Source organism: Geotrypetes seraphini, chromosome 16 (genome assembly GCF_902459505.1).
Source record: "Geotrypetes seraphini chromosome 16, aGeoSer1.1, whole genome shotgun sequence".
Classification (NCBI taxonomy): domain Eukaryota; kingdom Metazoa; phylum Chordata; class Amphibia; order Gymnophiona; family Dermophiidae; genus Geotrypetes; species Geotrypetes seraphini.
The window spans coordinates 35450219-35696167 of NC_047099.1; the positions used below are offsets into that span (position 1 = coordinate 35450219).

The following is a 245949-nucleotide window of genomic DNA, read 5'->3' on the forward strand; positions in this document are numbered from 1 at the left end:
AATTTGCCTGTTAGCGTGTGGGTTTGAAAAATTTTTTTTTTTTTTTGATGTGGTATGTCATGGGCGAACAATGGGCATGGAAGCCTTAATCAGCTAATGCAGTGTTCTTCAACCGCCGGTCCGCGGTGCCATAGAAGCGGTGTTATCTTCGGGCCGGCTCCACTCTTCCTTACTGCCGCAGTTCCCAGAGCCGCGGGCAGCGGCTCCTACGTGCGTCCTGCGCCTGAACCGGAAGCCTTCTCACGACGTCAGAGGGAAGGCTTCCAGAGGAGGCGCGAGGAGCCACGGCTTTGTGCACTGCGGCAGTAAGGAAGGGGGGAGCGGGCCCCGAAGATAACACCGGGGGCGGTATAAAACGGCCAGGAGGGAGCAGGCCAGAAGGTAAGGCACAGCACGCGTATAATGAAAAAAAAAAACCCTGCTCTTTGAGGTTTCACTGCTTAAATAGTATCCTAGGCTACCTTTCCACTGCCCTATTTTCTAACCGGCTGATTTTTTTTACAAGGTGGATAAATCTAATCTAATCTATTTTTGCATCGCTCATACCTAGGTAGGCTCAAGGCAACTTAAAGAGGTGGCTGAGGAAGGAGAAGGGGGAGGAGGGGTGGGAGAAGAGAAGAGGAGGGGAGGAGGGGGGAGGAGAGGTTACAGGAGATTAAGTGTCAAATAGATGAGTTTTCAGTTTCTTCCGGAATAAGGTGTAGTTAGGTTCCGGCCTGGTCATTTCAGTAAGGTCATTCCAAGTTTTTACGCTTAGAAAGGTGAGCATGGAGTGGAAAACACGTTTGTATCTTGTATCGCAGATTTTTTTTTTTGTGGAAGGGAGATTTAGAAGTAGTCCGTTGAGGGTTCTGCGGGAAAGTAGACCATGCCTTGGAGAAGAGCTGGATGAGAGGAGCCGCGGAATTTCCATAAAGTATACGGTGAATGATGCATAAATCATATATCACAATCATTAATTTAAGTTTTAATCGCATTGTTACATAATAATGTTCATCCACAAAAGGATTTAGCTTGTGGGTGGTTCAGCGGTTATTTTCATGGTGGATTTATGGTGATTTCAGATACCTTTCTGGTTTGCATTGCACAAGGCTTTTTCTATAGTAAAATATTCAGCGAGGAGGTTTTTTTTATGCCGGTGATTTAACTTTACCCCGTGTAGCCTCCACTTTTGTACGACCTTAGTTGTTGGTTTGGTGGAGGAGGGGATCCGAGGCTTTGGAACAACCTTCCCGCCCCGCTGCGGGAATTATTCCAAAAGCATCTGAAAACCTGGCTTTTCTCTAAAATAAGAACATAAGACCTGCCATCTCTGGATCAGACCTTCGGTCCATCTAGTCCGGCCATCCGCATACACGGAGGCCCAGCCAGGTGTACACCTGGCGTAATTTTAGTCACCCATATCCCTCTATGCCTCTCGTAAGGAGATGTGCATCTAGTTTGCTTTTAAATCCTAGAACGGTGGATTCTGCAATAACTTCCTCTGGGAGAGCATTCCAGGTGTCCACCACTCGTTGCGTGAAGCAGAACTTCCTGATATTTGTCCTGGACTTGTCCCCCCCCCTTAGCTTCAGTCCGTGTCCTCTTGTCCGTGTCACATTGGACATTGCAAATAATTTTTTTTTCCTGCTCTATTTTGTCGATTCCTTTCAGTATTTTGAAAGTCTCGATCATATCCCCTCGCAGTCTCCTTTTCTCAAGGGAGAACAATCCCAGCCTCTTAAGTCGTTCCTCGTATTCCAAGTTCTCCATACCTTTTATTAGCTTCGTTGCTCGTCTCTGCACCCTCTTTTTTATATCCTTCTTTAGGTTGGGAGACCAATGTTGGATTCATTATTCCAATGTGACGCTATCTATCCTCTTTATAACCTCTAATTTCTTATTATGTCTTTCCCTCATTTATTGAATTACCTGTAAACTGTGCCGAGCTCTATCTTTATGGAGAGGATGCGGTATACAAACTTAATGTTAATTTAGGCTTTTTCCTACCTCGTGGTAATTTTTGCAGTGAAAACCTTTAATGTGATCAACCAGAGGTATCTGTGGATTTCTTTGAGAGTGGGGTTTAATATTGGGCTCATTTATGGTGACAGTTTTTTTTTCGTTGAAACGTTCCTTTGCAGAGTATGTTTGAAGTCCTCACCTCGGAAGCCTCGTACCTGAGGTCCCTCACGCTCCTGATAGAACACTTCATGAACTCTCGTGAACTGGATGAGACCCTGATTATTCGAGAGAAGAAAATCCTCTTCTCCAACATCCTCAAGGTCAAAGAAATCAGCGAAAGGTATGAGAGCACCGCCTTACCGATTAGGGATCTCAAAAATTCGGGTTACCAGACGTGCGGGAATACTCAGACCTGTCCCTCTTTTTAGAGGACTGTCCGGGCTGACTTTCCAAAACCCGGCATTTGTCTGGGGGCGGAAAAAGGTTATCTCAGTTTATATTCAGATGGGCTTATATTCGAGTATATATGGTATCTTTCAACAGCAGCCAGTTGTGTCATATTGTCATATATATTGTTCCTTAAACCTGATTCTTAAAGCCAGGCCAGTTTATAGGGTACGTTAAAAATTTTATAAACTAAGCCCTATCGAATCGCTATTTACTTATGCGGATTATATTTTAATTTTGCTTGAAGCTGATCCAAAATTAGATTAATCTTACAGCTAACATAAATTCTTGCTTATGCAAATTACAGTCGTGGTCATCTCTGGTTCAAATGCAATTAAACATAATTTTTTAAAAATTACTTTGGTTTGGTCCAGAAATCACAAACCTTCTTAGTTCAATTACTCTTGTTCTGCCAATTGAGTCTTCTAGAGCAGCGGTTCCCAACCCTGTCCTGGAGGACCACCAGGCCAATTGGGTTTTCAGGTTAGCCCTGAGGAATATGCATGAGCAGATTTGCATGCCTGTCACTTCTCTCTCTCGGGCAAATTCATTAGGGCAAGCCTGAAAACCCGATTGGCCTGCTGGTCCTCCAGGACAGGGTTGGGAACCGCTGCTGTAGAGCAGGAGTCCCCAAAGTCCCGCCTTGAGGGACGAATCCAGTCGGGTTTTCAGGATTTCCCCAATGAATATGCATTGAAAGCAGTGCATGCACATAGATCTCATGCATATTCATTGAGGAAATCCTGAAAACCCGGACTGGATTTGGTCCTCAAGGGAAGGACTTTGGGGACCCCTGCTCTAGAGTATTGGGAATCTTTTTAGACTCCTCCCTCTCTTTCCAATGCCAGGTAATCCATCCAATTTAAGAAATGTTTCTTCAGTTTGCATACACTGAAAAGAGTCTGTCACCTGTTTTATCAACATCATATTGCAATTTTGTCCCAATCCATCATTTTGGCACAACTGGACTATTGTAACTCCATTTACATGAGTTTGAACAAAGGACAAAGGAAAAAAAGACTCCAGTTAATTCAAAATACCGCCGCAAGATTGATTTTTGGCCAAATGAAGTATGATCATATGGACCCTCTGTTAAGGAGTTCGCATTGGAGTTCCGTTTAAATGTGCCTGCATAGTTTTTTAAAAATCTTACTTGGTATCTTTGATTTATTGGTCCCTCTAGCTTTAAATTTGAGATCTTCACATTGCAGAACTATCCATGCATTTAAACTTTCTTTTCCCACTGTAAAAAGTGCCAGATCCATTAGTAAAATTGTTCATTCCTTCCCCTATTTATTAACGGCAATCTGGAATGACCCACCTTCTCAAATAAGATCCTGTCTATCCTTTCAAGTTTTTTGAAAAATTCTGAAAACTACACTTCCCCCTCCGTATTTGCGAATTCCGTATCTACATTAAAAAAAAAAAAAAAAAATTATTTTTCATGCTGTTTTAAGCCCTGTAAGCCCTCCTCTTAAGCCTCACCTGGTGGTCGAGCGGGTTTTCGGGGCAGGAGCGATCTTCCCACGCTCCTGCCCCGTGCGGATCGCTCACAGGAAATGGCTCGAGAGACTACGGGAGCTCAAGGCAGCCATTTCCTGTGAGTGATCTGCCCCGAAAACCCGCTAGACCACCAGGTAAGGCTTAAGGGGGGTATTTCAGGGCTTAAAATAGCCGGGGGAAGTGGGGGGTAAGGGCAGAATCGGCCCGAAAACTATTCGTAGTTTTTTTTTTTATATTCGCGGGCTGGCTCTACCCCTAACCCCCGCGAATACGGAGGGGGAAGTGTACTCTGTTTCAGCGTTTTCTTGCAGATAAGCTTCCATGAGGTCAATTCTTGATATTAACAGCGGCTGTTGTTAACCAAGTTGAACCTTGTTTCTCAGGGATGACTCGTATATAAATCCAAGATTTAGTTTAGTTTAAGACGGAATCCCACTGCAGGGTCAAAAATATAATATACAGATTGCATAAGATGTTTACCACATTTGTTTCCTGCAGATAAGCAAAATTACTTTCTTGGTGTATTATCTATGTGAAGGAAGTCGGGATATTTTTGTAGCTCTTTCATAACAGAGTGCATAGCCTTTCCTGTCAAAGGGAGCCAGAGTTTCCAAAGCTTTTCCTGGAGGAACTGACGGATGAGTCCTTGACTTTTAAAACGTTTGGGGTTTGTTTGTTTTTTGAGTGGACTCTATTGCTACTGGCGGAGTCGAATCTTCTCAAACCCAGGAGTTAATTGTTTGTGGTTTGCATCTGGCATTGTGCTACATTTTCCAGAGCAGGTGATCAAGGCCACCAGCGTTATTGACTTTAAGAATAAATGGGATGCCCTAGTAGGATCCTTACGAGGGTCGAGTTAAGGAACTAGGTCATTAGTACTCAGACTTAATGGGGTGGGTCAGTAGAGTGGGCAGACTTGATGGGCTATAGCCCTTTTCTGCCGTCATCTTTCTATGTTTCTATGTTTCTATTTTGTAGACGTCAATCATATCTTCCCCTCAGTCGTCTCATTTCCAAGCTGAAGAGCCCTAACTGTTTTTGGTCTTTCGTCATACATAAGGAGTTCGTCCCCTCTATCATCTTGGTCGCTCTTCTTTGAACCATTTCTAGTTAATTTAATCATGTATTTTTAATGGGCAGACTGGATGGACTGTTCAGGCCTTTATCTGCCGCCATTTGCTATGTTACTATATCGTTGGTTGGGTTTTTCTGGCTGATGATCGAAGCGTGAGGGGGAGCCAATAAGTCTATCTAACTTTCTCTCATAGCCCCGGGTCAGAACGAGCACCTCATGGCTTCTGAGGCCCTTCCCCTTATCTTCTATTTTCAAAGAACTTATTGTGGGTGAATTCATAGCGAGACACTCGGCATATAACTGGAAGTTGTATTGATAATGTATAGTTTATATTTACTCCAGTTCCTCTAGTTTTGAAGGGGTGAGCAGGGGTTAAAGCTACAGCCTCAGCACCCTGAGGTTGTGGGTTCAAACCCACACTACGCCTCATGACCCTGGGCAAGTCACTTAATCCCCCCATTGCTCCAGGTACATTAGATAGATTGTGAGCCCACCAGGACAGACAGGAAAAAATGCTTGAGCTAATGAATAAATTAATGTAAACCATTCTGAGCTCCTCTAGGAGAACAGTATAGAAAATTGAATGAATAAATAGTGTGGCAAGTCTCTGATAACCAGAGCTGCTACTGTGACGTCATAATGCCTCATTCCACCAATGCCGAAGAGCCAACCTCATCAGTGATGTCATAATGGCTTCACTGTCCTATACTTGGTTCACTTTCACTACATTTTGCCTTCTACGGTGGCGCAATGGTTAAAGCTACAGCCTCGGCACCTTGAGGTTGTGGGTTCAAACCCCACACTGCTCCTTGTGACCCTGGGCAAAGTCACTTAATCCCCCCATTGCCCCAGGTACATTAGATAGATTGTGAGTCCACCAGGACAGACCAAGAAAAATGCTTGAGTATCTGAATAAATTCACGTAAACCATTCTGTCCTCCCCTGGGAGAACAGTATAGAAAATTGAATAAATAAAAGTTTCAGCCTCTGTAACCAGAGCTGGTATTGTGACATCATCATGCCTCATTCCACCAATGCCTAAGAGCCAACCTCATCAGTGATGTCACAGTGGCTTCATTGTCCTTTACATGGCTCACTTTTACTACATTTTGATTTCTAGAGCGGCGCAATGGTTAAAGCTACAGCCTCGGCCCCCTGAGGTTGTGGGTTCAAACCCCCGCTGCTCCTTGTGACCCTGGGCAAAGTCACTTAATCCCCCCATTGCCCCAGGTGCATTAGATAGATTGTGAGTCCACCAGGACAGACCAAGAAAAATGCTTGAGTATCTGAATAAATTCACGTAAACCATTCTGTCCTCCCCTGGGAGAACAGTATAGAAAATTGAATAAATAAAAGTTTCAGCCTCTGTAACCAGAGCTGGTATTATGACATCATCATGCCTCATTCCACCAATGCCTAAGAGCCAACCTCATCAGTGATGTCACAGTGGCTTCATTGTCCTTTACATGGCTCACTTTTACTACGTTTTGATTTCTAGAGTGGTGCAATGGTTAAAGCTACAGCCTCAGCACCCTGAGGTTGTGGGTTCAAACCCCCGCTGCTCCTTGTGACCCTGGGCAAAGTCACTTAATCCCCCCATTGCCCCAGGTCCATTAGATAGATTGTGAGTCCACCAGGATAGACCAAGAAAAATGCTTGAGTATCTGAATAAATTCACGTAAACCATTCTGTCCTCCCCTGGGAGAACAGTATAGAAAACTGAACAAATAAAAGGTAAGTGCCAGGATCTGACTGACTTGATTTTGCTTGTGTCACCCCCCCCTTACAGATTTTTGAAGGACCTGGAAGAGCGTGTGGATGAGAGTCTGGAGATCAGCGACGTCTGCGACATTATTCATCACCACGCGCAGCACAATTTCCAGGTTTATAAGGATTATGTACGGAACCAGGTGTACCAGGAGAAAACCTACAGCTCCCTCATGTAATTGCTCTCCGACCTGTTGCCAGACATGGGCTAAATCAGCGGGGCTTTTGTACAACGGCATGACTACAGTGTGCGCTAAGAATGAGCAGCTGGAAAATTTCTATTTGTGTTTCCAAAATGCTCCTGTGGTTCATTTTTATTTGGCCGTGTTATTGTCGGGAGCGAGTGCGTGATTTTTCGAAAGAGTGCGCACATTGTATAAACTGTGCTAAGCTCATATTAAAACATGCTTAAAATCAGTGGCATAGTAATGAGGGGGCGGACCGCTCCAGGCGCCATCTTGGTGGGGTTGCTGGTACTTCTCTGCCCCTCCCCACCCCACGCTCACGCCCTCTCTTCTCCGCCTCCGCACTTTTTAAATCTTCTCCAGCGCAAACAACTTCTCTAGCTCACGCTGGTATATGTATAAACCATGTGATCATGTATTAAAAACATATATAAAATCAAGTAAGGAGGGGTGGGGGCAGACCTCTCTAGGCGCCATCTTGGGACCACCCCCCACGCCACATTTGCACCCTCCCTTCCCCGCCCCTGTACCTCTTTAAATATTCACCAGCCCGAGCAAAGGGAACAACTGTAGAACCGATAATCTTGATACAAGTTTTATTCGGAAAATCTCGATATACAAGGTGCAGTTCAATAATCGAAAACGATAATACACATTAGATAAATAGTGATATAGACCCGACATGGTCCGTAGCCTGTTCTCATGGTAGCCAATCCAGGTCACTAGTACCTGGCCAAAACTATGCTACCTATCCAGGGCAAACAGTGGCTTCCCCCATGTATCTCTGTATAACAAACTATGGACTTTTCCTCCAGGAACTTGTCCAAACCTTTCTTAAAATCAGCTACGCTCTCCGCTCTTACCACAACCTCTGGCAACATGTTCCAGAGCTTAACTATTCTCTGAGTGAAAAAATATCTCCTCCTATTAAGTATTTCCCTGTAACTTCATCGCGTGTCCTCTAATCTTTGTAATTTTTGACGGAGTGAAAAATTGATCCGCTTGTACCAGTTCTACTCCACTCAGGGTTTTGTAGACTTCAATCATGTCTCCCCTCAGCCATCTCTTTTTTCAAGCTGAAGAGCCCTAACCTTTTTAGTCTTTCCTCATACGGGAGGAGTTCATCCCCTCTATCATCTTGGTCGCTCTTCTATGAACCATTTCTAGTTAATTTAATCCTGTATTTTTAATAGGCAGACTGGAGGGACTGTTTTTATCTGCCGCCATTTGCTATGTTATTATATAGTTGGCTGGGGCTATGTTTTTTGAATAAGCAGAATAGAATCGGGGTTCTCACAACCCAGTCCTCAGGAAAGGACAAACCAAGCCAGTCTGGGTTTCAAGATATTCACACTGAATATGCATGAGGGAGATTTGCATGCACTGCCTCTTTGGTCAGTAGATCTATCTCACGCACATTCATTGTGGGCCTCCTGAAAACCTGTCCCGAGGGCTGGGTGGAGAATATATGCCTTAAAGCAGGGGTGTCAAAGTCCCTCCTCGAGGGCCGCAATCTAGTCGGGTTTTCAGGATTTCCCCCATGAATATGCATGAGATCTATTTGCATGCACTGCTTCCATAGATCTCATGCATATTCATGAGGGGAATTCTGAAAACCCGACTGGATTGTGGCCCTTGAGGAGGAACTTTGACACCCCTGCCCTAAAGCCAACTCCAGACTCTTTCCCTTCTGCCTTGCTGCCTTGGAACAAGCTTCCCGAATCCCTACGGTGGGCTCCGTCTCTGTCAGGGTTCAAGGCCCAGTTAAAAGCCCACCTCTTCGAGAGTGCTTTCGACTCTTAACTCCTCTCACCTTGGGTTCTGCATCCCCAACCCTTTATGGCATGTCTGTTTGTTCAAGTTAGATTGTAAGGTCTTCTGAGCAGGGACCATCTATAACTGTCAGCCCACCTTTTCGAGAGTGCTTTCGACTCCTAACTCCTCTCACCTTGGGTTCTGCATCCCCAACCTTATATATGTCATGTCTGTCTGTCCAAATTAGATTGTAAGCTCTTCAGAGCAGGGACCATCTATAAATGTCAAAGTGTACAGCGCTACAGAAGTGATAAGTAGTGGTAGTATTTTTCATTGCAGTCCTCAGGGCATACCTAGCCAGTCAAGTTTTCAGGATATCCACAATGGATCTGCATACCAAGGAGGCAATGTTTGCAAATCTGTCTCATGCATATTCATTGTGGATATCCTGAAAACCTGACTGGCTAGATATGCCCTGAGAATTGGGTTGAGAAGCGCCACCTCAGAGTACTCTATAAAAATGATGAAAAAGGGGTGGTGCTATCCCTGCTTCTTCCCTGACCACCATGCCACAATCATGTCCTCCCTTCCCCCCCCCCCAATAACTCTTGAAATTTTCACCAGCGTGAGCAGCTTTTCCAGCTTACTGCTTGCGCCAGGGTTGGCTTTCCCTCTGACATCACTTCCTGGCCCCACAACCAGATTCCAGAGGGGAGCCATGCAAGCGCGAGGTTCGGAGGGGGTGTGGGTGAAAGGGAGGGCGCCAGCATGGCATGGGGCGGAGAGGTGCTGGCACCTCCACCAAGACGGTGTCCGAAGCATTCTGCCCCCCTCTTACTACACCACTGACTCTTCCCACTTTTTGCAGTTAGAAAATGACATGGGGACAAATTTTTCCTCGTCCCCACAGGAACTCATTTTTCTGTCCCGTCCCGGCAAGTTTTTTTCCTTCCCTGCCCCATTCCTGTAAGCTCCGTCCTCATCTGCACAAGCCTTAACACTATAAAATCCTAAGTAGCAACCTTCTAGAGCTCAGCTTGTGATGTCATAATGCCTCATTCCACCAATGCCTAAGCTCCGTCCTCATCTGCGCAAGCCTCAAACCCTTTTGAATCCTAAGTAGCAACCTTCTAGAGCTCAAATTGTGATGTCATAATGCCTCATTCCACCAATGCCTAAGCTCCATCCTCATCTGCACAAGCCTCAAACCCTTTCAAATCATTAAGTAGTAACATTCTAGAGTTCAGATTGTGATGTCATAATGTCTCATTCCACCAATGCCTAAGCTCCGTCCTCATCTGCACAAGCCTCAAACCCTTTCGAATCCTAAGTAGCAACCTTCTAGAGCTCAGACTGTGATGTCATAATGCCTCATTCCACCAATGCCTAAGCTCCGTCCTCATCTGCGCAAGCCTCAAACCCTTTTGAATCCTAAGTAGCAACCTTCTAGAGCTCAGATTGTGATGTCATAATGCCTCATTCCACCAATGCCTAAGCTCCGTCCTCATCTGCCTCAAACCCTTTAAAATCCTAAGTAGCAACATTCTAGAGCTTAGATTGTGATGTCATAATGCCTTATTCCACCAATGCCTAAGCTCTGTCCTCATCTGCCTCAAACCCTTTCAAATCTTAAGCATTCGAGGCTTGTGCAGTTAAGGCAGAGCTTACAGGAGTGGGGCAGGGACAGAGACCGGGACAAAACTCATGGGGATGGGATGGGGAAATTGAGTTCTTGCAGGGAGGGGGAACAATTTGTCCCCGTGTCATTCTCTACTTGCAGTGGATCTTCCCATTTAGGTCTATTTGGGTACTTTTTGTTTGCTGGTTTCAATCTAGCACTGATCTGACCCGGTTTTTGCATCACGTTCTTAAGCCTTGGCTTGTAGCCAACCTCTTGCTTAGCTTCTCTGTTCTCCTTTTTGCCTTCAGGGAAAGGAATGTGCATTTTGCCACCGTGATCACCCGGCTACAGGAACTGCCGCAGTGTCAGCGCCTGCCCTTCATGTCTTTCCTGCTCCTACCGTTCCAGAGGATCACCCGCATCAAAATGCTAATTGAGGTAATCATTAAACCCCCCCCCACCCCCCGTCGTTCTCGTGAAAACCTAAAACTCCATCGGTGCTGTTCACAGGAGCCAACGTTTCAAAAATGATCAGAGAGTGTCAAACCCAATAGAAATCTCTTCTCTCTGGACACATTCAAGGAGTCTGCTCAGTTTTGGGGGTGCTCAAGATCCCAAAGAACCCACAGAACTGGCCGCTACGATCTGTTGGTAATTCCAGTTTAATATTTATAGGAAAACCTTCGTACTTTTGTCCAAGGGTCAATGTCCACCCCGGGGGAATACTTTTATTCCTGTGTAGGAGTTGTCTGCTGTGGATCCAGATTCTGCTAATATGAGGTGCCGTTTGACATGTCCTCAGCCCAGCCGACAAAGTTGGGGCAGTCTCCATCGAGGGCTATACACTTAGGGGTTCATAAAAAAAAAAAAAACCAACAACGTCTAAAAAGTGTCCTAAATGGCTACTTGAACGATCAAGTACCCATAACCCAACCCAACCTGGCCCATGTGCCTAAGGCCCCGTCCACAGGAGGGGCCTAAGGCTCCCAGGCCTATTCTGATTGGCCCAGGCGCCTTAGGCCCCACCTGTGGGCGGGGTTTCAGACACTTGGGCCAATCCGGCCCCATTCCGGAGCCGGCTGGCCTGCCGGACGGGCGGGCTTGGCACCCATTCGTCCGTCCAACGTTGAAGGTACGGGGAAGGTGGGGGGTGGGGGGGTCGTGGGGTCAGCCTGGGGGGTTGCGGGTCAGTAGGGGGGGGATCGGGGGTCGGGGGGGCGCTCATTGGTGGGAGGGGGGTTGTGTCGAGGGCAGGAGGGCCTGGGATCCCTCCTGCCCGTATTGTAGTGGGAGTGGGGGGTAGAGGGTCACTGGGGCCAGGAGGGCTTGGGCTCCCTCCTGGCCCGATCGTACACGGCGGGGGGGGGGAGGTTGGGCACGATCGCCGGGGCAAGAGGGATATCATCGGGGGTGCCATGGCTGCCGCAGGGCAAGAGGGCTTGGGCTCCCTCTTGCCCCGATGTCATCGGGGGGGTGCTGCGGGTGCCCGGGGCAGAGGGGCTTGGGTTCCCTCCTGCCCCGATGTTGTGTGTGTGTGTGGGAGGGGTTGGTGTGGATTCTGTAACCGGTGTTGTTTTTGGCAGACACCGGTTACAAAATCCAGCTTTTAGGCGAAGGACTGGCTCCTCCTTCGCCTAAAAGCCCTTGTGTTGGACGTTTTGGGCTTATGCGTTTTTTTGGTTCATCATGGGGTATAAGTGTAGACGTCGTTTGGGTATAAGTGTAGACGTAGTGGTGGTCTGGGCGTTTAAACAGCTGAATGTAGAGGCAGGCTATTATCAAAACAAGGACGTTTGTTTTGGTTATGGACACTTTCCCTGCTTCTACTTTCAACGTTTAAGGCCTTAGGCCAAAAAGGGACTTAGACGATTTTTTTATTATGCCCCTCTTAGGGCCTGATTCTTGAAAACATGCGTCCCGATGGCAGGCCGTCGGGCAGCCAGATGGGACACATGTGATTTTTTTTTTTTTTAAAAATCTCCCCAAGGCAGGACACCCACATTGTAGGCCTCCGGAATGCACCTGTGGTGATGCATAGCGACTCTTAAGGTGGGGCATGGGCGTGGCTTCACCCGGAAGTGGGCCTATGTGTCAGTATACATCTCCTTAGATGGGAGACAGATGCCTGAAATGTAGGCAAGCAAAGCCTACATTTCAGGTGTCTGTCCGGGAGTGTAGGCACGATTCTGCATAGGACTCCGGCGTATGACTGACACGCGATCGGCGGCCGCTGATAAGGGCATCCTATGCAGAATCAGGCCCTTAGTCCAGTGATTTTCTGCTTTTTTTTCATTCCGTTACAAAAATACAGAATTTTAAAAAAGCGGAAAATCCCCGGACTGAGTGTATAGCCTTCGACGGAGACTGCCCCAACTTTGGTGGTTGGGCTAAAACTTTTCAGCGGCCCCCCTCGTAGAGAAAGATCCTCTCTCGCAGTGTGCTAGGCTAATGTTAGTATCCTGTAGTGAAAGTCTCTTTTCTTTATAGAATATACTTAAGCAGACCAAGGAAGGCTCCAGGATTGAGCAGAATGCCATGAAGGCCCTGACATCGGTGTCTAAGGTAAGAACGGGATCTGGAGTAGGAAGGAAAGGGGCAGGAATTAGTGCAACTATTGTTTCAAATTGGTGACTTGCAAATTTTATTTTTTTTTTAGCTCCGGCACACTAACGGAGCAAATGTTTTCCGTGTCTCACAAAAAATAAAGAGGACACAAGGCCCCGCCGCAGTCCACCCCCCCAACCGCGCATCCGCACGAACCTCGTCTCATCTTCCCTGAGCTCGGAGGCCCTCCAGACGCAGCCCCGAGCTCAGGGAAGATGAGACGAGGTCCGTGTGGGGGGCGGGGTTGTGGGTGGACTGTGGCGGGGCCGTGTGTCGATGTGATGACAAATTTCCAAGTTTATTTACAGCTTGATATGCCAACCGTCAAATAAATATCTGGACGGTTTACAATTGTTAAAATTTGAGTTTAAAAAAAGTAATAATAAAAGTAAAATAGGGTAACAGAAAAATCAGACAAAGATACGGACAAAGTTGATACAATAGGCACTGGGGGGAGGGGAAGATTCAAAATTATATCGAAGTCAAAATGAAAATAAAAGGGAGGTAGGAAGGGGTAGGGAGAGAATGAAGGGGTAGGGAGAGAATAAAGGGGTAGGGAGAGAATGAATAGGGGAGGAGAGTCACTTCTTAAACGCGGTTGTTTTTAACAATTAAAGATGCAAGGAAAAGGATCTCGTCCAGAATTTTGGTAGGCGTCTTGAAATAAACCTGACTAAACTTAACAAGCCAATGTAAATTTGAAAGTTCGCTGTAATGTCGCTGTCTGTATACCGACTCTTCCCTTGTAAACCACTTAGAACTGTTTGTGGTATGGCGGTATATAAAAATAGTTATTATTATAGAAAGGTTTTTCGTTTGGTTTTGAATCGGTCGAGTAAGTTTTCCGATCGAAGGTGAGATGGCTTTGCGTTCCAGTGGGAAGGGGCTCGACGGAGAAGACAGAGTTTCGAGTGTAGAAAAGGTCTTTGAGGGACGGACCAGTCGGTAGATTTTGATCGGCGGATCTCAGGGCCCAAAGAGAGGCATCAGGACTGAGACGTTTATCAGGGAATGATGGGGAGGGGGCGAGTTTAATCTTAACTACCAGCGGGAGAGACGAAGTAGTTGCGAGGAGCGTGTTAAAGTTGTTGCTCGTGGAGGTGAACAACCAGAGGTGGGAGGGAAGGGGGAGCGCACGCGTGGTGAGGGGAGGAGTGGGAAGAGGAAGGGGTGGAGAGGAGGAGGGTGCCGACGCCCCCCACCAGCATGGCGTCCGGGACGGACCTCTCCTTCCCCCCCCTCACCTTATTACACCACTGTTTGGCCCTTCTCTTGAAAAGTTAACCCCTAGTTGAAATGATGCTAAAACACGTTAAAATGGGGGGGGGGGGGAGCTTGAAGGCTTCTCAAGCAAGATGGCTGCATAGGGAAAAAAGAAAAACACAGGACCCGTGTCCGAGCCCATGAATCTAAAGTTGGTGATGGTTTACTCGGGGGAGAGGTGGAACATTTGACCATGTTACACCTCTCTTGAAAAATGCCCGTTGGCGCCCAATCACCCTCAGAATAACGTACAAAATGGCCCTCATAAGCTTCAAAGTCAGCGCTTCAAATGCGCCAGCCTTTCTAGATAGATGATGAATTCCTTACAATAAACTAAACTAAACCTTAAGTTTATATACCGTATCCTCTCCATAAAGATAGAGCTCGGCACGGTTTATAGGTACTTTAAAAATAAAAAAAGAAATCTTAATTCATTTTCAAATCTTACAAGTATATAATAATCAATCAGAAAAATTTTTAACAAATCACTTGACAATCTTACTTATAATCCTTAAAATATATAAATATAAAAGAATCCCTTCCCACCCACCCATTTATTAATAATAAAACAATTAGCAATTATTATCTTTCCCAACCCCACCCTCCCTATACCTTATCTGATACCAAGGTGTTTAAGATGTTTAGAGGTACTTTTAATAAATGAGGGAAGGACATAATAAGAATTGTTTAAAATTCAACAAAGTTAAAAAAAAAAAAAAGTGGTTATAAAGGGGGGGGGGGGGGGTTGAGCTTTACATGTTTGAGAAAAGCCAGGTTTTCAGATGCTTTCGGAATTGTTGGACGGAGCCCAGATTCCGCAGCAGGGCAGGAAGGTTATTCCAAGAGATTTCCCTAATTTTCCTGCACAGATGACGCCTTTTAATGAGGGGAAAGGTAGTTTAAGTTTTTGGGTGGACCTGGTAAATGTCAGGTCTCAAAGAATTCCAAAATAGTGGAATTGTTAATTCTAGACGCACGGGCATCTTTTTGGTTACAGCCACCCCCCTCCCACCCCCAATCTGGAACTTTCTTCCCATCTATCTATGAGAGGAAACCCCATTAGAAAGATTGAAACGCTCATCGAAGAGCTTTCTCTTTCAAGACGCCTTTGCAGACAAATAAGTCAGTCGATCGGCACTCGAACTCAGGATTGTTAACTCTGCCCTTTTTCTTTTAAAAATCTTTATTCATTTTACCAAATGTTAACAGTGCCATACGGTTCATAGACAATGGCGCGAAAGACAAAGGCGCGCCCGGACAATTGAGCGCAGCGCGGAGGCGCGCGCCGCTCAAAATTACAGTTTTTAGGGGCTCCGACGGGGGGTTTTGTTGGGGAACCCCCCCACTTTACTTAATAGACATCGCGCCGGCGTTATGGGGGGTTTGGGGGGTAGTAACTATCCACATTTTACTGTAAACTTAACTTTTTCCCTAAAAACAGGGAAAAAGTGAAGTTTTCAGTAAAATGTGGAGGGTTACAACCCCTCAAACCCCCCCACAACGCGGCGCGATGTCTGTTAAGTAAAGTGGGGGGTTCCCCCCCATGCCCCCCTGTCGGAGCCCTAAAAACAGTAATTTTGAGCGGCGCGCGCCTCCGCGCTGCGCTCAGTTGTCTGGGCGCGCCTTTGTCCCGGCGCGCTTTTGACCTGACACCGTGCCATACAATGAATTTAAACATAAACACTACACAGAACGCACTTTAAATACACAAATAATTTTTTAAAAAAATCATTTTCTCCCCCCTTCTCCCCATAATTAATAGAATAAGTACATATTTAATTTCAATAATATAAATAATTAAGTATAGCAAAGAATAATACATTCCCCTCCCCCCACCCACCCTGGATGTGTAAGGAAGTCAAATAAAAGGAAAGGTACATGACACCATTTTGAATGCGCTACTATATCCCAAACATTCCGCGTTCGTTCTTTCATACTTGTAACTGGAACATAGGTTTGCCCACCAGAAAGTGTAATTCAGTCGATCATAACTCTTCCACTTACGTGCAACCATCTGGATGGCTATTCCCGTCATTATCAAGAAAAGCTGGCTTTTATGTCGATCCAAAGAAGGTTTAACATGTAATAAAGTACCACAAATTATAGCTTCATAAGTTAGTGGTATCGATGACCCAAGTACAACATTTCTCTCTTATTTTCCCCCCTTCCTGATGTTTTTACCTTACATGTTTTCTATCCTATTAAGAATTGTAGTTCCTCCCTTTCTCCTTTTCTTATCGGTTAGTTGTGGGGTTTTTTTTTTTGGTTTTTGTTATGTGATTTTATGTATCATTTTGTATCCCCTATTTTTTAACTTGAAAATCTCTTAGAACTATTGATAAGCGTTCAATCACATTTTAATAAAACTTGAAACTTGTATGTCTCTACTAGAGGTCTGCACGGGAACGGGGATCGCGGGAATCCCCCCCTAACCCATGGGACTCTCATGGGGACCCCCCTCTGGCCCACGGGACTCCCACGGGGATGGAAGGCTTTGGAAGCAGGGTTCGTCCATATAATATAAAGGACATGTCAGCCTTAGTAAAAGAGGGGGTTTATAAATTAATTACCTGAACAGAAAACAAAAAAAGGATTCCACCAAAGAGATTCCACAAGGAAAACAGCAGCGCAAGCACAAAAGAAACTGTGAAATTGATGATCCTGTCAAAAGTAATTGCTGCTTTTTATGGGGACGAGCGGGGTTGGAGGGGATTCCTTGCGGGGATGGGTGGGGACGGAAAGGATCCTGGAGGGGACGGGTGGGGACGGAGAGGATCCTGGCGGGGATGGGTGGGGACGGGGAGGATCCTGGCGGGGACGGACGAGGATGGGTGGGATTTCTGTCCCCGTGCAACTCTCTAGTCTCTACCCCTTTTTAAAAAAAATAATATTTAGAATCTGAATGTTGTAAACTGCTTTGGAAAGTAAGTAAGCCATAATAAACTTGAAACGTGCCCTTCTTCCCATCTGGTAAAAGGATTTTCCTTAAGTGGTTCTGCGGTTCATTCGTTCAAGAGATGCTCTGTCCATCTTACAGATCATTGAGGACTGCAACAGTGAGGTGGGCCGCATGAAGCAGACGGAGGAGCTCATCCACATTAATCAGAAGATTGAGTTTGATAAACTAAAAGTGAGTGAACGGCACAAGCGCTTATGTACTCAAAGAACCCACGAGGCTCGGAGAAAGATGCTCTTTAGGGCCCTCCCTCGGCACGCATGGTACTGAATTTCTAGTTCTACCATACGGCTCACTGCCTTCTAAATCCAGCCTTCTCTCCGGGCCTGAACGTGGCAGCTTTCTCATAATGCTAAGCACCGTCAGAGGATGGTCTGCCACTTTCTCTCTGCCTCGCCAGTTCTTTTGCACCTCATCGGAATACCGCTCGGTAAAATGCAGATTTGCGCAGGATACAGAGTAGAGTGGCTTGCATGCCTGTAGTGGGAGTTCTCTACGGATGGCAGTGAAATGCAGCCGTAAACGTTGGTGATGTCTTCCAACCTCAATAGTTGCGTGAACTCGCCAACTAGAAAGATTCGGCATACCAGCATCCTTGTGCCAGCGATAGCCGCATCAGCCCAGTCCATATCATAGCAGTAGGAGCACAGTAAGTTGGTGAGGCTGGAGGGAGGGAATGAGCGGCTGTATTTCTGTGCTGGCCACGGAGAACCTCTTGTTAGAGGTAAGCAACCGCCATTTTGTATGGTGACAGTAGGGAAAATGGAGTCATAAACATTTTGTATGGTGACTTCAAAGCTAAAGGCAACCTGGGCAATAAGAAATTGTAGGGATTGGTGTTCTTGTGTAACTGAAGAAGCTTTGAATGATTGATTGTCTGAAAACACTATCGGGCCTTGATGATGTTGGGTCAATATTCAAAGCCATCCATCTGGATAAAAGGCTTAGTCGGCACTGGCTGTGGATATTCAGAGGCACTATTTATGTTGCATAGGGGGGAAGTTATCAACATGGGTCACCATTAACACGTTAGTTTACTGTTAACCTGCTAAAATAGCACAAGTTAGCTGTAAATATCGCATCCTTATGGTAGCCCACCTTCATAACTTCCCTCTCCCTTCCCCTCACCACCCCCTTGTGTGAACTTTCAGTCTCTGGTAACCAGAGCTGCTATTGTGACGTCATAATACCTCATTCCACCAATGCCTAAGAACCAACCTCATCAGTGATGTCACAATGGCTTCTTTGTCTTATACTTGGCTCACTTTTTCTAACCAGAGCTGGTATTGTGACATCATCATGTCTCATTCCACCAATGCCTAAGAGCCAACCTCATCAGTGATGTCACAATGGCTTCATTGTCCCTATACCTGGCTCACTTCTACTACCTTTTGATTTCTAGAGTGGCACAATGGTTAAAGCTACAGCCTCAGCCCCCTGAGGTTATGGGTTCAAATCCCATGCTGCTCCTTGTGACACTTAATCCCCCCATTGCCCCAGGTACGTTAGATAGATTGTGAGCCCCCCAGGACAGACAGGGGAAAATGCCTGAGTACCTGAATAAATTCATGTAAACTGTTCTGAGCTCCCCAGGGATTCAAGACAAAGTTAGACAAGTTCCTGCTGAACCAGAATGTACGCAGGTAAGGCTAGACTCAAATAGGGTCTCCCTCCCCCTAATGTTTTTCCATTTATGGTTCTCTCCTGCACTCTAAAAATATTGAATTGTAGTTTTGCCCTTTTTTTACCTAGTGTCTCGGTTGGTCTGTAAATCTGTTGGTCTTAACTATTGTTTTAAAATTTTTACGCGTTAGGTTAAAATAAATGTTATTATTTTTCCCCCAATGTTGTAACTCGCTTAGTAAAAATTAAATTAAGCGACTCGTCAAATGAAAATAAACTTGAAACTTTGGTCTTTGACCTAAGGGCCGCCGCGTGAGCGGACTGCTGGGCACGACGGACCACTGGTCTGACCCAGCGGCGGCAATTCTTACGCTCTTATGTCACCGATATTTATGGCTGCATTTTCCCGTACTACGAGATCATCATAGAATGTTCATGACATTCTTTGATGACCCTATTGTTAAAATGGCCTTTTGCAGACTACTCATATTGTGAGTAGGTCCTGATCCTGTTGCATTCTCTCCCAAAGGCTGTTCCCATCATCTCTCAGACACGTTACCTGGAGAAACAGGGGGAGCTGTCGGAGGTGATACAGAAAGGAAGCTTGTTTGGAATCAAGCCACGGTTTACTCCCGTCTATTTCTTCCTTTTCAATGACTTCTTGCTGATTACACACAGAAAGAGGTATTGTTTATTGAAAGATTCTATATCGCTGCAAATGACTGGGGGAGTCAATTCAGAGCGGTTTATATGAGCTTCTGTAATGGTGTTACAATACATGAAAGCTTCTATACTGGGGGAGTCAATTCAGAATGGTTTATATGAGCTTCTGTAATGGTGTTACAATACATGAAAGCTTCTATACTGGGGGAGTTAATTCAGAGCGGTTTATATGAGCTTCTGTAATGGTGTTACAATACATGAAAGCTTCTATACTGGGGGAGTCAATTCAGAATGGTTTATATGAGCTTCTGTAATGGTGTTACAATACATGAAAGCTTCTATACTGGGGGAGTTAATTCAGAGCGGTTTATATGAGCTTCTGTAATGGTGTTACAATACATGAAAGCTTCTATACTGGGGGAGTTAATTCAGAGCGGTTTATATGAGCTTCTGTAATGGTGTTACAATACATGAAAGCTTCTATACTGGGGGAGTCAATTCAGAGCGGTTTATCTGAGCTTCTGTAATGGTGTTACAATACATGAAAGCTTCTGGGGGAGTCAATTCAGAGTGGTTTATATGAGCTTCTGTAATGGTGTTACAATACATGAAAGCTTCTATACTGGGGGAGTTAATTCAGAGCGGTTTATATGAGCTTCTGTAATGGTGTTACAATACATGAAAGCTTCTATACTGGGGGAGTCAATTCAGAGTGGTTTATATGAGCTTATGTAATGGTGTTACAATACATGAAAGCTTCTATACTGGGGGAGTTAATTCAGAGTGGTTTATATGAGCTTCTGTAATGGTATTACAATACATGAAAGCTTCTATACTGGGGGAGTCAATTCAGAGCGGTTTATATGAGCTTCTGTAATGGTGTTACAATACATGAAAGCTTCTATACTGGGGGAGTCAATTCAGAGCGGTTTATCTGAGCTTCTGTAATGGTGTTACAATACATGAAAGCTTCTGGGGGAGTCAATTCAGAGTGGTTTATATGAGCTTCTGTAATGGTGTTACAATACATGAAAGCTTCTATACTGGGGGAGTTAATTCAGAGCGGTTTATATGAGCTTCTGTAATGGTGTTACAATACATGAAAGCTTCTATACTGGGGGAGTCAATTCAGAGTGGTTTATATGAGCTTATGTAATGGTGTTACAATACATGAAAGCTTCTATACTGGGGGAGTTAATTCAGAGTGGTTTATATGAGCTTCTGTAATGGTATTACAATACATGAAAGCTTCTATACTGGGGGAGTCAATTCAGAGCGGTTTATATGAGCTTCTGTAATGGTGTTACAATACATGAAAGCTTCTATACTGGGGGAGTCAATTCAGAATGGTTTATATGAGCTTCTGTAATGGTGTTACAATACATGAAAGCTTCTATACTGGGGGAGTCAATTCAGAGCGGTTTATATGAGCTTCTGTAATGGTGTTACAATACATGAAAGCTTCTATACTGGGGGAGTCAATTCAGAGCGGTTTATATGAGCTTCTGTAATGGTGTTACAATACATGAAAGCTTCTATACTGGGGGAGTTAATTCAGAGCGGTTTATATGAGCTTCTGTAATGGTGTTACAATACATGAAAGCTTCTATACTGGGGGAGTCAATTCAGAGCGGTTTATATGAGCTTCTGTAATGGTGTTACAATACATGAAAACTTCTATACTGGGGGAGTTAATTCAGAGCGGTTTATATGAGCTTCTGTAATGGTGTTACAATACATGAAAGCTTCTATACTGGGGGAGTCAATTCAGAGCGGTTTATATGAGCTTCTGTAATGGTGTTACAATACATGAAAGCTTCTATACTGGGGGAGTCAATTCAGAGTGGTTTATATGAGCTTATGTAATGGTGTTACAATACATGAAAGCTTCTATACTGGGGGAGTTAATTCAGAGTGGTTTATATGAGCTTCTGTAATGGTATTACAATACATGAAAGCTTCTATACTGGGGGAGTCAATTCAGAGCGGTTTATATGAGCTTCTGTAATGGTGTTACAATACATGAAAGCTTCTATACTGGGGGAGTCAATTCAGAGCGGTTTATATGAGCTTCTGTAATGGTGTTACAATACATGAAAGCTTCTATACTGGGGGAGTCAATTCAGAGCGGTTTATATGAGCTTCTGTAATGGTGTTACAATACATGAAAGCTTCTATACTGGGGGAGTCAATTCAGAATGGTTTATATGAGCTTCTGTAATGGTGTTACAATACATGAAAGCTTCTATACTGGGGGAGTCAATTCAGAGCGGTTTATATGAGCTTCTGTAATGGTGTTACAATACATGAAAGCTTCTATACTGGGGGAGTCAATTCAGAGCGGTTTATATGAGCTTCTGTAATGGTGTTACAATACATGAAAGCTTCTATACTGGGGGAGTCAATTCAGAGCGGTTTATATGAGCTTCTGTAATGGTGTTACAATACATGAAAGCTTCTATACTGGGGGAGTCAATTCAGAGCGGTTTATATGAGCTTCTGTAATGGTGTTACAATACATGAAAACTTCTATACTGGGGGAGTTAATTCAGAGCGGTTTATATGAGCTTCTGTAATGGTGTTACAATACATGAAAGCTTCTATACTGGGGGAGTCATTTCAGAGCGGTTTATATGAGCTTCTGTAATGGTGTTACAATACATGAAAGCTTCTATACTGGGGGAGTCAATTCAGAGCGGTTTATATGAGCTTCTGTAATGGTGTTACAATACATGAAAGCTTCTATACTGGGGGAGTCAATTCAGAGCGGTTTATATGAGCTTCTGTAATGGTGTTACAATACATGAAAGCTTCTATACTGGGGGAGTCAATTCAGAGCGGTTTATATGAGCTTCTGTAATGGTGTTACAATACATGAAAGCTTCTATACTGGGGGAGTCAATTCAGAGCGGTTTATATGAGCTTCTGTAATGGTGTTACAATACATGAAAGCTTCTATACTGGGGGAGTCAATTCAGAGCGGTTTATATGAGCTTCTGTAATGGTGTTACAATACATGAAAGCTTCTATACTGGGGGAGTCAATTCAGAGTGGTTTATATGAGCTTATGTAATGGTGTTACAATACATGAAAGCTTCTATACTGGGGGAGTTAATTCAGAGTGGTTTATATGAGCTTCTGTAATGGTATTACAATACATGAAAGCTTCTATACTGGGGGAGTCAATTCAGAGCGGTTTATATGAGCTTCTGTAATGGTGTTACAATACATGAAAGCTTCTATACTGGGGGAGTTAATTCAGAGCGGTTTATATGAGCTTTGTAATGGTATTACACTTCTGTAAAAGTATGTCAACGAAATGATTTTACAATTACGTACTTTGCAAACAGAAGTAAGAAGGGCAATTTTCAAAGCTTTTCTGCAAGTAAACAGCAGTTTATCTACAGGAGAAAAGTCCTGTTGAATGTCTTGCCCCTTGCTACAGGTAGAGGGTATGCATGCCTGCCTCAGAGAAGGGTTGGGGTGGAATAGGAGCAGAGAATTTTAAGAAGGAAACATTTGACCCTTATTTTTAAAAGGAGATTCCCTTAGAAGATGTGTTTGCAGCACCACGGTTACAACATAGCCACAAGCCTGAAAGCACCACAGCTGTTTTTAAAAAAATGACCCTATAAATGTTTGGGGGGGGGGGTTTGTGTGTGTGTTAGCTTTCCTCAAGAGCCCTGCATTTGGCTTAACATGTGGCTTAGAAGCAAGAAGTTTCAAATGTTTATTCTGGTACAGCAGGGGTGTCAAAGTCCCTTCTCGAGGGCCGCAATCCAGTCGGGTTTTCAGGATTTCCCCAGTGAATATGCATGAGATCAATTTGCATGCACTGCTTTCATTGCTCATGCATATTCATTGGGGAAATTCTGAAAACCCGACTGGATTGCGGCCCTTGAGGAGGGACTTTGACACCCCTGTGGTACTGTAACAGTGCCATCTATAGGTTGCATTAACATAAAGTCTGGGGAGTTTTAAACATTTTGTTTCTATTTTTGCAAAACAATAAAAAAAAGAACAGCCCAATACTTCAGACCTATGTCTGTTAAGTGGCTACTCGTGCCCATCAATTTTCTAGATGGTGATCTAATCCTCATATGCAGTACAAGGCCGATTATCTGAAATCCAGTTATCCGGATTGCTTCGCGGGGATGGGGGGATTGTGTGTCTCATTTTATATTTGAGTTCCCCTTGAAGTACTATTCCTATCACTCTCCCTCCCACTAATGTGCCTTTTCTGCTTCTGCCACCGCTGCCATCAGCCAAGCCCCCCCTCCCCCTGAACTGGGATATTTTCCCCCACCATCAGCATGCCCCTGCAATAATTGGACATTAAAGTTTTTCTTTTGTTTTTAATTTTAAAAAAAACCCTTCAGCGCAACCCCGACCCCCCCCCCCTGACAAGGAAAGGCAGCATTCCCCCTCCCTCCCTTCCTGAACAGGCACCAAGCCCCCTCCCGGACCCACAGGAAAGACTCCAGGCCTACCTTGTTTCCCTGGTGGTCTAGCGGCAGCACTGGGGCAGGAGTAATCCTACTCGCTCCTGCCCATGCTCTGTCAGCAACAAAAATAGCTGCAGAGACTCAGTGCCACCAACCAACACCCCCCCCAGCAGAGGGTGAGATGCCCAATCTCTCCCGCCACCAACCAACACACCCCTCGGCAGAGGGAGAGATGTCCAATCTTTCCAACCGCCAACCAACCCCCCCCCCCCCCCGCCGCAGCAGAGGGAGAGATACCCAATATCTCCCACCACCAACCAACACACCCCCCAACCCCCCTCGGTAGTGGGAGAGATGCCCATGCTCTCCCACCACCATGCAACACTTCCCCTGTGCTTCCGATGACCCCCACCATCTCCACCTTACCTTACTTTAGATGGCTGGCTGAAGGGATGCCTATTCCCTCTGTTCAGCTGGCCCTGGGATGCACCGGGGAGTGGCATGAGGCTCTGATTGGCCCAGGTTGTTTAAGGCCCCTCCTAAGGGAGGGGCTTTATGCATCTGGGCCAGTCAGAGCCTCAGTCTCCTCCCTGGTGCATCCCAGGATGCACAGGGGAAGGGAAGGCCTGCCATTTTGAAGAGGCGGGCCAGCTGGCTGGAGAGAGTAGGCATCCCTCCAACCAGCCATCTAAAATAAGGTAAGGGGGAGAGGGTGGGGGACATCAGAGGCATGGGAGGGTGTTGCATGGCGGTGGGAGAGCATGGGCATCTAACCCATTGCCGAGGGGGGTTGGGGGGGTGTTGCTTAATGGCAAGAGAGATTGGGAATCTCTCCCGCTGCCAGGGTGTGTGCCAGTTGGCAGTGGAAGAGTGGGCATCTCTCCCACTGCTGGGGGATGTGTTGGTTGGACGGGAGAGATTGGGCATCTCTGCCACTGCCAAGGGAGGTTGGAAGGGTGTTGGTTGTCGGCGACATGGCAGGAGAGAGAGGGGATTTCTCCTGCCGAACTTCAATTTGGGATATTTTATTTTTTACATTACATGTCAAAACACGCCAGAGATGCGTTTTTCACAGTGATGCCACTGTACCGGCACCCCTGGACCAGTCGCTGATTTTTGTCGCCAATAGTCTAGTAACCCTACCCGAAACCCTCAAGGCCAACGTGAGTGGCTTCTAAAACCAGCCTGAAACCCCTCAAGGCCGGCGTGAGTGGCTTCTAAAACCAGCCCGAACCCCTCAAGGCCCATATGAGTGGCTTCTAAAACCAGCCCAAAACCCTCAAGGCCAACGTGAGTAGCTTCTAAAACCAGCCCAAACCCCTCAAGGCCCATATGAGTGGCTTCTAAAACCAGCCCAAACCCCTCAAGGCCCGTGTGAGTGGCTTCTAAAATCAGCCCACAACCCTCAAGGCCGGTGTGAGTGGCTTCTAAAACCAGCCCAAAACCTTTATTGTGCACGCCTAACTTTAGCTGCCTTTTGTAAAATTTGGGGAATGGAGTCTCAACTAATAAGTTAAAATAAGAGACGGATGTGATTAAGATTCCTTGCTGATATTAAGATGTACAACGGGGTGCTGAAAAGTTCTCAGCCCAAGCAAGAAGAGAATGACGTGGATATGGTTCAAGCAATGATCTGAAACAATATCAAAACATAGAATTTTGCTTCTGCCAATTGTCACTTAACGGAATAAGATAACGCTCTTTTTGGCTACATTGGCAAAATAACGCTCAGTATGTAGGAAGTTGGTTGGTTGGGCTGAAAATTTTTCATCGCCCCCTTCATAGGGATTGCTTTCCTTTGGACTAAACCAGGGGTAGGCAATTCCGGTCCTCGAGAGCCGGAGCCAGGTCAGGATTTCAGGATCTCCACAATAAATATGCATGAGAGAGATTTGCATCTTAAGGAGGCAGCGCATGCAAATCCATCTCATACATATTCATGGTGGAGATCCTGAAAACCTGGCCTGGCTCCGGCCCTCGCGGACCGGATTTGCCTACCCCTGGACTAAACCAACGTGGCGTGTTCTCTTTCTTCCCCCCCCCCCCCAGCTCAGAGAAGTATGTGGTAGTCGATTATGCTCATCGCTCCTTGGTGCAGGTGGAAGGACACGGGGAGTGCAGTCATGGAGCTGGCGTAGAGAACGGCTTTTTCCTGACTTTGCTGGAAAACCATCAGGGGAAGATGTGTGAGCGCCTCTTTAAAGCTCCCTCGCAGTAAGTAACAGGTATAAAGGACTTAACTCCCACTGGGAATAAATATGTCGAGGTGGGCATTCAAGCACACATTTCATGTCCCAGTCAGTTGCGCACCACAGGGTTTTCTTCTTCTGCCTCCAGCAATGTCTCTCTCCTGCTGCTGTTGCATCTGCTCTTCTCCCCAGCCACCGCTTGCTCTCTTTTGGCTGGCTTTTGTTTTACTGTATGACGAGCAGAAATTGCAGCCAACCTTAAAACAGAGGAAATACACACTGGGATAAGAATCAGCTTACCCCATACCTCAAAAGAAATATGTAACACTAGTCTTTAAGCCCGTTACATTAACGGGTGCTAGAATAGATGTGTCTGTCTGTCTTTCTTTCTGTCTCTCTCTCTCCTTGGCCACTGTCTGTATGTCTGTCTTTGTTTCTTTTTTTCTTTCTGTCTCTCTCTCTCCTTGGCCACTGTCTGTCTGTCTGTCTTTCTTTCTGTCTCTCTCTCTCCTTGGCCACTATCTGTCTGTCTTTCCTTCTGTCTCTCTCGCCTTGGCTGCTTTCTGTCTGTCTGTCTTTCTTTCTGTCTGTCTCTCTGGCCCCCTGTCTATCTATCATTCTTTCTGTCTGTGTCTCTCCCTGGCCCCCTGCCTGTCTTTCTTTCTTTCTCTCTCCTTGGCCGCTGCCTGCCTGTCTCTCTCTGTTGCGCCATGCCTGCCTGACTCTCCCCCCCCAGAGCAAACCAAAATTGTTGCCTGCCCCCAGCACAGCCCTCCCCTCAAATCAGCCCCTTTTCCCTCTCCCCCTCCACTTCCCTATGCAGCAGTAGCAGCTTGACGCCTCGGAGAACCTGCACCTTTTCAGCCATGTCCAGGCCGAAGGACACCCTCCTGCCGTTGCTCTCGCCATCGCTGAAACCGCTGCACGTGCCGCAAGCTGGTGCACGCGCCGCAAATGGAACATGGCCACGGTGGCACAAATCACGGCGGCAGGGATCATGCCGTTTCAACTGCGCATGCACGAGTAAGGGTTTTATTATATTAGATAGTAATATAGTAGATGATGGCAGATAAAGACCCGAATGGTCCATCCAGTCTGCCAAACCTGATTCAATTTAAAAAAAACTTTTTCTTCTTTTTCTTAGCTATTTCTGGGCAAGAATCCAAAGCTCTGTCCAGTACTGTGCTTGGGTTCCAACTACTGAAGTTTCCGTCAAAGCTCACTCCGGCCCATCTACACCAACCCAGCCATTGAAGCCCTCCCCAGCCCATCCCCCACCAAATGGCCATATACAGACACAGACCGTGCAAGTCTGCCCAGTACTGGCCTTAGTTCTTCAATATTTACTATTATTTTCTGATTCTGGATCCTCTGTATTCATCCCACGCATTTTTGAATTCCGTCACTGTTTTCCTCTCCACCACTTCTCTCGGGAGCGCATTCCAGGCATCCACCACCCTCTCCGTAAAGAAGAATTTCCTTACATTGCTCTTGAGTCTCCCACCCCTCAACCTCAAATTATGCCCACTGGTTTTACCATTTTCCTTTCTCTGGAAAAGATTTTGTTCTGCGTTAATACTTTCTTGTATGTAGCCACTAAAACAAGAGTCGCAGATGGGCAGGGAAGTTGTTTACCTATAAAAGGTGTTCTCGCTAGACAGCAGGATTAATCAGGCCCACAGATGGGGGGATTTCTTCCAGGTCAAGACGGTTCTCCCAGAGTTCAGAACTAGTTTAAATTTTGGAGCGTGCATAATAACATAGTACATGACGGCAGAAAAAGACCCGAATGGTCCATCCAGTCTGCCTAACCATACGTGCTCCATAAATTAATTTAGTGTAAATGGTCCTTTTTCTTAGATATTTCTGGGACAGAAACCCAGAGTCCTGCCCGGTAGTTCTATCAACTGGAGTCTCTGTCAAAGCTCACTCCAGCCCATCTTAACCATCGAAGCCCTCCCCAGCCCATCCTCAACTGAATGTCCCTATATGGGACACAGGCCTTGCAAGCGTATCCAGTACTGGCCTTAGCTCCTTCAGTGTATACCCATTATTTTCTGATTAGAGATCCTCTGTGTTCATCCCACGCTTTTTTGAATTCTGACCGTTTTCTTCTCCACCGACTCCCTCGGGAGCGCATTCCAGGCATCGACCACCTTCTCCGTATAGAATTTCCTAACATTACTCTTGAGTCTACCACCCCTGCGTGCAGGGATCCCTCAGTCACATTTAAATCTCACGATCGACTCTCAGGTTGGTAGGTGAGGTTGTGTGTCTGATTAATCCTGGAAAAAACAAAAGGAATTGAACCCAAAATATCCACAAAGAAGAAAATCCAGAGAAAACCAAAAAACCTCTGTGGAGTGACGATGTTCTTAAATGGACTTTATTTGAAAGTGTCAAAGTTCCAAAGGTACACTGGAATCATCCACATAAAATAAATTCATCCACATAAGAGCCTTAAAGGACCTAGTCCGCTAGGGATACAGGACCCAACACGGTCCACGTTTCGACAAAAAGTCTTCTTCAGGGGGTCCCTGGGAGCCTTTCCATTGCAAATGCAAGCAGTGTCTCACTTCCGGCTCACCACACAATTGTTTCCCACGTACTCACCTTTATAAGACCCACCAGGGACCCCTGAAGAAGACTTTTTGCCGAAATGCAGACCGTGTTGGGTCCTGTATCCCTAGCGGACTAGGTCCTTTAAGGCTTTTATGCGGATGATTTATTTTTATGTGGATGAAATTATTTTATGTGGTTGATTTCAGTGGACCTTTGGAACTTTGACACTTTCAAATAAAGTCCATTTAGGAACATCGTCACTCCACAGAGTTTTTTTGGTTTTCTATGCAGGAGTGGCACATGGAAACATAGTGACTTCGGGAAATCGCTCCCAGCCAAAGCGTGACAGCATTGGGGGAAGATGAGTGAGTTGCTAAGATGATGTACAAGATCAGCAACAATGCGAAAAGGGAGACAGGCAAAAAAAACAACAACCCCATACAGACACTACACTAATTGCTGGTTTGAGCCAGGATTATTTTTAATGTATAGTATAGTTTTTTAAGATATATGAGGGAGTGATTCCGGAATATGTGGTCAGTTTACTAAGTTTTCCAAACGGAGGGGTCTAAGGCACGCTAATTGATTTAGCGCACCTTAGTTAAAGGACTCCAGAATTTGTTTAATTTGAACCTTAGAAACTTGCTTAATTTTCTAATCTAATCTGGGATATATGAGCTGTTCTATGGCTAAATAGGTCCAAGATGACTTACGGTACAATTTAAGACATGCAATTGAGTACAGTACAAGGATGCTGCAGGTGATACTTGACAAAACCGTTTGAGAGATGGTACAACACAAGAAGAGAAAAATTAGTACTCTCTAAAGAGTGATACTGCGAGGTAGAAGGTGGAGGTAACTTATAGTCCAAAATCATGTGGATGACGGTGTGCGTGGGGTCATAGAGGTTGCAAGGCTTGTTAGGTTCAAGGATCAGTTTTCTGTGGCGGATAGGGTGTCGAAGAAATAAGTCTTTAGTTTCTTTCGGAGCGTGAGGTGGTTCAGATCTGATGGTTGTTGGGAGGTTGTTCCATATTTCTGTGCCGATATACGTAAACATAGTTCCTCTTTTACTAAGGTGTGCTAACCAATATAGAGATCTCTATGAGCGTCGGGAGCAGTGCGGCTTCCCCGGTCTAAAACCGCTAGCGCGGTTTAGTAGAAGAAGGGGTAAGTAAAAGAGTGGGATAGTGTTGAGAATACGTTTGTATCTAAGGCCTTTTGTTGAGGGGTAACTCATCAGAAGCGTACTAAGATTTCTGGTCGAGGCGGACCATGAGAAAGTGAATAGGTTTACGAGTGGCATGGCGGAGTTGCCTTGTAGGATGTGGAAAAATATACAGGAGATTTTGAAGTTCATTCGCCGATGTAACTGTTTGAGATAGGTGGAGATTGGGTCGTATTTTTTTTTTTAGGTTATGTTCTTAAGTAGAGGGATCGTGGGTGCTTGGCAAAGTGCTCTGTTTAGACAAATAGTCATATGATGGCGTCAAGGGGTGGGGGTGCCCGAGGACTCTTTGGATCTGCGTGTTTTGGTTAAGCGAATTTCAGTGAGCGCAGACTTATGATCTAACAATAAAAGCCCGTGAAGTCGATTTCGCCAGGCCCAAAAGGACGGAAGGGAGTCACCCACCCCCACCGATAATAATTCTTTTCTCTCCCGCAGACCCGCTTGCAAAGTTTGATGTTCACCAATCGCTCTTCCTGGTTACCCAGTTCTTGCTTTCTTTTTTTGCCCCCTTTAGATCAGACATGCATCGGTGGATAGCAGCCTTCCCCAAGCACAAGGAACAAGCTCATTCTAACACCGACACCATCTATGAAGACTGGGGTGAGCGTGGCTGTCAAGTGCCTCTTGGTCCACAAAATGAAGGTGGTTTGATACATATTTTAGAGTGGTGTATCACCAATTGTGTATCTCCTGAGATTTCAGGCGGGTCGCAGCGCACTGGGGAGGAGGGGGAGGTGCCGGCACTGGCTGACTGCCTACAGGACGTGCCTGTCAACGGCGAGAGGCACGTCCTGTAGGTAATCCGCCAGCGCCGGCGCCTCTCCTTGTCTCCGGCCCTCTTCCCTGCTGGCACCCCCCCTCCCCCCCATTGGCATCTCGGGGCCTGTCTGACGAGCCTTCGTGCATGCATGGACATTGACGTGATGACATCAGCTACGTACGTGATGTCATCATGGTGACACCCACGCACTTCAGGTGCCTCGAGCTGCGGCCGGCACCTTTAGTGTGCCGCAGCTTGAGAAAGTTTGCGGGACGCTGTTTTAGAGAGAGAAAAAATAGGCCATCTCCATTCAGTCGGTGCTGGAAGTGCTTAGAAGTTGCTACCACTGTGAAAGACACCTCCGCATGTTTTCCCCTTCCCCGTTTTTTTTTTTTTTAATTTTACGAGATGATGTAACCCTTGCCATCTTCCTTTCGTATCTTATGTTGTCTCCCTTATTATTATTATCGAAAGCGCGGGGGACACTGGCACACCGACAATCCTGCCCCGACATTTGTGCGCGGGACCTATGCGCTCCGCCGCTTCGAAGCCTTTCCGTGTGCGTTCTGAGGGGGTGGTAACCCCCCTACTATACTTAAAACTCCTCGCGCTCCCATTAGGGGGGGATCGAGGGGAACCTCCCCCTGTACACTGAAAACTCCCGTTCTCCTTCCTGTTTTTGATCTTTGGGAGTTTTCAGTGTAGTGGGGGGGGTTCTCCCCCCCCCCCCGCAGGAGTGCAAGGAGTTGAAAGTGAAGTGGGGGGGATTCCCCCCCCACACCCCTTCAGAGCGCAAAGAGGAAGGCCTGAAGGCACAAATGTCGGGGTGGGATTGTTGGCGTGCCAATGTCCGGCGGGCTTTTGACAGGTCACCGTTATCATAATGGTTCATGTTTGCTTCCCAGGTTTTAGAGTAATCCTTTTTTTTAATGTAAACCGCTTAGGAGTGTATATCAAACTGAAATAAACTTGAAACTATCAGTGCTGATCTCAAAGTGCACGGCTGCAGCCTAATCTCTTGCTCATTGCACAGATTGTCTGCAGGTACAGTGTGTGGAGCCCTATGTGGCAGTTCAGGCAGATGAGTTGAGCCTGGAACCCACCGATATTATCAATGTTCTCCGAAAGACCACTGAAGGTAAGAATCTGGCTTCTAGTAGAGGTGCCTGGGGGGGGGGGGGGTTAGAGCTCCCTGGATTCCAACCTTCCCTTTGATCCAGTGATGTAGTAAGGGGGGCAGTCCTCCCTGGGCGCCGGCACCCCACCTCCTCGCTGCCCCCTCCGCCTCCCCTCGCCACAACAGCACCCCTTCCCCTCTAGTTGTCCACCGCCACGAGCAAGAGCTTCAATGTGTTCCTCACGTCCTCATCAGCTCTCCCGCTGATGTCACATCCGGGTGCCACGCACAGGAATTGATGTCAGAGGGAGAGCCACCAGAGTCATCGGAAGCGCGTTGAAGTTGTTGCTCATGGTAGTGAACAACTCAAGGTACGGTGGAAGGGAAGGGGGCACACGCGTGGCGGGGGGGGGGGTTCAGGGAAGGAGCAGGGGGCGGGGGAGGGGCGCCTCTCACCCTCGCTATGCCACTGCTTTGATCTGCCCCTCACTTCCTTGGGCGGCGTGATTGACATGTGTTGAGTACTTCTTGGGCCAAGCAACTGGTGTGGAAGAATCCTTGACTGCTCGCGAGCAGTTGCCCACAGAATAACACGCCTGAATGTGCAAAATGGCTTCTTTTCTATGTCCTCTAAAACTCGTTCTTCCTTCCATATTTGTAGCTGCTTGATTTTGATTTCTACCGGTACAATTTGTGACAATCTTTTGATTGCGCAACCTTTGTTCTCCGGATGCAGGCAAAGTGCCGAAACATAGCCCGTATCATCCCCGACTTTGAATAGCATCTTTTCAAAGATCTGGACATACTTTTTTGCATCATTTCATCACCTACTGATCTGTACTGTTTGATTTTTTTTGTTGTTGTTTCTAACCTTTGCTTTGTTTCTGCTTTGCTTATTTTCCCATTCCGCAGGTTGGTACGAGGGCATCCGCCTGTCTGACGGCCTGAAGGGATGGTTCCCCTCAAAGTACGTCCAGGAGATCACCAACGAGCATGTGCGGCGGAGGAACCTGAGAGAGCGCTACCGTGTCATGCAGGTGGCGCGACAAATTCAAGTGACCCGCACGGCCAGCATCAAGAAATACAGTTCAGCGTGAAAGCGGCACGGAGAGGACTGTCTCAGCCCTTCGTTTGTCGTGTGAAATAAGAGACGCAGATGGAGCAGAATTCCGAGTCCCGGCATCATCTCTGGTGATCAGCCAGGCATCGTCGTGGGGCTGCCAGAAGTTCTGACAAGCTCACAAAGAGTGAAACAAACAATGGTTTACTGACTCTTAAAAGAAGAAAAATAAAGGTGAAAACTGCCCTACTGTATCTTTCTGGAATTCACAGCAAAGATTCAACCTTTATTGGCCAGTAACTGAACTGCAAAGTGTGATGCCTTTCTTCTAGTCTTCGGCCTTTATCAGAATCTACTGCCAATACGTGTATATAGAGAACAGTGCTACAGCTGCCAGAAACCTCCAGATGTTTACAAGCTGCTCCTTAAGACTGCACAAAATCCAAACAGATATTACTGTGGCATAACTATACGAATTATGTGCGGATACTGTAAATCTCTTCTGTGGTTACAAAAGGCAGAGGTGTACTCAATGTTGCATATCTCTAAAACAAAGGTTCACGGCCTAGTCCTCGGCGCTATACCCAGCCAGTCGGGTTTTCAAGATGAATACGCATGACAAGTTTGTATGCCCTACCTCTATCGTATGCAAATCGATCTCGTGCGTATTCATTGCGGCTGTCCTGAAAACCTGACTGGCTAGGTGTGTCTCAAGGACTGAGTCGAGAACCCTCTTGTATAAAGTGACAGTTACACAAAAATGTGGCTAATTAAGGGTTAAGTTGTTTGCAACAAGATGGCTGAAGCAAGGGCTTCTCCCTAATGCTTCAATCGGGGCCATAGCATATCCCTAGCTTACTGGTTCTCAATCTTGTCTTGAGTAGAGATACCATATGGTGCCAGAAAAAAGAGGATGGATTTGAGACATTATTTCAGGTTTTACTTCCACTGAAAGCAATGGAAGTACAACCCAGATATCTCAATCCATCCCTCTTTTCCTGGAGCCATATGGTATCCCTAGTCTTGAGTAAGATTACCATATGGGTCCAGAAAAAGGAGGACGGATTGAGACATAAGAACATAAGAATTGCCACTGCTGGGTCAGATCAGTGGTCCGTCGTGCCCGCAGCGGTCCCCAGGTCAAAGACCAGCGCTCCAACCAAGACCAGCCCTGCCTGTGTACGTTCCGGTTCAGCGGGAACCTGTCCAACTTTGTCTTGAATCCCTGGAGGGTGTTCTCCCCTATAACAGACCCCGGGTTTTACTTCTACTGAAAGCAGTGGAAGAAAGGAGGACAGATAGAGACATCCGGGCTTTACTTCTGTTTAAACCAACGGAAGTAAAAGCCGGATGTCTCAATCCGTCCTCCTTTTTCTGGAGCCATACGCCAACCCTTGGGGAACACTAGCCGATTGGTTTTAGGGTAGCCCTAATAAATATGCTTGAGAGAGTTCTGCCTATAATGGAAGAAAGAGGCATGCAAATCGCTCTCATGCATATTCACGAGCGATATCCTGAAAACCCAACTGGCTGATGGTCTATAGGACAGGTTTGATCGAATCACTGCTCTAGCTGAAGAGCTCTTGCACGTGTGCAGTTTTTAATGTTTTGTAGAGCCTTGCATACAATCTATTTTTAACTGGTTCCTTAATCCCAGCACATGTGAGAGTTCAAGATGTCAGGCTAGTGTCTGCTGTCTCTTGTATCATTCTCTCTGTGCTCTCTCCCTCTACTGCTGTTTTCCCATCAGTCAAAGCTTCGCCTGGAGCCCTCCACCTCAATTTGCTGAGAATCTCTTCTCTGCTCGACCGAAGATGGCTGGAAGTTTGTTCTCTACTGTTTCCAGCTTAGCCAGGATCAAACTACCTCAGCCAAATGCCATTAAATCCTGGGAGCAAGCACAGAAAGTCGGAGAGCAAGACGTTAAAGCAGAACTTCTGAACTCTCGTCACCGTTACCCGTTTAGTGACACGCTTTGGTTGGCAGGAAAACCAACCCTAATGTCATCAGCTGTGTGGCAGCAGGATTCGTTGCTTGGAGCCTGGAGTTGGCCCTACAGTTTTATTAAATTTGCCAGATGAAAACCTGATTTCACAACTGTTTGAAGGATCAATAAATGAAAACAGAGGGAAATGAGCGAGAGCTCCACTTCAGGCATGATTTGCGTGTGTGAGCTGTAGGATGCCTTTAGAGAATTAAGGTATGCAGAGACCAGAAAGGCCTAGAAATTATGGTAAAGAGAAACTATTTTAGTTAAAATGATTTTTTTTAAATCAGAGGAAAGAGAGCCAGACATGAAACTCTTACAACTTTTCATTGTAAACCTTAAAAAAAACCTATGCTAATGAGAGTGCAAAATTAACTATGACCCTCTTTTACTAAGGCGCCCTAGCCAATATAGCACGCGCAAAACGCTAATGCGTCCATAGAATATAATGGATGCGTTAGTATTTAGCGTGCACTAAGGACCCCTATGTCTCTAAACTTAAATATAAATATAATCTAATATTTGTGGGTCATGCACACCTACACAGGTGGCTTGAGGAGAGGATTAGGGTGGGAGGAAGGAGCGGAAGGGGGACAGGAAACATAAAACTTAGGCGAATTAAGTAAAGGTCAAGTGCTTATGTTGATCCTAGAAGAATTAGTTGTCGAAGGGCGAAGTTTTCAGTTTCTTCCGGAACAGGGTATGGTTGTTTTTTGTTCTTATAGTCTCTGCGAGATCATTCCAGATTTTGACTCCGAGGAAGGTGAACATGGACTGGAAGATTCTTTTGTACTTGAGATTTTTTGTTGAGGGGGGGGGGGGGTTTCAATTGGATCCTGTTCAGAATTCTGCGTGAGTTGGACTGTGCATCGGTTAAGAGTTTGATGAGTGGGACTGCTGAGTTGCTTTTGCGCACTGTGGAAATTAAGGACCATTAAAAAAATACTTTGACCCTAAAACCTTTAGATTACTGGTGCAGTCTTTGGTTCTATCAATACTGGACTACTGCAATATCGTTTATCTGGGTATCCCAAAGAAAACAGTATGGAAATTAAGAATAGTACAGAACACGCTTGATATTCGGATTGAAGAAAAGCGACCACATTAGCCCCTACTACAGAAGGTTACACTGGCGAATAATGTTCAAGTTTGCTTGTATTTGTTTCATGCAGGCCTGGGGACAAGCGCCTTCCTATCTTCTACCACATTTCGTAATAAACAACCCCACACGGTCAACCAGAAACTGTAACATATTTGCATACCCAAGGATCACCGGCTGTAAATACAAATCCTTTTTAGTCAGGTCTTTCATGTTTCAAGCAAGCAAACAGCAGTCCTGGCTGGGTAACTACATCAATGGAGCCAGGCTGACCTACGGCACCTTTCGGAGAATAATTAAAACTGTACTGTTTGACAGATTCATCTCCTAAACAGAAGCCACACTAAATTTATATTTTCCTTCTGTCTATTTCTTGTGTAATAGGTTGTACCGTCACTATTTGCATTCTGTAATTCACTGATTGTCCAGCCCTCTTCGATGTGAACCGTCTAGAAGTCATCTGACTATGGCGGTATAAAGTTATTATTATTATAGATAATGTGATGCATGATACTGGCTGTTTTGAATTAAATGAGTGAAAACATCCAGTTTATGAAGCACCTACACTGAACTCAACTTCCCACTCTTCAAAGAGAAATTGCCTGATTCACATGAAACAGAGAGACCAGAAAGAAGGCGTTGTTGTGGATAGAAATGGTCAGCTGCAAAGAACAAATTGTGATCCCTACAGGAAATGGCTCGCAAATCCAAGACTCACCTGGCTGAGCAAACAGCTACAAGAAGCACCATTTTTAAGGAGAGTCCCTTCAGGAAGGCTTGCTACAGTGCTCAAAAGGAGGATCAGCTAATCCTTTCACTGCCTCATCACCCTGAGGTTATGAGTTTGATCCCAGCTTGCTCCTTGTGACTATTGCGCAAATCACTTAATTCCTCCATTGCCCCAGGCACCACAGTTAGATTGCCGGGACAGATGGGGAAAATACTTTGCTATTCAGTGTATTGTAAACTGCTTTGGGTGAATCTCTTCATGGAAAAGGCATAAATAAATAATACCAAGTTAAGATCATGCTGCAGTACTACCTGTAGCATTGATGTCCAAATATGCCGACTCCACACAAGAAATCCATGGCAACTATTTGTGCTTCCAAGGAAACACTATTCACTTTATACCTGAACCTCAAGAGAGCTGCCAGCTGAACTTTGAAGGAGCTAAGAGCCAACCCCATTTCAAGCCCCTTTGCAGAACAACCTAGAAGAAGGATGTTTGGCTACATGAGATCTCAAACACTTGCAGCACCTGAATATCAAGGATGTAGAATTCCTGCAGGCCCTTAGAAGCACAGCTATAACCAACACTGAATAACCATTGCACTTCAAATGGTGCCTCTTGAGGGCTAACCTTAAGCCAGAAGGGATCTAAATTCTCCATTTTGATTGGTATCTGCACTGAAGACATAAAAACATAAGAATAGCCTTACTGGGTCAGACCAATGGTCCTTGAAGCCCAGTAGCCCATTCTCATGGTGGCCAATCCAGGTCACTAGTACCTGGGCAAAACCCAAAGAGTAGCAACATTCCATACTACCAATCCAGGGCAAGCAGAGGCTTCCCCTGTGTCTGTCTCAATAGCAAACTATGGACTTTTCCTCCAGGAAATTGCCCAAACCTTTGGCAATCTTTGTCCAAACCTGTGTCCAATCCTAGGCAATCTTGCCAACAAGTGAATCACATGCACATTCCAGGGCCAGCTAAATCAGTGCCATCAGAATGACTAGAAATGGGTGCCTCACAATCTTCTGAAGAAGCTGGTTGCTTAGATGCCACAGTGGAAAGAGGTCCAGGAGTTCCCATCTGGGTCAGAGTTGCAAGAAAAGGGAATGCTTCATATTCCATTGAGTCATTATCAAATTGAAGAGCAGAGCTCTTGAGTTCCTGGGTTGGGAGGGGAGTTCTCTATCCCTATGACCATTGCAACCCTCCATCTTATCCTGCCGCGTGCGATTTTGGCAAGCTGGCACCAAAATGGTTACAGTTCCCACCAAAGCTCCGCCATGGCCAACCTGGCTGAAACAGAAGTCCAGGCACTGATCCGCTCCGTTCCATCTGGGTCCAAAGACCTCCCAGAGCCGCCAGTAACGAAGCTCCTCTGTCACAGTCACAGCAATTGGAGCAGTGGCACTAGTACTCTTGCACACCTCGTAGAGCCTGCTGCTAGCATCTCTAACCATCTAAGATCATGTTCAACTTATGAGTGAGAAGCAGATGCAGAAAATATATGTTTCAGTCACAACAAAGATGGGTTTAGATGTTAAAACATAATAGAATCCTTTGGTGTACATGAAGGCTTAGATTTGCATACATTTTTGTGATTGGATCCCTGTGTGTGATGTCACTTTGTACAGTAGCCATTGGCGTCCTTTCCAAAGCTCATTGCCATCTTTCCTTTTGCTATTAGAGACCGCTTTTCACGACATAACATCATTGATAGCCACTGTCAGGTGAAGGTGTTCATTATTGCATTGGAATAGTGAGTGCACTGGTAGCCGACAGTCTCTGGAAGAAAATTCTGCATGACAGAAGTTTTCTATTTAAATTAAATTTATATTTAAGGCATAGATAATTTTGCATGTTCAATAGCGTAGGTTTTTTATGGCCTGGGATGAATAATTGTAAGGCTTTCCTAGACAGTTTCATGGCTGGCTTTTTTCTGACGTCTTTTTCCTTTTACAAAGGTGCGTTAGGGCCTTAATGCGCGGAACAGCATATGCTACATTGCCACGCCCGCTAACCGCCACCGCCTCCTCTTCAGCAGGCGGTAATCTGGTGCGCGCGCTAAAAACGCTAGCGCACCTTTGTAAAAGGAGCCCTTTGTCGCATCAATTAAAATTGTTCTTTACAGCAGATTTTATTTTTGCAGTTTCCAAAAGCTTCTGTAACCCGTTGTGAGGTTTTTTTTTTTTTGTTTTTTTTTGTAATAGAATTTACAGTGTTTTGCAAAATACACCCTGCTATCTGTTTTACATTCTGATCTAAAAAAAAAAATGATTTAAAATGCATTTAAATTTATTGCATTGATCTACCCAACATAGTCTACAGTACTTTCAGTTTGAAAAAAAAAAAAACCCCAACCAAGTACAGAAATATACAAAGATTTAGGCCCCCTTTTACAAAGCGGTGCTAGCGATTGCCAAGCGGCAAAAGCCCCGAAGCTCTTCAAATCCCTTCGGGCTTCACTACGCCAGCCTGCGCTAAAACACTTTGTATAAGAGAGCCTTAATTAAGATAAGGAAGCCCAAAATTCTTGATTGCAGAAGTCTTCATATCCCTTGATACAATACTTGGTGGAAGATCCTTTTGGAGCAACTACATCCATGAGTTCTTTAGGGTAAACTGTCACCTACTTGTGCAATTTTTGTCCAGTCTTCTTGACTAAATAGCTCAAACAAAGGTTCAGAGAAGAGCGACCAAGATGATAAAGGGGATGGAACTCCTCTCGTATGAGGAACGACTAAAGGTTAGGGCTCTTCAGCTTGGAAAAGAGACGGCTGAGGGGAGATAGGTTTGAAGTGTACATAATCCTGAGTGGGGTAGAACGGGTACAAGCGGATCGATTTTTCACTCCGTCAAAAATTACAAAGACTAGGGGGCACTCGATCCACCCAATATAATTCTGCCACCATCATTCTTTATTGTGCAGGTAGGCATTGTATCAGCAGGGTGATGTGCCGTGTGCATTTCACACTATTCATCTCACCTAGAGTTGAGAACAAAAAGTTCCATTAAACTTCACATCCCTCTCCTACAAACATTAGATGTCCCCCCTAAAAGTCATGCAGCTTATCATATGGCATTTCTTAAATCGGTGACTTGTTTCTTTCCATCTTATTGCACAGGTCATGTTGGGGAGAGGAGTCTTGAAGTTGTTGAAAATTTTTTTTTTTTTTTTAAATTCTCCGTCTTCAACCAGAGACTTTTGTGGTTAAGAACATAAGAATTGCCGCTGCTGGGTCAGACCGGTGGTCCATCATGCCCAGCAGTCTGCTCACGCAGCGGCCCTCTGCTCAAAGACCATCGCCCTAACTGAGACTAGCCCTACCTGAGTACGTTCTGGTTCAGCAGGAACTTGTCTAACTTTGTCTTGAATCCCTGGAGGGTGTTTTCCCCTATGACAGCCTCTGTAAGATCGTTCCAGTTTTCTACCACTTTCTGGGTGAAGAAGAACTTCCTTACGTTTGTACGGAATCTGTCCCCTTTTAACTTTAGAGAGTGCCCTCTCGTTCTCTCTACCTTGGAGAGGGTGAACAACCTGTCTTTATCTACTTTGTCTTGAATCCCTGGAGGATGTTTTCCCCTATGACAGACTCCGGGAGAGCGTTCCAGTTTTCTACCACTCTGGGTGAAGAAGAACTTCCTTACGTTTGTACGGAATCTGTCCCCTTTCAACTTTAGAGAGTGCCCTCTCGTTCTCCCTACTTTGGAAAGGGTGAACAACCTGTCTTTATCTACTTTGTCTTGAATCCCTGGAGGGTGTTTCCCCTACGATAGACTCCAGAAGAGTGTTCCAGTTTTCTACCACTCTCTGGGTGAAGAAGAACTTCCTTACATTTGTACAGAATCTGTCCCCTTTTCACTTTAAAGAGTGCCCTCTCATTCTCTAGTTCTTTTAACATAATCTTAACCTCATAGTGACATACTTCGGCATTTTCCTTAACCGATGTGTACTGTGCCTCTTGGTTGTACAAAACCATTTCCACTTTACAACTGTGGACCTGTCAATAGCCCAAGGGACATTGAGATTTTCATATAGCCATCCTTAAGCTGTACCTTTGAATAATTTTATCCTGGGATTCTTCTGGTAGCTTTGTGTTCAGCATGTTTAGATCTTTCAAACAACTAAAATGACTCGATTCTTCACAGACACGTGTTCAGATCAGTGATTGGACATAGGTGAGCTGTGTTTGTTATCATGAGTCCCGTTGAGGTGATTTTTTTTTGGAAATAAAACTAATTTGGGTCTTCCATGACAAAGTGTGTAAGGACTCGTATGATAAGTTTTTGAATATTTCTGTAATTGTTTCTTCATACTGAAAGTATAGATATTTTGTAGACAAATCAGACTCTTGCTTTAAGACATTGCATTTTTTAGATGTCAGAAATGTGAGAAAAAAAAAAAATGAACAATAGTGTGGCCGCTTTTGTAAGGAACTATTGTCTTTTCCTCACAGGGGTTACTCGCGGCATTACGGAAGACAAAATGTTTTATTACCTCGAGTTTCACTCCTAGCACCTTGAGGGCTACCAACAGGTCAAGTTATCAGGATACCCCTAATGAAAGTGTAGGAAAAAGGTCTGTGCACAATGGAGATAGTAGGCTTACAGACCTCTCTTTTGCATATTCCTTGGAGAAATCCTGAAAACGTGGCCTGTTGATGGCCCTCAAGAACAGCGATTAAAGACCGAGGACTTAGGATAATACAAGTAGAAAAAATCATTATGTGCAGCTTAAAATGGACTTTAGTTCCTGGGCTAAATTTGAGCTGGAAGTTAGGGAACAGCCATACACACTAGGGGGTTCCTTTTACTAACCCGCGATAGCGTTTTTAGCGCATGCAGAATTTTAGTGCGTGCTAAACCCACCCTAAGCGGCTAGAACTAACGCTGCGCTGCTTTGCAAAAGGAGCCCCTAGGTGTTATCTGAACGACTTCTACTTACACGGGGACTTTTATTATTACAAGGACGCTTAAATGTATCCAGAACCATTCCTCTATGGATTTGCATTCCCTACAGAAATTTATGTATGTTTTAGGGGGTGACAGGATAATCGCGCGCGAGACGTCAGCGCGCCGACAATTGAGCGCTGACAATTTGGCGCAAGAAAGAAGCGCGCCGCGGGAAAATTTAGTTTTAAAGAGCTCCGACGGGGGGGTGTGGGGGTTTACTGCATAGTGTTTGCGCTGCCGTTGGGGGTGTGTGTGGGGGGGTGCAACCCCCCCATTATAGAGAAAACGGAACTTTTCCCCCCAAAAATCAGAAAAAGTTCCGTTTTCTCTATAATGGAAGGTTCCACCCCCCCCCAACGGCAGCGCGAACACTATACAGTAAAATGGGGGGGGTTCCCCACTCACACCCCGGTTCGGAGCTCTTTAAAACTAAGTTTTCCTGCGGCGCGCTTCTTTCTTGCGCCGAACTGTCAGTGCTCGATTGTCGGCGCGCTGGTGTCTCGCGCGCGACTGGCTATGAACCGTTGTAGGGTGCTGCTTGCATGCATTTCGATAGGGGATATGTAAATTTTTTTCTTCATCATCTTGTTCAATAGTCTGTCTCCTTTCTCCTTAGACCTTCTCTATGGAGTCCTTTTATTAAGGCGTGCTAACTGATTTAGTGCGCAGTAAAGAGTAGTGCCCGATAAATGCTAAGGCGTCCACAGAATACAGGCTGCCCACAAAAACACTCCTTGATTTTAAATGGTTACAAAATCAGAACTCATTGGGAAATGTTTATAAGTAAGACGACAGCAAATACAAGTCCCAAAAAGCACGCTTAGCAAGATCTTACACAATCGCTCGCACTTTCACCCTTATAATAATAATAACGGTTTATATACCGCAAGGCCGTAAAGTTCTCTGCGGTTTGCAATAGTTAAAAATACAACAAATTGAATAAAACTAAAAAGGTAAGCCATTAACTAAAAAATCCTAAAAAGATCTGATTATTGCATGATAAAATTCTACAAATCAGCTACCCAAGTACTTCAAGAACAGATATGTTTTTAGATGTCTTCTAAATCAGTGATCATCAACCACCGGTCCATGGACCGGTGCCGGTCCACAGAAATTTCCTGCCGGTGCATGTGCATCAGGCCCAAAACTGTGTTCTTCAACTGCCAGTCCGCAGTGCGATCGATGCGTTGTTAATAAGATTATACTGTGTGTATATATGAAAAATGAATGGAAAAAATAGTGTTACAATTAGGACTATGGGGGCAGGGTCTGGAGTGGAGATTGGGTAGAGATGGGCAGGGTCTGGCTCACGACTTAGCCCAGTGTTCTTCAACCGCCAGTCTGCTGACCGATGCCGGTCTACAGAATAATTATTTTATTTCTGCCGGTCCATAGGTGTAAAAAGGTTGAAGAACACTGTCCTAAACTCCCCATAAGTATCAGTAAGCAGAAGCAATTGTTCTAGATCTTTGCCCCATAACGCTGCCCGATATGAAAAAAGATATTGATCATGTTTTTTTAAGTTTACATCCTCTAACCGGCGGAAAAACAAAATTCAGGTGTGAGCTTCTCTTATGTCTGTTGGTTGCAAACGAGAAAAGCTCAGTTACGTATTTAAGAGCTAAACCAAATACAACCTTATAAGCTGCAATTAGGGCAAAAGTTACATCCTTCAGACAACGCAACGTGACCAAAGGACCAGGTGTTCCTCAAGCGGCCCCCGCAATCACCGGACATTACTGTTTGTGACTTTTCCCTTTGGGGGGTACGTACCTCCACTACTCGCAACTATGGATGATCTGCAGGAACGCGCCACTGAAGCTATAAACGCGATCGCGCCGGATATGCTTCGGAGAGTCTGGTCCGAGCTCGATTGTCGCATCGATGTTTGCCGAGTAGCAGGCGGGGGGGGGGGGGGGGGGGGCGCACATCGAGTGTATATAATCAAGAGATACCATATGAAAAAAAACACCATGAACACCTTCTTTCACATCAAGCGGCATTGTGGGGTAAAGACCTAGATCAACTGCTTTCGCCCACTACTTATGAGGAATTCAGAAAACGTCTAACAACTCAACTGTTCCTAAAGTATCTAGACAACTGACCCACTCATCTTCTCTCTCCTCCATAGTGATTCCTCTGTCCTATTAATCTCTTTCTCCTCAACAAACGCATTTCCGGTCCTATTAACTCTCCTCTTCCCCCCTCTTAAATTCAATCAGTTTGTACCTCGCTTAATCTATTGTAAACCGCATAGAACTTAACGGTATTGCGGAATATAAACTGTTATTATTATTATATGAAACTTTATGAATGAGTTGATGAAACTGTAGCCTCAAGGGTGAAAGAATATTCCAATCAATTTTGGTTACATAGAAACATAGAAATAGACGGCAGATAAGGGCCACGGCCCATCTAGTCTGCCCACCTCAATGACCCTCCCCTACCTTTCTCTGATAGAAACATAGAAAAAGTTAACCTGCAACTCCGCTGGGACTCGAACCCGGAACCTTTGAATCACTTCATCCTCTAGAAGTCCAATGCGCTATCCATTGCACCACAGAGCCACCTGGTTTTGTAACCATTTAAAATCAAGGAGTGTTTTTGTGGGCACCCTGTATAATGGATGCCTTAGTATTTAGGGCACGCTAAATCGGTTAGCGTTTCTTAATATAAGGACTCATATATTTATTTTAAATCCTGCCTGCTCGTGTATTATAACCTATCCTATTAAACTGAGGTGTACACTAGATGGCCTGCCATTGTGTTCTGGATCTGCCAGACTTTAAATACTTAAATTCTGAAGGACCAGGCTGAGCGTAACTTAATTTATTTTGTAAAGTATTCAGTTATTTTGTATAATAGTTTTGTTAAAAAAAAAAGACTGCTTTGATTGGTCCTTCTGTGTGCAGAAGATATTGTGTCTCGTTTGATTAGTGGCTCATGACATTGTGACATTGTACGTGTGCTTGTCGGTGAGGTGCCAGTATTTGCGAAGATTGACATCGCTAATGAAAACGGGCCAGTGGGATGGATCTTTGATCTCTTTCCATTCTTCCCCAGCTGTCATAAAGAATAAAAGGATTTACAGTTCAGAAAACATTGGCTGTTCCTGAATCCCTGTACCCTACTTACTCTTAAGAACCTTTGTAGCAAAATGTTCTGGATGAGAAAACAGTGAATGATTTTGTAGAAAAAATGAGAAGTGCAAGGTACTTAGTCAGAAATACAGATGATCCGTCCATGGCGCCATTGGATGACATCACCCATATGTGGCTGATTCATCCTGCTGTCCACAGAGAACTCCTGTTACAGGTAAGTAACTACATCTCGGGAGTCATTTTATTAGTGGGTTTTTCCATGGGTAAACCTTGTTATAAGAGTCTAGGCTGACTCATCCTGCTGTCCATAGAGAACTCCTGTTACAGGTAAGTAACTACGTTTTCTGAGACATCATGGGAGTCATTTTATTAGTGGGTTTTTCCACGGGTAAGCCTTGTTATAAGAGTCTAGGCAACATTTGCAATGGTACCAGCCAGTGGTGGGCTCCCCCGGTGGAGAACAGTATTTTACAAAAATATTGGAACATACTGTATTTCGGTTACTCGACGGGGAGGGGACATCAAGAGAAGATTGTACCAACAAGAGCAACGGTGCATATTTTTTCTGGATACCATCTGGCCGAAAGGTCTTCTTCAAAAGCTTGAGTGTGTACGTTTTTTTTAAATATATAGATTGTTTTGATCTGTGGTATTGCGTCATCACACCAGAACTGTTCACACCGGACGTCGGAAGATGGAAGTCTCTATTTTCCCTCGGCGTCTCTTGTGGCCGTTAGTGTGCGGACAAGCTGAATGTGTTGTGAGAATTTTCCCTGAAGCAGCCATAGTTTGGCGAAACAAGGCTCTTGTTGGAGGGATATGGTTTCGGCAAGATCTATGGTGCGATTGGGTCAGCTCCGGAGATCGAAGAGATTAGCGTCTTGAAGGGTTTTTTTTGTAAAAGTGGATGTGATGTGAAACCTCTGAAAAGAACCAACGCTGCACATTGAGCCACCTGAATATTTTGAAGCTAAGTCAAAATTATAAAATTAGACTTTTCAGGAGCACAGTGGTGGGTCTCTTCCCCGCTGGTGAGGTTTACGGTATTTTTTTCGGCGGCATTTTTATGCCGACGATAAGAATATTGAGCAGCTTGAAAAGAGTAGTTTGATTGCTGCCTTTGTGCTGTTGTGGCAAGTTTTGGTTTTTTTTTTTTTTTAGTAATTTCATTTATACATATCAAATTTAGATATACAAGAAAAGAATAACATTGGTGAAACATATTTTACAAGAAATATTACAAATAGAAAGAAAGTAAAGCCCCCCTCCCCCTTTTACAAAACTGTAGCACATTTTTTAGTGCTGGCCGCGGTGGTAAAAGCTCTGACGCTCATAGGAGGGGGAGGGGTGTAATTCTAAAGTCCACTTCAAGGAGAGATCTGCGAGGATAAACTAGCCCCCTCTTCTATTAAACTGCGCTAGAAGTTTTTAGCACAGCGCTGAATGGGCCTGTGCTGCTCCCGACACTCAAAGGAACCCTATGAGCATCGGGAGCAGTGCGGCTCCCCGCGCTAGAAAACTGCTAACGCAGTTTAATAGAAGAGACCCTAAAAGTAAATAATTCCATTTTTAAAAAATTATTTATTTATCATTTTTAACATTGGACAACCTTATCAGTCAAAGTAAAGAAAAATTACAGAAATTTTTTTTTATTAAATTTATCAAAATTTTCATCATTATCATTTATACAAATAATAATAAAGAAAGGAAAATAACAAACAAATGCATAAATACTTCAAAAAAAAACCATCTCATTAATTCCTCAAGTCCACATAATTGGGAGAGAATATTTTGATAAACTAAACGAAACAATCAAATAATCCTTGATCAAAAAATCAAACGTTAATGGTGCTTAATACATTTGAACTCCAAATATTAATTCATGTGATGTCTAACTAACTTCATTAAGTTGTAAAAATTGTTCCAACTGAATAGAGTCCCAGTATACATATTCATTATCTTTAAATTTAATTAAGCATTTACATGGAAATTTTAAATAAAATGTGGCCCCCCAAAGCCACCACTCTTGATTTCAAAGCTAAAAAAGCTTTTCTTCTCAATTGAGTGGCTTGGGCCACATCTGGAAAAATCAGTACATGATCTCCACAAAATTTCATTTGCTTATTGCGAAAATAAGCTTTCATAATTAAAGATTTATCTATCTCTCTTGCACACGTTATCAGAAGGGTAGATCTAGTTTGAATTATATCTTGTGAATCCTCCAGGAAACCAGTTAAATCAAAATCAATTTGTTCCAATTGATCTACACCTAAGTCTGAGGGAATTTTCTTTCTCTGAGGAATATAATATCAATTTGTTATGGGCAAATTCTCTGCTTCAGTTAATCCCAATATCTCCTTAAAATATTTCCGAATCAATATTTCTGGGGATAATTGAGTTCTTGGAAAATTAACTAATCGTAGATTTTTTTGCCCTTTGAATATTTTCCATTTTCTCAAATTTCATATGGGTAATATGAGAATCTCTAACAGCTGTTGAGGACACTGCTTGAATTACAGAAATAAAGAAAAACAAAATACATTCGCCACCAGCGCCATAATATCTTGCACTATTTAACAAGGCAATAAAACAATTCTATGGAATGTTAATCCACAATAATTGAGGGTGGAGCTGATTTTAGACTGATAAATATAACAAGAAACTTAATCAAAGGGAAAAATAAAAATGATAGGGCTAGACCAGGGGTAGGGAACTCCAGTCCTCGAGAGCCGTATTCCAGTCGGGTTTTCAGGATTTCCCCAATGCATATGCATTGAAAGCAGTGCGTGCACATAGATCTCATGCATATTCATTGGGGAAATCCTGAAAACCTGACTGGATTGTGGCCTTCAAGGAGGGACTTTGAGACCCCTGATCTACAGGGAAAACGCCGGAAAAAAAAAGAAGTTGTACGTTTTGAGGCTTTTTTTCCACTCTGGTTTTTGAAAAATACTGTTCTCCACAGGGGGAGGCCACCGCTGGTAACATTGCCAATATCGCCTGGACCTTTGTGAGGAATTTTGTCACCGACCGTCGATATGTTAGGCTCCTTTTACGAAGGTGCGCTGGCGGTTTCAGTGCGTGCTAGATGCTAACGCCTCCATAGAGCCGGCGTTAGTATTTTCCGTGTAGCGCGGGGTTAGCGCGCGCCAAAAACGCTAAGACACCTTAGTAAAAGGAGTCCTTTGTATTAAACCTTGTTCTACCCACGCAAAAGAGCTTTTCTAAAACTACCCTGGTTCTACACCTGTAGAAGTGTGCATGGCAGTGGCAGAGGGCCAGCCGGCAGCCATGCATTGCACCCTTGCTGGAGTTAACAGGGATCCCTAAGCCTCGCCCCTGAAAACATCCTCCAAGGTGCCCAAAACTCCCTCTAGCATAGTTCAGTGGTTGCTGCACCTTTCCTGTGTTGGCCAGAATAAGCAGCACATAAATGTTTTATACTTTGGGATCTTGCCAGGTACTTGTGATCTGGGTTGGCCACTGTTGAATACTTAGGCTTGATAAACCTTCAATCTGTCCCAGTAAGGAAGAGAAAAAAAACCCCAAACAAACCTTGGACAAGCATACTTTGTGTTCTGTTGCTTACTTTCTTCATGGGCCTTGAAGATCGGAGAAAGAGTTTGAAATGTAGCCCCGTATTGTACCTGGTAGCCAGTGAAGTCCCACAAAATAGAAAATGTTTAAAGCAATGGCGGTCACCTTCTTGGAAAGGATTGAAAGTGTACACCGAGGCCTGATCCTCTTATCATTCTTGTTCATTGGGTCATGATCCACATCACTTTCAATATTAACAGTATTATCAATATCAATATTAATTGCAGTAATGTATATTGTGTATAAAACTGCCCTACGAACCCACCCCGAATCTTCCCCCCCCCTCCCTTTACCGGTCCCTGGAAAAATTTGCTTCTATGAAAGTGGTCCTTGGTGCCAAAAAGGTTGGGGACCACTGCTCTATAAGACTGAAGGGTTACAGAAGCCACCGAGTGCCACCGGTGACAGGTCAAAAGCGCGCAAGACAATCGCACGCGGACAAAACTGCGCAGACAAATCAGCGCTAAGACAATGGCGCTCACAGACAATTGCGCTACAGACAATTGCGCGCCACGATATCTCCGCGCAAGACAATTGAGCGCAGCGACAACTCAGCGCAAGATAACTCAGCGCAATGACAATTCAGCGCGCCACTAGAGGCCGCTTGCCGATCGAAGGACACGCGCACGTACAGCACGTGAACACCTCATGTTACACGTGATCACGTCAACGCGTGTTCAGTATGATTCCCTTGACTCTTTGCGTTTTCAATATAAGTCACGTGAATGCATTTTCGTTTCTATGGTTACGTTTCCACATTATATATGTCCTCCGAACAGCCCGCCTTCCTTTCGCTGCCTGACCGTGTCCGTTATAGGTAAAGATCTGGTTTTGCCAGTGCCACCGATAGTTTTAACGAGTTCCCTCAGGGAAAGCAAACTCCTGGGCAGCAGCTGGGAGCTCTCAACTGCTGTGTTTACGGTATAGCTGATGATGAAATGCACCAGAGGCATCTGTGGAACCCCAGTTGTATCCAAAATTACCTTGCCACAGAGAAAAGCTTCAGTAAAGGTAAAGTTTCCAAGGATTCTTGACTGCTCTAATCAGACTGCAGTCAAAAGTACACTGTTAGGTGCAGCCGGCCAGTGCAGTGGGTTCATAGACGAAACCGCCGAAGACAAAGGCGCGCGCCGACAACTGAGCGCAAGACGGAAGCGCGCGCCGAAGAAAAAGTGTTTTTAGGGGCTCCGACGGGGGTTTTTGTTGGGGAACCCCCCCCACTTTACTTAATACAGATCGCGGCGGCGTTGGGGGGGGGTTGGGTTGTAACCGCCCTCATTATACTGGAAACAACTGATTCCCTGTTTTTTAGGGAAAAAGTGAAATTTCAGTAAAATGTGGGGAGTTACAACCCCCCAAACCGCCCACAATGCCCCCACAACACGGCGCAATCTGTATAAAGTGGGGGGTTTCCCCCCCACCCCCCGTCAGAGCCCTTTAAAACAGTCATTTTCTTCGGCGCGCGCCTCTGCGTTGCGCTCAGTTGTCTGCACGCGCCTTTGTCCCGGCGCGCTTTTGACCTGACACCAGTGCAGTGCGATTATGTAACGTGATTATTGTGATAACGATACGCTTCACTTCTAGATTATTGGAGGTGAGCGCCGACGGTACACAAATGCAAAGTGATGCATATTGGGAAGAATGACCCAAATCACAGTTACCACCTTGGGGGTTGGCGCCCAAGTTTCAAGTTTATTAAAAATTAGATTAGTCCAGTCATCTGGTACGGGGTTCCGAAAGTGACATCGCAGAGAGCGCCGAAGCCGACGCGGGCAGCAAGTTGGTGGCTGCTCAGGCCAGAATCTGGCTCGAAAGCACGAGGGAAGGGAAGGGGTGCGCACACGACAGGGGGAGGAGTAGGAAGGGGAGACGGAGGGGTGGGAAGGGGGGATGGAGAGAAGGTGCTAGCGCCTGGGGCGGACTGTCCTCCCCACCCCTTTACTATGTCACTAGTGCTAAGGCATTAGCTTTAACCGCTAGGCCACTTCTCCACTCCACTTTCTCCTTCAAGCAGGCAGCTCCCCCCTCCCCCCTCGCTTCCCTCTTTTTGTTGTGAAAATTGCAGACAGGACATGGCAAAGGGAAGACCTAGGGCTGGTCAAAAGCAGCTTGATGTGCATGCTATTGGTACTGGCAAGCAAGGTAATGTTTAGAGGATTGTGAGGGAAGGAGGAGAGGGAGCAATGCCAGACTAGGGGGCTTGGGAGAGGAAAGAAAGCTTAAGCTTTGAGCATGGGGAGGGGGGACACACCGCCATTGAAGTTGGCTCAGAGCTCCATAACCCTTTGAGCCAACCCTGGATATGGTGTAGATGCCCACCATAAGTTAAGTGCTCTATTCTATTAAGAGCAATGTTGTATGCAATTATCACGTGAGAGTCCATATTTTTTGTTCCTTTTTTAGAGTCCAGTCCTTGGCGTAGGGAAGAGGAGATGTGGACATGAGTGGAAAGGGCTTAATGCTATCTCTTGGGGGGAGGGTGCACATTTAATAATAATAATAAAATTTTGTATACCGCAATACCACAAGCAGTTCAGAGCGGTTTACAGAGGAAGAGACTGTACATATACATCAATGTTACAGAAAGTATTGTCAGGTACATTGGTAACAAATTTCAATTACATTAGTGAGCCGAGAGAGGTTGAGTATAACCGGAAATATGTCAGAGATACAGCAGGTATTTCAGTGATATAACAAGGTAGGGAGGGGTCGGAGAAATTTATCAAAGAGATAGGTTTTGATTGATTTCCTGAAGGCTTGGTAGGAGGGTGTGTTAGAAATGAGGGTGGTTAGACATTTATTCCATTTGCCAGCTTGGAACGACAGTGGTCTATCAAGGAATCTCTTGTAGACCCAGCCCTTCAGGGAGGGGAAGGCAAACAGGTAGGCACTACGTGTGCAAGTGGTGCCTGGAAACACAAAATGGTGCGACAGGTAAATCGGGGATGAACCTGTTAAGGTTTTGAAGCAAAGGCAGACGAACTTGAAGATGACCCTTGCCTCCATTGGCAACCAGTGAAGTTTTCTGTAGAACGGGCTTACATGATCCGACTTTTTGAGGCTGTAAATGAGGCGGACGGAGGTATTTTGAATGATTCTCAGGCATTTGATGGTTTTCTTAAAGGATCCCAGATATATGATATTGCAGTAGTCTAAGGTCCTTAAGATTAGAGACTGAATCAGCAATCGAAAGGAGAGGAAGTCAAAGTAGTGTTGGATGGTATGGAGTTTCCAGAGGGTGCAAAAGCATTTTTTTAACCTGAGCATTGGTATGGTCTTCAAAAGTCAGGTATCGGTCCAGGATGACTCCAAGGATTTTAATGGTGGAATTGATTGGGTAGGTTAGCCCGTTTAATTTCAGAGAGGTATTCGTTAGTTTGTGGTTGGGACTTGCAAGGAAAAGCTTAGTTTTTTCTGGGTTTAATTTTAGTTTGAATTGTGTAGTCCATTGTTCTACCATAGTGAGAACTGATGGGGTGAGTTGTTCAGTCTCTGCACCTCTACAGATGTGATGCTGGCACTCTTTTTGTAGGCAATTCCCGGTGCCTACACTTTAGCTGGTTAGGCAGCAGTAGGCCATCTACAATCGAGATGCCGTTTATAAAATTTGCCCCAAATTGTCTAAATGGTGCTGTAAGTTAGGCGGCAGTAGGAGCCCTACTGAATCGTTTCCATTGGCGCAGTAATTGACTGTGCCAATTAAAAACCAATTAAAAGCTCATTTAAAAGTGTAGGCACCGGAAAATGCCTACACAATGAGTGCCGGCATCACATCTGTAGAGGGCCAAAAATCTCCACACTCCGCATAGGACTCTTTCCCATAGTACACACGAAACCTTAAAGGACACAGAGTATGAGGTAGCCAGGTCTGGAGAACCTTTACCCTTAAGTAAGTCCCAGCTCTTAGGATAACTGACTCCTACTTATGGTGTCTTCCTCCTATGACTTTATTGAATTATCAGGATACCGCATAAGGACATTCTGCTAAGTTTCATTATTTATACCTGTGCTTGAAAAATCTGAATAAAACATATGTTACGTCCCCCTCCTTGAAGTCAGGGAGGACCAAGTTCCCAATTCCTTCTTCTAGAGATCTACCACTCTAGAAGTTCCTCCTACACTACCATGAGGGAAAACTGCATTCTTGCCTACTTCTCTCTTCTTCTGAAAACTCTAGGGGCTCACTATAATTATTCTGATGGAATGAACCATTCTACGAGGTAATAACCTCCCCTGGGGCTGGCTTCTGAAATGGTGCAGTCCTCATACTTACACTGCCTCAACCTGATGTACTGTTCACTAGAGAAATGTTACTCTGGTAACCATCCAAAGGGCCTTTGCATTATTGCTTCTCATAGAACAGGCCAGATGTTCTCAGCATCTTTTTTTTCAGTTATAAATTTGGAAAAACCATTTAACAAAACATCAGATACAGTTATTTCTATCACCTTACAAAAAAAAAACAACAACACAAAAACAACTTAAAACATGTTTTTGAAGAAATATGCCTAATAATTATTTTCTCAAACATTTTGGGCTCCTTTTACAAAGGTGCGCTAGCGTTTTTTGAGCGCGTGCTACCTGAAAAACTACCGCCTGCTCAAGAGGAGGCGGTAGCGGCTAGCGCGTGGGGCATTTTTGCGCAATAAGGAGCCCTTTATTAACAACATACAGATTAAAAACCAATTAATGTGGTAAATTTAAATGTATTGACTATTTTAATATATTATATTATTATATATTTATGGTATTTCTTCAATAAAATGTTTTAAATGAAATAAAAAGAATGAAAGGGGAAGGGCAGGGAGAAGGGGAAAGGATCAAGGGGGGATGTAGAAAGGAATGGATTTGGTATATGGAAATATATTTTGGAGGAATGATAAAAATATGTATGGAAATATTATCATTGTGAATTTAATTGTAATGAATATCTCATTGTATCATATTATTGTATATTTATTTGATTCCTTCAATAAAATGTTATAAATTAAGCGAAAAACCAATTAATTTGACAGAAGGATATTACATCAATTAAAATATATAAAGGGTAACAATGATACAGGTAAATAAAATCTTCTGATTTTCATAAAATATAAAAGGCCTGATTCTAAAAATACCATCTTAAGCAGTGGTAGTTGCCCTATAAGGACTTGAGATAAGAGCGGAAGCTTCTGGATCACTGGGGGAGGGGGGTGAAGATGCAAAAGTTGGCTTCAGAGTACCCCAGTCCCTTCATCCCACCCTAGCAGTAAGCATAGGGCTCCTTTTATCAAGCCGCGCTTGCGGGTTTAATGCGTGTAATAGCGTGCGAAAAAACCGCCGGCTGCGCTAGCCGCTACCGCCCTCCTTTTGAACAGGCGATAGTTTTTGGCCAGCGCGGGGGGTTAACGCTTGATGAAAAGTCGCGTGCGTTAACCCCCGCTAGCGCGGCTTGACCAAAGGAGCCCATAGGCTCGTGCTAAACGACCCCTTTGCATTTAGCCCGCACTAAATTCCGTTAACACGTGCATACATCTTCTCCGTAACAGCGCCCGCCTTTTGGAACTCACTACCTTTACAGTTAAGAGTAGAACAAAACTTGACTAAATTTGGAACGACCTTACTCTCCCGCTGCGGAACCTGGGCTCCCTCCAATTATTCCGCAAGCAACTGAAAACCCGGCTTTTCACTAAAATGTAATTCTATCCCCCCTTACTCTTCTCTTCTCTATTTAAGTTCATGTAAACCTTTTTTTTTCCTTCTCTTCCTATATTTTAAGTTCTTGTAAACCGTGCCGAGCTCCACAACATCCGTGGAGATGATGCGGTATATCAACTTAAGGTTTAGTTTAGTTTAGGTTAAGAGCAGCTTAAAATGCTTCCTTTTTAAAGATGCGTATGATTAATCTAACTGACTCCATTTTGATGAATCTCATACAATTTTAAATCTCTTTTATTTCTTATAAATTTTATAATTTTCCCCATCCTTTCCCTTCGTTTCTTCCCTCTGGCAGCCTAAAATCCTAATGCCTCGTCCATGGAGGCGTTAGGCACTAGCGCGGCAGGCGGTTTAACGCGCAAACCGCTACCGCGCCTTTGTAAAAGGACCCCTTAGTATGTCTGTCATTGTATTGTCTTTACCCATGATTTTACTTCTGATTTTAATTGTACAACGCCTTGAAATATATTGTAAAGCGTTTTATCAAATTTTAAATAAACCATAAAAGGGCCTTGAGTGACAATAAAAGCAGCCTCAGGGTTCCGAGGCGAGTGAAGAAAAGCATGCCAGCCAGGGCCGGATTTAGATGAAAAGAGGCCCTAGGCTATTCCACTTACGAGGCCCTTTCACCTCCCATTTTTAAGTTTGTAAATTACATGAGAGATAATAAAATACATCATTACTTTGATATCAATATGTTAAATGAAACATGTTGTTATTGGTACTAACCTTTATAAAAAATGTGACACGGAGAATAAATAAAAAAACGTCGAGAACACTTATTTGGACATTTATTCTCAGCACCATATATAGTACTTGTAACAATAACTAATCAAACATAACACACAACATTGCCCCTTCCTATGTCCATAGTGCCCCCAGTGCGTCCTTCCTCACCTCACCCCACCTCGGATGCCCGCCTGCCTCCCATCCCCCTTCCATTGAACACCCCCCCATGCCATTCTGCCTGCCTGCCTTCCATTAAACCCCCCCCCTGATGCCAGCCTGCCTGCCTCCCATCCCCCTTCCACTGAACCCCCCCCCCCGATGCCAGTCTGGGCCGCCCTGTCCTGACGGATCCACGTTTTGCCTCTCTCCCCGCGGGGCTGGGCTTTGCCCAGCTGTTTCCGGACTGACGTCTTTCCCTCCCCGATCCTCCTCCCAGGGCGAGAAAAAGAAAGGGAAAAGCCGAGTCGGCGCCCCGTTGCGGCCGGAGCCGGTTCCGATCCTTATTAGAATGTTTATTTTCTTATTTTTCTCATCTATTCTCTATTTTATTTCTTCATTACTCTACTAATTGTCATTTTTCTAGGTACTTTTAGTTAGATTGTGAGCCCTCGGGACAGTAAGGGAATATCTAAGTACCTATTTTACTTATAATTTTAATGCACCTTATTGTCTGTTTTTTTCTGTAAACCGCTTAGAATCCTAACGGAGTTTAGCGGTATATAAGAAATAAATTACATTACATTACAAAGCGTAGAATTTCTCCTTATTTTCAGTTCAGTGTTTTAGTGTTCACTGTTTTTAGAATAGTGTCATTTTAATTTTTGCTAACAATTTGAATGCACGCCCCCTCTTGATCTTGAGGCCCTAGGCTGAAGCCTAGTTAGCTTATAGGAAAATCCAGCCCTGAAGCCAGCTCAACTTCGCCTCATCGTCCTCCCCATCCTGAATAGTGTCATTTTAATTTTTGCTAACAATTTGAATGTACACCCCCTCTTGATCTTGAGGCCCTAGGCTGAAGCCTAGTTAGCCTATAGGAAAATCCAGCCCTGAAGCCAGCTCAACTTCGCTTCATCGTCCTCCCCATCCTGAATAGTGTCATTTTAATTTTTGCTAACAATTTGAATGTACGCCCCCTCTTGAGCTTGAGGCCCTAGGCTGAAGCCTAGTTAGCCTATAGGAAAATCCAGCCCTGAAGCCAGCTCAACTTCGCCTCATCGTCCTCCCAATCCTGAATAGTGTCATTTTAATTTTTGCTAACAATTTGAATGTACGCCCCCTCTTGATCTTGAGGCCCTAGGCTGAAGCCTAGTTAGCCTATAGGAAAATCCAGCCCTGAAGCCAGCTCAACTTCGCCTCATCGTCCTCCCAATCCTGAATAGTGTCATTTTAATTTTTGCTAACAATTTGAATGTACGCCCCCTCTTGATCTTGAGGCCCTAGGCTGAAGCCTAGTTAGCCTATAGGAAAATCCAGCCCTGAAGCCAGCTCAACTTCGCCTCATCGTCCTCCCCATCCTCATTACTGTTTTTTAACCTTCACTTCCCACAGCCCCAACACGCGCCAGCGCGCGCGCTGCAGGGCTTGCGCCTGCGCGGCGGCGCTTAGCCCCCGCCCCTCTTTCTGCCGAGCGGCTCGAGCCGGCAAGTGCTTTTTTTTTTATTTTTTATTTTTTGACAGCGCGCCGGCTCCTCCCCCCGCCGCGGCCCAGACGGCGCCTGTGCGCCGTGACGTCGGCGGGCAGCGCGCCGGACGCCCTTCCGCCGGCGCGCCTGCGCAGAAGGGGCCGCGGCGGCGGTTGGTGGACGCTGGGCGGCCGGGAAAGGGAGGGGGGAGATGTGAGGAGGCAGCGGTGGACGAGAAGGCGGGGAGAGAGAGGCCGGCCGTGGCGTCTCTTTCCCGGAGCGCTGGATGCTGCTCTTCTTTTCCGAGCGGAGCGGGTGAGAGTCTGGGACGGGGAGGAGGGGGGGCGCCGGTGCTGCAGCCGCTGTGGAAAAGGAGGTGGGGGGGAGGGGCGAGACAGCGCCGCCGAGGCCTGACCTGAGGACGAGGTGAAAGGGAGATGGGGAGGTCGAGGTGAAAGGGAGATGGGGAGGTCAAGGTGAAAGGGGAGGGGAGTCGGGGGGGGGGCAGGCCCCAGGACCGAAACTGAGCTGCTGACAGCTTCTCCCGAGTCCATTGGTTTTACCCCTATTCCTTTGATTTTAGTAACTGAATCCTGTTGTTTAACGGGTCCTCCCTTCAATTCCTTTAATTCATTTACATATCATTTGCATAAATCGATTTATTCAATTTTTCTGGACCGTTCATGACCAATGACCCCCCCCCCTACCTTTCTCTGTGAATAGATCCCACGTGTCAAATTGGGATAGACACGTGGGATCTATTCACAGAGAAAAAGGTAGGGGAGGGTCATTGGGGGCGGGCAGACTAGATGGGCCCGTGGCCCTTATCTGCCGTCTGTTTCTACGTTTCTATGTTCTCCCAGGGGAGCTCGGAACGGTTTACATCAGGGGTGTCAAAGTCCCTCCTCGAGGGCCGTAATCCAGTCGGGTTTTCAGGATTTCCGCAATGAATATGCATTGAAAGCAGTGCATGCACATAGATCTCATGCATATTCATTGGGGAAATCCTGAAAACCCGACTGGATTCCGGCCCTCGAGGACCGACTTTGACACCTGTGGTTTACATGAATTTATTCAGGTGCTCAAGCATTTTTCCCTGTCCGTCCCGGAAGGCTCGCAATCGATCTAATGTACCTGTGGCAATGGGGGGGGGGGGGGATTAAGTGACTTGCCCAGGGTCACAAGGAGTATTGTGGGTTTGAACCTGGAACTAGAGAATGACACGGGTGGTTGTTACCCGTGGCTAGCCCGCCAAAACGGTGTCCGAAAAAAAGGTCACCGTGAGATCGGGGACAAGGCCATGCACTGCCCCGTGGAGCGGTGAATGGTTAGCACGCGCGGTGAACGCGCGTTCGATCCGGCAGCCCCCCTCTCTCCCGCCAGCCTTCTGGCCATGCATCTCCCTCCCTCCTTTTCCCTTACCTTCTCTTGTTGAAACTGGCGATTTCTATAAGGCTATGCGCTGTGTGACAGCCGGAGCCTTGAAGTTGCGCCGCGTTGACTGCTGGAAAAGTCTCCTCTGATGCAACTTCCTGTTTCTGGTTGCATCGGAGGAGACTTTTCTAGCAGGCAACCCGACGCGACTTCAAGGCTCCGGCTGAGATATACCGCAAATCCTTATACAAATTGCCAGTTTCGCCACAAGAGAAGGAAAGAGAGGGAGGGAGGGAAATGCACGGCTGGCCGGCAGGAGGGAGCTGCTGGACCGCGTGAAGGGTGCTGGGGGTGGGGGGGATGGAGAGGAGAAGACGCTGAAGACGGGAACGGGGTGGTGAAAGGGACAGCAGAGACGGGGACGAGGCGGTGAAGGGGACGGCGGGGATGGGGCGGTGAAGAGGATGGTGGTCCGGGGACGGGGCAGTGACGAGGACAGAATTTTTCCCCGTGTCATTCTCTACCCAGAACCTCAGGGTGCTGAGGCTGTAGCTTTAACCACTGCGCCACTCTAGAACTCAAAATGTAGCAAAAGTGAGTCAGGTATAGGACAATGAAGCCATTGTGACATCACTGATGAGGTTGGTTCTTAGGCATTGGTGGAATTAAACATTATGATGTCACAATACCCGTTCTGGTTACAGAGGATGAAACTTGTCACACTATTTGTTTATTCAATTTTCAATATTGTTCTCCTAAGGGAGCTCAGAATGGTTTACATGAATTTATTCAGATACTTAAGCATTTTTCCCTGTCTGTCTTGGTGGGCTTACAATCTACCTAATGTACCTGGGGCAATGGAGGGGATTTAGTGACCAGCGGGGGTTTGCACCCACAACCTCAGGATGCTGAAGCCGTAGCTTTAACCACTGCGCCCCACACATTCCTATCTGTAAAGTTAGGAATTTCTATGAAATATTCGACATGCTTCTCTCCATAGTCCTCCCTACCCTCTTCTAACCCCCTTCCTCTGTCATGTCGCCTAGAGCTTGTATAGGTATGTGCGACACACAAACGTAAGAAATAAAATAAAAATATTCTCTGTAAAGTATGGTTTTAATAGTTCCTTGCTTTCTAAAACAGCAGGTAATTTATTCGTCTTGATGGTTCGTATATGATGGTTTTTCATTCCACTCTTTCCATTAAAAAAAAAAATTTACGCGAGGAGAGATGCTGAAAGTGGATCAGAAGACGTGTGTGTGTGTGTGTACATCAGATTATCACTGACAGTGACAGTAGAGTTTGTGCAGCACTGTGCCAGATGTGTGAGTACAGTTTGATTTGTTCATAGGGGAGATGGCATGGAACTATAAAATGTTTAGCAAAATGGTGCCTTTCATGTCTTAAGCAACAGTGTGATATGTAATATTAGCAGCAAATAGAATCCATAAGTGCAAGATTCAGGGGGGGGGGACTGATATTTTCATAGATGCTGCAAGTCCTATCTGATATATAAGATCGGTGTTGTAAATGCAGAGAATATGGTTATCGGATTAGTATTTGGTTCAGTCTGCCAGTAATTGCATGAAGTGACTCGAGCTAAGTGCCTTTCTGTAGTTGGTAAAGGAACCTGAGAGAACATATTCTGAGGGGCTACCATGGGGAATTGCTGGGGTGAGGCTGCAGTGGTCCCCAAGGGGAGAGAGTGTGATGGAAGGAAACTCCTTTTTTTACTTTCCAATAGTAGGCTACAGGTGAGGTGTCTGCCAGCTGTTGGTGCAGATGGAATTCGACCAAGTGTTTTGCCTTAGGAAATAGACACTCTCCTTTATTTCAAACATAAGTCAGTCTTCTGTATGCTAGTAAATTTTAGTATCTCACTAAAAGAAAACCCCCCACTTAAACTTGACACAATAAGATGCTGGATAATGTCTTTGTATCTTAGGTCTGACTCAGTAGGACAATTCTGATGTTATATCTAGTTCAGTATCCTGTTTCTAACAGTAGCCAATCCATGTCACAAGTACCTGGCAGAGTCACAAAACTTAGCACACTTCCATACTACTGATTAATGGACTTTTTTCTTCAGTAATTTGCCCAAATCTTTTTTAAATTCCGCTACTTGAACTGCTTTTACCACTTGTTCTAGCAATGAGTTCCAGATCTTAACTGTGTTGAGTAAAATAAAGCAATTATTTGTTTCAAACTTGCTACTACGTAACTTCACCATGTATCCTCCTAGACTTGTACTTTGGGAAGAGTCCATGATTTATGTTTAGTCTTTCCACTTCTGTCATATTTTCTTTTGCTACATCTTCTCCAAGCTGAAGAGCTCTAAGCTTTAACCTTTCTTCAGATGAGAATTGTTCCATCCCTAATATTTTGGTCACCCTTCTCTGTAACCTTTCCAATTTTTTTTAGCTGTGGCAACCAGAATGGTACACAGTGAGGTACGGTCTCACCAGAGTGATAGAGATTTATCCCTGTCCTAATAATTCCTAACATTATGTTTGTGTTTTTGGCTGCCATCACACATATTGAGTAGATGATTCCAAACGATGACCCCCAAATCCTTTTCCTGGGTGGCAAATTCTAATGTTGAACTTAGCATCATGTAGCTATAATTTGGATTATTCTTCCCTTTGTGCATTTCTTTCTGCTTTCCTGAATTGAATTTGCCATCTGCCCAATCTTCTAGCTTCACAAGGTCCTCCTGCAGTTTCTCACAGTTCACATTTCTATGTAATGTGCAAATTTAATCACCTCGCTCATTGTTCCTATTTCCAGATAATTTATACATTTGTTAAAAGCACCAGTCCCAGTACAGATTCTTATGGCACTCCACCTTCCTCCATTTACAGAACTGGGAATTTAACTCTGTTTCTATCTTTTGACTAATTTCCATTCCACAGCAAACATTGCCTTTGTGCCATGGCTTTTCAATTTTCTCAGGAGTCTCTCAAAAACTTTCTGAAAATCTTGATACAACAACTGGCTCACTTTTTCAAAATGTTTGTCTATGCTTGAAATAAATGTAGTAGATTGGTGAAGCAAGACTGCTAGGCTGAATCTATGTTGATTCTGTCGGTTAACTCAGATTTGATCATGTTATGATCTCTATTGCCAAGCTGACCCAACACTTACCTCTCTTGCACTAAGTCCTGCATTCCAATAAGGACTAAATCTAAAATGGTTCCTTCTCTTGTTGGTTCCTGAATCATCTGCTCAATGAAGCTGGTTCATCTTCTATTGTGCTTCCTTAGTTTCAAGGAATTGTTTGTCCAACAATTTCTTAACTTGTTGACCAAAAAACTAGATCAGCTGTGAATGTAGGATGCATGTATATAAATTTCAGAAATGCTTTTAATAATGTTTCACCCGGGAAACTTATGATAAGTTGATAAGAACATAAGAATTGCCGCTGCTGGGTCAGACCAATGGTTCATCCTGCCCAGCAGTCAGCTGGTTAGAAAGCTGGGTTAGAATCTAGTTGAGCAGTAGCCCTCTTAATTCGAGAAAGTTGCGTGTGCAGATTGGTTCACTAATTGGAAGTTTGGCTTGCAACTTTAGTTGTATGCTTAAATTAGTAGATTAACTTTCAAGCTTGGTTTACGAGCATAATTCATTCCGAAAAAAATGCGTGTAATCCAAAACACTTGTATATCAAAGCAAATTTCGAAATAATGGAAACTCAGATGATTTGTTCCACAACCCCAAATCTTAAATACTATACATACTTGTATTGCAAGTCCTTGCTCATTTAGAAAAGTTACTATACTCCCGCAGCGTCAGAGAGAGAAGAACCGTCGGCTCAGTTGTGATGATATGACGTGTGTATACTGTATATACTCGTATTACAAGATTTAGAACAGTCACTACACTCCTGCAGTGTCAGAAAGAGAACCATTGGCTCAGTTGTGGTGATGTGTGTATACTGTATGTACTTGTATTGCAAGACCTTGCTTGTATGTCAAGTTAAAATTTGATGAAATGTATTGCTTGTCTTGCAAAACACTTACATACCAAGTTACTTGCAATCCAAGGTTATACTTTATTGGTGTTATTTAGCACTAGTTGGCAGTTGATGTGTGTAACTTGCCCTCAGTGTTCTGTAACTTGCTCACAGTTCCATGGAGTATGTTGACCTGGGAAAAAACATGGTTGGATCAAGCAGTTACATGCGTGGGTTGCAGAATACTAGATTTATGTGGTCTACAGTTAGGTGCTCACATGAGGGACTGTTAGAATCCACACTTAGCATGTATTATTCCAGCACCTAGCTTGGAGTCATCCATTGAGAATTACCCCCTAGATGGCACAATTGTGTTAAATGAAGTGCACCCCAAAAAAGGGGATAGAGCGGGAGTTCTTAATGTGGGAGTGTGTGGCTCTGTTGTTTTGAGCTACAGCCTCAGCACCCTGAGATTGTGGGGGTCGTATCCCACGCTGCTCCATGTGATCCTGGGCAAGTCACTTAATCCCCCATTGTCCCAGGTACATTAGATAGAGTGTGAGCCCACCGGGACAGATAAGGGAAAATGCTTGAGTATCTACCTGAATGTAAACCACTTAGACTATAAGTGGCAATATAAATACGAAAAAGAAATAAATAATGTAATCCATTAGGGATAGTTCTATTTTAATAATTTTATAAGTGATATCGAGTAGGAAAGGTTTATGAACATCTGAACTACTTGTATATCCTGTCCTCCCAACACTTTTCTCTCCTCTCTTTGCTCATCCTCACTTGCACTCGGTCCTTTTGAGCAGTCCAATTCCCTCCTATATGTTTTCTGTTTGCAAAAGGGAGAGGGACCAGATAATTGTTCTGATTTTTCATTAAACAGGAACCCCCGGAGAAAATTGCCAGTTCTCATACCTCTCTCCCATAAAAAAACTAAAAGCCCAGGACAGACTCACAAGTTCCTTGGAGCTTAATATTGGAATCAGGAGTGGGTAGACTGTATGGGCCTCTTAGTCCTTATTAGCTCTATAATTTTGTCTCCACTCATCACCTTTGGTAGTTGTATGAGTAATTTCTGTTTAGAAATATGTCTAGGTTGAATATAAACAATGAAAAAACAGATGAGCTTGTATTGGTATTAAAAGTTTACTTAGATCTGTCCTGCTGGAAGCCAAATATATATGGGAGGAGAGGGATGCTTAATAGAAAATCTTTGTAGACCCACTTTATTTCAGTAGGTAAAAGAAAAGGTGCACTCATATCATATTTCTGTTTTTTCTTATGCATGCATTTTTATTTCTTAATGAAATTAGATTTACCTCCACTTATACGACATTTTTCCTTGTTCCCTGAATTATAATGAAGGGGCAGATTCACTCCTGGGACCTAGAGCTAATATGATAGGATGTAGTTGGCTCTGGAACCTGTCCCCCCCCCCCAAGTCCACCTGGAGCAGGTTGGGAAGACAAGAAAACAAGCCCCCTCTTGCCTTACTCTGCAGAAGGCTCCCCCAGCTGTTTCTCAGGAGGCCAAGTCTCATTACTGTCTTTTAAAAATAGACTGTAAGGTAGTTGTTTTTCTTAATACAGTGAATCTTATCTAATACAAATCTTGGATATTACTGTAACATTTGCTATTCTAATAGCTTGCTTATAAACTTGCACTGAGAACTGAGATTGTGAAAGGCAGAATATTTCTTTCTAACAGGGGTTAGGGGTTAGTAGATTTCAGTATGCTTGTTTTTATCTAATGCCTCTTTACTGTCTCTCCCTATTCTGTCCTGCTACATCTGCCAGGCTGCATGGGCAGCTTTTGTACTATGCCTAGTCACTTATTCCAAGTTTGTGATTATGATTGTAAGAGGTTTTTTTTTTTTTTTGCTAAGGAGAGAGAAATTGGAGCAGCAAACACAGTTCTCCATAGACTTACCAGGGAAGTGTCAGATCAGCTAAGGAGAAGGTGCTTGCTGTCTAGATCTGTTTTTATTACGGTAACTGCCTTTTATGAAGAGATTCAACCAAGATGGTTTAAACAAGTTTTGAACAGAGATCTAATAGAGCTGTTCTATCATTTTTTGGAAAGTGCTATAAATTTCATGCAACTTGCCCATTGGTCTTGCAGGAGCTGTCCAGATCATGGGTGCTGAACAGCAATGAAATGCACTTAGGTTTTCTTTTACAAAGCCACGGTAGATGTTTTTACCACGGGCCGGTGAAGTAAATGCTCCGACACTCAAGGGAATATTGTGATTTCATTTTACCTATTGAATACTTGGGGGATGTACATATCTTTCCTCTATCTCTACCTTTATCTTTCCTATCTGAATATTTCCTTTCGGTATTCAATAGTTACATTGTAAACTGCTTAGGTCAGTAAAATATGGGAGCGGTATATCAAAAATCTTAATAAACATAAAAGCCAGGGTTAAATAGGGATTTGTTGGTTTTTAATGTATACATCTAGTGAAATCAAAACCTGTATAATATCCCACAAATTGGCAGCTTCTGTAGCAAGAATATTTTTTTCCTTGCCAGTTTTATGTTTTGTGGTGTTCATATGTGTAAAATTAACCAAATATAGAGCTGAATTTCATCAGGACGTGTAACAAATATAATTTAGTATTGGTTCAAAGGGCGACTTTCTTTTTCGTATTGCTTTCAAAATTATTTTAAGATGTGTCCTCTTGAAGCTGTGGCTCCAAATGGCTTAATTTTGTGCATACCAACCCTGGATATCCCTGGATGAAATTTTGATTTATTGAGTGCAGAATTGTCACTTTAATTTTGTGCATTACCATTACTGTAATGCACTTTGTTTGTAAACCAGAGTATGCTGGGACTTTGATCGCAATCTCATGATTTACTTCTGGTGTTTGCCTTAATACTAGTAATTTTCCAAAGAGAGTTTACTTCCTTTCTCTAAACATATGGAAACAGTCATGTTCTAGCAGTGCCTCTGGGTTTGATTGGTGCCTGAAAGACATAAGGGATTTTGTTGCATTCATTTAGTACTACAGTAAAAGATTTTCTGGAATGCTGTTTGGGTAAAAAGAATTGAGTAATGATAATTGCAAAGTATCCAATTTTCAGTTCCAAGGCAATGAGGCAGGTAGCTTGAATGTGTGCAGTCAGGTTTGCTCCATATTGGCCCCACTGTATACAGGCCTTATTGCTGCAGTGCTTTCTAGTTGAAGGATAAGTTTGAGTGCAAGGATACTATGTGGGTAGTATTTGGGATTTTTTTACATTTTGCTTATTTGATTAGGACAGAATTCCTGGGAGGCACTGCCACCTTTTGGGCTAAGCTGCTAAGAGGTGAGTGGTGTTTTTACTTGCACAGCAGTTTTCAAGCTGATATGTTGCCCATGGTAATCTTAATCTGCAGCATTTGCTTCAAAGGCATTAAATGCAGCTTCTAAAGATGTGCAGTGATTATTGAATATTGTAAAACTTTATTCTAGTGCAATAGATGTCATTCTGGATTTGACAGAAGCTTACCTGCATATTCCCTTCTTTCCAGAGCACAAGGAAGATTTCATGTCCTGGAGAACCATTACCAGTTCTTGGTGCTTCCCTTTGATCTGGCGACAGCACCTCGCATGTTCGCCAACATGATGGTGGTGGTAGTGGTGCATCACTGCAGGACAGGATTGCAGATGCATCCATACCTGGACAACTGGTTGATCAGAGCTCTGTTCTTGAAACATAATCCGGGTCATGCAGATCCTGGGTTAGATAGTGAATTTCCGAAAGAGCCAACTGATTTGATCTCAGTCCCGGGAATACCTGGGATACATGGCAGAAGGTTGTGTCTATCTTCCAGAGGCAAGCAGACAGAAGCTTAGAAGCTTGGTACTCGAATAAAGAACCTGTAAGCCAGCTCCATTCGCATGGCACTTCTTCTAAATGTTAGACTCCATAGCAGCCACTATAGACATGGTCCCATGGGCAAAGGCTAATATGTGTCCTCTTCAGAGCGCTCTGCTATCGCATTGGTTACCACATTTGGATTCCCTTAGAGGTTTCTGCCATGGACTCTCGAATTCTTTGCCAGTATGGGCTGTTGGCTCCACCCACAGATGTTATCAAGGAGCATGCCTCTCAGGATAGTTTTGAGGGTACTTGTGATAATGGATGCCAGTCTCCTCAGCTGGGGGACTCGTTACAATGTGTTCCCGATCCAGAGGCCTTGGACCCAAAGGAAGTGGTTGATCAATAGAGTGAAGCATTCAGTGGGCATTACAGAGGCTGGAGAAGAGTCTGGAGGGACAAGCAGTCTGATGCTACTGCGGTGGCATATGTCATAAGAACAAGAATTACCATACTGCTGGGACAGACCGAAGGTCAATCAAACCCAGTATCCTGTTTCCAACAGTGGCCAACACAGGTCCCAGGAAAGCACCAAGAGTGTGCAGCTGAGTCTGCTGCAGCCTTCCAATCCATTGTTTGTTGCTGGGGTTGACTAACGTTCGATCTGATGGCAACAGCAAGAAACAAGAAGGCGGACCGCTTCAGTCAAAGTTCTGAGCCTGAAAGTGCAGGTCTGGACGCTCTGGTCCAGCCGTGGTCAAAGCACAAGCTCTTGTATGTGTTTCGTCTGTGGCCCGTGATAGGGCAGATAGTCCACAAGATTGACTCCCCCCCCCAATACGGTTTGCATTCTTGTGGCACCAGATTGACCATGCAGGCTTTGGTATGCAGATCTAGTGCGTCTTCAGAGGGGCACAGGTCTCAGACTGCGAGTACAGCTGGACCTTCTTTCTCAGGGGCCAGTGGCCATAGAAGATCTGGATCACTTTACTCTTATGGCATAGTTCTTGAGCGTGCAGCGTTAGTGAGCAAAGGATACTCAGAGGTAGTGATTGCTACTCGTCTCAGAGCCAAAAAGTCTACGATGGGCTCCGCTTATGCTAAGGCATTGGAAACATCTCAGCACTGATGTGTTAAGAAGAAGGCGGAGCCATTCTCTGCTCTGATCTCGGTATTGTAATCAGGCTAGTTGTGCAGTCAGGAAAGCAAAGATGCAAATGGAAGAAAAAATAGCTGACATGGTAAAACGGATTCCGGTGTTCTGCTCTTTCCTGGTTTTTTTCCTATCTCTCTTATTGTCCCTTCAGCATATGTTATGGTGGATCCTCCTCCGCTGCCATCCCGCTGTCTATTGGTGTACCCCAAGGCTCTGTCCTGGGCCCTCTCCTCTTTTCCATATATACCTGCTCTCTTGGTACGCTGATCTCCTCTCATGGTTTTCAATATCACTTCTATGCTGATGATTCCCAGATCTTCCTCTCCATGTCGGATATCTCTGCGGGAGTTCAGGCCTGAATTGCCACTTGGATCTCACACTGAATATGGCTAAAACTGAACTCCTTATCTTTCCGCCTAAACTCACCTCTCCCCCCCTGCCATTCTCTGTTTCGATGGATAACGCTATCCTCCTCCCTGTTTCATCAGTTTGCAACCTGTGGGTGATCTTTGACTCCTCTCTCTCCTTCTCTGCTCAGATCCAACTGACCGCATTTACCTTTTTATGTTCTCTTTTCTTGAATTTTTTTGTAGTTCTACTCTCTCTCCCTACTGTATCTAGGGGAGAGCACCGGCATGCAGGTTTAGTCCAGGGACTTCGCCTGCATTTCCTCTGCTTGTCTTCAGAGAATGTTTTGTGCTCATTCCTGGAAATCTCTAAACATAATAAGCCTCTGAAAATCACCCTGAAGTTCCAAGTTCTTGATTCCAACTGGGATATGACCTGGGCTCTTGAAGGAAAGGGTTACAGTATCATTGCTTTTTGTTACTTGACAGGGCAACAAACTTAGAGGGAATTAACAGTTGCTGTCCGAAAAGAGAATCTAAAGCAGGGATACAGAAGTTCAGGCCTTGAGTGCTGCAAAGAGGGCAGGTTTTTAGGATATCCCTAATGAATATACATGAACTATTAATATAAAATGGTAGTAGCCAGGCACACTCATTAAGAATATCCTGAAAAACTTGCCTCCTTTGCAACACTCAAGGCTCGAACTCCTGCAGCCCTGATTTAGAGACCAATACCCAGAAATAAGGTTGAAATGTTTGAGGAGGGTGGGGGTTAGAGGTCTGCACGGGAACAGGGATCGCGGGAATCCCGCGGATCCCGTGGGGATCCCCCAAGATCAACGGGACTCCCACGGGGCCCCCTCCCAGGCCAACGGGACTCCACGGGGATGGAACTGGGGCTCCCATTCCGAGGCCTACCTAATTTTCAAGATGATGAGACCGGTCCGGCGCTGCGGCAGAAACAGCCATTCTGAGCAGTGAGCTCAGCACGTAGGTGCTCAGTGTATTACTGTTGATTAGTCGGATGGTGACACTTGCAAGGTGATTCTTCCATAGCATTTTTTCGTGATATTTTGCCTGTCTCCAGTTATCACCGGCTATTTGGTAAGTCTTCTGCTTCATATGGGGTCTTTCTATGCCATTAGATTCATCTAGTCAGTCTGTTACCCATAAGATTATTTTGATGCATAACAACTATGTTTTTAGTTTGGGTCTTTTATAAGGTGGTTTCTATTCTGAGTGTTTCATCTCTGCTATTTGGCGAGTCTTCCTTCTCTTTTCTTCCTTTCAATTATTAAGACCATCCGTTCCTCTTTGACGTAATTACATTGTTTACTTATAACATCATTACCCTTATTTTTACATTTTTTCTAAATTTTGTGTTACTTTAGTACCTACATATCCCCAAGTATGTCAGGTGGTTCATCATGTGGCTTTTGCTATTATGGCTGTCTTCTGACTACGAATGACCGGGCAGGAGAGGGCAGCCAGAGCGCCGGCGAGTGAAGGAAATCACTTGCGGTATGCTCCGACTGCCTCTTCCTATACTAAAGGCTCGACTTTAGTACAGGAAGAGGCGGTCGGAGCATACCGCGAGTTATTTCCTTCACTCGCCGATGCTCCTGCTGCCCTCTCCTGTACTGTATTTGTGAATGACATTATTGAAAGGTTAGAAGGTAAAAGTGCACATTTTTGTGTTATCTGCAAAAACACACAACAGAATGGGCACACTGGAAGGCAGTTAAAATTTTAATGCAACGAAGTGCAGAGTGATGCACTTGGGGAGTAGAAATTGAAAGGAGATGTATTCTCTATGGGGCAAAAAGCTGATATGCATGGACCAGGAAAGAGACCTTGGATCATGTGATCTCAAGGCTGCAAAACAATGTGACAAAGCAGTGGTCATGTGGTCAGAAGGATACTGGGCTGCATAGAGAAGAATCGCTATTAGGAAGAGGTTCAAGGTTACATTTATTTGATACACCGCCTAGGGACAAGCCATCAAAGTGGGTTACAATACAGTAGTCTATAAAAATAGAAACAAAATACATTCAAAAAAGAAAAGGCAGCAAAGTCACTGTTCTTCCGGAAAGCAGCTCAGCTGGGGCATGTGTTAAAGGCAACTCGGAATAGATGGATCATCATCGTAGTTTTAAACACACAGTCTGCCTTCCATACTGTAGGAGGAAATGCGTGCTATAAGGTGGGAGCTATAGCAGTATACATCGCTTTATGGAACAGTTTTAAAACATAGAAACATAGAAAGATGACGGCAGAAAAGGGCTATAGCCCATCAAGTCTGCCCACTCTACTGTCCCACCCCATTAAGTCAGAGTGCTGCTCAACCCACGTAGAGATCCCACGTGGATGTCCCGTTTATTCTTAAAGTCGAGCACGCTAGTGGCCTTGATCACCTGCACCGGTAGTTTGTTCCAGTGATCCACCACCCTTTCTGTAAAGAAATACTTCCTGGTGTCACCACCAAATCTCCCTCCTCTGAGTTTGAGCGGGTGCCCCCTTGTGACTGAAGGTCCCTTAGGAAAGAATATGTCGTTTTCCACCTCGACACGACCTGTGACGTACTTAAATGTCTCAATCATGTCACCCCTCTCCCTGCGCTCCTCTAGAGAGTAGAGCTGCAGCTTGCCCAGTCTTTCCTCGTATGAGAGACCCTTGAGTCCGGAGACCATCCTAGTGGCCATTCGCTGGACTGACTCAGCTCGAAGTACATCTTTGAATTGAGGAGGTAGCTAAAAAAGTATTTTGGCCAGAACGTAATGCTCTTGTTGGAACATAAAGTAGAAAAACAGAACAAAAATGAAGGAGAACCCGAATGTAAAAATCTGAAAAGTAAGCAAGAAAATCTTATACAGGATACGAAGTTCTACCAGGAGAAGCCAGTGTTCCATTTGCAACAAAGGAATAGCATGATTAAATAATTTAACAGCAGTATTTTGTACTAGCTGCAATCATTTGATCTCCCTCTTAGCAATACCCCTCAGGAGTGCATTACAAGAAACAATGCACGAAATGACAAATGTGTGAATAATACGTAGTACAGCCGCGATCAAGCAAGCGTATGATTGATCTAACACATCGTAAATGAAAGAAACAAGACTCTATAATAGATGACACCTAGAGCTTAAAAGAGAGGTCAGAATCTAATAAGACCCCTAGAACCTTAAAGGTGTCAGGTGCCTGAAGAGTAACTTTCCCAAAATTGGAACTGGTAGTAGTGTCTCAAAACTGTTGACCCCCTATGATAGACCTGCAAGTGTGTCTTTTGCAAATTAAGGAAAGAGAGGTGTTAATGCCCTTGTACAAGTCATTTGTGAGGCTCCACTTGGAATATTGTGTTCATTTCTTGAGGCTGTATCTTGCTAAGGATGTAAGAAGACTAGAAACAGTCCAGAGCAAGGTGATGAAAATGATATCAGGATTGTATTAAGAGACATATGAGGAGACTTGAATACTGGAATATCTATATCTTAAGGATAAAGGAGATATACAACACATGAAATGGTATTAATCTACAAACAAATCTTTTCCAGAGACGGAGAAGCAGTAAAACTAGAAGACATAATCTGAGGTGGATGCCTCAAATGCCTTCCCCATGTTGGTGGTGGAGACAAAAAAAAACCAGTGATAGAATTAAAAAAATTCATGGGATAAACAGAAAGGATTCCTAAATAGAAAGAGGATAGTATAAAAATAAAACTTAACACATCAACAGCTACAGGTTCATTTATGACACACAGGAGTGGTGCTTAAGAATTTGATTAATCACCTATCATGGATTCTGGACAGAGACAGACTTTAAACAGTAGGGAGAGAGAGCAGAACTACAGTAAAAAGGTAACATGCAGGAGGAAGAGAGGAGAAGGTTGATTACTAATTTGGATGAGATGGGGAGACATTAATGCTCAAAGGCATCTTTTAAAGAGGAAACAGTTCAATGCCCCTTTAAATTTGTCTAAGTGTTTTTTCGTCTCTAATGTGATTGGGTAAAGAATTCCAAATGAGGGGGGCCGTTACTGAAAATATTGTTGTGCGGTGAGTGCTAATAATCTTTAGCGAGGGCACGAATAATGAGGGTTGGGTAGTAGATTTGAGAGCCCTGGGGGGAACATGAGGGATGAGAAGTTTGTCAGTGAAGGCAGGTTCCTTAGTTTTATGAGTTTTGAAAGTTAACAAAGCAAAAGATGATAGCGTTACAACAAGGGAATTTTCATAATTTTAAAAAAATATGGGGACCATTGATTATTTACTCTAATGATCAGATATCTTAAGCACATGGGTAGTTTATATTTGGGTTGGGATGGGGCATATGTATCATATGGAAATGGGAATATTGATAAAAAGGGGGGTATTTATTTTATCTTATAAGAATATTTGATTGTAAATACAAGTGATTTGTGAAAATTGTTTTATTATTTATAATTCACTTGATGTAAGAATCAAAAATGAATAAAGATTTATAAAAAAAAAAGTTAACAAAGCAATTTTATAAGTTATTCTGTGAGGGATGGGAAGCTAGTGGGGTGATGTGATCATATTTCTTGGAATTAGTGATGATTTTGATAGCCGTATTTTGGATCAATTGAAGACATTTAATCTCCCTTTGCAATATCCCTTTGTATACAGAGTTGCAGTAGTCAATTTTTGATATCACAAGTGAGTGGATCAGTATGTTTAGAGATGATGGCTCTAGGATGCTAGCTAAAGATCTGATCATTCGTGGTTTATAGAAGCAGTTTCTGACCATGGCTCCGATTTGCGCATGATAGTTATATATCCAAGATTTTAACCAAAGTGACCATATTGATCGGGGTATTGTCTATACAAATTGGAGATGATAAATGACAACTCCAGGAGTGGGAAGTGAAGCCAATGCTGGACAGACTTCTACAGTCTGTCTCCTGTACATGGCAAGACAGATCAGAATAGGCTGGAGTAGGTTTTAACGGTAACTCCAGTAACTGGGAAATAGGGCCCTGAAAATGGCAAGGATGGATCAGGAACAAGTATTCACATTTTATATCACTTTCATGGGGATGGGGAGCTTAGCAAAGAAAATGTTGTAATAATACTACCAGGTTGTTGGTTCAATATTGTCCTGACAGTGAGTATGACTGGGCAGGCTAGATGGCTCATACTGTCTTTTTCTGCCTTCATTTACTATTTTTGTTTATTGTACTCTTGCTTTCATTTGCTTCCTGAACTTCATCTGCTATGACCCTTCAGGACCAAAGACACTGCCACACTGAAGCGCCACAGGTAGCTTCATTCAGGACGGACTTTTCTGGCATTTGACCATTTTGCAGGTAAACATTCTTTAGAAAGTGTAAATCTTATTTCTGGTTATTTACCTTAGTCTGGAACTGGCTTGATTTTGATCCTGTTAGTCCCTAATAACCTGCCTGGTTTTATCCTCATCACATCTGGCAAACTTAAGTCAAATTTGTTGTAAGAAAGTCAGAATTATAAGCTTGTATATGCACAGGTTATAAGTTAGACTGATACAGCCATCATGTAACACTACTTATGAGGGGCCGCTTAAAAGTTCTCAGCCCAATCAAGAACATAAGAATTGCCGCTGCTGGGTCAGACCAGCGGTTCATCCTGCCCAGCAGTCCACTCACGCGGCGGCCCTCAGGTCAAAGATCAGTGCTCTAAATGAGTCCAGCCTCACCTGCAAAGAGAGTGATGTGGAGCCATGAAACTTAAAAAGATATTCCACACTTTTCTTGATATCATTTCATTTTATTTCATTTCATATCACTGAAATGAAAAGTATCAAGAAAAGTTTGGAATATCTTGTAGGTTTCATAGCTCTACATCATTCTATTCTTGATTGGGCTAAGAACTTTTCAGAGACCCCTCATAATACATTTTTCCTTTGGATCACGGTGATGAATTTTGTCACCGTGTCATTCTCTACAGAGTTCAGAAAACACCAAGACATGAGTTGCAACAGTTTCTATGGTTTCAGTCTGCCATTCATAAAACAAAAACCTCTAAATCTCAATATTACTTGCATCCTGGAAAAGATCATTGTCTCCTTGTTTTCATTGGATGGTAGATGTACCAGGGTCCACGCTCACATCAAAACTCACAGCCCATCAACTACAAATCCTGCATTCCAGCATTCCATCCTACAACCCTAAGCTGCGTAGGATACGACTTTTACATTTCTGTAGTAGTCATTGGGGCACATCACACAGCCTGGCTCAAAGCCTCAGACCTTCAAGTGAATCTGCATGACAGGTTGGCCGATGCTCCCTAACTGGGAGATAGTTTGCTTGGTGGAAAACTAGAGGTTTGAATGTTGCTGCTTACAGGGGGATTTTACAGCCATACATAAGCTCTCCGCTCATCCTATGGATCAGTATTTGCCTTATCACAGATCTAATAATTCTTCATTTATTGCAAGCCATTTGGTTATCAATTCTTTTCAACTGTATGATCTTCGGAGGAGCTTTACTCCTATAAGGACCGCTTCTGTGAGAACCCAGCCGCCTTCTTTCCTCACAAGCAACGTTCAAGGAAGTGTAAACTGCCATCAACTACCCAGCTTCCTCCGCTTGAACCAAATCCAACTTTTTGACCTTCTACCGGTAGGGGGCGGCTAACCAGTTTCTTCCCAGCATGACAGCATCACAACAGACTCTTGTGTTCTCAAAATAATTTCTCAGGAATACTCCCTCAATTTCCTTCCAAACCATCCTCAAGGGTATCTTCCGCCTCCATCCAACATTTTGCATCTTCATATGCCTCAATTGACACTGCCATAAAAGAGATCCCCAAGCAGTTTTGATATCCATCCTATTCTTGACCTTTGTCCCCGGATTGCATACCTCAAGAGGGAACAATTTCACAGAATTTCACTTCTACCAATTCTTTCTCTTTTTTCATATTCCTATTCATCATTCCCATTGCAGATTTTTGAGATTTCAATTCCTCGACAAACATTATCAATACAATGTTCTACTTTCGGCCTCTCATCGGCAACACATGTATTCACAAAGTGATTAGCAGTAGCAGCCGAACTCGGAAGATATCATTGAATGGTATTTCCTTACTTGGACGGCTGGCTCCTTGTTGCACAAACCAGGGAGCAATTTCTTCTTACACTGCACTATTTACAAGCGCTAGCTTTCATTATAAATTTTGACAACTTGAACCTCCAACTGATGAATTGCCTCACATATATTGGGGCTCAACTAGACATGGTCTCTGCCAGACCCTCTCGACTGGAATAGCGTCATCAAGCAATCATCACCCCTGCGAATCTAATGGGACAAGCGTCTGCTCTTCCAGCACAGAGTTCTATACCTCTTAGGTCACATGGCTGTATACCTTGATCTAGTTCCTTATGCCAGGTTCCACATGCGACCCCTGCAATGGCACCTCAAACTCAACTGGACTCTGAGCATTCAGCCATTGGTAAAATTTGATTCTGCTGCCACCCAAGGTAAAAGCTTCTCTTTCTTGGAGGGTCCACTCTCTGTGCCTCAAACAAGGAGATCCTTTTCAGTCTCCATCTCCTCTGCTCATCATTACCACAGATGCTTCAACCAAGGGTTGGAGAGCATACCTCATTCACTTTCAGACTCAATGTCACTGATCAGACAGAGATATCAGTTCTCAATCTTCTGGAACTTCGAGCAATTTACTATGCACTTCGAGCATTCAGTCCATGGATTCTTAACACCAGACTATTGATTCAAACTAACATCCAGGTAGTAATATTCTACCTGCATAAACAAGCAGGCTCACGATCCTTACCCCTGTCCAGAGAAGCCTACTGTTTATGGACCTTTGCTCTCTCTCTCTTCCGACATGCAAGTGGTATACATTCCAAGAAAGTGGAGCATCATTACAGATTCCCACAAACTCAATCCACACAAATTTCAAAAATGTGGCACTCCCACAATAGTTCTCTTCACTTCTGCAATCAATACTCAGTATACCCAGTATTGCTCCCTACAACCTACCTCTCATGCAGTCACTTCAGGTGCTTTTTCAGTTCCATGGAATCTCAATCTGCTCTACAGTTTCCCACTGATTCTGTTAATTCCCCCTCCCCTTTTTCTGTTAAGGGATCATCTGTCTCTTCTATCCCAGCAAAACGGTCACCTGTTACATCACACTCTTCGCAGTCTCATCCTCACTGCATGGAGATTGAACGGGCTCTCAGTCCCTGCTGAGAGCCCAGTCTCTTCACCAGTAAAGCAGGTTTTCTGAGCAGCAGGGAGACCATCTACAAGAAAATAATCTGGGTCAAAGTGGAAGCATTTTTTCCATATGGGCAATCTCACAAGCTCCAGATCAGTTCTGTTGCTTGCTTGATCGCATTTTATCCTACTTGCTCCACTTATCAGCATCAAGATTTCAACACCAATTCTGTACGACTCAGTCTTTCAGCCATTTCTGCGTACCATTCCTTGCTGGATGGGAAACCAAGCTCACATGTTTTTGAACCTTTGGAGTCTGCTACATGACTCTTTCTTACTTATACATTCCAAGAAAGTGGAGCATCATTACAGATTCCCACAAACTCAATCCGCACAAATTTCAAAAATGTGGCACTCCCACAATAGTTCTCTTCACTTCTGCAATCAATACTCAGTATACCCAGTATTGCTCCCTACAACCTACCTCTCATGCAGTCACTACAGGTGCTTTTTCAGTTCCATGGAATCTCAATCTGCTCTACAGTTTCCCACCGATTCCGTTAATTCCCCCTCCCCTTTTTCTGTTAAGGGATCATCTGTCTCTTCTATCCCAGCAAAACGGTCACCTGTTACATCACACTCTTCGCAGTCTCATCCTCATTGCATGGAGATTGAACGGGCTCTCAGTCCCTGCTGAGAGCCCAGTCTCTTCACCAGTAAAGCAGGTTTTCTGAGCAGCAGGGAGACCATCTACAAGAAAATAATCTGGGTCAAAGTGGAAGCATTTTTTCCATACGGGCAATCTCACAAGCTCCAGATCAGTTCTGTTGCTTGCTTGATCGCATTTTATCCTACTTGCTCCACTTATCAGCATCAAGATTTCAACACCAATTCTGTACGACTCAGTCTTTCAGCCATTTCTGCGTACCATTCCTTGCTGGATGGGAAACCAAGCTCACATGTTTTTGAACCTTTGGAGTCTGCTACATGACTCTTTCTTACTTATACATTCCAAGAAAGTGGAGCATCATTACAGATTCCCACAAACTCAATCCGCACAAATTTCAAAAATGTGGCACTCCCACAATAGTTCTCTTCACTTCTGCAATCAATACTCAGTATACCCAGTATTGCTCCCTACAACCTACCTCTCATGCAGTCACTACAGGTGCTTTTTCAGTTCCATGGAATCTCAATCTGCTCTACAGTTTCCCACCGATTCCGTTAATTCCCCCTCCCCTTTTTCTGTTAAGGGATCATCTGTCTCTTCTATCCCAGCAAAACGGTCACCTGTTACATCACACTCTTCGCAGTCTCATCCTCATTGCATGGAGATTGAACGGGCTCTCAGTCCCTGCTGAGAGCCCAGTCTCTTCACCAGTAAAGCAGGTTTTCTGAGCAGCAGGGAGACCATCTACAAGAAAATAATCTGGGTCAAAGTGGAAGCATTTTTTCCATACGGGCAATCTCACAAGCTCCAGATCAGTTCTGTTGCTTGCTTGATCGCATTTTATCCTACTTGCTCCACTTATCAGCATCAAGATTTCAACACCAATTCTGTACGACTCAGTCTTTCAGCCATTTCTGCGTACCATTCCTTGCTGGATGGGAAACCAAGCTCACATGTTTTTGAACCTTTGGAGTCTGCTACATGACTCTTTCTTACTTAGAAAACAGCATTTCTAGTAACTTACATCAACCGAAGAGTTAGCGAATTGCAATTGTTAGTCCTTTATTCTCCATACTTTCAGTTTTTTCCTAATAAAGTGCTGCTGTGCACTTCTCCAAAGCTTCTTCCAAAAGTAGCAACAGACTTCCATATCAATCAGTCTCTATTGTTTTTCCTCCTCTACATCTTTCTTCAGCAGAATAAAGTCTTTACTCACTAGACTGTAGGAGAGCACGTATGTTTTACCTAGACAACACTGCTTCTATCCGTACTACAAATCAACTTTTTGTCTCCCTCAATTCGCCTACTCAAGGAAATGAATGAAGTCTCTACATGGACTATATCGTCATTGGATGCTCCTGCATCTTTCTTTCTTTTGCTATGCCAGTGTTCGTATATTTCTTCCAGTGCAGATTAGACCACATCAAGTACGTGCTACAGCTTCATCAATTGCAAATTTAAGATCAATCCCAATTCAGCATGTCTGCAGAGCAGCAATTTGGTCCTCTGTTCATGCTCTCACTAAACATTATTGTTGGGATTAGAGAATGACACGGTGACAAAATTCATCACCGTTCCCGTCCCTGCGGATAACCCCGGGAAATAATCCCATGTCATTTTCTAATGTCTATTTCAACCTCGGTCCTTCTACACCAGCATTCTTCAAAGCAAAGCTTGCGGGTCAGTGGTTGTGGCCATTCATACTCTGATTCTTATGTGAGCCAAGGATAATGAAGCCATTGTGACATCACTGATGTGATTGGCTCTTAGGCACTGGTGGAATGAGGCATTATGACATCACAATATCTGCTCTGGATACCAGAGACTATCATTCTGTAGTGTCTGTTTCAACCTCGGTCCTTCTACACCAGCATTCTTCAAAGCAAAGCTTGCGGGTCAGTGGTTGTGCCCAATTATACTCTGATTCTTCCTCTCTCTTTAAAGAATGACATGAAGATGGTTTCCCACGGTTATCCGCGGGGATGGGAACGGTGATGAATTTTGTCACCGTGTCATTCTCTAGTTGGGATCTTATTTCAGCACCAGATGCAGTTGGACACAAAGTCTTCCAAAATTTGTTTACACTGTAAGTTTATTTCCTCCACCCATCTCAGTACTAAGCTTGGGACTCTTCAGCAAGTGTGCCTTCATTTCTCCTGCTTGTCTTTGGAGAAAGTGAAGTTGCTTACCTGTAACAGGTGTTCTCCGCCTGCTATCCCCTCTTATCTGATAGTTCTATAAGCTAGTGACATAACTGACAGTTGGAAGGCAGAGTCCCAGAGGCAAGGTAGTCCACACATGCTCAGAAGGAAAAAAAAAAAGTACTGAATCTAGGGGAGGGCACCGGCACTTAGGTTAGAGGACTTCACCAAGTGTGGCTGCATTCCCCTGCTGTCTACGGAGAACACTTGTTACAGATAAGCGACCCTACTTTTCTGAAGAACTTCTTGATTTTTGGATAAAAAGGAGCAGTGACTTATTTTTTCACCCAGAACATAGAATCCAGTTTTTGTGAGAGTACTGAAGAGTTGACTGCATTTCAGCACTGGCTGCCTCTTTCCTCGATGTGGTTTGCTTGATTGGTTTACTTTGTGCCCTCTTTAAATCTTTCAGTGGAATACCGGAAACTCGCAAATCTGGGTTTGAAACCATGAGCTCAGTGGCTTTGCTAACGCCCGAGAGCTTTGCTGAACATCGCAGTGGCTTGAGGGACGAGGAAACACGAGGTAAGTGCAAGCTGGTAGGAAGTTTTGGGCAATGGCTGTTTGTTAATAAAGTGCACCGTTTTTGCCAGTGGCGCAGTGCAACTGATTTGTTATTCTTTCCTTACCAAGGTGTTGGTGTTCCAGAAGATGAAGCCTACATCCCCACATACCTGGAGGCTTTTCCTCCGCTCCCGGAAAAAGGAGCACCAGGAGAAAAATACAGTGAACCCGTAGGAATGTGGAGCAAGATCCGGCCAATCAAATCTTCTGTCATCACCCAAGTGAGTAAGGAGGAGTAGACAGAAGGAGGGATCTGGACTGTAGGGAAGGTGCGGTTTATTGTGCTTAGAAGCGAATTTGTAGCGGTATCTCTTTGGATTCAGTAATTGGTATCTGTCGAGAAGTAGCTGAGTGAATCTTGGGTTCATAACATTTTGTAAAATAGCCATAACAAATATAGGAGGTAGTTGAGGTTAGTTTTTCAGACAAATCTCTTCTCGTGTATAACTAAAACTTCTTAACAAAGCTGAACACCATTACATATTTCAATAATATCACCAGAAATTGGAAAGATTACACCAGACTCAATTACACTTTCTGGTGGAACTCGTTATGTCACATATACAAAATGGAAAGAATAATTGCCATACAAAAAGGGAACTATAATAATTTTAAAAAGATATGGGGGCCATTGATAACATATTGTAATGATTAGACACCTTTTTACACTAAAAGTATAATTATAATTTTAGGAAAGGGGGGATATATAGTTATATTATTGGTTAAATCAATGTTTTTTCAAGTTATTATATGTGAGAAATGTTTGTTTTATAATATTTGTGGAAAGGGTGGGTGGGAAAGGGAATTAATTTATATATTGTAGATGATACTAGGAAAGAATTTCAAGTGATGTGTATGACTCAATTGATGTTTTATTGTACACTTGATGTAAGATTAAAAAAAAATGAATAAAGAATTGGAAAAATAAATAATAATAAAGGTAATTTCTAACTTGCTAATTTAGAATGCCAAGAAAAATAATTAAAATCACAGCCTTTACAGTCTCTGACTAGGAAAGGGGCCAACTTTAGTCAGAGTTCTTGGGCATAGAAGCAACTCTGGGATCAGGCATGCAATAATTATTACACTTTGCTCTAGCCATCTGAACATAGTCTTTCAGACTGTGAGCATCATAAAGCAGCCTAGAGACAAGAAACCGAGTGTATAGGAAGGAAATAGTGTACAGAACCTAGTCAGTACTCAGAGTAATCTTTGGGTATTCCTGATAAGTAATGACATCCTTGTGTGGCAACATAGAAGCAAAATGCATTTAGGCCAGGCCTGCACAACTCAAAAATGATCCGGGGCCGAAACGAAGTTGGAAAATGTAGCAGGGGCCGCAGATAATGGCCACAGCTCAAGGCACCCGGAAGTACGCGGATGTTGCTGTGATGACATCGCACGCATGTATGACATTATCATGTTGACATCCACACATGCGCAGAGGCCTTCCAGACGTGGGTGCCAGCAGGGAACAGGGCAGGAGTGAAGAAGAGGCACTGGCGGCGGCTGATTGCCTACAGCAGTGTTTCTCAATTACTTCAAGCTAAGTACCCCCAACCACAGACCTCCCAAGCTCTGCCCCAGATCCTGTCCCCTTTACTAATTGTAATGCAATTTTTTCCTTTCATTTTTCATATACACACAGCAGATATAAATTCTCAAAACTGACACATTTTGATCACTAAATTGAAAAGAAAATACATTTTCCTACCTTTGTTGTCTGGTGATTTATTTAGTTTCTGGTTGGACTCCTTCTGACTGTGCATCCAACATTTCTTTCACAATCCAGCCCCATCTCCTTTGGATCCAGGTCTCTTATCTCTTTTCCCTCTGCTTACCCTCCTCAGATCCAATGTCAGTTCTCCTATGTACCTACCACCACCTTTGTTCCAGGTCTCCCGCTCTCTCCCTCCTCTGTTATGACCTTCCATCTCTCTGTTCTTCCTCAGGGTATATCCCCCTCTGTCTCTTCTGTCTGCACCTCCCATAGTCCAGCATCTGCCTCCTGTCTTTTCCCTTTGGTCCAGGCCTCTCTCTCTGTCTTTCTTTTGCTTACAACTCCCTTCTCCCTCATGTCCAGCATTTGTTCTCCTTTCTTCCAGGTCTTTCTCTACCTCTCTCTCTCTCCTTCCTTCCTTCCTCCCTCCCTCCCTAGTAACCTGATCAGCAACTTTGGTGATACAATGTTTCCCAGCCATACTGTGGTGCAGAACTTACACCTGGAAGAAAAAAAAAAGAAAGGGCACAAAAATCCTACCAAAGTAATGCCCTGTTCCAGAGGCAGACAGTAGGGGACTAGAGGTCGGCCTGCCAGAAACTCTCTTTAGTGCTGATCCTCTACAACAGGGGTGCCCACACTTTTTGGGCTTGCGAGCTACTTTTAAAATGACCAAGTCAAAATGATCTACCAACAATAAAATTTAAAAAAAACACAACGCACACTGTACGCTTAGAAAATGTTAATTATCATTCCTATTCCAGGGTTTTTCAAAGAGGTCAAAGCAGATGACTCTATGCACTATCACCTCAGTAACAACCATACAAAAATAGACAAATATACCCCCCTCCCTTTTTACTAAACCACGATAGCAGTTTTTAGAGCGCAGGGAGCTTTGCTGAATGCCCAGCGCTGCTCTCGATGCTCATAGGCTCCCTGTGCTAAAAAACTCTATTGCGGTTTAGTAAAAGGGGACCTTAGTGTAAAATATAGACAGCAGATATAAATTGAGACACATTTCGATCACTAAATTTAAAATAAAATCATTTTTCCTACCTTGTCTGGTGATTTCATGAGTCTCTGGTTGCACTTTCTTCTTCTAACTGTGCATCCAGTCTTTCTTCCCTTCTTTCAGCCTGTATGCTTCCTCTCCTCCACACCTCATTCCCTCCCCCAACTTTTCCTTCCTCTCCCCTGCCCTTTCTTTCTCTCTGCCTCCCTTTCCTTTTTTTCTGTTTCTCTTCTTTCCTTCTGTCTCCCTGCCTGCCCTTTTTCTTTCTTTCTTTCTCCCTGCCCTCCCCCAAGACACTGCCACTGCCATCGGGGACCCAAACTGCCATCGGGGACCAGGACCCAAACCGCCACCAATAACAGGCCCGAAAGCCGACGCCAATAACACGCCCAAAAGCCGACGCCGCCCCAACCTCTCCCTGCTTCGGCCGACCAGCATCGCGAGGAACTGTTGGGGGAAATGCTGCCGGGTCCTGCCTTCGCGGAAACAGAAAGTAGGCAGGACCCGGCAGCAAGAAGAGGAAATGCTTCACTAACATGTCTCCCGCCTTAGCCCGTAGCGAACGCTTGCTTCAGGGCTCTCAACATGTGCGTGCAGGCTTCCCTTCTCCCCCCTCTCCCCCTCCCCGGGCATAACTTCCGGTTTCAGAGGGAAGAGAAGCCTGCACGCACACGTTAGAGCCCGGAGCATAAGTTCGCTAGGGGCTGAAATCTCCAAGCCGGTTTTTTTGGGGTTTTTTTTAATGTTCAGCAGCGGCAGATGACAGCTGGGCGGACCGCCCAGCTAAAAGGCCCTAGGGAGAACACTGGAGAGGAAGGCTGATCGGCCCGTAGATCAGGACGGCAAAACGAGTGCGATCGACTCGAGTTGCCTTCCTGAGCTACTGGTCGATCGCGATCGACGCGTTGGGCACCCCTGCTCTACAACCTCTCTTTTGGAATCAGGCTTACAGAGGATTAGACACTAGGCCAGCATTCCTCCCCTCAAGGGTCACCTGTGGAGTCTGATCTCTTAAGAAAGTCCTCAGAGTTCAGTGGACAGTGTTTTAAAATAGGCTGTTTTCCAGCATGTTGAATAACAATTTTATCCAGATTGGAATCATTTTACTCATGTAGACAAATGTTTATTCTTATAATATTGGGATGGGAGCAAGACATGATTAGTCTTTAGAGAGGGAAAGCTAAAGTGGACTGTGAGAACAACCATGCATGCTCAGACTTCTAGTTTTAGAGCTCTGGCAGAGCAGACTCAGCCTCATCCCATTGCCTACTTGAATGGGTGTAGCGATCTTGCTTGTCCAAGAAGCAGCAGCAGAGGTGACAGAGACAAGCTATTGCATATAGGAATTTGAGAAAATCTTGGACAAGTACATAAGATCTCGGGGGTGGGAGTGGGGAAGAAGGGAGTGAATATGAAGCCTGAAATGGGCACAGAAAATCCTCAGTAGCAATGGTTAAAGTTGAAGAAAAGGTAGAATTTGCATTTTTGAAGTAGGAAGGTAGAGTAGAGGAAACGGGATGGATCTGGAGGTTTTTAGCACTTAGTATTTTTATCTTTGCATTATAACTCTCCAAGCTTCTCCAGCCTCAGCTGGAGGGGAGGGGGTAAAGGGTTGGGGGTCTTGAAGTGCTAGATCTAGGTTGTGTCCTGTAGAGCTAATCACTGTTTTTGGTTTTGTACTTGACCAGGTGTTTCACGTCCCTCTGGAAGAGCGTCGGTACAAGGACAACAGCCAGTTTGGAGAGGGGGAGGAAGCAAAGGTTTGCCTGGACATCATGCAAAGAACAGGTGCTCATATTGAGCTCTCTCTGGCCAAGGACCAGGGGCTCTCAATCATGGTGACTGGCAAACTGGACTCCGTCATGAAAGCTCGGAAGGAAATCGTCGCTCGACTTCAGACCCAGGTGGGTTCCTCCATCAGAGTGGAGCTGTAAACAATGTGTTTATTCATGTACTCCTTGTAAGTGTGACTACTCTGGGACTCCCAGATCAGATCTGTCCACCAGGTATTTTTTAAAAAATTCAATAAAATACATGGGATACTGTAACATAGCAGTAAGGTATTGGCAAGATGTTCTATCCTAATTTACTGAATGTCATTAAAGAAAATAATGACCTTTATCATTGAAGAACTGCATTGACCATTTGTGGTGGGATGGCAGAATTCATGTATTAGTGAATTAAAAAGCGGTCAAAGACTGAGTTATGTTGTTCCCCTCCCCCCTTTTTTTTTTGTAACCAACCTTCCCTCCAAGGCTTCAGCTACTGTCACCATCCCCAAGGAGCACCATCGGTTTGTGATTGGCAAAAACGGAGAGAAATTACAAGAGCTGGAACTGAAAACTGCCACGAAGATCAATATCCCTCGGCCTGAGGACCCCAGTAACCAGATCAAGATCACTGGCACTAAGGAAGGTATTGAAAAAGCTCGGCATGAAATCTTGCTCATCTCTGCGGAACAGGTAATGAGACTGTTGTTTGAGGGAATGGAAGGTAGTAAACCTGGATGCATTCTAAAAGGAGAGGTTTATTCAAGCCTTCTGTTCTACTTATTCCTCCATCCCATAGGATAAGCGTGCTGTGGAGCGGATCAGCTTGGAGAAAGCCTTTCACCCTTTCATTGCAGGAGCCTTCAATAAGGTAGTGCAAGAGATCATGCAGGAGAGCGGGGCCCGCATTAACATCCCACCGCCCAGCGTCAGCAAGGATGAGATCATCATTACAGGAGAGAAAGAACCTGTTGCTCAAGCCCTGCTGCGTATTCGCAAGATTTATGAAGACAAGGTCAGGCCATGGGGGTGAAATTTTGCCCAAATGGGATGGAGTTGGGGTGGTGTGAAGCCTAGGGCCAAGCTCGGGTTGCCACAGACTCAAGGAAAAAACATGCGTTTGGGGTAAGGGGGTGATTGGTGGTGGAAAAAATGAAAGGAGGGAGGCTGAAGTTGGTGGGAATGGAAACTTAGGTACATCATTTGTTGGTACCTTTGCAAATTATAGAATGTTATTCTCCCCCTCTTTAAACTGAAACAGTTTCTTCTCTACAAGCTTGTTTCTTCCTCCTTTTCTCTCATCAGAAACGCAAGACCACAACCATCTCGGTGGAAGTGAAGAAGTCCCAGCACAAGTATATTATTGGGCCAAAGGGGAATACTCTACAGGAGATTCTTGACACAACAGGAGTCTCTGTGGAGATGCCCCCTCTGGATAGCAGCTCTGAGACTATCATACTGCGGGGAGAACCTGACAAACTGGGCCCAGCTCTGACTCAGGTCTATGCAAAGGTGAGGTGGCAGAGAACTGAGGAGTGTACGGCCGTTTAATGGTGTCTGGTAGTGAGAGGGGGTAAAATGGGAATACTGGGAACATAGCTAGCCTATAAAAAAGGAATACACAGCTGCAGTAAAATGAATCGTTGTGCCATAATTCCTTCAGGCAAAGAGTGTGATGGTAGCTGAAGTAACGGCTCCAGCCTGGCTACATCGTTTCATCATTGGAAAGAAAGGACAAAATATTGGACGGATTACTCAGCAACTGCCCAAGGTAAGAAATTACTGAAGAGCTCATTCTACTGCTACTATCAGGTTGATGACAGAAACTGAATGTCCACCAGCTAGTACAGTCAGAAGTATCCCCACTGTGGTGTTATGTAGATATTGGAAGTTGCTGGAATGGAGCTGCAGAATCCTGCGCTTTGCCTCATTAGTTTCAGTTCAGAAGTTGAAAAGGATAGGTTGCTTGCCCTTGTACTTAGGCTACCACTTTTGATCGACAGCTTCTTGCCTGGCTTCACAGGTTCACATTGAGTTCACAGATGGAGATGAGCGCATCAGTCTGGAAGGTCCCACAGAGGAGGTGGAGGTAGCACAGACTCAGATTCAGGAGATCATCAGGGACCTGGTGAGTGCTGTAGCATGGCCTCAACTACTGCTGGTTTGTTGGGCCAGGGCTCCTATTCTGTAAATTAGTCTGCTGACTGAAACTGTTGCTGCTTGGTTAAAATCTTAAAGTTAGTATTTTGGATTAAATACAAAGTCATTGGTTTTTCACCTTTTCTTAGAAGATAGAGGAAAAATACATCTACCAGTACAATTTTTTTAGAGCAGCTTTAGAAAACTGCAAGTGTCCGAGACCCTTCTGCAATAGATGGGGTGAAGACTGGGAAATGCAAGGTGCTGGAAATGTTTGTGTGTCCTGGCTTTAGCAGCTGGCCCACAGTATGACCTCAAGCCTTGACATGGAGCTTTGGGTGACATCATAGGTGTGCATGAGGGGGGTTCACCTCCCCCATCTCCCATACTGCCTCAGACACTGAGAAAGGGAGTTAATTCTGAAATGCAGCCCTGAATGCTGCACTGAAGCTGCTACCGAGAACACCTCCCATTCCATTTGCCCCTCTCTAGTTCGGCCCGGCTAAATGTATATCATCCAGAGGCACTCCCAGCCACTCAAGGTAAGAGAGATGGTCCTAAGGTCACCAATCCAGCTCCTGTTGGGTTCTCCCAAGTCTTGAGGTTCCTCTTTCTGTACTGTTGTGTCTTGGCTCTTTGGCTGGACTGCTGCTGCATTTAATAAAACACCCCAAACTCTATTCTCACTGTGATGTCAGAGGCACTGTGACATCAGCTCAGTTGAGCATGGGAAATCTTGTCCTAAGTGGGTAGAGAAGCAGCTTTTGTGTAGGGGGCCATTTGTCTCATGGATATGCATTTTGTGTGTGATTGGGACCTTACGATGCTAGAACAGCCTTACAGTGAGCACATCCAAGTGTGCAATTCTGTGTGTTCTCAGAGTCCCTGGAAAGCAGAACCTCCTCTCGGTAGACACTTAACAATCCTCTTATTTATCGTCCCTCCAGACTGGCACATAACTGATGGGTTATAACGCACCTCTATCAGCAGGTGGAGACTGAGACACTAAATTTGGGTTGAAGTATATAAGTAGGCTGTGCAGTCCCTAGTACAATCGGTCTGTTCTCAGTCTCCAGCAGATGGAGGTGGTAAGCCTGTGCAGTCTTTCCCTGGTTTAGTGTAGGGCTGTTGGATTTTGGTTAGTGGCCTTCTGGTTCCTGTTTGTGGTGTTGGATTGAGCTTGGGGGACCCTTTCGGGGGGGTCCATCTGATCTCAGGGGTGCCACATTCATCTGGTCGAGTCCCCCACCCACTTTTTCCCTCACCTCCCCCAATTTTTTTACTTTAGAGGTGTCTCAGCTGTAAGCCAGCATTCAGGCAAGGCATATAGCTTTGAGAGCCAGTGAGGTCTGTTCAATTTAAATTAAAGTTCTATTTAAAAAAAAAAAAATTCTTGAGGCAGTGTCAGTCTGAAGGGAAGCTTTCAATTAGCCTTAATTAGTTGTTGTTGCTAACCAGCACATTGTTTGTTTTTTTCTCAAATACAGTTTTCGCAATGAGCACTTTTAAGCAGAAAAAGTGCTCATTGTGTTCAGGCACGCGGTTGATGCAGCCGGCGTGTGCCTTGGTAGTGAGCTCGCATGGGTTTCTTCCACGGGGGTCTATGATTTTTCAGGGGGGGGGGATTTTAATGAAGATTTGGACCCTTTGTTGGATCCCCAAGGTCCTCTCAGGGGGACGGTCCCCAAAGTCCTCTCGGGGGAACGGATGAGGCAGACATGTGTTTTCAGAGACGCCAGCTGGCAAGGATGTGTTGGTGCTGCGCATTTTCACCGGGAAGAACTGCAGGAGACTATTCTTCAGGTTTCATCAGTTTTTTCGCTCTGAGGAGGTTGTGAAAGACCCCCAGCATGTGGTGAACCCCCTGCTTCAGGGGATCTGGACGGCCTCCCATTCTTTTCCTATGCATCACCATATTCGGGATGTAGTACACGCGCAGTGGAAGACGCCGGATGCACCTTTTCGCATGGTTCGGCTTTATCCCATTCCTGATAGGAATAAGAATACCTTTAAGTCTCTTGTGGTTGATGCGGTGGTCTTGGCTATTGTGCATAAACATACGGTGCCAGTTGAAGGCGGTTCGGCCTTGCAGGACTCTCAGGATCGGAAGTTGGAGTCTCTTCTTAAGCAAAGATTTGACATAGCTGCCTTGATGGTCCAGGTGGTGATTTGTGGTAACCCAGGCTTGTTTCTGGTGGTCCAAGTGGGTCCTTGACAGAAAGTCTGAGGACTGGTCCTTGGTAGCTCAGTACCTGGCAAAGATTGAGCTCGGCACTTCTTATCTCTCGGATGCCAAATATGATCTGTTGTAGGCTTTGGCCAAGTCCACGGCTCTCAGAGTGGCTTCTCGTTGGGGTTGGTCAGCAGATGCGACGTCCAAGGCTAAGCTCGGTAAATTTCCTTTTCAAGGCACTTTCCTGTTGGGTAGGAGTTGGATAAGTTGGTTCAGGCCTTGACAGACTCTAAGGCAACCCTGTCTTCCTGAAGACCGTCCTCGCCTGACTTTGCAGGATGGCTTCACCCAGGGGGAGGCGTTTGTGTGATTTTCGTCAATACTGCCCTGGTCGGGGGAGGGGTTGACTTCTTTTTCTCCCAGGAGACGTCTCTTTTAGCGCATGCAGTCCTTTCGGGGTGCCCGCCGGGGAGGGTATTCGTGACTCCACCAGAGGCCTCTCCACCGCCCACCCGGCCCAATGACTCCTTGCAGGCCCTTCCCCTGGTGCTGGTGGGAGCCCGTTTGTGGGAGTTTTACCAGGGGTGGGCCGAGATCACAATGGATCAGTGGGTCCTGGAAGTGATTCGGGATGGCTATGCTCTGGAGTTTACCCGGCCTTTGCTGGATTGTTTCCTCTCTTCCTCTTATCAAGTGGCTTGGAAGAAGCGGGTTTTTTCTCAGACGATGCAGAGGTTGCACAACCTCAAAGCAGTGTTTCCAGTGCCTCCTCAGGAGTTTCTCACCGGCAGGTATTCCATTTATTTTGTGGTGCCCAAGAGAGAAGTGTCTTTTCAGCCCATTTTAGATCTGAAAGGTATCAACAGGGTGCTCCGGGTTCAGTCTTTTCACATGGAGATCCTGAGATCCGTCATTCTTGCTGTCCAGCCGGGGGAATTTCTAACTTCGCTTGACCTGACGGAGGCCTACCTGCATATTCTGATTCAGACCTTCCATCAGCGGTTCTTTCACTTAGTGATTTTGGGAAAGTACTATCAGTTTTGTGCACTTCCTTTTGGTCTGGCTACTGCTCCACAGACTTTCACCAAGATTTTGGTGGTGGTGGTGGTGGCCTTGCGCAAGGAGTGCATTCTGGTTCATCCCTATCTCGACGACTGATTGATTCGAGCAAAGTCCTTTCAGGAAAGCTCCCGGGTTACTACTCGGGTTGTGGAGTCTGCAGTCGCTGGGATGGGTGGTCAACTTGTCCAAAAGCCAGTTGTCTTTGTATCGGCATCTGGCGTATCTGGGGATTCGCTTCGACACCAGCTTGGGGGGAAGACTCTTTCTTCCAGAGGCTTGAGTGTTCAAGTTGCAGTTTCAGATTCACTTTCTGATGGCTTGTTGTTGTCCTTGGGCACAGGATTTTCTCCAAGTCTTGGGGGGGGGGGTCGATGGTGGCCTCCCTGGCTGTGGTCAGGTGGGCTCGGGCTCACATGCGCCCCCTTCTGTATGCTATTCTTAGGTAGTGGTCGCCTCTGATGCACAATCTGGACTCTCCTGTTCCTCTTTGGGGGGTTGGTTTGTCGCAACCTCTGCTGGTGGCTCCGCTCTTCCAATCTGGTGCAGGGAGTGTGTCTAAATCAGCCTCAGTGAACAGTGCCATGGATTCCAGTCTCCTTGGTTGGGGAGCTCAATGTCTCGCTCGCTTGGCTTAGGGCAGCTAGTCTCTCGAGGAGCCGCCCTTCAAGTTTCAAGTTTATTTAGAATTTATTATACCGCCCACTCAAACCTTCTAGGTGGTGCACAAAAATGTCATAACAATATACCAATTAAAATATAATTGAATCTAAAACAAACCAAGGGAAAAAACAATTTAAGGACACAGACGAACGGGAACAGAAGGGAAGAAGGGATTGGAACTACAATTGATAGAAATTATAAGAATAGCAGCGTTTGGTTCGTCTAGCGTAGCTGGTGAACTGTGGGGACATTTTTATAGGTTCTTATTCTAATCAACATCCAACAGTATTTCTCTGTTAGTTGCTATTCTCCTTTTGGGAGTGATGTTGCTGTTTATAGTTCAGTTATTAGTTTCTTAGTTCTGCTTGGCTATTCATCAGACTGATTGTACTTGGGACTGCACAGCCAAAAGTTAGTGTCTCAGTCTCCACCTGCTGATGGAGGTGCGTTATAACCCATCAGCTCTGTGCCGGTCTGGAGGGACTAAAAGAAAGAAAATTAGCAGGTAAGAACCTAATTTCTCCTTCTACCACTCATTGACAGCTACCTTGTTCTGCCTTCCTCGCAGCTTGGCCGCATGGATTACACCGAAGTGATGATTGACCAGAGATTCCACCGACACCTGATTGGCAAGAATGGTGCAAACAGTACGTTTGTCAGACACTGTCTTGAAAGGGGGAAGGAAAAAAGGTGTAGGGCAGTTCTTACCAAACTGCTTGAGCCTGGCACCCCATTTCTCAGCTGAAAATCAGTCTTGTAAACCCAGTCTTAACTTTTTCTTCCATGCATGTTAACTTGTAACTCTGGCTGACATTTCTGCTGCAGCCCCCCCCCCTTCCAAAAATGCCCATGTAGGCTGAATTATAGTACCTCATTGACCTACAGTATATGGGTTGATGCCACTGTGGATGCCTTTTGTTTTCCTTGTTGGTGTAGTCATGACTCCAGATGAGGATTTTGTGATTTGGGGTTATGACCCACAGTTGAGGAATCATTGTTGCAGGAGGTAATAATGCACCAGGGCTAGAGTGTAAAGTTGAGAACCTGCAATTGACAATTTCCAGGGAAATGTAAAAGGTACTCTGTGGGACTCTATAAATTGGCAATTGCTGACACAGGCTATGCAATAGGACTTGTCTGCACATCTACTTTTGCTCTGCAGTCTAGGATTATATTGATTAAAACAGCTTGAGCAGTTCCTAGTAGCAGCAGTACATCATTCCTGGGCCTTCACTGCTGTGCTCTCCACCCTGCAGTTAACCGCATTAAGGAACAATATAAGGTGTCGGTCCGGATCCCTCCAGACAATGAGAAAAGCAACCTCATCCGCATTGAGGGGGACCCTCAGGGGGTGCAATTAGCCCGCAAGGAACTGTTGGAGATGGCAGCCAGGATGGTGAATATCTTCCTTTTTTTGTCTCTACTTTTGTTTCCTTAAGAATATTTCTAGATTTGAATTCATAAAAGTATTTATTTTGAGTTAAAACCTGCATTTCTTAGCATCCTTGCCATACCAGTCCAGAACCTGTGGGTAGTGCCTGTTGATCAGCCAATAGCGATGATCTTGAGTTCTCTCAGAAAACTAAAATAAAAAGGATTTGAGAAAGTCCTTTCTAATTCAGAGAAAAATTAATCTCTGCTCCCAGGTATTCCCATCACATTGCCAGATAAACTATGAAAAGATTAATTATCTTAGGACAAGCAGGCAGGATCTTCTCACATGTGGGTGGCATCATCCATGGAGGCCGGTATAGACAGTATTCAAAGTGAACTGTCACTTTAAGTTTTAAGAAACTACGACTGCCTGCATCGCGCATGCCCTAGTGCCTTCCTGCCCGAAGTAGGCTTGCGGTACCACAGTTCTTCGTTCTCTGCAGAGCGAAGAAGTGTGTTTCTGGACTTCGTCTGTTAGTGTGCCTTCGACCCACTCTTAGTTTCATTTTCTGGCCTTTAGCCATTTTTCTTGTTTTACCTGAAAAGTTTGGGCCTGAGTTTAATCTTGTGCTCAGTGTTCCACCTTACAAAAGTGCTTCATCAAGGCCCATTGCATTCAACAGGAGAAGCTCTTCAGCTCGGCCATCGAGACCACCAAATCTTCAGAGTTGTCACCATCAAAAACTCCTGAATCGACATTGACATCGGAAGAACGTATAGCATTGGAGAAGCCAGCTAAGAAGCCCAGCAAGTGTCAAAGGTCTCGACAGCATTGAGTCTCTTGATGCAGACCAAACACTGATGCCAACATTCTCCAGCTTCGCGGGTTGTCTCTCCTTCACAGTGTACATCCTCATCAAGGTCACCCTCATCGAGACAACTTGCTGTACCGAAGGTACTGACTGTTGAGCCATTGGTACTGATACATTCTCAGCAAGCGTTGCAGGTCTCTAAATAAAGCATCGAGTCCCTTGATGCATTCTGAACAACGATGCCATCATTCTTCAGCTTTGCAGGTTGCCTCAAGGTACCGATGTCAGCTCTTCATCCGAGCATTGGGCTACTTCTCATGGATCTTCTGAGAGGAATCATCATTCCCCATCTAGACAACAATCTACCTCCAGGCATTGATCTTTGCATCGAGGTTCTACCTCATTTCATCGACATCTTCCATCAAGACATTGATCCACTACCTTCACTACCTTGAAGCATCGACACCAAGGCATCATCAGTCCTGATCGCATCGATCTCATGCTTCGAAACGAAAAAGGGATACTCATCAATCCTTGTCATTGGTTTCATCGGATCGGTACTGAAGATGTCGTAAATTTTCCCAGAGACATCATTCTCCTTGACACATATCTCCAGGATTTTTCTCTGATTCATGAACTGACTAAAGTGTGCACTAATTTTATCTGACACTGAAAACGCCTCCCAGAAGATTTTCTTTAGAAGGACTTTCCTTTACCAGATATATTAGACGGATGGGCACAGCTCTACCTATCTTGCTGGAAGCTGACATTGGTCCAAGTGCTGAATACTTGGACACCTTGGCCTGTACTGAGCCTCCCAAATAGCTCCTCAAGTTACTGTTACATGACATTTTTAAAGAGACACTTTAAAAATTGGAAAACACCTTTATCACGGTAGCCTTAAAAAAATATTTCAGTATGAGTGCCTGCCTCAGCACCACCAGGGCATGAAGGCTGTACTGTGGATCATTTTGGACATCCCCTTTATCAAAATTTTATGCTGGCATGCAGGATCCTTTATTGCAGTGTTTATATGTCTTTGTATTTTTTTTTTTTTTTAATTTCTTTATTCTTTTTCAAACTTACATCAAGTGCACAAAAAGAACAACATGAAATACTATCGTATAACACTTGAACATCATACATTATATTCTTAATATGTAAATTAATAAAAAACCCTCCCCCCTCCCATCTTTCTATACAATCATTAAAACGAAAAATGATGCCTATTCACTACAAAAATCAACCATCGGTCTCCATATCTTTAAAAAAATTTTATAACTTTCTTTCTGTATTGCAATTGCTCTTTCCATCTTGTAAATATGACACAGGGAATTCCACCAAAACGTATAATTGAGATTACTATAATTTTTCCAGTTGTTAGTAATATATGTCTTTGTATTTAAAGTAACTGGTGACGAAATTGCCTGACTTTGAGCAATATATTCTGTCAAAGCATCTTATAGTTCCTCCCAGAGCTCATGGAAAATACCCCAGATTGGTTGTATTTGGAATGGCAACTCATGTTTCCTATAAATTTATCTCATGGTCTCAGTGTCAAGATGCCTAGAAAATATAAAGAGAACAGAATATTGATAGATACATGGAAAACGTTACGTTATGTCAGTAATTTAACTCCTAACCCAATACACAAATCAACAAGTCAATCTTTAGGGCTAAACTCCAAGATTCAAATTGGCGGATTCAAAATCGTAAGGAAGCATTGGATTTTTGCAGGTATACGGACTATAGGTGATGTTTGTTTTTGGGGTTTTTTTTCAAATTCTTTATTCATTTTTTTCTTCTTACATCAAGTACACAATATTACATCATTTAAAACTTTTACACATCACTTGAATTTCTTTCTATTGTCATCGTAAATACATAAATTTATTCCCTCCCCACCCACCCTTCCCACAAATATTTCAATCAAAGATATCATATAAATATTGTATTCTTATCTATTGATTAAACCTTTAATATAACTTTATACCATCCCCCCTCCCCCTAAGTATAAATATACTGTCAGTGGAAAATGATGTCTAATCATTACAATAATTTGTCAATGGCCCCCAAATGTTTTTAAAATTATTATAATTCCCTTTCTGTATAGCAATTGTTCTTTCCATTTTGTAAATGTGGCACAACGAATTCCACCAGAATGTATAGCTAAGATTATTGTAATAGCTAACGAGATTTGTTGCTGAGACATTCCTCTAATAATACCAGATTGGCTTTTTATATGTTAAATTTAACAAAAGCCATGAAAGATCCAGCTTTCTCTGTCTCTTTGGATGCGGAGAAAGCCTTTGATCGGGTTGAGTGGACTTTATGTATCAAGCATTAGATTGGTTTGGTATAGGTTCGGGATTTATACAAATGCTGCAAGATTGTATATTAATAATAATTTATCAGAGCGTTTTAATTTGCGGAGGGGGGTTAGACAAGGCTGTCCATTATCTCCTTTGCTTTTTGATATTGTATTAGAACCTTTGTTATTAGCCATTCAACAAGCAAAGGGGATACAGGGTATTCCCCGTATAGATTGGGAATACAAAGTTTCAGCGTATGCAAATGATATACTGCTTTATTTGAGAAATCCAGAAACTACCATTCCATGCTTACTAGAGTTGATAGATACATTTGGAAAATTTTCAGGGTATAAAATAAATTGGAGTAAGTCAGAAATTCTTCCACTTAATGTGCATTGTACTAAAGGATTATTTGATTCATTCTCATTTGTATGGAAGGAAGATGGATTAAAGTATTTAGGTATTAGGATAAAAAATACACTGGAAGACACAATGAAAGAGAATGAAAAACTTTTATTAAAAAAAATAACAGAAATGTGTGAGCAATGGAATCCGTTACATCTTTCTTGGTGGGGAAGAATTCAAACAATTAAAATGATGGTATTGCCTGTGGTTTGTTACCAAATGAGTATGATTCCAATATTTTTTCAGGGGTCATTTTATAAAAAACTTAACAATATTCTTACAAAATTTGTTTGGTGTGGGAAAAGACCAAGAATCGCTTTAGTATCATTACAAAGACCAATTATGGAAGGGGGGGTAAATTTTCCAAATTTTTATAGGTATCATCAAGCCTATATTTTAAGACAGGGTATGTATTGGATCCTCCCAGATCTTTTAGAAAATGTACCAGATTGGCTGTATTTAGAATGGCGGCTCCTGTTCCCTTTATATCCAGAACAGTTAATAACTATAACAATGCCTAAAAGATACAAAGACCACAGAATTTTATTTGATACTTGGAAAACATTGAGATACATCAGTAATCTGTCACCAGAACCTATAGCTAAATCTCTAAATCAATCAATATGGGTAAACTCCAGGATCAGAATTGGCGGATTTAAAATCGTCTGGAAACAATGGATAAATGCAGGAATACAAACATTGAATGATGTCATTTCAGAAGGTTCACTGCTTAGTTTTTCACAATTGCAAAATAAATTTGGATTAAATAAAACACAATATTTTAAATGGATGCAATTGAAGCAGGCCATTCAGGTAGGGTTCCCTGAATGGAAAAATCTTAATAATCAATATAGTCTACAGGTTCTATGTTTCCAGGCGGATTTTTTGGGTCACCAAGCCGCAAAATGGTACAAATTGATATACGGATTTTTAAATAAAAAAAAGAAAACAGGTCTTAGGGATATTTGGAGTATTGAGATTGGTCAGACAATTTCTGAATCTCAATGGCCACGATTTTGGTCCTGGAGATTAAGATCTACAAAGTCAGCATCTATGAATCAAACATGGTTGTTCTTATTACATAGAGTGTTCTGGACCCCAACGCGCCTGCAAAAGATAGATAGTACTAGATCTAATAGATGCTGGCATTGTAAATTGGAAATAGGGACGTTAGATCATTTAATTTTTTTCTGTCCCTGTGTAAACGCATTTTGGAATTCAATTTGGCCCCAAATTAATAAGTTACTAGAGAATTATGTAGGACTCTCATATGATACCATATTATTTGGCACTGCAATGAGAACTAAGAGTCCGATTTCAGCAAATAATAACAAGCTATTATTAATATTGACAGGAGTCGCCATGCAACAAATTACTCAAAATTGGAAAGATTATACCAAATTAAATTATACGTTCTGGTGGAATTCTGTCTGTCATATTTATAAAATGGAAAAAATATTAGCGTTACAACAAGGGAATCTTCTTAATTTCAATAAAATTTGGCAACCATTGACTAATTATTCTAATGATTAGATTTCTTAGCACATTGATAAAAATTATATATGACTGGGGTGGGATTTGATTAATTATTGGAAACATGTTATATAAAAAGGGGGAGGGAATTATATTTTTATGTTAATGTATAATCTTTATCATATTATATTTTAAAAGCTATGATTTATTAATGATAGTATACTAGATATGTAATAATTAATTATATTTACTATGATTCAGATGATGTAAGAATGGAAAATCTATAAATAAAAATTTAAAAAAAAAAAAAAAAATGATGATATTGCCTGTGGTTTGTTATCAAATGAGTATGATACCAGTTTTTTTTCAAGGGTTCTTTTTTTTAGGTGATGTTATTTTAAATGGTAAATGGCTTGATTTTTCACAATTGCAACATAAATATGGTCTTAACAAATCACAAAGCTTTAAATGGTTGCAGCTGAAGCAAGCTATTCAGGAAGGGTTCCCTGAATGGAAAAATCTTAATACCGTATTTTCACGCAAATAACACGCACCCGTATAAAACGCGCACACGTGTATAGCGCGCAGAAATCACGATGATAAGCACAAAAACTTTGGTATAACGCGCTCACGATTATACCGCGCATGCTGCCCGACTCTCCGTTCACCCCCCTGACTTCCGTGCACTGCCCCGCCTCTCCGTGCGCTGTCCCGACTCTCCGTTCACCCCCCCTGACTTCCGTGCACTGCCCCGACTTTCCGTGCGCTGTCCCGACTCTCCGTTCACCCCCCCCTGACTTCCGTGCACTGCCCCGCCTCTCCGTGCGCTGTCCCGACTCTCCGTTCACCCCCCCCTGACTTCCGTGCACTGCCCCGACTTTCCGTGCGCTGTCCCGACTCTCCGTTCACCCCCCCTGACTTCCGTGCACTGCCCCGCCTCTCCGTGCGCTGTCCCGACTCTCCGTTCACCCCCCTGACTTCCGTGCACTGCCCCGCCTCTCCGTGCGCTGTCCCGACTCTCCGTTCACCCCCCCCCGACGTCCGATTCATCCCCCCCCCCCGGCAGGACCATTCGCACCCCCACCCCGAAGGACCGCCGACTCCCCGACAATATCGGGCCAGGAGGGAGCCCAAACCCTCCTGGCCACGGCGACCCCCTAACCCCACCCCGCACTACATTACGGGCAGGAGGGATCCCAGGCCCTCCTGCCCTCGACGCAAACCCCCCTCCCCCCCAACGACCGCCCCCCCCCCAAGAACCTCCGACCGCCCCCCCAGCCGACCCGCGACCCCCCTGGCGACCCCCACGACCCCCCCACCCCCCACCTTTGGTAGTTGGGCCAGAAGGGAGCCCAAACCCTCCTGGCCACGGCGACCCCCTAACCCCACCCCGCACTACATTACGGGCAGGAGGGATCCCAGGCCCTCCTGCCCTCGACGCAAACCCCCCTCCCCCCCAACGACCGTCCCCCCCCAAGAACCTCCGACCGCCCCCCCAGCCGACCCGCGACCCCCCTGGCGACCCCCACGACCCCCCCACCCCCCTTCCCCGTACCTTTGGAAGTTGGCCGGACAGACGGGAGCCAAACCCGCCTGTCCGGCAGGCAGCCAACGAAGGAATGAGGCCGGATTGGCCCATCCGTCCTAAAGCTCCGCCTACTGGTGGGGCCTAAGGCGCGTGGGCCAATCAGAATAGGCCCTGGAGCCTTAGGTCCCACCTGGGGGCGCGGCCTGAGGCACATGGTCGGGTTGGGCCCATGTGCCTCAGGCCGCGCCCCCAGGTGGGACCTAAGGCTCCAGGGCCTATTCTGATTGGCCCACGCGCCTTAGGCCCCACCAGTAGGCGGAGCTTTAGGACGGATGGGCCAATCCGGCCTCATTCCTTCGTTGGCTGCCTGCCGGACAGGCGGGTTTGGCTCCCGTCTGTCCGGCCAACTTCCCAAGGTACGGGGAAGGGGGGGGGGGGGGTCGTGGGGGTCGGCCAGGGGGGTCGCGGGTCGGCTGGGGGGGCGGTCGGAGGTTCTTGGGGGGGGGACGGTCGTTGGGGGGGAGGGGGGTTTGCGTCGAGGGCAGGAGGGCCTGGGATCCCTCCTGCCCGTAATGTAGTGCGGGGTGGGGTTAGGGGGTCGCCGTGGCCAGGAGGGTTTGGGCTCCCTTCTGGCCCGATATTGTCGGGAAGTCGGCGGTCCTTCGGGGTGGGGGTGCGAGTGGTCCTGCCGGGGGGGGGGGGGATGTATCGGACGTCGGGGAGTCGGCCGGGCAAGAGGGCTTGGGCTCCCTCTTGCTCCGATCGTGGATGCGGGTGCGGGTGGGAGCGCGTGTGAGTGGTCGTTCGGGGTGGGGGTGCGAGTGGTCCTGCTGGGGGGGTGAATCGGGCGTCGGGCGGGGTGGGAACTATGTTTGAAAACTTTCGTATACCGCGCTCACGCATATAACGCGCGAGGGGTATGCGCGGTAGGTAAAAACGCGTATAACGCGCGCGTTATATGCGTGAAAATACGGTAATCAGTATAGTCTGGAGTTCTTATGCTTTCAGGCGGATTTCTTGGGACACCAGGCCGCACAGTGGTATAAATTGATATCTGGATTTATGAATAAAAAACCAAAGACAGGTCTTGAAGACATTTGGAGCATTGAGATTAAGCATCAAATTTCTGTGTCTCAATGGCCACGAATTTGGTCTTGGAGAATGAGATGTACAGTGTCTGCATCTATGAGACAAACTTGGTTCTTTTTGTTACATAGAGCATTCTGGACCCTAGTTAGATTACAAAAGTTGGATAGCTCTGTGTCTAATAGATGCTGGCACTGTAATCTGGAAGCAGGGACTCTGGATCACTTAATATTCTATTGTCCCTGCATCATAGTATTTTGGAAATCAATTTGATCTCAAATTAACTGTTTATTAGAGAACCATGTAGTTCTATTCGGGACATCAATGAGAATAAAAAGTCAAATTTCCTCAAGCAAAAACAAACTTTTATTGATAATGACAGGAGTCGCCATTCAACCTATCACCAAGAACTGGAAAAATTATACTAGTGAAATACGTTGTGTCATATATACAAAATGGAAAGAACAATTGCCATACAAAAAGGGAATTATAATAATTTTAAAAAGATTTGGGGATCATTGATAACTTATTGTAATGATTAGACACCTTTTTATACTGAAAGTACATTTATAATTAGGGGAAGTGGGGTGGTATATAGTTATATTAAAGGTTTAATCAATATTTATGAATGTAATATTTATATGATATTTTTGATTACAATATCTGGGAAGGGTGGGTGGTGGAGGGAATAAATTTATGTATTTAAGATGATAATAGAAAGAAATTCAAGTGATGTGTAGAAGTTCAATTGATGTAGTATTGTGTACTTGATATATGATGAAAAAATGAATAAAGAATTGGAAAAAAAAAGCATCTTATAGAATATCAGCAAAATATTCAAGCTCTTTCATAGACCAGAAAATATATAGCAAGGTCAACCTATGATGCTTTTGAGTTGTCATCTAGAGCATCTGCTTTGTCAGTGGCTATGAGACGCCTAGCTTGGCTAAGAGTCTCTGATATGGATATCAGTCTCAAAAATAGATTAGCCAATATTCCATGTTTAGGGGAAGAACTTTTTGGTGATTCTATAGAGGCAGCTAAGCAAAAATTGGCACAACGTGACCTGTATTGGAATTCTTTAAACAGAACAAAGTCTAAGCCTCGCACTACAAAGTAGAGAATGTTGTGGCTGTTACCTGCAGCTAGCCGCCGGTAGCCGTGGGTAACCCGCAGAAACGGTGGAGGGAAATAAAGTGCTCACTGTGGGTACAGGGACAAAGCCATCCACCCCCATGGAGCGGTGAATGGCCTTGTCTCCACAAGAGAGGGAACGCGCGCAGCCCCCTCCCTCCTTCCTACCTACCGGCAGCATCTGTCTCCCTCCCTCCCCCTTACCTTCGTGGTGCATTTTACTTTACAGTGTCATTTGTTCAAGCCACCGGAGCCTGCCTGAAGATGCATGCGTCTGCGGGTGGAAGCTTCTCCTCTGAGGAAATATTTTTTACAGAAAGGGTGGTAGATGCGTGGAACAGTCTCCTGGAAGAGGTGGTGGAGACAGAGACTGTCTGAATTTAAGAAGGCATGTGGGATCTCTTAGAGAGAGGAAGAGATAATGATTACTGGGATTGGGCCATTTGGCCTTTATCTACTATCATGTTTCTGTGCATAATCTACCCATTACCATCCACTAGAGTAGAGTTTCTCAGCTTCTTCAAGCCAAGTATCTCCCTAAGTCTAACAAATATCAACCGAGTGTCCCTACCTAAGCTCCGCCCCAGACCCGCCCAAGCTCAGCCCCTGAACCCACCCCCATAATAATAGTACTAATTGTAATGCAATTTCTTCTATCCATTTTTTCATATACATACAATATAATCTTATTAATACATAATAGTAACCACAAAATTTAAAAAACACAAAGCAGAATGAGTTCTACCAGAAATGGACAGAGCAATAGCTATACAACAAGGAAGCTATAAGAAATTTAATAAAATTTGGGAGCCATTAACTTCTTATTGTAATGAGTAAACACCATTTTCTATTGTAATATACACCGTCTAATGTTTGGGGGGAGGGGGAGGTATATTTTACATTATTCATATTGGGGAAATAATAGAGGAATGATGGGAGGGGAGGGTGGTAATTTTATGTATTGTAAGATAAATTAGAAAGATTGTCAAGTGATGTGTTTAATTGTATTGTTTTATTGTTTGTGCACTTGATGTAAGATTGAAAATGAATAAAGAATTTTAAAACACAAAAAACACAAAGCAGAGAAAATCTTAATTATCATTTATATTCGAGATTTTTTTCTCAAAGAGGTCAAGGCAGATGACTTTAAAATATGCAATGTCACTTCATTAACAATATATAGTGCATAATATACAGCAGATATAAATTCTCAAAACGGACACATTTTGATCACTAAACTGAAAATAAAATCATTTTTACTACTTTTGTTGTCTGGTGATTTCATGAGTCTCTGGTTGCACTTCGTTCTGACTGTGCAGCCGATATTTCTTTCTTTCTGCCTCCTGCATGCTTCCTCTCCTCCGGACCTCATTTCCTTCCCCAACCAATATCTCTCTTCCTCCATGAGTCCAACTTTTCTTCCTCTCTCCTCCACCCCCTTTGGCAACATGTCTCCCTCTCTCTCTCACTGTCCTTCTCTCATTCCCAATCTCACTGCAAAGAAGAGAGAGAAAGATCCTGTTGCATCTCTCCCACTCCCTCTACTGCCACATCCAACATTTCTCCCTCCTTTCCACCAGTCCAATATTTCTTTTTCTCTCTGCCTCCTGCACGCTTCCTCTCCTCCAGTTTTCATTCCCTCTCCCTCCATGAGTCCAACTTTTTACTCTCTGCCCTCTCCCCCTTCCCCTGAGTGTGACATTTCTCCTTCCCTTCTTTCTGCCCTCCCCATCCATATCTCCCTTTCTCCAAGAGTCCAACACTTTCTGCCTCCACACTTTCTCTCTTTCTCCTCGCCTCTTCCCTCGTGTGACATCCCTTCTTCCCACCCCTCAGTCCATCTCTTCCCAACCCCACTCACAACATGTTCAGGCAGCCTCAGGGTCTTTGCTAGGCTGGCCTGCCTCTGATGATGCAACTTCCTCTTTCGTTGGAGGCGGGCTGGCCTAGCAAAGGTCACACAGTGAGCTGCTGCTACTGCTGTTCGGGGAGGGAGGGAGGCTGGGGAGAGAAGACAAGGAAGTGGGAGATATGCGACGGCAAGAGGAAGGGAGATATACAGTGCCGGCGCTGCATAGACATGACAAAAGAAGGAAGTTGGGAAACATACAGTGCCAGCACCACGTATCCCCTACAAGCTGCTCGCGTACCCATAGCATGTTGAGAAAGACTGCACTAGAGTCAGTAATATTGACTACAATGCCTTTAGTGGGTGAAGCACAAAGGACTTTAGTATACTTTAATATTATTATTTTTACTCTCAAGTTCAATGTTTAGTTTGCTCTAACAGTATAACTTTTTGAAGTTTGCCAGTACAAAAAACGACCCAATGTTATGATGATTATTAGTACACCTTTCCATTGTTTTATTTGAAATATTGATCATCTAAGGTTGCTTGATGCTCTTATTGGGTTAAGCACACACAATTCTTTCTCGGTCTCCATGTGCTGGTCAACAGGTGCATCCCACAGGTTCTTGACTGATCTCTTAGGACTAAAGGAAAGAATTAGCAGGTCCTTCCCTCTCTGCTAGGCCCTGTATGCCTGTCCTTCTTTCCCTCCGACCTGTCTCCTTTCGCTTTCTCCCTATTCATTTTTAAAGGGTCTCTCTTTAGGAAAACGAACGTACAAAGGATTTGATAATTGAGCAGCGTTTCCACCGAACCATTATTGGACAGAAAGGAGAGAAAATCAAAGAAATTCGTGACAAATTCCCTGAGGTGAGACTGTTAGCCATAGATTCCATTTGCCAGGGCAATAGCAAGTGGAAATACTGTGACAAATACAGGCACAGTATTTTCATCTCTGTAGAGAAAAGCTCAGCTTCGTGCTCTGTATTCTTTTGAGATTTCCCTCCCAAATACTTTCACATTAGTTTCTTGAACAGATCTTTCAAACCTATATTGCTGTATTGCTTGGGGGAGCCTAGCCTGTATTGTTTTGGCAAGACAGGATGTCGTTGAATGATCTTTTCTGGATGTTGCAGATGGAGAAAGAACTGATTAAACATCAGTACAAAAAATTATCTGAGGCCGAGAAATGATAAACTGTAAGCTTCAGAGGAGTTGCACAGACCCCAAGAGGAAAAGTGCAACTTTAGCACACTACAAGACTATCTCTAGAAAGTGGAGGTTCAATGTCTTGCACCCCGGGCTTGTTATACAATTACCAGTTGACCTGCTTTTATAGTCTGGATTTAAATGGAGGAGGTGAGAAATCTAGGCCAGGCCCAGTCTCTTAAACTGCTGTTCCCTTCTGTCAGGTCATCATCAATTTTCCAGACCCCTCACAGAAGAGTGATATTGTGCAGTTGCGGGGCCCAAAGAATGAGGTGGAGAAGTGTGCTAAGTTTCTGCAGAAAGTCATCATGGAGCTGGTAAGTAAAGTGGGGCAGAGGGCATGGAATGCAGATAATAGAAAAACACACACCCCATTCACTTATCCCCCAATCAAAGAAGTAAAACGGAAAAAACTATACAACGGACTACTGGCCACTCAGGCAGCGAAGATAGACAACCAAGTCTCCAACCTATTGACAACAACCCCAGACTACAAGATGTTCAGAAAGGAAATAAAAACTATACTCTTCAAGAAATCCCTTAATAAAGCTTAATACCATGATAAAGCTTAACCCCCCTCTTACCATCCCCTCCCTAACCCCAGATCCTACTTTTCCCTCTCTTGGAAACCTTCTCTGATCTAACGTCGTAATCCCTTCTTCCATAACTCTTTTTGTAATCCTCTTTGAACCGAAAGGTAATGGCGGAATAGAAATATGTAATGTAATAATGCCTGTACTTTTGGTTGCCAGGTGACTATCTGAATTTTATGGAGCTCCCACATACATGCTAGAAATACATAGAAATGTTTCATTTAGTTAATGAAGTCTTGTTCTTTGGGGGGGGTTGGGGGGCTATTGGTGTATCCTTCTAGATTGAGAACAGCTTCTCCATTCCTGTGCCGATTTTCAAGCAGTTCCATAAAAACATCATCGGGAAAGGTGGCACAAACATTAAGAAAGTGAGTCTGGATTCATTTTAATTCATTTAGCTTACACATCCCAGTCTGAGGATTTTAAGCACTTTCCACTTTCCTCAGAGGTGATCCGTCTCTCTTACGGGGCGGTACCACCTGCCCTTCGCTACCTTTTTTCTCACCAGATTCGTGAAGAAACCAACACCAAGATTGACCTCCCCACAGAGAACAGCAACTCTGAAGTGATTGTCATCACCGGCAAGAAGAGCAATTGTGAGGCAGCCCGCGATCGAATTCTCTCCATTCAGCGTGAACTGGTACGTGCTGGTAAAAAGGGCACAACCTGCCAGTTGAGGATCCTGGCCCAAAGGCATACTTCTAGGACTTTGGGCTCAAGATCACATAACTTATCTCTAGGAATTGATGGATAATAGACTTTCTGTTACATCTACTCCGGATCCAGTTCGTGGGAATGGATTGATCACTACACGTACAGAATCCATAGTAGATTAACAGAAAGAAGATTATCCAGGTGACAGAGTCCCAAATGCTTACACTGCAAGCAGTCTCCTTAACAGCTGTTAAGGATTTTCATATCACTCATATGAAATTTGAAAAAATGGAGAACTTGCAGAGAGCAAAAAATCTACGCCTAGTCAATTTCCCTAAAACTCATTTGTTATCTCCAGAAATATTGGTTAAGAAATATTTTAAGGAAGTTTTAGGGATGGCTGACGTAGAAAATGTGCCTCTAACAAATTTATATTGCATTCCTCAGAGGAAAAAAGTTTCCATAGAACCGGGTATAGATCAGTTGGAACAGACTGATTTTGATTTAACTGGTTTCTTAGAGGACTCACAGGACATAATCCAAACTAGATCTACACTTCTTATAACGTGTACAAGAGAGAGAGATAAATCCTTAATAATGAAAGCTTACTTTCAAAATAAACAAACTAAATTTTGTGGAGATAATGTATTGATATTTCCAGATATGGCCCAAGCAACCAATTAAGAAGAAAATCCTTTGGTTTTGAAATCTAGGGTGCTAGCTTTGGGTGCCACATTCTATTTAAAGTTTCCCTGTAAATGCTTGATTAAATTTAAGGAAAATGATTGTTTATTGGGACTCTATTCAATTTTTACAACATCATGAAGCGAGCTCTTCTCTCACCACATAATTAATATTTGGAGTTTCTTTTGTATTAAAACACCATTATGTTTGATCTTCTTTGATCATGATTATGTTTAAATGTTTCTGTTTCATTTAATGCCTGTTTTGTTCTCTCTCAAATTATGTGGACTGGAGGGAATTATCGAGATAACCTTTTGGAGGTTACATTATTTTTCTTTTTGTTTCTGTAAAATTCCTTTCTTCTTTATTATTTGTAAAAATTATAATGTTTAAAATTTGATAAATTAAAAAAAAAAAAAAAAAGATTATCCAGGTGAGAACCTAATCTTAAAAAATCCTTGCAAACACTTTTTCCTTGGGCAAACAGGATAAGTTGGGCCACCAGAGAGGTTATGTCTTCCAACCGTACCAAGACTATTGATGCTTTCAGAGCTAAGAAAAAAATGGTTTTCTGAGCATGCTAGCCTCATAAAATACCTCAAAATATACAGTACACAATGTTTTCACATTTTGTGAAAGATGTCACCATGTTTCTTGGGGGGAAGGGGTTGGTCTCTAGTATATTATCTTCTTTAAAAAAAAAATCATAACAATGTGGTAATGTGGTTTTAATATTGATTGGATACTAAATAGCTATTCTTTGAAGTTGTTATTGACAATAATTTTGTTATTAGAATAATAACAGTACTAGTACTGCTGCAAAGCAGAAGGCTAGTTTATTGATAATAGAGAATGACACGGTGACAAAATTCATCACCGTTCCCGTCCCCACGGATAACCGCGGGAAATAATCCCATTTCATTTTTTAGTTTCTATTTCAGCCTCAGTCCTTCTACACCAGCATTCTTCAAAGCAAAGGTTGAGGGTCAGTGGCTGTGGCCATTCATACTCTGATTCTTCCCTCTCTCCTTAAAGAATGACATGAAGATTGTTTACCGCAGTTATCCGCAGGGACGGGAATGGTGATGAATTTTGTCATCGTGTCATTCTCTAATTGATAAATAGACAATTGAAAACAGAGTTGTCACATTTTAGGGTAAAAACTAAGAAGTAAGAATGTCAAAGACTAGAAGCAATGCTGAAGTATGGCTGCTAGGGAAGGCCAATTCGCTTTTTCATCCATCTGTGCTGGTCTGGAGGGACAATAAAGAAGGATAAATTAGGTTCTTACCTGGCTAATTTTCTTACTTTTAGTCCCTTCAGACTGGCACAGAATCCACCCTGTGTTTTTTGCACGTGCTTATGTGAAGAGTCGTTTATTTTCTCGGGACTGCAATCCGGTGATTTTTCTTCTTTTTCTGGATAGTATAAGTAGTGATTGTAAAGCAGCGACATCTGGTTCGACTGGTGTAGCTGGCGAACTGTGGGGTTCATTCTGGTTGTCTATTCTGCTTGGTTTTGCACTCTTCATTGTTCAACGAAATCAAGTTGCATAAATTCCTGAATTTGGCAAAAGCTTATAGTTCCGAGTTCCTGCTTGGCTATTCATCAGACTAATTTTAGGAGGGACTGCACAGTCTCTACCTGCTGGCAGAAGAGTATAACCCATCTGTCTGTGCCAGTCTGGAGGGACTAAAAGAAAATTAGCATGTAAGAACTTAATTTTCTCCTTATGATTTTCAGCGTTGACTTTTCTCAGTAGATACAGCATGTCTTCTTTGCGTTGTATCATCTTCAGAGCACAGGTTGTTTATATTTCGGCCACCAACTTTGAAACCAACACTCTCTTCATCCAAATTTGCTTTTCTGAAGATGGCTTCACCATAAAGTTTGAATAGGTTAAGATGACAAGATGCATCCTTGCATCAATGCATGTTTTATTGGAAACCAATCAATGCCATAGTCAGTTCTCACTGCAGCTTCTTGATTTTCATGGAGACTTTTTATCAGCCGAGTTATGTGTTTGGGTATTCCCATTTGTGCTACAAGTTCCTCACAGTTTATCGTGATCTACACAGTCAATAGCTTTGCTGTAGTCAATGAAGCAAAAGTATAGGGGCTTTTGGTATTCTTTGCTTTTCTCCAATATCCATCTAACGTTGGCTGTAATGTCTCTTGTTTCTCGGCATTTACTGAACTTTGGGTAATTCTTGCTCAACTTAGGATTGTAGCCTTTATGCTGTGCTGTGGTATCGGCCTTTCAGGCTGCATGCTGGCACTGGTCTTTTAGACCTCCATTGCGCTTGCGATGACTTGAGATGCACGGAGGTGACAACCTCTTGGACTACACCAGGGGTGTCCAACCTGTGGCCCAAGGGCCGCATGCGGCCCCATGAAGTATTTTGTGCGGCCCCGGTCAAGGGCGATGCAGTGTTGTCCTCTGCTGCCCCTGGATGTTTACCGTCTTGCTGGCTCCCTCCTCTGTCTTGCTGCAGCGTTTGCGCATTTTGTGCGGCCCCCAGAAACATTTTTTTTGGCCAATGTGGCCCAGGGAAGCCAAAAGGTTGGACACCCCTGGACTACACTATGATGGCTGCATTCTGACAGCAGCCTTTTTAGGTTGCACTGTAACACCAGTTTCTTGGGCTGCTCTGTGTCTCCACCTTCTTGGGATACCTTCGGTAGCAGCTTTACTGTGCTGGGGGAGACTCTTGAATTGCTTCGTGCTAGCAGCCAGCTGGGCTACGCTGCAGCAGTAGCCTCTGCTGTTACACTTTGCCAGAACTATCTACCAGCTTAGCAATTTTGGAGTGGCCTGGTGGTTAGAGCTGCTCCATCAGCACTCTGAGGTTGCAGGTTTAGTCCCAGCACTGCTCCTTGTGATCCTGGGCAAGATACTTAACCTCCATTGTCCCAGGTACCATAGTTAGATTGCAGGCCTGCCAGGACAGGTAGGGAAAATACTTAAGAGTACCTGATTTAAAAAGAAAAAACTGCTATACACCATCTTGGGTGAATCATTCTTCATAAAGGCAGTTAATAAATCCAAAAAGAAAGAAATAATGGTATTATATATACTCTGGGGAATTATGTATCAAAAAAAACAAATTTTTGCTCATGTCAACTTAGCCCTTAGGGGGGAACATTGCACCCGGTCCCTTTCATTTTCCCCAGACAATAGAAATGAATAAAATTCAAGATTGAGGTATTTCATGAGACCAATTGGCTGCCAAAGAATGTCCATACTTGCTCAGAAAAACCTTGTTTTCCTTGAGGTCTGAGAAAACTGATCTAGTTTGGCACGGTCAAATGATGTCCCCTCTCTTATCTTGACATCTGTGGAGAAACCCCCATGACAGGTAAAGTGCAATATCATATCTCAGGAAAATATTTGCACAGCTGAAATAAATTAATGCAATTCTGGCAATAAAATGAAAGATATGGAGAAAAATGTGTTGTTTTTTTTAAACCTTTCATTTATTAAAATTTAGGCAAACATAAGGGAGGCAGAAGTTTGTATCCCAGCCAAGCTACATAACTCGTTGATCGGAGCCAAGGGACGCTTGGTGCGTTCCATCATGGAGGAGTGCGGTGGGGTGCACATCCACTTCCCATCTGAGGGCTCTGGTAGTGACAAGGTCACCATCCGGGGTCCTGCTGAGGAGGTGGAGAAGGCCAGGAGGCAACTGCTGCAGCTGGCAGAAGAGAAGGTACAACTGGGTTTGCTCATCCCTTATGGTACTTATATGGAGGGGGTCATTAAATAGCTGCTTTCATCTGCTTGTTCTAAATGGTTAATTAAATGTCCTGGACTGTGATGTAATTGGACTTTGAACATCGTCCCATATATGACTGCCTCATATGTCAAAGGAATCGATGCCTCAAGTATAGCATTAATCTGTCCCCATATCGACGTCCAGAACTTGAGTATTAAAGGACAATAGAATAACAGATGATCCAGTGTCCCTATATCAAGATGACACGCAGCTCCTGATTGGTGAGGCCCGACTTTAGTGCAGGAAGAGGTGGTTGGAGTATACCGCAAGTAATTTCCTTCACTCGCCGGCGCTCCGGCTGCTCTCTCCTGTCTCCCCCGCTGAAAACCGTATTTGCGGTTTTTCAAGATTTGCGGGGGTTCCTGGAACGGAACCACCGTGAATATCGGGGGAGTACTGTACTCTTATTTGATCTGTAAATTGACCTTCCCAAAGATGTAGTTTGGGTGGAGCAAAGGTGGAATTATAATGTACATCAGGGGAGGGAAATTTCATGGTGACTCCAGAAAGTATTTCTTCACTGAGAGGGTGGTCGATCATTGGAATGAACTCCCACGGCAGGTGATTGAGGCCAACAGCGTGTCAGATTTCAAAAATAAATGGGATATTCATGTGGGATCTCTAATGAGGTAAGGGCAGGGGGTGGTGAGCAAAATCAAGGAGAAGGGTCAATAGAGTGGGCAGACTTGATGGGCCTTGGCCCTTTTCTGCCGTCATTTTCTATGTTTCTATACTCAGGTATATGCATACATTTAAGCTTTTTAGAGCATGTATAAATTTATGCACTGTTGTCTGGTTCTGGAATCTTATTTTGTAAATAGAACAGAGGCTTCTTTTTGGTCTGCACACAGGCACCTTATTACAAAGTGAAAGGAGGCAACAGTGGCCAAATTGTAGCAAGCCAGGGCCCCAGCCATAGTGGATATCTAAACTATAAGGTGACTGCATATAGACCTGCTGTTGGCTAATGCCTCACCCGTAACCAAAAGGCCTTATTTCTTTTTTCTATTTTTTTTTTTAAAGAAGGCGGAGCCTGTGATGAGATTTTGTCACCAAGATCTTTTTTTAAAAAAAAAATTTGCCATTATGTTGTGCGCTGACAGATGCTTCTTCCCACAGCAAGTCAGCAGTTGCTCAGTAGAGCTCCACGCCAAGCCCGAATACCATAAGTTCCTTATTGGCCGAGGTGGCAGTAATATTCGCAAGGTGCGGGACCGGACCGGTGCACGTATCATCTTCCCAACTGCAGAAGACAAGGACCAGGAGCTCATCACCATTGTGGGAAAGGAGGAGGCAGTGAAGCAGGCACAGAAGGAGCTAGAGATACTGATTAAGAATCTGGTAAAGCTTCTCTCATAAATAGCTTCTGGGATGAAGGAATAGCAAGCCGTTCTCTTAGGCCTCCATGGATGGCATCATGATTGTAGCAGTTTTCCAAGTCTTGCCGCGTCTGTGTAGAAAGAACCAATGTTTCAGCTATCATGCTGTGGCTTTCTTCAGGGTATGTTGTGAGGTCTGCAGTGTGTCTTTATTTATTTATTTATATTTTATATTCTTTGTTCATTTTATATTTACATCAAGTGTTCAGAAAGTAATAACAAATTAACTTAATACATCACTTGAAATACCACAAATTTTCCTGATGTGCAGTGTGTCTTTATATATATATATATATATATATATATATATATATATATATATATATATATATATATATATATATATATATATATATATATATATATATAGAGTGGGTCTGTGGACCTGATTGAGAACAGGGCAGTCTGTGGGTCAAGAAATTTGAATTTTTGGCAGGAAAGTTTGTTGGGCTGACCTGATTAAGAACAGTGAAGTCTGTTGGTCTTGAATTTGAATTTTGGCGGGAAAGTTTTGAAATGGAGGATAAAGTTTCTTTTGGATGAAAGGTTTCCATGCTTTGTTTATGGAGAGCCCTTTATCTGCATTAAAGTTATTGGGATGTCTTGCAATTTCTATTGCCTTTTTGATTCTTCTCGGCCACCAGCGATCTTCTTTCTCCAGGACTTTTGTGTTTTCAAATCTAATTGTATGACCAGTATGCCTGCCCTGGACGGCTACAGCTGATTTTTCTGTGTTGCATAGCTTGTGTCTCTTGTGCTCTTTCAGCCTGTGCTCTACAGTGCATCCAGTTTCACCAATGTAAGATTGCCCACAATTGCATGGAATTTCATATACACTAGAGCAGGGGTAGGGAACTCCGGTCCTCGAGAGCCGTATTCTAGTCAGGTTTTCAGCATTTCCTCCATGAATATGCATGAGATCTAGTTGCATGCACTGCTTTCAATGCCTATTCGTTGGGGAAATCCTGAAAACCCGACTGGAATAGGGCTCTCGAGGACCGGAGTTCCCTACCCCTGCACTAGAGGTTTGGAGCAGAGGTAACCGGTCTTTCACATGCATGAGTGGGGAGGCAAGTTTCTGTGGTGTATTGTAGGCTGTTTTGATGTTATTTTTCTTAAAGAGTTTCCCTATGTGATCTGTTACTCCTTGGACATAAGGGAGCACTACCATTTTTTGTTCGACTCGGACGCGGCAAGACCTGGAAAACTGCTACAATCAAAATAGCAATCTGACTAATGTGGGGGCCAATAAAACTGTTCTGTGATAGATTAGTATATTTATGCTAACTAGTACTCTAATTAGCTGCTTATATAAACTTAATGTTTAAAACAGCACAGCCTTTTCTGTCTCTGATGCTTGTAAAGAACAAAACTGCATTTTGTATGCTGTTTTTCAACAGTGTATGTAGTAAGCACAGACACTTGCCCTATATTGAATAAACTTTGAGCTATGCTAGATCTTCAGCGTGCATCTTTAAAAATAAAAATGAGCCGCAACAGTCTCCTTCCCTATATCACAGGACAACGTGATAGAGGACGCAATGATTGTGGAACCCAAGCACCATCGACACTTTGTAGCCCGGAGAGGCCAGGTCTTGCGAGAGATTGCTGAAGAATATGGTGGGGTCACTGTCAGCTTCCCCAGAACTGGTGTGCAAAGTGACAAGGTCACGCTAAAGGGAGCCAAGGATTGTGTTGAGGCTGCCAAGCGGCGCATTCAGGAGATTATCGAGGACCTGGTAAGCATGTGTGCTGCTGTTCTGAAGTAACAAGATCTGTGTATACACAAAAAAAACAAAATAGTTTTGTGGTATCTCTCAATAACACACTTTACATGTTCTGGGCCACCCATAATTTTCTAATAATTTTATTGGGAGCGCTTACATAAATAATATTGCAATAGTCGAGAATACTCAGGATAGAGGATTGGACTAGTAGACGTCAAAATATTTTTTAATAGTACGGAGTTTCCAAAGCACTGAAATACTTTTCTTAAACATTAAATCAGAATGCTTTTCTAATGTAAGACGTTTATCCAAGGTTACTCATAGTATTTTTAGAAATTGTTCAATATTATAATTCATCCCATTCACATGTATCATAGTTTCCTTGATTTTATCATTAGGGGCTGCTAAAAAGAATTTGGTCTTTTCTGTATTTAATTTTAGTCTAAAAGCAGACATCCAGAGTTCAACCTGACTTAGAATGATTGACGGGGAATTTATAAACTCAGATGTAAGAGAGCTTAGCGGGATAACAATAGTGATGTCATCTGCATAGATGAAGAATTTAAGCTTTAAACTCTGCAAACGGTTACCTAATGAAACAAGATAGATAAAGCTAAATACGGGGTTTAGGGTTTCAAAGCTTGATTTCTTGAATATTTATATATTTCTATTTATATAATACACTTTAAAGTCTAAAAAGTAAAATAAGTAATAAAAAAAACCCTAGATAGTTGTTCAAAACTAATGCGGAGGTTGGTGCGTACAACTCATAAGAACATAAGCCGTGCCTCTGCTGGGTCAGACTTGAGGTCCATCATGCCCAGCAGTCCGCTCACGCGGCGGCCCATCAGGTCCAGGACCTGTATACTAGCATTGAGAGGTTAACTGAGCTTGGAGTGACACCTTTGAAGTTTTGATAAGATTGGTTCTATTTATTGAAGTAGGATGAACTTGTTAGAATGGATGTTTTGTGGGAAAGTGAGTTGAGTCTTTAATTAATTTTTTTGAGGGGGGTACATTTTCCTAAGAGTGTTTTGATTTATTGTTGAATTTTCTCGGGTTAAAGATTTATTTTTGCCGTTAGATAGTATTCTATAAAAGCGTGTGCCTTTTAAAAAAACAGGCTGTTAGGATAATCCTAAGTAACGCACACATGCTCCTGCATGAAGTTGTACCAGCACAATAAAACAGGGGAAGCAATTCCACAAAATCAAACAGGCAAGAGCAAAGTGGAAATGTCCAATCAGATAGGTGCACAAAAAAGTGTCTTTCAACTCATCTGATAAATCCAATGGTCTTTATTAATCCAAATTAGCTCATACATCCAAAGCAACTCAACGACTCGACATGATCATGTTTCGGCCACCAGGCCTGCATCAGGAGTCTTAGGAGTCTTTGGGTATCAAATAGTCTCAAATGGTCTAAAGCAAAACGAACAAACCGTTGCTCCGAATCTGTAACACCACAGAATAACACAGCTTTGCAGTGAAGGAAATTTTAACACTGCAAAGCTGTGTTATTCTGTGGTGTTACAGATTCGGAGCAACGGTTTGTTCGTTTTGCTTTAGACCATTTGAGACTATTTGATACCCAAAGACTCCTGATGCAGGCCGGGTGGCCGAAACATGATCATGTCGAGTCGTTGAGTTGCTTTGGATGTATGAGCTAATTTGGATTAATAAAGAACATTGGATTTATCAGATGAGTTGAAAGACACTTTTTTGTGCACCAATCTGATTGGACATTTCCACTTTGCTCTTGCCTGAAGTTGTACCAGCTCAGAGGTACATGCAGCTTCTTCATGTACTCTGTGCAGGTAGGGTTATTTATTGAGAGCTTCCACACTGCTACTAATGACTATGTAGTCAATTCAGGTATGCGTGTATTATAACATATGAGTGTACCTCAACTCCCACCTACATGCACCCATACAAAAATATAGGTTCACTTGTTAGTATGCATACTTACACATGTGTATACACGTCTACAGTTTTAGAACAACCATTTCTCGTGTGTAAAACCTGCTTTATATGAAGAGAATACTTCATAAAATTAACCTAAAATGACTGTCTTAAGATTACATAGGATCAATGACAGAACCAGTATTGGAGCCTTGGTTGTGGCATGCAGTTGACCTTTTGCTTGCTGTCTTTGCCCTAGGAGGCTCAGGTAGTGGTGGAGTGTGTGATCCTGCAAAAGTTCCACCGGGCTGTCATGGGGGTGAAGGGCTGCAAAGTGCAACAGATCACCCGAGACTACGATGTACAGATCAAGTTCCCTGAGCGCGAGGACAACCCAGGTGAGAGGCTTCAGCCAGGCCGAAATGCTGCCTGAATATAGCCCCTGTTTCTCTCTCGGAGGCATATGTGTGCATGATGATGTCGAATGGCATGCCATTTTTAAGTCTGTTTCAGTGCATCGACTCTGATCTGCTGACATGTCACCGGTAACAATGACATTGCATAAATTAATTGGATATCTGCAGGCTAATTAAGGAAAAGGATTTCAATCAACAGTGAGGAGGGAGATTAGCTGGGTGATAGCTGGAGGTTCCCAGATCATATATATACTCCCTGAAATCCCAGTAAAACCTCTCCCCTGGGAATCTTTAAGCATGTGCTGGATTTTCCTTGCTAACTTCCGGTAAAAGAGCTCTCTGTTTATAATGTAGCTGAATGTTTCATCAGAGGGGTTTGTAACTGGTTGCATTCCCTTCCCTATTACAGGTAAAGCCATATCACTTTCTCTGTGGAAAAGCAGGGGAGATGCACCCACAGAACTGGCTGATTTCAAAGCTGAGGGTTACTTGGAATGTCCAGGAAAAATTTCCATCTGGGAGGAAATTGGGTAGAGGATTGATGAAAGGTGTAGTTATGTGAAGAGATTATGTAAGATGATTTGTCCAGAAATATTTTTCAACTGTGATGTGTCCAAACAGTAGTGCCTAGTGAAAATGTAAAATGGGGAAATATTTTAAAACCAATTGGAGGAAATATTTTTTCACTTGGAGAATAGGTAAGCTCTGGAACGTGGTGCCAAGGAGGAAGAGCGGCTAACATAGCTGGTTTTAAGAAAGGTTTGGACAATATCCTGGAGGAACAGTCTATTGTCTGTTATTGAGACAGACTTGGGGAATGCCATTGCTTGCCCTTGATCGGTAACATGGAATGTTGCTACTGTTGGGTTTTTGCCAGTGACAAGTGACTTGGATTGGCCACTATGGAGATGAGCTACTGGGCTAGATGGACCATTGGTCTGATTCAATAAGGTTCTTCTTATGTTCTTAAGATATGAAAAGATGACCAAGCAACAGTTTTATGTGTGTCCTTAAAGGGGAACGACCTGAGGTTGGCTGTGAATGTCACGTTTGCTGAGAGGCTGATCCTGATGCAATCTGGAACTGTTAACAGCAATTTGTAATGGAACCCATGAGGGATGGAGCCATACTTACAAACAGGGAAAGTGTTTCTGATGATATAGTGGGTGATCATTTGGCATCCAGTGATCATTGCTGGTATGGTTTAATATTAAGACAGGTGTATAGAGGGCTCATTCAAAAGTGAAGATTCTAAGCTTAAAAAAAATAAAACTTTGTTCATATGGGGGATTATATCAAGGAATTGTCTGGATGGGAACATTTGGAAGAAGTAGGAAAACAGCAAAACTGAAAGGTGCTATTGTAATGGCAACAAACTATTTTGTAAGTAAAAGTAAGAGGAAAAGAAGGCCACTTTGGTTCTCAAAAGTAGTAGCTGAGAAGGTAAGGTAGAAGAGATTAGCTTTCATAAACTACAAAAGATTGCAGAAAGAAGACGAGCAAAAATATCTGGAAAAGTTAAGAGAGGCTGGTCAAGTAGTCAGGAAAGCAAAGATGCAAATGGAAGAAAAAGTAGCAGACACTAAAACAGGTTTTTAGATATATTAGTGATAGTAGGAAGTGCAAAAGTGGCATTGTGAGATTAAAAGGTGAAGGGGAGGAATATGTAGAAGCTGATTAAAGATGAGGCTGAATTGCTTAATAAATATTTCTCTTCTGTGTTCACAGTTGAAGGACCACAGAAAACAAAAGCAAATAGGGCTGAAGGTGTGGTAGACCCTGATCGATTTTCAGAGGTTTGTGTTTTTGAGGAGCTTGCTAAACTAATTGTGGATAAAGCAATGGGGCTGGATGGTGTACATCCGAGGGTACTGAGGGAACTTAGGAAAGTTCTAGCGGCTCTGCTGGCTGACCTTTTCAATGCTGTTCTAAAGTCAGGAGTGGTACTGGAGGACTGGAGAAGGGCAGACGTGGTCCCTCTCCACAAAAGTGGAAGTAAGGAAGAAGTAGAGAACCACAGGCTGGTAAGTCAGACTTCTGTGGTAATTAAATTAATGGAAACACTTAAAACAGAGAATAGTTTAGTTTCTAGAATCTAGTGGATTACAGGACCCAAGGCCACATGGATTCACTAGACACAGGTCTTGTCGGACAAATCTGATTCATTTCTTTGGGTGACCAGAGAATTGGGAGAGCACTAGATGTGATGTATTTCGATTTTAGCAAAGCCTTTGACAGTGTTCCACACAGGTATCCGTGTCGAGCTCCGCTTCCGTGGAGATGATGCGGTATATAAACTTAAGGCTTAGTTTAGTTTAGTTTAGTTTAGGTATCTAATAAAGAGACTGAATGCCCTCAATATGGGCCCCAAAATGATGGACTGGGTCAAGAACTGATTGAGTGGAAGGCAACAGAAGGTAGTGGTCAGTGTAGATTGCTCTGAGTAAAGAGATTTTACAAGTGGTGTGCCTCAAGGTTCGGTTCTTGGGCCTGTTCTTTTAAACATTTTTGTAAGCGATATTGCTGCAAGGCTAACTGGCAAGATTTGCCTCTTTGCAGATGATACCAAAATCTGCAGTAGAGTAGACACCCCCAATGGTGTGGAATGCATGAGGAAGGACCTAACAAAGCTTGTGGAATGGTTTGAAATTTGGAAGCTAAGGTTTAACCTTTTCCTATCGTAATAAATTTTATGTTACGCTGGTTCCAATCGTAATTATTTTAGCAAAAGTTTTGTATTATTCACCGTTATCATTTACAGTTATTGTAAACATAATGTAAATAAGTCATAAGTCTGTAAATTCAAATATTTTTTGTTCCATATTTTTTATGCCATGGGACATACGCTGGCAACGACATTTTTTTTTTTTTTGCCTTCCTTTTTTCCATCTCCACACACCTCTGAGGCAGAGGAAACACTTCATTCCTTGGATTGCAGAAGAGCACTGCTTTTTTACCTCAAAACAACTTCTGATCTCGGGCAATCCTCTCAGTTATTCATGTCCTACAATCCACCTACTTTTGGCCAACCTGCAACTAAGAGAGAGCACATTGCATCCATTTTTGCTACACAAGAGCTCATCTCCAGCCCCCTGGTTCAATTGGGGCCCATAGATTACGAGCTGCAGCGGCTTCAATTGCAAACTTGAGGTCCATTCCAATCCAGGATATTTGCAAAGCAGCTACCTGGTCATCTGTACATACTTTTACCAAACAGGACAGGACAGATTTTTTCCCACATCATTCTCTAGCCATTACCTTGGTCTGCAGAGTGTCTGACCTTCAGGCTTTGTCCTGCAGAGATCCCTTTCTTCAGATTATGTATTCAAGCATGACTGTGCAATGTCCCCTTTTTCTTGCCAAAAGTGGTTTCTAGACCTCTAGGTTCCAGTAAGCTTGATATAGGCTTTGGAAGTTTCTGGATGTTTGGACTGATTGGATCAGTAGTCCATTTAAGTTTTAGGCTTCTAAACAATGGCACTGTGGAGGTAGTAAATTACAGTGGAGTTGTTATGAGTAGTTGGCTCTAAGTACTACGCCACACTCTCTTGCTCAGGGTCACAAGGAGGGTCCTGAGGTAAGAGGGGAAGATCAAAAATATTTAAATGAAGCATCCTACAAGAGATCTTGCAAGATGGGATTGATGAGATTGACTACCCATTTGTTCAGGAATAGTGTGTGGATTTACAAGAAAGAAGATTACTAAAGTAAGAACCTAATCTTTCCATAGTCCAAACATGTTTGGAGGACCCCCAGTGGTTGAGTTTTCAAGATATCCACAATGACTATGCATGAGAGAGAGTTGCATGCACTGCCTGCAAATGATCACTTACAGGGATGTTGTCTATAGACTGGTTAGTAACAGACCCTTTAATTCTCTCAATTGCATGTCTTTCCCAAAAGGTTCAGAAGTGCACCTTCAGGAGAATGGTGACATCAACCTGGAGCCTGAGCAAACACCCCGGAAGTGCGACATCATTCATATCTCAGGGCGAAAGGAGAAGTGTGAAGGAGCCCGTGCAGCACTGCTGGTAGGTTGGGGGAAATGAGGAGACTTCTCTGCCAGTATGACTTTAAATCCTGCAACAGTATATTTAATGGATCTCTGCTTGAAAAACTTGTATAGATCCTGCATGGACTGATAGCCTAACCCTGATCATTGCTGGCAGCTTGTTTCTCCCTATGCATTCATGTAAATGGCCAATCCTGCTCTTTCTCTCAGGCACTTGTCCCAATCACTGTCAGTGTGGATGTCCCTTTTGACCTTCACCGTTACATCATTGGACAGAAAGGAGCTGGCATTCGCAAGATGATGGAGGAATATGAGGTATAGTATGGCAGTAGCATTCGGTGTTTACTGTCCTATTTGTTCTGAAAGTGCTACACATTCAGCTTAATTTGAAACAATTTTTATTGATGACAACACAAGAAAAATACAATAAAGATATCACTACCTACATTTGTGTCATGTACAACCTTTCCCCTCTCCCATGCCGTAAGGTTTTAACAATCAGCTAAGTACGCCAACAAAATTAACCATTGCAAAACACACTGAAAAACCCAATAGTAAACCTCAGGAGCTAGAGGACTGTTCTGAATTATGACTTGCCCCAGCCTGAGACCCTTACCCTTTTTTGTTGTTTTGTTTTTTTACCCCCCTTCCCCACCAACAGATCAGAGCAACAAAAATCAAAATGTATCTATCCCCCCTTCCAGACCCCTCACCCCCTCTAATCCCCCTACCACCCTCACTCCAATATCCCCCTTGGGTGTGAATGCGAGAAAGATAATATGATAATCATTGAAGCTAGACCGCTATGGTAGGATTACAACTGGTTTAAAGTCCGGCTATGCAGATGGTGTGGAAGAGTATGCAGATAAGGGTCCCATATGCTGAGAAAGCACTTCTCTTTATAAGTGCCCTGAGCCTCCCGGGCTTCCCATCCCATCAATTCATGAACACTCATTCTCTACCCCCAATAAGAGGGAGAATCCCCAGATGTCCACTTTTTCAAAATGTCCTTGCAACCCAATATACACAACTGTCAAAGCCATAGCTTTGGGGCCCCTACCCTGACACATTCTCAGCATAATACAAGCACAGAGCCACCTTCAAGGTGGGAGTCTGTACTAGATTGCAGTGCTAGAATATATCTGATCTGGGGAGCAGGGAAAAAGTACAGTCTTACTACCAAATAATTGGTAACCTGAAGAACAGAGAAGTAGGATGACTTGGTTTAAGGTCCACACAACAGATCAGGGCCACAGCAGGCCTGGCATCTCAGTTACAGTGGTGCAAAGTGTTATGTAGAAGGTCCTAGTCTCCCCCTCCCCTCCCCCCCGGTGGTGAATGTTTTGATTTTGATTCAAATGGGATTTTGATTAGATTGATAATATCAAATAGGACTTAAATCAGGGGTCTCAAAGTCCCTCCTTGAGGGCTGCAATCCAGTTGGGCTTTCAGGATTTCCTCAATGAATATGCATGAGATCTATGTGCATGCACTGTTTTCAATGCATATTCATTGGGGAAATCCTGAAAACCCGACTGGATTGCGGCCCTCAAGGAGGGACTTTGAGATCCCTGGACTAAATGATGTATGGGGCAGTTCTTATTTAGACTTATGTCTGGTGCTGATCACCTGTACTGCCCGAGCCCACAATCCCTCGTTTGCATGCCAAGGGGTCATACTGATGTCCATTATTCAAATAACTTTTATTTTATATCTTTCTAAGTTCAAACATTCTCCCCGAGGGATTAAGAGTGTTAGACAATTATAGACTGGATTCTAGATTGGACATTATTGGCAACAACATTGTCCAAAGGGTTGTATTTTTTGTTCATTAAAAGGTCAGATTTGGTCGTTTATGCAATTGCAATTTGTTGAAACGATAGTTATTATATTATGGGATATGTTATTTATAAAATATGTTTTATGGGGGGTGGGAGGGGATGAAACTCTTTTGTGTGAGAATTGTAGAATTTCAAGTGGAATTATATATTATTTGACTGATTTTCTGTACACTTGATGAAAAATTTAAAATCAATAAAGATTTATAAAAAAACAGCAGTGTGTAAGCATCTCTCCTTGCCTTTTGCAGGTGAACATCTCTGTACCACAGCCAGAGCAGCAGTCTGATGTAATCAAGATCACTGGACTGGCACAGAACGTGGAGCGGGCCAGACTTGGACTGGCAGAGAGGGTGAAGGAGCTGCAAGCAGAGCAGGAAGATCGAGTGAGGAAGGGGAAACTGGGAGAGATCCTAAAGTGTTTGTGAAATAGCAGAACGGTTGGACAGTCACTGTGCAATACTAGCTGAAGGAAAAAGCCGCATAAGATTCATAACTGAGCAGCCAGGAGTCACATAAACATCGCCACTCAAAGGGATTTTAGTTGTTTAATTTTGCTACGCAAATAGCACAACTGTTATAACATTGCACACTAGAGTGGACATTAAGATGCACGTCCTTTTAGGGCTGAGACATTGAAGTTGCCTATTTCAAGGCAGCCACACTAACTGGTGATGTTATGTGACAGATCCTGTGTGCCTTTTGTTTCCCTTGAGCACTGGTTACAACTCAACCTTTCTTTAGTTCCCTTCTGAGTGTTGCTGGAGGAGGGGAAGTGTGGCTGCATTCTCCTGCGATCTACAGTAAAACCCTCATTACAGATAAGCAACTTTGCTTTATCCATAGGTAAGCAGAGAAGATGCAGGCACACTTATTAATGAAGTCCTAGACTGATCCTGGGTGTTGGAGCTCTCTCCTTGCTACAGTAAGCTTTTGATTTACTGGGCATGTGCAGGATCTCCTGCCATCCAAGGTTCCTCCCCTGATAAATCAAAGCTCTCCCCTCTCTCTCTCTCTCTCTCTCACACACACACACACACACACAAGAAAAAAAAGTGTGTGTATATATGTATTTCGCCGTAGACAAACGGGATATGCAGGTGAAGACCTCTGACTGAGCCTGAGCGCCGGAGCTCTCCCCTAGCTAGGTAAGCTTTTAAAGCTTACTGGGCATGTGCCGGAGTCCCTACATTCATAGCCCCTCAGCCTGTCAGTTTTTTCTTCCTCTTCTCCTGATAGGTCGCGGCTCTCCCCTCTTTTCTTCACAGAGATTTTCTAGTCAAGTACTTTTCCTTAGTAGTTAAAAAAAAAACCCAACCAGCTGTTACTTAGCTCTAATAACTTTTCTTCGCATTTAAAACAAACAAACCCAACAGTGGTCACTTAGTGAAATTTTAGCTCCTCTTCGTTCTAAAAAAAAAAAGAGCAAGTAAAAGTCGTAAGAAAAAACACAACAGGACTTCGATAATTTAAACTTGCCTGGATCAATCACCACTCTGGTCTAGATTAGAGTGGGACATAAATATCATAGGACAGGAATTGATAGGGTGATGCTAGCATTCCCCACATTACAGCTGATTCTTTTGTTTTTGGTTAATTATTTTAATTTTTTTATATAATGCTCTAAATCAGGATGCTGTGAGGCAAAATTACAGTGAGTACCTACCCATAAGTGGGTATCTTATGAGCCCGTGACATACCAAAAGTCACAACAAATATTGGTGATATAAAAAGTGAGCTGAGAGATTACTCTTGATCTGCGATATCCTTTCCTTGCCTCACTCATGATGTGTGCTAACCCTTTTTTTTAAATCTTCCTTACTCTCCCTAGGCCTTAAGAGGATTCAAGCTAACTTTGTCTGTGGATCCAAAGTACCATCCCAAGATAATTGGGAAGAAGGGTGCTGTGATCTCCCAGATTCGCAAGTTGCACGATGTCAACATCCAGTTCCCAGACAAAGGAGATGAAAGCCAGGTAGGTGGCAGCTTTAGTTGCTATAGTCCAGTGACTAGTAGGGCATACAAAATGTTCACTTGATGTTTCCTTGTTCTCATTCTTCTTATAAGGATCTCATCACCATCACAGGATATGAGAAGAATGCTGAGGCTGCCAGAGATTCTATCATGAAGATTGTGGCCGACCTAGAGGAAATGGTCAGTGAGGATGTCAAGTTAGACCACCGAGTCCACGCTCGCATCATTGGGGGTCGCGGCAAGGCCATTCGCAAGCTAATGGAGGAATTTAGGGTAAGGGGCTTGTTGCATGTACTAAGTTCAGTAAGGCTGGTAAACATCGTATCACCAAAGCTGCTGCTCAGGTTACAACTTCTGTCTCTGGGCAGACAGAAAATGTTACCCAGGCAGTGGAAGTGGTTTCATGTGCAAGCTGTCTTCAGCTTGAATCTCTCATGAAGGAAGCAAAGGAACCGAGAGAGGAGGTGACAAGACCGAGAAGCGTCTGCGAGAATGAAATGGTTCATGAGGTGTCAAAGATTTCCAGCAGTGGGGGAAGAAGAGACTGTGCTGAGGGAAGACAGCTGGACTCAGATTACGGAACTGGTAACTCCCCCTGCCCTTGAACTGAAGAACCGGTATGCTGTCCTGGAAGTGGAGGAAATGAGAGCATCCCAAGGAGAGGAAGGACCAAAGCTTGAAATCCCCAAAATGACTGGATCCGTGAACACTAGGAGGCGTAAGGTAGTAGTAGTTGGTGATCCATCTGCAGACCAGACATGTCATGAAAGGTATGCTGTCTGCCTGGTGCCAAAATCCAAGATGTTATGGAGAGCTTGCCGAGACTCATGAAGCCAAATGATTATTATTCAATGCTGCTCATCCATTGCGATACCCCTGCGAACGGGTCAAAAATGACTTTGTGGCTCTGGGAGAGAAGGTGAAGAAGTCAGGTGCGCAGGTGGTATTCTCTTCCATCCTTCCTGTCTAGAGTAAAGGCCAGGGCACAGAAGCCTGCCAATGAACGCGTGGCTACATGGATGGTGTCATCGAGAAAGTTTTGGCTACCTGGACCATGGGATGATTTTCCAAGGGCTGCTGAGCAGGGATGGTGTGCATCTATCAAAGAAGGGAAGAAGTGTCTTCGGCAGCAGTCTGACTAATCTACTGAAGAGGGCTTTAAACTTAGAAGTGACGGGGCAGGGTGATAAAAGCTCCCCTCCCCCCCGGGTAAGTATAATCCCTCAGGTAAGTAAATCAAATATATACCTCTACACGGATAGGAAAAAGGGGGCAATGTCTGGAAAGCAGTATATACTAATGCTTGAAGTATGGGAAACAAGTTTCTGGATCTAGAAGCTGTGAAGGAAGAAGATGAGTTGTATATATTGGCGATCACGAAAACTTGGTTCACATAGAACCATGACTGGGATGTAGTTATTCCGGGCTATAATCTTTTCAGGAAAGACAGGGTAGGAAGAAAAGGATGGGGGAGTAGCATTATATGTTAAAGATCATAGTAAAGCCACACAGTTGCACAATCTGTAGGGCAAAGAAGAGGCACTGTGGATCAATTTGGAAAGAGGGAATGGTGAATATATTTACATTGGTGTGATATACAGGCCTCCTTCACAGACAGAAGAAGTGAACAGAGATTTTAATAGTAGACATTCAGAATAATATCTAAAAAGGGGAATTTTTACTAATAGGTGATTTTAATATGCTGGATGTTGATTGGGGTATCCCTATTGCGGGGTCTTCTAGAAGTAAGGAGATCCTGGATTCTCTACAAGAAGAACTGTTCTAGCAGTTGGTAATGGAACCAACGCGGGATGGGGGTCAGTAGGAAAAAGGAGGTATTGATGCCCGTGTATAAGACTTTGATGAGACCTCGTTTAGAATATTGTGTACAATTCTGGAGGCTGCATCTTCAAAAAGATATAAAAAGGATGGAGTCGGTCCAGAGGAAGGCTACTAAAATGGTGTGTGGTCTTCATTGTAAGGCATATGGAGAGAGACTTAAAGATCTCAATCTGTATACTTTGGAGGAAAGGCAGGAGAAACGTTTAAATACCTACATGATGCAGATGCACACGAGTCGAGTCTTTCATTTGAAAGGAAGCTCTGGAGTGAGAGGGCATAGAATGAAATTAAGAGGTGATAGGCTCAGGAGGAATCTAAAGAAATACTTTTTTTTACAGAAAGGGTGGTAGATGCGTAGAACAGTCTCCCAGAAGAAGTGGTGGAGACAGACTGAGTCTGAATTCAAGAAAGCCTGGGATAGGCACGTGGGATCTCTTAGAGGAAGAGATAATGGTTACTGCAGATGGGCAGACTGGAATGGGCTATTTAGCCTTTATTTGCCATCATGTTTCTATGTTTCTATTATCTCACTTTATTTTCTGATACTGTATTTGTATGTTACTCTGTTTAATATGTAAAGTGCATCACAAGAGAGGTGTATGCTTTAATCTCCTCCTCATCGCTCTTCCCTCTGCAGGTTGATATTAGATTTCCACAACCTGGTTCTAGCGATCCGGACCGAGTCACTGTTACTGGCTTACCAGAAGATGTGGATGATGCTATGGACCACCTGCTGAATCTTGAGGAAGAATATGTAAGTCAGCCAGAATGTCCTTGTGGTGGTGGTAGCAAAGGGGAGAAACAAGAGGCTAACCAACTATATATTTGTTATCGTCCCTCCAGACCAACACAGACAGATGGGTTTATGGTCCTCTGCCAGCAGGTGGAAACTGAGAACACGTTGATTTTTAGCAATGGTACAAGTGGGCTGTGCAGTCCCACTTACAATCAGTCTGTTCTCAGTCTCCAGCAGGTAGAGAGGTGTGTAGTCATTCCTCTTGTTAGTTAGTGCCTGTTGGATCTGATTTAGTGGCTTTTTTATTGTCCCTTTTTTGCAGTCCGGACAGAGCGTGGGGGAGCCTTTCAGGGGTCAGTCCGACATCAGGGAGTACCACACTCAAGTGGTCAAGTCCCTCCCCCGCATTTCCCTCACCTCTCCAAATTTTAATTAGAGGTGTCCCAGCTGAACGCCTTGCCACAGTCAGGCAAAGACTATAGCTTTGAGAGCCTGTGGGGTCTGCACCTTTATTAGTTAGTTTTTATAAAAAGGCCTGAGGCAGTGCCAGTCTGAAAGGAATCCTTTAATTTTTAGGGTAGGTGAGTTTTAGGGTAGGAGCACTATCAGGTCCTGGACCTGAGGGGCCGCCGCGTGAGCGGACTGCCGGGCACGATGGACCTCCGGTCTGACCCGACAGAGGCAAGGCTTATGTTCTTATGTTCTTAATTATGCTTAATTGATTTTTCCAGTGCAATAGGTGAGATATTCTAGAGACAGTAGGGTTATTTCCCTTTAGCCGCATGGGTGCAGAAGGAATCCACTCCAGATTTTCCACTCTGCCTCTATTGTATTTCTAGCTCCACCTCGTATCTATAACACAAGCGTAACGAATTCCACCAAAAAGTGAAATTTAATCGGTCACAATTCTTCCAATTTTTCGTCATCATTTGGATGGCTACCCCAGTCGTTATACCCAATAACCCGTTTTTATGTCTGTCTACTGGAGATGTAGGAGATAACAACATACCACATATTACCACTTCATGTGATAGCAGAACCGCAGAATCGGAGTAATATGTCCCCATATAGATCTCCAGAAGTTAAGCATCAAAGGACTATAGAACAACAAATGATCCAGTGTCCCCATATCTTTATTTATCACATTACATGTTTCCTGCCAGGAAGGTCCCTTCACTTTATCAGTGACCTACCACCATGTTGTTTGCTGTACTTACAGATGATGGATGTAGTGGAGACAGAGACTATGGTGGCTTACACAAAACCTCCCTCCCGCTCCGAGGATGAGCCCCGAGGTCCAACCAAAGGATTTGTGGTCAGAGATGCCCCTTGGAATGCTGCTGGGAACAAGGTGAGGGCAAACGAATCAAATTCAGTTCTGTTAAATCATTTGAACGTGCATCTTCTATCCCCCTGATCTTTGCTGACTCTATCTCCATTGCATGGATGGACTGCTTTTCAGTGAGAAAAGTGGAACCACATTTTTTTGTTTTATAAATCTTTATTCATTTTCTTATGTTACAACAAGTGTATCAGATAAACTCATTAGAAACTTGAATATACACATTTGATTAATTCTTATATTAACATCAAATTTAACATTTCTTTAAAAATTAATATAAAGTTATATTATTATGCCAGAAATCTAAATTTATATAATTCTTAATGAATGTAATAATCTCCCACCCCTCCCTCCCTCCCAATCAATAATACATAAAATCAACTTTATTGCAATTTCATTCAAATATTGATATATGTAATAATCAAAACTAAGACTGGCTCAGCTTGCTCTGGCTAACTTACCTTCTTTTTTTTCCTACTTTATCCAGGCCCCGGACATGAGCAGTGCAGAGGAGTTCCCTATCTTTGGTGCAGGGGTTGCTCCCAAGCAGATGTCTGCCTGGGGCCCCAAGAAATTCTGAGTCACAAAAAGAAAACCACAGGAAAAAAAAGGGGAAGGGGGGGAAATCATAAAAATCCCCCCCCTCAACCAGCATTTCGTTCTCTCTCGCCCCAAAACGCCTCAGACTACTGCAGACATTTTGGTGAAAATTTCTATGACTGCTTTCCTAGAAAGGTTTCACTTCCACTGTCCTAACCTCTTGGAAGAATTCAATTAAAAAACACCAAAAGTGAAACAAGGGGTTTGACCCCTGGTCTGTTGTGATCCTCGACATACTTCGAAGACTAAGCCATACCTTCCTCTTGATTTGACCTTTTTTTTTTTTTTTTTTTCTAACTTTCCTACCTGGATCCTGTTCCTTGATTATATTTATGAGCATATAAATATATATATATATTATTTTTTTTTAATTTTCTGAGCCAAAACAGTTCAGGCAAAAGCACAGTAAAGAATGTGACAAACTCCACAAATCAGTCCCCTCACACACATTGTTTCAAGTTCTTTCTGGGTAGTGTAGTGCCCGGAGCATCTTTAAACCACTGTGGGAATCTCATTTCTGCATCACATTCTGGAATGGTGTTGAGTGTGGCTGTTTTATGTAAAGCAGTCTGGGCTTCTGTGGCCTCTCTTGCCCCTCTCGGCCCAGAATACACCAGCCTCTTCACGATTGAAAAGTTCACTGCCAAATTGTCAAATTCTGAAATTGAAATCTCCCAGAGAGCTGCCCGTATAAAAGTTTTGGATGGTTCTACTCTCTGCTATTCATGCTTTTGAGATTATATAAGAATTCGCCCCCCTTCCATGAAATTGTCAGATCCAAATGTGTGCATTGCAAATGCTCAACTTGGTCTGATAGCTCCTGTTCATTGCAGGGGCGAGAGGCAGAGAGAAGCCAGACGTGCCAGCAGTTTCTCTGGTTTTGTGCAGGGAGGGGTTGCCAGCTGCAGTGGTGCTTTACAAGCATTTCTGTCACAGGCTGGTTATAAATAGTAGCAGGCCCTGCATGTGGGACCAAAAGGAACTTCAAAAAGAACTAGTGCAATGACATTTAAACACCAGCGCTTGCTTGGACGACAGAGAATGCTGTGAACAAGGGTACCGAAAGGGCTTCCGTTTAGTGACTTTCTTTTTAAGCCTTTGCTCGTTTTGTTTGTTTTCATAATACAATGCTATCATGTTTTACTCTGGTTGTGTGTGTGTTATGGGTTTGTTTGGGGGGGGGGGTTTCATTGCTTCTTACTGACTTCACACCCATGAGTCGCACTTTTGTGTTGTCAGTCAAAAATATGCAACACTTGAAAAATATTATTTTTTGTTTTCTTTCCTGTATTCAAAATTTGATATTTTTTTTTTAAACATAATACTGTGACTTTTCTGTCTCATTCTCGCTTTTAATTTTATTTTTTTTTTTTTTGTAGGTCTGTCTTTTTTTTTTTTCTTTTTCTCTGCATGCTTTTCTTGTGGGGTTTTGTTTTTTTTTTCTGTGTCTCTCACTGTAGCAATCAGATTATCAGCCCTGATTTACTGGAAATGTCTTGCATGACAGAGCAGAACTGTAGTGAAGCAGTTAACACAAGCTCAAAAAATAAATTATATTGAGATGAGAAAAACACTATTGGCCTTAAAATCTGACTGGGAAATATGCAACTCGCTGTAGGTCACATGGGTGACTTAATTTTTTTTTTTTTTATTCCAATAAAAGTGAAATAAACAGAAAGCTGTGTGTTGAAGTATTTCCATTGGACATGCAGTTAAGATTTGGAACTGTATAAATTAGAACCATTACCGGTGAGGCGAAAAAACCTAGAAACTTGGAAGAATCCTACTTAAAGGATGGGGCTTCTATCCTGTGACTGTGGAGTACACACACACTTCACCTTTACAAAAAGACATACCGTGTTTCCCCGAAAATAAGACCTAGCATGATTTTTGGGGCAGGTCTTAATAATAAGCCAGGGGTATCAAAGTCCCTCCTCGAGGGCCGCAATCCAGTCGGCTTTTCAGGATTTCCCCAATGAATATGCATGAGATCTATTTGCATGCACTGCTTTCATTGTATGCTAATAGATCTCATGCATATTCATTGGGGAAATCCTGAAAAACCCGACTGGATTGCAGCCCTCGAGGAGACTTTGACACCCCTGATATAAGCCCTACCCTGGAAAATAAGCCCTAGTTGCCTGCAGCAGCGCTTTCCCCCACCCCTTCCATCTCTCCCTCCCATCCTGTCGGACCGCTTAAGCCGCTCAGTGCAGGAAGTTCGGCAAGTCTCGCGGCTTCCAAGTAGGTTTTCCAGGTATAGGCTATAGTTAACTGGTAACTGCTCATATTTGGGCTCTGCTTTCCAAAAGTTTTTCTTGTTCCGATTAGTAAGGCCGTTAAAAATCAACCGCAAAGTGAAATTTGTCATTGATGTATTGGCGAAACAATCGAATGGCAGAGTCCACAAGGTCTATTTTAATATGCCTGTGCCTCGTCATTTTACCATCAGCCCCCCAGGCTAAGCTCTTTGACTTTTTAAAATATTTTTGTATCAATAGCATTATGAAAATATATCCATCAACCCTTATAAAAATAAATATTTTGTAATGTGATGTTTGTGCTGGATCTTTTCCATTGAAAAAATGGTTGAAGTTTCAGCATCATTTATGCTTTTTGAGTTGGCTATATCATACTCCTTTCTTGTTTTGACTTTCTATTCTATTATAACCTTTGTCATGCTGATATTGCATCATTTTGTCACTCTTTCTTCCTATTGTGTTGTTTTTTTTTAAGATATGGATAGGAGTATTCTAGTATTTTGTGTCTAAATGAAATTGCATGCAGTTTTATGAAGAAACTACTAACGTGTTTCCCCCGAAAATAAGACCTACCCCAAAATTGTGTGTTTTTTGGACACTGTCTTATTTTGGGGAAACCACGGGTAGTAGCGTAGTTGCTTGCTTATAACTGGGTTTCTTGATGATTAGCAGAATTAACGGCTCCACTTGGATGAAATTGCATGAGACCGCATGGAGCTTATCAGATCATTGTCTAGAATAGCCTAGAAGACATATAGTAAGTACTGTATGGATCAGCTCTCTGCAAATTAAATTGTCGGTTTCAAAGCTAGAAGCATGCAGAGCAGGATAATTAAACTCTTCTGCTGTCAACAGAACACAGCCGTTACAGGTAGACAATTTTGTTTTCCTTGTGTAGACGCAAGGGTTGTTATGAAGCATGGGATGGCGTGAGATATTTAGATGATTGTAGTAAGAGCTTAATCACCTGTTTTGAATAGGCTTCTGGGGACTGACTGGCTGAATGTACTATCCTGATGGAGTTGGGATGTCAGTGGGTGTATTTATCGCCTTCCATTTCTCATATGGGGGTGGACCCTGTAGAGTTGTGGAAGTAACTTCCTTTTCATCCCACCAGATCAGTCCAGCACACATATATGGGTTATGTCTGTCAGCCAGAGATGCAGACAGACTTGAGAGCTGTAAGCTGTGTGCAATTAGATGTTCGGCACAGGCACAGCGGAGGGGGATGACAGAGCACCCCTATTTTCCCAGCTCCACCCCCTGTCGTAACTGCACACTTGTTGGTGAAGTCTCTGATTGAGCCTGGGGTGTCGATGCCCTCCTCTAGCTAGAGTAAGCTTACTGAGCATGTGCAGGAACTCGAGCCCCCTCCCCTCCTCCTGTCAGATGTTTTCTCAGCCGCTCCTGAACGGTCGCAGCTCTCCCCTCTCTTCACTAGAAATATAATAATTAAACTTAGCGAAAGCCAAAGGTTTTCTTCGTTTTTAGAGAACTGAAAACCCAAAAAAAGGAACAGTAATCCCAACGACAGAAAAGATTATCGAAGGTATAAACCTAATCTTCCATTGTGAAGAGATTCTCTGGTTCTGTCAGTTTGGGTCTCCTCTGGTCACTTCCAGCTCTTTTGGTCACTAACGACCACTTAGTTCATTCTGATTACTTCAGGTCATTCGGCTTCTTTGGTCACCACCAGTCACTGCAAGGTAGGATTTTCTGGGGGTTAGGCACAAGCCAACATGCATCCCCTCAAGGGTTACCCTGGCTAATGTTCTGAGCTCAGAGGTTTTGTGGAAAAGGGTCCTATTCCTAAGGTGAAGTCATCTACTTCATCATCTTTTGTTCATCCCATATGATGTCTGAGATGAATTATCTGGTTTTACAGTGTCCTCTAGGGTCAGACTGGATCCCCTCTTCTTTTTTAGGTGGGTTTTGTAGAGCATTAATCTAATCTTCTATTTCTGTATTGCTCATACCTAGGTAGGCTCAAGGCGACTTAAAGAGGGGGGTGAGGAAGGAGAAGGGGTGGGAGAAGAGAAGAAGAAGGTAGGGAGGGGAGAGGAGAGGATACAGGTGATTAAGTGTCAAATAGATGAGTTTTCAGTTTCTTCCGGAATATGGTGGTTAGGCTCTGTCCTGGTCATTTCAATAAGGTCATTCCATTAAATCATATGCAAAGGATATTCAAATGAGCTTTTTCCAGCTTGGCCTCAAAGTTCTGGCATTTTGCTCCTCTTTACGTCTCCCCTTACTGGGAGATCATCACATACCACTCCTCCTCAGCTCAAATGTCTCCAGTTGAGCTTCGGAACCTATCGGAGCTACTTCTCAGGATAGGTAATCAGCATTGCGCAGTGTTCAACTTTGAACTGGGTAGGTTTGTCGCATCAAATACCAGTGCATGAAACGAAGGTTGGAATTTTTCATCTGTTGAAGCCAGCGTAGAGGTGTGGGGTCTGTTACCAGTATAAATTCTCATCCTGTTAGATAATCCTCTAATGGCTTGATTGCGAGACACTCTCTCAATGCTCAAGTAGTGTTGTTTGGCCTGTGATAGTTTCCTGCTTAGGTAAAGGATGGGGTGTTTGTCTTTGACTGTTCCTTGGCTTAGTACTGCCCCTAGTCCTGATGTATCCATTTGCAGGACAAAGTTTTGTTTGAAATCATTTTTGAGGACTGGTTCTTGGCATAGGGACCCTTTGAGTTGGTTAAAGGCTTGTTCAGTGACATCATTCCACTCTTAATTTATTTGGATGTGCTCTCAGTAATAAGTCTGTTAAGCAAGCTGACTTTTCTGCAAAACTAGGTATAAATTTTTGGTAGTACACTTCTCCCTCCGGATTCGTGGGGGATAGGGGCAGAGCTGGACCGCAAATGGCGAAAAGCCGCAAATATCCGGCTCTGACCCACCCCCGTCTTCCCGGCCTTACCTGGTGGTCTAACGGGCTTTCGGGGCAGGAGCGATCTTCTACACTCCTGCCCCATGCAGATCGCCATTAGGAAATGGCTGCTGTGAGTTCCCGTAGTCTCTCGAGAGATAGGAACTAGAATAGGTCTTACATTGGAATAACAGACACAAGATAAAGAGTTTTTGCCTGGTCTCAGGTACATTTTATTAAATTCCAATATAAAACCCAAAAGTTTTTCTAGAAAGGGATAGTAGGGTTGGGGGAAGAAATAGAAGGGGGGGGGAGATATATACAATGTATTCTTTGATGATTTGCTAATTGCTGAAGGAAGAGGTTTCATTGCATGAACAAAATCAGAGAAGTCCAACAGAGAAAAAAAAATACCCACAAAAAAAAACAAAGCAAAAAAAGTGGGATTGGACAATAGTCTTTCCAAATAAAGAAAAGCCCAAAAGAATCATCAATAAAACTAAAAATGTACTGTATGGATCCACAAAGATCTCAGTTTTTGTGGTCTAGCATACGTTGTTGAAATTTTACTATTTGGGTTTGTAGTTCATCTGAGAAAGATTTAAAGGAAAAGCGATCCAAATTAGACTCTTAAACTGAAGATAGAAAGGACTAATGCCTACCAGAATAGAGAGTTAATTTTGTAAAGCTAGTTATCTCCTGCAGGTCTGTAGCTTTTCGTTCTTTTATGAAATGATCTGGTCAACCAGTGTTAATATGGTTACCACCATCCCAGATACTGGCTGGGCTTTCTCACACAGAAACATGCAATCCTTTTGCTAGGAGCAGCTCTTTCTGGATCGTTTATACTCATTCACACTGAATGTATGTCTGCAGAGAAAATGTTACCCTATTTTTTTTTTATATATATATATATATATATATATTCTTTTGGAGAAAAATAACAAAACTTTGTTACAGAGACACAAAGCAGGAGAAAAAAAAAGCCCGTATTTACTCCTCGGTGTATCAGATTCATGTTCTGTTTAGCAAGAGGGACACAAGATTGAGGTCCATTTGCTAGAGAAGGGTTGTTTAGCCAAAAATGGCAGCGTCGTAGAGTCTTAAAGTTTGCAAGAGCAGTCTGAAGTGTTCCAAGGTCCAGACAGGGGTTTCTCCAGGGTCAGACGGGACATTTGCTGTGGCACTACTGCTAGAAGGACTGAAATCACACAGAGATAAGAATTCAACATTAGACACTCTTTGAACACTTTAAAATATCCCTGTTTTAGCAACAGCAGTCGATTTAACTGACTGCCCCTAACTACTGGTCAGCCAGCTGTCTCCCGCCAGCAGTGGGGAGACGGGATCCCCTCCGTGAAATCATGGACTAAGCACTGTCCTCCCTTTAATGCAGGGGTTCTCTAAACTCAGTCCTTGCACCACAGAAGCCAGTTGGTCAGGTTTTCAGGATCGCCACACTGCATGCCCCAAAGGGTGGTGGACACCTGGAATGCGCTTCCAGAGGGCGTGATAGGACAGAGTACGGTATTGGGGTTCAAGAAGGGACTGGGTGATTTCCTGAGGGAAAAGGGGATAGAAGGGTATAGATCAGGGATCTCAAAGTCCATCCTTGAGGGCCGCAATCCAGTCGGGTTTTCAGGATTTCCCCAATGAATATGCATTGAAAGCAGTGCATGCAGATAGATCTCATGCATATTCATTGGGGAAATCTTGAAAACCCGACTGGATTGCGACTCTCAAGGAGGAACTTTGAGACCCCTGGTATAGATTGAGGATTACTATACAGGTCCTTGACCTGATGGGCCGCCGGGTGAGCGGACTGCTGGGCACGATGGACCTCTGGTCTGACCCAGCAGAGGCATTACTTATGTTCTTATGACCTCCATTTACGGCTATTCAGGGTGGAAGATCCTGAAAACCCAACTGGCTAGGTGTATCCTGAGGATGACTTGATGTTGCATCCGCCAATTGCCTTAGTAAGAATGGAGCTATGCAGGAGTATAACTTCCAACTAATGGTGTGATGTCAGCCTCTATTTGACTATGATTTTTATATTGTGCTGTTCCAAGTAAGCAAGTCCCTCCATATTGTACAGGTTTCCAATGTTTGGTTTTATTTTATTGCAGTTGTAGTATGGGATATAAATAATCCAGGTGCTATTCAGCCTTAGGTGGTCAGCATGGTTTTGGCTGCTGCCGGCTTTAATTCTGGATATTCCATGCTGGGCCAAAGCCAGGCACTGGCACTAAAGATCCAGGTATATGAGGCTGGATAATAACTTATGTGGTTAAGTGCAGTACTCGGCCCTTAACTGCATAAGATGAACCACATAAATTGGGCCACATTATAAGCTCTCCTAAAGACTGAATATGAGCATTTAACTGCAAAAGTGCCAACTCCACCCCAGGAAAGACCACAAATTAGCCAGTTTCAGCTTAGACACTAACTCGATATGCCATGACACAATCCAGTTACGTATCACTGAATATTCTCAGTCGGTTCCAGACAAGGGATGTAAATGGCCTGGAGCCTCTGTGCCATTTAAATTGCTTTGAATATCTGAGAACAAGCAGGTAGCATATTCACACATGTGGGTGATGTCATTCACAGAACCCGGTACAAACAGTCAAAGAGTGTACTGTCACTTTAAAACTGCTGCCTTCCTGCCCGATGGTGGCTTGCAGGATCATTACTTTTTCGCGGAGTTGAGAAGCTGTTCTTTAGAATCTAAGCATGTGAAATTTTTGGGCCTTCTCACTTCATTGTTCCCTTTTAGTCAAGTCTCCATTTTGGAGGTGGGGGGCCCCTATATCTAACCCCAGAAATCTCCAAAACTGACTTAGAGACACCCCCCCATATGATTTTTCCATAGGCTGTAATGGCCTTAACTTGCTGTACTGGTGCTAGCATGTGTCAGTTTTCACTAGAGCTGAATCGTTGAAAAGTCCCTTACCTCAAAAAAGTAAATCCTCAGTCCAGGACCCTTCAATTTGCGGGCTGCCAGTCAGACCGACACCACACTGAGACCACAGACCCCCACGAATTTGCACACTGCAAAGCGGGGAGGAAAACACAGCCAGCACCCATCAAAGCCCTCCAGGACCACTGCGGGGCCAAACAGCCTGCTCCCAGGGGAACAATTCCTATTAGTGCAGTCTGGTTAGACAGGTTCCTTTACAGTTGCCCTGCCAGCAGCAGACAGCTCAGCAGAGGGTCTGCATCCTGCCCCAGGGCCACTTGAGCACTGCAAGCCGCAAAACTGGATAAAAAAACCCTGAAAATAATAAAAGCGCAGAGCAGAAAGACAACTTCCAGTTCGCTTGCACAAGGAAAAAACTGAAAAGAGGCAGTACAGCCCACTGAGGAAGGAGGCGGAGCCAAAGAAAAAGTATTGATTCCTTCTATAACAGCTCACGATTTGGGGGATTCAACCCACTTGTCAGAACTCGCATGCTTTAAGTAACAGCAAGGCCTTTACTATATCAAGCCTTCTCCGGTTACTTGGGACCTTATGTTATACTTTCCACTCTAATGAAGCCTTGGTTTGAGCCACTCTTGACTTCACCTCTCGAGCATCTCACCTGGAAAGTAGTCTTCCTGATACCTCTCTCATTTGCATGCTGAGTCAGTGAAGCTCAAGTGCTTGCGTCAGATCCACCTTTTGGTTTCAACAGGCTTATAGTAGTTGTCATTAGTAACCCTCTTCTCAGAGGCATGATCCTGGCAGCTAGGGAGTCCCATATGTGAGAATATACTGTCTGCTTGTTCTTGGATAAAGCAGAGATAACCGTAGCAGGTGTTATCCAAAAACAGCAAGCAGCTATTCTCACAACCTTCCCTCCTCCACTAGTAGGCTTCTTAGCTTTGTTACTGAACCGACGGTCCTGCGAGCCACTGTCAGACAAGAAGGCACCAGCACGGGCACTTTTTGACTGTCCGGGCCGAAACAGCCGTCAACAGTGATATTCTGGTTTCTTAGATCCAGACAGAAAATTGATAAGTGCTAGAGATGCAATGGGAATAAAAGCAGAGCTAGCTCAAGCTCTTTCTGTACTTACTGGATCAGAATGGGGTCATTGAACGTGAGAAGGAGGTCAGTGGTGAACTGTGGTAGACGGAAGAGGCATAGGTGAAGAGTGACTGTGTTCCTAACCTGAGGACAGGGAAGGAAAAGCAGCAGTGAATCGCTGGCACCATAACAAGGCCGCCTCTGATTGCATCCTATCCATATAGACATCGAAAGGCAAATTACCTGCTCATTAAACTTGGCCACCAGCTGCCTTCCAGATAGAAGCCAGGCACTTGCACACTCCTGCAATGCCAGCTGCTCCTTGGGGATTGGTTCCACTGTCAGGATCTCAGCTTTCTCTGGCCCACTGGCTTCATTGCTAGATGCAATGTCCTCAAAGTGGTATCTGCAAAAAGGAGGCAGGGGAAGAAGATTAAACAGCTGTTTTTGGTCACCACCATGCACCCAAACTTTTCCCTAGATTCTAAAATTAAGTCTTCATTTCATTCTTCTGCTGCCCTTCTGGTTTCTGCTTCCCTCTCTCAACTTTCATGACAGGGTCTCTGTTCATTTGGTATTATTTTCTCTCTCAATACTCAGCATCTCCTCTATCCTGCCATGTTGCATATCTCCCCTCTCTATCATTCTTGCCCTGTTCAGGATCTTCTCTATCCATCATCACCCGTGTGTTTCCCTATCCAGCATTAACCCTCTATGTCTCTATCCCTCCCAATGTCCAGCTTCTCCCCTAACTCTTCCCTTCTCCCATGACGCATCTATCCAACTCTTCCTTCCTCCCTCCCTTCTCCCCATGGGTCCAACATTGTTTCCTCTCCCTCTTCCCCCTTGACTCTGTTGCCTTTCTCCATCCCTCCTGCAGCTCCTCATCTCGCACTCACCCAAATCAGCCCTCTAGCCTTTGCTCTGTCATGTCCTACCTCCTCTGATTCAACTCCCTCTTTCTGGCAGGCAAGACTCAACAGAGGGTAGGCCACTTGCTGGCTGGAGACAGTGTATTTTCAGTACTGCCACCCACAAAAGCAAGGTTGGCGGGCTGCAGGGACAGAGGGAGGAGTGAGAAATAGCAGGCTATGGGAAAGGAGAGAGACAGAGGGAGGGAGCTAATGTGTGTGAGGAGTTTGTGTGAGCTGGAGAAGGGGCCCAAATGCATATGTTAGAATGTTTGCAAAGGGTAGCCCATCCCAAAGACTATGGGCAAGTCAACTAGATGGGATGATTTAGATGAGATGGAGACTTCAGTAGATGGAACCTAAGCATAGAACCAGGCAGAGCTTTAGGTTCTGGCCCAGCAATAGCTAAGAAGAAGGAAAATTTAAATTAAATCAGTAATTTAAAGAGTGGGTAGGGTTGGGCAGTCTGAATGGACCATTTGGGTCTTTATCTGCCATCATCTACAATGTGTGTTGTTGGTTTTTTTTAAATTAAATATCCCTTGAGCAGGTGTTTCATAGTTTACTCAATACCTGTGCAAAGACAACCACCTCAAAACACATCAGATCCTGCAACACCTTTTAAATCCTGTCTGATCTTAAGACAAACTAAAATTGCATTAAAGTTTTGATGCAATATCAGTAAGGCTAACACACAATCTCCGCTGCAAAACACTATGTACAAAATTGTGCAAAAGCACACTCTGAACCTGACATGGTGCCATGTTTCACAGCAAGTGTGCTTAAAGATGCAGTGAAAAGAGATGAGGCAGTACACAGGAAGGGTACACTCAGCTTTCTTCCTACTGGCGGGGCCACTTGGTTTTGTTTCTCTTAAGCGTGAAAAGCAGTACACGGGTGACGGGGCTGAAACAGGGCGAGAGAAACTTCAAATGAGTGTGACACACTCCTAACGAGCGAGACTTGGCATCTCTGTGGCAACCCTAGTGCTAAGGCCAACTTCACCGTGATTACTACAGTATTTTGGGAAGTGTGTGTGGCACGGTGGTGAGAGCTACAGCCTCAGTTGTGGGTTCAAATCCCACAACTGAGTGGTGAGAGCGACAGCCTCAGTTGTGGGTTCAAATCCCACAACTGAGTGGTGAGAGCGACAGCCTCAGTTGTGGGTTCAAATCCCACAACTGAGTAGTGAGAGCTACAGCCTCAGTTGTGGGTTCAAATCCCATGCTGCTCCTTGTGACCCTGGGCAACTCACTTAATCCCCCCCCCCCCCAATTGCCTCAGGTACATTAGACAGTGTGAGCCCACCGGGACAGATAAGGGAAAATGCTTGAAAACCTGAATAAACCACCTACGCCCTCTTCTATTAAACTGCGAGCAGTTTTTAGCGCAGAGAGCCGCGCTGAATGGCCCGCGCAGTTTAATAGAAGAGGCCCTTAGGCTATAAGTGGTATATAAATACTTAAATAAATTAGTTCCATCCTTCTCCCCCAATACCTGGCAGCCTCAGCATCCGATACATGCACTTGGTATTCCAGCAGCTCGATGATAATACTTTGATCTGTCTGACTGTGAGCAAAGATCTCCTGGTTATCTGGAATCTCCCTCAGCTCACTGTTAAAGGAAAACCAAAGAGTACAGAGTTGTCCTATTTGCTACTGTTTTTTAATTTTAACTTTGCAGCAAAAATCAAGACGGCAAAATGGAGATCGTCCTTTCACCACAATCGCAGGTCTGGCAGGTGCCAAGTTTTATTTAAAATTTGATAAAACGCTTACCGTATAAAAAAAATTTCTAAGCGATTTGCATTAAAAAAAAAAAGGAAGTTAAGGCAAAAACACATAACCAGACGGATACAAAACGATCACTTACTGGAGGTTAAGGAAGGAAGGCAGAACTACAATTATGATAGAGAGAAGTAACATAAATGGATAAAAAAGTTAGGGAAGGCTGGTTTGTAACAGATTGTGCTAACCTGAGGATCTGTAGTTTATCTCTGAATTTAGGTCTCAAAGGCAGTGTTATAAAGAAAGCTTTTAAGGGAGCTTTTGAATCTGTCTAATCGCATTTCTTCTCTGATGTAGGATGGCAAGTAGTTCCATAGTTGTGGTGCAGATACTGAAAAAATATCAGCTCGGCTCGTTACCACAATCAAGTGGAGCAGGCTTCGTCCAAGGCAAGACAAATCATGGGCTGCATACGAAGGGGTTTCGTTAGTCGTAAGGCGGAAGTCATTATGCCATTGTATAGATCCATGGTGAGGCCCCACCTGGAATACTGTGTGCAATTCTGGAGGCCGCATTATCGAAAGGATGTGCTGAGACTGGAGTCGGTGCAAAGAATGGCCACCCGGATGGTCTCAGGACTCAAGGATCTACCGTACGAAAAACGGCTTGACAAATTACAGCTATACTCGCTCGAGGAGCGCAGAGAGAGGGGGGGACATGATCGAGACGTTCAAGTATCTTACGGGCCACATCGAGGCGGAGGAAGATATCTTCTTTTTCAAGGGTCCCACGACAACAAGAGGGCATCCGTTGAAAATCAGGGGAGGGAAACTACGAGGTGACACCAGGAAATTCTTTTTCACTGAAAGAGTGGTTGATCGCTGGAATAGTCTTCCACTACAGGTGATTGAGGCCAGCAGCGTGCCTGATTTTAAGGCCAAATGGGATCGGCACATGGGATCTCTTCACAGGGCAAAGGTAGGGGAGGGACATTAAGGTGGGCAGACTAGATGGGCCGTGGGCCCTTATCTGCCGTCTATTTCTATGTTTCTATGTTACCGGTACATCTTCAGGGACAGCTTAACCAGTAAGCCTAGGGCAGTACCTTCTGGAGGAGGGGACAGTGGCAAAGGGTTGCTCCCAGTTGGAGACCCTAATAGCCACACTAAATCAAAGAATAATTAGCCATCTTCTATGAACAGAGAGGGAAACAGATTTTAAATAACCTATCCTATATAATAAAACCCTAGCCGCGCAAACGCACTCAAATCTGCGTGCTTCCATGATCTCTGATCTGCGAGATGTAGGTCCGTGGCTGCAGGAGTCCCCAGCCTTACTGCTTCCCAGCACCTACCTACAAAGGACTGGCCGCCAGCGTTGGACTCCCTGCTCTCCAGATCGTGGTGTCGGCTCCTCTCATGAGCCGCACCAGCGTCGGAGAAGGCTTCCGACGCTGGCGGGGATCCAGAGGAGCCGCTGCGACACTCGCCCGGAGCAGGCCAGACCCGCGGGCCGGGCAGGGAAGCGCTGACAAAAAGAGACTCGAGCCGCTCAATGGGACCAGGCAGGCAGCCACGCGAGGGAGGGAAACAGAATGAAAACAAAAAGGTAACGTGCAGGGAGAAGCTGAGCCTGCCTGCGGGAAACGCGATGAGGGAAGGGGGAGGGGCCAAAAGGAGCAGGCCACATCGGTGGTAAGAGTAGGGAAGGGGGGTGGGGGAAAATGCTGCTACTGCTGCACAGGGATCTGGAGGGAAAGGGAAATACCTGCTGCTGCTGCTGCACAGGGAAGTGGAGGTGGAGGGAAATGCACGGAAAGAATGACAGACAAACAGCAGGAGGGAGGGAGACAGAAAGAAAGGAGGAAAGACACAGGGGTAGGGAGAGGGACAGAAAGACAGAGAAAGGGGGCCAGGGAGAGAGAGAGACAGAAAGACAGACAGACATATATTCTAGCACCCGTTAATGTAACGGGCTTAATGACTAGTTTATGTATAAGACCGCCATTTGGATTCAGATTCACCCAACAGAGTGGATTCAGACTGGGGTTTAGTCCACTGCATGCAGAAACTTGTAGTCTTATCAGTGGTGTACCCCCCCTCTCTATTTTTTTTAACTACATATTTTTAGTACTAATCTACAAGTCAAACAAGGGTGCACCTAAGAAAAGGCAGCATCTTAAAACACTAGAACATCAATAGACCCATTGTAAAACTAAACAAGCCAGGTTAATACAGATCAATCCTCTTGTAGGACATAGTAATAACCTGTGGATCTCCGAGGACTTTTCCTCCCCTGTGAAGTGGACAAAGTCACCTGTTGTCAAGGGTGTAGGGCAGGGGTGTCCAACCTGCGGCCCTGTGAAGTATTTTGTGCGGCCCCGGTCAAGGGCGATGCAGTGTTTTCTTCTGCTGCCCACGGGTGTTTACCATCTTGCTGGCTCCCTCCTCTGTCTTGCTGCAGCATTTGTGCGGCCCCAGAAACATTTTTTTCAGCCAATGTGGCCCAGGAAAGCCAAAAGGTTGGACACCCCTGGTATAGGGTTTTGGGTTTTTTACTTATGTTTTCTCCAGGCTGGTTCCATTAGTTATGGTATTAAGTGGTATTTTTATGGCAACACACAAATAAATGACCAGACCAGGAAAGTTTCCCAATTGTAAAAAGCCTGAGAGAAACAAGAGAGGACTCCAAACCCTCACTCACATCTATGTGCATGGTCTTCTAAGCCAGGGGTAGGCAATTCCAGTCCACGAGAGCCGGAGCCAGGTCAGGTTTTCAAGATATCCACAATAAATAGATTTGCATCTCAAGGAGGCAGTGCATGCAGACCCATCTCATACATATTCATGGTGGATATCCTGAAAACCTGACCTGGCTCTGGCTCTCCAGAACCGGAATTGCCTACCCCTGTTCTAAGCATTACATTGGTTTTGCCTTTCTTGTGTGCGCTAATGTGGAGTATTTCTGCCGCTAACACAGGGATCTCAAAGTCCATCCTTGAGGGCCGCAATCCAGTCGGGTTTTCAGGATTTCCCCAAGGAATATGCATTGAAAGTAGTGCATGCACATAGATCTCATGCAAATTCATTGGGGAAATCTTGAAAACCCGACTGGATTGCAGTCCTCAAGGAGGTTGTTAACCCAAATCACTATTTCTGCATCAACATCGGCCAATTAAGGCAGAATACCTGACATCTCGGAAGCCCGGAGGCAGAACAGCTGAGAAGGCGCCACCAAAGAGCCTGTGTTCCTGCAGCCCATTACCCTCCATGGTCCCCTAACCGCAGTTTTCTGCCCAAAGTGGGTTGGAGAGGAAGAGTGGACCCACTGAGCAGTTCCCTCAAATGCTGATCAAAGCTCCTGCAAACCAAAAGAACATCATCAGAGCAGCAGGGTCAGCCCTGAGGACAAGGGGAGCAAAGGGGTCAGGGGCAATGGCAGGATCCCAGAAGGATCTAAATTTGGGAAGGTTTACAAGTGTAAAGAGAGGACTCAATTCCCCAGGGGAGAAATCAGAGCAGCAGGGTCGGCCCTAGAGACAAGGGGAGCAAAGGGGTCAGGGGCAATGGCAGGATCCCAGAAGGATCTAAATTTGGGAAGGTTTACAAGTGTAAAGAGAGGACTCAATTCCCCAGGGGAGAAATCAGAGCAGCAGGGTCGGCCCTAGAGACAAGGGGAGCAAAGGGGTCAGGGGCAATGGCAGGATCCCAGAAGGATCTAAATTTGGGAAGGTTTACAAGTGTAAAGAGAGGACTCAATTCCCCAGGGGAGAAATCAGAGCAGCAGGGTCAGCCCCGGGGCCAAGGGGAGGATCCCAGAAGGATCTAAATTTGGGAAGGTTCCCAAATTCCCCAGGAGAGACATCGCGGGCCAGTTTTAGGGCCCGACCCGCTCACCCGGCCGCGGCCACGATCCCTTTAAATCAGAAGCCACGCTTCCGCGCCATGTGCGAACGGCCCGGCCTCTGATTGGGCTCAGCGAGGCCGCGGAAGAGGCGGGGCGGAGCGGCGCAAACCCATCCGTTCGCAGGGCGCTTGCGCTCCACCCGATCACGTGATCTGTGCCCCTGCTCTTCTGCGGCCATCTTTATTTGGGGCAAAGAGAGGGAAGGTTATTTAAACTCCTATGGCGAGATATGCAAGAGGAAGGAGTTGGCTCAGGACTAATGACGCTTCAGCTTCAAGTTCCCTACGAAAAGCACCCATTATGTTTTGGTTTTTGTTTTTTAAATTTCTTTATTCATTTTATATCAAACAAACATATTACAATACCACTTGAAAATCTACAATATTATACAACAAGAAGATTTAACCCCCACCCCCCCCTCCCAAATTCAAATATCATTATATTATATCTCATGAAAATAATATCTTATGTCTTTCATATATATATTCTTAATGGAAAACCAAGAACCCCCCCCCCCTCCGCCCATCCCAAACCACATTTGTATTAACATTGGGAAAAGTGTAAATTATTCATTATAATAATTTAATAATGGTCCCCACACATCCTTAAATTTATTATAATAACCTTTTTGAACTGCCAACGCTCTTTCCAACTTATACACATGACAAACTGAATTCCACCAGAAACAATAATTCAGCCTTTTATAATCCTTCCAATTATATATTATTTGTTGGATGGCAACTCCTGTCAATATCATCAAAAGCTTGTTATTATTAGCAGATATTTGACTTTTAGCTCTCATGGACAGGCCAAATAAAATTGTGTCATATGACAAAGCTACATGATTTTCTAACATGCAATTTATTTGATCCCAAATAGACTGCCAAAAAGCCTTAATGAATGGACAATAAAACAATAAATGATCTAAAGTTCCAGCTTCGAGATGACAATGCCAACATCTATTAGACTTAGAGCAATCCAATTTTTGTAAACGAACAGGGGTCCAGAGTGCTCTATGCAACAGGAAAAACCATGTTTGCCCATTATGTATTTTTACATAGAAACATGATGGCAGATAAAGGCCAAATGGCCCATCCAGTCTGCCCATCCACAGTAACCATTATCTCTTTCTCTCTCCGAGATCCCACATACCTATCCCAGGCCCTTTTGAATTCAGACACAGTCTCTGTCTCCACCACCTCTTCCAGGAGACTGTTCCATGCATCTGCCACCCTTTCTGTTAAAAAAAAAGTATTTCTTCCCAACCCTGTCCTGGAGGACCACCAGGCCAGTTGGGTTTTCAGATAGCCCTAATGAATATGCATGGAGCAGATTTGCATGCCTGCCACCTCCATTATATGCAGATCTCTCTCATGCATATTCATTAGGGCTATCCTGAAAACCTGACTGGTCTGGTGGTGGTTCAGGACAGAGTTGGGAACCACTGCCTTAGATTACTCCGGAGCCTATCACCTCTTAACTTCATCCTATGCCCTCTCATTGCAGAGTTTCCTTTCAAATGAAAGAGACTCGCCTCATGCACATTTACATCATGTAGGTATTTAAACATGTCTATAGGATCTCCCCTCTCACGCCTTTCCTCCTAACTATACAAATTGAGATCTTTAGGTCTTATCACGAAGACCACACACCATTTTAGTAGCCTTCCTCTGGATCGACTCCATCCTTTTTAGATCTTTTTGAAGGTGCGGCCTCCAGAACAGAATGCATATTTGTGGTAATGAGGGCTCCTGCAAAGTGACAATGACTAACAAAGTTCAGAATGTGTCCCATCATGCAACTAAAGCCAGGCAGCAGGATAATAGCTTCCTTCTATTCAACATCTGTAACCTGACACCAGACCAGGTAGATCAGCGCTTCCCAACCTGGTTCTTGGGAACAACCCACCACACATGTTTTCATAATATGCGCAAAAAGCTTCCGTTTATTTTATCTGTTCATTTTGACTTCAGAGCTTCCAAGTCACATATAGTTCCAGAAGATAAATTTTAAACCTGTTCTGGATTTTTTTTTTTTTTTTACAATCTCGTCTCGATGCCTTATGGGACCTGAAGCACTGGTTTTGGGATGTACGTTCAAAACCAGCACCGGACAAAAAGTCTGTCTTCCGACTCAGTAACTTGGCAGCTCCGTGACTTGTTAGTACCAAAACTGCTTATGCCTATTTATACAGCACTGAATACAGACAGCTGCCAAGTTTGCCAGTGCCTTTGACTAGTTCTGATTTTGAACTTGTTCCCAAAGCGGGGCAGTATTTGCAGTCCCCCGAGTTCACCCATTGTTTTGTTTCTTATAAATGATTCAGTCACTCTAAACATATTTTAAATCCATTTAATTAACGCCTCTGTTCTGTGACATTCGGCCTTGTCTTGTTAATTTGTTATATTTTCTAAAAGTTGATTCAAAAGTTTGAACTGGAAATCAGTGCTGCAGGGTAGAATTCCCTCTGGATTTCTAAAAGTTCTATCCTGATGCATTATGGGGGCCTGAAACACTAACACCCTTTTTTTATGAAGCCGTGTTCGCGTTTTTTATCGCCAGCCGTGGCAGTAAAAGCTCCGACGCTCATAGAATTCCTATGAGTGTTGGAACTTTTACTGCCGCAGCCGGCGATAAAAAAAAAAAGCTAACTCGGCTTCATAAGGGCGGATGGGTATATCTCCCTAAAATATCTCTTCTGGAACTGGGTAATTTGTCATGTCTGCATGCATTTGGTATACATGTGAATTTAAAAGAAAACAAACCATCAGTAATAACACTATGACACTGGTCAGAGCTGGTCCAACCAAGATCCTTAAGGGCTACAGCTCAGTTGGGTTTGCATGTCCACAATGAACATGCGTGAGATCTATTTGCAATGTACAGTGGTGCCTCACACAATGAACTTAATTGGTTCCAGGAGCAAGTTTGTTATGCGAAAAGTTCGTTATGTGAAACGCGTTTTCCCATAACAATACATGTTAAAAAAAATAATTCGTTCTGTAGCATAAAATATGCTAAGATGACATAAAAAAAGATAAATTTTTTGTTATTATTTTTATTTAGATACATCTAAAAACATAATTGTTTTTTAAAACAACACACATTTTTTAAATTTAAAGACAGACTAAGTAGAGTCTAATTTTACAATGAGAGAGGGCAGAGTCTCAGCGGCAAAAACTGGGACTTAACTGTTCATTTTTTTTTTTTTTCTAGCATCGGGGAAGCGGCGAGAGTAGCTCCCGCCCCCCCCAACGCATCAGCAGTAGGCGCCGGGCCCCTGCGAGCCGACGGTCCGCCACTGCACAGGGAGCCAGGCGGAGAGAGGGCAGTTAAGCGCAGTGCCTGCGCGGAAGGATGCAGCTCGGGCGACTTCGTTGTGTGAAACGAAGTTCGTTGTAGGAAGCAAGACATGAAGTTCGTTGTGCGCAGCGTTCGCTGTGCGAGGCGTTCGTTATGCGAGGCACCACTGTATACAGTGGAAGCAATAGATGAAAATCAAACTCATGCATATTCTTTGTGGACGTGTTGAGGCTGTGGCCCTTGAGGGCTGTGGTTGCCCACCCCTGTCCTAGACGAACCTTCAATCATGCTGCTCCCCCCCATAGCTGAACTTTCAGCTGTGACATCCCTCCTCCCAATGTCGAGCATTTCCCCCAACACACACAAAAAGGGGCCAGTATCTCCCTTTCCCCTAAACCAGGAAGGCCAGGTTTTCAGGATATCCACAATGAATATACATGAGAGCGATTTGTATACATTGCCTCTTTGGTATTCAGACCTTTCTCATGCATATTCATTGTGGATATCCTGGAAACCTGGCCTGCCTGTGGACCTCAAGGACTTGAATTGAGTAGCTGTGCCCTCCCCTCCCCTTCAAATTGGACAGCTTCTCATTTCCTAAGGTTGCCAGATTTCCTTTTTAAAAAAAACAACAGGACACCCGGCACTGCCCTGTTCCACCCCCAGCTGAACAACCTTCCCCGAGTTCTGGAGGGCCTTTGTGCACGGACGTCGACGTGATGACATCATGTTCATGAATGTATGATGCCATTGTGTTGACATCCAGGCATGCACAGAAGGCCTCCAGATGCTGCCCCAAACTCAGACAAACTGGATAAACTGCCAGATTTTGGAAATCCTTCCAGGCACCTGGACAGTCCTCTTAAAAGAGGACATGTCCAGGTTTCGCCCGGATATCTGGTAACCCTACCATTTCCCCTTCCCTACCCCATCCCCATGTCTAGCTTGCTCCCCTTTCCTTCTTGCTGTCAGGCCTACCACTACCACCCCTTGGCTAGAGGAAGCATTGGCACTGCATGGGCCCTAAGCAGTGCTTTGTCCCCCCCCCCCCTTCTGAGGCAGATGGAGATGGGACTAATTAATCTAATCTTCCATTTGTGAGTCGCACATACCTATATAGGCTCAAGGCGACAGAAGCAGTGTTTCAGTGTGGACCTTTGCTTGCAAGACCTGTGCAGCTTCTTTAATCTTTCAACTGGTCTTGGAGGAAGTGGGGGGGGGGGGCAGCAGGGGCAAGTCCGACAGCAAGAAGGAAAGTGGGGGGGAGGCTTTGGCCTGAGCTAGAGCAGTGCCCCCCCCCCCCCCACTCTGATGCCCTAGCCTAGGGTTGCCAGATTTTACGAATGTAAAATCTGGACACCCTAGACCCGCCCCCCAGGCCCACCCATCTCCGCCCCAGTCCAGCCCCAGCACCACGCCCCCACTGCCCTGCTTTGGTCGGGCAGGAGGCAATCCGCATCTGCCCGAGGTGATTGAGAGGAGGCTTTTCAAATCGTTTTGAAAAGCCATCTGGACCTTCGGACATGTCCTCAAAAGGAGGACATGTCGGGGAAAATCCGGACATCTGGTAACCCTATCCTAGGCGGCTGCCTAGTTTGCATATTGGCTGAGCTGGTCTGGCCCTTAGAATCATCTATATTTTGTGTGGCCAACAGGCTTCCGATTTGTCGTAGAGAATTGATCAAGTCCTGGGTTCATCTCACACATGTATGGAGTTCCTTACTTATTTTGGAACAGCCAATAAGTTGCTTCTGGCAGCTTTTAACCTCATATGGTCCATTTGAAATTAAGTTCCTAAGTAAAGCAAGGCAACAAATCCCTGAGGTAAACCCAGGCTGGTTCAACTCTGGAGCCAGTCATCAAGCCTGGATTTATTTGCATGTACTGCACCTTGCAAGCAAGTCTAAAGAAGCAAACCTCTTTTGCTTCTTTGGTTTTGTATTCTTGCTTGCAACAAACATATTTACTGCCTTTTTGTGAAGAAATTCACCCCAGAGTGGTTTGCAATACTGTGGTACCTTGGGCATTGGAGGGTTGGGTGATTTACCCAGGGTCACAAGGAGCAGGCTGGGATTGAACTTGCAATCTTAGGATGCTGAGGAAGCAGGTCTAAGCACTAGACCACACTCCCCTCCTACCCAAGGAGTTTTAAAGATCTTCAACAAAGGCCTTTCCACAGAGCTGCCAGTGGGGAGACTTTTAGGCCCACCATGCTTTTGAGCTTACTTCCTAAACTTCAGGGACCTTAAGTATTAGTATTTGTAGTTCCTGAATCTCTTTACTGAAATCAGTGTTGAAGGCCCCATAATGGCCGAAATCCAGGACTGGCCTAAACTTCCCTCCTGGAACTGGGTAATTTAGCAGCTCTGCTTCCAGCTGAGAATCCATTAACCCAACCTTGAAGGTGCTGAGCTTAATCAGCAGCTCCCCCCATTCCCCTCCTCCTCCCCAAGGTGTGGTCCATCAATTCTGAGAGCTGTGGCCCAGCTCCTCAGGGGATCTATAAAATCTGCCTGCCAGGCATTGCTTTGTTCCTCTCTTTGGTTTCTTTTTTGTTTTCCTGGCGGGTTACCTCAAAGAGGAGAAGGCTGGGCTAGGGGACTTCACCATGGCCTATCTGCTCCTTATTGGGTAATTGAGTTGGACTATAGACCTGGGTGTTTGGTTTTCTTTTGTTAAACTTTTTTAATAGACAGTATATTTATTTATGTTCTTTATTACAATGGATTAAGTACCTAATGTATAGGGGGGGGGGGACTAGTCTGATGTGATTAGGCTTAATATTGCATAACATTTTATTGCTAATGGTTCTAAGTCATAGCAATGGTAATGCTACATAAAAACCAATCTGATTATTATGTCAAGTTGGTTGTATTATGTTGTAAGGTTTTGTCCTAGCTTTAGAAGCCTAACTGGGGACTATTAGAAACTAATTTAGCTAAACAATTAGATCTCTGTCCCAATCCAACATACTGGATTTAGCTATCTGGCTTTCTAGGGTGCTAAAAATGGTCTTTACTTTCTCTTGTCCCCCTTATTTGGACCATCACAACCTTTGTTTTACCGGATCATATATTGTAAAAGCCAAAGATATGGTCCTCACTGTTTTTATATGAACCTCTCCCACACACACTTCTCTTCCTGGCTGTGCCTTAGTCCTCATTTCTTCAGTGCTGGGGATACCCTCTGTCTATACTAGCTCTACTTATGTATTTTACTGGTTATGTCTTCACTTGTTCTCTTATAATATGACTTTATGCCTCCACTACTTCTCTGATGCGATATCTGCTGTTGTTCTGGAGTGTTCTCAAAATACCTGAGTGGTTTTGAGCTCCGTACTTCTAGGTTATGATCCCAGATAGCTTTCTAGCAGGGCTGCCCAAGTCCGGTCCTCGAGATCTACTGGCAGGCCAGGTTTTCAGAATATCCACAATGAATATGCATGAGAGAGATTTGCCTGCACTGCCTTCTTGGTATGCAAATCTTTCTCTCATGCATATTCATTGTGGATATCCTGAAAACCTGGCCTGACAGTAGATCTCGAGGACTGGACTTGGGCAGCCCTGCTTTATAGGTAGGTGAGAAGTGTTCTGGTTATTCTTAGAACCAGGTCTAAAAAATTAAACTAAGCTTTGTTTGCTGTTCTGTCAATGTGATACTGACTTTGTAACCTTTTCTCTGTTAGGGTGATCTTAATTTCTGCATTGTTCCCTTTGGGTGTAGAGCCCCTCTCTTTACCTCAAGGTAAGTGTTCTTTGAGGTTAGCTGCCTTCTGTCTTGCGTAGTTTTGTTGTTTTTTTGTTTTTTGCTTGGGCTTAAATTAAGCTTGTAAAAGTTTGCTCTTTTAGGGCTATAAGTGGACCAGGCTTTCAAGCTATCCTACTGAATATGCATGAGGGAAAGAGTTGTATGCACTGCTTTAGTGCAGGGATCACAGTCCCTCCTTGAGGGCCGCAATCCAGTCGGGTTTTCAGGATTTCCCCAATGAATATGCATTGAAAACAGTGCACGCACATAGATCTCATGCATATTCATTGGGGAAATCCTGAAAACTCAACTGGATTGCGGCCCTCGAGGAGGGACTTTGAGATGCCTGTGCTATGGCTAGTCCAGGGTAGGGCAACTCTGGTCCTCGAGGGCTGGAATCCAGTCGGGTTTTCAGGATTTCCCCAATGAATATGCATTGAAAGCAATGTATGCACATAGATCTCATGCATATTCATTGGGGAAATCCTGAAAACCCGACTGGATTGCAGCCCTCAAGGAGGAACTTTGAGGTCTCTGCTTTAGTGGGTATACAAATCCTTCATGCATATTTAATAAGGATATCTCGAAAGCCTAGTCACCTTGACTCACTTAAAGCCTCAAGGGCTGTATTCTTAATTCTGTTGTGCTAATCATCGGCTACATTTTGATTTTCTGCGATGTAGCCCTTTCCACCTTATTCAAATCTGCTAGCCCTGTTCCTTTTTTGGGGGGTGGGGGGAATGGATGCTGGTAAAAGCATTTTCTCTGCCGTCTTATCTTCTGCTGAGGCTGGCAAAGACTGTTGGCCCTGGCTGGGTCACTTCTAAAAGAATATTGTATTTCGTGTTATTGAAAAAAATCAATTCTGCCATGTGGGTGGACGGGATGAGAGGGAAACTGAATTGCTGGTGTAAGTGTCCTGGTGCTTGTTGTATCTTACAACGTTCTTGCATCTATGGCCTCATCCATATGTAACATCTTGCCTCGTGGCCTTGCTTCATTCCTGTAAGTCAGGGGTGTCCAATGTCGGTCCTCGAGGGCCGCAGTCCAGTCGGGTTTTCAGGATTTCCTCAATGAATATGCATGAGATCTATTTGCATGCACTGCTTTCAATGCCTATTCATTGGGGAAATCCTGAAAACCCGACTGGATTCCGGCCCTCGAGGACTGGAGGTGCCCAGCCCTGGACTAGCCATAGCACAGGGATCTCAAAGTCCCTCCTCAAGGGCCACAATCCAATCGGGTTTTCAGGATTTCCCCAATGAATATGCATGAGATCTATTTGCACGCACTGCTTTCAATGCCTATTCATTGGGGAAATCCTGAAAACCCGACTGGATTGCGGCCCTCGAGGACCGACGTTGGACACCCCTGCTGTAAGTGTTTGTGTAAGCCTTCGTCTTGGATAACAAATCCATCTGTAATCGTGGTGCTGCTGTCTAGGAAAAAGTGGAAAGCTTGAAACATTTTTGTTTTTCTTATGAAGGCGTGGCTAGGTCAGAATGCCGTAGCCGTGGCTTCTGGTTCTGGATTGACAAGAACTTCTTGGGTCAGAAGGTGTGGCAGTTGGAGGCCTTTAGTAAGTATTTGGGGGGGGGGGAGTGTTAAAGTGGTTATACCCAGCTCTCTAAATTGCTATATCGAGACAACTGACTCATTCCATGTAATGACAATCTGTTGTGTGACATGTCTAGTGGTGGTAGGCTTTTTTTAAGTCTTTCCAGCCCACCTTTTATGAATCCACATAAAACTACTTAATATAAGGATCCTAAAAGGCGTGAAGTGCCTAGTGGGTAGAGCCTGGTTCGAATTCCAGGAGGAAGGAATGGCATAGTGTTTGGAGCAACAGCCTCGGCACCCTGAGGTTGTGGGTTCAAATCCCATGCTGCTCCATGTGACGGTGTCACTCAATCCTCCATTACCCCAGGTATATTAGACTGTGAGCCCACCAGGACAGATGGGGATGTGTGACATGTTTGAGTACCTGATTGTAAACTGCTTAATGTGATACAGTATCGAAATACCTTAAACACTTGTTTGTTGTGGTCTTGGGTAAGTCACTTAACCATCCTTTGCCTTGGGTACAGACCTTTTGATCCTAAGACCTCCTAGGAGCAGGGAAGTAAGTACAGTAGGTGATTCACTTGAGCTACTACTCAAAAGGTTTGAGCTTAAATCTAAAGGAGGCAAGAGGCCAATGGAAGAAGCAGTAAGTGGACACGAGCGTAGGCTTTAACATTACTGTCGGCACATATGTTCTTATGAAGGATTCTTTTACTTTTTAACCTAAGTTGCTATACTGCAGGGGTGTCAAAGTCCCTCCTTAAGGGCCAGAATCCAGTTGGGTTTTCAGGATTTGTATGAGATCTATTAGCATACAATGAAAGCAGTGCATGCAAAGAGATCTCTTGCATATTCACTGGGGAAATCCTGAAAACCTGACTGGGATTCCAGCCCTCGAGGAGGGACTTTTAGACCCCTGCAGTATAGCAACTTAGGTTGAAAAAAAATCCTTCATAAGAACATGAACGCCTGACCTGGGTTCTTTACTACAGGCTCCAAAGGGGAGATCTCGACCTGCCTATCTCCTAGAATTTCCTTCTTACTTTGGCCATGTCCTATTTAGATAGCCAGGGAAGCGCCATCTCTGTGACGGACAAGATTGCATCTCAGTGTGGATTCACCATCACCCAGGATGTATATGGAAACACTGAAATTCGCGTGTCTTTCCTTGGCTGCTCTGTGGACAACATGGTGAGTAGTGCTATACCTAGAGAGGTAGAGAAGAAATGGGTTCCACCACTCCCCTTACCCAACATTGTTAAAGCAACTAGTTACTTGGGTTACTCTATATTACTTTGTTCCCAGGCTGACCGACAATTTAGTGTTGAGCTCCAGCTCCAGGTGACTGAAGGCTTGGGACAGATTCTCTCCTATCAGTTGGCCCTGACCTGTAACTTGGATGACCCATGGAACCCTCGGGAGATCATCTGTGAAGAAAACTATGTAGAGGTGAGATGGGTTGGGGGGGGGGGCTGGGCATGTTGAAGAATTCTAACAGCGATACCAAGTGCATGAACTCCCCTTTTGAGTGACTGAAGTGGGCATGGCATGTGCTTGTGTAAAAAAAAAAAAAGTAAATTCTCTACTATACCTCCAATCGCTACTGGTTCTGGGTGAATCCAACAAACGTACGTATTGGAGGCATAAACATTAATAACAAGTACTTGGGCCTAATGTGATAGGTGGAATAGCCTGCTATAAAAACAAGCAGCTGGATCGCAGAGGGGGGCTGAGGGTAGGGAAGGAAGTGTTATCTTGGAAAGAGATTTATCCACACGTGTGCCACCCCACTATTGTAAGAACTAGACTGGCTCCTGATGGAAAGCAGGGTGACATTCAAGGTCCTACTCCTGACCTACAAAATCATTAATTTCTCTATCTAATGGCCGCACTACTCTTGAGCCAAAACCACCTGCAATGATACTCAACTCATTGCCTAGGCCCTAGGGCTTATAAGGGGTTAATCTACTCTACCTGGTCCGATAAATGTTATGAGCTGAAACAATGCAGGTACACAAGCCCCTGTCTGTCTAACATGCTTAGTAAAATGGAGAAATACCTGAAGAGAACTGACGGGGTGTAGGAGGAAGTAAGGGACCTGGCGAGAGATCTCGTGTACTGTGGTATGCAAAATGTCTGGAATAGGTTTTGCATTGCAATGTTGCAGTTCCGTATTGCTGGCATTCATTTCGCTGCCTTTTCTAAAATCCTGTGCTTTATGTAGCATTTTAAGTCGTCCTGTGCAGTGATTCTGTAATGCCGTTTCGGTCATAAATGCTTATTTGAGGGATAGCCTAGCATAAAATGCAGGTACTGATGGTGTGTAGTTCAGCTGCTAGTGATATGATATTTTTAAAAAGTCAGGTTTTCAAGGTATCCCTAATGAATATGCACGAGGCAGATTTACATATAAAAAAGGTGACGGGGTATGCAAATGTGCCTTGTGCATATTTTCATCAATCCTATTACTAGGTTTCAATTTGCTTTCCAAGTTTACTTCTGATTTTTTTTTTTTTAGTTATTCACTATTACTCGACAATTGTTTAATGTTGAAACGATACCCGTTGCACACGGCCTCCGGTGACTCCTTTTGTAAAGGTAGCTTAAACTTTTTTAATACTGACATTGTCTTAACTGATGCTTGTACTGGGTAAGTAATGCCCCCCCATCTTCATTCCAGGTGTCTGTGAGAAGAGATGTGCCAGGAATTGCAAATACCCCGATGAATGACTGGCTGGCAGCGTGGCCCATGGTATGTATTGCTGTAGGCTGGGTCAACCAACAGCAAGAGGTGGAAATGGGAAGGTTGCTTCAGCTCAAACGTAACATGGGGGGGGGGTTCTGGGTTTCAAGCGCAAGTTGGATGCACACCTTCTTGCAAATCATATCGAGGGATACGGGAAATCCGGGTCTCCTACAGGGAGTACCTAACTGGGCCTCCGCGTGTGCGGATCGCCGGACTAGATGGACCTAGGTCTGATCCGGTGAAGGTGTTTCTTATGTTCTTAATTTAATTAGCTAAACAGCTCCTGGCAGGTGAAATTGCCTGTTGGGGCTGTTACATTTTCAGTGGCATTAACCAATTAAACTTTCTATCCCATTCTCTCCAATGAGCTCAGAATGGGTTTCAGGTTGACGCACATAATATACAGTTAACGGGTTACAGCAGTGGTTCCCAAACCTGTCCTGGGGACCCCCAGCCAGTCAGGTTTTCAAGATATCCCTAATGAATATGCATGAGAGAGATTTGCATATAATGGAAGTGACAGGTATGCAAATCTCTCTCATGCATATTCATTAGGGATATCTTGAAAACCTGACTGGCTGGGGGTCCCCCAGGACAGGTTTGGGAACCACTGGGTTACAGGTTTCTATGTTGGAACCAAAATAGCCTGGTTTGCAATTTGGAGGAATTCTGAGGGTGGAGCTGGCATTAATTTAACTAGTCCTAGTGCCAATATTTGGCATTTTAAACTAGCCAGGTTATGTCCTATCTTGATGCAGTATCCCATCGCAAATTTAACAGGCTTTTTAGGTGGGTCTACAAAACCACTCGTAGCTGCCAGCTGACCACTACCCCTGAGGTCTTCAGACCAATACGAGAAGAGCAGGGTCATGGCTGCAACCACAGCAGATCTGCACTTGGGCCAGGGACAGCTTTTGGCTTCAAATAGCCTCTGGCCCATTTTTATAAGAGATTGAAAGCAGATAGCAAGTTCAAAGTTTATTAGCATTTGTTATAATTATGCTCTAATATGAACAATTAATAAAATACTAAAACGCTCACTATGCAACACAGAGTTAAAAGTAAAATGAAAATATGTATATATAATACAAAAGTAAAATATAGACGTCAATATTGGTATAGCTAACTCTATTGCTGCCTATGATCTCCTCCCACCCCCCACACTCACACCCCCATGATGTCAATTGTTATCGATTCTTCATTTACATTTAAGGACCAACTAAACTCGCTTATTAAAATTTTTTTCAACCTCGGTGTTCTGAGTAGAGAGCACTTTTTTCCACTCCTCTGTATTGTTCAATCGTTTTTGTCAAGGTTGGATTACTGCAATTCAGTGTATTTGGGTCTTTCAAAGGTCAGCCTGCAGAAACTTCAAATTAACACAGAACATGGCAGCTACTCTTCTTTTCGGTAAGAGTAAAATTCGATCACGTAACCCCTCTGCTCAAGGAATTCCATTGGCTTCCAGTATATCTCTGAACTCAACTTAAGTGCATTTGTATTGCATTTAAGATCCTATTTGGCATTTTTTTGTCACCTTGATTCCTTTAGACTGGAATGTTCATAAATCTCATCTTGCCAGAAGTTCTCAAAAATTAAATCTTACATTTCCCTCTCTCAGTGGTAAAAACAGAACCTTTAAGAGATTTAGTCATTCTTTTGCTTTTTAAATTAACCGAATTCTGGAATGCTTTACCGCTTAAATGAATAAGTTTAGGTCCTTTTGCTTTATTCTGGAAAGTTCTGAAAACTTGTTGGTTTGCGAAACATTTTGGAAATTAACTATTTCAGTTTTACTTTTCCTTGTCAAGTTTATTATGTATTACATTGTTAACCCAAGTCGAGCTCCTCTTGGTTGATGACTCGGTCTAAAAAACTTAAAAGTTTTTAGTTTAGTTTCTAAATAGTACAAAAAACAAGGCCCTTATTGTCTAAATTACTAAATTGCCGCCTTCTTGCACGTCACTTACCAGATTTTAGATGAGTAAAATCTGGACAGATGTCTCCACCCCCCAACCTCCTTCTTGAACATGGAGACATGTTTGGAGGGCCTCAAAGCATTCACCGGTGTCTGGGTAAAGATTAGGCCTCTTCAGCTTGAAAAGAGACAGCTGAGGGGAGATTTGATTAAAGCCTACAAAATCCCAAGTGGAGTAGATTGATTTTTCACGTCGTCAAAAATTACAAAGACTAGGAGACACTCTATGAAGTTACAGGGAAATACTTTTAAAAACCAATAGGAGGAAATATTTTTTCACTCTGAATAGTTAAGCTTTGGAACACATTGCCAGAGGTTGTGGTAAGAGCAGATAGTATAGCTGGTTTTAAGAAAGGTTTGGACAAGTTCCTGGAGGAAAAGTCTATAGTCTGTTATTGAGAGACATTGGGGGAGTCACTGCTTGCCCTGTATCGGTAGCATGAAATGTTGCTACTCTTTGGGTTTTGGCCAGGTACTAGTGACCTGGATTGGCCACTGAACAGGCTACTGGTCTTGATGGACCTTTGGTCTGACCGAGTAAGACTAGTCTTATGTTCTTAAATCTGGATGTCTGGTACAGTCTAGAGCTGTTAAAGCTTATGTACCCTTCCTTTAAGGAGTTCTAAAAGGTTGATCTTGGCAATCTTTCTCCATGGTAATTTTGTTGTTAAAATGTTCTTCCTGAGACAGATTTATTAGTTCTCATTTATATTTAGGAACTTAGACTTTGTCAGAAAGCTAAAAAACCATACGTCAGTTATGCCTAAAGTTCATATACTATTTTTGTCATCTGGACTTGATCCTTGTGTGAACCATTTCAGGACTTTAAGGTAAGGAAATGGGTTTTGCTAATAAAGTAGCATGAAGAGATGGCTCGGATGGGCAGTCTGGATAGGCCGCATGGTCTCTTAATCGGCTTCACCTTTGTGTTGGTTATCTGTGCAATCTTTTGATCGTACCTGATCAGGCCCTGAGTTAAGTTCCAACACTTAGCTCCTTTTTTTAATAGCTTGAGGATAGCTCAAATGTCCTAACGTGTGGCAACAAATTTTTGGCTTAATCAAAAACTTACCATTTCAGGCCAATCGTGTTTGAACACCCCCATAGAAAATATTTGTAGCTATTTTTTTTTTTTTTTATTCTGTGTATACCATCCTCCCCAGAGTTCAGAACAGGTTATGATTTTATAGTGTTAACAATAGGTTTATATAGGGTTACAACCTCTCCCAACCCGTGCTGTGGTGTAAACAAAATAAATGTCCTTATGGGTCCTAGCTCATGCTTGCTGTCTTGCACCAGCTCTGGCATATTCTAATCACAAAATAGAAAATGAAATTTTTTTTACTACCTTTGGTCATTTCATTATTCAAATCAAGTTGGTCCCAGGCTCTGGTTTCTGTTTGTCTTCTGTTAACTCGTTCACTAGGGTCTCCTGCCCATTTGACGCTTTTCCTGTGTGTGTATCTTGGCAGAGGGAAGACCCCCCAGAGGGTGTAAGAAGCCTGTTAGAGCAGCCTTCACTTGTTCCTCTGCCGGTGTCTGGCCTTCCTCTTGCCACAGTGAAGTTCACGGACCATAACGCCGATGCTGGACACTGCTTCCTGGTTAGTTGCACAACTGGCTAACCTTGAGGGTCTAGGCCAGTGGTCTCAAACTCAAACCTCTTGTAGGGCCATATTTTGGATTTGGAGGTACTTGGAGGGCCTCGGGAAAAAAAATTGTTAATGTCTTATTCAAGAAATGACAATTTTGCATGAGGTAAAACTCTTTATAGTTTAAGTCTTTCCTTTTAGCTAAGTCTTGATGATAATATTGTAATTTATAGCTAAAGAGACATATGATCAAGAAACTTCTATTTTACTTTTGTGATTATGATAAACATACCGAGGGCCTCAAAATAATACCTGGCGGGCCGCATGTGGCCCCCGGGCCGCGAGTTTGAGACCGCTGGTCTAGGCCAGTTCAGCTCTATTGAACTGGCTGTGATGAATCCAGTTCAGCTTGACGGATAACCCTTCCCTCGCTCCCCCCCCCCCCAAGCAGTAGAAGGCAGGTGCGTGCGAGACCATTCTCTTGCAATTTCCTCCTCCTGTTGGCGGCCGGGAACACAAGCTCGTGCATAACCCTTAGGAGTGTGCAAATTCTAATGTAGAATTTTGTAGTTGGGTTGCAATCATTGCTAATCTAATCTAATCTAAATCTTGGGTTTATATACCGCATCATCTCCGCAGATGGAGCTCGACACGGTTTACATGGTTAGGGAAGGAACGGAACTCCAGTGGAATTATATAAGTATGAGAGAAGAGAGGTTGGTGTGAGAGTGCCAGGAGCGGGACGGGGTTACGTTCTGGAGAAGAGCCAGGTCTTCAGATGCTTACGGAATGGTAGAAGGGGGCTCAAATTGCGGAGAGGGGAAGGGAGACTGTTCCAGAGCTGAGTGATTCTGAAAGGGAGGGAAGAGCCAAGTTTACCAACAAGGGAGATGCCTTTTAAGGAGGGGTAGGATAGTTTTAATTTTTGAGTGGATCTAGTGGAGGTTGGATTTGAGGAATTCCAGGATAGAGGGATAAAAGGAGGAAGGATACCGTGGAGGATCTTGAAGGTTAGGATAGAGGATAATAAAACCAAGTTATGCTGCTGTACTCCAGGACTTGGCGTGAGTTATTTTTATTTTAGCTACTTTTCTATCCCATTCTCCCCAAAGAGCTCAATGTGTTACAGGTCGACATACATAATATTCGGTTAACAGGTTACAATTTGTCAGTTACAGTACAAGTTTTTTTTTTTTTATCCTAATTTGACACATACTAGGGATCTTCCGTAAAGACCAAAGCAAAGAATTGAGTCTCTCCACTAGAGTCTTGTCCTTCCTCAGTGCCAGTCTTGCTCCTTGATGATCTAATGGTCCCATGGGGTCTCTTGCAGGCTTTCTGCTTCTGATGTACCTAAAAGTGCAATTACTTACTGTAACAGGTGTTATCCAGGGACGGCAGGCAGATATTCTCACGGGAGGGTGACTTCATCCATGGAGCCTGGTACAGATAGTGCTTGCGTTTTAATTGCATTTAAAGTTTTCAGAAACTTTGCGACTGCCTGTACCGCGCAAGCATGCTGATAACTTGAGAAATACGTGTACTGTACAAACTGTCTTGTAACGTATTGTATTTTACTAATTGTAATCTGTAATTCACTGACTGTACTGTATCATCCTCGCCATTTGTATTCTGTAATTCGCTGACTGTCCAGCTCTCTTCACTGTGAACCGCCTAGAAGTCGTAAGATTATGGCGGTATAGAAGAAATAGTTATTATTATAATAGAATGGGACAATGCATAGCTGCTGCAGTGCTTTATCATTAGTACAGGGAACTGGGCATATCCCCCCAATAATACATATTTTTTTCATAAATGTAAAATCTGCTTAAGAGTTATGAAGCATGCTCTTTCAGCAAATGTCTCAATTACACTCAAATTGAGTTAAAGGGGAAAGAGCCTCAGATCCCGATGTTGTAAAGTCTCAAACTGAACAACCACACTGGAAGGGATTGGCAAAGAAAACACATAGCAGGAGAACCACACAATACCAGAGCCCTGTCTCAAGTTAAGTGCTTATGTTTATGGATCTGCCTAGTGCGCTTTTCACTGTGAATAAGTTTTTTTTTTTGTGCACTTGATGAATCATACAGACTGACAACAGTAGAGCCTTCCTCAGGGGGGTCCCTGCTAGTCCTAAAATGAAAGATGCATGGAAAGGCTAAACAATCCAAAAGTGATGTGTAGAAGCTCCACATATGGCCCGCTTCTAAGCATCTACTTTTGGATTGTTTAGCCTTTCCACATGTCTTTCATCCTAGGACTAGTGGGGACCCCTGAGGAAGACTCTACTGTCAAAACATAGACCGCGTCGGGTCCAACATTCCCAGCGGACTAGGTCCTTAAGGTTTTTATGTGGACTGCTATGTTGCTTTTTTAATAAAGTCCAATTCAGGAACATCTCTCCACAGCGTTTTTTTGGTTTCTCTTGGAGACTTTCTTTGTGGATCGTCCAGGGTCAATTTCTTTGCTCTTGTTGAAACATAGACTGGACAGAAGGGGCTTTTTATTGAGCCAATGAGGTAGTTAAACCTTTCCAGTGTGGTGGCTCAGTTTGACACTTAACACACTGGGATCTGAGGCTCTTTCCCATGTAATTCAATTTGAGTAATTTGTGAGACATTTGCTGAAAAGAGCATTCTTCATAACTCTTGAGCAGATTTACATTTATGAAAAAATACGAGAGGGGTATTTGCTGTGATAACTGCATATAGCCCCTGATGCAGCCCAGGAGTGGGCAAAAAGTGGCCATGTTGGGCATTTGAATCTTCCTATGTTATCTGCATATTATGCACATCTATTTATGGATCATAGCAGCCTCTTTCCCTGGTGGTATATAAACTTAAGATTTAGTTTAGTCTTCCCTAGTACAGGTTTCAAGTTTGTGCATATGATATCGTCTATCAGGCTTATCTAAACAGTTGACAATAAAAGCATGTCATTAAAACTTAGAACATACTGGGACTAACATAAGAACAAAGGGAAGAGATACATCATTACAACGAGATTAAAATAAGAGGGGATTGGAAGGGACCCCCTTATTTATAATGGGGTGTCATCCATTGTCATAGTCGGGTTCATCTTGAATTAAGTTTAAATTTGCCTGAGATCTAGGGGTAGCTCATTCCATAATGAAGGAGCAATGATGGAAAAGATTTATTTTTTTTGAGTAGTGTCAAAGATGATGATCCCGAATGGAGGGTATCAGGTTCTGAGTGTTAGATCAGAAGACTGTCTAGACACATATGGAGAATAACAGAACTGGCTCGGCATGTTTCTAATGGGAGTTGGCATCGGCTTTAATTCCAGTTGCCTCTAGTATTGATCTCGTTCCAGTGCACATAAGGAAACTAGAAAGGACTGCCAAAACGAGCAGGAATTACAAGCCCATGTATGCCGAGTAAAGAGATCCAAGATATCTCCAGTACACCCATACGTTTTCACCAACGTGAAAGATCCTAGGTGTAAGGTTTGACTCCAAACTGACCTTTCAATTGCAGATTTTATCTATCAGTAAATACTGTTTCTACAAATTGCATATGATTTGTTCGATGTCGGGCTCTGATTCCCCTCCCTGGTAATCAACCACATTGCCTGGCTACTACATTTGCTCTGCTCTCCTACAATATTGGATCCAAAGATCTCAAGTGACTTCGGTTAATACAAAATATGTCTTTAAGACCATGTGACTCCCTTTCTAAAGCCACTTACTGGCTTCCCATAAATATCTCCTATAAAATTCTGCTCCTAAGATATAAAACATGTCTATCCCACTCCCCCCCTCTTATCTGGACAGCCTTCTAATTCCATATATACTCTCCATTCCTGCCAACAAAACTTATCATTCCATCACCTAGGCCAGGGGTGGGCAATTCCGGTCCTCAAGAGACAGTTACACTGGACCCAATTTTTCCCCAACTCATCCCCGTGAGTTTTGTTGCTGTCCCTGTTCCTGCCCCATTCCTGTAAGCTCTGCCATAATGGCACAAGCCTTGAAAGTGTAGTTACTTACCTGTAACTAGGGTAACTAGGCTCTCCGTGGACAGCATGATAAATTGGGAGCTGTTGGGACAACACCCATATGTGGCTGACCCATCCTGCTTGTCCTAGGAGAACACTTGTGATTTTAAAGGGTTTGAGGCTTGTGCAGATGAGGACAGAACTTGACGGGAAAAATGAATTCCTGTGGGGATGGGGAAAAATTTGTCTCCATATCATTCTCTAGGCTATAAGCTTAAATGAAACTTGAAACTTGGAAGGGAATGGGATTTGATATACCTCCTTTCTGTGGTTACAATTGAAGTAGTGCACAGGTACTTTAAATATAAAACAAGTGGAGGAATGACCTAATGGTTAGTGTGGGGGGGGGGGGGAGGGAGGGGGGTTTAACATCCTTGGGGAGCTGGTTTTTGATTCCCACTGTAGCGACTCCATTGTCCCTGTACATAAAACACCTTAGATCAGTGTCTCGCAAACTGTCAAGCTGAGGCACTCTAAATATGGTGGCCATGGCTCAAGGCATCTGGAAGTGCGTGAATGGAGATGTCATGTTGACATGCGCAAAGGCCCTGAGCTGCCAGTGGGGGGTGCTGGTGCCAGCTGACTGCCTACAGGACGTGCCTCTCACCGTAACCCTAGCTGTAGTGGGAATTGAACCAGACCCTGGTTCTCGGGGCTACTGCCCTAATCATTAGGCTGTTGCTCCTTTATGATTTGGCTTGTCTTCCTGGAAGAATTTGGTATTTGAAACACCTGTTCATGACTAACTTTGCAAGAGAGTTAACAAAAGTAACAAACTGGGAAGGAATGGGGCCGAGGAGGAGCAAGACAGGCCTCTCATGGTTTCTGTATATCCTGTTTCCAGGCCCGAGATGCGCTCTCCCACGTTTGGCAGATCGTCTTTCACTTCCCCAATGGCTCCCTCTTTTCCACCCCAGCCAAGGCTTCCCAACAGTGGGGCTATGGCATCAACACCACAGCCACCAGGATAGTCTTCAGAGCTCCATATAATACATCAGAGTTTCATCTCGTGGAGGTGAGTGGAGAGGACTTGGGGACAGTGGGTGACTTTCAGGAAATAGTCCTAGTTTGATAAATAAAACCCCAGGGATACTGCAGATAATAAAGCTGGGGCTCTTTAATATGGGGAGCCTCCCCTACTGTAAGGGGGGGGGGTTAGAATGCCTTTACGAGAGCAACTTCCAAGCCAGAGATTGAGAGGGGGGGGCGGCCTTGTAGGTTAGTTATTCCTTGTAGGTTAGTTATTCCAGCACTTTAGGGACAGAAAAGGAAGTTAAGTACTCTCTGTAGCATTTCTCAAAGTGCCCCTTAAGGCTTGGTGAGGATGCCTTTTGCCATCTTGATGTGATTAATCAACTCTTCCTCTCTTAGGCTAATGGCTTCCACATTGCAGTGATCAAGACAACGGTGTTCTACAAGCAGGTCTGGCTGGTTCTTATGGTTGACATGGCAGCTGCATGCCCTATAGGTATAACTTCACCACTAATCACTAATGGGACTATGATATTAAGAGCCCTAAAACTTGACACAATTTCTTAAGTGTAAGAACTCGTATAGACTTCCCAGGACCTCAGCAATACCACTCGGGGCTCGATTACTCTCATGGCCTTAGAGCTGGCAATCGTTGCTGGTCCATATATTCTTCACTCACTTTGCCATTTAACGCGATTTGGCTTTTAGGTTAAATGACGGTGTGAGAATATATGGACCAATGACGATTGCCTACATAAAGCTCTAGGGCCATGAGAGTAATCGAGCCCCGAGTGGTATTGCTGCGGTCCTGGGAAATCAATCTATGAGCTCTTAACATAAAAGAAATTTGCCCTATAGATATGTCATGGTCTAGAATGGAGAACTCTAACTTGGAAGCTTACTGGTTTTTTTTGTTTTTTTTAATTCAAGGACTAGGAACCTGACCCAAGTGCCGTTATCCTGCACTTGTTGTATTACAAGAAGCATCTTAGCATGGATATAGTTCTTGGTGTGGGCTGGTGCTATCTGAGATGTTCAGTATTAGCACCAGCAACTGGCCCTGTCCACCCTGTGCAAATATGACCCTTTTTTAAAATCTATCTTGCTTCCCCATTCTTCCCTTCCACTATAGGTAACCAGGCTAACTAGAGCTATGATCTCGTCCTCTTGCAATTAAAAGAGGACAAATGAGACATATGGAACAAAGATGCCACACAGTGTATTAAAAGGGGGCACCTTGCAATGCCTAGAGATGCTGCGTATGAGTTGCATCCAGTCCCTTCCACGTAATCTTTTAAACCATTCCTTCCTTTATACCTCTTCTCCTCGTTCCTTTCCCAGACCCACCTATATTCCAGGAGCGTGCCCTCATCTGGATGACCCCACTGGTTCTCTCTCCACTGATGGTGAGCACAGTCTTCCACGACGGGGGAGTGAGGATGGGACTTGACGGGAAGCTGATAGACAAGAGTATCATGACACAGAACAGCTACCAGCTGTCCATGAATTCCACAGCCGTGGCCATCACAGTGCCCATTGGAGCCCCTGGGGGGCACATGCAGGTGAGTGGACGTACAGGGGTTTCTTGCCGTACCGTATGCCTGGAACAGGCTGATTGAATCGATACATCATGCTCCATCCCTAGCAATATTCAAATCCAAGCTAAAAACCCACTTTTTTTTTTAACTTTAATTCTAACTCCCACTCACTGTTGTCAGATACCTCGACCCACTGCATCGTTTCCTCTACCAGTCTCCCCAACCCTGAGATGTCCTCTTCTGAGCAGAGACTGTCTATTGTATGTTGAATGTACAGTGCTATAGAAATTATAAATAGTAGTAGGTGCCAGCCATGGCCTTTGGACACATGTCCCACTCATCTACAACCTTTGTCCTGCAGAGTGACGTGATAGACAACCAGTATGGGACCACATACAGCATCAAACTGCTACTGGAGCGCAAATGGTGGGGAGACGGGAGCGATGATACATGGCACGCAGCTCACAAGCCCATTACAACGCCTTTCATGCCACACACGCCTGTCCTCAGTAACTGTATGTATCTATGCCATTGCATTGGCTGCTAGGGGGTTGGGTAGGGATAGCGATACACCTATTAGAAGGTGGGCCTACATGGGGAAAACTGAAATCCAGGAGCTGAAGTAAACCGGATCTGAACTTCTGCTCAGATTTCTCTTTGCGCAGTTCTGTTCTTCCTCAAACGGATGCCTCCAGTACCGATATGTGTGTCTCTCTCTCATTTCAGACACCGTCCCAGAGCTCGGCTACTTTGAAGTACACCTGGGAAACTTCTTCCCAGATGTGGAGCTAGTAGCCCTCGATGTGGCTAATGTGCCACTGACCCCAGCTTCTGCACGCATTAGGGGCTTCTACCTATCGGAGAATCTGCATATCAATGGCAGCAAATTCTATATCTTGCATGTGCCTTTCAAGGATAAACTGGTGCAGAAAACGGTGAGTGGCATGGGGGGTATTGGCTGCTTGTTCGCATTCATATCATAACTTCCTCCAGATATTCTGTACTGGAAAGAGGTTACCATTCAGATTGCTGTTTACATTTTTTTTTTTTTTTTTTTTTTTTTTTTTTTTTTTTCTTTTTGGGTTGGGGAGTGAGAGGGCAAGCAGTCCTTTTCAAGAATGATTCCTACGTCAATGCACACTAATTCCTTTTGCTTTTCAAAAGCAATGCATCAAAACATAATGCCAACGGAGAAACAAAGGTTTGGCCAATCCCGGTCCATCAAATCTACATGTTGCACAGTAGTTCAGTACAAGACAAAATTCTAGACATGAGGACTCATAACACCCGCCCCACTGACCATAGGTAGATAGGTATGAGGAGACATGGTTTGGAAGTGTTCTGCTCATTTTATATACGAGTCCCAAACCTTAAAGTGAATCAAGATTGTTCACAAGGGCTATTGGCTTAGACATGAAATATAGTCTTAATTGGCCACCGATAAGATGAGTGGGTCGGTTTCCAGGGCGCCGCCAGCAAAAGGCAACTATCGGTGAAAGGAAAGCTTAAGATATTTTGAGGTAGTTCCAGAGGTGGTACATGTAACGGAGCATTTCCCAAGGGTTTGAACAGGTCGACGCAAAATCTCAGTAAGCAGTTCAAACCCCCATATCCCAGTAGTGACTTTCGGGCAATCCCACCACAGGTGAAGAAAGGTGCCCTGTGGCCCACAACTCTGCCAGCGTTTGGTCAGAAGTGCATGCATACGTTTTGTGTAATCGTACTGGGGTAAGATACTACAGTACTGGTAGAGCATTTTATATCCACGTTCCAAGGAACTTGCAATTGACATGCATGGCAAGATATCTTCTCCCATCCAGAGACGAGATAGTAAACTATCCCACTGCAAAATTTAATAGGGTGGGCAGTTTGCTCAATGAGGGATCTATAAAAGCAAGAAACACCCCCCCCCTACAGCTAAGACCCCATTCTAAAGGAGTCTCTGCCTGTTGCATATCAACAAGAGCCTTTTCCTTGTATAAAATCTTTCACTTGCCTATAGCAATGATCTATAGGATCCAAATCATAAGCATCCACCAATTCCAGAAAGGCCAAAAGTGGCCCTCAAATACACACTAATTCTCTTGGAAGTGTGGGCCAGACCAACCATATACCAAGTGGTAGTGTCTCTTTAAACCCTCTTTATAAAAAGCACAAGCTACAGAAAACCGTAGCTATGATCATTCTCGGTGAAGATCTCAAAACCTAGGGTCTTCTGAATAGCTTCTCCAAATAGGTTTGAGAGACACCTAATTCACCAGCCTGTAAGCCTTCAAGTCTGTTTTTTCCTTGCTTCATTCCCCGGGTGCTAAACAGATCAGCACCTCTGAAGAGTAGGATTTTATTTTTTTTTGTTTTGCTTTTTCACCCCAGAACAATTCTTTCTACAATATAGAAGTAACACAAGCTGCAACATAGATTCAGGAGCCAAACTTTGGGTGGGTGGAGGGAGGGAGGATTTGGGCTTTCTGTCCATAGGGCAGGGTACTGGATGTACTGAAATCAGTAATGGTGGTGTGGAGCAAGGGAACTTCTGAACAAGTGGTTTGTTATTTTTCTCACAGCATCTGTCTGGCAAGGTGATGAGGTATACACTGTATGTTACTTACATACTGACCCTGGTGCCGAAGAACAAGAACTTCACTATAACGGGTGTCATCGTGTGTGATGTACCAGATGTGGGTGAGTGTGGAAGGGGTGAGTGGGGGACTTTCTGCTAGAGAGCTTTGTTGCTGTGGCAATTACTGGGATGCCATGGAAGCCTTCTCGGTTCACATTCTTATACCACCCGGCTGCTATTGAAGCAGTGGACATTCGAGGGCAGTGGCTATCTGTCCCTGGGAGCTCAGTTTTAAACCTGAGGGTTAAGTGACTGCTGCTCCTTGTGATATTGGGCAAGAATTGGGGGATCAGGGAGCTTTAACCTGTTACCACTCCCCCCCCCCTCCATTGAAGAAAATTTTGATGGGTGGAGTCTCTGGACTCCTGAAGAGCTTCATAGAGTGGTATGATACAAAAAGCTTGGAGGTGAGGGATAGCATGGAAAGGCTTTGACGGTCCACAAGCCATTGCAGGAACACAAGTTCTGGGTCTGCCATTCTGGCCACTGTTGAGTTTGCAGTACGTAGATAGTAAGAACTTCAAGACAAACTTTGCCTCAATTCTGAAGCTCAAAACACTGAGTTATCGGTAGCAATGAGGAACATTGGGTATTTGGACTTCAGGTTTCATTGTCCAATGAGGTCTGTATTGTCAAGGGGTGAAAGATGACTATATACTACCATGGCATGTCCTAACCCACATCCCTGCCACCTCTTCTCCCCCCCCCCCCCCAGTTCTTCCCACATTTGAAGGTTCCTGCTCCAAGGACAGGCTGATTCTAACAATGTCTCGCGGGAGCCTGGACAGATACTGGCTCCCGTATGTTCGTGAGCTGCCGTTGACTGAGGCACTGGTGCAGTCGCAGAATTACACGGTGCAGGAAGGTTCCGCAACCTATCGCTTGGCAGTGCCTCCTCTTGCCGCAGGACTGGTGTACGAGGTATGAACAGGGGACTTGGGAGTGGGATAAAAAAATGGGCAACGATCCTGAAGCCTGAGGGCAGTATGGCCTTTTCCTACTATCACTCCTACCCAGTGGTATAGCAAGGGGGGGGGGGTAGCAAAGGGGGTGGGTTAATATGGGGGGTGCTGGCATGCCTCCTCCCCCCTCCATACCTCCAATTGTTCACTGCCATGACCAACACCTTCAATATGTTCCTCGCAACCATGTTGGTGCTGTCACCAATGTCGCTTCCAGGTGACATCGGAGGGAGAGGTGCACATTGACGTTGTTAATCATGGCGATCAACTGGAGGTTTGGGGAAGGAGGGGGGCTCCTCCCATCCTCACTATGCTACTGCTAATACCGTTCGCCTTAAGTAAAATCTTGGGCTGGATGGGCTGTTTTGATAACATGTCTTTGGCACTGGCAGACTTGACAGTCTCAATGACTACATCTGAGCGGGCAGTTGTAGGGTAGGCAAGGCTTCCCCCCCTCCAAGGAAACTTGACTGCATTAGACCATGAGAATTGCTGCTGCTGGGTCAAAACAGTGGTCCATCATGCCCAGCAGTCCACTCCCGCGGCAGCCATTAGGTCAAAGACCAGAGCCCTAACAAGAGACCAGCCCTACCTGCGTACATTCTGGTTCAGCAGGAACTTGTCTAACTTTGTCTTGAATCCCTGGAGATTGTTTTCCCCCTACGATAGCCTCTGGGAGAGCGTTCCAGTTTTTCACCACTCTGGGTGAAGAACTTCCTTACATTTGTAAGGAATCTATCCCCTTTTCAACTTTAGAGAGTGCCCTCTTGTTCTCTCTACCTTGGAGAGGGTGAACAACCTGTCTAAGTCTATTCCCTTCATTATGTCCACTAGGACATCACACTGAGAGGCCTGCGGGTGCGGCTGGACTTTTCACTGAGGGATAATACAACTCTGGCAGTAAAGACAACATTCTCAGTTACCTGTCATTTCCCTACAGGAGCACTGCTGGGTAAGTCCAGACCTCAGGGTTGGAGATGAACCACTAGCTCAGAGCACATCGTAACCTAGTTCTCGTAGTAGAGAGCTGCACAGGAACAGGTCCAACATGAATCCAGTGGGGATCCCCCCCACACACACACACTTCCTCCCAGGCTCATAGGGACAGAGGCACCTGGAGGGGCTCGAACATTGTTACCTCAGCAGCATGCCTCCTTGCTGCCCTCCAGCTGCACTTGTCCCTCCACAAAGTAGTGTACAGCACGCCGCCTGCAGCCGACCCAAAAGCCTTCCCTCTGATTTCAGAGCCAATGTTAGAAGGAAGACTTCCAGGTCAGCAGTGTGCAAGAACCACCGCCCAGGGCCTTCACAAAAGCAAGTGCAGCTGGCAGGCAGGAAGGAGATCACCTACCTGGATGGTTCCAGTAAGTTCAGGAGGAAGGCAAGAAGTAGTTGGGCCACAGGAGGGAGGGAAGTAGCGAGTGCATTGGAACAAAAGGGAGAGAGAGGGGGCATGAACTTGGGACTAGTGTGACATGGAGACAAAATTCTCTATCCCTACAGGAACTCAACTTCCTCCATCTCGTCCCTGTGTCCCTGTCCCCGCCCCATTCCGGTAAGCAGTGCCTTAACCGTACAAGCCTTGAACACTTATGACCTTTAAAAGTGTTTGAGGCTTATGCAGATGACAGAGCTTGCAGGCATGGGGGAGGGAAAGTGAGTTCCCACTGAGACAGGGGAAAGATTTGTCCCCATGTTCTCTACTTGGGACATAGATGGGGGGGAGGGAATAGAAAGGGAGAATTGTTGGGCATGGGTATGGGGGGGGGAAGGTGCACATGGGGAATGGAAAACAGGAGAATTGATGGGCATAGGGAGAGGCATGAGGTAGAGATGCATGGGGAAGAGAGGGAAGGATTTGGTGGAGAGGGAACAGTGGGACAGATTGAAAAGGGATTCAAGAGGTAGGCATTTTGGACATGGTGGTGGAGGGAGATGTGGCATGGTGCTGGAGAGGGATGATGGAAGGAGAAGGAGAAATGTTGGCCATGGGGCTGGTGGCTGGTAGGTAGAGACAAAAGATGCTGCACATGGTCCAGGGGATGAGAGAGGGAGAAATGTTGGGATGTGGCAATAGAGGGGGTGAGAGAGATGCACCCTGGATCTCTTTCCACATTCCCATTGCAGCAAGGGAGAGACAGAGAGATGGACAATGAGAGAGGTGGGAGACATGTTGCACATGGGTGTGGAGGAGAAGAAATGCTGTGCAGGAATGGAGGGGTTGAAGAGGGAGAACATTCCAGGATAGAAGGGAGGGATCATGGTAGGAGGAACCAATGGATAGCAATTGCTTAAAAGAATTTGCAGAAGGAAAAAAACTGGGAACCAATTTGATGGAAAAATAGAGCTCCAGACAACAAAGGTAAAAAAAGGAATCCGACTGAAATGTTAGCTTTGGGGAATGTATATATATATATATATATAGCAGATGTCTTTGTATTGTGTTCAGAAGAAAAAGAAAAGCACTTCTGGCTCGCTGACCCTTGCTGTGGCTGATGGGGATCCCCCAAGCACCACCAGTTGAGGACCTCCTCCAAAGGCAACCAGAACTCCCCTCCACCAAGCGTAGCAGTCACTGGCAGCATCCCTGAGCCACTGAGATGCCAGAATACTACCGATTTGCCAAGCTTGTCAAAAGGGACCCCAGCTACCTGCAGAGGAAGTCCTTAGCTGACAAAGCTTTGAGGGTCCTCAACTGGAGTATTGATATTTTATATCTACATTAGAGGTGGGAGGGGGGGGATGGGTTGGGCTGGTGGGGTGGGTTGGGTGGATTTTGCTGTGAAATTTGGAGCTGCCTTGTTCTTTGTACCTGTTTCTGATTGTTGTTCTATTGGTGCTCAATAAAATATATTTGACGATATCTACATTAGAGGCTTTGGCAGAGACCTGCTTACAAAGTATGTGTTCTCCCCAATTTAATATTTCCAAATTAATAGTGTCTTTGCTGATTTTGTAAGTGGGTCTCTACCAGAGCCTTTAATTCAGTAGCATTATTACAATGAAATAACTACTTCTGAATTTATGGGGACGGGTTTGATTTTTCTGTCCCCTGCGCAGCTCTACTTTGGCCAGTCTTCAGGATATTCAAATTAGAGTTGCCTTCTAAGGCAACATATGCAAATCTCTTAATGAATATTCATTGTGGATATCCTGAAAACCCAACTGGCCAGATGGTCCCTGAGGAGTTGGTCAAACCTGGCTCTAGGCCTCTTCTGAGCACGTCTGCATGGGGGTTGATTATGCTAGCTAGGTTTGACGTGGTCACTGCTCTTATGGTTGGTCTGTGGTTAGTGTGCTTGCCCAACAGGACCATGGTGGCCACTGTCTTCGGCCTGGATACCCGCCCAGCCTTTGATCCGCGACGCACGCACCTAAGGGACAGGAATTGCCGGCCAACCGAGGCAGACGAGCTGCGAGCGCTCTTCGTGTTTTCACTCTCATCCTGTGGAACCTCCAGGCGGGTGAGTGATGGGCCACCTTCATTCCTGCGTAGGGATAATGTGCTTGAATGACCCCCTCGTCCCTTTGCATGAGTGACCACCTTGACGAGGCCCTAAAACTTGATCTAGTGCAGCCATTCCCGACCTTGTCCTCGGGACACATTCAGTAGACTGTCCCTACTCCAGAAGAGCTTACAATCTAATTTGGACATTCTTTCTGGTAGGAAGGAATGAATAAATAGATTTGCGTGCAACTGAGGCAGTGATAGTCATGGTCACCTCTTGCATATTGCGGATATCCTAGAAGCCTAATGGGAGTAGGTATGCCCCAAGGATAAGTTTGGGAATGGCTGTTACTGGTTCCTAATGTCGGTAATGACATGCTATGGGGGATTTGTTCTCCTTTGCCTCTGTTATTTCTTCCGAGACTGAAGCAGAAAGCCAGGGAGCTGCAGCTTCTACAATGAAATTGGTACGGTCAAGCTAAAATAGTTTTTAGGCGCACAATTTGTGCATGAACGGGAATAATCTGCCTTGAATTTCTTGCACGACGTTTTAAAAAAAGGGTTCATATACAGAACATTCCAGTTCATGCATAGATGTATGCTGGCACTTTGTTCAGACACGTGCATGGAACGGTTGACCTCTTCCTGTGACTAACACGGTACTGATCCAGTTGGAGGCATTTAAATACTAAACGCATTGAATCCAGTTGGCCGGCCAACCCTCCTCTGCTGTCTCGGATTTGGTGGTGCTCCGTAGATGCATATTCAACTTTCAAAACTGTTCTCCCAGGGGAGTTCGAACGGTTTGCATGAATTTTATTCAGGTACTCGAGCATCTTCCCTGTCTGTCCCGGTGGGCTCACAATTTATCTAATGTACCGGGGGAATGGGGGATTAAGTGACTTGCCCGGGGTCACAAGGAGCAGCTTGAGTTGGAGTCCACAACCTTGGGGTGCTGAGGCTATAGCTTTAACCACTGGGCCACTCCCCCCCATTCACGTCTGTATTTGCCTCATTACCATTTAATTTTAATAGTTTGCATATGTCTACTACGCTTGTCCACTGCGGCATTTTAACGCTTTTCTGCACCATGCAACCAGTAATGTGTGTAGCAAGAAGTTGATTTGACGGAGGAGATGACATTTCTTCTCGGTCCCGCCACATCATTGTCTCTTACCCTCCACCCCCACACTATCACAACCTTTGCTAGCAAGGATAATCAAGCCCAGCCACACTACTCGAGCACAGAAGCTGACGGACTGCTCTGGCCTCTACACCCAGCGCTTCTGCTCTATGCTCAGCTCACAACTCATGCAGCTGCCAGAACACCCTGCTAACTTCTGCTCCAGCAAGGAAACTATTCAGCTGGGTGCCGAGGGCCCTCCCTCCCCCCCCCCCATAGCTATACCACTGGTACAGAGGGCACTCAACCATACACAAGAGGTCACGGGGACAAAAGTAATTCCCATCCTTGCAAACTCAAATGCCACTGCACTAAACTAAGTCGCTTTGAACCTTTTTTAGGTTCAACGTTTTCTCATAAATTCCAGATTAGATTGATCATTCTTTCGATAAAACAATCTATCGCCTTTTGTGGGGAGACAACTTTTTGTCCTACATGTTGGTCTCTAATGTATGGTTAATGAATTCTGTACATATGATGTGGAAGGGTTGGTTACCAGACTTTACTTTAGTAAAATCTGGACCCCCCCCCCCCCCAGACCTGCCCCGCTGCCTGGTCTCATTGGACAGGAGGCATCCACGCACGCGACACGATGTCATCGCATGGCATGTGCAGGTGTCCTCCTGCCCGACAACGATTTTCAAGGAAGCTTTTCAAAACCCAGACGCCAGGTTTTGAAAAGCTGTCCAGACCCCTGGACGTGTCCAGGAAAATCCAGCTGTCTGGTAACCCTAGAAAGTGTTCACTCTGGCAGTACTTGTTCTTCCTGAATCGGCCTCTAACCTTAGCCTGTCTCTTTGTTGGAGCATTAACAGTGCCCTTGAATTCATGCCTGTGGGTTTGGCCTTGGAGGTATCTGCATGTTCTGAATTGCTGCAGGTTGGATCAGGGCCAGCTTATCCATTATGCAAACCGGGAAATAGTCCGGAGAATTGTGGTCAACGTACCGTAGGTCTGACTGGTTGTCTCTTTACACCTTTGTTGATGAGTTAACTTTGAATATATGACATTTTGCTTTTGAACAGTGATTCGGCATAAACAAAATTGGATTAATACAGCGAGACTTGATTTTTATCTGACATTAGTGGGACTGAAAAGTTGCTAGATGAAACAAACATTTTAAAACTTACCCAGCACTGCTGGCTTATGACTAAGCGATGCTGGGAAACGGAGAATGACGAGGGGACAAATTTGACCCCTGTCCCCGCAGGAACTCAATTTCCCTGTCCTGTCCCCCACGGGTTTTGTCACCGTCTGTCCCTGCTACATTCCTGTAAGCTCTTGCCTTAACGGCACAAGCCTCAAATACTTATGACTTTTAGTGTTTTGAGGCTTGTGCAGATGAGGACGGAGCTTGCAGGAATGGGGTTGGGGACGGGGAGAACATTCTGTCCCCGTGTTCTCTACGGGGAAGAAACCTGCACACATCTCCATGACACGCTGTGCCATCACCAAGTGTCCGCTATTTCCAAATGCATTGTTGTTGTACAGAATTGTACTGAGGGGTGGTGGGAGTGATCGTAGCTTTTAAATATCGGCTTTGAAGATGCAAAGGGAGGCTCGTTGCACTGGGATCTATTGTGCTTTTTTTTTTGTTCCATTCTCTAGTTTGACAGTAACTATTTGATATACGAGAATGATGTGACTTTCGAGCCAGAGATGATGCCTATTGCAGCTCCTGTAATCTCCAGGGATTCTGAGTATAAGTGAGTACCTCGGGATTAGAGCTGCTTTTTTTTTTTTAGTGTTTTTTTTTTTTGGGTGGGGGGGCTGGTGGGGGAGAGGAGGGGCAGATTGGAGAGGGCATTGAATATTTTTTTCCTTGTTGCCTTCTATGTCTAGGTTGACCATACAGTGTCGCTACTCCCTACACGAGGTTGCAAGTGTGTGGCTTGAGCGTAATGTGTCTTATGGGGGATCCAGAGCTCTCTCTGCCAATGTCCTCTATAGAAGCAGAGCAAGAGGTAACCTTGTCAATTGTGCTCTTGTCATGGACACTTTTTAATGGGACTTATTGTAGTGCAGTGGTCTCAAACTCACAGGCCCGCCAGGTAATTTTGAGGCCCTTGGTATGTTTATCACAAAAGTAAAATAAAACAGCTTCTTGATCATGTCTATTTAGCTGTACATGACAATATTATCAAGACTTGGGCCAAAAGGAAAGATTTATAAACTAAAATTTTTTCCTCATGCAAAATATAAGACATTAACTTTTTGTTTTCCTTTGTGATGGATACGTGTATTTTATTGGGGGGGGGGGGGAATTGGATGATTGATATTTTTATTTAATGATTGGATTTCTAATGAAGAATTGTTGGGTGGGGGGGGAAAGGGTTATAATTTCTACTTTAATGGATTATATGTATAAGAATGTCAAGTGCTGTATATTTTATTAGTAATGTAATGTTATATTAATCAGTTGTTTTTCAGTTATATTTCAGTTGTTCATAAATACAGAATAATATATTGTATTTACAGTGATACATGAAAGGAATTCAAGTGTATGTTTTATGAGATCATTTTAAATTTCTGTTACACTTGTGGATGTATGAAAATGAATAAAAAAACAGGAAAATGAAAAGAATTAAAAAAAAAAAAAAAAACCATTTAACTTTTTTTTTCTGAGGCCCTCCCAAGTACCTACAAATCCAAAATGTGGCCCTGCAAAGGGTTTGTGTTTTGAGACCACTGCTGTAGTGTTTGGCTATAGCTGGGGGGTGGATGGAATAGGGCAATTGGTATTTCAGGTAGTGTTGCTGGTTAGTAGTAGAACAAATAACTACTACAGGCATGGATTCTATGCCGTTCTTAAATTCCTAAATTCTAACCTCCACCCCCCACCCCAAAAAAGCTTTCATTAGTAACTCCGTACTGTGACTTTTTTTTTTTTTTTTTTAGCTCTCAGGAAAAGAGCACACCACCCACAGGATGCGAGGCTCAGGATGGCCACAGGTAAGCTGGGTCTAAAGTAGCCAAGGACTCCTGTTTAAACTCCATTGCTGCTCCTAATAATTCTGAGCACCAGCAGGGGTGGCAATTTTAATACTTTTAAAATGACTAGGGGGGCATGTGATGGGAAGTTACGCTCATTTCTTTTAAATCTATTACTTTATATTTCTTCACTGGTACAGTACAAATCTTGTTTCCCGTTTGGAGTAAGTCCTCGCAGTGTAATTTTGAACATAGGTAGCCTTTATGACATCCAAAGGATATCATCTCTTTGCAAACCTATAGGCCATAGAGGGAGCTTGTTTTTCAAACTCTTCCATTGTAGTACATAATCTTAAGCCTTACGAATTGGCTATAAGGGAGGTTCTTCAAAGTTTTCTGATGGAAACTTGAATAATGTAAATCTATCTGTAGGTTTTTTTGTAAATGGTAGTATGAAAACCAATGTTCTTTATAAATCATAATATCCAGAAATGCTATGTGGTGGTCATGAAAATCCATTTTGAACCTAAGATTATGGTCGCATGTATTGAGCCATTCCAAAAACGAATGTAGCCTTGGGACACTACCTTTCCATAAAATAAATATCATCTATATATCGTTTGTATAATCTAATTTCATCCTGATTATTGGTATGTAATAAGGAACTTCTTTTCAAACTCGGCCACATATAAATTGGCGATGTCGGGAGCCATTGAAGCGCCCATGGCTGTACCCTTAACTTGTAAATAAAACCGATCTTGAAAACAAATAATTTTAGAGCCATGGTTGCCATTGTGATAATGAACCTATTAGGTATACGATTATGTATGTTTCTATTACTCGATGTGTTTGCGATTACCTGTAGCGCCTCCGTTTGAGGAATATTTGTATAAAGAGATTCAATATCAAGAGTAACAAGAATCGGTTCTTCTAGATCTCCATTAAAGTCATCTAGAATGTTGATTATATGGGCTGAGTCTCTTAGCAGGGTTTAAAAAAAGGTTTGGATAATTTCCTATAAAGTCCATGGCCTTTATTGGGATGACATAGGGGAATTCACTATTTCTAGGATAAGCAGCATAAAATCTGTTACTTGGGTACTTGTGAGTTGGCCACTGGTCTTCTGTCCCAGTATGGCAACTCTGTTTATTGTAAAGCCACTGGCCTAAGGATTTCTGCTGAGCTATGCTGGGCCTTAGATAAGGAGATGCTGCCAGCACTATCCAGGCTCTCCCCCACCCCCCCCAAAAAAATACACACCAACTCTTTATCTCTCTCTCTCTACAGATGGTACCTATACTGCATTCTATTCAGAAGAGGACTTTCCAGTATTGAATCTGCACACAGAGCCCTTGTTCTTCCAGGCTGAGTTAACTATCCCCCATGGAGCCCTTTCACAGACCTTGATGCTACAGGAGTGCTGGGGAACAGAGGGCCCAGATCCCGATGATGCTCCACAGTGGGACTTCATTGTGCAGAAGTGAGTGACCCCCTGCAACAGGAGGTTGTGGTTTTTTTATTAGGGGACACATCTGGGGATAACTGACATCTGCCCTTTTTTTGTTTGTTTTTTATTCAGCTGCCCAGTCAAGACGCCTACATATGAAACTCTCCTGGATCCTGTAATTATAGAAAGTGTCCGGCAGAGATTTGCAGTGAAGATGCAGTCCCTAGGGGTGCAAGCCCTGGGTCAGGTAACAAGATGGAGTTACCCAGGGTTTTAGTTTTGTGGAGAGAGAGATGGACCAAGATTAAGTCTTGCTTTTCCTGCACTAAATGTTTGTGGTACAACTGTATACCAGGTTTACTCGCACAAGAAAAAGCAACTTAAATTTCAAAGTACCATTTGATACTAGAATGTGGAAAGTGAAGTGGTAACAATTAAGAGGAGATGTAGGCAAGGAATGACGGTTGTGGCTCACTGTGGCTGGTCAAAGGCAAAAATGAGAAGATGGGGTTTTAAGGCAGCTGTGAATCTTGGTGTGGACCCTTCCAGTTGGCGAGGAGCCTGAAGAGGAGCTGTACAGAAGTGTTGATTTTCTAATAAGCCACTGCTGGCTTGCTTAGGGTTACCAGATTTTGTATCTAGAAAGAGGACACGCTGTGGGGGGGGGGGACCACTACATGCATGCACTCCAGAATCAGCCCCGATCTCGACAGGTGGGGAGGGGGTCAAAAACCCGGACAAAGTGCCAGGTTTTGAAAATCTATCTGGACGCCCAGACAGTCCCTCAAGAGGACATGTCTGGGTCAATCCAGATAGCTGGTAACCCCAGGCTTTCGTCCAGTGGTTAATACATGACCTCTTCATTTCTCTAGGTGTTCTTGCACTGCAGCGTCTCGGCCTGCAGCCACACGCGTGGGGATACAGGCAGGTGCAGGAGGAGCTGTAACGATACGGAGCACAGGATGGGTACGTTTTTTCCTTCTGGGGCAGCAGACGGGTCTTGATAAAATAACAGGGAACAGCTGATGTGAATCGATCTTCATATCAACTACCATCTTGGCGAGGGATATCAGACACCCATCTTGACCTGGACATGTCATTTTGGGGTGTGTTGTTTTTTTTGAGGCCATGTCTAGGCATCCAGATGGCTTTTCAAAACCCAGCACTTTGTACGGCTTTTGGAAAAGCTTCCACCTCGGGACCGCGTCGGGAGGACACGTGGGATGCAACATGGTAACATCACACACCGGCATATTCTGTCATTGCAACACACCTGTGCATGCGCAGATGCCCTCCCGATGCGGCTCCGTGCATGAGAACAGGTTGAGGGTTAGGGCAGGGTTTGGGGGTGGAACAATAGTAAAATCTGGCAACCCTGATCTTGGCATATGAGGATGCAGCTAGCCTTATGGTCTTGGTGCTGGATTTGTTTCTCCACAGGCAGTACCTTATCTGGCCTAGGTCAGCAGGCAACATATGTGTCCCTGGGCCCTGTAGCCTTTCAGACTGAAGACCAAGTCGGCTTGAGTCACATGGGTAAGCCTATGAACTTTTTTTTGGGGGGGGGTGGGGGCTATTGAGGGGACTAGACACCAGCTAGTTTACCTTTCTTCCACTTCCCCCATCCTCCCCTGGGGGAACTAATGTAATTAGACAGGTTTGGGCAGACTGAAGTACTTGTATACTGGGCCATTCAAGTGGCAAATGCTCCTTGTAATGGAATAGGTGGAGTCTGGGGAGGGTTGTGCACAGTTGGCTACAGGCCACCAAACAAGCATAAAGGCTCTAGACCAGTGGTTCCCAAATCTGTCCTGGGGGACCCTCAGCCAGTTGGGTTTTCAAGATATCCCTAATGAATATGCATGAAAGAGATTTGCATATAATGGAAGTGACAGCTATGCAAATCTCTCTCATGCATATTCATTAGGGATATCTTGAAAACCTGACTGGCTGGGGGTCCCCCAGGACAGGTTTGGGAACCATTGCTCTAGACCCATGTGTAGCAAACGTTTGAAGCCACGGCACGCTAAACTTGGAGATGGGGCTGGAGGGTCTCCGGACATGCGCATGTGCGAAGGCCCTACAGACAGGGCCCTGAGCTTGCTAATCCTGGAAGGAGAGGTGAGGAGAGGCACACCCTGTAGGCAGTCAGCCAGCATCTCACAGTGCACAGTTTGCGATCCACTGCTCTAGACAAAGGTTGATAGCCCCTCCTGTCTGTCTTGATACCTACTGGTGATACCTACTGGTGCCCAGTTGGGTCATTTTCCAAAATTGTCACTTGCTATTTACATGGCTTAAGTTGATTTGGATGGTACTCTGCTCTTGAATATAATTTTTTTTTTTTTTTTTTTTTTTTTCTTACAGAGGATGAGCCTTGGCACACCTGGATCTGGATTGTGGCTATTGGGTCAATAGTGTTACTCTTACTACTGTTAGGGGGGATGTTTTTCAGTACCTCATGTAACTGCCAATAAAGCACCTTTTTTTCGCTTTGCAGTTTTGTGTCTAACTGATGCTCCCTTTGTCCTGTATGTACAGTGGTAGCTTATAGCAGTGAGAAACATGGTAGCAAGGACAGTGAAGGTTGTAAAAAAGGGGAGGTAAAGTGCAGTTGTGCATTCTGCAAATGGGCTTTAAAGAAAGCATGGGAAGCCTCAGGGCCTGCATGGGAGAAGATGACAGACAGACAGACAGACAAGACTACAAACATTAGAGGTTCTGAGTCAGTTTTTACACCCTAGTCCAGGGGTAGGCAGGTCAGGTTTTCAGGATATCCACAACTATGTGAGGTAGTGCATGCAATGCTAATCCATCTCGTACATATTCATTGTGGATATCCTGAAAACCTGACCTGCCTGTGGCCCCTGAGGACTGAAAATGCCTACCCTAGGTAATCTTGACTCGACGACACTATGTTTCCAATGCTATGCCTTCTAGTGCCTATCAAAAGGGATAAATTTGTTCTTGGCCGGGTACCTGGGCTGAAGATTCTGGGGGTAGCAAAAAAGTCCCTTCTACCAGGACCCTAACCCAGTACTTCTTGGCTTGCTTGATCCCTGTGGTTGAAAGGATGAGACAGAAGGTGCCTCAGACTTCTCATTTTCTCTGCTGCACAGGGAGGGGCCAAGCCCCATTTTGCCATGAGCCATTGCTTTTGCACGATTAAGCCCTCAAGATCCACTCGAAATTGAGGCCCTCTACCAACCCTACATTTGGTTATTTTGGATGGGAGTAGAGAACCTGCCATGTTAATGGCCCAAAGAATGGGAACAGTCATCCCATGACAAAAAATGCCAGTTAAATACTGGCACGAGGGAGGGAAGGGGTTAACCCTGGGCCTAGTGGTACCTGGATACCGGACTGGAAGAGGCAGCACTATTCAATCAGGTTCCTGGAATAAAGTCCTTTTGGTGTTCTAACTTTAACCATCAAGTTTTGTTTGGAACCTAATCTCAACCACTAAATGGGCAACTCCCAACTCTGCCCAGACTTTCAGCAGCACCACTTTTCAGGGGTTGGTGCTGCTGAAAATCCAAGTGGGGCCAGTGCGTTGGTCAAGTCATCTTAATACAGACTTGGTTTAAGGGGCAGTCCCCAGCTTAAGAATGTAGTTGGGTTTGTGTGCAACTCAGAACTTGTAGATTTTAGTTGCTTACCTCTGCTTCCCACCTGACGAAAGGGACAACTGTCCCTAGCAGTGTTCCCTCTAAGGTACAGCATGTACAATGTTCACTGTTCCTAAGGTGGCCCTGCATCATTCCAGAACCTGCTGCAGGAGAAGTGTAGGAGTCTTTGCTACTGGAAGTACTGCTCATCGGAGTCACAACTGCGTTCTTAAGTATGAGTCATACGTAAGTTGGGTGTCTTAACTTGCAGACTGCCTATATTTTTTAAAAAACTCATCTCTTGTCCAAGTTATGCTATAATGTCCTGACTCCCCCCCTCAGATTTTTAATGTTTCAAGTATATTTAAAAATTTTATAACACGCCCAATTGGCCTTCTAGGCAGTAAACATTATGTTAAAACATATATGGGATAACTATACATCCTTTTAAAACAATCATCATTATTAAACATTTTAAAAACGATACAAAAACAGAAGGGGAGAACTACAATTTATCAAGTAAGAAAGAACATATAGGGAAAACAAAAGGAAGGAGTTGGGGGGGGGGGAACTTCTGTGGGGATGGGAGGGTATATTTGACCGTAGAGGACATCAGACCACAGTCCTCTGGAGTTTGCTCTCTTTGTAAACCTGGTATATCTCATGATGGTAATTCTGAAAACTTGCCATGCAAGAATGTGGTTCTCGGCTCAGTCCTTAGATCATACCTTACCAGTTTCCTTTTTAGGACACTGCAAATCTCATACATATTCTTTGTTGATGCATGCAAAATTATTTTCTGGGTACAGAAATGCTCTGGGGGGGGTAACAGTTATGAAATACAAGACTAGATGTTTATCATAGCAGGAAAAGAAGTGGCAGCTATAATCCTAAATCTAAAGCTATTGAGGAAGGGACAAGGGCCTGGCTGTGGAAGGAGCAGGTAGCTAGGGGGCCATGAAACTGGTTCTTAACTTAAAAGCCAGTTTTCAGGGTACCCATAATGGGAGACTTGCATACATATACACCTACATCTTGGTAAAATTTTCATGCATGTTCACTGAAGAGATCCTGATGGCTTACTGGCTGGGTGTATCCTCAGGTTGAAAACCCTTTAAATTAAATTAACAGGGGTAGGAAGAACCCTTTCCATAAAATCTCATACTAAAACATGCAGAAGGCCAGCTAATCTATCCTAGATAAAACACTAAAAAATCTATTTTAATGGGAGACGGGGAAGGCTCTGTTTTTTTTCCTAGTGAAGGATGGGACTAGTACAGTTATAGCCGGCTGTATGTATGACTTACAAGCTGTCTGGCTAGACTGGGGCAGTTTCACTTCTGATTTTTCCTGGTCCTCAGTCAGAGGCATAGCTGTGGCTGTAGATGTGCATATTCACACATAACAGAGGCAGAGAAGGGTAATGTTGCAGTATTAAAACCTATGCTACTTGCCTGTGGCCTGCAATACAGGGATGAGACTTGCTCAGATTCATATTTCTTTCACTTTTAATGTACAAATAAGAGAATACATGCACAGTTGCTCCTCAAAAGGAGGTAGCTTAATGTACTTTTGCTATGGCTGCATTTGCCAGGGTTGTCTTCATAAAGTGGTACATACTCAAATATTATACCAGTACAGTTGTGGAACATCTACATTACTTTGTTCGTAATGGGCCCTCCTCAAACTGCTATAATGTATATTCATCTGCAGTTCCTCGTATTGTGAGTTGCCTTGAACCAGAGCATAAGGATTGCTGCTGCTGCTGGGTCAGACCAGTGGTCCATTGGCCCCAGCCGTCTGCTCCCGCAGGGGCCCTTAGGTCAAAGACCAGTGCCCTAACTAAGACTAGCCCGCCCCAAACTGAGACACCCCCCCCCCCAAAAAAAAAAAACCCCTACTCTACTGCCATATGGATGCCACCTGCAGCCATAAGGGCTAGTGGGGTTGTAGGCAGGTGGGTATAATGGGTTTGGGGTGGGGGGGCTCACCATAACCTGTAAGTGAGATGTTTATCTGACACCCTTCTTGTGAACTTCACAGCTGTGCATTCTAAGGTGCCCCACTGCTCTGTTGCCATGTCTGGGTGGCCAGTCCACTACAAGATTGGCCCATCCCAGGCCCAAACGAGCTTGTTCTGGGCGTTGGGGACTTGGAATGAAATTTTGGTTGAAAATATATAGTAACATAGTAGATGACGGCAGATAAAGACCCGAATGGTCCATCCAGTCTGCCCAACCTGATTCAATTTAAAATTTTTTTATTTATTTTTTCTCCTCCTTAGCTATTTCTGGGCAAGAATCCAAAGCTTTACCCGGTACTATGCTTGGGTTCCACCTGCCGAAATCTCTGTTAAGACTTACTCCAGCCCATCTACACCCTCCCAGCCATTGAAGCCCTCCCCTGCCCATCCTCTACCAAACGGCCATACACAGACACAGACCGTGGTATAAAGATGGATGTTCTGGCAGTATGGATAAGCAATAGTCCAGATTTTTGGAAAAAAAATATATAGTCTAGATGTATTGTGGTGGTTTATTTTTTTTTTTTTTTTTGGGGGGGGGGTTTGAATGAGCATTTTCCTACTGCTGACCATATGTACAAATCAGACTTAGATGTTTGTGTTTGATGCCCCCCTCCACGTGCTTACCCTCAAGTGGAAGGTGGGTCATGCAGTGCTCATGGAGCAATTTAATGCTGGTTCATCAATGATCTATGACATTAAAGTTCGGTCTCGGAAGATAAAGGAGTTTTATGTTAAGTTGGAAAGTGACAAGAGTAAAGAGAAGCGTCATTTCGTACACCGACAATGGAAGTGCTTGACCAGGGTCTGTAGGAGTGGTTTTTCACAGAAATAGTCTGAGGGTGGTGGTATTTTTGGCCCCATGTTGCTTAATCGCAACTCTCAAGCAACCAGAAATGATATTTTATCTGGCATCTACTAATCCCCTTAGGTGCTGTTTGATCGAGTTGCCTGTATTCACTTCCAGCCTTTGCTGTAAGTAGATTGATTGGGTTTTCATGATACAAATCTAGGCGCTATCGATGGACAAAAGCACAGTCTAGCTCCTGCTTACTTACTGGGGCTATCGGGGAGACCTGACCTGTTTTATAGCCACACAGTAGTGTTTTCAACCTGGTCTACACACAGTTGTTTGGATTTTTGGGCTTCCTATAGTGAATATGAAGGAGTCTGGGACTGGTTTTCCTAAGTGTTGAACTACGGTAAGTTTTCTCTTTAATAAAATGCTGAATTATGTTTAGCTGCAGACCTAAGTTATCTCATGTTCGAACCTGCCCGCACTGAGGGTGTTAGCTTGGGCATTCTAGCTTCTTATGGCTATCTCAGCATATGATATTGTATTCCGCCCTCCTGGACATGTAACAGAAAGACTGCAGGACTTAAATAAGTGACCTGCTAGTGTGAGCTTAGGACCAATGATTGTTAAGAAAAGTAACATGTGAAAACTTTTTTTTCTAGAATTCAGTTGTATAGCCAGAAGAATGTATAAATATCTCTGGAACTTCCTGGTTTTGGGACTTCTGAAGCTAGCTTGGGGCTCAGGGGTCTGCATATGCTGATTAAAACATCTGTGCTTTCTTCAAGACTCTAAGTTTTTTGTGGCTGCCCAAAGTGACCTTTCAAATACAGATAAAATTGTATGTTTGTCTTGCTTCCATGGGTAGGAATATAGATCTATTGTGTTGTAGGAAGCCTGAGACCCCCTGACCGAGACTGTGGTTATAGCCTGAGGAGGGGTCCAGGGCAATTGTGCTCACTATTGGCCCATTTCCCCCTAACTTCATCTACAGACTAATTCTATATAGGCAACTGTATCTAGGCTTGCTATATTATAGAGGAGAGGGAGATGTTTTAGAAAACTAAAGCTACAGGTGTGGGGTCATAATAGGGATATTACCGTAGCCTATGCTTCACAAATGTTCATTCTAGTCATGGGTACATGGCAGTGCGTAGAGTTCTAAGTCGGCTCTCGCTTTAACAAAAGCAATCCAGTCCTGGGTGTATCCTGTTGCATGATGCATGTCTGAAGACATACTTGAGACCCAAGTCCTTGCCTACAATCCAGTAAGGCCAGAGCAACCTGGAGCCAATCTGCAATTCTACAGTGATTTGAGTTGGGCATTTCTTGTTTCATTCCAAAGAAGAAATCTTTTTGGCCAAACCTTGAGTCTCAGTGGTCATCTGGGCCTAGAATGCTGTAGGTTCTAGATCACCACTCATGCAAGCGCTAGGCCTGACGTAAAGGAGCTGCTCATACATACACGGTTGCTGACAAAACAGCCTAAGTGGTTTTACTTGCGATTGATCAAACTTCATGACGTAACTTATAATACATACTGGGTATGTGGTCGTCTTCAGGGAGTGTCTGTTTTGGTGCCTCATGGAAACCAGAACCTTCAGCTGGTCTGGGTGGGCTTTACACAAATAGAATCTGTGGCAGTGGGTTGTCCTAGTGCCTGACACAGTTTCTGGGCCTCCATCTCGGAGTAGTGGCTGCATGTGGTCGCAGAGACTGTGATACACTGATGGATGACTGGAGCACTTGTTTCTGTTTCTTCATCGCTTATCTCCACACACGGGCTGAAATCCACTTCCTCTTCTGATTCACCATCTGTAAAAACAAGGAGCTCTGAAATTTGGGTGATGGGGAAGGGTGAGGGGTGTGGATTGTGGAAGTTATCTAGCAAAGTTGTTTATCTGGAACCAGCTTAATCGGACACAACTAGGTCTTTGTCATTAAAGAACTAGATTTACATGTTAGACAAGGTAGAACAAGACCCCTCACTAGAAGGGGGCTTTGTGTCACAAAAAATGCATTTTCTAAGTGACAATTATAGTGTAAAATAGTCACTATTATTGATGGTTTTATATATATATTTTTTTATAAATCTATTCACACTTACTTTTCTACTTAAGTAACCTAAGCCCTGCATGATAGGTCAGAAAAGTGCTCTCAGAACTAATGTGACATTCTGAGCGTCAATGTCCCCCCCCCCCCCCCCGTCCTCCCTTTGCCACCATCTCCTTAGTTTAGAGCAGGTGTTCTCAGCAAAGTCCTTGAGACACAGCCAGCCAGCCTTTCAGAATACCCACAATGAATATGAATGAGAAATGTATATACAAATCCATCTCGTGTATATTCATTGTGGATATCCTGAAAGGCTGGCTGGGTGTGTCCAGAGAATTGGATTGAGAGAGAGCCTAGTTTAGATCTTAGAGTGCTTTGGGGTGGCATATGGGTTTATGCATCTGGTAAATCATGCTGTAGATGTAAGCAAATTATTGGAAACACTTTTAAAACAGAAAATGGTCAAGTTTCTGGAATCCTGTGGATTACAGGACCGGAGGCAACAAGGATTCACTAGAGGTAGGTCTTGTCAGACAAATCGGATCAATTTCTTTGACTGGGTGACCAGAGAATTGGATGGAGGATGTGGTGGATTTAGATTTTAGCAAAGCCTTTGACAGTGTTCCACACAGATGTCTAATAAATAAACCAAGTGCCCTCGGGATGGGTCCCAAAGTGACGGGCTGGGTCAGGAACTGGTTGAGTGGCAGGCGACAGAGGGTAGTGATCAATGGAGATCGCTCTGAGGAAAGGGATGTCACCAGTGGTGTGCCTCAAGGGTCTGTTCTTGGGCCTGTTCTTTTTAACATTTTTATAAACGATATCGCTGAAGGGCTGTCGGGTAAGATTTGCCTCTTTGCGGATGATACGAAACTCTGCAATAGAGTAGACACGCCAGATGGTGTGAATAACATGAAGAAAGACCAGGTGAAGCTTGAAGAATGGTCTGAAATTTAGCAGCTAAAATTTAATGCTAAGAAATGCAAGGTCATGCATTTGGGCTGCAAAAACCTGAGAGAACGGTACAGATTAGGGAGTGAAGAGCTTATGTGCATGACAGAAGAGACACCCAAGGGACTTGGGTGTGATTGTATGTGATGATCTTAAGGTGGCCAAACAGGTTGAAAAGGTGACGGCGAAAGCTAGAAAGATGCTAGGTTGCATAAGGAGAGGTATGGCCAGTAGGAAAAAGGAGGTATTGATGCCTCTGTATAAGACTCTGGTGAGACCTCATTTAGAATATTGTGTACAATTCTGGAGGCCGCAGCTTCAAAAAGATATAAAAAGGATGGAGTTGGTCCAGAGGAAGGCTACTCTAATGGTGCGTGGTATTTGTCATAAGGTGTATGGGGACAGATTTAAAGATCTCAATCTGTATCCTTTGGAGGAAAGGCGGGAGAAGGGAGATATGATGGACTTTTAAATGTCTACATAATGTAAATGCGTATGAGTTGGAGTCTCTTTCATTTGAAAGGAAACTCTGGAATGAAAGGGCATAGGATTAAGTTGAGAGGTGACAGGCTCAGGAGTAATCTAAGGAAATACTTTTTTACAGAGAGGGTGGTAGATGCGTGGAACAGTCTCCCGGAAGAAGTGGTGGAGACAGACTGTGTCTGAATTCAGAAGGGCCTGGGATAGGCACCTGGGATCTCTCGGAGAGAGAAAGATAATGGTTACTGTGGATGGGCAGACTGGATGGGCCATTTGGCCTTTATCTGCCATCATGTTTCTATGGCCATGGGAAGGATGTGGTTCGGTCAGGAGAATTCTCAGAATTTACATGCAAAGTTCTAGAATATGGCAGATCGGTGCCTAATTTAGGTGTGAGATTAGTGGTTAAAGCTACAGCCTCGGCACCCTCAGGTTGTAGGTTTAAACCCATGCTGCTCCTTGTGACCCTGGACAAATCACTTAATCCCTCCCATTGTCCCAGGTACATTAGATAGATTCGGCAAGATATAAGAATGTACATAACATAACCTTCATTGCTTCTAAGCCTAGGATAGCTGCTCTATGCTACCATCTTGGATGATGTCACTCGCTTGTGAGGCTGATTCTGTCCTTCCTATCAGTACGACAGTGTTGGAGGGAAAACGAGGGAAGCGGACCTTATCTTTAACGCTATAGACGGCATTAAAAATAGAAGGAAGTACTGGCAGAATAACACAGCAGCAGAGCAGGGAGACGGCAGTATAAGTCTGACTGGGCCATCCAGACTGTCCAGTTCTTCTTGTCCACACTAATAAGCGGATGCCCTGTCTGCCAGCTATGGAGTGTGCCTGCTTGTGGGATAACTACACTGAGCTGTGGCAGTCTGTTATCTTGTTCTGTACTCTACCTCTGGGGAAGAGGGGCATACAGGGCCCCACCCATGTTCTCCTCCCTAGCCATACAGATTTTATAATCTGACCCTTTATATTTTCACAGTGTGCTAGTAAACCTGCCAGACAGACCCAGATAAACGACTGCCTGTGGATTTCTAGATGTGTTTTGCAGTGCAGGCAAAGTCCCGGTGCCGACCTACCTTCCGGTTCTTCCGGTCTTCCCGCCTCACCGGAGCTCTGCGAGGGCAGCTCTTCCTCCGAGATCGCCCCTCTTTCACTGAAGGCCCTCTGGAAGGACTGGGCCAGGCAGTCGGTGATCTCTCGGGCCCTCTTGGTGCTCTTGCAGAGGAAAGCCCGGCACTGGAGCTGGCCCCGGTGCTTGTGGACGTAGAGGAAAACGTCGGGCTTCTGAGCGTCGGCCGCGCAGCAGGCGATGTCGCGCAGGTACGTCTTGGTGATCTGGCGGCCGGTGGCAATCTCCTTTACCTCCAGGTAGCGCGGCCGCACCACCAGGGCATGCTCGGCGATGCCCGTCAGGCCTGTCAGGCCAGCAGCCAGATGAGCCACTGCCTCCCGGGTCTGCTCCACCTGCAGGGAGTAAATGTGCTCCATCCCCAAATACTGTACCTTAAAGAGAGGGTCTCCATGCGACAGCTGTGAAATTCTGCCCTGGGAGAACCTCTGGCGAAGGATGGCAGGCGAGTTTTTTATCCTGTTCACCAGATGGGAACTGCTGAACGACATTTCTCCCTCTTTTTCCCCCCCCCCTGGTTCTATTGTCGTCTGTCTTCCATTATGCTCAATCTCTGTCCTTTTCGTCTCTCTTTTCCTCTACTGCAGTTTACTGATTTTTCCTTTTTCCTCTCATTGTTTCTGTTTTAGCTTTGCCCATCCTCGAACGTTGTCCCTTGTGCTCCTCCAAAACTTCCTGGAGCTTCACGGGATCCTGAGAAGAAAACGGATTGCGTTAAACACCCAGATCCTAGAACTGACATGCTGGTGCTTTTTGCAAGGGTGGGCACTTCCTCACCTTGACATCATTTACCCTTTCGCTCCAGGAGACGGAGCCTGAAGGCACTAGGTGGTTGGGGTTTGTTTTTTTAAATACTCTCATAATACAGGTGGCAGGCTGAAATCCTATCCAGAGAGCCAGCGGTACGGCCAGAGATTAGGACAGAGGCACAAGGAGAGAAGTGATTTAGTGAATTCAGCCTAGACAGACCTAGAAATCGGAACCATAGCTCCAGGTTTAAAGAACATAACTAGAGATTTATTTATGTAGATTTTTATCCCGTCCTCCCAGTAGCTCAGAACGGTTTACAAGTAAACATTCACAATGGAGTGAATTGGACATACAAGATTATACAATAGATTTAAATACTTGGACATACGAGACTGTGCAGCAGTTTAGATATAGGGACTATACAGCAAATTAAGAATAGTAGTTTAAATACAAGTAGTTTAGTTTGGATACGAGTTATTTGAGTATAGGCTGAGAGTGGACTATACAGAAATTTAGGCAGAAGATTAGAATGGAGAAAGAAGGGTAGAGGTGGGGTTTAAGGGGTTGGGTGTAGACTGAGGGTGACTTTTAGTTGAAGAGGAGGGTCTTAACCATTTTCTGGAATGTCATAGACCCTGCCTACTCTTGGGTGCCATGTATTAACTTGGGATTATACTAAGGTCTGTGTTCGTGGTGCATCCAGGGCCGGCTTAACTGTTGGACCAGGTGAGGCACTGGCTCAGGGCACCAGCAACAGAGGATGCCAAAATCCCCAGCTTCTGACAGCACCTGGTAGTGGTTAAGCTTTCTCTTCCTCCTTCGGTCCAACGTCTCTTCCCTTCTCTCATACCCCCATGACCCAGTCTCTTTCTCTCCCCTCTGCATCTCGCTGTGGGTCTGGCATTGTTTCTTCTCCTCTCTCCTCCCCACCAAGATCCTATAAACCGCATGCAAGTTGCCAGCATAGTCTCTCTCTCTCTCCTCCCTTTGCACCCTTCCCGATGGGTCTGTCATCCTTCCTTCTCCTCTCTGCCCTCCCCGCTCCAGGGTCCTGTAAACTGTTTGCAAGTTGCCAGCAGCAGCAACCTGAAGACAGACTTTTTTGCCCAAGCCTTGGGTCTTTTTTTTTTCTGCTGTGTCCCACCCAAGGAAATTGCATCAAAGGAGGTGGAACATGGCAGTGGGACGACCTAGATTCTGGGAAAGGGTAGCCTGTTTTCAGGTTGCTGTTGCTATAACTCACACACAGTTTATAGGACAGCAGGGAGGGTGCGGATGGGACAGAGAGAGAGAGACATTTTGCCGGGAGTGGGATAGGGAGAGATGCTAGACCAGTGGTCTCAAACTCGCGGCCCGCCAGGTACTATTTTGAGGCCCTCGGTATGTTTTATCATAATCACAAAAGTAAAATAAAACAGTTTCTTGATCATATGTCTCTTCAGCTATAAATTACAATATTATTATTATTATTGAGACTTGGCCAAAAGGAAAAATTTATAAGCTAGATAGAGTTTTATACCTCATGCAAAATTTTATTTTCTTTAATAAGACATTAATTATTTTTTCTGCAGCCCTGCAAAGAGTATGAGTTTGAGACCACTGTGCTAGACCAAATGAAAGAGGAAGGGAGGAATGCTGGACTGGGGGGGGGGAGACTCGCTGATACAAGCTAGATCAGGGTACCAGAATCCCTTGAGGTAGCCCTGGAGGTGGCTGAACAGGGCAAAAGGGAGTCAAGGAGCACAAAACTCACTCCCAATATGTTATCTCCTTCTCGGCCACAGGGCCAGGGGTTGTGTCCCACAGGGCACGATTACAGCTGCTAAGGATCTACCAATACCTACGAGGAATTTAGGAAGGGCCTAAAAACACACCTGTTCCTGAAATACCTAAACAACTGACCTGCTCTTCTCTCTCTCCTCAATAACGGCCCTCCTGACCTCTTACCCTTTTCCTCTCTCCCCTCTTAAGTCCGCCTAGAACTTTATGGTTCTGTGATATATACAAACTGTTACTGTTATCATATCGTAATTTTTGCTGTATATTTTGAATTGCACGGCCTTCTCCTAACAGGCCCACTTGGAAATTTCTTCCAATCTGTATACCGTATACTCTTGCTCAGCAAATTGTATATCTATAATTTTGCTTCCTTAATGTTTCTGCACTCTGTATTTCCTATGACTTATCTGCACATTGTAACTCGCTGAATGTCCAGCTCTCTTGATTGTAAACCGCCTAGAAGTCGCAAGATTGTGGCGGTATAGAAGAATAAAGTTATTATTATTATTATTGAAGTGGTACCATTAAGCCCAAACCAGAACGTTAGTTGCTCAGGGCAGGCAGGCGATACAGGGTTCTCTCTTTCGGTGGAATAAATGGTCTGTCTCTGCCTTGCTCTCTCTCTTCCCCCCCTCCCCACCCACCCCCAATCGTGTTTTCTTTATCTCTCAACTGAAAGCATGTGATGCCTCAATCTGATTCCAGAGTCTGTGTGTTGGGTGTGCATGATTTCTGAAACTTGTGACTGTGCTGTATGTATTTGTATGATTATGAATGGTTTATTGGGAATGGCCTTGGTTTGGCAGGTATAAATATGCAAATAAATGTCTATATGTATTAGCACATTTATAGTCCTTGAAACCAAGTCGATTACGAAACAGCAGCAGCAATTAGCAGAACTTCTAGCTTAATAAATGCGCATTGGTTGCTTATTTTGCTTTAAGCAACGAATGCATTTTGATTGTTATACTGTATGTTCTATTAATTATAGCTGTTGTTTTGTAATAAATAAAATCAAAGACCATATACGGCTGAAGCTCATCTTACAGAAAAAGCTTGCTGAAATAATCCTTAAAACATTTTGTAAAATGTTAAAAAATACACCAGGATCAAAATAATGTAGGAAAAAAGTAAACAAACACTACTGCTGCCCCCAAACCTATTGCTACTTCCACCCATCTCTCCCCACCCCCTTTTCTTCCAGCGGTTGATTCCACCCTCCCTTCCCCCCCCCCACCAACTGCTAAAGACTCATCCTCTCTCCCATCTTTTCTCTCCCCCTCACCTTCTGCTGTTGCTCCAATCTCTTTCTTCTCCACACCCCAGCCCCATTTGCCGTCTCAACGACTTAACCCCCCTCTGTCTCCTTCCCTTTCCCCCCATCCCCTAATGCCTCATCCTCTCTCCTTTACCCTCTCCGCAGTGGAGGGTTTTAGCACTTGTGCACCTGAGCTAGCTCTCCTTGTAAGTAAGGACTTCACAGTCCCTCTGGTGCAGACTATCTCTTAATCACTTCCCCTGTCCCTCCCTTCCACCGGCTTAGATCAGCCTGGACCAGTCCTTCCCACGCTCTGTCTGTGCCACCCCTGATAAAAATAGACGATAAAAAGAAACCAGTTTTGCCAGGGCAGAGCTCAAGGGCAGCTGTGCAGGGGATGATGGGCTGGGGCGTGTCCCTCAGTGTCATCTGTAAACAACCTCCCCCCCCTTCCACAAACACACACAGGCAGACACACACATGGAGAGGCACACGCAAACATAGGTACACGTGGTCACACATAACAGTAAAGGAGAAAACCCACAAGAATAGCATTTGCTAACAGAAGTATTAGTACAAAATAATGAGGGTGATTTTTGCTCTTTTAGCTCATCTTGCCAAAGTATCTTAGACACTGTTTATAGAATCTTCACTTAAATTATAATAGTGCTCTAACTCTAGCCAACGTTTACTGAATCACGCCTACTGGCACATATCTTGACTTAGAGGGGGAGGTGCCCAGGGTGGGGGGGCACACCCCACACACACACTGCCCTGTTCTCTGCACACCCGTCTCTTCCTCACAGCCCCTGCCACATGCACCCGTCCCCTGTACTGTTTTAAATTTTCCCAAGGCGAGCAGCGTCTCCAACTTGCTGCCCACTCCGGCCTCGGCTCTTCCTCTGACATCACTTCCTGGTCCCGCAACCCGGAAGTGACATCAGAGGGCAAGCCAAGGACAGCGCAAGCAGCAAGTTGGAGCCGCCGCTCGTGCCGGCGAAGAGGTAGGGGGGAGGAGAGCTTAAAATTTTATTAAAAATTTGATGCAATCGCTTATCTGGACTTCTAAGCGAGTTACATGTAAAAAAACAGGGGAGCTAAAATAAACATCAGACTCTTATGATGCTGTGGCAGTGGTGTGAGATCAGGATCTTTCCCCTCAAGAGCAGCTCACTGGTGATGGCTTGCGTCGGCAGAGATTGACCTTCTCATGCCCGATGTCCTAAGTGCCATTCAACGCCACCTGGCTTATTTCATATGTTTTGGTCTTGCGAGAGAATATTTTAAAATGTATAACCACCTTGAAATAAATAAGGTGGTATATCAGATTGAAACTTAAACATTTTAGTCTTTTGTTGGATTATATCTACGGGCGGTCCTGCAGAAACAGATTCCTCGGCGGGCGGATGTTCTGCTTTTTTTTTTTTTTTCCCTCGGGTCTCCAGGGGAGAATAAGTTGTTGCCACAAAAAGCTTCTTTGGTTTTTTGTTTTGTACCATTTTCATTAAAAATATTTACAAAAAAAAAAAAAAAAAAAGAGCTTCTTTACTGGCTAGGAAATGTATTCTCTTACTTTGGAGACAGGCAGAGGTTCCTAATGTAGAGAAATGAAATGTTTACTTTGTTGAAATTTGAATACTTGGACGTTAAAAACTGTGGCCCTGGCTGGTGGCGTAAATTTATGGCTAGTTGGGCTCCCGTATGGGATAACTTGACCCCCCTAGAGCTCGAAGCGCTCTTTTGAGTTTTTGACACTGGACTGCTTGGGTGGGTGGGTGGATTCTTGGTTTGCTATTGTTGAATTTTTAAAGCCTCCGCGAAGAGACCACACGCTAGACTTTCTTGTCTGTCTGGTCTTTTTGTACGTTGAGGATGGTTGTGGTAGTCGTAAGATTTACTGTACTGTGATAAAATCCCCCCCCCCCCCCACCAAAAAAAAAAAAAATACAGACTACCGGCCTCTTTTACAAAGCCTTGCTAGCGGCTGCCCTGCACTAACGGCCCCGAAGCCCATAAAGATTTTAAAGGGCTTTGGGGCTGTTGCCGCGTGGCTTTGTAAAAGAGGCCATAAATTTAACAACAACAAAAAAAAAAAGTTAAAACAGCGTTAAACGAATAATACTTAAATAACGTGAGATGCAGTTAAGATAGGAATGGAGAAGAAATAAGGGGTGCACAAGAGAGTCGGGGGTTGCCGAAAGTTGTTTCTTATGGAAGTTAAAAGACAGATGGAAAATGGGCAGAAATCGTGTTTATGCATATTTGAAAATTCTCAATTAAAAAAATAAAAATACAGAAATAGCCCCAATTATCTTGAGTGCTAAAGGCATGATTGCAAAGAACTTCAAATGCACCCCAGTATTTTTCTGGATGTGGCTCGCTTTGACGCGTTGGTTCCTGCTTATAAAAAAACAGGGAGAGGAAACTTGGGAAGACGGACTGTATCCAGCATCCTTTGGCTTCAGAGTGTCATAGTACGGAGACAATGACTCCCAAGATTAAAACAAAAACATGCACAGAGATTGTCACACAGGGAAAGAAATACACATCCCCTGATAGACACAGAAATACTGAACTATGCAGACACACAACCACTCCTAAGCCTTAGATTCTCCCCCCCCCCCTCCTCTCTGGTCCTTCCCTGACTTTCTTTGCTGGGGCTGCTGCTCGTCTCTCTAAGGGCTGTCGGCAGGCAGAGCTGGAGATGTAAGCAGGTGCGGCTGGCTGGGTCCCAGGTGGGATGGAGGATCTGCATTCCAGGGAGACATCACAAGCTCTGCTTACGTCAGGGGAGCCTGGCACTGCCCAATACCATCCCGAGTCAGTGATGGGTCCCAGGCAAAGTACCCAGTGGGACCGGTTTTCTGTGCGTAGCATCTTATGCTAGGGAGGGGGAACCCAGCTTCATATCAAGGCCACACTTAGTGGTGATATCACTGATGATAGCTTAGTCCTGTGTCCTAGAGGTGTTGGGCTTTGTGTCCTTGTGCCGTTCTTATACCAGTGACAGGGTCTGGCCATCCAGTCCTAGAAATGGCAAACTTTGAGGTTCATTTCGAAAGCACTTAGATACACAGAGTACCTTAGTCGTAAATGACGGCGGATAAAGACCCGAACGGCCCATCCAGTCTACCCATTAGTTATTCTCATATAAAATAAATGATGTCTCTTCTTTGATATTTCTGAGCCATAGACTAAAGTCCACCTGGTATCGTCCTAGGTTCCAACTTTGTGTGTCTTAAGTGCTTTGAGAATGAGCTCCTTGGTGTCCCTGTGCCCATCCTCTCAGCCATCCAGTCCCAGGAGTGACGGGGTCTGCAGCACCCCTGTGCCCATCTCCTGGTCCTTTCGAGATCCTGTGCCCTGCTCTGACCTTGCCGCTTCTCAGTCTCCCTGGCGAGTTGATCACATTTGCCTGTGCCAGTGCTGCAAAAGCATTTTTTTTTCCAGCCCATTTCCAAAGTGATTCAGCTGCTTTCCCCCCACCCAAGCCTTTTTCTTACCTCTCTCCATACTTGGATGGGCGCCCATTAATTTTGAAGTCCCCTTTTCCTCCTCTTTCAGACAGGGTGCCCGCCGGCTGCTGCCCTGGAGAACTCAGCAGAAGACTGGAGATAGGTGCCCCGCCCCTAAAGAAAAAAAACACCACACACCAGTACTCTTAACCCTGTAAATGCTGATTCAAAACAGGTCCGAGTCTGTTGCATAACTCTCTCTAGCCTTGTACATTGTGGAATGTGTTTTCAGAGGGATGAGTAGCAAATGATTTGAAACATCTAATATAGAAGAATTCGGCAGTGCTACACATTTACATAGCATCACTGAATATACTGTATCTATATATATATATCTCATATCTATATATATATATCATCTTTGCAGTGGATTACCTAAAATCTGTTTCCTCAGAGAACTGTGCCCAGAATGTAACATTAAGCAATGATAGGACAGAGTTTCTTGTCTCCGCTATGGATGATGAAGGGAAGGTGCATAGGGATATATATGTGTGTGTATGTTGTGACCAGTCAGACCCGGGCTCTGCCAAGGTCCCAGTTAAGTCAGGGAAAAATGTAAAAGTAAAATCCCGGAAGGAAAATGCCAGGATTTCCCAGGATGATAATGTGGGGGATAATGCCAGTGGCCACCAGGAGGAGCCAGATTTATCTGAAAATGAAGGGAGTGAGTTTTGTCCTAGTCACCACCAGGGGAGCTCAAGAGGTCCCTGGTCTTCTGCTGACACCATCAGAACAGGACACATCCCTAGGGTAGATAAGCCAGGAAGCCGGTTAGGGAGGAAGTTTAAGTCTTGCCTCCCTAAGGATCCACCTGAGCCAAGCAGGGACAACAGACCTGTACCAATGGAATGGACTGAGGCTGAACAAGCAGAGGACGTATCACTTCTGAGCGAGGAGCCTATGGATTTTCAAGAAGCCTGTTCTGGCATTGAATCCAATTATCCTGAGCTTATGCAGGTGGACTTGGCTTCTAGCCACAAACAGTGAGTGTGTTTTCTTTTGGACTGTTTTTTGTGTGCTGTTTTTTTCTTTTCCTTTTCTCTGGAATGTTGGTTTTCTTGAGAGAAGGCTTGGAGAGAGTGGGGTGAGGTTTTGCTTCCACCTTGGGAGGGAATTTGAAAGCCTATTGCTCTCTCCTATTCCTGGCAGTCCCATATTGTTGCCAGAGGCTTTCCTTTATTTTTCTTTTTGCCTGAGAATGAAGGAACTTGAATGCTGAACTTTAATTTTGATTTGATAAAACACCTGCTTTGGAGCAGGCAATGCTAGCTCTAGTGAGCTGAGGACTCAGGAGCTAATTGGGACTTAATAAGTAGAAGAAGAAAGTTTGAAGCAGATTGTAGTTTGCTTTATTTTTGCCCATTTTGGCAGGTTTTTTTTTTCTTTTTTCTTCTTGAATGCTGTAAGGAACCCTGACACATGTTATAAAAATTGAAGCATTACTTACCTGTCCTAAGGAGTGAGTAAAATGGAACATTTCTCTTAACTACACCTTTTGTTGGGACTTTATTTTTGGTTGTATTTGATTGTGAGTGCTATTGAAGAGTCCGGTCCTGCAGGGTGACTCCATGCCGGGTCACACGCTAATGCACTGTATGTTGTAGCCACCGGAATCTCTACTGAGCCCTGCACTGGGCTATAGTGGTGGCCACAATGTGTGTTGGCCATAGGGGTAGAAAATAAGAGCTATTAATTATCATTAGGATGACTTTTATTTTTATTACCATTATGATCTAAATTTGTATAGCGCATTCTTTGAACCTGCATATGCAATATATCAAATCCATGACCCCTTACTGAAACATACAGAGGATCATTCGATAACAGGGGTGCTTCTGTGGGGCCTATGCTATATGGGAAAGGAGACACCTACTTTCCTCTCCTCCTCTCTGCCCACCCACCTCTTCAAATCTTTGCCAGCAGTGAGAAGCATCTCCTACCTGTTGCTCGCGTCGGCCTCGGCTCTCCTGACATCACTTTCTAGTCGTGGGACCGGAAAGTAGCGTTTGAGGGACGGCTGAGGCTGGCGTGAGCAGCATGTCGGAAATGCTGCTTGCTGCCGGTGAAGAGGCATGCGTGGGTGGGGGAAGAGTGCGGGAGATGCACAACGTGGCAAAATAACAGATACCACCTCCCTGGGCACCTCCTTCTCTTGCTAAACCCCATTTAATTCTGGAAATATGCATGTAACCTATAGTTTTCTATAAGCTATGCACCCATCCATACTCTGCCTTTGTGTATAGCCATCTGCACTATGTTAAGATATAGGAATATTTACAGAATACACTTTGGGTGAATTTTCAGCATTTACACACTATGTGCATACTAAGATGCATATAAGCCACTATTCTAATTATTTTCTCACATAATTGGTGTGTAAATGTTAGCTTTCACTTTACAGAATTATCCTCCCCCTTTTCTTAGGAGCTTACAAGCCAGTCTAGACCAGGGGTAAGTAATTCCAGTCCTCGAGAGCCACAGGCAGCTCAGGTTTTCAGGATATCCACAATGAATTTGCATCTCAAGGAGGCAGTGCATGCAAATCCATCTCATACATATTCATGGTGGATATCCTGAAAACCTGAGCTGCCTGTGGCTCCCGAGGACCAGAATTACCTACCCCTGGCTAACAATACACAGCAAGGAGAGGCTTATGTTAAAGTGGAGAAGACATCAATAAGGAAAAAGTGAATTTAGCTGTTAATCGAGGAAAGGAAGATTTAATTCCAGAAAGGAATCATGGGGGGGTGATTCTGTATCAGACCCTTTGTTTGAACAATAGCAGTAGGCTTCCAGGCCCAGGACAGCGACCGAGTCTCCAAACGTAGTAAGCCAGCTATAATTAAAGATAATAAAGAAAACTAGCTCTGAGAAAGGCCCATGACCAGCAGACTCCAGCCAGTGTTGTGTTGTTGCTTGTCACTGTTGATTGTCTGTGAACTTGTGGGCGGTTTCTATTTTTGATGATTAATTCAAATTGTAATCTGTCTGACAACTGTTGGAGACTGTGTCATTTGAACATATCTGGTGGACCCTAAGAACATAAGAATTGCCGCTACTGTCCCCACAGAAGCCCTTATTGACCAATGCCCTAATTGAGTCTAGCCTTACCTGCATGTCTTTGTTTTGGGATATGATTTTCTCTTTGATGTCCAATATTTGTGGGGTGATCATTGTAAAAAGATATGGGAAGATATGAAACCAGTTGGCGTGCCTAATAAGTTCCATAATCTGATAGCAACCAGTATTACAGCTGCTCGATTGGGTTGGCAGCAGGATGGTGACAAGTAGCAACTCCAACATGCACACAGATATTGCTGTATGTCAGATTTGAATTTAGCAGCATTACATAAGAATATAAGATTTGCCGCTGCTGGGTCAGACCATCGTGCCCAGCAGTCCGCTCACACATAAGAACATAAGAAATGCCTCTGCTGGGTCAGACCCGAGGTCCATCGTGCCCAGCAGTCCGCTCACGCGGTGGCCCAGCAGGTCCAGGACCTGTGCAGTAATCTTCTATCTATACCCCTCTATCTTCTTTTCCAGTAGGAATTTGTCTAATCCTTTCTTGAAGCCCAGTACCGTACTCTGCCCAATCACGTCCTCTGGAAGCGCATTCCAGGTGTCCACCACACGTTGGGTAAAAAAGAACTTCCTAGTATTTGTTTTGAATCTGTCTCCTATCAACTTTTCCGAGTGCCCTCTTGTTCTTTTATTATTCGAGAGTTTGAAGAATCTGTCCCTCTCCACTCTCTCTATGCCCTTCATGATCTTATAAGTCTCTATCATATCCCCTCTAAGTCTTCTCTTCTCCAGGGAAAATAGACCCAGCTTCTCCAATCTCTCAGCATATGACAGGTTTTCCATACCTTTTATCAGACGCGTCGCTCTCCTCTGAACCCTCTCGACTAATGCCATATCCTTCTTAAGGTACGGCGACCAATATTGGACGCAGTACTCCAAATGCGGGCGCACCATTGCCCGATACAATGGCAGGATAACCTCTTTCGTTCTGGCTGTAATACCCTTTTTGATTATACCAAGCATTCTATTCGCTCTCTTAGCGGCCGCTGCACACTGTGCCGTCGGCTTCAATGTCATGTCCACCAATACCCCCAAGTCCCTTTCCTGGGTACTTTTATTTAATAATATCCCTCCCATTGTATAGTTGTACCTCGAGTTTCTGCTCCCCACAGCGGCTCTTAGGTCAAAGACCAGTGCCCTATTAGAGTCTAGCCTTACTTGCATACGTTCTGTTCCAGTAGGAACTTATCCAACCTTGTCTTGAATCCCTATAACAGCCTCCGGAAGAGCCTTCCAGATTTCTACCACTCTCTGGGTGAAGAAGAACTTCCTTACGTTTGTACGGAATCTTTTCCCTTCTAACTTTAGCGAGTGCCCTCTCGTTCTCTTCACCTTGGAGAGGGTGGACAGTCTCTCTTTCTCTACTAAGTCAATTCCCTTCAATATCTTGAATGTTTCGATCATGTCCCCTCTCAGTCTTCTCTTCTCAAGGGAGAAGAGGCCCAGTTTCTCTAATCTCTCACTGTATGGCAACTCCTCCAGTTCCTTAACCATTTTTGTTGCTCTTCTCTGGATTGGACCCTTTCGAGCAGTCCTATATCCTTTTTCATGTACGGCGACCAGTGTTGGATGCAGTATTCCAGGTGAGGGCATATCATGGCCCGTTATAACGTCATGATAACCTTTTCAGATCTGTTTGTGATTCTTAATCATTCCTAGCATTCTGTTTTCCCTTTTTGCCGCTGCAGTGCATTGCGCGGATGGTTTCATTGACTTGTCTACAAGTACTCCCAAGTCTCTTTCCTGGGTGCTCTCTCCGAGTATAGCTCTGGACATCCTGTATTCGTGCATATGATTTTTGTTACCAACATGCATCATCTTGCACTTATCCACGTTGAACCTCATTTGCTATTTCGCGGTCCTTTCCTTGAGCGTATAATGAAGGCAATGTATGCAAATCAACTTTATGCATATTCATTGTGGATATCTTGAAAACCTGACTGGCAAGGGGGTACTCCAGGGGTCACAACCTGGTTCCAATAGAACTGGATAGGAGAACAGAGCAGGCAAGGACCAATAGGCCCAAAACATCTTGGGAATTTGGAGATTCGTTTGAATTCCATCCTCTGATCTCAGCTGTAACGGACTCTCACCTAAGAACATAAGAACATAAGCAGTGCCTCCGCCGGGTCAGACCATAGGTCCATCCTGCCCGGCAGTCCACCCCCGCGGCGGCCCAAACAGGTCAAGTTTTATGTACAAGTTTATGTTCCCTCTTTGTCAGGCATAAGAACATAAGCATCGCCTCTGCTGAGTCAGACCATAGATCCATCATGCCCAGCAGTCCGCTCCTGCGGCGGCCCCCCAGGTCAATGACCTGTAAGTGATCTAAAGCATTTTGTACCCTCTAATTGTACCCTCTAATTATACCCTTCAATCCCCTTTTCCTTCAGGAACTCGTCCAATCCCATTTTGAAACCCAAAATCGTACTCTGCTCTGCCACCTCTTCTGGAAGTGCATTCCAGGTGTCCACTAGAGAGTTGCGCAGGGACAGAAATCTCACCCATCCCCGCAAGTAATTACCTCCATCCCCGCCCGTCCCCATAAAAAGCAGCAATTCCTTCTGACAGGATCATCAATTTCACAGTTTCTTTTGTGTTTGCGCTGCTGTTTTCCTTGTGGAATCTCTTTGGTGGAACCCTTTTTTTGTTTTCTGTTCAGGTAATTAACTTTACTAAGGCTGACGTGTCCATTATATTATATGGACGAACCCTGCCTTCCATCCCCGTGGGAGTCCCGTTGGCTAGAGGGTTTCCCGCAGGACTACCACGGGTTTCCCGCAGGAGTCCCACGGGTTTCCCGCAGGAGTCCCGCGGGACTACCACGGTAATACCGCGGGACTACCATGGGCATACCGCAAGACTACCACGGGCATACCGCAGGACTACCACGGGAATACCACGGGACTACCGCGGGACCACCACGGGAATACAACGGTAATACCGCAAGACTACCACGGTAATACCACGGGAATACTGCAGAACTACCACGAGAATACCGCAGGAGTCCCGCAGGACTACCACGGGAATACTGCAGGACTACCATGGGAATACCGCTGGACTACCGCGGGAATACCGCTGGACTACCGCAGGAATACCGCTGGACTACCGCGGGAATACCGCTGGACTACCGCGGGAATACCGCTGGACTACCGCGGGAATACCGCTGGACTACCACGGGAATACCGCTGGACTACCATGGAAATACCGCAGGACTACCTCATGATCTTGTAAGTCTCCGCTTTTCCAGGGAAGGATCCTCTCCGTCCCCGTGGGAGTCCCGTGGGTTAGGGGGGGATTCTCGCAGGAATACCACGGGAATACCGCAGGAGTCCCGTGCAGACCTCTAGTGTCCACCGCCCTCTGAGCGAAGAACTTCCTAGCATTTGTTCTGCGTTATCCCCGTTCCTGTGCAGACCTCTAGTGTCTGAATCTGTCTCCCTTCAATTTTTTTGAGTGCCCTCTAGTTTTTATTGCCTCCACCAGTCTGAAGAATCTATCCCTCTACCTCCTCATGATCTTATAAGTCTCCGCTTTTCCAGGGAAAAATCCTCTCCGTCCCCGTGGGAGTCCCGGGGGATTCCCGCAGGACTACCACTGGAATACCGCAGTATTACCACGGGAATACCGCAGTATTACCACTGGAATACCGCAGTATTACCACGGGAATACCGCAGTGATACCACGGGAATACCGCGGGACCACCGCAGGAGTCCCGCGGAACTACCACGGGAATACCGCAGGAATACCGCAGGACTACCGCAGGAGTCCCGCGGAACTACCACGGGAATACCGCAGGAATACCACGGGAATACCGCAGGACTACCGCAGGAGTCCCGCGGAACTACCACGGGAATACCGCAGTGATACCACGGGAATACCGCAGTAATACCGCAGGACTACCGCAGGAGTCCCGCGGGAATACCACGGGAATACCGCAGGACTACCGCAGGAGTCCCGCGGAACTACCACGGGAATACCGCAGGAATACCGCTGGACTACCACGGGAATACCACTGGACTACCATGGGAATACCACAGGACTACCTCATGATCTTGTAAGTCTCTGCTTTTCCAGGGAAGGATCCTCTCCGTCCCCATGGGAGTCCCGTGGGTTAGGGGGGATTCTCGCAGGAATACCACGGGAATACCGCAGGAGTCCTGTGCAGACCTCTAGTGTCCACCGCCCTCTGAGCGAAGAACTTCCTAGCATTTGTTCTGCGTTATCCCCGTTCCTGTGCAGACCTCTAGTGTCTGAATCTGTCTCCCTTCAATTTTTTTGAGTGCCCTCTAGTTTTTATTGCCTCTACCAATCTGAAGAATCTATCCCTCTACCTCCTCATGATCTTGTAAGTCTCTGCTTTTCCAGGGAAGGATCCTCTCCGTCCCCGTGGGAGTCCCGTGGGTTAGGGGGGGATTCTCGCAGGAATACCACGGGAATACCGCAGGAGTCCCGTGCAGACCTCTAGTGTCCACGCCCTCTGAGCGAAGAACTTCCTAGCATTTGTTCTGCGTTATCCCCGTTCCTGTGCAGACCTCTAGTGTCTGAATCTGTCTCCCTTCAATTTTTTTGAGTGCCCTCTAGTTTTTATTGCCTCCACCAATCTGAAGAATCTATCCCTCTACCTCCTCATGATCTTGTAAGTCTCCGCTTTTCCAGGGAAGGATCCTCTCCGTCCCCGTGGGAGTCCCGGGGGATTCCCGCAGGACTAGCACGGGAATACCGCAGTATTACCACTGGAATACCGCAGTGATACCACTGGAATACCGCAGTGATACCACGGGAATACCGCAGTATTACCACGGGAATACCGCAGTATTACCACGGGAATACCGCAGTATTACCACGGGAATACCGCAGTATTACCACTGGAATACCGCAGTGATACCACGGGAATACCGCAGTATTACCACGGGAATACCGCAGTATTACCACGGGAATACCGCAGTGATACCACGGGAATACCGCAGTGATACCACGGGAATACCGCAGTGATACCACGGGAATACCGCAGTGATACCACGGGAATACCGCAGTATTACCACGGGAATACCGCAGTATTACCACGGGAATACCGCAGTAATACCACGGGAATACCGCAGTAATACCGCAGGACTACCGCAGGAGTCCCGCGGGAATACCACGGGAATACCGCAGGACTACCGCAGGAGTCCCGCGGAACTACCACGGGAATACCGCAGGAATACCGCTGGACTACCACGGGAATACCACTGGACTACCATGGGAATACCACAGGACTACCTCATGATCTTGTAAGTCTCTGCTTTTCCAGGGAAGGATCCTCTCCGTCCCCATGGGAGTCCCGTGGGTTAGGGGGGATTCTCGCAGGAATACCACGGGAATACCGCAGGAGTCCTGTGCAGACCTCTAGTGTCCACCGCCCTCTGAGCGAAGAACTTCCTAGCATTTGTTCTGCGTTATCCCCGTTCCTGTGCAGACCTCTAGTGTCTGAATCTGTCTCCCTTCAATTTTTTTGAGTGCCCTCTAGTTTTTATTGCCTCCACCAATCTGAAGAATCTATCCCTCTACCTCCTCATGATCTTGTAAGTCTCTGCTTTTCCAGGGAAGGATCCTCTCCGTCCCCGTGGGAGTCCCGTGGGTTAGGGGGGGATTCTCGCAGGAATACCACGGGAATACCGCAGGAGTCCCGTGCAGACCTCTAGTGTCCACGCCCTCTGAGCGAAGAACTTCCTAGCATTTGTTCTGCGTTATCCCCGTTCCTGTGCAGACCTCTAGTGTCTTCAATTTTTTTGAGTGCCCTCTAGTTTTTATTGCCTCCACCAATCTGAAGAATCTATCCCTCTACCTCCTCATGATCTTGTAAGTCTCCGCTTTTCCAGGGAAGGATCCTCTCCGTCCCCGTGGGAGTCCCGGGGGATTCCCGCAGGACTAGCACGGGAATACCGCAGTATTACCACGGGAATACCGCGGTATTACCACGGGAATACCGCGGTATTACCACGGGAATACCGCAGTATTACCACGGGAATACCGCAGTATTACCACGGGAATACCGCAGTATTACCACGGGAATACCGCAGTATTACCACGGGAATACCGCAGTGATACCACGGGAATACCGCAGTATTACCACGGGAATACCGCAGTATTACCACGGGAATACCGCAGTGATACCACGGGAATACCGCAGTAATACCGCAGGACTACCGCAGGAGTCCCGCGGGAATACCACGGGAATACCGCAGGACTACCGCGGAACTACCACGGGAATACCGCAGGAATACCGCTGGACTACCACGGGAATACCACTGGACTACCATGGGAATACCACAGGACTACCTCATGATCTTGTAAGTCTCTGCTTTTCCAGGGAAGGATCCTCTCCGTCCCCATGGGAGTCCCGTGGGTTAGGGGGGATTCTCGCAGGAATACCACGGGAATACCGCAGTATTACCACGGGAATACCGCGGTATTACCACGGGAATACCGCGGTATTACCACGGGAATACCGCAGTATTACCACGGGAATACCGCAGTATTACCACGGGAATACCGCAGTATTACCACGGGAATACCGCAGTATTACCACGGGAATACCGCAGTATTACCACGGGAATACCGCAGTATTACCACGGGAATACCGCAGTATTACCACGGGAATACCGCAGTATTACCACGGGAATACCGCAGTATTACCACGGGAATACCGCAGTATTACCACGGGAATACCGCAGTATTACCACGGGAATACCGCAGTATTACCACGGGAATACCGCAGTATTACCACGGGAATACCGCAGTATTACCACGGGAATACCGCAGTATTACAACGGGAATACCGCAGTATTACCACGGGAATACCGCAGTAATACCGCAGGACTACCGCAGGAGTCCCGCGGGAATACCACGGGAATACCGCAGGACTACCGCAGGAGTCCCGCGGAACTACCACGGGAATACCGCAGGAATACCGCTGGACTACCACGGGAATACCACTGGACTACCATGGGAATACCACAGGACTACCTCATGATCTTGTAAGTCTCTGCTTTTCCAGGGAAGGATCCTCTCCGTCCCCATGGGAGTCCCGTGGGTTAGGGGGGATTCTCGCAGGAATACCACGGGAATACCGCAGGAGTCCTGTGCAGACCTCTAGTGTCCACCGCCCTCTGAGCGAAGAACTTCCTAGCATTTGTTCTGCGTTATCCCCGTTCCTGTGCAGACCTCTAGTGTCTGAATCTGTCTCCCTTCAATTTTTTTGAGTGCCCTCTAGTTTTTATTGCCTCCACCAATCTGAAGAATCTATCCCTCTACCTCCTCATGATCTTGTAAGTCTCTGCTTTTCCAGGGAAGGATCCTCTCCGTCCCCGTGGGAGTCCCGTGGGTTAGGGGGGGATTCTCGCAGGAATACCACGGGAATACCGCAGGAGTCCCGTGCAGACCTCTAGTGTCCACGCCCTCTGAGCGAAGAACTTCCTAGCATTTGTTCTGCGTTATCCCCGTTCCTGTGCAGACCTCTAGTGTCTTCAATTTTTTTGAGTGCCCTCTAGTTTTTATTGCCTCCACCAATCTGAAGAATCTATCCCTCTACCTCCTCATGATCTTGTAAGTCTCCGCTTTTCCAGGGAAGGATCCTCTCCGTCCCCGTGGGAGTCCCGGGGGATTCCCGCAGGACTAGCACGGGAATACCGCAGTATTACCACGGGAATACCGCAGTATTACCACGGGAATACCGCAGTATTACCACGGGAATACCGCAGTATTACCACGGGAATACCGCAGTATTACCACGGGAATACCGCAGTATTACCACGGGAATACCGCAGTATTACCACGGGAATACCGCAGTATTACCACGGGAATACCGCAGTATTACCACGGGAATACCGCTGTATTACCACGGGAATACCGCAGTGATACCACGGGAATACCGCAGTATTACCACGGGAATACCGCAGTGATACCACGGGAATACCGCAGTGATACCACGGGAATACCGCAGTAATACCGCAGGACTACCGCAGGAGTCCCGCGGGAATACCACGGGAATACCGCAGGACTACCGCAGGAGTCCCGCGGAACTACCACGGGAATACCGCAGGAATACCGCTGGACTACCACGGGAATACCACTGGACTACCATGGGAATACCACAGGACTACCTCATGATCTTGTAAGTCTCTGCTTTTCCAGGGAAGGATCCTCTCCGTCCCCATGGGTGTCCCGTGGGTTAGGGGGGATTCTCGCAGGAATACCACGGGAATACCGCAGGAGTCCTGTGCAGACCTCTAGTGTCCACCGCCCTCTGAGCGAAGAACTTCCTAGCATTTGTTCTGCGTTATCCCCGTTCCTGTGCAGACCTCTAGTGTCTGAATCTGTCTCCCTTCAATTTTTTTGAGTGCCCTCTAGTTTTTATTGCCTCCACCAATCTGAAGAATCTATCCCTCTACCTCCTCATGATCTTGTAAGTCTCCGCTTTTCCAGGGAAGGATCCTCTCCGTCCCCATGGGAGTCCCGTGGGTTAGGGGGGGATTCTCGCAGGAATACCACGGGAATACCGCAGGAGTCCCGTGCAGACCTCTAGTGTCCACGCCCTCTGAGCGAAGAACTTCCTAGCATTTGTTCTGCGTTATCCCCGTTCCTGTGCAGACCTCTAGTGTCTTCAATTTTTTTGAGTGCCCTCTAGTTTTTATTGCCTCCACCAATCTGAAGAATCTATCCCTCTACCTCCTCATGATCTTGTAAGTCTCCGCTTTTCCAGGGAAGGATCCTCTCCGTCCCCGTGGGAGTCCCGGGGGATTCCCGCAGGACTAGCACGGGAATACCGCAGTATTACCACTGGAATACCGCAGTGATACCACGGGAATACCGCAGTATTACCACGGGAATACCGCAGTATTACCACGGGAATACCGCAGTATTACCACGGGAATACCGCAGTATTACCACGGGAATACCGCAGTATTACCACGGGAATACCGCAGTATTACCACGGGAATACCGCAGTATTACCACGGGAATACCGCAGTATTACCACGGGAATACCGCAGTGATACCACGGGAATGCCGCAGTATTACCACGGGAATACCGCAGTGATACCACGGGAATACCGCAGGAGTCCCGCGGGAATACCGCAGTAATACCGCAGGACTACCGCAGGAGTCCCGCGGGAATACCACGGGAATACCGCAGGACTACCGCAGGAGTCCCGCGGAACTACCACGGGAATACCGCAGGAATACCGCTGGACTACCACGGGAATACCACTGGACTACCATGGGAATACCACAGGACTACCTCATGATCTTGTAAGTCTCTGCTTTTCCAGGGAAGGATCCTCTCCGTCCCCATGGGAGTCCCGTGGGTTAGGGGGGATTCTCGCAGGAATACCACGGGAATACCGCAGGAGTCCTGTGCAGACCTCTAGTGTCCACCGCCCTCTGAGCGAAGAACTTCCTAGCATTTGTTCTGCGTTATCCCCGTTCCTGTGCAGACCTCTAGTGTCTGAATCTGTCTCCCTTCAATTTTTTTGAGTGCCCTCTAGTTTTTATTGCCTCCACCAATCTGAAGAATCTATCCCTCTACCTCCTCATGATCTTGTAAGTCTCCGCTTTTCCAGGGAAGGATCCTCTCCGTCCCCGTGGGAGTCCCGTGGGTTAGGGGGGGATTCTCGCAGGAATACCACGGGAATACCGCAGGAGTCCCGTGCAGACCTCTAGTGTCCACGCCCTCTGAGCGAAGAACTTCCTAGCATTTGTTCTGCGTTATCCCCGTTCCTGTGCAGACCTCTAGTGTCTGAATCTGTCTCCCTTCAATTTTTTTGAGTGCCCTCTAGTTTTTATTGCCTCCACCAATCTGAAGAATCTATCCCTCTACCTCCTCATGATCTTGTAAGTCTCCGCTTTTCCAGGGAAGGATCCTCTCCGTCCCCGTGGGAGTCCCGGGGGATTCCCGCAGGACTAGCACGGGAATACCGCAGTATTACCACTGGAATACCGCAGTGATACCACGGGAATACCGCAATATTACCACGGGAATACCGCAGTATTACCACGGGAATACCGCAGTATTACCACGGGAATACCGCAGTATTACCACGGGAATACCGCAGTGATACCACGGGAATACCGCAGTATTACCACGGGAATACCGCAGTATTACCACGGGAATACCGCAGTATTACCACGGGAATACCGCAGTGATACCACGGGAATACCGCAGTAATACCGCAGGACTACCGCAGGAGTCCCGCGGGAATACCACGGGAATACCGCAGGACTACCGCAGGAGTCCCGCGGAACTACCACGGGAATACCGCAGGAATACCGCTGGACTACCACGGGAATACCACTGGACTACCATGGGAATACCACAGGACTACCTCATGATCTTGTAAGTCTCTGCTTTTCCAGGGAAGGATCCTCTCCGTCCCCATGGGAGTCCCGTGGGTTAGGGGGGATTCTCGCAGGAATACCACGGGAATACCGCAGGAGTCCTGTGCAGACCTCTAGTGTCCACCGCCCTCTGAGCGAAGAACTTCCTAGCATTTGTTCTGCGTTATCCCCGTTCCTGTGCAGACCTCTAGTGTCTGAATCTGTCTCCCTTCAATTTTTTTGAGTGCCCTCTAGTTTTTATTGCCTCCACCAATCTGAAGAATCTATCCCTCTACCTCCTCATGATCTTGTAAGTCTCTGCTTTTCCAGGGAAGGATCCTCTCCGTCCCCGTGGGAGTCCCGTGGGTTAGGGGGGGATTCTCGCAGGAATACCACGGGAATACCGCAGGAGTCCCGTGCAGACCTCTAGTGTCCACGCCCTCTGAGCGAAGAACTTCCTAGCATTTGTTCTGCGTTATCCCCGTTCCTGTGCAGACCTCTAGTGTCTTCAATTTTTTTGAGTGCCCTCTAGTTTTTATTGCCTCCACCAATCTGAAGAATCTATCCCTCTACCTCCTCATGATCTTGTAAGTCTCCGCTTTTCCAGGGAAGGATCCTCTCCGTCCCCGTGGGAGTCCCGGGGGATTCCCGCAGGACTAGCACGGGAATACCGCAGTATTACCACGGGAATACCGCAGTATTACCACGGGAATACCGCAGTATTACCACGGGAATACCGCAGTATTACCACGGGAATACCGCAGTATTACCACGGGAATACCGCAGTATTACCACGGGAATACCGCAGTATTACCACGGGAATACCGCAGTATTACCACGGGAATACCGCAGTATTACCACGGGAATACCGCAGTGATACCACGGGAATACCGCAGTATTACCACGGGAATACCGCAGTGATACCACGGGAATACCGCAGTGATACCACGGGAATACCGCAGTGATACCACGGGAATACCGCAGTAATACCGCAGGACTACCGCAGGAGTCCCGCGGGAATACCACGGGAATACCGCAGGACTACCGCAGGAGTCCCGCGGAACTACCACGGGAATACCGCAGGAATACCGCTGGACTACCACGGGAATACCACTGGACTACCATGGGAATACCACAGGACTACCTCATGATCTTGTAAGTCTCTGCTTTTCCAGGGAAGGATCCTCTCCGTCCCCATGGGAGTCCCGTGGGTTAGGGGGGATTCTCGCAGGAATACCACGGGAATACCGCAGGAGTCCTGTGCAGACCTCTAGTGTCCACCGCCCTCTGAGCGAAGAACTTCCTAGCATTTGTTCTGCGTTATCCCCGTTCCTGTGCAGACCTCTAGTGTCTGAATCTGTCTCCCTTCAATTTTTTTGAGTGCCCTCTAGTTTTTATTGCCTCCACCAATCTGAAGAATCTATCCCTCTACCTCCTCATGATCTTGTAAGTCTCCGCTTTTCCAGGGAAGGATCCTCTCCGTCCCCGTGGGAGTCCCGTGGGTTAGGGGGGGATTCTCGCAGGAATACCACGGGAATACCGCAGGAGTCCCGTGCAGACCTCTAGTGTCCACGCCCTCTGAGCGAAGAACTTCCTAGCATTTGTTCTGCGTTATCCCCGTTCCTGTGCAGACCTCTAGTGTCTTCAATTTTTTTGAGTGCCCTCTAGTTTTTATTGCCTCCACCAATCTGAAGAATCTATCCCTCTACCTCCTCATGATCTTGTAAGTCTCCGCTTTTCCAGGGAAGGATCCTCTCCGTCCCCGTGGGAGTCCCGGGGGATTCCCGCAGGACTAGCACGGGAATACCGCAGTATTACCACTGGAATACCGCAGTGATACCACGGGAATACCGCAATATTACCACGGGAATACCGCAGTATTACCACGGGAATACCGCAGTATTACCACGGGAATACCGCAGTATTACCACGGGAATACCGCAGTGATACCACGGGAATACCGCAGTAATACCGCAGGACTACCGCAGGAGTCCCGCGGGAATACCACGGGAATACCGCAGGACTACCGCAGGAGTCCCGCGGAACTACCACGGGAATACCGCAGGAATACCGCTGGACTACCACGGGAATACCACTGGACTACCATGGGAATACCACAGGACTACCTCATGATCTTGTAAGTCTCTGCTTTTCCAGGGAAGGATCCTCTCCGTCCCCATGGGAGTCCCGTGGGTTAGGGGGGATTCTCGCAGGAATACCACGGGAATACCGCAGGAGTCCTGTGCAGACCTCTAGTGTCCACCGCCCTCTGAGCGAAGAACTTCCTAGCATTTGTTCTGCGTTATCCCCGTTCCTGTGCAGACCTCTAGTGTCTGAATCTGTCTCCCTTCAATTTTTTTGAGTGCCCTCTAGTTTTTATTGCCTCCACCAATCTGAAGAATCTATCCCTCTACCTCCTCATGATCTTGTAAGTCTCTGCTTTTCCAGGGAAGGATCCTCTCCGTCCCCGTGGGAGTCCCGTGGGTTAGGGGGGGATTCTCGCAGGAATACCACGGGAATACCGCAGGAGTCCCGTGCAGACCTCTAGTGTCCACGCCCTCTGAGCGAAGAACTTCCTAGCATTTGTTCTGCGTTATCCCCGTTCCTGTGCAGACCTCTAGTGTCTGAATCTGTCTCCCTTCAATTTTTTTGAGTGCCCTCTAGTTTTTATTGCCTCCACCAATCTGAAGAATCTATCCCTCTACCTCCTCATGATCTTGTAAGTCTCCGCTTTTCCAGGGAAGGATCCTCTCCGTCCCCGTGGGAGTCCCGGGGGATTCCCGCAGGACTAGCACGGGAATACCGCAGTATTACCACTGGAATACCGCAGTGATACCACGGGAATACCGCAATATTACCACGGGAATACCGCAGTATTACCACGGGAATACCGCAGTATTACCACGGGAATACCGCAGTATTACCACGGGAATACCGCAGTGATACCACGGGAATACCGCAGTAATACCGCAGGACTACCGCAGGAGTCCCGCGGGAATACCACGGGAATACCGCAGGACTACCGCAGGAGTCCCGCGGAACTACCACGGGAATACCGCAGGAATACCGCTGGACTACCACGGGAATACCACTGGACTACCATGGGAATACCACAGGACTACCTCATGATCTTGTAAGTCTCTGCTTTTCCAGGGAAGGATCCTCTCCGTCCCCATGGGAGTCCCGTGGGTTAGGGGGGATTCTCGCAGGAATACCACGGGAATACCGCAGGAGTCCTGTGCAGACCTCTAGTGTCCACCGCCCTCTGAGCGAAGAACTTCCTAGCATTTGTTCTGCGTTATCCCCGTTCCTGTGCAGACCTCTAGTGTCTGAATCTGTCTCCCTTCAATTTTTTTGAGTGCCCTCTAGTTTTTATTGCCTCCACCAATCTGAAGAATCTATCCCTCTACCTCCTCATGATCTTGTAAGTCTCCGCTTTTCCAGGGAAGGATCCTCTCCGTCCCCGTGGGAGTCCCGTGGGTTAGGGGGGGATTCTCGCAGGAATACCACGGGAATACCGCAGGAGTCCCGTGCAGACCTCTAGTGTCCACGCCCTCTGAGCGAAGAACTTCCTAGCATTTGTTCTGCGTTATCCCCGTTCCTGTGCAGACCTCTAGTGTCTGAATCTGTCTCCCTTCAATTTTTTTGAGTGCCCTCTAGTTTTTATTGCCTCCACCAATCTGAAGAATCTATCCCTCTACCTCCTCATGATCTTGTAAGTCTCCGCTTTTCCAGGGAAGGATCCTCTCCGTCCCCGTGGGAGTCCCGGGGGATTCCCGCAGGACTAGCACGGGAATACCGCAGTATTACCACTGGAATACCGCAGTGATACCACGGGAATACCGCAATATTACCACGGGAATACCGCAGTATTACCACGGGAATACCGCAGTATTACCACGGGAATACCGCAGTATTACCACGGGAATACCGCAGTGATACCACGGGAATACCGCAGTAATACCGCAGGACTACCGCAGGAGTCCCGCGGGAATACCACGGGAATACCGCAGGACTACCGCAGGAGTCCCGCGGAACTACCACGGGAATACCGCAGGAATACCGCTGGACTACCACGGGAATACCACTGGACTACCATGGGAATACCACAGGACTACCTCATGATCTTGTAAGTCTCTGCTTTTCCAGGGAAGGATCCTCTCCGTCCCCATGGGAGTCCCGTGGGTTAGGGGGGATTCTCGCAGGAATACCACGGGAATACCGCAGGAGTCCTGTGCAGACCTCTAGTGTCCACCGCCCTCTGAGCGAAGAACTTCCTAGCATTTGTTCTGCGTTATCCCCGTTCCTGTGCAGACCTCTAGTGTCTGAATCTGTCTCCCTTCAATTTTTTTGAGTGCCCTCTAGTTTTTATTGCCTCCACCAATCTGAAGAATCTATCCCTCTACCTCCTCATGATCTTGTAAGTCTCCGCTTTTCCAGGGAAGGATCCTCTCCGTCCCCGTGGGAGTCCCGTGGGTTAGGGGGGGATTCTCGCAGGAATACCACGGGAATACCGCAGGAGTCCCGTGCAGACCTCTAGTGTCCACGCCCTCTGAGCGAAGAACTTCCTAGCATTTGTTCTGCGTTATCCCCGTTCCTGTGCAGACCTCTAGTGTCTGAATCTGTCTCCCTTCAATTTTTTTGAGTGCCCTCTAGTTTTTATTGCCTCCACCAATCTGAAGAATCTATCCCTCTACCTCCTCATGATCTTGTAAGTCTCCGCTTTTCCAGGGAAGGATCCTCTCCGTCCCCGTGGGAGTCCCGGGGGATTCCCGCAGGACTAGCACGGGAATACCGCAGTATTACCACTGGAATACCGCAGTGATACCACGGGAATACCGCAATATTACCACGGGAATACCGCAGTATTACCACGGGAATACCGCAGTATTACCACGGGAATACCGCAGTATTACCACGGGAATACCGCAGTGATACCACGGGAATACCGCAGTAATACCGCAGGACTACCGCAGGAGTCCCGCGGGAATACCACGGGAATACCGCAGGACTACCGCAGGAGTCCCGCGGAACTACCACGGGAATACCGCAGGAATACCGCTGGACTACCACGGGAATACCACTGGACTACCATGGGAATACCACAGGACTACCTCATGATCTTGTAAGTCTCTGCTTTTCCAGGGAAGGATCCTCTCCGTCCCCATGGGAGTCCCGTGGGTTAGGGGGGATTCTCGCAGGAATACCACGGGAATACCGCAGGAGTCCTGTGCAGACCTCTAGTGTCCACCGCCCTCTGAGCGAAGAACTTCCTAGCATTTGTTCTGCGTTATCCCCGTTCCTGTGCAGACCTCTAGTGTCTGAATCTGTCTCCCTTCAATTTTTTTGAGTGCCCTCTAGTTTTTATTGCCTCCACCAATCTGAAGAATCTATCCCTCTACCTCCTCATGATCTTGTAAGTCTCCGCTTTTCCAGGGAAGGATCCTCTCCGTCCCCGTGGGAGTCCCGTGGGTTAGGGGGGGATTCTCGCAGGAATACCACGGGAATACCGCAGGAGTCCCGTGCAGACCTCTAGTGTCCACGCCCTCTGAGCGAAGAACTTCCTAGCATTTGTTCTGCGTTATCCCCGTTCCTGTGCAGACCTCTAGTGTCTGAATCTGTCTCCCTTCAATTTTTTTGAGTGCCCTCTAGTTTTTATTGCCTCCACCAATCTGAAGAATCTATCCCTCTACCTCCTCATGATCTTGTAAGTCTCCGCTTTTCCAGGGAAGGATCCTCTCCGTCCCCGTGGGAGTCCCGGGGGATTCCCGCAGGACTAGCACGGGAATACCGCAGTATTACCACTGGAATACCGCAGTGATACCACGGGAATACCGCAATATTACCACGGGAATACCGCAGTATTACCACGGGAATACCGCAGTATTACCACGGGAATACCGCAGTATTACCACGGGAATACCGCAGTGATACCACGGGAATACCGCAGTAATACCGCAGGACTACCGCAGGAGTCCCGCGGGAATACCACGGGAATACCGCAGGACTACCGCAGGAGTCCCGCGGAACTACCACGGGAATACCGCAGGAATACCGCTGGACTACCACGGGAATACCACTGGACTACCATGGGAATACCACAGGACTACCTCATGATCTTGTAAGTCTCTGCTTTTCCAGGGAAGGATCCTCTCCGTCCCCATGGGAGTCCCGTGGGTTAGGGGGGATTCTCGCAGGAATACCACGGGAATACCGCAGGAGTCCTGTGCAGACCTCTAGTGTCCACCGCCCTCTGAGCGAAGAACTTCCTAGCATTTGTTCTGCGTTATCCCCGTTCCTGTGCAGACCTCTAGTGTCTGAATCTGTCTCCCTTCAATTTTTTTGAGTGCCCTCTAGTTTTTATTGCCTCCACCAATCTGAAGAATCTATCCCTCTACCTCCTCATGATCTTGTAAGTCTCTGCTTTTCCAGGGAAGGATCCTCTCCGTCCCCGTGGGAGTCCCGTGGGTTAGGGGGGGATTCTCGCAGGAATACCACGGGAATACCGCAGGAGTCCCGTGCAGACCTCTAGTGTCCACGCCCTCTGAGCGAAGAACTTCCTAGCATTTGTTCTGCGTTATCCCCGTTCCTGTGCAGACCTCTAGTGTCTTCAATTTTTTTGAGTGCCCTCTAGTTTTTATTGCCTCCACCAATCTGAAGAATCTATCCCTCTACCTCCTCATGATCTTGTAAGTCTCCGCTTTTCCAGGGAAGGATCCTCTCCGTCCCCGTGGGAGTCCCGGGGGATTCCCGCAGGACTAGCACGGGAATACCGCAGTATTACCACGGGAATACCGCAGTATTACCACGGGAATACCGCAGTATTACCACGGGAATACCGCAGTATTACCACGGGAATACCGCAGTATTACCACGGGAATACCGCAGTATTACCACGGGAATACCGCAGTATTACCACGGGAATACCGCAGTATTACCACGGGAATACCGCAGTATTACCACGGGAATACCGCAGTGATACCACGGGAATACCGCAGTATTACCACGGGAATACCGCAGTGATACCACGGGAATACCGCAGTGATACCACGGGAATACCGCAGGAATACCGCAGGACTACCGCAGGAGTCCCGCGGGAATACCACGGGAATACCGCAGGACTACCGCAGGAGTCCCGCGGAACTACCACGGGAATACCGCAGGAATACCGCTGGACTACCACGGGAATACCACTGGACTACCATGGGAATACCACAGGACTACCTCATGATCTTGTAAGTCTCTGCTTTTCCAGGGAAGGATCCTCTCCGTCCCCATGGGAGTCCCGTGGGTTAGGGGGGATTCTCGCAGGAATACCACGGGAATACCGCAGGAGTCCTGTGCAGACCTCTAGTGTCCACCGCCCTCTGAGCGAAGAACTTCCTAGCATTTGTTCTGCGTTATCCCCGTTCCTGTGCAGACCTCTAGTGTCTGAATCTGTCTCCCTTCAATTTTTTTGAGTGCCCTCTAGTTTTTATTGCCTCCACCAATCTGAAGAATCTATCCCTCTACCTCCTCATGATCTTGTAAGTCTCCGCTTTTCCAGGGAAGGATCCTCTCCGTCCCCGTGGGAGTCCCGTGGGTTAGGGGGGGATTCTCGCAGGAATACCACGGGAATACCGCAGGAGTCCCGTGCAGACCTCTAGTGTCCACGCCCTCTGAGCGAAGAACTTCCTAGCATTTGTTCTGCGTTATCCCCGTTCCTGTGCAGACCTCTAGTGTCTTCAATTTTTTTGAGTGCCCTCTAGTTTTTATTGCCTCCACCAATCTGAAGAATCTATCCCTCTACCTCCTCATGATCTTGTAAGTCTCCGCTTTTCCAGGGAAGGATCCTCTCCGTCCCCGTGGGAGTCCCGGGGGATTCCCGCAGGACTAGCACGGGAATACCGCAGTATTACCACTGGAATACCGCAGTGATACCACGGGAATACCGCAGTATTACCACGGGAATACCGCAGTATTACCACGGGAATACCGCAGTATTACCACGGGAATACCGCAGTATTACCACGGGAATACCGCAGTATTACCACGGGAATACCGCAGTATTACCACGGGAATACCGCAGTATTACCACGGGAATACCGCAGTATTACCACGGGAATACCGCAGTATTACCACGGGAATGCCGCAGTGATACCACGGGAATGCCGCAGTATTACCACGGGAATACCGCAGTGATACCACGGGAATACCGCAGGAGTCCCGCGGGAATACCGCAGTAATACCGCAGGACTACCGCAGGAGTCCCGCGGGAATACCACGGGAATACCGCAGGACTACCGCAGGAGTCCCGCGGAACTACCACGGGAATACCGCAGGAATACCGCTGGACTACCACGGGAATACCACTGGACTACCATGGGAATACCACAGGACTACCTCATGATCTTGTAAGTCTCTGCTTTTCCAGGGAAGGATCCTCTCCGTCCCCATGGGAGTCCCGTGGGTTAGGGGGGATTCTCGCAGGAATACCACGGGAATACCGCAGGAGTCCTGTGCAGACCTCTAGTGTCCACCGCCCTCTGAGCGAAGAACTTCCTAGCATTTGTTCTGCGTTATCCCCGTTCCTGTGCAGACCTCTAGTGTCTGAATCTGTCTCCCTTCAATTTTTTTGAGTGCCCTCTAGTTTTTATTGCCTCCACCAATCTGAAGAATCTATCCCTCTACCTCCTCATGATCTTGTAAGTCTCCGCTTTTCCAGGGAAGGATCCTCTCCGTCCCCGTGGGAGTCCCGTGGGTTAGGGGGGGATTCTCGCAGGAATACCACGGGAATACCGCAGGAGTCCCGTGCAGACCTCTAGTGTCCACGCCCTCTGAGCGAAGAACTTCCTAGCATTTGTTCTGCGTTATCCCCGTTCCTGTGCAGACCTCTAGTGTCTGAATCTGTCTCCCTTCAATTTTTTTGAGTGCCCTCTAGTTTTTATTGCCTCCACCAATCTGAAGAATCTATCCCTCTACCTCCTCATGATCTTGTAAGTCTCCGCTTTTCCAGGGAAGGATCCTCTCCGTCCCCGTGGGAGTCCCGGGGGATTCCCGCAGGACTAGCACGGGAATACCGCAGTATTACCACTGGAATACCGCAGTGATACCACGGGAATACCGCAATATTACCACGGGAATACCGCAGTATTACCACGGGAATACCGCAGTATTACCACGGGAATACCGCAGTATTACCACGGGAATACCGCAGTGATACCACGGGAATACCGCAGTAATACCGCAGGACTACCGCAGGAGTCCCGCGGGAATACCACGGGAATACCGCAGGACTACCGCAGGAGTCCCGCGGAACTACCACGGGAATACCGCAGGAATACCGCTGGACTACCACGGGAATACCACTGGACTACCATGGGAATACCACAGGACTACCTCATGATCTTGTAAGTCTCTGCTTTTCCAGGGAAGGATCCTCTCCGTCCCCATGGGAGTCCCGTGGGTTAGGGGGGATTCTCGCAGGAATACCACGGGAATACCGCAGGAGTCCTGTGCAGACCTCTAGTGTCCACCGCCCTCTGAGCGAAGAACTTCCTAGCATTTGTTCTGCGTTATCCCCGTTCCTGTGCAGACCTCTAGTGTCTGAATCTGTCTCCCTTCAATTTTTTTGAGTGCCCTCTAGTTTTTATTGCCTCCACCAATCTGAAGAATCTATCCCTCTACCTCCTCATGATCTTGTAAGTCTCCGCTTTTCCAGGGAAGGATCCTCTCCGTCCCCGTGGGAGTCCCGTGGGTTAGGGGGGGATTCTCGCAGGAATACCACGGGAATACCGCAGGAGTCCCGTGCAGACCTCTAGTGTCCACGCCCTCTGAGCGAAGAACTTCCTAGCATTTGTTCTGCGTTATCCCCGTTCCTGTGCAGACCTCTAGTGTCTGAATCTGTCTCCCTTCAATTTTTTTGAGTGCCCTCTAGTTTTTATTGCCTCCACCAATCTGAAGAATCTATCCCTCTACCTCCTCATGATCTTGTAAGTCTCCGCTTTTCCAGGGAAGGATCCTCTCCGTCCCCGTGGGAGTCCCGGGGGATTCCCGCAGGACTAGCACGGGAATACCGCAGTATTACCACTGGAATACCGCAGTGATACCACGGGAATACCGCAATATTACCACGGGAATACCGCAATATTACCACGGGAATACCGCAGTATTACCACGGGAATACCGCAGTATTACCACGGGAATACCGCAGTATTACCACGGGAATACCGCAGTGATACCACGGGAATACCGCAGTATTACCACGGGAATACCGCAGTATTACCACGGGAATACCGCAGTATTACCACGGGAATACCGCAGTGATACCACGGGAATACCGCAGTAATACCGCAGGACTACCGCAGGAGTCCCGCGGGAATACCACGGGAATACCGCAGGACTACCGCAGGAGTCCCGCGGAACTACCACGGGAATACCGCAGGAATACCGCTGGACTACCACGGGAATACCACTGGACTACCATGGGAATACCACAGGACTACCTCATGATCTTGTAAGTCTCTGCTTTTCCAGGGAAGGATCCTCTCCGTCCCCATGGGAGTCCCGTGGGTTAGGGGGGATTCTTGCAGGAATACCACGGGAATACCGCAGGAGTCCTGTGCAGACCTCTAGTGTCCACCGCCCTCTGAGCGAAGAACTTCCTAGCATTTGTTCTGCGTTATCCCCGTTCCTGTGCAGACCTCTAGTGTCTGAATCTGTCTCCCTTCAATTTTTTTGAGTGCCCTCTAGTTTTTATTGCCTCCACCAATCTGAAGAATCTATCCCTCTACCTCCTCATGATCTTGTAAGTCTCTGCTTTTCCAGGGAAGGATCCTCTCCGTCCCCGTGGGAGTCCCGTGGGTTAGGGGGGGATTCTCGCAGGAATACCACGGGAATACCGCAGGAGTCCCGTGCAGACCTCTAGTGTCCACGCCCTCTGAGCGAAGAACTTCCTAGCATTTGTTCTGCGTTATCCCCGTTCCTGTGCAGACCTCTAGTGTCTGAATCTGTCTCCCTTCAATTTTTTTGAGTGCCCTCTAGTTTTTATTGCCTCCACCAATCTGAAGAATCTATCCCTCTACCTCCTCATGATCTTGTAAGTCTCCGCTTTTCCAGGGAAGGATCCTCTCCGTCCCCGTGGGAGTCCCGGGGGATTCCCGCAGGACTAGCACGGGAATACCGCAGTATTACCACGGGAATACCGCAGTATTACCACGGGAATACCGCAGTATTACCACGGGAATACCGCAGTATTACCACGGGAATACCGCAGTATTACCACGGGAATACCGCAGTGATACCACGGGAATACCGCAGTGATACCACGGGAATACTGCGGGACTACCGCAGGGCTACCGCTGGAGTCCCGCGGGACTACCACGGGCATACTGCGAGAGTTCCGTGTGAATACCGCCCTCTGAGTGAAGAACTTCCTAGCATCTGTTCTGAATCTGTCCCCCTTCAACTCCTTTGAGGGCAAAAGACAATTCACATGTGAGAGAAGAAGGGCTAAAATTAAACCTGCTGTATTTGGAGTGACCCAAACTGAAAATGAAGACGCAGGGCCGAGGCTCTGCTCTAGAATCTCCCATCCCTCAGGGCCAAAATGTAGGGTGAAAGCTTCAGCATGAAATATAGGGACAGTTCTAGGCTGTATTTGTGTTACAGAAAAAGCTTGAAAGAGATGGGAAGGATGTGGGTTTGGAAGAGGCGTGAAGAGAAGGAGCTCAGATGTGGATATTTTGCTTGTAGCCTTTGTTCTCGCCTTCATCACTGCTGCAGAGCTGCTCTACTGTTTGCAGTGAAAAGCCTGGTTCAAATCCCCCCAAGTCAAATGTGAGGAAATTCTACAAAAATTATGCCCCAAGATGCAGTGTAGTATTTAAGAGCCATGATTCCATTAGGGGGGGTTGCCCCAGGCACCATCTTGATAGGGGTGCTGGAACCCCCCCCCCAGTGCATGCACGCCCCTTCCCCATACCTCTTTAAGGTTACTGGATGTCCGGATGGCTTTTCAAAACCCAGCCCTTTCTCCGGGTTTTGAAAAACTTCTTGTCAAAATCCTTCACATACTTCTCCCCCATCTCCACTTCTGAAGGGCTCTGTTGATCATTAAATGGTCTGAGCTGCTTTGAGAGATTCTGACTTCGTGGTGACACAGAAAATACACTGGATGAAACCCAGATGCAGAATGTTGAACGATGGATGATATTTCAGCTAAGCTGGAGTACTGGACTGGGGAGAGTGGGGGCTGGCATCCCTGGCTCCTACTCTCTGGAATTGGGGAGGGGAGAGAGTTATTAGGCTTCTAGGTGGCAGATGAAAATTCAGCTTTATAAAGGAACTTTGGATTGGATCTCATTTATTGGTATTTATCAGGTCTTTTATGTTAACAGATCATATTTTAGGGGGTCCTGATTGTATGTATTGTGTCATATTACTGTAACCCCCCTGTTTCTCCCGGATGCTGGATTTAGGTGAGACCAAAGCAGGAGCCAGCTTCCATGGCTGGACTTCTCAGCAAGCACGCACCAGACTCCAACTTGCTCAGTTTCTGTCATACTTCAGCACCTGTCTTTATCATATCTATTGAACGTTTAGAGCTTGAGGATACTAAGCTTTTGTTGGTGTCAGTGGCATATCTGATCTGGTTTCCACACAGGGCGGAACACCCCTCTTCTCCAGCCGCATTGCTCACCCTGCAGGCAGAATAGGGGTGAATAGAGTCTGATAGAGCTACTCCAACCAGTGGTCTACCAAGGTCAGGACAGTGGATACGGTCTGCTCCAGCTCCAAGCAGTACAGGGGGGGGGGGGCGGTTGCACTGAGCAGTTGCTGAACCACAATCTACAGGCTTTGCCAGTCCCATGCCCCTGAATAAAAAGTCGACATCATATGGAACAGGTAAATGGAAGAGCTGACAGCTGCACCCCTATGTAGGACCATGTTGTTTATAACCAATTAAAAACTAATTTAAAATGTAGATGCCTGCAGGTGCCTACAGAACAGGCCGCCGATGTCCCATCCACAGAGGTCAAAGTAGGCATGGCTTGCACTGGAAGTTACCACAGGCACCGGCAGAAGCCCCTGTGGACGGGATTCTCATGTAAAGTAGGTGCTGGAAATGTAGGCCAGTAAAACCCTTGCCTATATTACCAGCATCTACTTTACACATGGCCACGATTCTGCAACCGCCAGTATAGGACTGACAAGCAACTGGCGCCAGTTACAGAAGCCAGACCAAAAAGTGAATCTGAATTCAAGAAAGCTTGGGACAAGTTTGTTGGATCTCAAAGGGAGAACAGGGGATAGTGGATGACATGGTTGGGCATAGGGAGTGTGACCCCCTGAGGTTGTGGGTTCAAATCCTTCATTGCTCCTTGTGACACTTAATCCCCTCATTGCCCCAGGTACTAGAGTTTGGGCCCACCAGGACAGATAGGGAAATATGATAAAATGCCTGAATGTAAACCATTTAGGATATAAGTGGAATATAAATAATAAAATCAATAAATATGGTCTTTATCTGCCTTCATTTTTCTCTGTTTATGTAACTGCTGTTCTGATTCGAAATGCTTTTAAAGAAATTATCACATTATCAAATGTGCATTATTCAAATAGAAATGATTGCTTACAAAGTGACATCATTAACAGTCAGTCAATACTAGAGAATGACACAGGGACATATTTTTCCCTGTCCCACGGGAACTCATTTTCCTGCAAGCTCCATCCTCATCTGCACAAGCCTCAAACACTTTAAAATCATAAATGTTCGAGGCTTGTGTGGTTAAGGCAGAGGTTACAGAAATGGGGCAGGGACAAAACTCGCGGGGACAGGACAGGGAAATTGAGCTCCTGCGGGGACAGAGACAAATTTGTCCCCATGTCATTCTCTAGTTGGTACCCCATTTTTATTCCCATAGTGCAAATATTTGGGTGGTCAAGCTAAAAAGTCAATCATTTCACTGTGTTTAAGGATAATTTCATTGCACTCAGCACATAAACATAGAAAGTAACAACAAATAAAGCCATAAAATTTAATGTTGAAATTCCAAACAGTTGCTGAGAAAACAGCAAAAAACTCTAGGGGGTTACTTTTTTTTTGGTCTCACCCATTAGATTGGGAGGAAAGTTTAACATTTGATTGGATTTGATATGTGTGCTTTTGCCTCCAAGCACGTGGCTGTGGGAAGAGACTGAATTTTTGGGATTTTTGAAAAAGAGCCCATGGAACAGACATACTAGCACTTAGTCCAAGCCCTGGAAGGGAATCTAATAGAATAAAGAGCTAGCCGCGCATGCGCACTCCTATTTGCGTGTTCTGTGCGCTGTAGGTCTGTGGCCTAAGGAGTGCGCATGCGCGCTAATACGTCACAAGCCTATCGCCTCCACAAGTGGGACCGCAGCCAGACGACATTCTCCGTTTCTCCTTTGCCGCCCACCCCCTTCTTTTCCCGCGGGCCCGAATGGCGATTCCAGCAGCGTGTACATCAGTCTCCACACGCTGCTTCGGGCCCTTCTACTGCCCTAATTTGCTCTGCCGCGTCTCTGATGATGTCATCAGGGACGCGCCAGAGTAAATCAGGGCAGTAGAAGGGCCCGAAGCAGCGTGTGGAGACTGATGCAAGCGCTGCTGGAATCACCACCTTTGTAGTCCGGCCCGCGGGAAGGGAAAGGGGGGGGGGGGGTAGAGGAAACGCTAATACTGCTGCACAGGGAACTGGTGGGGGGGGAGGGAAATGGAGGGGAAGGGAATGCTGCTTTGGACGGACATACAGACAGAGAGAGGAAGGGAAACACAAAGAAAATAAGAAATACACAGGGGCAGGTGCTCAGGGAATTGGTGTGGGGGGAGGGAAATGGAGGGGGATGGAATGCTGCTTTGGACAGACAGAGAGAGGAAGGGAAACACAAAGAAAATAAGAAAGACACAGGGGCAGGTGCACAGGGAACTGTTGTGGGGGGAGGGAAATGGAGGGGGATGGAATGCTGCTTTGGACAGACAGACAGAGGGAGGAAGGGAGACAGAAAGGAAAGAAGAAAGACACAGAGTCAGGGAGATACACAGAAAGACAGACAGGCAAAGGAGGCCAGGGACAGAGACAGTCAGAAAGGACAGCGGGAGCCGCGTCAGGAGGGGTGCGGGATGCGGCAGTGGGAACTTTTCCAATGGGTGCAACTGGGCAGCTGTCGGGAACCTCTGATCAGGGGCAGAGCAAGGTAAGAGTATCATAGGGATAAGAAGGAGGAGGGAGGATAAAAAAGGAAGGGATGCCTACTGCTGGACAGGGGGAGAAGGAAAGAGATGCTGATGGACAGGGGAGGTGAAGAAAAAGGAACGGAGGACTAATGTTGGACAGAGGGAGAAGGAAAGAGGTGCTGCTGGACAGGGGGGAGGTAAAACAAAGGGCCGAAATCATTGAACGTTCTAATCCATTCCCTAGTCGTCTCTGAAATTGACTATTGTAATTCACTATTCAAGGGCATTACTCAAAAAGAAATGAGACGTCTCCAAATGATCCAAAATATGGCCATAAAACGGAGGGAGAAGAGGCCCAGTTTCTCTAATCTCTCACTGTATGACAGCTCCTCCAGTCCCTTAACCACTTTAGTCGATCTTCTCTGGACCCTTTCGAGTAGTACTGTATCCTTCTTCATGTACGGCGACCAGTGATGGACACAGTATTCCAGGTGAAGGCGCACCAGGGCCCAGTACAGTGGCATGATAACCTTCTCCGATCTGTTCATGATCCCCTTCTTAATCATTCCTAGCATTCTGTTCCCCTTTTTCACCGCCACCGCGCATTGCACGGACAGCTTCATCGACTTGTCAATCAGAACTCCCAAGTCTTTTTCCTGGGAGGTCTCTCCAAGTACCGCCCCAGACATCCTGTATTCATGCCTTTATCACCTTTGATGCCTATATCATTCTCTTCCCCTACCTTGTTTTTTTACCTTTAAAATGTGCTTTCCTATCATCGTTGTATTTCTTCCCTTTTCCCCGTTTTCAATCCATTTGTTCGTATTTGTACATTGTATTTATTATGTCTGTAAGTATTATTTTAATGATTATTTAATGATTATTTTAATGATTGTATATCACTTAGAAATTGGATAAGCGATTCAATCAAATTTTAAATAAAAACATTCCTGCAGAGAAGAAGTTTTTTTTCAGATGCTCCCAAAGCCGGGTGAGCACCGCATCCCTTACTTCATTGTTGTCTTTTGCTCTCCGGGTTGCTGTGATGCACCCATGTCTCGTTGATGGTGACAATTCTCTCCAGAATAATCGGATCTTCTTCGTACCTTCTCAGGAAATGGGTTGTAGTCTCCACGCGCTTTTGGCTTGTGCCGATCCGTCAGCTGTTTGGGAACCCATCGTGCGCAGACTTTCCTGTGTCCCGAGTCATCGTGCAGTAGGAAAAATGCAGATCCACCATAGCGGTTATCTAAATTTGCAGCCAATTGAGACACCAATATCTGTCAGTCTTCTCTAATCATGGCATCCGCCCTGTCAATGTGCTCTTCTGTAGGCGATATTGTGGGCGACTGGAATGACCTTCATCCACTCATAAAGCTTTCCTTCATTCATGGAGCTAAATGATGTCAGAGAGCCAACACCGACGCGGGCAGCAAGTTTGTGATACTGCTCGTGCCGGTAAAATTACAGAGGTAGGGGAAAGGAAAGGGCCCATGCTCATGGCGGGGGGGGAGGGGGCAGAGAGCAGGACGGGTGCCGGTGCCCCTACCAAGATGGCACCCAGGGTGGCTTGCCCTTCCCCTCCCCCTCACTATGCCACTGTCCACAGGTTTCACTCCCTCTGCCCGAAGAAAGTGCACTACTGCGCGTTGTTCTTTGATGGCGCAATCGTGCAAGGGAGCGTCCATGTTTCCGACCTTGTGGATGCCACGCGACTGAAGGCCGAGCGCTGCGCTGTGTGTGGACGAATTATCCAACAGGCAATGTACGAGTACATACGTTGCGTTTCGCTAGCTCTGTTCCGGTTTTCGCATAATTTAACCATTGCCTTTAATTTTTGATTCACCCTCAAACAATATATATATATATTTTTTAAATACTTTATTTTGGATTGTAAACGGTAGCACGACCCACATCACTTTTGCTAGAAAGAAAATTCCAGGCTCCTCCCTCTGCACTAGAATTTCTATTTTTATCCTGGTTTCTTTTACCATTCAGGGAAAGCCTGTAAATATCTTCACTGCATATACAGGAAGGTTTGGCTCTTGCATCCTCTCTCCTCCTCCTCGGTGCAGTGTCTCACTCAGATAAAACACTTTTACGGATCTTGTAACTATATCTCGGGAGACATTGAAAAATGGATTTATTTGCTCCCCATACTCTTGAGGTGGAATACCATAGAGAGGTGTTCAGCTTTTGCCTTTCGTGTGAAAACACAAAGGAATTTGGCTTATGTTTTTCTGGTTACATAGAAACATAGAAGATGACGGCAGAAAAGGGCTACAGCCCATCAAGTCTGCCCACTCTGCTTACCCACCCCCTGTCTATGCCCTAATGACCCAATTTCCTTATCTTGACCCTCGTAGGGATCCCACATGGGTATCCCATTTATTCTTAAAGTCTGGCACGCTGTCTGCCTCAATCACCTGCACTGGAAGCTTGTTCCAATGATCAACCACTCTCTCTGTGGTTGGTCAAATAAACATACTATATATGCATAGAAAGATATTATTTTATTTGTCAAGTAATGTTTGGTATTTTTGGTACTTCAAAACAGCTCCAAAGCAGCTAAACTGGACAGACAAATCACCACTCTGTTATCTTCGACTACAGACTACAAAGCCTTCAGGAGAGACATTAAAACCATACTCTTCAAAAAACACATAAAACCTATCAAGCACAACCAATCCCAACCCAATATCCAACACTCTATTTATCCTTAGATTTCTCTAATACTCTTTTATCTACCAAACGTTATCTAAAACCCATAATTTCACTCTAATCTTATCTCCTAAAGACCTCCACTTCCCTTTGGTAACTCTTTACCCAACATATATTACCTTAAAAATTCTATGTCAGGAAGGAAGTGACGTCACCGATGCGAACGGGAGCTTGATCTCAGAGCTCCGTTCGGGCCCGGCGCTAAATTGCTGAATTTGCTGCGGAAAAAGCATCCAAATATACTTTCTGGCAGTGGGGAGAAGAGCGCAAGGAGTAGAGACCCCATGGCGACGCGCAAAAAACTTCCGACGGAAAAAACCGGCCAGCGCACGCTGGAACAAGCGCTGAGCCGGACAGCACGTGGCAGCGCGGGCCTAGAGACCGGCGGAGGTGAGGCGGCGCATTCGAGTGGGGCCATAGCGGAGGTGGCTGCAACGGTTGCCGCGTTGGCCCCTGAGTGCTCCCCTGCGGACCCCCTTACCAAGTTAGATATGCAGCGCTGGATCTCTGAAGTGAAAGCTGAAATTTCGGCTGTGGTGGTGCAGGTCCGGGAGGTGGTGCAGGAGCTGCGCACGGATCTCGTGGAGGTGGGCAACCGCGTAGAAGTGGTGGAAATGCGCATGGATAGCTGCGAGGACTCAGTGACCGGGATGCAGCGCTCCTTGGAGAGTGCCGCCGCGGAACATCAGCTTCTGCTAGATAAGGTGGAGGATCTGGAGAACCGTACCAGGCGTAATAACCTGCGGGTGCGGGGCTTACCTGAATTGCCGGCATATAAATATGTCAGCGCTACCATTACTACTTTGCTTCGCTGGCTGTTGCAGAATGACACGTTGGATCCAGGTCTGGAGCATGCTCATAGAGCAATGGGGCCCCGCACATCTGATCAGCCTAAGGACATTGTGCTGTGTCTAAGGAGCTTTGTGCTTAAAGAACAGATCTTCCGCAGAGCTCGAGAAATGGGCACGGTGACCTGGGAGGGTCATCGGCTGGAATTCTATCAAGATCTGGCAGCGAGTACACTACAGAAGCGCAGGGCATTCCGAGAAGTGACGAAGGCTCTGCAGCGTGGCAATCTGCGCTACCGTTGGACTTATCCCTTTGGAGTGGTCATTACTATCAATGGTGTGCATACCAGAGTGAAGCCCGAACCCTGCTGCAACAAGCTGGCATCGAGATTCCAGAGGAACCTGCTTCTTCTGTGGGGGCAGGGCCCAGTAGCGTGAGGCTTCCAACGGCCTTGAGATGGAAGCGTGTGGATCGAGGGTCACAAGGGGGGAGGGGGGCCGAGGCGGTGGCCCCTCGCCTCAGAATACTGCTCCCGCCTGATGTACTCTCCATTGCGGGAGGACCACTAATTTTGCTTGGCTGTTCCTTCCCCCTTGCGCTGCCAGGGGGCTGTTCCTCCAGTGGGGGGGCAATTTGCCCTGGGTGACTGTGCTCCGCTGTTCAAGTTATGGGGAGGTGTTCTTGGAGGGACATTGCTGCACTGGACATGCTGTGGAGGGGTGGGGGAGTGGGGCGCTGAGGGAGAGTTGGGAGGGATAGTGAGCTGGAGGTGGGGAGTGGATTATGGAGGGTGGATGGGCGGTTGTGTTTGATTTGGGGTGGATGTTGTTTGTTATTTGACAATTTTGTCTGGTTGTGGGGTGGTGCGATAGGGGCTTCGGGGATTGTTACATTCCTTATATGTTGGTGGGAGATCTGTGGACTCTCACGTGGGGGAGTGGGGGGTGGAGGGGAGGGGAGGTGGGGGGGAGGAGGTTGCTGGGGAGACAGGGGCTGGGTAGGATTTCTCTTTTCTTTTCTCTGGTACTCTATGTACTATGGGGGAGCTTCTTCCTGTGGGGGAAGGGGGGTGGGGGGGAGGGATGGGGGGGGAGAAGGGGACATATCTGTTGGGGTTGGGTTTGCATTCTTTCTATACTTATTTGAACTATGGGGGTGTTTAAATTAGTTTCTTATAACATCAGGGGTCTCAATTCCCCTAACAAGAGAAGAGCCTTCTATAGGGAATTGCTCCGTTTGAGGGCTGATGTTTGCTTTGTCCAGGAAACTCATTTACTGCAGTCCTATGAATCCTTGGTTGGGGATCACAGGTTCCCGCAGGCCTTTTGGGCTTCCCGGGTGGGCACTTCTAAGAGGTGCGGGGTGGGTATTCTTATCCGTAAGGGGATCTGCTGCGAGGTGCATAGGGTGGTGAGGGACCCTCAGGGCAGATACATCATGTTGGAGGCTATGATTGAGGGGATCTTGTACTCCCTGGTGAATGTTTATTCCGTGAGTTGGTCCCTCGGATCCTCAAGTTTAAGGGGGGGGCCCTGGTTCTCGGTGGGGATTTCAATCTTACAGTGACCCCTCACTTGGATAATTCAGGGAGGGCGGATCATTACGGGAGAAGGGATCGTAAATTGTTGCGTGAGGCATTGGCCGGTTTGAATGTGGTGGATTGCTGGAGGTGGCTCCATCCTTCGGTGAAGGACTTTACCTACTTTTCGGGTATACACTCCTCTTATTCCAGAATTGATTATGTTTTTGTGGAGAGGGGACTTCTCCGGAGGGTGGAGTCTGCAGGGATTGAGTCCCTTGCGTGGTCGGACCATGCCCCGGTGTGGTTGCGATTCCAGGGGGCGGGAGGGGGTGTAGGACGGAAATTTTGGCGTTTTAATGATAGTCTTCTAGATGACCCAGAAGTGGGAATGCAGATTGAAGGGTGGATACAAGAATATCTAGATGTGAATGTGGAGTGTGGAGCCTCGTTGGAGGCGGTTTGGGAGGGGTTAAAGGCTACCCTTAGGGGCAGGCTGATAGCCCTGTCGTCGGCTCGGCAGCGTAAAAGACGGGAGGAGGCAGCTGGCCTGTTGATTGTTATTGGTAGGTTGGAAAGTTTACATAAGCGTTCCCCCTGGAATGTGGTGTTGCGGGAGCACTTGCTTCAGGCCCGTAGGGATCTCCAGGCTTTGGACTTGGATAGATTACACCATAATTTACAGCTCCTCCTGCAGATATATTTTGAGTTTTCCAATAAAGCTAGTCGCCTGGTTGCACATCGTCTTAAGGTGAGACAGACGCGAAATCAGATCCTTTCACTTCGGGCGGCCTCTGGGGAAGTGTTACGGACGGAGGAAGCTATACGTGCACGTTTTGTGGAATATTATTCACAACTCTATACCCCGGAAGCTTCAGGGCCCTTACAGGACCAGGTGGCTTATTTGACTTCAGCAGGGTTGCCCCAGATTGCACAGGGGGATGTGGCACGGTTGGACCGTCCTCTCACATTGATTGAGGCTCGTAGTGCGCTGCGTTCTATGAAACTTGGTAAGTCCCCTGGACTGGACGGTTTTACCGTTCGGTACTACAAACGTTTTCAGGATCTGCTGCTACCCCCTTTGTTGCGTTTTCTTAACTCTTTGCAAGGGAATAGTGCCCTTCCCTTCTTTATGCGCTTGGCGGGGGTGACAGTGTTGGCCAAGGAGGGGAAGGATCCCCTCCAATGTGAATCCTATAGGCCGATCTCCCTATTGGGGGTGGATACTAAGATCTTCACGCGCATTCTGGCGGACCGATTGATGAGTTGGATCCCTCGGCTGATCCATCCGGATCAGTCAGGATTTGTGGTTGGCAGACAAGTGGGTGATAACACGCGTAGGGTCTATAATCTGTATGACCGGGCCAGGGGGGGGGGGTGAGAGAAACGGTGTTTTTGTCTATCGATGCTGAGAAGGCGTTCGATAGAGTTTCTTGGCCTTTCTTATTTCGGGTCTTGGAGTCGGTGGGTCTGGGCCCGAGAATGCGGGACTGGATTCGGGTCCTATATAGTGGACCTCTGAGTTGCATCAAGGTGAATGGTAGCTATTCGGAGACTTTTTCTCTAGCAAGGGGAACTCGTCAGGGGTGTCCCCTCTCTCCGCTTCTTTTTGCTTTGACAGTGGAACCCCTGGCGCAGCGTGTGCGAATGAATCCGGATATTAAGGGGGTCACGGTACCGGGAGGGGAATTTAAGTTGGCTTTGTTTGCGGATGATATTTTGTTTACGGTGGAAGACCCGGCAGCTTCCTTGCCGGCTATATTGCGGGAGTTGGAGATTTATGGGGAGGTGTCAGGATTTCGGGTCAATGTTGGTAAATCGGAGCTCCTCAATGTTAACTTGCCGACTGACCAGGTTTCCTATCTTCGAGATCGGTATCCGTTTCGGTGGGTTTCCCATTCATTGCGCTATCTAGGGGTTTATTTTGGACCGCCGGGAGTGGAGTTATATGACCTCAACTTCCCGCCGCTCTTTCATCGCATTCGCCAAGATTTACTTAATTGGAAAGATCTGTATTTCTCTTGGTTGGGCCGGGTGGCCATCGTGAAGATGATGATTCTGCCTCGCTTGTTGTTCTTATTCCAGGTATTGCCTCTTTGGGTGGATAGGAAAATCTTGGATGGGGTGCAGAGGCATATCTTTAATTTTATCTGGGCTGGTCGACGGCCAAGGGTGAGTAGGAAGGTCTTGTGCATGGGGAGAGGGGACGGAGGGTTGGGGGTCCCGGATGTGGTGAAATATTATCAGGCTGCTCAGCTGCGCGCCCTTTTAGAATGGCAGACGCAGACACCGAAACTGTGGGTGGAAATTGAGCAACGGTTAAGTGAGGGGGTACCTTTGATACATCGGCCGTGGGTGCCTGGTAGGGCGAGCCTGACAGGGGGGGTATCCTCGGTGGTGACTTCCTTGAGGGTCTGGAATCAGACCAAAGCTTGTTTACTGGGGAGTAAGCGACATTCCTGGTATACTCCGTTGAGATATAACCCTGGCTTTCCACCGGGAGGGGATGGGGGAGTGTTTGCAGATTGGGAGTCACGGGGCTTAGTTTGTGTGGGGCAGCTGTGGGACCCGGTTTTGGGCGGGGTTAGACCCTTTACGGAACTTAGGGGCAAGTATGGGCTTGGGATAAGGGATTTGTTCCCCTACCTGCAGGTTCTCCATTATATTAGGTCCTCGGGTCTTTTGGGAGACTTGAGGGGTGGTAAGACGCCCTTTGAGCTATTACTGGGCCCAGTGCTTCGGAAGGGAGCTCTCTCCGCGGTATATAGGTGTCTTAATGGTCGGGGGGCTCCCCTTCCGTACATGAAGGCCTGGGAGGCTGATTGTGGTTCTGTTATTTCCTGGGACACTTGGGCGACATATGGTCGGAGATCTCCTCGGCGGGTATAGCCACTTTGCTGATTGAAAACGGATATAAGGTACTTTTCCGTTGGTATTATACCCCTCAAACTGTGGCTCGCTGGCAGGGGGGTGCGAGTGAGCTTTGCTGGAGGGGCTGCGGGGAGGTAGGTACCTACTTTCATATGTGGTGGCAGTGTGGGCGGGTGTGTGGATTCTGGACTGAGGTCTTTGCTCGGGTGTCCCGGATCCTGGATGTCCAGATTCCGGCCGATTGGCGACACGCCTTGTTGTTCTGGCATCAATTGGACCTGGCTCGGGGTGACTCTTTGTTCTGTAAATTAGCATTCACTGCTGCTCGATTGGCCATTGCTTCTCAGTGGAATCAGGTGCCTCCTCCCACGTGGGCCCTGGTGGAGCAACGTCTGCTCACCTGGCAGAATCTATATCACTTAACGGCTTTGAGGCATGGTAAACTACATGGCTATGCTCATGTGTGGCGTCAATTTCGGGCTTCTGTGGGGGTTTGTGGTAGGGGTGGTCGAGGGCCCTGAGCTGGTCTTGGAGTTGGACTGGGTGGATGCAGCTGGGGGGGATCCCATATATATATTTTTTTTCTTTTTTTTTTTTTTTTCCCCATTTGGTGGTTTATGCTTGGTACAGACTGTTCCCAACCTTATTGACAGATGTGGGTATGGTGTTTTGTCCCTGGGGGGTGGGAGGGGGGGTATTGGTTGTGTAGGGGTGGGTCTTATAGTTTGTTATTCTTAGTTTGTAGGACTTGCACATGTCTGTTTGGTTGATTGTACTTCTGTGAGCTGTTTTGGAGTGTGATATTTTGCTCTTTGTATTTTTGTTCTTGCATTTCATGTGCAATTGCTATGTACTGTTTGGAGTGTTTTATTAATAAAAGCTTTTCAATTGAAAAAAAAAATAAAATTCTATGTCATCGCTTATTCTATTCCTTCAAATTTTGAATGTCATTTTTGTTTTAGTTTGGATGTAATCCGCCTTGAACCGCAAGGTAATGGTGGAATAGAAATCACTAATGTAATGTAATTATTTATTTATTGATTATATTCATTATTATTATTTTTTGTTTTTTTCAGTACTCTTTCACATACCCTTAACTCTGTTTGGATAGTAGGGTATTCTCCCTATGCTCACAAGCCACGCAGAAGGAATCCATACCAAGATTTCAACTCCTGCTCCTTCTCCAGAGGGTTCTGCTGCCCGCTCCAGTTTTTCCTTCTGCACTCAAGCCAAAAGGTGTCTTTCTGATCTGATCTGTATATTTCTTTATTATTTTCAGTATTTTTGTGGTTTTCACTGCTAATGGTGCACTGGAAGGGGAAAGCTCTGCCTGAGTGGAGAAGAAGCAGATTTGGGTCATATAGAAACATAAACATAGAAACATGTTTGCCGTTTCGTGTCTTCCATTCTGGGTTTCATCTTGCATGCTTGCCTAACCATTTTTGGTAGTCATGTCAGAAGGATAAAGGGGGTTAAAGGGTTTAGACAAGGACTACCTTACAGGTCATGGACCTGATGGGCCGCCGCGGTGAGTGGACTGCTGGGCGCGATGGACCTCTGGTCTGACCCAGCGGAGGCAACTTCTTATGTTCTTATGTTAGCCATGCTTTGTAATACTATGTTTGCCGACTGGGCTCGCTGATCCAAAAACAAGCGACTGCCGAGGACTGCTTGTGCAAAAACCCTGCTCTCAGCCCCGATTCTCCTGCCTTTTGCCGCCCCCTATACTCTCCTGCTCTGCCTCCCTTCCCTGCAGCGCGAACTCATAGTTTTAACCCGCGGGTTAAAAGCACGGGCTCGTAACTAAAAAAAGTAAAAAAGCACGGACTACAAACGCACACTTAGACCATCTACAGCAGCGGTCTCCAACTCAAACCCTTTGCAGGGCCACATTTTGGATTTGTAGGTACTTGGAGGGCCGCAGAAAAAATAGTTAATGTCTTATTAAAGAAATGACAACTTTGCATGAGGTCAAACTCTTTATAGTTTAAAAAATCTTTCCTTTTGGCTAAGTCTTTATAATAATATTGTCATTTATAGCTAAAGAGACATATGATCAAGAAACTGTTCTATTTTGCTTTTGTGATTAGGATAAACATACCGAGGTCCTCAAAATAGGACCTGGCGGGCCGCATGTGGCCCCAGGCCGTGAATTTGAGACCACTGATCTATAGGCAAAGTAGACGGTCTGCGCATGCGTCGAGATCTCTACCCAGCGATCCGTGTAGTCGGATGGGGGGCGTGCTTCTGATCGCCCCCATTTGCACGAAGATGGTTGGCGAACCCGGTCGGCCTGCCTCCAATGGCCCACGGATTGGCCACGGATCAGAAGGTTAGTGAATCTAGCCCTAACTTGCTAGTCACACGTACAAAGAGTGACACTGGCTGCACATGCTATATAGCAGGACATGTTCCTCCACTCCTATTCTAGCTAAGATAATATTCAAGCACCCGCCTGACCTCCTGTGCAGCTTTCTTTAAATTAACCTCTTATTCTCCAGCCTCCGTTATTCAATCTCCCCTATTTAATATGTTCTATTGTGCATTGTATTGACATTGTAATGTAACATACTATGTAATATGCTAATCTGATATGATTTTTTTTTTTTTTACTGCCATAATTGTCTATTGCTTATGTTTGACTTATTCTTGCTGTGCAATTCCTTAAGTAAACGCCTTCAAAGAGACAGTAAATAAATCCTAATAAATAAAAAAAATAACTCTCCTCATTCTCTAACCCCCTGTTTTACTAAGGTGTGCTAACCCAGTGTTCTTCAACCACCGGTCCACGGACCAGTGCCGGTCCACAGAAATGTCCTGCCGGTCCACAGGGCCAGCACGTACATCAGGCCCAAACCAGTGTTTCTTCAACCACCGGTCCACAGTGCGATCGATGCGGCGTTATCTTCGAGCTAGCTCCCTCTTCCTCACTGATTCAGTGCACAAAGCCACGGGCAGTGGCTCCTACGGGCGTCCTGCGCCTGAACCGGAAGCCTTCTCTCTGACGTTGCAACGTCGGAGGGAAGGCTTCCAGATGAGGCACAAGACGTGCAAGGTGCAATTAGTACTATTATGGGGGCGGGGTCTGGGGTAGAGATTGGGTAGAGATGGGCGGGGTCTGGCCCACGACTTAGCCCAGTGTTCTTCAACTGCCGGTCCACGGACCGATGCCGGTCCACAGAATAATTATTTTATTTCTGCCGGTCCATAGGTGTAAAAAGGTTGAAAAACACTGTGCTAACCGATTAACGTGCATGCAAATTTGTGTATTAATTAGAAAGTTGGGCAGGTATCTTTCTAGAATTAGACGGTAAGAGTTAATTTTTTTTTTTAATAAATTCTTTATTGTTTTTCAAACTTTAACAGTGCATTACAAATAATATAACATTAGAAGTTTACATAAAATGCACCACAATACACAAATAGAATAGCAAAAACAACCATTTCCCCCACCCCCTCTCAATTATGAATGCATTAAATCATATTATTTATATAGCATTATACTCAATTAACTCCTCAAAATATCCTTCTCTCCCCTCCCCCTCCCACCCTGGAAATTTAAGAAAGAAAAATACATTACTATTATTGCGTAGTAACAAATGCAGTCAACGGGCTCCATATTTTATTAAATGCATTACTAAAACCCAAGCATTCCGCGTTCATTCTTTCACATTTGTATGTGTTACACACACTTGTCCACCAGAATGTGTAATTAAGTCTGTCATGACGTTTCCAGTTTCTCGTGATCATTTGAATAGCTATTGCTGTCAGGATAAATAAAAGACGGCTTTTGTATTTATCTAACACACAGGCTTTACCTGTAACAACGTACCACAAATAATGGCTTCATATGATAAGAGTTAATGTAATATTTCATCAGGAAACAGTGGGCACTGTTATTCTTATATGAAGCCACAAGAGGGCATCAGAACCCTCCCTTAGAAAGATGTGATGCTGAACTGTAGATTTTTGTGTTCCCAAATGAAGCAGAGATCCAGACTTTGCAACACAAGGTACATGAGCTTTGTTTTCCCATAATGCTTAGCATTTTAGAATGATTTTTTTTTGTTGGTGCATATATGACTTTTATCAAACTACCCCCTGAATAGCAGTATGTAGATCTGGGTACCTCCACATTTGCCTCAGGTCCGCCCAGCAGCTGGATGCACCGTCCCTGTAGCTAGCAGAGATCCCCCAAGCTCCGTGAGCTAAGAAATGCGGAGCCCGTAGTTAGAGTTACCAGACGTACAGATTTCACCCGGACATGTCCTCTTTTACAAGGACATGTCCGGGGGTCCAGACGGCTTTTCAAAACCCGGCACTTTGTCTGTGTTTTGAAAAAGCTTCCCGTCAAAATCATGTGGGGAAGTTGTGGGTTCAAACCCCCGCTGCTCCTTGTGACCTTGGGCAGGTCACTTAATCCCCCCCATTGCCCCAGGTACATTAGATAGATTATGAAAAGTTTCAGCCTCTAGTAACCAGAGCTGGTATTGTGACATCATAATGCCTCATTCCACCAATAAGAGCCAACCTCATCAGTGATGTCACAATGGCTTCACTGCCCTTTACTTGGCTCACTTATACTACATTTTGATTTCTAGAGTGGCGCAGTAGTTAAAGCTCCAGCCTCAGCACCCTGAGGTTGTGGGTTCAAACCCCCGCTGCTCCTTGTGACCCTAGGCAAGTCACTTAATCCCTCCATTGCCCCAGGTACATTAGATAGATTATGAGCCTGCTGGGACAGACAGGGAAAAATGCTTGAGTATCTGAATAAATAGTGTGACAAGTTTCAGCCTCTGATAACCAGAGCTGGTATTGTGACATCATAATGCCTCATTCCACCAATAAGAGCCAACCTCATCAGTGATGTCACAATGGCTTCACTGCCCTTTACTTGGCTCACTTATACTACATTTTGATTTCTAGAGTGGTGCAGTGGTTAAAGCTCCAGCCTCAGCACCCTGAGGTCGTGGGTTCAAACCCCCGCTGCTCCTTGTGACCTTGGCCAGGTCACTTAATCCCCTCATTGCCCCAGGTACATTAGACGGATTGTGAGCCCACCAGGACAGACAGGGGAAAATGCTTGAGTACCTGAATAAATGAATGGAAACTTTTCTGAGCTCGCTTGGGAGAAGGGTCTAGAAAATTGAATGAATAAGTAATATGGCCATTGAAAATGCATTAGCCTAGCCATTATTAGGAAACTCCCTTAGCAAATGTTTGCGTCAAACATCTTATTTTGCTGCCAAAATTTAATTGCAATTTTATCCTCTTTGCTAAACATCATTTTGCTAAATGGATCTAATGGTCAACTTCCTGAATGATGTCATTTTGAAAACAAGGATCATCCAGTTTTTCCAGTATCTTGCAGTAGCACCTGTCAACGATAGGAATAATTTTTGAATAATAGTAGATTTGGTTTTGGTAAATTGGAAAAATTTTTTGGGGGGGGTCCCATTTTTTTTTTCCCCGACATAGAGGCACATTTTATAAGATAATTAACTAACCCACCCTTTTACGACTAATAATAATAATCAGTTTATATACCGCAAGGCCATAAAGTTCTATACACTTCCCCCTCCGTATTTGCAGGGGTTAGGGGCAGAGCCGGCCTGTGAGTATGGAAAAACCGCAAATAATATTCAGGCTGGTTCTGCCCTTATCCCCCCGCTTCCCCCGCTATTTTTAGCCCTGTAAGTCCCCCCCCCCCTTAAGCCTTACCTGGTGGTCGAGCGGGTTTTCAGGCAGGAGCGATCTTCCCACGCTCCTGCCCCGTGCAGATCGCTCACAGGAAATGGCTGTCTTGAGCTCCCGTAGTCTCTCGAGCCATCTCCTGTGAGCGATCTGCACGGGGCAGGAGCGTGGGAAGATCGCTCCTGCCTGAAAACCCGCTCGACCACCAGGTAAGGCTTAAAGGGGGCTTACAGGGCTAAAAATAGCCTGAAAAATGAAAAAAAAAAATTTTCTGGTCACAAATTGCGAATAACCGAATCCGTAGATACGGAATTCGCAAATACGGAGGGGGAAGTGTAGTTTAAAAAACAATAAAAGAAGCTGAATAGAACTAAAAAAGTTAAAAGCCACAATAGTGGTTATTAGCGCAGGGAGCCACGCTGAATGCTCCGCACTGCCCCCGACACTCATAGGAACTGTTACTGATGCCCAAGACCGGCATGGGTGTGGTTTCCACCGGAAGTAGCTTTGGGCATCCTATGTGTTAGAAAAAAAAACCGATGCCATTCTCTAAAGGATGCCGAAGCGTGACTGACACGCAATTGGCGGCCACTTCTCAGGCGGCCGCCTAGTTCGTCATCCTTTAGAGAATCAGGCCCCTATTGCATGGTGCCTAGCGGTGCCTGACGCCAAAGGTTGGCATATTTAGGGGCAGAGGACTTAAGTGCCGCTAGGCGTGATTCTCTAAAGGACTCGGGTGTCTATAATGTAGGCTTTTAAAACCCTGGCCTAAGTCTTCAATTGTTTAACTCTCTTTTTAATTGATAGTTTAACAGAAACACAATCATAGTACCCAGTCAAGAGGTTTCCCAAATCTTAAAAGTCTTTGGTATCTATTGCTTTTTTCTGCAGCCTCAAATTGGTATTTATAAAAGAGACCAATTGTATGCCACTAAAAATATATCATTCAGAATTGTGGCAGTCTTCCAACAACCGAGAATCGTATGGATTTCAAGCGCAATTAGATTCTTGCCCACACTTTTTCCAGTGACAGCTCAAGGTGACTTGCATTCAGACATCAGGTAGTTTTCCTGTCCCGGGAGGGCTGACAACTTAAGTGGGTTCACAGTCTAAACCTGAGGAAGCGTAAGGGCAGAGTCTGCACATACCCTCCGGAGGAGGTGGGGTCTTGTCCCCCTTATCCAAGCGACCGTGACTGGCTTTGCAGTGCGCGTCGTAGTGGAAAGCGTGTTCCGTACAATGCCAATGTGCCTCTTAACTTTTTTACGCCATTCCCCAAGAAATTAAAAATGGTTGGGAGCTAAACCTGGTAGGTTTGCTGCAAAATGCTGAAATTTTTGAATGCCCCTCCCCTCTTCCCAGCTGGGCCAGACTTCAGCTGAAATGCTGCTAAGGAAACCTATGACAGAACTCAGGGCAGAGGAACACAGCCTGTCCAGGAAGAGTTGGTGGACTAAATTCTGTTCCAGAAAGAATGAACTGAGACATTACTGTAATCATGAAACGGTCTTTGTCTACGCCATTGCTGAAACATCGGTCAAGCAAACTCAGACACGGCACTACTCGGACAGCTTGAAGAACCAGAAGGACTGAATTTCCTAAAGGATCAGGTCAATGTCCAGGAAGGGATTTTGGTAAAGCATGAAGAGAAAGCTGGATGATAGCTGGGTCTGCAATACAGCCCTTATTAAAGACAAGTCAAAAAGTGGAGGCACTGGAAAATCAGACAGGCAAACCTTAATTTTTAAATTCTATCCCAAGTTTGTTCTCATAACCCCTGTGGCCATGCCGAGTTGTTATTAGGGATTCCAACTGAGTAGGGTTGATCCAGTTCTGTGTTCACCCCATTGCAATCGGGGACTTGTATTTCCGGTTTCCCAATTACAGTCCCTATGAAGACCACAAGTCCCTGCATACAATGGAGTAAACTCAGGACTGTATCTCTTAGAGAGAGGAAGAGATAATGGTTACTGCGGATGAGCAGACTAGAAGGGCCATTTGGCCTTTATCTGCCATCATGTTTCTAATCCTGTTTGGCAAATTAGGATCCAGCTAGCAACCTTAGGTGTTGTGGTTGAGGTTCATGTTTCTTGGGAATCCATGCCTCCCTTTGCCTGGATATTTTAGGTAGATTTGAGGGACCCATGGACTGTGTGCACACTTTATTGAGTGCAGAATGTATGGTAATGAAGTTATTTAAATGTTCTGTGCAATGCTGAAAGCTTTTGAAGAGCACACAAATTTTTGGCAGGCCTGAAGGCGACATAGAAGGGCTTTCAGAAAGGGGATCCCGACAACTGGTAGGAAGACAATTCTAAGAATGACAATTGGTAGGAATTCCTACCTATTGTCTTCCTACCAATTGTCGCTCCACCTATTCTTCATGCCTCCCTCTGTTTTTTGTGTACCTCTTCACGTAGACCTACTGCATCAGGAGGCCCTATTGTGGAGGGCCTCTCCAGTGTGCGTGGCCTCTCCTGCGGTATGTACATCTTTGTGTCGCCCTCCCATGATTTTTTTGTACCTCTCCGCCTCTTTGTGCCCCACTCCCACAAATTTTTTTTTTACCTCTCCGCGTATGCCTGCTACATTGGAATGGGATGCCATCCCATGGGGGAGCCTCTCCCGCAATATGTACCTCACAATGTCTCCCTCACACGGGTTTTATGTACCACTCCGCGTAGGCCTATACCTCTCTGGATAGGTCTACTCCTTCTCTTTCTCCTCCTTGTGAGCTCTAAGGTCCTTGTAGAAACCAGTGGGCAGCAGCTGACCCAGAAGTGTCCCACTCTGACATCAGAGGCTCCCTCTGCATTGGAGGGAGGTTCCCTCTGAAGACATAGGGAACACTTCCAGGTCAACTGCTGCCTACAGGTTTCTACAAGGATCTTAGAGCTCACAAGAAGGAGGAGAAAGAGAAGGAGTAAGATATGTGGATATGTGAACAACTGTGCAGGAGAAAGAGAAGGAGAAGGCCTATTCACTGTTCTTCTTCTGGGGGAGTAAGCATCTTCTTCTTCCAGGGGTGTTTGGGGTTCATCCAAAGGGGTTGCCACCAAGCTGCTGTTTCTTCCTGGGGAAGTGGGGTTGGAGTTATGACCTCCACATGCCACCAAGCTGCTTCTTCTTGGGGTGAAACAAGGATCAACTTCCTATTTCCGACAATTGGTAGATATAACAGGTAGGACAATTGGTAGGATCTTCCTACCAATTGTCTACCTATGAATTGACTTCATACCAATTGTCATAGACCCTTCAGAAAGGACTTCATGTCGGTTTTTGAGATTTAAGTGTCACTTTTGTCTTGTTTTGCTAGCAGAAGTACCTGAAAATTTCAAAGGCAGACGGGAGTTAACTGACATGTGCACATGTCCGATCATAACCAATAGAGAAAGCATATATTGGCACTTTTTTCTGTGCCTAGATATGAGCTTCACATAAATATCAAGTTTTTACAAGGTTCATATTTAGGCACAGACGAATGAATGCCAATATGTTCTGACACTTTTCTTTTTTTTTTTTTGTTTGGACATGCGCAAAGAAGCTGCAAAATCTTTGTGTGCATATGTCCAACATGCTTCCTCCTTCAGCTGCAAGATTTCCGCTCATAAAATCTGCGTTAGCTTTCTGCATGGCGTGGTATTACGTCCACAGTACAAGCAACTTGCTCAGGCATTCGCACACGGCTCTACCACAAGCCTTTCTGCATGGCCCCCTGAATCTGGCTGCATTAGATGAGAAGGATGTAGCAGCCAACATCTTACAGGCTTTTTGGAAAGATTGCAAAAAGTAATTACAGCTAAAATATACGCCGATAGCCTCTTTCGTCCTCAAGCCAGACCACAACTGGATACTGAAGCTTTTCTTTAAATACAGAATAAATCTGAACTGTTTTGGGGTTAGAAGATTTATGTACTCCCTGATTTCTCCAGAGCGACTCAATTGAAGCGTAAGTCATTTTTGGCCATGTGTTTTCAGCTAGCAGTGGCTGGAGGCACTTTTTTTTCCTGCAGTTTCCATGTAAAGCAATGCAGGGGAAAGGATTATTCCTTTTATGATCCTGTCTGTTTCTGAAAATTGTTGGCCTCTATGTTTACTCAGAGATATTTGCTGAATCACGAGTTTTATTGGATCAGGGATGTTTGCTGAGTCGTGATGAGTTATGTTGAATATCTACTCAGAATGCTGCCGTTTTCTGTATTAATTTTTCTTAAGAGATTGTCACCTTTCTTATTTCTTTCTTTGGATTTATTTTTCTTTCCTAATTGAGGTCTGCAGAGATATTACTGTTCTTTAATTTTTTGTAATTTGCTTAGTTGTTGTATCTTGTCCTTGATATTAGTGATGACTGGCTGTTGGACTAATTATGGAATCCAAATGCTTACCAAGCCAGGATGGTATAGAAACCAAAGAGGAAGACATTGAGAACTGTCTTAGAGAGGAGTTACCTGACTTGTGGTGTGGCGAAAGGGATTGTTACCTCTTTGGTGCACAGCCAACTGAACTTTGTTGGATGAACTCTGGGGTCGACTTACCATCGGGCGCCAGGAAAGACTCCTGCTGACATCATTTGGGTCTTTCTCATCTGAGTGAAAAGCATGCTGTGACTGTGGTGTGCGGCCGCAGGGTATGGCCAAAGGGGTTGTGTGCTTTCTTGCAGAAGGCTACACACTGTCAACGGCAATGAAAAAATCAGAAATTGTGGGGGGTTTGCCTGTCCAGAAAATGGTAAATCTCATTTTAAGTGACTGCATATCCCTGGCTTTGCACGGGCCATGGAGGCGGGACTGGGGCATACCAGGACGGGGATGTGTGGAACTGGAGGGGGGAGGGACTGGGTCTAGGGATCCGGATTTTACTAGAGTAAAATCTGGCAACTACTCTGACTGTATCTCTTGGTACTTGAGGATCTCCTTTCTTTTCCTGCAGCTTATAGAGTTATCGCTAAGGGAAGACACTTTGCTAATTAATGCCCATCTGGGGTTTTTCTCTTTCACCATTGTGTCCAGTTTCTTTGCATCCAGCTTTTTACTGGTCAAAATGGGGATGACCCAGGTGATCATAACCTCTTAATTCTCAAGAATTCTCTTAGGGTTGTGGGTCCCCCAGTGCTCTTCCAGTCCAATGATGCTAAAGTGTTTACAAAGTTCCCAGCAGATGTGAGATGTTATTTCATTGCACCTTTCTACATTGAAAATTACTACCCTCAGTACCTTGCAGATGTCTATGAATAGGGTAACTGTTCCTAGCAGTTACATTTCTGTTTTTTTCATTTTCCCACTCCTGTATTTGCTGCGATCCGTATCTCCCGTAATCCACTGTCCTGGGTTGCAACTTTCCAAATTCTTATCCTTTGGTTTCAGTTCCCCTTTCCTTAAATGTGTCCAGTTTTGATTGATTTACATTTCCCACTTTGTTTCCACATTAAACACCTGTTTTTTTTCCATGCTGGTGGGGGTGATGTTGAAACTCTGCTCAGGTAGGGGGATAAATGGTTCAACCTTTATGCTAGACATTTGCCACAGGAGGGCAGCACTGAGCATTCTCTGCAGTACTGATTTCTGAAGCAATGCGCCTTCCAGTGGCCATCGATTGGAATAGCGTCTGCAAAGTACCGGTAGAGCAAAACAGCAGATTTTGAACAGAAGTGAATGAATGAATCACTTTTTATTTGCCCTTTTAAATTGTTCTCCATCGGTTGGTTATTGAGATAAACTGCTTTGCGTTCCATAGTTGAGGAAGAGGGCGTTCTCTAAATATAATGTGATAGAGTATGAACCTAATCCATCTCTTGAGCCGTTTTCAAATGCTGACTCCCTGGTAGTCTGAAGATATCACTTTGTTTTGTTTTTTTAATTGTGTAATGAAGCAGACAGACAGACAGACACCAGGACCACACTGTGTTATTGTCCACCTCGTCTGCCACAGTGTGCTGTGCTGATCAATGCTTTTTTCTTGCTTCTTTAGAGTCAGTGCTTGATCCAGGATTTCTTGAATTATGTCACTGCTATCTGCTCCAGAAGTCCATCTCAGTGAATGTCTGAGATGGACTTCTGGAGCAGATGCTACCAGAAACTACCTTAAGAGACTGGGAATCCAAACGGCAGATGATGTTTAATGTGAGCAAGTGCAAAGTGATGCATGTGGGAAAGAGGAACCGGAACTATAGCTATGCGACGATGGGTTCTGTGTTAGGAGTCACTGCCCAGGAAAAGGATCTAGGTGTCATTGTTGAAGATACGTTGAAATCCTCAGCTCAATGTGCTACGGCTGTTAAGAAAGCAAATAGAATGTTAGGAAATATCAGGAAAGGAATGGAAAACAAAGATGAAAATGTTATAATGCCCTTGTATCGCTCTATGGTATGGTTGCACCTTGAAAACTGTATGCACTTCTGGTCACGGTATCTCCAAAAGAGATACAGAAGTGTAACCTATGGAACTTTGTGAGTCTTAAGTAGTTTGAAAGTGAGCCCCAAAGTGGAATTAGAAAATGTACAGAGAAGGTTGATGAAAATGATAAAAGGGATGGGTTGACTTCATTATGAGGAGAGGCTAAAGCAGCTAGGGCTGTTTAGTTTGGAGAAGACACAGCTCAGGGGTGATATGATAGAGGTCTATAAAATACGGAGTGGAAAGGGTAGCCGTGAACCGCTTGTTGACTCTTTCCAAAAATACTAGGACTAGGGGCATGCGCTGAAGCTACTAAGTTATAGATTTAAAACAACCCTCCAGACCAGCACTAACTCAGGATTTTTTTTTTTTTTTTTTTTAACAGAACAGACTCCACAGGCTCTCGAAGCAATATGCCTTGCTTGATTTAGGGGGCAAGGCTTACTGCTGAGGCTCCTCTAAAAAAATGTGGGGAGGTGGAGGAAGTGGGGGGAGGGACCCCGCTCGAGACCCGCCAGGTTTGACACCCCTGAGGTCGGACGGACCCCCAAACAGGGCCCGCCCAAGCTCTGTCCGGCCAAAAACAGGGACTAGAAACCTCCTAAACAAATTCCAACAGCCCTACCAAGGGAGATGGGTACAGATCACTCAACACCTGCTGGAGACTGAAAGAAGACTGATGTAAATAGAGAAGGGAGTATATTATATACTGTCCCACAGTTTTGTTTTCAGTCTCCACCTGCTGGTCATGATTGGATATATACCCATTCGTAAAGATTAACCTCTACTGGTCTGGAGAGTGCTAAAGAAATATTTATTCACACAATGTGTAATTAAACTCTGAAATTCATTTCTGGAGAATGTGGTAGAAGTAGTTAACTAAATTTCTCGCATCCTCAAAGCAGGCAAGAGCCAGTCCCAAAGCTGGAGAAAACAGGAACCTCCCTGGGCTATAAAAAGCTGGCACTGAACAGGAGGCCGGACTGGAAGAGATCTGGGCTCTCTGTGATCCACCACTTAAATAATCAGAGATTATTTAAAATAATCAGATTAAAATAATCAGAGATTGTGTCTATGTTGAACTCCTTTTGACTTGCTGAAAAGTGTAAGGTTCCAGACCACAACTTATCCAAATTACTCACGATTGGTCCTATACTTTTAAAGTCAGGCAAAACTTGAGATTTGAACCCACAATTTGTACTACATTTGCATGGTAGCATCGGAGACTGCTAGAAAACTCGGAAATGACCTTGGTAAGCCGTTTTGATAATCCGTTGCTAAATTGCATGCATGCTAAACTGGCTGGAACCAGTTTAGAGAGCACGTTAAAGGCAGATTTTAGTTTTGAGAATCTGCTCCTTAATCCTACAGTGCCCACCACTTTGAATACCAAAACCATATACAAGTTCCATTTCCCTTTTGATTACAATGAATTTTGGTTGTTTAGTACCACTGAGTGGACAAAATATGCCCCTTTAAATTCTCTTTGCTTATGTTCTATGTTTAGTGTTATTCTGACTATGACAAGATACTCACATTGATAGGTTATGTAATGCATTCTAATGCTTTTGTGCTTGTTTTTATATTCTGATATTTGCATTGCTTTGAGCCCTTTAAAAACATGATTTACAGCTGCAGCAGTTATGGAGGGACAGTGCTGTATTATAATCTGAGTTTTGTCCATCCCTGTTGTTTCGAATTAAAGTGTATGCTGTTCAGAAACCAGATGGAATTTGGCAAAGGTAAAAATATACAAAAAAATAACCCCAAGAATTTAAAGAGCAGAACCCTCCCTGAATGTTCCCCCTTGTGGCTAGTATTTGGTAGGTTAATCTCCTTCACCGCCTGCATTTAAAGCTCAGGTGACATGTGGTCAGAAGAATGCTGAGATCCTGCCAGAGAATGCAAGCACGAAGCCACTTCAGTTCAACAATGCAGTGAGCCTGTGCTGCGAGAGGTGTCTTGTGCTCACTTGTGCTTGCGCTCAATTGTCTTGCGCTTAACTGTCTTGCGCTGACTCGTGGTTGCGCTGACTTGTGGTTGCGCTCACTTGTCTTGCGCTCAATTGTCTTGCACCGAGTTGTCTTGTGCTGACTCATGGTTGCACTTACTTGTCTTGCGCTCAGTTGTCTTGCACTGAGTTGTCTTGCGCTGTCTTGTTCAAGACAGAAAAATCTGCAGGTAAGGTCATATCAACTGTCTTCTGGAAAAGGACTTTTGCTTCTGGAGTTCATGCCATACAAGATAACCATAACCAAGGAGAGTTATGCCAACACAACAATCACTTTGCAGGAGTCAATCAAGGAGAAAATACAAGGAAAACTCACAGCAGGCATGCTGCTTCTTCATGACAATCACAGACTGCCATCTGAGAATGTGGGTTTCAGCAACTGAACCATCCACCCAAAAGTTCTGAATTGGCTCCCTTGGATTATTTCCTGTTCTGAGTTTCCTGCTCTCCGTGGACAGCAGTTTGATGACCTGGTTTGAAGGTCAAACAGAATTGTTTTCAAAAGGGATAGTCATTGCAGGAAAAGTGGTTGAAGTGTATCGGGGGACTATATTGAAAAGTAAAACAAACATTTTTTTGAAAACTATTTTCTTTCCTACTGAGATACATAAATTATTGACTGCCCCAGGGCCCCAGCATTTTTAACATGAGCCCTGCAAACAGCATTAATGATATTCCTTTCACATTAAAGAGCAGTGCTGCGGAACACACAGCTGATGATCTTGTGTTTCCTCTATCACATGATACAGCAGTGCTGAAGAGTGCTCAGCACTGACCATGCTCACTTGACTGTAATGTTGAACATTGTCTCTTAGGGGGTGTGAGTGGTGAAGTGGTTTGAGGGGGGAGGGAGGAAGGAAACTATATGGCTCCAGAGCTCTTTTCTGTTGGTAAACTGCTTCTGTGGGTTTGGCTCTGATTCCTGTGCCCAGAGGAAAATGCTGATTATAGCTCCTGATGTACCAACAGGAGCAACAATGTCTTAAAAGGAAAAGAAAAAAAACCCCAGGATAAATAAACAATACAAAGAATTCAAACTTTTTGCCAGATTTAATCCCACATTTGAAACCTTCTGTAAAGAAACCAGAATTTATTTTAGGGAAAGCGAATGTTGCTTTTTTGTCCCTGGGCTGCGAAATTGGCTACAGATGCGCAATCTGTGTTTTATTTTGGTAGTCCTGCTAAATTACTATGTGCAGACCAGAGCAGGAGGCTGGGGGACAATACCTCTCCCCCCCCCCCCCCAATTTCTAGTACTGGTTTTGCAGATGCAGAATTCTAGTCTGTCCCTCTATCTGGCTCAAACTTAAAAAAACAACAGCAAGGACCAGAAAATCGGTTTTCCTCCGACCAGTTAAACATGAAAACAAACGCAGTAAGCTCTTTACCCTAGAGGGTCTGTAAAGACACATCTGGAGGGAGGATGGGTTGTAGCATGCATTTATCAGATCCCTCTTCCAGCACCTCTGGATGGCCTCCAAACTTCCATT

General features: G+C 45.2%; 5 protein-coding genes across 15 annotated transcripts in view; 3 read left to right on the forward strand and 2 right to left on the reverse strand.

Moving 5' to 3' along the window:
* ARHGEF15 (Rho guanine nucleotide exchange factor 15) overlaps positions 1-33940 on the forward strand; it is an 87286-nt gene extending 53346 nt beyond the window's left edge. For 8 of the 11 annotated variants that reach the window (XM_033924720.1, XM_033924721.1, XM_033924718.1 and 5 more), the window contains 10 exons: positions 2124-2284; positions 6759-6911; positions 10606-10735; positions 12785-12859; positions 17202-17294; positions 19273-19427; positions 25901-26065; positions 30348-30475; positions 31627-31731; positions 32623-33940. In XM_033924720.1, the coding sequence (XP_033780611.1) occupies positions 2124-2284; positions 6759-6911; positions 10606-10735; positions 12785-12859; positions 17202-17294; positions 19273-19427; positions 25901-26065; positions 30348-30475; positions 31627-31731; positions 32623-32807 (1350 nt within the window). In that variant the 3' untranslated portion in view covers positions 32808-33940. Of the gene's footprint in view, positions 1-2123; positions 2285-6758; positions 6912-10605; positions 10736-12784; positions 12860-17201; positions 17295-19272; positions 19428-25900; positions 26077-30347; positions 30476-31626; positions 31732-32622 lie in introns of those variants that run through there. The other 3 variants (XM_033924722.1, XR_004537269.1, XM_033924723.1) reach the window with 3 other exon arrangements.
* Positions 33941-56441: 22501 nt separating this feature from the next.
* Positions 56442-126885, forward strand: LOC117350292 (vigilin-like). The gene is made up of 28 exons (XM_033924527.1): positions 56442-56599; positions 72179-72258; positions 78395-78507; positions 78616-78767; positions 82967-83182; positions 83534-83740; positions 83847-84062; positions 84353-84559; positions 84711-84818; positions 85071-85175; positions 89650-89728; positions 90338-90477; positions 101820-101924; positions 102467-102580; positions 103138-103224; positions 103365-103496; positions 107686-107904; positions 109090-109311; positions 110870-111088; positions 113237-113375; positions 117297-117424; positions 117616-117720; positions 119495-119629; positions 121075-121218; positions 121311-121490; positions 123697-123813; positions 125015-125146; positions 125625-126885. Exons 3-28 carry the CDS (start codon positions 78432-78434, stop codon positions 125715-125717), a joined length of 3777 nt encoding a protein of 1258 aa, XP_033780418.1. The 5' UTR covers positions 56442-56599; positions 72179-72258; positions 78395-78431; the 3' UTR covers positions 125718-126885.
* A 978-nt stretch (positions 126886-127863) lies between these two features.
* RANGRF (RAN guanine nucleotide release factor) lies at positions 127864-141542 on the reverse strand. The gene is made up of 6 exons (XM_033925610.1): positions 141424-141542; positions 140716-140887; positions 137298-137414; positions 135133-135295; positions 134939-135033; positions 127864-132078 (listed from the first exon to the last, which is right to left on the reverse strand). Exons 2-6 carry the CDS (start codon positions 140796-140798, stop codon positions 131952-131954), a joined length of 585 nt encoding a protein of 194 aa, XP_033781501.1. The 5' UTR covers positions 140799-140887; positions 141424-141542; the 3' UTR covers positions 127864-131951.
* Positions 141543-147238: 5696 nt separating this feature from the next.
* Positions 147239-177982, forward strand: LOC117350631. The gene is made up of 23 exons (XM_033925051.1): positions 147239-147367; positions 148422-148480; positions 149970-150062; positions 151110-151237; positions 151352-151495; positions 152727-152798; positions 161227-161397; positions 161754-161850; positions 162696-162916; positions 163254-163407; positions 163619-163827; positions 165457-165574; positions 166228-166433; positions 167309-167426; positions 169769-169938; positions 172714-172811; positions 172948-173069; positions 174004-174057; positions 175324-175516; positions 175616-175730; positions 176356-176449; positions 176924-177019; positions 177851-177982. Exons 1-23 carry the CDS (start codon positions 147345-147347, stop codon positions 177958-177960), a joined length of 2865 nt encoding a protein of 954 aa, XP_033780942.1. The 5' UTR covers positions 147239-147344; the 3' UTR covers positions 177961-177982.
* Positions 177983-182611: 4629 nt separating this feature from the next.
* On the reverse strand, positions 182612-193945 carry LOC117349839. The gene is made up of 3 exons (XM_033923444.1): positions 193830-193945; positions 186487-187232; positions 182612-183725 (listed from the first exon to the last, which is right to left on the reverse strand). The coding sequence occupies exons 2-3, from the start codon at positions 187028-187030 to the stop codon at positions 183511-183513; spliced, it is 759 nt and encodes a 252-aa protein (XP_033779335.1). The 5' UTR covers positions 187031-187232; positions 193830-193945; the 3' UTR covers positions 182612-183510.
* Positions 193946-245949: the final 52004 nt, after the last annotated feature.

Excerpts from the sequence above, each read along its gene's own strand:
- LOC117350631 (XM_033925051.1), top strand. The coding sequence starts at position 147,345 with ATGGCCTATCTGCTCCTTATTGG. Across the intron at positions 163,408-163,618 it reads CACGCCTGTCCTCAGTAACT|ACACCGTCCCAGAGCTCGGC; the intron begins GTATGTATCTAT and ends CTCTCATTTCAG. Across the intron at positions 177,020-177,850 it reads AGTCGGCTTGAGTCACATGG|AGGATGAGCCTTGGCACACC; the intron begins GTAAGCCTATGA and ends TTTTTCTTACAG.
- LOC117350292 (XM_033924527.1), top strand. The coding sequence starts at position 78,432 with ATGAGCTCAGTGGCTTTGCTAACGCCCGAGAGCTTTGCTGAACATCGC. Across the intron at positions 83,183-83,533 it reads TCGCTCGACTTCAGACCCAG|GCTTCAGCTACTGTCACCAT; the intron begins GTGGGTTCCTCC and ends CTTCCCTCCAAG. Across the intron at positions 84,819-85,070 it reads TTACTCAGCAACTGCCCAAG|GTTCACATTGAGTTCACAGA; the intron begins GTAAGAAATTAC and ends CTGGCTTCACAG.
- LOC117349839 (XM_033923444.1), bottom strand. The coding sequence starts at position 187,030 with ATGTCGTTCAGCAGTTCCCATCTGGTGAACAGGATAAAAAACTCGCCT. Across the intron at positions 183,726-186,486 it reads AAGACCGGAAGAACCGGAAG|ATGGTGAATCAGAAGAGGAA; the intron begins GTAGGTCGGCAC and ends TTGTTTTTACAG.
- RANGRF (XM_033925610.1), bottom strand. The coding sequence starts at position 140,798 with ATGGAGGGTAATGGGCTGCAGGAACACAGGCTCTTTGGTGGCGCCTTC. Across the intron at positions 137,415-140,715 it reads CCGGGCTTCCGAGATGTCAG|TGAGCTGAGGGAGATTCCAG; the intron begins GTATTCTGCCTT and ends TTCCTTTAACAG. Across the intron at positions 132,079-134,938 it reads AATGACCCCATTCTGATCCA|TCCTTCTAGCAGTAGTGCCA; the intron begins GTAAGTACAGAA and ends GTGTGATTTCAG.